A 288,358-nucleotide genomic window follows, 5' to 3' on the forward strand; every position below is an offset into this window, starting at 1 on the left:
CCCCTAGAGGACAATTTTCATATTCCTTTAGTTGCTCTTTTTCCTTTTGCATTGAGTTCTAGTACTCTGTATGTATCTTAGCTCTTCCTCAAGGATATTCTTGTTTCTTTAAGGACAGAGATTATATTTGTATTGTTGTATCTTCCACAAAGTAAATATTAAATAAATCTGTGTAATAAATACATGTAGATTAATCTATAACATAAAGGATAAAGGCAATAAGAAAGGTTTAAGATAGCTAGGTGCCGCAGTGGATAGAGCACCAGCCCTGAAGTCAGGAGGACCTGAGTTCAAATTTGGCCTCAGATACTTAACACTTCCAACTATGTGACCCTGCGCAAGTCACTTAGCCCCAATTGCTTCAGTAAAAAAAAAAAAAAAAAAGAAAGAAAGTTTTAAGGTAGCTGGGACAAAGAAAATTTGCAAAAATATTAGCGCATATATAAGATATGAGATTGTCTCTATCTTAGGATAATGTATAATAATAATTCAGATTTGTAAATAAGTATCATTATCTTCTAAGATCTTTGTTTTTTAAGTGAGAGTTTTGTCTTTCCTTTTTAATTGAATATTAGGAAGGGCTTAGTTGATTTGTGCCTTGTTCTCGGGAGTTGAAAGGTGTGATTCAAAATACAAACTGTTTATTGCTTCAGGAAGAAGATGCTCTACTCTCGGAGATGGATGTCACAGGACAGGCATTTGAAGATATGCAGGAGCAGAATATCCGTTTAATGCAGCAGTTAAGAGAAAAAGATGATGCCAATTTTAAGTTGATGTCAGAACGCATCAAATCAAATCAGATCCATAAATTACTCAAAGAGGAGAAAGAAGAGCTTGCAGACCAGGTTCTGACTCTGAAGACTCAGGTAATCAGGAAAGACAGACAGATTCTCATCTCATGTACTTTAGTATTCTCTCCAGGAATAAGAGCTGCTTCTCTGTGGCAAGCTGCAGATAGAAAGGGCATAATGCTAGGCAATTATTAGGTAGTATGGGGAGATAAGATCAAATTCACTAAAATAATTCAGTTTCCTTTGTGCCCATGAGACTATGAAAGGAATGACTAGAAATTTAGAATGATAAAGTACTTGGTAGGGTCCTCAGGAATATTTTTCTCTTCGAAGTAAGAAAGATACATATTGTACTTTACATAAACAGATTTTTAAAACCCTTTCCATTTTGTAACTGCCTTAAATACTAATATGGTATGTCTTCTTTTAAGAAATAAGAGAATGTAAATATGAAACATTGCACATACCATCAGACTCGGGGGGTGTGTTGATGGTTTTTGCGGCATTACTTTTTCTTTCTTGTATTCACATTTTTACAAGGGATGGCTCCCTGCGTAAGAAGTAGAGAGGGATATATTTGGACTTAAAGGTGATATGAAGCAAATGATACCATTCAAACCTTTTTAAAAATAGAAATGCATGTGAATGGTTGAATTTATGACTTGGAAATTAGCATAGCATAGGAAAAAGATAGAATACTAACAGTAGTTAGAATTTCATTTTCACTTTTTCTAAATGTGGATTTCAAAGCATTAAAAAACAGTATGTGATACATATTCACTTTGAGATTGATAACTCACAAAAATAGATTTCACTTGTACAATAGAGAAATAAAATGGGCTTTTGAATGCTTGAGTGGGTCTTTTAATGGTTTAGTCAGGAAAGTCAGGAATAAAATTTTGAGATTCTGTACCTCCTTTTGTGTTCAAAGTTTAAAAACAGTATGATCAAATTTTAAATTTTAAAATTTTTTCTCAATTGTTTGGAAACCCTACTTTTTTTTTGAAGGTGGATGCTCAGCTACAAGTAGTAAGGAAACTGGAAGAAAAGGAACATCTCTTACAGAGCAACATTGGCACAGGAGAGAAGGAGTTGGGTCTTCGGACACAGGCTTTGGAGATGAATAAACGCAAGGTGAGTATTTTTCTAGATATGAAAGGAATGATTTATCTTGGGGCAGTTACTATATATTATATTAATAAAAGAATTCCCTTTTTATTTCCTGTATTGGGTTAAAGTTTTTCAACATTGAAAACAATATAGTGATTTTTTTTTTTAAATTCAATTCTTTCCAGGCAATGGAAGCAGCCCAGCTTGCAGATGACCTCAAAGCACAGCTAGAGTTGGCACAGAAGAAACTTCATGATTTTCAAGATGAAATTGTGGAGAACAGTGTGACCAAGGAAAAGGATATGTTTAATTTTAAACGGGCCCAGGTACTGGCCTATGCTTCTTTCAGCTTTGCTTTTAGATCTTTTCTGAAGAATCAAACCATGATAAAGACAGGGTTAAGGAAAAAAGTGATAGCCAAAAATTCAAATTATTCTTCCAGTATTTTTTTCTTCCCTTTCCTACATTTTTCTATTCTTAATTGTGTTCAAGGTTGAATTTACTAGGGCTTTCAGATTGGTTAATTGTGAAATAAAGGGGGATGTTATATTTTTGCAGTCATATTTCTTCCCAGGAAGAAAAGTGTTCATGAAAGAATAAAAGAGAATTAAAAACTCTAATTTCTATAGTGATTATTTTGATTTTTCTCTTGGGGAGACGTGTCTAACAGATGTTTTTCTTTCACAGGAAGATATTTCTAGACTTCGAAGGAAGTTAGAGACTACAAAGAAACCAGACAATGTACCTAAATGTGATGAGATCCTCATGGAGGAGATTAAGGATTATAAGGTGAAGTATAGTTTCAATAGTATCCCTAAATTACTTTAACTCAAATGAATTCAAGGCTTAAAGTGGTATCCCCAAGGAGAGAGAGAATTAAACCTAGCCTCTATCCCATCATTAGGATGATTCCTTTTTGAGATGTCAGTAAAACTTAATGCGTTGCTATGGTGTGTTATTTGTTTGTTTGTTTGTTTTTGGAAGATCATTAGTTTTTCCATTTATGAAATGGTGGTGGTGGTAGTGATTCAACATCTCACTTACTTCACTTCTTTCCTTTTCAGGCCCGACTAACCTGTCCATGTTGCAACATGCGCAAGAAGGATGCTGTGCTTACCAAATGCTTTCATGTCTTCTGCTTTGAGTGTGTGAAGACACGCTATGATACTCGCCAGCGTAAATGTCCGAAGTGTAATGCTGCCTTTGGTGCCAATGACTTCCATCGCATCTATATTGGTTGAAACAGGTTATGAGCAGAGGAACAGAAAGTCAGGATAGATATTTTTTCATGAACCATCAAATTGTTACCTCTTCTCTCCTTGCTGTCACTGGACAGGCCATGTGTTGCCATTCACAGACTCCCGCCCATGTTCTTCTCCAAAATAACTGGGTGACTCCAGTGAGAGAATTGGGTAAATAAAAGGATTAGGTTTGCGGGAAGAAGTTAAAATAAGCAAACAATTGGCTATCTTCCCTTCTAGCTTAAATTTCTTTAGGAGCCCACTATGCCATCTTGGCCTGTTGGCCTATTCCTCCCCTCCCCTAAAAATACCGAGTTGGTATTTTTGCTCTGGATAGTACTGATTTTGTACTGATTAGAGAGCACAGAAAAGGGGAGTCAGCTGGGTTTAGACTGAAGAAAGCTGGAGCTCCTTAGCAGAAGTTGCCTTTGGGCATGATTTGGTTTGTAAACTTGTAGCACAAAAGTGTCCTAGTGGCACTCTTCCTTAGACAACATGTACTGATTCCCTCAAATATCAGGGATCTTTAAGGGCCAATTACAGACTATCTGGTGGCACTTTTATTTTTACAGAGTTGTTAATTGGTGGAAGATATACTAAGTAAAGTCTTTAATTCCTCCCAGACTGGAGTAGTGCAAACAGTATAGCCCCTTTCTGACTCTCAGAATGGCTAGAATTAGAAGAGATGAAAGAACAAGGTGATGAGTACCTTCTGGGCTGGCATTCTAGTGGAGGATGCCAGGAGGACTTGGTGAGCTGTGAAATCCTCTTTGTTCACTTTTCTGGGGTATTGTCAATCTTCATTTTCCAGAGGACTGTTTGTAGTGTTTTCCATCAGACTTTGTACTTGACAAATGCCAATTAAAACATGGGTCAATTTATCTACGTCTTACAGGTTTTTTCCTTAAGATGGGTGAAAGCCATTTTAGTACTTATTATCCTACTCCTGGGTTTCCTTTAAACATGAATTATCACCTTAGCACAAGAAACTTGATGAAGGTTTTAAAGAACATTGATTTTTATGTATTAATGAAACTCTTCTAGCCATCTCATTATGAATATAGGCTATTTAAAAGTTATGACTAGCGGTTTTCCTCTTGAATTCCCTCCTCCCTACCTCATGTGGCCTCTCTCACTCTCATCCTTTAATAGTCCTATACTTCCCTATCACTCCATTTAGTTCATAAAGATTCTTTTATCATAATTTAAATAATATTTGCAATTCTCAAAAGTCTAGTTGTAAGGCAATTCTTAATTATAACCCGACTTCATCTCATTTGAGTCACTGAGTCCTTGATTTAGAAGGACCCTCAGAGGATCCAGGCCAGCTTCTTTACTGTCAGTCCAGACCTCATTCTGCAATACAGCTATTACCCTGTGCTTTCTCTTTAAGTTAGCAACATAATGTCATCAACTTTCAAGATTTGAAAAGAGCTAGAATGGGGAGAGCATTAGCTTTGGAGTTAGCCATTTGTGTGCTAGTTCTGAGTTACTGCTATTTGTGTGGCCATGAGTGAGTCCTTGCCCCCGTTGGAACTTGGTTTCTGCTCCAGCTGTTTTTGTTGGCCTCTTAAGGAGTTGAACTAGCTCATTTCCTAGCTCGCTTCTTTCTCTAAAACTTTCATTCTTAGATGGCTTCCAGTGTTATTTTGTGATTCGCAGAAGCTTCACTCTTGCAAATTTTCAAAGGATAATTTGTCAGAAATGAGAGGTAGAAGGACAGGCAGTGACAAAGCTAAGACCTTGAGGCAGCATAGCTATTGGATGAATGATAGATGTGGCCATAATGTGAGTTTTTCCATGAGCATGAGTTGTGCTAGATAGTAGCATCAAAGAGTATGAACAGCCAGGCGAGGAAAGCACTTTGTGAACAGCAGAGGACTCGAGTTATCCAAACATAGAATATCAGGGTGGACATCTGGCCCAACCCATCACTGAAAGAGCCTGGCAATTCAGCTTGCACTTAAAGCTCTCCCATGGAAGAGGAATTTTGTAGAGCTGACTTATTCTACTTTGGGAAAAGCTTTCATTGTTAGAAAAATGTTCTTTACATCGAACCAAAGTTTGCCTTTTTGCAACTTTCACCATTATTCACACTTAGGCCTTTTGGGGCCAAACAAAGAAGTGTAATATAATGATGTAGTGGGTGGAGTGCTCGACGTGGGCTCAGGAAAACCTGAGTTCTTATCTAGCCTCAAACACTAGATGAATGACTCTGGGCAAGTCACTTTGCCTCAGTTTTCTTCTCATCTATGAAATGGGGGTAATAGCACTTATCTCCCAGGGTGGTTGCAAGGATCAAATGATATAACAAAGTTCTTAGCACAGTGACTGGTGTATTAAGTACTTTATAAATCATAGCTGTTATGATAATTATGATTTTTGTTCACATCCCTGGTTCCTTTTACATGTTTGAAGACGACTATCATGTGTTCTCTGAGTCTTCTCCTCTCCAGGCTGCACATCTTCAGTTTTTCAGGCAGTCCTCATATAACCTCAACTATATGCCTTTGCTGTGTTTTAGACTCAGCAGCTTGAAAATGTCTTTATGGAAATGTGTGGGTTTTCTCCCATAGTGCTCTCTGGCCCAAAGAGCTTCAAGGGAGGTGTGAACTCATAAAGTTACAAAGTTTACTTTGTGAAACTCCCATACTTGTGAACTCCAATGAGTAAAGGTGTGAACACAAGCCTTGTATTAATTAGTTCTACTTAGTACCTTGTTTCAGGTTCTGGCCCAAAACATCTTCTTGTAAGATTAGATCAACTCTAATTAGTTAGCAGTTTGTAAAGATTCCAACATCTCCCTCTTTCTTTTGTTTTAGAACATAGGGTGGTCATGACCTCCCTGATTTCTCAAGGAGGTGAGAACCCCACCTAAAAGGTGATCATGCCTTCCCTGACACCTCAGGAAGGGAGATGAAAACACCAAAGGAAATAGGAAATCAAATCAGATTAGTGGGTTTCTGAAGGGGTACACATAAATCCATCAATATGGGCCAGAACTTTGTAACAGATATATATGGTATACATAAATCCATCAATATGGGAGCCATTATACATAATTTACATAAGCACATAGCAATATAACACAGGCTAGTAGTAATGTAACAACATGAATCAACCTGAAAATTTACACATATCCATAAGTCCTAGAAATAGTCCATAAGGAATCCATTGTCCATTAGTTCATGTGCCAGGAATCTAATAATTCCTGTAAGCTCTGAAGTACTGCAAAAGTACTCATCAACAATTTTTCATCTCAGGGAATCCAATGAGTCTTGCTGGTTTTTCAAGAACTAAAACAGTTTCATCTTGTGTTAGGAAATCCAATGATTCCTGAAGTTTTTAAGAATCCTTTTAACAGTCTCATTGTCAGCTATACTCTTTCAATGGTGAGCACAATCAGCAACAGAACCACCCGATATTTCTTGGGTCTTCTCCTTTGTTTCAAGGGTCTGCTCCATCTCTCTGCGATGGACAAGGCGAATGCGGCTCATCGGCACCCATCTGATTCCTTCTCCACATGTAGAGATGCAAGCAAATCCTCTCCCCCAAGCAGTTAGCTTATCTGGTCCCTTCCATTCACCACTTTCTGGATCTCTCCACATCACCTGGCGATTATCTAAAGATAGTGGGGCCGCTTGCACTGGACACTGCCTTTCCGGTGGGTTATAAAACCTGTCTGCCGGAGCCAGTGCATCTTTGTCAAAGATTAAAAAATTAATGGTATAGAGAACTAAATTTAGAAGTTCTCTAGGGTTACCCGTTGGCTCCCCCTTTCTTTTGTTTTTGGAGGAGTGTCTTAATGTCCCTGTTTCTTCCCAACTGTAATTCTGATTGCTTTTCTGTTGGTTGATGACATCAGAGTCCTGAATTTCTAAAGTCTCTCTGGGTGTAACCTCAGCTGCTATCATGCCCTACCTGTCCTTTGATTGAAACTTTGGAGCTGGGTCCTGCCTCTCATTCCTCTGGGTCAATATACATTTAGAGGCCCAGTGAAAGCCTCGATTACATTTTGGATATGGGGTTTTGGGTTTTCTCTCACTCTGTCTTCTCACTCTATCTCCATTTCTACATTGGGCTCTTAGATGTCCAACTTTTCCACACTGAAAACATCGACGAGTTTCTCTAGAATTCTCTGCCAAGAAGGACTTTGTCTTTCCATGTTCATCATAGTCTGGGCATAATAAGCATTTGTGCCCACTGTGGCACAGCGTCTAATGATCTCTAAAGAAGCATTTTTGTCTAGCCCCCATATAATTCTCTTGCAAACCTCATTGGCATTTTTCTTAGCCAAAGGTCTAGTCATAATTTCTGTTGCTGCATTGTCTCCAATGGTTCTTATTACAGCTGTTTGTAAACGTCCCACAAAATCTGCAAAAGGTTCATTGGGACCTTGCTCTATTTTTGTGAAAGCATTATTTCCATCTTTCTGTCCAGGGAGAGAATTCCAAGCTTTTATTGCAGCCTTAGAAATTTGCTCATACACTGTTATGGGATAATAAATTTGTTCTGAACTCTCTGCATACTGACCTTGACCAGCTAGTTGGTCAAAAGTGATTTGTCCAATAGTTCCTGTTTGTCTATTGTGTTGGGCTTGAATCCTACATAATTCATAAAACTCCGAAAGCCACAATAAATTTTGTCCCGGTTCAAGACATGTTTTAGCGATGGATTTCCAGTCATTCGGGGTTAAGATTTCATAAGACAAATTATCCAGTAACATCTTCACATAAGATGATGTAGCCCCATAAAGAGTGCAACCCTTTTTCAAATCTTTAATTTTTCCCAAATTAAAAGGAGTGTATTTTCTCTCTTTTTGACCTGAGGAGTTGAGCTCTTCAATCACAGGATATGCATTTATAAAATCAGATATATCTTCTCCTCCATTTTTTGCTTTAATTAATGCTTTTTCTAATCTTGTCAAATTCTGCTTTACAAGAGACGCTGACTGTGTTTCTGCCTCTCTCCCTCCCCCTCGTTCCACCCATAAAGGGTTAATTGAGGGGGGAGGGTCATGAGATGTGGAATCATCTAATTCCTCCTGCTGTGAAGTATCATACTCAGAATTGTAATTAACTCCATTCTCATCTGATTCGTCCTCCTTTTCACCTAGTAAAGTTGGCACTTCCTCCTGTACTTTCCTTTTCTTCATTCTATCACTTAAATAACTTCTTATAGCCAATTGTGTTACATTATATGTATTAATTATGTCTTTGGAAATTGAGTCAGGTCTATTTCTATTATAAAAAAGATCCTCTCTTTCTAATGTCCACTGCATTGAGTTTGAATTAGATCTGTAGCATTCACCCAGTTTTTCTCCGATTAATTTCCATTCGTCTAAATCTAATTCCTTTTCTGTAGAAAGCCAAGGACATATGTACTTAACAGTTTCTAAAAGTTCAGTGATCTGCTCCAAAATTATAATTAAACCTTGGCTTTCTATAATTTTGACAATGCTCTCTAAACATTTTCCTTGAACAGAAACAGAAGGCTGTTTTCTAAACATCTGTCCCATCTTAGCTGAAATTCTACTTTAACTCTTTTAACAAAATTTCTTTGTTGCACTCACCCTAATTTCTGGGTCAAGAAGACTTTTCCACTGGATCAGGATCAGAGGCTTTTCCACTGAAATCCACTGAGGGGATCTGTTAGTCCCTGTTCGGGCACCAAAATGTTGTGGTTCAAATGTTGGAGTGGTTCAAGGCTGAAAGGAACTCTGAGCTGAGCCTCCAATTCCCGGGAGCTAGGAGAACTAAACTGTGGGGCTTCTGTAGAAGAAAAGACAAGACGGTTTTCGTACCGGTTTACGGTTTTTCCTCAAGTTTAAAAGGATTGGTTTGTTCAACAGGTTTTGTTTTGTTTTTTCGAAGGGACATTTTGTTATTTCCCTTCCCCACCCCCAACCAATTTTGTTGAGGCAGCTGGAGACTTTAGATTGTGGTGTCCCTGGAGGGGGGGAGACCCTTCAGGAGAGAGATTGTGGGTTTTCTCCCATAGTGCTCTCTGGCCCAAAGAGCTTCAAGGGAGGTGTGAACTCATAGAGTTACAAAGTTTACTTTGTGAAACTCCCATACTTGTGAACCTCAATGAGTAAAGGTGTGAACACAAGCCTTGTATTAATTAGTTCTACTTAGTACCTTGTTTCAGGTTCTGGCCCAAAACATCTTCTTGTAAGATTAGATCAACTCTAATTAGTTAGCAGTTCGTAAAGATTCCAACAGAAATGTGGTGCCCAGAACCAGACTGCCTCCTGCAATATGACTGAGACAAGGAATAGTGAGACTTCTTCCCTATTCTTGAAAGCTTTGCCTCTTGAATTAGGCCCCAAATCATATTAAATCTTGGCTGTGACACTGTTAGATTCATACTGAGTTTGCAGCTTACTAAAATCCTTTGACTTCTTTTGGTGTACTGCTATCTTGTGCTTGTAGTTTAAATAAAAGATTTTGTATCTATCTGTAGAGATAATGTGAGTTTTTAGTAGCTTCATATAGCTTGGAGGTTTTAGGGTTACTGAGGAAGAGGAATGAACAAGGAGTGTTTGCAAAATAAGCTGTTCTCCTAAGGTGAGGTTGGCAGCATCCTTGAGGACCTCCAGCTGTATTAAATAGCATTCCTGAACTGAAAAAGTTTAGAGACAGTTTTTGTATTAGTGTGGGAAGGAAGAGGAGAGTATTGGCTCAGCCTGCAAAAGACCTGGGTTCAAATTCTATTTTTGACACTTATTCCCTGGGATCTGGGACAATTCACTTAATCTCTTAATTTCTTTATCTGTAAATGAATGAGCTTAGATTAGATGGTCTCTGAGGTTCTTTTCAGCTTTAAGTCTTATCACTTGATCTTGGTTGGTAAGATAATTTGTATTCCTGTCAATTATGGAGGAACACAGGAGATGGTAGGGCAGTGCCTGTTCAGAGTGATGTATTAGGAAAATGATTTTGGAAGCTGTTTAAAGAACTGGGGAGTTAAGAAGGGAGGGAAAGAAGTTAGGACACTATTAATGTATTTTCTCTTTCTAGGGAGAGGTAATGATAGCTTGAACCAGGGTGTTTAGTAGTGGATTTGGAATAAGAAAACAGATATCAGAAATATTGCCACAGTAAAATTGAGAGGATTTAGTAACTGATTGGATGTTGGTAGAGGTGAGGAAGAGTAAAGTAGACCACTTAGGATTATAGGCTTTAAAATTTAAAGGATAACCTTTTTCATTTTACAGATGACGTTTCATTTGCTTATTTGCTCAGAGAGCTGATGTGATTTTTTCTGAGGTATTACAGGCAGAATAGGGGCAGAATTCAGACTTGTTTTCTAAATTAAAGTTTTTCCATTTATACAAGAGTCAAAGGGAGAATGTTTTGAACCTGAGTGATTGGGATGATGTTGGTATATCCCAAAAGAGATTTAGAGGAAGGATTGGTTCAGGTGGAATATGAAGAGATAAACTTAATTTTGGATGTGTTGAGTTTGATGTGCCTGAAGGACATCCAGGTGTATGTATTCCCAGACATGTATTCTGTAGGCAGTTAGAAATATCACTGGGTGAATCAGATTAAGATTGAAGAAGGTATACGTTTATTAAATGCCTTCTATATGCTGGGGCACTATAAATAATTTATTTATTCCATTTGATCTTTACAGTAACCCTCCTAATAAGATTGGGGAGGGAATGGTCAATTTGAGAGTATGGGAATGAATGACATGCTAGTAAAGAAAATATTGTGAAAGAAAAGACGGCTGAGAAGAGTTTGGGGATTAATTCTGGCCTATGATGTTTTCATTAACATAATGTTGGGTTTCCTCAAATTGATACAATCTACATTTTTTAATCTGAATTTTTAATGAGTCAGCATATATACTTTATGCTGGAGAAGTCTGGTACCATTCACGTTAGCCTTTCTTTCATAAGTATCCCAAAACAAACTCTAGCAACATCATTCCAGAGTTTTGTTTCAATCCAAACATTTATTCCACATTCATAGAAATTTGTGATGGAAAAGACCTAAAGACATTTTATCTATCTACCCGATGTACAAGAAACATGCCCAGAGCAAATCATCCTGTTCACTTTATGCCCAAAGGACATTTCACTACTTCCTTGGGGCCGAGCAGTCTGTTTCATATACTTCAGAATCAAGATGCGTTGAAAAAAATTCTTCAGCCTTCCAAAGAAAATACAGTGAGTATTCACTTAATTCTCAGTGAAAATACTTTTCATGTTTTCATCAAACAATGAGTTATAGCAGTAAATAGTTTTGAAGAAGTAGATTTATGGCTTAGGTGGATGATGAAAAAAAGGACTGAATAGCTTATCATTCAATCACACAAAAAATATAAAGATTTGGTTTTAATGATCAGAGAAATACTCCCTTTGAAATTATGCATGGATTTCTGGCTTGCCAATTTCCAATGTGCTTGAAAGAGAGACTTTGTGAAGGAATCCTTTCTACTCCTTGTTAATTTTGATTTCTCGATTTCCTGGGTTCTTAGAAGATTTTTCTCAGAGGTTAAATTTAGGGATGAATTTTAGTTCTAATGATCTAAAGAAAGATGATTTTCCTCACTTTTGTTCAATCCCTCCAGTATCTCTATTTGGAAGGGCAGCAGCAAAACTTCATGTAACAAGGAGGATGAATGTTTATAGAATCTTCAGGATCACTGTTCTGTAAACACATCAAAAAATCCAGTGGAGTCCCATGCTGGATTACTATAGTCACATCACTTGACTATCCTAGAAATGCTTTTAAGAGTTGTCTTGCTCGTCTTATATATCATTTGCCCTAACTGTGGGGGGTGTTTTCTTTTAGGCTATTAGGCATGTTCTGTGATTGTTATTTAGACGTTCAATGGCCACAACTATGCTTGATACTCACTTAGAGCCTTTCTAACAATGTGTGAGTTTGAATTTGCCAACATTTTTCCAAAACATGGTTGGGTATTAGGTGGCCAATGATATTTTTTCCTTGTAGCTGAAGGTGTAGAGATATAAAATGGTCAAATGTTATTCCCAAGGTGACTTGATAAGAGAGTTCAAACTTTCTGCCAATTTTTCCTTCTTTATTCACCATCTTGTATTTGTGAAACAGGAGCTTATTCAGCCAAGGGATGAAAACTCTTTTTTTTTCTTGTATAATACCATCCCTAACCTGAAGGTCACTCTTTGAGCACACATAGGGCATAATCCCATAAAGCCAGGTAAGAATAGGATAGGGCAGAGCTGAATTATTTTGAAGAACTCATAATTTCTTGAAAGCTTTTTTTTTTTTTTTTTTTATACAAAACACAGCACACTGTTTCACAAGTTGCAAAACACTGTTCAACCACCAGCAATAAAAATAACCATCACAATTTAACATGAAAACAGTTTCATTTCATCACAAGAAATTTTTTTTTTCCAGAAAATGAAATAATTTCAAGCAACATCAATGACAATAAACCTGGTGACAGCTCCCAACAGCTGACTCTCAGGTGGCAACTACATTTCTACCCCAGCTCACCAGTGACAACTAGTTAATCATCCAGTAGTCCAAAACAGACACTGAGTGACAGAGTGAGGCAAAAATTACTGCCTATTTTGTGACAAGGTAGAGAAACCCAAAAGAGCATTCCTCAAAAATGTCCTTATATTGATGTGTGCCCTGCTTTAATTAAATCCATTATTAAAAAACCCAAAACTTAGAAAAAAAATAAATTAGGGGATAATTATTTGCATTACAAAAGGATTCTTCACTTTACAAAAGACTGCTGGGTTCTTCTAAGTAGTTAGCCACCCAAATGCAGTTATAATATAATTAGATTTACAAAAATTTCCATTTACAAGCAACTTTTCCAGAACCTGGCTATTCTGTGAAGTGAGGTACACCTACCTGTACATAACCTTTTGGATAAGAGGTGCACAGAAGGTAATGACCCGGTCCCTACAATATTCTGGGCTGTAATTAGAAAATTCTGGGAGATAGTTTTAAAGGTGTGCCTTCAAACTCTGGGCTTCTTACTTTAGAGCTGTATGAGGGGATAATCTGAGAGCAGGGCTGGTTGAAACCTTTGACGGTTTTGAGTCCCTCTTTCCATTTCCCTTCTCTTTTGCTTTGTTTTCTATTGACTCATCACTATCAAGACTAAAAGTATCACTCATCTTGGAGTATTTAAATTAACGTTCACATTATAGGAACTTCCAGAAAACTTGTTTTTGCATTTAGGGGAATGACTAGCAGAAATTTCAGATGGCATAGTATAAAGTGAGGGACAGTAAGAGGCTAGGAGCCTTTTCATTTATTTGGTGGAGGTGGTCAACTGCTTGTCAGGTTGACTGGTTGTAGCCAGCTATTGTGCCAAGACACTTAAGAGGCACTGAAAAAAGTAAGATTGTAAAGGCAGGGACCATGAACACTTTACTCACCTATCCATAAGCACCTAGTGCAGTTCTTTCCTATAACAGATACTTAATAAAGGTTTGAATGAATGATTTAATTGGAACAAATGGGGAAAAAAATAAAGAATAATTGACATAAAGGAGAGTATTCCTGAGTGACATTTTTTTGGTGCCCTAGTGGCTGTGGAAGCTGACACTGTAAGCAAATTCTCCCAAAGACAGTAATACTTGTTTTCAGAGCTCTCAGGGCTCCATGTAGCTGAAATCCTTCAGCTTCTCTGGCTCCCTCCCCATCTTACTTCTACAGAGAGCTATTGGGGGGGATGGGTTAGGAGGTGCTAAATAGAAACAACTAGATGACTCAAATCCAATTTCATGGGGGTGATAAATGTACTAGAAATACCAACCGGAGGAACCAAGAGTTATTTCAATATGCCTTTGGTGACTGGGGCATTTGGTAAACATCACAATAATACACAAAAAAGGAAGGATGGGATGGAGCAGGTTCAGTTGCATGCATGAGGATCACTTTTGGGACTTCCTACAGTCAGAGGATAGGTTGTTGCTAACTTGAGAATTAACCCACCACATGATTTGCACAAACATTTTCACAGGATTCACAGTCACACACATCCTATTACAAATAGTAAACACAGATGTTCTTCGGAGAGGTCTCATCTCTGTCTTCTTTTCTCTCATTCTGTTTGTCTCTTACAAAAGGCACACACTTGTAAAGAAAGCTTAGTTTGACTGAAGAATATGATGCCATTAGTTTTTCAGCAAGATTGCTCTAATAAGAGTCTTAACAGTATCGACCTAGTTACTGTGCTGAAACTCAACTTTTTGAGGATTCAGGTCTTTTTTTTTCCCCACTATCCTACTTTCATTAACCCTACCCCTGAAAAAACATCCCAAATTTGAGTTGGATTAAGTTGAAGAAATATTAAAATATAATCCTGGGTAACCATTCTATACAATCATACCTCGCTTAACATTGCGCTGTCCAAAATACTTTTGCAATAACATTGATTAAAAACAAAGTAGCCACATTGTTGCATCATGAAACCCTGATGTACCATTGTCAGGCCAATTGATTACTGAAAACATTGAATTTGTGAAACTGCCTGTGTCCTATAACATTTTTACACCTGATTAGTCATGTTAGTCGAGGTATGCTCGTACTAATAAAAAAACATCAAAACCCAGTAAGAGACACAGGTCTGATCGACATTTTTTTTTTTTTTTAATGCACAGAAAGGGCTAAAAACCAGAAATGTGGCACCAGGTGAAGAAGGAAACAGGAGATAAGTATGGTCTTCTTTACTCATAGTTCCTTTTGTCCAAGATTGCCCTTGACTGATTCAAAATTCACTTGGAGGAAAGAAGAGATTCTTTCTCTGAATGAGAATACCACCCTGGAGGATGGAGTTTGATGAGCCACTTTGAGGTTGCCTTCTAAGGAGAATCTATTGTTTTGCTCTCCTTCACCACTGCCAGCAGTTATAAAAGGGCATTACAAATTTTACAGAGGGATTAGAGAAAGGCTTGGGGGAAGGATAGGAAGGTCAGGACAGAACAGATAGAGATATGATCACTTAGGACTCGACTGTCCTGTTTGTCCTCTGATATTCTTCCAGTTGGTTCTTCCTGTTCATGGCCAGCCGTAGGTCTTGCCTGATCACCTGAATCTGTTTCTCCAGCTCAGTGAGTTCCTGGGTCACTGAGGTCCTAGCAGTATTTAGAGAGTCTGGTTTCCCATTGGTGGTGAGGGAAGTGGGAATCTCTCTCCTGACTATAGGGAGGGAGATGCCCTGATGCGGATGCATGTTCAGGTGGCTTTGCCCTTCATCACTATAGGTGTATTTCCGCCGATTGCAGTGGCTCAGGCTGGCAGTATTCCACACGCTGAGCTGACTGTTGGCTGCATTGGACCTAGGGAGACAATAGAGAGATTTCAAAAGAATGATAATTAGATACTTCAGAAGAATGACTTAAAAATACCAGTTCTGGTAAACTTGGAATACTGTGGGTCCCTCTTCACCCTCAACCTGACTCCCTGTCCCTACATTCATCTAGTACCTCCAGGTAGGGACCAGATAACATCTTTCTTCAGGCTCATCCTCCCTTTGGGATGCATATTTTCCTCACATAAAGTCTGTAAGGGATGTAAGGGATTGCTGTACTTCAGTCATTCTGTGTTGGATCCAACTTTTTGCAACACCATGGACAAAATGTTTGTCTCTGGGGTTTTCTTGGCAAAGATACTGGAATGGTTTGCTATATCATTGTTCATTGTGTCCCCCTTTTTAAGATGAGAAACTGAAGCAAATGGGGTTAAGTGACTGCCTCAGGGTCACAAAGCTTGTAAGTTTCCCGGCTCCAAACCGGTGTTCTATCCACTGTGCCACTTACTCATAGTAAGACATCATTGTCTTCATTTTGTAGATGAAAAGTTTGCCGCTCAGAGAGAAAGGACTTAAGGCCACGCAACTAGTAAGTGATAGAGCAGGACCTTAAAAATCAAGTATCTCGACTTTTAAGTCTAATATTCTTTCTACTATATCATATTCCCTGTCTTTTCTTTAACTTCATTTCCTTGCTGAGGACACCAGTTCTTTCAATTTAGGTTTCCAAGTGACTCCCTCCCCAACTTCCACTCCGCTTTCCCAGGGAAATGGGAACTGAAGGTGATTTACAACATCACAGAATCTCAGGTTCTGGTTGGAAGAATTCTCAGATATTTAAACATTTCATCTTATCCTTAACAAGAACCTCTTCTATGACATCTCCAATATAATATGATCCTAACAGCTCTGAACATCAGTTACTTACTACACATAACAATATGCATTCAGTGTGGGTGGAAATTACTAGCTATTCAACCCCATGCTTTGACTGAAACCCACCTGTGAACACATCCCATGCAACATGATCACACTATCCAAGGAATGGCTGGGGAGGGGGAATCATCCAAGGCAGGTGTTTGCAACTCCTGGTCTTTGCTTCTTTGGCATTCACTACTCGTTCCTTTAATAAACTTTGTTAACCCCCACTGCTGTTCTCCTGCCATGCTCCAGCCTTCTCCCCACAACTAGGAGAGCATTTCTCCTGTTTTTGGCCACAGATCAGCCATCTGCCCCTTTGGTGATGCTTGCCTCTAAATGTCCTCTTCAGAACTGCACTCAGTTACTCCCATCCTCATCCACTTTCGCAGTAGCAAATGTTGAAGAGAAGCAAACTTCTCTCATAAACAGCTTTTGCGCCTTACTCATAGCTCTTCAGTATCCCAATCTTCTGGTACTCTTACTGGGACTGACCTTGCATCCTTCTGAATCTTATCAGGGGGCTGGATCTCGGTTGCTAAACTTCTGGCCTTCTTGGCATGTGTTGGACCTCCCTAATACCAGCTGCCTAGCTGTTTAGACTTTTGGCCCACTCGCAGATTCCAAATTTCCTTGCCTTTTTGATCTGCTTTCTCAGCTTAATGCTGAGATCTGGTTGGACAGCCTGTCCCACCCTGCTGTGTGTCTTCTAGTTCTAGCCTGTTTTTTCCTGATCAAATAAGACAACATATTTAGAATATATTGCAAACCTCAAAAGTGTTATATAAATATTAGCTGTTACTATTATTATTATTACCGATTCCCTGAATTTCTGACAACTAAATTATCATTCCCATTTTACGGATGATACAGCTGAACCACAAAGCATATTTTGTTAACACCTCACATTTCTCTGATGCTTCTAGATTTCCCCACAATAACACCATTGGGTAGGTATAGAAAACATTATTACTACTTTAGAGATGAAGAAACAGAGAATGAAATTAAAAATCTTCCCTAGGATTTCATGGCTTTAAAGTAAGTATTCCATCTGGGATTTAAGTATAGGCCCAATCCAAACCGACCCACTTTGCCATGAATATATGAGCCTAACAAAGCTTTATCCATTTACAAAGAGATTGACACTATGAAATGTCTCATATCACTCTAGATATGGCAGAACACATGTTTCTTTAGCTGACTCCCTTCTATTCCAGGGTACTAGTGCGCCCTGCTCATCCATCATCCCAGAGTGGCTTATCTTGCATCCTGGTAGTTCAGCTCTGAGTGTTTGTGCTGGTGAACCAGAAAGGTCAGCATCTGAAGAGCAGAATTGGAAGAAAAATGTGTAAGCACCACAGGTGATGAGATTTTTACCCAGAGGAGAATCCATGTCAGGCCTAAGGCTTAGAAAACAAATCCCAAGGCAAATATCTAATTATCACAGGGCGAATAAAAGCAAAATAAAAACTGGTTTTGCAACCACTCTTAGTTTGACTTTTATCCCAGCAGTGCCATTGGGATGTCACTTTGGAATGAGGCACCTACAGCTTAATGGGAAGTTTGGAGTGCTAAAAATACCTCTAGGGCTCTAAAGGAACAGACTATTCTGTTTCTGAAATACAGTCTTCCAGTTGCACTCCATTAGAAACTTTTCTAATGCATGGTCAGATTATGGCTGTGAACAGTATTAACAATATATTCAATTTGGTGAAATTAAAAAGAAAAAAAAAAGTGGTGGGAACTTAGTCCCAATCCAGGAGAATAAGGTCATAGGACCATAGATTTAGAGCTTGAAGGGATTTTAGCAGTTCAACAGGTCTACCTCTCATTTGACAGACAGGCCCAAAAGGGTCAAAACCATGACCAAAGCACATAGGAAGCAAGTGGCAGAACTAGGATTTGAAATGGGGCTCTTGCAGCTATCAAAAACAAAGATTTAGAGGAAGGATTCTAGCATATTAGATCTCTCTGAAGAATCTCTAGAACAGGGAAAGGAATTACACAGGAGAAGATAATGTGTGTAAAAGGAGGAAGGCATCTAGCATTGACATGGATCTACAGAAATATTCAAGAAATGTGAAAGATATATTAGAAAGGGAGACTGGATAGAGGGAAATCAGTTTTAAGAATATTAGAGTCTTCCCTATATTGAACAAGGACCATAGTAACAGTAGAAAAGAAGGAAGGAAGGAAACAAAGCTTCTCTTAAGTATTTGCTATATGCTTGGCACTATGCTAAGCACTTTACAATATTTTGTGTTATCGTATTATACTTCTTTTACAATTGAGGACACTGAGACAAAGAGAAGTTAAGTCATTTGCACTGAGTCACACAAGTAGTAGGGAACCTGAGGTGGATTTGAACTGAGGTCTTCCTTACTCAGAACCTGTTATTTGTTATTTGTCCTTTTTTCTCAAAGAGAACCAATTCAAATGTGAGAATGATCACTTGTGAGTGGGTTGGATTTAAATGAGACAAAACTGCACAGTCATGAGCCTCTCTCTTCTGGAGACATGAGTGTAGTGGCAAGACATAATTCAAGATGACAGGTGATAGCCCAGCCTTCTAGCCTTCTAAATAATGGGCTACTTATGTGCCTAGGGAGGGGTGATGGTTGATTTCTTAGACACAGAATCAGTAGCAATGGTCCAGAAAGATTCAAGGCCATGCCCAAAATCACACGGGCAAGAAATGACAGACCTGGAATTTGCACAGAAGCTTTTGCAGCTGAAGAAAAACAAACTCGAGGGAAGGATTCTAACACACTGAGTAGATGCTCTTTAAAGACTCTCTGAGAGAACAGGGACAAGAATGTGGAGGGCAAAAGGGGATATAAAAAATTCGAGTTGGCTCTATTGTTCATTCAAGACATTTAGACTCGCCCTTGAATGTGTCTGGTGCTTTCCCACCTTCATTGTCAGTCAATCTGAAGTTTCTGTATGGGGGCCTTTAGAACCCCGGAAGGGAGTACTGGTGTGGATTGTGACTAAGTGCCACAGGCTCACTTTTGCTATATCTGTGCTGACACTGCTGAGATGATATAGTGACACTGGATTTTTTATTCAGGAAATAACTGGGTTCAAATCTCACCTCATTAATAGTTTATCTGTAAAATGGATATAAATAGCTCTACCTCAATACCTACCTCAATAGGGTTAGTGAGGGTCAAATGAAATAAAGTACAGTGCTTAACACTCCTTATGTAACTCAAAGTGCCATATAAATACTAGATATAATTAAAATTTATTCTGGAAAACACCCATGGCAGAAAGCATGTGTCAGTACCAACTAATGGGACCAAGAATGTTTTGATAGAAAAGCTATAATTCTTATATTTGATTACCTAAGAACAGCTTTAGTGACTTTTCTATTGATGTTAATCCTTTTTTTTTCTTTTCCTCCTCTACCTCATCTTCACAGGTAAGAAATGGGCTCTTTGTGAATGTAATAACAGGTAGGAATCACTTGTATATAGGGATACAGGCTTCTGGAGAAGGGTTAGGTGGGCACGACAAGGGTATATTAGGGGAAATTCATTCCTTACATGACATAGTCATCCTCCTCTAAGCATGTTCTAAGCTATTAAGTCTTTTCCAAGGAATGGTTGGTCTCTTTTTTAACCTATATCAATATTTTAGGCTTGAAGGCTAGGGCTTTTGTGTTTCTCGTTTGTGTATCCTTAGCCCTAACAGTACATATCAACGCTCACTTATGTTTCTTGGATTAAAAGATATACCCTTAGTCCCAGACCATTATGAAAGCACTGTCTCTCGTAGCCCTCCAGACCTTGACTCGTTCTGAGGCCTCTTTAAGTCGTGAATGCTCACTGTCTACAATGCTGGTAGAGACATTTCCACTGTTTGGCATTTCCTGTGATATACTGACAGATATTAATTGGGATCACAGAACCAAAATTGAATTAGACCCCCCACAGAAGCCATTTGACCCAACTCCCTTGCTTTATTGACGAGGAAACAGGTCTGGAGAAATTGTTGCCCAAGGTCACAGGGTGGTAAGTGAATGAGAAAGTTTTTGAACCCAAGCTTTTCCCACTATTCTATGTCATTTCTCTGCATAGACTGGGTCTGGTAAATGTCAAATGCCAAGGGAGAAAGGAAGGAAGGAAGAAAGTAGACTGAAAATAACTGCTCCCTGGTAGACAAAGCTTCTTAAGGGAAAATGGCGCTCTCTTCTAGGGACCATGGCAGATAAATCACTCTATTCTCCATTAGTCTAATCAAGTTTTTTCTGAGGGGTAATAATCCTGGAAGGCCCTAGGACAACCTGGCACTATGAGGTGGAAGGACAAAAAGAACAGATGGAGCTTGCAATGTGTTGAGTAGGTATACTCTCTCTACATCTTTTCACAGGTGAAGAGGAGAATAGAATGTATGTATTTGTAGGTACAGATTTCCATGACATCCTTTCTACAAGATAACAGGAAGGAAAAGATCAGATTAATATAATTTCATCTTTGGCTTACTGACTGATTTTTTTTAGGTTTTCCATCTGGATCCTTGTGGCTCTTGAGCAAATGAATTCACAGCATCCAATACATAAGGTGACTTAAGGAAGCTGGTGATTATTTTATGTGGAAGAATCATGTAAACATCAGAAGGGACTTCAGAGAGAGTCTTGACTCCTTTGCTCGTACAGATGGAGACCCAAAGAGGCATTGTGACCTGTCCAAACTTTGTCCACAGGTAATTCAATAGCAAACTGTTATTTGAATCCATTTTCTCTGGCTCCAAATCTAATACTTCTTTTCCATGCTGCCATATTGGGAGCCAGCTGGCGAACTTATGCTTCATGCTCAAGCCAGAGAACCTATTCAGTATGAAAACATCAAAGCTCGGCTGATAGAGGGACCAAGATGTATATAGTGATAGAAACCATATAGGATGCAACACCAGAGAGCCATAAAACAATATGAACAAAGACCAGACAGGTAGATAGACCATATACAAGGTCAGAGACTATACAAGATCAGAGATCTTATCAAAATAGAGATCACATATGGCCAGCACCATAGAGAACTGGAAATAAGGTAAAAAATGCAAAACTAAGAGAGCTATAAACATTTGGATATTAGACTGGTCTGGGTCTTTTGCTGTTCTTCTACATTCTGCTCAATGGCCTCAAAAGTAACTTAATTCTAGCAGAGTCACCTGAGTCTTCCTTTATGGAATGATTCCATCTTCATAAATATTTAGAAAATATAATGACAAACTCAAACCAGACCCATTGGATGATAGTTCACAGAATTTTACTTAGGGCTTTATAGTTTGCAAAACTCTTTTCTTAACCATTCAGTTGAGGGAGGTCAGGTAGGGAGACTGAGGCTTATTTAGCAAGAAGTCCTCACCCTATCACATGATCCTAAAAGGTAGACCTGGGTCTCCTGGCTCCAGTGCTCATGCCAGGCCCTACACTACCTCTCAGTGGATTAAAAGCAATGAGAGAAATGAGAACTTCCTCATTCACCACTTATATTTCCAAAGGTCACAAGACACTTCAGAGGAAATTCATTGCAATGGAATTTATGAAATATGCAGAGGAGAGTCCTGAACAAGATGAGTCCCTGTTGATTTTGATTAGTTTTTCCATGAAAAGTTTTTCTGGGTTTGAAGAGTGGACTCTATGGCCTAGAAAATAGAAACCTTTTCAATTAGTTTGTTGACCAGATAGTACCGGACTCCTAAGCTCTTTGAACCCTTTTTGTCCCAATCATCTTTTTAGACAGAAGTGATAAATGCATCAAGAGACATTTCCAACTTCAGTCTTTTCTAAGTTTCTACATTTTCCTGACTTTGATGGCATTTTGAGCTGAATGCTGAAGGAGTTGAAGTATGGGATCTAGTGCAAAGAGTGAGACATAGCTAAGAATTCTACTTAAATTTATGGTTTTTAATAGACTTTGGGATCTGGAATTGGACTGGAAATGCTTGCTGAAGGCTTCAAAGGGGGGGGAAGGAAAAAATAACTACTATTTTAAAGGAATTACATGTAGAAAAGGGACTTGATTGTTGTACTTGACTATGAGGAGAGGAGAGACCTCAAAGAGAAAAGAACTTCTAGTTAAATTATAAGGAGACAAGAGATAGAGAATTGTGAAGACCGAGTTAGCACCTTGGATACCTTAGAATCAGCTGGAGTCAGGATAAGCAAAAGTCCTTGGTCTTTATTCTTGGTCTTTAGGGGTAGAAGTGAACAGGATGGATGCAGGACCTTCCTTCTCTTCCTCTACTGCCAAAGTGACTCTGGCTTATCTTATTCCACCCCCTAATCCTTCCCACAATTCTCTGTATACACCAAAAGACTGAACCAGCACAGAATAATGGGAGGGGCCATTTTCCAAGCATATGCTAATAGAGTATTGTTCAATCGGTAGTTAGCCTTAAGTGCTCGGTTGTCCGACCTTAATGCAGTTTCAGCCCTTTACAGAGAACACTGTGAGATATAAAATGGATAATTTTGATTACATTAAATTAAAAAAGGTTTTATACAAATAAAACCATGCAACCAAAATTAGAAAATAGAAAATTAGGGGAAAATTGTATAGGCAGTTTATTAGTAAAAGTCTCATCTCAAATATATGGTATATTTTGTCAAATTTATAAGAATGAGTCATTCTCCAATTGACAAATGGTCAAAGAATGTGAACTGTCAGTTTTTTGATGAAGAAATAAAAACTATACATAGTAATATGAAAAAAATAGCTGTGAATCATTATTGATTAGAGAAATGCAAATTAAAACAACTTTGAGATTTCATCTCTTCATTATTAGATTGGATAAAATGATGGAGGGGGAAAATGACAAATATTGGAGGGGATATGGAAAAATTGGGACATTAATACACTGTGCAATTGTAAAGTGATCTAACCATTTTGGAGGGTTGTCTGGAATTATGTCCAAGGAGTTAGAAAACCTTCGACCAGAAATATCACTATTAGGTCTGTTTTACAAGATGATCAGGGAACAAAGAAAAGAGTCTACATGTTCTAAAATACTTTAAGTGATTCTCTTTTTGATGGCAAAGAATTACAAATTGAGGGGATGCCCCTCAATTGGGATAGCTAAACAAGTTATGTTATATGATTTTGATGGAACACTACTACTGGGCAATAAAAAAACAATGAGCAGATGGATTTTAGAAAAAAAAAAAAAAACCATGGAAAAACTTGCATTAAATAATGAAAAGTGAAAGAAACAGAACCAAGAGAATGTTGTACTCGGTAACGATGATATTGTCTGAAGTATAATTGTGAACAACCAAGATATTCTGAGTATTACAAATACTCAAATCAACAACAAAGAACCTATGAAGGATGATACTATTTATCTCCAGAGAAAGATTTGATAAATCAAAGTATACATAGTATAATTTTATATATATTTATAAACCTGCCAAATGATGTCCTCTAGTATAGGGTGGGAAGGCAGGGAAGGAGAGAGTTCAGAACCTAAAATGTAAGGGGAAAAAAATTAGTGAATATCTATAAAGAGACAGATTACATTTCAGCATGGAGAATTAATTTGAACTAGCTAACAATAGGATGTCTTGTTTAGGTGGGTAGTAAGTTTACTTTCATTGGAAGCCACTTGTATGTCAAGAGCCTTGAGAATGGCATTGATTCCCCCCAGATCACTTGTCTGGTTTCCATTATAGTGCCTGATAGCCATCATCTTGGAAAGCAAAATATGATTTGGTAATGCCTCAGAGGTCCTGCTTCCTTAGCAACCATAGATACTGAAGACTCAGAAAAGTCCTGTCACTGAGCAATGGTTCAATATCAGAAATGTATGATTTTATCAATGCAAAGGACATTCAAGCAGATGCATTACTATCTGCTTTGCTTTAAGGACCATTTCTACAGAAATGAGACCATGAAGTAATACAATGTGAGGGGAGATTGCATTATTATTATTAATAATAATGGCTAGCATATACATAGTACTTTAAATTTTGTAAAGTGATTTATAAGCATTATCTCATGGCGAGTGAGGAGCCGAGCCAAGAGGGAAGAGAGAAGCCAGAAATTGCCTGAGCTCTTCCCACTTTCTGGAAACAGCTCTAAATTGAACTTTTATATGTATTCTGGAGTGACAGAATCCACAAAAAAATGGAGTAAAATAATTTTCCAGTTTAAGATAATTTAAAAGGACTTTAAGAAAGGTCTGTCTCACTTGGATAGCACAGCCTAGTGCAGATAGGGTAAAGGTAGTCTATCAAGAAGTTCTTGACTGTAGCACAGATTGGTAATGAAGGCTTTTTTGGTCCTGACTCAGCAGGTCAGTTATGAGGCCTCCAGTTCCAGCATAGAAGGCAAATTATGATCCCTGGAACCTTGACACAATAGGTATGACTAGGCTGGTCCATCCCAGTGCAGTGGACAAGCTGCCAGCATCTCCAGCCCTAGGACAGAAAGCCAGTGATCAGCAAAAGAAGCTTGGGATAGTCTCTCCTGTGCTCCAGGAGCAGAGTTCAACTTTAAAAAAATGAGCAAAAAATCGAAAAGAACCTTTAAGATAAAAAGTTACTATTGTGACAGGGAAGATCAGAACATAAACTCAGAAAAGGGCAACAATGGCAAAATGTCTACATGTGAAGTCTTAAAAGGGTATATGAATTAGGTCTTAAGCTCAAAAAATTCTCTTGGAAGAGCTCAAAAAGAATTTAAAAAATCAAGTAAGAGAGGTAGAAGAAAAATTGAGAAAAGAAATAAGCTATGTCATAAAATTATGAAAAAAGAGTAAACAGCTTGGAAAAGGAAGCACAAAAATTAACTGAAGAAAACCATTCTTTCAAGTAGAATTGGCCAAATGAAAGAGGAGGTAAAAAAGCTAAATGAAGAAAATAATTCATCCTTACATCAACTCTGGGAAATAGGCACTATTGTCCCCTGTATTTGGAATGTCTTCTTTCCTTAAATTCACCTTTCGGGACTCCTAACAGTCTTTATAAGGCTTGGGTCAATTGCTGCTTCTTTAAGAGGTCTTTCTTGATTGTGCTTCTTCCACATCCATAATTGTATTTTTTTTCAATATTTCTTGTATTTGCTTAGCTGTGACCATATTGCATCCTTGTAGTAGAATGTAAGCTTTCTAAAGACAGAGATAGTTTCCTTTTGTATTTGTATCTCGAATGCTTAAGTTTATGGTGACTGACACTAGTAAGGCATCTTAATAAATTATTATTGCTTGATGATTGAAGAGACTAAATTATTAACAATTAGAGAAGGAGGAGATAAGTTTGGAGAGGTTGAAACTTGCCAAAATTCTCTCTGAAGAACTTTGGAATTGATTGTGTTACATGAAAGACATGGCGCAGGCCTGCCCAGCATGATATGCTCCATTAAAAAAGCCTTTGTGGGTTATATGAACTAAGTAGAATTTCTGTAGTTCTCAAGATAGGTGAGATGTGCCAATTTAGAAAAATCTCCCCTTCAATGTTCCTGTGGATTATTTGTGCCCAATCTATGGTAGAGCCTGCCAAGCTTGTGCAGATTTGATCTGACTGTGGCAGATCTCATTCCCAACATAGATATATCATTTTGGTCTTCTTGAGAACAAAGGACAACAATCAGTCAACCGACTACTTGCCCAAGAACACCTTCCCTATATCACCTTCCCAGAGATTGATCCTCTCCTCACCCCATTATTGTCCAAAAGAAGAAAGGATGTCTTCTTCAAATACATTTCAACATCCAAAATTACAGTGTCATTTAGAGAGCTCAAGCAGTGGACTCCAAAGCTCTCATCCAAAATTCCCTGGGTATCCTTTGTGAGTTCTTCTTTTCTAGGAGGAAGGCAGGCTGGTTCTATAATTTGTTCTGACTGTCTCAAAGCTCCAGAGCATCTGGTAGGTAGAGGAGACGATTCGGAGGAAGGGAGGAGGGGGGAGCAGCAAGCACAGGGAAGTTTTGAAGTCTTGGAATTAATGTTTAGAATTTAATGAAAGGGAGGGGCAAGAAGGCCTTTATGAGTAACAGAAAGAGAATTTGTATCAGGGGGTGCCAGGCTAAATAGACTGATTTTTTTGAAAATTTCACTTGGAGCCATAGAATTGAGAGTTATATCAAAGTAGCCCTCTAGTACAAGGACTATTAACAATTTTGTCTGTGTGTAGACTCCTTGGAAGTCTTTTGAAAGCTATAGACTCATTCTCAGAAAAATTTTTTAAATGCATAAAATAAAATAATAGAATTACAAGAAGAAATATGGGCATCTATCAATATCAATTTCTTTCCACATCCATAGTTGTATATAACACACATAACAGTAGATACAACATGTATATATTGACATGCCCACACATATATAGGAACACACATTATCTATTAATACCTACACAGGTATACACACATGTATGTCTGTATGGTATGTCATAGGCTCAAATACAGCCTATATTACATCACTGACTCCACATCAAACCTTCACAAGTCACTCAGCCGCTCCAGGCTTGCCATAGCTTCATCTGAAAACTAAATCATCCTTGAAATTCTAAGTCCATAATGATAATTTTTTCCCTGAATTCTTCTCTCGACTTTTCCATTTACTAGGTGTGTAGCATGTCACAGAATCAAGAATTTTAGGCTGACAGGACCTTAGAGAGCATTTAGTTCAAAGGTGTCAAGCAGGGGCCCAAGAGCCACATGTGGCCCACAGTAGTTCCAAGCTTAGCCCAAACCAGATGAAGATGTAATTGGGAAATAGTAAACAAGAGGAATAAAAAGACAACAAAACATAGTTAATACTGACAATAGGTGTCATGTGGCTTGCAGAGATTCTTGTACATAGTTTAGTCCCTCCTTTTTCTATTTGAGTTTGACTCTACTGATTAGTCGACTTACCCCATGAAGGGATCCTTTCTAGCACATCATCCTTGATGAGGAAACCATTCAGCTTATGCTCAAACACTGTCACTAATCATGGCTTTACCATTTAATAAGCCAGAGCATTGCATTTTCGGACCACTCAGTTAGAAACTTCTTCCTTAGCATAATAACATCAGAGTAAAATATAGAGCTTTAAGATTCACAGTGCTTCCCTCACAAGGACCCCAAAGGAAGTCAAGTAAGTATGATTTTCATCACTTTACAGGTAATGGAGAGAGAAAATGGCTTGTTCAGTTTGTACAAACAGTGTCAGTGATATAGGTTCCTTTTTTTTTTTTTTTTTTTAAGTGATTAAGTCTGAGATTTGGAGTAAAAGGCCTTGTGTCTGAACTTAGTGACTTACTCCCTGTGTGACAGTAGGGAAAATTACTTAACCTCTCTGGGCCTCAGGTTCCTCATAGCAAAATGGACTAGGTGACCTCAGATATTTATTTCTGCTCTAAATCTTGTGACCTTGAACTCAGGTTTTTTGACTTCAGCTTCTGTGATTTTCTCAGCATAATCTTGTCACCTCTGTTATAGTGAGTTGAAATCTGTCTCCCTGCTTTCATTCTACTATTTGGGGTTACACAGCATATGTCTAATTTCACTTCTAGGTGACAAGCCTTCACAATAAAAGACATTTTCTCTTTATTTTCTTCTGGAGGGTCCCCAGAATTCCCTCAGTCATTCCTCATTTAGCATAGTCATCATTTCCAAGTATGTTCCAATTTCTCAATTTCTTTCCTAACATATGGCATCCAGAACTAAATTTAATAATGCAGACAAAGCATTATCACCTTCCTTTTTGAATGGAAGCTTTAAGAAAATTTTTAACACTTAGCACAGAGCATGGTATGTAGTAAATATCTAATAAATGCTCATTGACTTGACTTTCTTGTTCTGACCAGTATAGTAAGCCCTTTTTACTGGAGCTTCAGATCACTTTTTTTTTTTTTTTTGGCAATGATATTACTTTGTTAATTCCCTCAAGCTTGTAGTCAGTTAACATCCCTGAGCCTTTTTCATTTTACTTTTTCACAGTTAATCAGATCTCTCCCATCTCATGCTTGTGTAGTTGCATTCTGAGACTTGGTGCATTATTCAAGTTTAAATTAAGTGTAAAGAAAGCTGTCAGCAATCCCCGGGGCTCTCTGTTTACTCTGCTCTGACTCTGAATTTCCAGGGCTGACTATATTAGGAAATCCTCATCGATTCTTAAGGGGAAAGCAGAAATGAATCATTGCATGTGACTTCTCTTCCTAAACAAAAAGGCTTCCACCTGAAATCAGAATCCTAGGACAAACCTTAGAGCTCTTAGGTGGCACAGTGAATAGAATGCCAGACTTGCAATCAGGAAGTCTCTTCTTTCTGAATTCAAATCCCACCCCAGTCACTTATTAGTTGTGTGACCCTGGACAGGTCACTTCACTGTTTGCCTCAGTTTCCTCAAGTGTAAAATGAGCTGGAGAAGGAAACGACAAACCAGTATAGTATCTTTGTCAAGAAAATCCCAAATGGGGTCACAGAGAGTCAGGAATGACTGAAAATGACTGAACAACAACAGGGGCAAGGCTTCCCCCAAATTAATTTTACTCATTAAAGACGCAACCCAAATGATTAGAAAAAATAACAACAAAACAGCTGAAAACTGAATGCTACAAAATTATTGACCCAGCTTGGAACTATAGTTGATGTAAAAATTAAAATAGCAATAAAAACATATTTTGAAAAATGCAGCCAGGTTACTTTAATTACCTAGAGCAGTTTGATGACTTAGTTTAGATATTAATATCTATTACTATGAGTAATTTAATGGATGTTTACTTATTCACTGATTCTGGATCCAAGTACTCTTGCCATTGTTCAGAAGTAGGGCTTAAAGAGGGTAATGAGAAATTGAATTATTTTCCCCTTCCTTTTCCCCTCCTCTCCCAAAATGTTAGCCTGGGTGAGAACCAGGGAAAGAAGGAAGGAAGAAATAGCTGTCAAGATTCATGGAATAAACAGAAGTCTTAGAGTCAGGACATCTAGATTTAGTCTCACCTCTACTTATAAACTATGTTTCCTTGGGGTTTTATTTCACCTCCTCAGACCAGTTTTCCAATCTGCAAAATGATCCTAATAAGATAAAACATTCCTAGCTCATCTAGTTCTTAGGAAGAATGTTCTTTGTAAACCCTGAAGAATTATCTCATCCTAAGATTTTGTCTATCCAAAAACTTTGAAAGACTTATAAATTCTGATCAACACAAATAACTCAATTTTATTTCAGAAGACTGATGGTGAAGCATGCTGACCTCCTGATGGAGAAATCATGGGCTCAGGTACCGACTGCAACATGTAATTTTTAGACATGATCAATGTGTGAATTTCTTTTGCTTGACTATACATGTTTGTTACAGGGTTTGCCATGCAAATCAATGAAGAGACTCATTAAAGGATTGTCTATTCTATTGAAGTTTTGATTGGACACCTTTGCCCTACTTCCTATTAACAGTCAAAATCATTGTATTCTCTACAATTATTTCATTAAAAATAAAATATTTAAGTATGTTAAATATTTTAAAATATTTCTCTTTGTTTAAGTTGATAATTGGGAGTAGAAGTTTAGAGACAAGATAAAGAGACTTCATTCATTCATAAGAGATTGAATGGTTCATATGATAACAGATTTTAGAACTAGATCATCTAGTTCAATAGCCTCATTTCCCTAAAAGAAAAACTGAGGACAGAATAGAGAAAAGAAGGAATTTACTCAAGATCACAAGTTAATAAGTATTAGAACTTAGCAATTGAACTTAATTGCTCCAACTACTATGCCCTTGCTCTTCCCATTACAGTATGTATGTAGGCATATTGTATTTTTACCTTCTACATATATATCTGTTCCTGATTGCCACATAACTGATTTTATTATAAACCTTTTCTAACCATTGCTCTGATTTTCCTTTCAGGAAATAAATCAATAATGATCTATACCAATAATCATTTTTTACCTTTTTTCCACTTGCTTTGTCTTGAGCTGCTGCTTTTCCTCAACAAATGAGGTATTTAGAGCTCTATGTAATCTCTAGAACAAAGAGAAAAATAATTAGAAACTTTCCGCTTACAAAACCACATATTTCGAGAAGGAAAAAAGCCCTGGCAAAGCATTTGCCTAAGAGAACAGAGGGTACTGAGTCACAGGAGAATGTTGGCTTTTTCTTCCCAACTTAAGGGGAGGCTGATAGTAACTTCTGTTCCTATCTAACTCTAGGTTCAGTTACATTTAAACAGTACAAGAAATCTCTATAAGTTGTCATTCTATCTCTGCAATGAAGCCATAAGACTGAATATTTACTACTTAATCTGGCTGCGAAAGAGGTCAGTTGAAATCGTATATATGGACAATTCTGACTTTTTAAAAGATCCTTATCTTAATGAACAGCTAGTAGGAGAACCTCTTAAATAGAATCCAAGTGTCCTTATAATATGAGCTACTAAGTTATGTTAAAGGGATGAGTAAGGGAATTCCAAAATAATAGCTTTAGATCTGGAAAGAACTCCTTAAAGGTCACCTAGTCTAATTTTCTTATTTTCTAGATAAAGATAATGAGACACAGAAAAATGAAAGGATTTGGTCATGGTCACATGGATTCTAAATATCAGAGCCAGAGTCTGAACCTAGGACTTCTGAATCCAGATTTAGCACTCGGTCCACACTGGTGGTACTGATAGTCCATGCTGGCTAGTGCTATTACTAAGAAGTGTCCTGAAGATAACAAACAGCCACAACCTATGGGAAGCTCACTTAATAGAATCTTTTATTATAGAACAAAGAAATAAGGTGCTTTCTTAGGCTAACTCTTCAATGGGGGTGGGTGTGCAGAAGTGAAGGACTTAAAAATGTTTCCATTAGAAAAGACTGTGTAAAACCAATAGAAGACAAAAGTAGCTTATAAGTAGGTCTTAGTCCTGGCTTGATTTGATTTATTCAGGTAAGCTGATCCATGAAATATAACCACAAAGCACAAAGCAGTGCTTAGCATTGTGTTAGACTTTGTAAGAGATATAGAAGTCTGATAAGAAATAGTCCTGTTTTCAAAGAGCTTAATTTGATGGGAAAGTTGTTTTAGGATAGAAGTTCTTAATATTGGGGAGGGAGAGGTCTTATAGACTTCAAGGGTTTCCATGAGCTAGCATGGGAAAAAAAAATCTCATGCTGATTTTTCTAACCTCTAACTGAAATTTAGCACTTCCTTCAGTTATTGAAAAGCATTCTGAGAAAGGGCCTATTGGCTTCAAACTAACAAAGGGGTCCCTGACACAATCAAGGCTAATAAGAGCTTCTATTTTAGAGGAAAAAAGAGTGGTAGTTTTTTACATGACTGTCTACATAGTGACATCTGCATTCTTCACATTTGACTAATCTTGCATTTCATAGAATAATAACATAATAGAATCTGAGTTGGAAGGGACCTTAGAGATGATCTAGTTCGATCCAAATTTGAAAAATGAGCTCACTTTTAAAGCTGGCCTTGAGTCCTGAGCTGATACTGCCTGTGTGACCTTGAAAAAAATATTTAACATCTCTGGGATTGTTAGCCAGCTGTAAAACTAGAATGTTGGACTAAAAGATTTCTGAGGTTCTTCAGAACACAAAATTCTATGATTGCTGATAAGTTGTCATGTAGCTTTGGCTTGGAACTTATCATTTTCACTATCTCCCAAGCTATCATGTTCCATTTAAAAAAAATCTCAAATTATTTCTTATGTGAAATTGAAATCATTGTCCCTGTAAATTCCATTCACCTTTTCCTATTTCTGTTTATCTTTTGAGACCTAACAATAAATTTCTCCCATGTGATACCCCTTCAAATACCTAAACAGCAAGCATAAAGCTCCTCCTAAGTTTTCTTGTCTATAGACTAAATATCCCCACTTTCTTCAACCTTACCCAAAGCATGATCTCAAGTCCTTTGCTGTACTAATTGTCCTCTTCAGGAAAGATTTTTTCTTCAAATGTGGTATTTATTAGAACATAATTCTGCAGATATGGTTTTACTTAACTATATGTCTGATAATAAGAATTTGTATTCTATATTCCCTGGAATCTTCCATGGTACTTACCTGACTGGTGTGAAGCCAATATTTCAGCTTGGATTTCTTTTTGATTCGTGGTAGGATCAATCTATATACTATGTGCTCTCCAATTGTAGTTAAAATGGATAAACCGATGCCAATGCATAACATCACGAAGAGTCCAGAAAAGTGCTTAATACCCATTTGCAAAGTCTAAGTGAGCAAAAAAGAAAAAGGAAAGCCATTTGCAAAGAATGACAATAGAATTTGGTCCCCTGTATTATACATACACAGTTATAACTTTTATTCTAAAAAAAGGCAGATGAATAATACTTGTGTACTGATTAAATAATATATTCATTCATTCTTTAAACATTTTTTAGGCAACTACTAGATACAATGCATTGTGCCAGAATTAGACATAGTGTGGACACAAATAAAAATGAAATAAGGTCCTTGCTCTTAAGGAGCTTACAATCTAGTAGACAGAATAAAATTCAATCTATCAAGAATACCAAAAACACTGTTATGTCTATTGAAAAAGGGATCTTTGATTCTTCTGGTTCAGATTTAGGATTAGGAAAATTTTCAAGTTTGGTTTCATGGTTGTCAGAAATGCTAGGGATAGGGAGAAGAACTCTTCTCTGGGTTTCTGTGAGTTTAAAGGAGTTGCCTCTGAAGTCTGAGAATCTCAGTGTGTTCTGTTATCTGTTATCATGAATCTCTTGAAATTCATATCTGTTTAGATAATGAGAACACAGTCAAGGGAAAAATGACTCAGAGAGGATTGTAACTATTTTGTTGGAATTGAGTCCCTCCTGGCTCTGGTTGTTTCTTGAACTTGTAGTACCATTCCTTGGAGGCCTTTGAGCAAACTTTGGATGATCATTCATCAATATATTGTAGAGGAAATTTCATTTTAGGAGGAGAGCCGACTAGTTAGCCTCTAGAGTCATTTTGAGCTGTTGCCAAATGCACTGAGCTGCTTTGGTGGATGGTGACTATTTAATCTGAATCTGACTGTGTACTTCTCAGGGATATTGTGGATAGAATCAATGCTTTAAGAAGGAACTGGAATATATGATGATTATATCCTTTCCACCTTTGAGAAGCTTAGATTCTTGGAGGTTTCCAATCTTAAAGAAATTCCTTCATTGTATAAATCTAGGAAACTGTCTCTCTCTCTCTCAGCTTCCTCTTCCACAGCAAGATTAAGACAATCTTTTCCTCCTGGTGTCAGGTGTAAGATGTGATTCTAAAACTTCTGGGACCTCACTTGCTCTATAGCTTATATGTATGCTTGCCAAAAAGACTTTTGTGGAAAGTTCATATAGGGAAAGCACTCACAAGATGGTCAGAAAAAGCCATACAAAGACCCTGTCAAGGCCTGTCTTAAGAACTTGAGAATTGATTGTATGACATGGGAAATACTGGCACAGGACTGCCCAGCATGCTGTGCCCTCTTGAGAGAAGGTGCTGTGCTCTATGAACAAAGCAGAATTGAAGTAGCTCAGAAAAAAATGCAAGATGTAAGAGGATCCATCCCGAATGTTCATAGGGACTATTTGTATCTGACCTGTGGCAGAGCATTCTGAGTTCCCATTGGTTTAATCAGCCACAATCAGACACACTAACTTGACTCTAACATAGTGATGTCATTTGGGTCCTCTTTGGTTACGGACAGCAATCAAACAATTTTGAAGGGCAATGTTCCTCTGAGGGAAGAGATTGTCTCATGTTTGTCTTTCAGATGCTAGCAACTAGTTAGTGCATTGTAGATGCCAGAGGAATGCTCATTGATTAATTTACCATTTAATGATAATGATGACTTTTGCTTCTGTGTTTTACCTTTCAACCAAAAAAGTCAAAGGAAATTTCAAATTTTCTGATCTTGATTTTTCTCTTTGTTTAGAGGAGCCAGAAGAGACATGTGTATGGGAAGACAGCTTGAGATGCCATCTCTAATGGTTTCTGATCAATAAAAGATTACAACTGGTTAGATAAGGGATCACTAAAGTTACTGCCCATTTGCAGATTTCTTTTGACTAACTTGGAGGGTGTGAAAATGCATTATTTGAGCATGTAACAGGTATGTAGATACATTAATTCCCTCCTTTCTGTTTTAATCCTCTCAACTCCCATTTCTCAATTTGGGGATAGAATCAGTAGCATTATAATCAATGATGATGATGATGATGATGATGATATTAGTAGTAACAAATATTTAGATTTATATGCAGATTTACAATTCAAAAGTGCTACTGCTATCATTGTCTCATTTGATTTATATAATAACAATTGAGGTAGGGTTTACTCACTTTACAATTGAGGAAGTGTGTTCAGAGTGATTCTATAGGGATTTATTCTGAGTTATATGTCTAGCAGGTAACAAATCTAGGACTTCAACTCAGGACTCCTGACTAAGCACATTCATTATAAACTATTCCTCTCAGTTTCTCTTAACATTGGCCAACCTCTCACCTGTCTTCCATTTCACACTCTAAATTTTACTATTCCCACTCATTTTCTCATCTTTCTGACCTTCATATTCCTGCTTCTGGTGCTCCTCTTAATTTCCATATTCTTGTTATTGGTATCCTACCAACCTAGTCACTGAAGCTCTGAATTCATTTTTGACTGATCTCCTTCTTTTATTTCTTCAAAACTATCAGTTCTGCCTCGCTAGTTTCTCAGCTGGTAGAGCAGAGAGTTGGAATGTACAAGATGGTAAGAAATATCTTTAAGTCTAATTTGGCCCTATCTCAGAACTTTAGAGACACAATTATTGTATCCCCACTTGATCTGGTGAAATGGTTAGATGGGAAGTTAAAAATATCGGGAATATAGGAATATCTTGGGTGATTCTCAAGCTTTCAAAGGGTCTAAATGATGAGAATTGTGGGTAGTAGTCAAGAAGTTGTTCTGTCATTTCAGTTGTGTCCTTTATGACCTCATTGGGTTTTTTTTTGGGAAAAGATACTAGAGCAATTGTTTTATAGATGAGGAAACTGAGGCACAAAAGGGCAAACGAGTTGTTCAGGGTCACATAGCTAGTGTCTTTGTCTGAATTTGAACTCAGATTCTGGAGATCTGTCTGTTGTATTATGCACTATCCTAGCTGTGTAGGAGTCTGGAAGATCTTAATTCAAAACCAGACACAGACACTTATTAGTTACAGGACCTTGGCTCTCTGTTTACTCCAGTTTCTTCTTATATAAAATGGGAATTAAAAATAACACCTCCCTTCCAGGGCTGTTATGAAGATAAGATGAAATATTTGTAAAATGCTTTACAAACCTTAAAGTATGGTATAAATTCTAGCTATTATTATTAATAATAATAACAGTTTTATTCTGAAGTTCAAAGGGGCTGGACATTGGAGAAAAGAGAATAGGTTGGTATAAAGAAGTAGTAGAATATAGCATGCTGAAAAGACACTGAATTACCCTTAGTTGACATCTTTTCTATCCGAAACTGTATAGAACACTGCATTTATTTTCCCTTTGCCCCATTTAAAATCTACATACTCCCATTTTCCCTTATTTCCCACAAATTTTTTAACCTCTCTTGAAGGTAGCTCAGATGATGTCACTCTCCTGCTCTAAACATAAACTGTAATGGCTCTCTGGGATCTATTATATAAAGTCTATGCTCAGCACCAGCCTGGGGGTCAAAAGGACCTGAGTTCAAACCCAGCCTAGATATTTGACACTCACTGTGTGACTCTGGACAAGCCACTTTATCCCAATTGCATCTCAAAAAAACAAAAACAAAAAAATAAAGTCTATACTCATAGGAGCTAGTTTAAAGTAACTTTAGATGTGATCTGGAATAACTATAGCTTTGCATAGGGCATGAACGTTTCTTGGGAAGACATCATCATTTGGTTCTTCCTCATTGGGAGAAGGAAGAACTATTGTCATTCAGTTGTGTCTGACTCTTTATGACCCCATTTGGGGTTTTCTTGGCAGAGATACTGGAATGGTTTGCCATTTGCTTCTCCAGTTCATTTTACAGATGAGGAAACTGACAGAGTTAAGTGACTTGCCAGGTCTGGCACAACTAAATGGATTCAAACTCAGGTCTTCCTGAATCCAGTCCAGGCACTCTATCTATTGTTCCACCTGCCTGCACTGCTAAGGGAAAATGAGTGGTCATTCTCACTTGTTGTGGTCACCAGTCCTAAATCCAGGAATGATTCTTTAGCAGAAGAGGGAAATAGCGCCTAGAGGGCTGATGTGATTCAAGGTCATACTGGAAGTAATTATCAGACTTGACATTCAAATTCTCTTAAATTTACTTAATTTCCTTTCCTAGCAGTGAAGGGACCCACCAAAATTTAATAGTTTTTTTTTTTGACATTTTAATATATTTAATGCAGGACTTTTGGTATAGCAAAAAAGAATAAGAAACAAAATAGATAATTATTGATTGGAGAATGATTAAAACATTATGGTATATGAAGAATATTTCTCTCCTGAAAGAAATAATGAACATGAAGTGTTTAGAGAAACATGGGGAGACATATGAACTAATGCATGAAATAACCAGAAGCAGGAAAACAATAATATACTACTGTAATATATGTAAATGGAAATAACAATTGAAAATTAAATAATATATAATTATAATGACCAAGAGTGACTTGAGAAAATGTACTTGTTTTTTTTCATTGCAAAGGATGTGGAATGTAGGTATAGAATATTGTCAGACATGGTTGCTTATTGGGTAGTTTTGCTCAACTGCTTCCTACCCCTACTCCCCTTTTCTTAAAATCTTTATTACAAGGAATAGTTTATTATATGAAGGAGAGAGAAGCAATATATTAGGAAATGAGTATGATATTTTAAAAAATGGTAATAAAAATGAGATACAATTAAAACAGAAAAGGGAATAGAAAAGCAGGATTAGAGTTATCTCATTTAATAATTTTCTCTATAGAATAGCAGGTGATTTTGTAAACAATTTTTTGGGAGAGGTAATGTAACTATGTGGTTATTTATGTGTATAAATTAGTATATAGAGTTCCAGGTCCAGTATTCTTTCTATTATGCTATGCTCAGTGGAAATAATCATAGTCTCTGGGAGCTCATTATATAATGATTCATGATAGATCTGCAGTAGTATGATCCAAGCTTTACCACATTGATTATCTATTCTAGGACAAGTCTAATTCTGGTCTGTTTGGTAATTTAGAATTTGGCATTAGGATGAAATGAGATGTTTGCATACCATCTATTAGTTAGCCATAGCATGGCTTAAGAAACTGATTTAAAAAATGTGTTTCCGTCAGCTACACCCAGAGAGAGAACTATGGGAAATAGTGTGGACCACAACATAGCATTTCCACCCTTTCTGTTATTGTTTGCTTGCATTTTTATTTTCCTTCTCAGATTTTTTTTCTTTCTTTCTAGATCCGATTTTTCTTGTGCAGCAAAATAACTATATAAATATGAATAAATATACTAGATTTAACATATACTTTAACATATTTAACATGTATTGGACTACCTGCCATCTAGGGGAGGGGATGGGGGCAAAGAGGGGAAAAGTTGGAACAAAAGGTTTTGCAAAGATCAGTATTGAAAAATTACCCATGCATATGTCTTGTAAATAAAAAGCTATAATAATATTTTTAAAAAAGAATGTGTTTCTTCCCATCTGCCTCTTTCTTAGAGTCCAGTTTGTGCTACTCCAAATAGGGAAGCTGAGGCAATCAGAAGTCAAAAATTCTTAGTTATAGCTTCCCCTCTGGGTATATGATTGTCCCTTCTACAATTTGAAAGGAGTTGAGAAGGAGGGAAAATTGGTCTAGAAGTTAATGTGGTCTCTCCGAAGAAAGTAACTGAAAATAGGATCATAACTAATGTAGTTTTTTTTTTAAAACAAAACTGCATTTCATCTGTACTTAGAATGATTTATACACTTCTAGTCAATTTATTTTTCAAAAGACCTAGCAGAGTTTTATAGCAAAGTAGTTCAAATGGTGCTAAAAGTTGGGAGTGGTTTCCATATGAGCACAGTTCAAGAGGATTGGGATTCTTTATCTAGGAAAAAAAAAAGGCTCAGAGTGGGGCTAATAAGCTTATGACATGATCAAAAGTTTTGGGAGTATCTCTGTACTTACTTGCTAAGTCTAAGGTTTTTCTAACCTCCTTCAAAACAAAAGAAAACTTAAAAAAAAACTCCATTCAGCAGTAAATATGAGTTACTCATTCCAAAAAGCTGTATAAAAGAAGCTACATTGCCAGTTGGCAAAACAATACCATCATCTGACAGAAAAAAAATGGCTTACTTTGATTTGTATATCAATGCTATTCACTTTCTTGGTTTTTTCCCAGTTCTTTAACACTTTTATTTAAAATTTTGAGTTCCAAATTCTATTTCTCTCTCTCTCTGTCCCTTTCCTCTCTCCTTCCATATTACTACTAGTAAGCATTATAATATAGGTTATACATATATAATTATGTAAAAGGTTTTCATATTAGTCATTTTATAAAAGAAGACTTGAATAAAAGAAAAAATGAAAAAAAAGTGAAAAATAGTGTGTTTTCGACTGTTTTCAAACACTATAATTTCTTCCTCTGGAGGTAGATAGTGTGTTTCTTCATTAGTCCTTTGGTATTGTCTTGGATTATCATATTATTGAGAATAGCTAAGTCATTAGTTCTGTTCACTTCACCATGTATCATTCACATAAGTCATTCCAGTTTTTTCTGAAAAAAAAACCTGCTTGTCATTTTTTAGCACAATAATATTCCATTATAATCATATACTATAGTTTGTTTAGCCATTCCCTAATTGATGATCATCTATCTCTTCAATTTCCAATTCTTAGCCACCATAAAAAACTGCTATAAATATTTTTGAACAAATAGGTTCTTTTCCCTTTTTTGGGGGGATATCTTTGGGATATAGACTTAACAGCTGGGTAAATAATGAGGATAAATACCCTTTATTTAAATATTCATATGAATAATTTTAGAGGTCTTTGGGTTCCAAATTATTTTCCAGAATGCTTGGATCAGTTCACAACTCTATCAATAGTTCGTTAGTATCAGTTTTCCCACATCTCCTCCAACATTTTCTTTTTTTTTTTTTTTTTTGGTTATATTAATTGCTACTCTTCTTACCAATTGTCTACATCATTAGAACCTCTTCAGTGTTGAAGTCAGAAATGGGAATTGACTTTAAAGTCATTTCCAGAATTATTAGAAGCTATGTTAGCTAATTCTGAGCAAACAATTAGCTGGTTAATTTTGTTATTAGAAATGTGAAATATAGGTACATGTGAATGCACAATACATATATGTATATTATATATATTATATATATACATACATATACATGCATATTGCAAATTGAGCATATAATTCCAAAGCTAGACTAAAATCTTGAGTCATAACTTTTTCATTTTTCCATTTTTTCTGTTAACTACCATATATTGCTACTCTTTTAAATGCCCTATTAATATTTTCCTTCAAGAAGATTTGTGGAATAGTGACAGCCATGTCTATTTTTTCTTTGTAGTGTGATAAGGTTTCTTCTAGAGAATCAAATTTGGCAGCAAGTGGGAGAGGAGAAATAATGACTTTAATTCTCTTCTTTTCAATTCTCCCAGTCCTAGAGCAAAGAAGTCCATTTCTTACTCTGGAGATTTAATGGAGTTCAGATGACCTTTCTTCTGCTATGGAGCTAGCACACATGTTCAATCATTGTTCAATGCAGGAGATGCTGAAAACTAAGCAAATTCAATACATGATTTAGGGACCAAAGCAGGTCCTTGAGATTGTTATGATAATGTCTCCTTGAAGCAGTAACTGAGGAACTCTCTGAGAATGTAGCTGTTTTTACTTGTAGCTCTTTTACAAAGAGGATGGCTCTTTGACATATTGATCAATGTTATTGGTACCATAAAATTAAGGGGAAAAAATTCCACTTTCTTGTGGTACTCAGTGAATTGAGAGTTAGTATGGTATAGTGAAAAAATCATTGGATCTTGACATTTAGGGACACAGTTTATATATTTGTCTGTCTATTTATCTGTAGATATCAGGACTATTTATAAATCTAGCTATCATTGATGTTTGGAACTCTTGGTGAGGAAATATTCTCAAGTAAAATAAAATGCTATATGAAATCTAGCTGCTGCTATTGTTATTATCACTACTGTTACCAATATAGAGATTGAAGAATTGTGACTGATCAAGATTCATATAGTAAGTATATATTAGAATCAGAACTTGATTTCAGGCCTTCCTGATTTTAAGGCTAACTGTTATCAACTATACTATAGTATTGCCTTGAGAATGCATTCTTGAAAATCAGAGATGATTTGTTTAGGCCAGGGATGTTGAATATTTTGTAGTGGTCTGAAGAGTTATTAGGCCTGAGGGACAGGATAATATAATGGAAAAACCATTGTATTTGAAATCAGAGAACCTAGGTTTGGATTTTCCTTCTACCACTTACTACTATTATACCTGGTCCAGTAATTTCTTCTTTTCAGGCCTCAGGCTAAATGTAAAAGATGATAGAATGAGGGAGAGAAAAGGAAAGGAGAGATGAGAAAAGGAGAGGAAAGCAAAGAAAAGAATATGAGAGGAGAGAAGAAAAGAAGGAAGAGAAGAGGAAAGGAAAGGAAGAAAAGGAGGAGTGGAGAGGAGAAGCCTTTCCATCTGTAAAATGAAGGGGTTGGACTAGATAATCTCTAAGATTTTTCCAGCTTTAAATTCTGATTCTATTCTGTTCAGTAGGTATGTAATAATTCTTGCCTCTAGTCTGCTAACATGAGATCCCTTAAAGCTTCGGTTCTGCCAAAGATTTCAAGTCAGCAATTCATGTCTGAGGAAGGGGTGCAGGTGGATGGGTAATTGTTCCATGGCTGGCCATCATAAATCATGTACTCAACCAGCCAAAATTATTGGCCTGTTGAGACCCCTTGGTCTAGGTTTAGTTCTTCCCTTTGCATTGTTTGGGGCTTATAAGGAGAAGATTTCTCTTGTCTTCTCTCATGTCTCCTCTTAGTTTCTTCTAGTCTCATCTTGTTGCCCTCATTTTATCACCTTGATCATATGTGTTTTTAAGTCTAGGCATTGGAAATATTGGACCAAAGATTTGACAATGATATCTATATCTATATCTATATCTATATCTATATCTATATCTATATCTATATCTATATATCTTATTGTCAATTTGCCAGCATCCTTACACCTGTCCATTATATGCTGCCACTTTTGCTTTTCAGGTTGTTTTAGTTAAATAATTTATTTGAATTCATCATCTTTGTTTCATTTAATCAAAAAAGGTTCAATCAGCTAAGCTTGATGTAAGCTTTCTTTAATTATCTTATAATGCAATCATTGCCTAAATTTGTTCCCTTCAGAAGAGGCAGTCAAGACAGCAAGACAGGATTATGTTCATTTCTTGCATATTGATTGCTTATCTTGTTTTCTGGGTATTCTTTAGAAAATGGAGCTTAAGATATTTATAATATAATTTTATGTTTTATTAACCAAAAAAATGCATTGTGAACCTTAAGGTAACCATTTATAATTTTTTGTAATTATTTATTGCATAAGGCTTCAATAAGGATTTTTCAGTGCAAAACCCTTAGATTATTGTTGTGAAATCCCACAGAGATTCTTGAACCACTTAATAGGACCAACTGATCTGGATAATACTGGCTTTTTGAGCATCTCTCATGGGTACTACAAGAATTGAAGTCTAATATTCTTCTGATACTTGAACTTTCAAATTCAATATTTCAGTGGCAGTTAGATAGTCCCTTGGGCTCATGTCAAGTAATCAAAACTGCTGAACATTTTGGAGACACATTGGCTATGGTGTGATGCAAGAAATAGAGGATAGAATTTGACTTTAGGAAGATCTGGCCTCATATTCTGCCTCTGGCACTTATTAGCTATGTGTCCATGGAGGGGCTACTCCTCTCACTCTGAACCTCAAATTCCTCATCTGCAAATGACATGGTAATAATTGTCATATCTGCCTCACAGAGTCGACAAGATCAGAGATTGAGAGGTAGAAGGGAACTTACAGGACATCTATCTAGTTCAACCTTATTATTACGATAAGAAATCTGAGACTCAGAAAGATTGTCACTTGTGTGAGGTAACACAAGATTATTGTCCTGACTCCAAAGCTAATGTTCTGAAAATTTTAAAATGCTATCTAGATGTTTGTCATCACCGTCATCATCATCATCATTGTTTCATTATAACCACCATTTTTGTGTCATTGTCATCATCATTGTTATCACCATTAATCTCTGAAGAAGACTTTCTTGGGGGATGTTGTGTGTCTGTAGTATTCTTCCCTGTTTTCACATTTTTTTTTCTTTTGCTTCAACCAGATTTCTTTGTCCAAAAGATTAATCTGAAAAACTCCCTTATATGTAGATAGTAAAACCCTTTCACAGTTTAACTAGATTATCAATATAGAAGTGAGGAGACCTTTGAGATCATCTAGTTCATCCTTCCCTTTTTATAGATGAGAAAACTAAGGCCAGGAATGTTTTAAGTAGAGTCTCCGAAACTACACAATTAGTAAATGGCAAGTTAAGAATTTGAACCCAGGGTCTCTGATTCCAAATACTAATATTCTTTCCAGTATAACACGCTGCCTTTCTATTTCCAGCTTTACTGAAAGTATAATTTCTATACCCATAGTCCCAAGTGGACTTTACTGGCATATTCAGTCACTTTTACTGACCTAATGTCTTCTCACTTGAAGGCTGCCTCAATGGTCTGTCAGAGAGACATGCCTGGGAGAATTATCCCAGACAATCTGTAATGGTTTTACTTCAGAATTATATGTCCCTGGACATTCCACGGCTTCTGAGTTTCTAGAAAGTGGTTTTTTATTATTATTCACTTCAGAAACTTTTCAGCTGGTACATAGATAGAGCCCAATGCCATCGTTTCATTTTTCTCCTGCCATATTTCTCAGTCAGCCATTGCAACTGAAAACACAATTTGTCGGGCTTTTCATCAGCCTTTGCTTTAGGTATTTATCATCATGTAGGGAGGCAGGGTAGAAGGCAGTCATGGTAGTAAGTACATTAAAGTGGTTGCCTCACTGTTTGGGAAGAAATCAAAGACCAGCATTCTTTCTCTTTCTCTCTCTCTCTCTCTCTCTCTCTCTCTCTCTCTCTCTCTCTCTCTCTCTCTCTCTCTCTCTCTCTCTTTTTTGTTAGCAAATGTTTTTTCTCCTCTTCAAGAATTTCCAATTGAAAGGCTGTGAGAGACCTCCATACAATGATGTAAAGTGCCATGTAAAACAAAATGACAATGAGAAATAAGACTTGCAGAAATGGAAGTGATAAAACTTTGTTACACAAAAGTTTTGTTTTCTGACTTTGTTTTAGAAAAACACAGGAAAGAATTCTTCAGAGCCATCTCAAAAAGCTGATTGAAAGAAATGTTGGAAGATAGTGTTGAATCTCATTTTTCTGCAGTGTTGACTGTATTTAACCCTCATCTAAATTGCCTGCCTTCAACCTGGATAGGAATTTCTGTGCTAATACTCTCCTTATTTGCAAAAAATATATGGCATACATCCTTATTTCAGATATTCTAGTCAATATATTTTTTCATTCTTCATCATGTATCTTGCCTTTGTCACATAATAATTGACTTTTGAAGCAGTACAATATTGGTTACTGAATTAATTATTTTTTTGAACTTCTTCTTCCCTTTTTGAACCCTCTTCAGCTGTATGACCCATCAGCAATCCCTTAACTTCTCAGTGTCCCATATAACATTTTAAAAACATGAGTTACAAATGAGCACTGATATGTATTAATGGAGGGAATTACTATATTAGGAATCCCCTAAATTGTTGAAATCATGAGTCCAGAACAAATTAAAATGTTTCTTTCTCCTATAGGGTTGTTAAATATTAATCCTTGGCAACAGAAGTAGGGAATCACTTGTTCTTAGGTAAGGCCACCTTTATCCTTAGTCATTAAATATGACATAGGATCCTAGCTGTATAAAAAGTTCATCCCTAGTGGCCTGCTAAAGTGCTGTCCTTCCTTTCTGCCTATTCTGTTCTTATTCTGCAATAATATTGCTATTATTGGAGTTGCCAAAATGTTAGGAGATAGAATAAATGGAGGGCTAACCTGGGAGTCAGCAATACCTGAATCCAAATACTACCTCAGATACTCACTAGCCTCTGAAGCAAGTTATTTAACTTCTCAGCCCAGCTTCCTCATTTGTGAAACAGATATCAGTAATAGCTACCTCATAGCATTGTTGTCAAGATTCAGTGAAATAACTGAAAAAACCCTGTGCAAAACTTCAATAATGACTGAGTTTGGTGTGAAGATGAAGAACAGGTTTAATAGTGAAGAGAGGAAAAGATAGTGGTTTAGGAGATTATTATCAAAGAGAAATCTTGTGGTAGTGGAACAGTAATGATGGTTCATTGTGAGAACTATATGTGGGTGGCAGTGACTTAGTGAAGATGTAATTTATGGGAAACGAAGAAGGAGATGAAGTGTTAAATCAAGGTATTTGAGGAGACATCGGTAAGCATGTTTAAGTCTGTACATGTGGGAAGAGGAAGGATGTCAGATATATGAAACTCCTTTATGAAGTTGAGAATTGTTTTAAGGCTATTAGATTACAAGCATACCTTAGCGATATTGTGGGTTTAATTCTAGACCACCACCATAAAATGAATATTGCAATCAAAAGAGTCATACAAATTTTTTGGTTTCCCAGTATATATAAAAGTTAAATTTATACTATATTGTAGTCTAAGTATCCAATAATATTATGTCTAAAAACCATCAATTTATTTACCTCAATTAAAAATAATTTGTTGCTAAAAATTTCTACCATCACCTGAGAGTTCAGTGAGTTGTAATCTTTTTGCTGGTAGGTGTTGATGGCTACTGATTGATCGAGGCTGTGGTTGCTGAAGGTGGGGTGGCTGTGGCAATTTCTTAAAATAAGACAACAATGAAGTTTGCCACTTTGACTGACTCTTCCTTTCATTTGAACACCTAGAGGTCATTGTAGGGTTATTGATTGGCCTGATTTCAATATTATTTGTCTCAGAGAATAGGGAGGACTAAGGAGAAGGGGGAAAGACAGAACAACTGGTTAGTGAAACAGAACACACACATTTATTGATTAAATTCATTGTCTTATATGGATGTGGTTTGTGGTGCCCCAAAACAATTTCAAAAGAATATTTTAGATCATTGATTAATCACAGATCATTATAACAGATGTAATAATATTGGAAAAGTTTGCAATATTGTAAGAATTACCAAAATGTGACACAGGGACATAATCTGAGCACATACTGTTGGAAAAATGGTGCTAATAGATTTGCTTAATACAGTTGCCACAAATTTTCAGTTTGTTTAAAAAAAAACAACTAATGCAATAAAATGAAGTACAATAAAATGAAGTATGCCTGTGTAGTTACAAAAATCTAAGGGAGATAATACATATAGATAGGAATTAACCTTGAACAGATGTTGTAGCATAATGGTGGCGTAAGATGGCTTGGAATTGGCTGTGAGAAGCAAAGATTTATCTGTCTCCTGATCCATAAGAGAATGAGCAAGCCACAAAAGAAGATGGGCAGAAATGTGATATTTCTCAGAGAGGGAGAGCCCAGTTTGGGGCACACTAAGCGATACTTACAGGATGAGATAATAAGTACTCTTAGAGTAGAGAGATGGTAAAGACTTTAGAGATAATCTAGTCTATCCATTTAGGAAAGTGAGACCTAGAAGGTTGAAGTGATCTGTTGGTAAGATGGAGTGGAGTTTGTTTATAATAGAGTAGGACACAATAGAATTGAAGATGATAGAAGAAAAGAACCAGGAGATGGATGGTGGTGTGGTAAGAAAAAGCTCAGGGCAAGATGGCATCTGGTTGGGTTGCCTGAGTATACTCAAATTCTGATTCACAGAGACAAGGGCAAAGTAGGCATTAAAGTAAGAACCAGTTGAGCAGGGCCTCTCCTGGAGGTCCCTTCCTTGGTAAAAGAACAGTGGCAGCTTTCATGTTTGCTGTTCCAACTGCAGGGTGTCTGGAGGTGATGGCCCAGGTGAGTTCTATCTTCAGGGTTAGTAACTCTACAGTGACTTGGGGTTCCAGGATCAGATTGCATTCTCTCTGCAATAGCTCCATGATATCATCCCAAGATGCTGGGGGGGGGGGAGATTATAAGACACACCAGTAATTTGAAGGTGTTTGCACTTGATTCCTCTTCCTTAATGGTTTTGGGGAGTCCTGTGGTGAACCTCTCTAATGCTTCTGGATCAGATGATTAGGAAGTAGATTTTACTTTGTAAAAAAGATCAACTTCATTTTAAAAAGTCAGCTTAACAAATTGATCATATGTAATTAAAAACTTAATGTCAACGTGGAATTGGAAGATGAATAAAAGGATATGTGAATAAATTTGTCACTTGCTCCTTATAATATCTGGAGTGATAATAGTGAATAGCTATATTGATTTATATAGTGCTTTAAAGTTAATAATAATAGTTAATATTTAAATTTTAAGGATATAGTGTTTTACGCATTTTTATGTGGTACTTAAAAGTCCACAACTGAAATAAAGTGCTTTTCACATATTATTTCATCTGATTCTCATAAAAATCTTGTGAAGTAGCTGCTATCATTCTTTTAATTTTGCAGAGGAGGAAAGTGACACTGAGACAGGTTAATGACTAGTTCAGGGTCACAGAACTAGTAAGTATCTGAAGCAAGATTCAAACGCAGGTCTTGCTGATGATTCCTGGCCCAGAATTCTACCTACTATACTACACAGTAATGGTATAAGAGCACTTTAACAAAGTAATTTGCATCCATTAAAAAATTTTATCCTTTAATCAGCCCTGTGAAGTGAGCAATACAAAAATAACAATAGCTCATGTTAATATTGCACTTTATAATAAGAACATGTATTATCCCTATTTTACAGATGATGAAATAAACTTAGAGAGGTTAAATTATGTCCCCAGAGTGACATGGCACTTATATTATCATTATGCTCAGATGATACCAACATTATATTTTTCAAAATGCTTTTTATATTCATTCTCTCACTGGATTCCCAGGATATCCATCTGCTGTTCTTCTGATGGCATAGAGAAGCAAAATATGGAATACTCCAGTCTCTGAAGTATTAAAGCTACATGCTACCCAAAGAGAAAATAAGAAATGCATGATGAGAGTGAGAACACTGAGCCATGCTATCAGTGCACAATTTTGCTGGAGCTACTGCATAATGAAAAAGAGAACATCCAAGAAATGTGTGAGTATAAAAGGATGAGTACTAGTCCTGTGGTGAGAGCAAGGGATTGCTAAGGGAAATCCTTTATGCTTCCCTGCTACCGAAGCAACATCAAAAGATCTAGAACAGGAATTCTTAACTTTGCATCTGTGAACTTAAAGGGTCTGTGGACAGACTTTAGGGAGCTTCCTGAACATAAAAGAGATGAAATTGTCTTTTGATATAATTGGTTTCCTTTGTAATCCTGTGTTTTATTATTCATTAAAAAAGGAAAAGGGACCCAAAGCCTTCCTCAGACTGCTAAAAGGATCTAAGACATTAAAAAAGAACCATTGATCTTTTGTTTAAACAAACAAACAAACAAACTCTAAACCCAGCATTTATATATGCTTCGAGATTTGCCAAACCCTTTACCAATATTGTCTCATTTGATCCAGATCACAGTCCTGGGAAGTCAGTGCTGTTATTACCTTTATTTTTCAGATGAGAAAACCAAAGCATGAGTTTCCCAAGGCCACCCAGCTACTAAGTGTCGGAAGCAGCATTTGAATTCAGGTCTTCCATGGTGCTGCCTAACTAATAAATTATCTAGAGGAAGTTCCTAAGAATATTTCAGGTAGAACCTCTGAGGGGGATTTATAAGGTGTGGGGGGGTACAGGATGAGAGGGCATGGGTGGCTTGTGATCTGCACAACTGGAGGAGGTGATGAAGCTAGAGATTCACAGATGTCCTGAAGGCTATTCTGTGGGAGGCCATGGTCAAAAGAATCACCATCTGGCTGCCAACCTTCTGGTGATGGGCCTCTATGTTTATCCAGTCTGGTCTTTGACTAGCACACACATCATTTACTGCTGAATAATAAATGTTTTCTTAACACTCAACATTTTTTAGCTTCATTGATTTGGAATTTGAAGGGACCTCAGAGATCATCTAGTTCAATTCCTTAATTTTGCAGATGAGAAAGCTGAGCCCCAAAGAGACTGAATGGTCCAACCAAAGCCACCCAGGCAGGAAGTAGAAGAGCTGAAATTTGAACCCAGGTGCTCTGACCAGTACCATCTTGTCACTGTGGACATCTGTGCTTCCAAGGGAATAACTTGTTTGGCTGTCCTCCTCATATGGGTGCTAAAGACACAAAGCCCCGGGATTTAAACTTGGGGGTTATAGGGGAACAAAAAGGCATGAGTGTGCCAAGTCCGAGAGATATTTTCTTGATTTAGTAGTAATGACTTAAAAAGTTCAGGCAGGGGTGCCTCATTTTATTCTTGCCACTAGATGGCAATCTTCATACATTTAAATACCTTTTGTTTGAAGGAAGTGAATTGATTGAAATCTTTAAAATGGGATAGAGAGCAGGATGGTTAGATTTAGGCAGCATTTTATTGTAAAGCCCTTCTCTTTAGGAAATTCTTGTGAATTCCTAATATTTCACAAGTGGAAATGAGAGAAATATATGTCTAATCAATTTCTTCACAAAAAGAAGGTCTTTTTTTTTTTTTTTTTAAATCTCCTCCAGACTTGCTAATTGACATTTGTAAAACATTAAGGACTTTTTTCTGGAGTTTTTGTTTGATTCTAAGAATGTATTTATGCAATCACATTAGAGACAACTTGGCACAGTGAAAAGAGAAAAAGCCTTAAGTTTTAACTCCAGCTCTGATATATATTTGTGTTAATCTCTCTGAACCTCATTTTCTTCATTGGCAAGAAAAATACTTTATCTTCATAGTTACACAATTGACTGAGGAGTATAGATAATATAAGAACTCACTGAGCCTATTGTTTGCTGATTCTAGCTAAGTATTTGACTTGGCAAAATGTAGGCCTTTTTCCAAAATGCTTCTAGTTTGTATGCTACCATCATATGATTCCTTGATAGATGCAACCATAAAGTTCAATCTTGTTCAATTATCCTCAGTGTGTCTTAATATCAAGTGTGACATAAAACAGGGAGATATGCTTGCTGAAGGAGTTTGCAGAAGAGAAATTCCCTCAGATTCTGAGGTTTTTCACTTGTTTCTCTTTGTGGATGTCAGTATGCTAATAGTACAAGACCCTAAATACTACAAATAGAGCCTTTTTTTTTTTTTTTTAAATCAAGTTTCTATGGTTACTCCAAAGAAACTAGTCTTAACAATTCCTACCGGAATAAAACAAATGAATGCAGAACCTATTGATACAGTTATGATATGCAATTGGAGACCAAGTCATTGAGTCAGTATAGTAACACTTATTTTTGGAATAGGTACAACAGATAGATAGTTATTTGAGTCCAGAATTAAATATGGATAGGAAGATTGGATTTGGGAAAATTTTGGGACTGCCTTTGGCAGTCCTGAGCTGCTTTCTATTCATTTTTTCAACATCAGTATTCTTATGCTATCATTTGCTTGGAAATCATGGAAGGCCAATATCTTCAAGAGCTTAGAGCATTACCTGGCATGCCATAAATAATTTAAAAATGCATTCTGAGTGACTAACAGAAGAATCAAGGTTATGGGGGAATGCAAAGAGCAACAGGGAAGGTAAGTAGGTGCCAGCATATGACTAATGATAATTTGCATGCAAGGAGTAGAATAAATGAGATCATCATGGACACATAGATGCTTAGAAAGTGGTCACATATTATAAGCAGGATATGTATAGTTTGAAGGCTGTACTTGTATCCATGAAATATGAAAAGACATTTTTTCTTTTAACCTTCCTATCTTCTTTCCAAGCATAAGTTCCCCCGCCATGACTAATGTCTTCTTGAATATTACGTCATGCTTATATTTTTCTTTCCCTTCTTCCTTTCCTATGTATTCCTATACTGCCAAATTAAAGCAATTAATGACATTACATCTCACATCTATCATATTGACAAAGATGACAAAAAAGGAAAGTGATAAATTTTGGAGGGGCTATGGGAAAAGAGGCACATTGATATACTGGTAAATCTATAAATGGGTATAACCATTCAGGAAAGTAATTAAGAATAATATTCAACAAGTGTATGCACATTGACTCAGCTATACTACTACTAGACTAATATTCAAAAGAGATCAAAGAAATAGTAAAAAGATCTTATACATAAAAATATAACAACTTTTTGATGGCAAAAACTTGGAAAAAAATCAGCAGATTCAAGATGCAAAATGAGCCATAAATATACATATTTACATATGTACATATATACATATACCAAACTTTTGTATATAACCAATGAAGAACTTTGCTTTGCTTGACTATATATTTGTTAACAAGGAATTTGTTTTTCTTTTCTCTTTATTTTTCAGGGTAATGGAGGTAGAGAAAATAGATTTCTATTAAAGAAAGTGGAGAGACTCAGAGCGCTAAATGAAGCATACTTATTTTTTAGACATGGCTAATGTGAGAATTTCATTTACATAACTATACATATTTGTAACAGTGTTTGTTTTTCTTGCCTTCTCAATGGGTAAAAGAAGAGATGGATTAAAATAAAATAAAAGTGAATTTGTAAAAGTTAAAATTCGACAGATGGGAGGTCCTATAGATAATGAATGTGGCATAGCACTTTCAGGACAGGTAGGTGCGTCAATGGATAGAGCTCTGGACTGAGAACCAGGAAAAGTCGTCTTCTTCCTGAGTTCAAATCTAGCCTCAGAAACTTAAGAGGAGTCATAGAGAGTCTGATGTTACTGAAATGGCTAAACAAGAACACATAGCACTCTTACATGATGATAATAATAATAGGTAACATTTAAATATCATCTGTTTATGTGCTAGGCCTTACAATTTACAATTTCTGAGCTTGGTATTTTGTGATTATTATCTCATTTCATCATGTTAAAACAGTTACCATGGGAAGTAGATGCTGTTCTTATTCTCATTTTATAGATGAGGAAACTGAGGCAACCAGAAAGTAAATGACTTGCTTATGATTAAAAAGCTAATAATATCAGAGGTTGGATCAAGTATTCTAGATTTTACTGTGCTGTTTTACTTAATTCTCTTACTTTGTTACAGGAGAACTCTTGTGGAGTGGGGGTAATTTTTAAATGTTTGTTTTATAAAAATAAAGCCTATCAAAAAAGGCTTAAAATATTAAAAAGCCTATTCAGAACATTAGGTGGATGCTTTAAAGAGGATTTATGGAAAAATATGGTCAAGAATTAAACAGGATGAGAAAGTATGGATGGATTGTGACTTATACCTGTAGGAGGAATGCCTGTCTTGACAATTATAGCTCATTTAAAAATGAAAAGAATGGAAGTATAAGTATAATCATAGAAAAATAGGTACTGGATCTCTGATTTCAAATTCCTGGATGAGGAAATTGCCATTTCGGATCAATATTCTCTTTGCAGTTGAGAGTCCAGGATCCCACAGCCATTATATACCAAAAGTGATGTTTGAATCCAGATCTTTCTGCCTCTGAGATCAGTTGTTTATCCACTATGCTATGATGCTTGTTACAAGCTTACAAATGTCAAATATTAACATCAGATCTCCAAAACCCTTGTGGGAATTCTTAATTGCTAAGATGCCGAATTTAGCCATTGGATTCCTAGCAGAGGGGTCTATGGAAAGAGGATTGTATGAAGAAAAATATCCTCATAATGAAAGTTGTTTGATAGTGGAATAGATTGCTTGAATGAGGTTGGGACATCGATATCTATGGATGGTCATGGTGGTGGAGATAATGATAATTGATGTTGGTGATAACAGTGCTAATTGGTGGCAATGTCAATAGTGATGACAAGGATAATGCCTGACAATAATCTCCCAGGGTCAATTAGGTTCCATTGTACAGTGCCTTAGTTATTTGAAAAAAAAGGCATGCAATGGATACTTTTGTTTAATAATTCATATTGTCACCATAACTATCATCTCCATAGGCCCACAGGACTGACCTTATACGCTGGCATGGTAGACATAATTTCAGGGGCATTAGGAAGGTCTATCTGCTTTTCCAACAATCTCACATACTCAGTACTGTATACATCTAATAATAGGAAATAAAGTCTTTCATTGCTCCATTACAGATAAAGCTAAAAATGAAATATTCCTAGTAGAAGTGATACATTGATTTAAATTCACATTAAGGTGTATAGCTGATAAGAGATTCTCTCTTAAGGGTAAGTTTTACTCTGGGAAGTGGAAGGAATGAAGGAGAGGAGGCTGGAACAAGAAAGGAATTAGTACCTTTAGATAGATTAACAGGGAGGTGGGATGGAGTTCAGAGAAGAGACTCTGAACCCATTGAAAATAATCTCTTATTTTCTGATTCTCCCCTTCCCCTAAACCTAGCCCATTTCATAGAACCTCATGGTTAACCATAGACTATAACTAAGGTATCTCCGGAAATTGTGGGCTAAAAAGAACCCTTTTTGCAAAATTTTGCTTGGAGGCACAGATCTTGCCATGATGAATAATAAAATTTCACAAATTCTCATTTGACTGGGATTGATTAAATCAAATACTGCTTAAAATCATGTTATGATCCTTGTCAGCTTTGATTTCACCAGGGTTAGAGAGACTTGAATTGACTTTAAATTGGCAGAAGAGAAGAGCAGACTGAAACTATTCACATCCTTTCATTTATCCTATGTAATTTCTCACTATGATTCAGCTGTATGTCTTAGCCATAAATTTGCCCTTGTTCCTAAATTCTGTTTCTTTAGATAAATCACCAGATAGTTCCACCTCTCTCCATCTACTGAAGTTCTGATTTCTTTTTAACTCTTCCATCTCTTCTATCTTTATGTCTAATCAATGGCCAGATCTTGTTTATTTTACCTTTATAATATCTCTCACACTTTTTCCATTGTCAAAACTCTAGTTATTTATCATCTGGACTTTTGTAGAGTCTTCAAATTGGCCTTTCTGCTTCTAGTGTCTCCCCTTTTCATCTGTTCTTTACATAACCACACAATTCCATTTATGCTTTGCTCTGACCGTCTTACTACTATGATATTGAAAGCTCTTCGATGACTTTACATTGCTTATTCAATATTGCATAAACTCCTTAGCTTGGCATTCAAGGCTCTCCACCATATATCCCTAATCTATCACTAAGACTGAAATTGTACCCTATTCCTTGACATTCAGTATTCTAACAGAATTGAAGTATTTGCTGGCTCTTGGTCTTATTTTGCCTTCCTCCATCCCTGCATCTTTGGTTTAACCATTCCCTATCTCTAGAGTGGATTTCTTTTCCCAATCTCCTAACTCATGTTGGCTTACTAAAATCTCACCTTTCAGGATCCAAATCTCCACAGCTGGAAGTAAATTCTTCAAAATTTCCAGAGAATGTGATCTGAAGTTCTCCTTTGTACTTTTCACATTCTGACTTGGATATGCTTGAATTTGACATGAGTGTATAATGGCTCCCCTCACTTTACCACTTCACACTTCCTCCATCCTCATCATTGCCTTACAGTCTTTAGAATCTAAGACCCTTAAGAGTAGAGTCTGCACTTTATTTATATTTAGAGCTCAGTATAGCATCTTGTATAGAACAATTAGATACTTAATAACAACTTGTTGAATTGAACTTGTTGACATGACAAGACATAAATGTCACTTTGTTTCTTTGTAATCATCCAAAGAGGAGAGATGGTGTCCAGTTATGCCATATTTGGTATGTTTGCTTAACACAGAAGACTATTTTCAGGGGAAACACTTACCTGTCAAAACAATTTTTGATGTTCAAGGAGGGTCTTCTATTGGTATATTGTATATTGTCGGTTGGCATCTCATTGTCAATAATTTGGACTAGGTTGTTTCAAAATCAAAATCAAAGAGGGACGAGCTGGATCAAGAAATGGTGAGGTTTTCATGGGCAGAAGCAACTGCATCAAAATTTGGCTTCTCCCCAAGAACATTTTCCTCTGGGTTTTTAATATGACATCAAAGACAAACTGGACTGAAGACTGCCTGATGTCAGCATTTTCTGATATATTTGCTGTGCTCTCCATAAATAACTTTAAAAAACTGGAAGGAAGAAGTATTCTTGAATAAATTCCATTCTTCTCACTCAATAAGCCTTAGCAAGCCTAATCACAGCCATGTTTTAGAGATAGATTTTGGAGATAAGGTTAGGGCAGCAAGGGAGAGAGTAAAGAGATGCCTTTGTTGTACAGCACCAATTCCATCATTTCAGCCAACCTACAATGCAGAATTTACTTATTCTGTACTTGTCATCTTAAGACAGATACAGATAATGCTAATAATAAATGATAATTTATGTTATTGAGTTTCTGCTATCAAGATTCAATTCAAACAGCATTTATTATATGCATCACTATGTTTGTTGGGCAGGGGGATAAATGTCAAGTTTCTCTTCCTACCCTCATGTATTTTACAGTTTAGTAGAGAGAAATGACATTGATACCTATAATTTAAAATAATTTATTATATCTGGTACAGAGAGATGTGAAATAAAGTACTGTCTGATGACCAAGAAAGGAGGAAAGATTTGCTGTCAAATCGGTGGTCAGGAAAGGCTGCATTGAAAATATAGCATTTTAGGGTTAAAAGTATAGTTAGAAACTCAACAGAGCAAAGAAAAAGAAAAACTTTCTATGTATAGGAAACAAAGATGGTGAACAATGAAGACAAAGGAAGGGGAAAGTTCGCTGTGTATTTGGGGAATAAATGATAATCTGGTTTTATTGAATTACTAAGAACATGAAAGAGAAAATGATGTAATAAGATTGGAAATATAAGATGGTACCAGATTATGTAAGCCTCAGATGCTGAAAGAACAGTTTGAATGTAACTGAGAAGATCCTAGGGAGTGAAACTTTGGAATAGAGTAATGACAGGACTAACTATATGTGTGTATCAAGGAGATTATTTTGAAAGTAGTTTGAAGGGGTGTGTGTGTGTGTGTGTGTGTGTGTGTGTGTGTGTGTGTTTAGTAGTAGTAGTAGTAGTAGCAGTAATTGTAGTAGTAGTAGTAGTGTGGGGAGGAGATAAGTGGGAAAGACGCGTAAGAAAGCTAAATCAGTTTAGAGATAAAACAGGATAATAGGGTTCAGTGGCTAGAGTCTTGAACTGGGAACCTGGAAGACCAGTATCCAAATTGTGCTCTAATACCAGCTGTGTAACTGAATAAATCATTAAATCTCTCTGAATCTTAATTTGTTACATTTGTAAAATGGGTATAAATGATATCTACCTTATAGGGTTATTGTGAAGAGAAAATGAAATAATGCCTCTAAAGTGCTTTTCAAATGTTAAAGCATTATATAAATACTTGTTATTAATAGTGGGTAGAATCAGTAAGATAATATTGAATTTTTACTATATTTGTGTGAGATGATATAGTAAGATTAAATATTCAAAGTGTTCAAAAGAAGGAAAAATGTCTATTGAGTGGGTCAGCAACATTGAATTACCACCCTTGTAAAGGAAATGTGTCTTGGTAGAAAGAGTGTCAGATTTGAAACCAGGAGACACCCATTCTCAACTCTGGTCCTTGATACTTATTAGCTGATAATAATACACTTTACCTGAGCAAGCTACTTGAGATCTTAGAATTTGTCTTTCCTCATCTGTAAAATGGGGATAAGAATCTCTGAGATTGGCATCTTATAATATTATGGTGAGGATTAAATGAAATAATGACTATAAAAAACTTTGTAGACTTCAAAGAGGATGTCCTGAGAGTCTTAATGTAGCTTGAAAATTTTTTTTTCCTGAGGCAGTTGGGGTTAAGTGACTTGCCCAGGGTTACACAGCTAGGACGTATTAAGTGTCTGAGACCAGATTTGGACTCAGGTCTTCTTGACTTCAGGACTGATGTTCTATCCACTGTGCCACTTAGCTGTCCCATAGCTTGAAGTCTTAATAGCTAAAATTTACCCTAAAATAATTAGTTAAAATAGTTTAAAACTGTACTAAAAAGTTAAAAAGCTTTAATAGCTTAAAACTATTAAAACTCTTGGGACATCCTGCATAAATAACAACTATTATTCTCTTGATGGTATAACAATATTTTTTCTAGGAAGGAAGGATTATGTTAATAGATTAAAAACTCTTGGCTGGTCACTTTTCTATAGCTGTGTAACCAAGAATAGCTAACTGATTCTACAAAGGAAAGGAGATTATTTTGAAAGTAGTTTGAAGGGGTGTGTGTGTGTGTTTAGCAGTAGTAGTAGTAGTAGTAGTAGCAGTAATTGTAGTAGTAGTAGTAGTAGTGTGGGGAGGAGATAAGTGGGAAAGATGGGTAAGAAGGCTAAATCAGTTTAGAGATAAAACAGGATAATAGGGTTCAGTATCTATGACCATAGTCTCATTAACAACCTATTATAGGCCATAGAGCTAGCACTCTAGAAAGATGTTCTCTTAGGTTATGTCAGCAAAACAAGATGGAATGACGACAACATTTGGTGAAGGTTTGCTGCAGCTGATCTTTGGAATGAATAAAGCTCAATAAAGACTTAGTGACCACAGCATGATGTGTGTTAATAGATTAGCACAATTATTAATTGATTAATTAATTAGCTAATTAATTACTCTGAGTTCAAGACTGTTTCCAACCCTTGTTAGCAGGGTAGAAATGGGCAAATCACTTAACTTTTCAGTTTCATTTCTTTCATTTGAATAATGTGAATAATATCTGTAATATATACCTGATGAAGACTTATGAGGTCCTGTTGAAGTAAATAGATATAAAATATCAACTCTGATTATATAAGTGCTCCATATGGATTTTCCAAGGTTCGGGATTCTATTCTCCTTTGTTGATGAATATGTTTTAAAATTCGTGCGAGTTAAATTTGGTCTTTGAGGCAGGTTTCCTTTCAGTCAAAGTGATTTTATATGTCACTAGCATCTGTGCAAAGGGTAGGGACTGGTGCTATTCAGACCCTATAGAGGATAGAGTGATGTCCCTGGTGTCAGGAAGACCTTACTTCAAATCCAGCATCACCCACTTACCAGCTAGGTGACTCTGGGTAAGTCATTTTGTTTGTGTTAATGTCCTCTACTGTAAAATGGGGATTATAAGAGCACCTGCCTTCTAGAGCTCTTTTAAAAATCAAAAGAGATAACATTAGTAAGTCCTTAGCACAGTGCCTGGTACATAGTAAGAGTTATATAAATGCTAGCTGTTATTATTGTTGTCATTATTAGTAGACCATTGGTGAGTCATTTCTACACTCTGCACCTCAATTTCCCTGTTGGTAAAATGAGGAAGTTAGATAAGTTCATCTTTAAGGTCTCTTCCTGCTATGAAAGTCTCTGATGCTAAGATATTCATCCCCCTTGGGCAATGCCACTATCAACTGACTGTTAAAGAGATTCCAACCTGCTGGCACTCAGGTTTAATTCTTTTTAAAGGAATTTTATTAAAGAAAATTTTGTTGTTCAGTTGTTTTCAGTCATATCTGACTCTTTGTGACCCTGTTTGGTTTTTTTCCTTTTTGCAAAGATACCAGGGTTTTCTTTTCTAGCTCATTTCACAGATGAAGAAACTGAGGCAAAGAGAGTGATCAATATGACTGAATAGCCTCATTTATGTTTGCTGAGCTGCTAGGTACAGCATCCTTCTTGGTTTGCCAATTTTCCTTTATATTATTATTTATTATTATACTCAGCTCCTGCCCAGGGTATAAGGGGACAGACAGCTAAGATTACATCAGGAATTCACAAAAGTTATATTTTGCTGAGCCAAGAGGTTTGAATCTATGCCACAAACTAGCCCCAAATGCAACTGATTGATTATGTGTTCTCTGCAGGCAGAGGAGGGGTAGGGTTGAGAGGAATGGAAGTCGCCAGAAGTAACAATTTTAACATTTTCATGAAAAGAGCAAGCCCCTTTTCTTCCTTTTTGTTAATTCTCTAATTCAGCTTGCTAAAGATAGGCCAATAGAATTAGACCTATTTGTGATGTGATTCAAAAAAATCGAAGAGCAGAGGAGGGTCATATACCTTACCTCAAAAACAAAGATATGGGAGTGGGAGTCAAAGTTTTCATATATTAATTAAGCATATGTATAAAAATAATGTTTCATGCCTGAAAACAATTTTCTATTCCATATCCTTCTTAGGAAGTCTTATAAGATAGCCAAGTGTTAACTTGTATCAAGGGCTAGACTTGGAGTCATAAAGACTAGAATTCAAACTTTGCCTTTGATAATTATTAGCTGTGTGAGCCTGGACAACTCATTTTTTTTCTCTCTCAGTCTCAGTTTTCCTCATCTATAAAACGGGGATAATTATATTCAAAGGGTGCTTGTATGAATTAAATGAGATAGTATACAAATTGCTTTACAAACTTTATATATAGATATTACTTCTTTTTTGGTAGTTTAGACTAGAAAACTTTCTTTTTTAAGTAAATGTTTTAAAAACAACAGCAGTAACACTAATGTTATCTTCCCCACATAGAACCTTACCTCACAATAAGAAATGTCCTTCCCAGTATTCTCTTCCCCATATAGAACCCATTTGAAAACCAAAAAAATATATACTTAAGGGAAAGAAACCAACACTTTGGCTACAAATGAAATCACATGTCTTATTGTGTACTTCTAGTTCACTACTCCTGGTGAAAGGAGGCATTATGCTGCTCCTGCCTTAGAGAACTTTTGGCTTTGTTCCATTGAGAAACAGTGGGTTTTTCAGCAGCATGTCAAGAGGATGTATGTGAATGCACAATCATGTAAATATTCCTGTATATCCTTGAATGTGTAAATATTTCCGCTGAAGATCAAAGACTTGTGGTGTATAGAAAGATGGAGTTCTCTAATTACATGTGAGGTGATTCAAAAAAGCCAAGACCCCAAACATCCAGGTTGGTATGAATAGGAGGAAGGAATGTTATTCTAATAAATAAAATAAATTAATTAAATCACTTTGCCTGATTTCACCTGCTTAGGCTGCTGTTCTTTATTCCCTCCAGCACCTTAGGTTAAAAAAAACTTATATAAAGGCAAAGGCAAATTCAGGACTACTGGGGAATAAGTAGAATCTGATGAAACAATCTCCCATATAAGCAGTTAATGAAGTAAAGATTTCAGGTCGTTACCTGGTTTGATTTGACTGCAGACTAATATTAAGAATTGAGGATCTAATTTTTTTGACATGCTCTCATGACTAAGCATGAATGATTAGAGGCAGATATTAATCTTCCCTTCCCTACCTCCGTCCCTCTCCCCCTTTCTTTGTCCTTTGGCTCCATATTTTTGGAATGAAGGAATAGGAAGACTATGGGAAATAGAGAAAGGATAAAATCCCTGCCTATTATAACATGACTTGGTATTACATAGATTTGGATATTCATTGGGTCAACTACTTGATAGAACAACCCAAACAATTTGATATAACAGGCAGATGGAGAGGAGGATTTTACTAGTATAATAAGGATAGGGGCAGCTAGGTGGTGCAGTGGATAGAGCTCAAAAAAGCCCTGAAGTCAGGAGGACCTGAGTTCAAATTTGGCCTCAGACACTTAACACTTTCCTGGCTGTGTGACCCTGCAAGTCACTTAACCCCATTTGCCTCAGCAAAACAAACAAACAAAAAACTAGAATAAGGATTACCAGTGAGGAAATTCCCTCTACCAAAGCAGACTAACAACTACTTTGTAACTTAACAGTAGAAGAGAGCTGCTTGGGATAATGAAGGGTTAAAATAATTTGCCTAGAATCATTTGGGGATCACATAACCATTGTGTATCAGAGTAGATTGAAAACTGAGGCCCTCTGACTTGGACGCCAATGTTCTATCAATTATACCATACTGTCTCTTAGAGAATGGTACAATTGTGTTATACAAGAAACTACCATCATCACCACCACCATCACCACTATCATCATCACCATCATAACTACCTCTATCATCTCCACCATCACCACACCATCACAACCACCATCACTACCACTATCATCTCCACCATCATCACCACCACCATCACAATCACCATCATTATCACCACCATTATCATCACCCCCATCACTACCATCATCATCACCACCATCATCACCTCCATCACCACCATCATCATCATCACCACCACCATCATCATCATCATCCTCACCACCACCATCATCACTACCATCATCATTTCTTCCATCATCACCACCATCATCATCACCACCATCATCACCATCACCACTATCATCACCACCATCATCAACAATCTTTTATGTTTAACTTCTATGGTTGTAATTCAACTCTTTTCTGTTTTCTCTTCATAGCGGAGATGGAATATAGCTTCCACATAGGGGAGTATGCAAATGATATCACAACAAAGGTCAACTTAGATGAAATAGCAGCCAGCCTTCCAAGTTTAATTTAAGAGGAAACAGTGTTCTGCCCCCAATATCTCATTCATTACTCTATCTGGAGTAGAAGCTTGGAATTCAGCTATCATACATTCAGTCATACATTTTGGTTAAGATATTGCTTTCTTTAAGAGGGCTCACTTTCCTCAACCCCAAAATGAGAAGTTTAGGTTAGATGAACTCAGAGGTTCTTTGTAGTTTTAAATCTATGATTCTTAATTAGTATATGGTCCCCAAATCTAAGATTCTTATGAGTCACTGCATTTTATGCAAGTGTTATATGTTAATGAATATTGTTCAATGTTTTCTTCTCAGCTGCATTCATTGATTTCCTTTAATAATTTCTCCTCATTTGAGATCATACTACTTAAGTCAACTAGTCTCCTCTTTTTTCCTTTTCTGAACTTTGTCTAGGTTAGAATAATTTACTTTTACTGTTGTTTAAAGGATTATGCAAAGGAGCAAAATAATAAGTGACCTGGAAGATTAATTTAAATTTTCCCCCTTTCACTTTGAAGTCTCAACTCTTGTAGTATGATCTCCTGATTTAATATGATTCTCAGATTCCTACAATCTCTTTTTTATAGGTCTCAAGTAGACTTGGCTCAGGTTCATTAGGCTTTTTTTTTTAAACTTTGACCATCTATCTATCATCCATCCCTCCATCTATCTTCCTTTACTGTGACACTGTGTCACTAGCAGTTCCTCATTTCCACATTGTTGAATATCATACTAGCTTTAGCTCCATTATTATCCTATAAGCAAATGTTAAAGTGGAAAGAGCACTGAAATGTGATTTGGAAACCATGGATTCTAATTCTGATTTTGTCTGTTACCATTTATATGAACAAGTTTCCACACCTCTATAGATTTCACTTTTCTTATCTGTCAAATATGGGTTTTGGATTAGAACAATGGACAGAAAGAAATTAACATTGGAAAGGACTTTAGAAATCAATAGTCTGAACCCTTTGTTGTCCCAGTGAGGCCACAGAGACATTGAGAGGATAATGGACAATGACTATTCTCCCATATGAAGGCATTTTCTCCATTTTTGGAGGCAGAATCCTGGCCTAGATGGATTACTGGTTTCTCTTGAAATGAAATTTCCTATCTTCTTATTAAAGGAGTTTTAACCCAAGTAATATACAGAACACACATAGCCTTTCTATCCATTTATAAGAAAAGCATCAACAGACACATTTTCAGGATGTTCTCTCATAAAAGTGTTTCCCATAGTTTGAATTAGGAACAAGCCCAATTGAAGTCATATTAGGAAACCCACAGGAGGAAAGGAATATCACAAATACCGATTAGGGAACTAAGTGTCTATTGTAGTCTTATCACTGGCCACATATCCCAAGACAACTGTGCTTCTGTGACTAGAATACTCTTTTTAACACACACACTGTGTGCCCATAAAGGCAAAGAAAGACTGATTAGTTATGGTTGACAAATGCATCTCTTACCTCAGTAACAGCAAAACTTCTCTTGCCACAGGGAACCACCTTATACCACTTGTCATGAAGCACATCCATAAATCCATGTGACTTGTACTGGCTGATAAGTTCTGATATATTTGAGGTCAGTGGAGAGTTTGGAGGCAGGCCAATGCCATAGCCTAGGAGAAAATACAATTCCAAATGACATTTCCTCCATTGTTCCTAAGAGACTACAATAGATATTTTTGATTTAATATCAGGCATGATCATGGGAATAAAGTCTTGAATTTTATTAAGCACCTTTCTTTCAAAGGATTCAAAGATATTATATATTTTCACTTTTAGACTAATCATTTCCCTATTAAAGAACTAGATGAATCTATATGCCGCTAACTGAGGTAATAGAAAGTAAACTTTGCTCTAAAAGTCAGGATATCTGATTTCTAGCTCCAGCTTTGCTATGAACTAATTGTATGATTCCCTGGCAAGTCATTTAGTTTGTGTAAGTTTTGGTTTCCTTTCTGTTTGATTTCTGATCCCTAACATACATTTTAGCTTTAATATAATATGCCTTTTATTGATAAAGAATCTTGGAAGGAGAATTAGGAGTCCAGGAAACATCATATACCAAGTCTATTTTTCTTATCCTAGTTGCTGATTTTCAAGGAGGACAATTTACCCAGTGGGAAAACCATGACATCACTGGATGTGCACACTCAAGAAAGAAATTGCTTTTATATGAGAGGTTTGATGTGAGATGTGGAGGGAAGATAGGGATGGAGAGAAAATAACACCATGTAATCCTGGAGGCAGTAGCAAGGCAACCAGAGATACCAAGCCACATGTGTTCCTAGAGAAAAAGCCACATATGACCCCCAGCATGAAGCTTCGCTTGGTAAATATATTAAACTAGTAATGGAGCTCCATATAATGGAGCACCTATATATAATAGTAGGACATATACTATTATATGTTAATATAATAGTATATTAAACTAGTAAATGGAGTGTCAAAGGGAAAAGAAAGATCATTATTGAAGGGAATGATGGAAACTATGCCTTGGAACTGTGATCGAAAACAAACTATTAAAAAACACTGAAGAAATAAACTAGAACTTGTCTTACACCAATACTTTGTGGATTAAGCAGGTTTGGGGTAAGAGGAAAGAGATAAAATTCTTTTCTGAGGGGCCCCTCAGAAAGTAAATTTGCTTGACTTCTTAATAATGATGAACCTTGTAGGATAGTACTCTTAAGTTAGGAGGACTGTTTTGGTTCTTACGAAATAAAGCAGAGTATTTTTGACTATCTTTGGGCTCATGTACAAATCCTTTTTTCTTCTCTTTTTGGCATATAAACTAAAGCTGTTCAAATTAGTGTCTCCATTAGCTTGATAAGAATGTGAGAGGGAACTGAAGACTTTTTTGGACATCAAAAAAGATAAAAAAAATTTCAGGATTACTTTTAGGTGGAGGCATGAACCAGGAAAATGAATCAGAGGAATATGTGAGATAGACCCCCCCCCCCCAAATTGTACATAAATCCTTCTATCAAGACATTCAAAATATCCTAACAACCAGGATTGTACTTTCATATATTTGGATCATCATATGATGCCAGTGATGGCAGCTGTGGTGAGAAATGTGGATAGGCTTTATTCAGTTTTACCCCTAGAAAAGTCCTAACCCAAATATTTTAGGTCTGAGATTTCAGTTTTCAATCTCAGTTGCTAAAATATTTTGGAATCAAGGTCTATATTTGCATTCTTTTTTAGGTGAATTGAATGTTAATGATAAAAATCTTTTCTGGTCTAGTAAATTTATTTTTAATACACATTTCTTTATGAATCATGTTGGGAGAGAAAAATCAGAGCAACGGGAAAAATTATGGGAGAGAGAAAAAAACAGGAAAAAAGAAGTGAACAAAGCACATGTTGATTTACATTGTCTCCTTTTTTTTTTTTTTTTTTTTTTCTGTGTGCAAATGGCATTTTCTGTCCAAAGTCTGTTGGGATTGCTTTGGATTACTGAGCCACTGAGAAGAATCAAGTTTTTCAGAGTTGATCATTGCACATTCTTGCTGTTACTTTGTACAATGTATTCCTGGTTCTGCTTGTTTCACTTAGCATCAGTTCGTGTAAATCTTTCCAGGACTTTCTAAAATCAGCTTGTTCATTTTTAATAGAACAATAATATTCCATTATCATCATTTTCTTCTTTTTTTGCTGAGGCAATTGGAATTAAGTGACTTGCTCAAGATCACACAGCTAGGCAGTGTTAAGTGTCTGAGGCCAGATTTGAACTCAGGTCCTCTTGACTTCAGGGCTGGTGCTCTATATTCCATTATCTTCATGTACCATAACTTCTTTAGCCAACCCCCAATTCATGGGCACCTACTCATTTTCCAATTCTTTGTTACAACATATTTGTAGATGTGGGTCCTTTTTCCTTCTTTAAGATCTTTTTGGGATACAGATCCAGTAAAGGCACTGCTGGGTCAAAGGGTTTGCACACTTTTATAGTCCTTTGGGCATAGCTCCAGTTTGCTTTCCAGAATGGTTGGATCATTTCACAACTCCATTAACAATGCATTAGTATCCCAGTTTTCTTGCATCATCTCTAACATTTATAATTATCTTTTCCTGTCATCTTAGTCAATCTGACAGGTTTGAGGTGGTACCTCAGAGTTTTTTTAAATTTGCATTTCTCTAATCAATAGTGATTTAGAGCATTTTAAAAATATAACTATAGATGGCTCTAATCTCCTCATCTGAAAATTGTCTGTTCATATCCTTTGACCATTAATGATAAAAATCTTCAAGTACTAAAGGACTGCCATAAAGAAGAATGAGATTTGTTCTATTAACTCTGGAGGGCCTACTGACTAAGGGGCAATATAAGGAAAAGTAGTCTCATATAAGAGCTGTCTAATGGATGGCTTTGTGAAGTAGTGAGTTTCTTTTCAATGGAACTCTTGAGCTGAGGTAGAAGGATTACTTGTTAGAAATGCTATGGAGGAGATTTATATTTTCTGAATTGAACTAGATGACCTCAAGCCTTTCCCAATACAGACAGTCTATGATTCATAGTTTCTCTTGTCAGCAACCTCTGGGATCCTTTTCCAGAGCTGAAACCTCAGGAAACTTGGGCTGTCTTTATCTTTTTACTGTCTTCTTACTGGTTGAGTGGACAGTAATTATTGCATTCTAGTCTGTTGCTATCCTGGAAATTACTTTGAGAAACCATATAAAAGGGACCACAGACAACTGAATTTTGTTCTTAGCTTTTCAGTGCTGCAACTACAAAAGCTTTTTTTTTTTTTTAAACTTCCAGGAAAACGGAGGCAGATAACCTGAAAGTATGGCTGAAATTTTACAGATCAAAAGTGACTAGCCTTCAAAAAACTGCATATGCTTAATGAAAAACATATTTTCTATAGTTCTTTTTCTTTATTATTCATTTCTAAGGACATTTATGTGAAAATTGAGTTTTTGTTCTTTTTTAGCAGATATGCAAAACTTTTCATTGAAATAGCAAATCAGGGATGTGTTTATGCTTAAAATAATTGACATAGATGTAATAAATAATATAAAAGTATCATTTGATCTTTACAAGTGATATACATTGTTTTCCCCCAATTATTTCTTTTCTTCCTTAACAGTGGGGTGTCAAAAATTAAGACAATAACAATAAAAGATATTAGAGTTTTTCAAATCAATTCAATATATGTTTTTGAGCACCTAATCTGTGCCTTGCTATTTTGGTTTGGAAGGCAGGGTTGATAATGAAATCTATTAGGAAGACAGATTGTCCAGTATATTTTCCCATCATGTAGGATATGCTCATATGTAAGTTTAAAAAATGAAATATAGAAGAGATTTCAGGGCTGGAGAAGGGCAAATGTAATAATTTCCAGAAAAGGGAAGATGGTGGAATTTGCAAACAATAGAAAAGTGAGCTTGACTTTTATTCCTGGAAAGATTCTAGGGTATAAGGAAAGGATGGAATAGGTATTTATTAAATATCTATTATGTACCATATACTGTGCTGTGCAAATATTATATCATACAAAGGAGTGATTTTTGAAAATATAGATGGAGAAATGATGATCACTTAGAGGCAGCATAGTTTCTCAAAAGTAGATCATATAGCAAGCTTACTTAATTTCCCTTTTTTGGAAAGTGCAATGGAAGATTATATGAATGCAATAGATAAAGTATAACTTTTTGAAAAGCATTAAATAAAATTTTTCATTCTATTCTCATGGACAATGAAGAAATGTGTCCTAGAAGATAAGCTCAGTAGGCACAACTCCTTATAAGGGGCTATAGAGATCTATCCTTGGTCCTGTGCTTGTCTACCTTTTTTATTTATTTATTTTTTTAATTTATTTTATTTTTTAAGTTTTTTTTTTCCTTTTCTTTCTTTTTTTTTTTTAAATTTTTATTTAATAATTACTTTATATTGACACTCGTTTCTGTTCCGATTTTTTTTTTCCCTCCCTCCCTCCACCCCCTTCCCTAGATGGCAAGTAGTCCTTTATATGTTGGATATGTTGCAGTATATCCTAGATACAATATATGTTTGCAGAACCGAACAGTTCTCTTGTTGCATAGGGAGAATTGGATTCAGAAGGTATAAATAACCCGGGAAGAAAAACAAAAATGCAGATAGTTCGCATTCGTTTCCCAGTGTTCTTTCTTTGGGTGTAGCTGCTTTTGTCCGTCATTTATCAATTGAAATTCAGGTCTCTTTGTCAAAGAAATCCACTTCCATCAAAATATGTCCTCATACAATATCGTTGTCGAAGTGTATAATGATCTCCTGGTTCTGCTCATTTCACTTAGCATCAGTTCATGTAAGTCTTGCCAGTCCTCTCTGTATTCATCCTGCTGGTCATTTCTTACAGAACAATAATATTCCATAACATTCATATACCACAATTTACCCAGCCATTCTCCAATTGATGGGCATCCATTCATTTTCCAGTTTCTAGCCACTACAAACAGGGCTGCTACAAACATTTTGGCACATACAGGTCCCTTTCCCTTTTTTAGTATCTCTTTGGGGTATAAGCCCAATAGAAACACTGCTGGATCAAAGGGTATGCACAATTTGATAATTTTTTGGGCATAATTCCAGATTGCTCTCCAGAATGGTTGGATTCGTTCACAACTCCACCAACAATGCAATAGTGTCCCAGTTTTCCCGCATCCCCTCCAACATTCATCATTATTTTTTCCTGTCATCTTAGCCAATCTGACAGGTGTGTAGTGGTATCTCAGAGTTGTCTTAATTTGCATTTCTCTGATCAATAATGATTTGGAACACTCTTTCATATGAGTGGTAATAGTTTCAATTTCATCCTCTGAAAATTGTCTGTTCATATCCTTTGACCATTTATCAATTGGAGAATGGCTTGATTTCTTATAAATTTGAGTCAGTTCTCTATATATTTTGGAAATGAGGCCTTTATCAGAACCTTTAACTGTGAAAATGTTTTCCCAGTTTGTTGCTTCCCTTCTAATCTTGTTTGCATTAGTTTTATTGATAAAAACTGCTGGGATAATTGGAAATTAGTATGGCAGAAATTAGGCATGGACCCACACTTAACACCATATACCAAGATAAGATCAAAATGGGTCTATGACCTAGGCATAAAGAACGAGATTATAAATAAATTAGAGGAACATAGAATAGTTTATCTCTCAGACTTGTGGAGGAGAAAGAAATTTGTGACCAAAGATGAACTAGAGACCATTACTGATCACAAAATAGAAAATTTCGATTACATCAAATTAAAAAGCTTGTCTACCTTTTTATCAATGACTTGGTTGGAAGCACAACTATCACTCACTTGTCAAATCTGTAAGTGACCCCAAAATAGGAGCATAGCTAATACAATGGGTGGAAGATTCAGTGTTACATAAATGTGAGGCAAAAGGTAATATAATAGACTGCATTAAGAAAGCTATTCTGTCCAGGACTAGGGAGGTGGCACTTCTGCTGTACTCTGTATACTTCAGTGTTTTTCCAAACATGCTACACAGAGAACCAGTGCAAATTTGGGATGCTTTATTTGGTTCTGTGTGCCATTTTTTTAGGAAGAATGTTGAAGTTGGAGCTGAAGAGAGTTCATAAAATAATGAAGGGTTTTGAGTTTAGACCATATAAGAGCTTTTTAATGGAGAATTTGAAGAAGAGAGGACTGAAGCAAAAATGCATGATAGCTGTTTTTAGGTATCTAAAAGGCTCTTCTGTGGAAAAGGGGTTAAGTTAATTTGGTTTGGTCCCACAGGGCAGAACCAGGAACAGTGGGTACAAATTTTTAAAAGGCTAATTTAGGCTTGATATCAGGAGGAAAAAAACAACAAATAAAAAAAACCCCAATATCCTAATAATTAGAATTATATAATAGTGCAATGGTCTGTTGTGGGGAGGAGGTTCAGTACCTCCAGAATTCCTTCTTTAACTCTGCCCCGTCTCATATTATTAGGAGTCTTCAAAGAAGAGACTGAATAGCTACTGTTTGGATATGTTAAATGTGAAAGGATTTCTTTCCTTTTTTTCCCTCTTTTTTTCCTTCTTTGCTATGGATTGAACTAGAAGGAAGCTTAGATCCTTTCTAATTGTGACATTTTAGGATTTTGTCATTTGTCTGTGTGTTCTCAGTATGTAAAACTAGGAACAATAAGTAGAAATGGCAACAAGGCAGCTTAATACTCCATGTAAAGTAAAACTTTCTAATAATTTAGAGTTTATAAAAAGGGAGAATGGGATGATTGAGAAGAGAGTGGGTTTGACCTCTCTGGAGGTTTTTGCATGATTACTTGTCAGTGATTTTGTAGAATGTGGTCTTGATTAGATATGATTGAAGGTTCTTTACAATTCTGAGATTATGACCTAACAGCTCATGTTATTGTATATTTAACTCAGAGTTGTTTTGGTGACCAAATAAGATAATGCATTTTGTAAACTTTCAAGTGTTACCTAGATATTCATCATCACCATTGTCATCATGGTCATTTGGATGCAAAGGTCTTGAGTTTAAATCTGGTCTCTGCAGCTTATTGCTACCAAAAGTCATCCAACCTTCCTGTAAACCCTGTTCCCTCATCAATAAAATGAGGAGGTTTGACTTGAGTTCTCAAGTCATTTCCAACTTTAGGGCTTTGATATTAGTTAGTATTAAGTCCACATTCCAACTTCATAACAAGAAAGCTACTTTTAACAAGTTTCTTCTAAATTTTACCTGGACTTGTATAGCAGACAATTCCTGCCCTGATTATTACACCTGATGACGAATCTATTCTGGAATCATATATTGTGGTAGCCTAGAGTGGTAGCCTAGACTCAGTATGTGAAGAGAGAACTAAGTCTTTTAAAATGAATGCTTCCAAGGAGGCAATACTTATTCTAAAAATAAGCTTTCAGAACACTGTACAGATATTCAAATGTACTAGGAGAAAAGCTTCATCTAATGTACATTCATATTTGAAAAAACTGCCACATCAAAAGTGATAAATATTAAATCTCTCTACTTTATCACATCTCAGTTACACTGCAATTGACCTGGTAAAAATAGACCTCTATCCATTATCATCTGATATTCTAATTTGCTACACTATTACATTCAAAGCCAATGTTGAGATATTAGTGCTGTACTCTTGGCTCTTCTGCTGAATATCACCATTAAAGAGAATGGAAAGTAAAAATCTGAAGTCTGTGGTGGGGAGGGGGATACACAAATGAAACTTATTTTGGTTGGGGCATGGGGAAGTTTTATAAAACAGCAAAATTTTTGCTATAATTAGAACTAAAAAAAAACTTTAAAAAGAACTAAAAAGTAGACAATACTCCCTAAACTAATCTATTTATTTAGTGCTATACCAATCAGACTTCCAAGAAAATATTTTAATGATTTAGAAAAAATAACAACAAAATTCATATGGAACAATAAAAAGTCGAGAATCTCAAGGGAATTAATGAAAAAAAAATCAAATGAAGGTGGTCTAGCTGTACCTGATCTAAAATTATATTATAAAGCAGCAGTCACCAAAACCATCTGGTATTGGCTTAGAAATAGATTAGTTGATCAGTGGAAAAGGTTAGGTTCACAAGACAGAATAGTCAACTATAGCAATCTAGTGTTTGACAAAACCAAAGATTCTAAATTTTGGGATAAGATTTCATTATTTGATAAAAACTGCTGGATAACTGGAAATTAGTATGGCAGAAATTAGGCAAGGACCCACACTTAACACCACATACCAAGATAAGATCAAAATGGGTCCATGACCTAGGCATAAAGAACGAGATTATAAATAAGTTAGAGGAACATAGGATAGTTTATCTCTCAGACTTGTGGAGGAGAAAGAAATTTGTGACCAAAGATGAACTAGAGACCATTACCAATCACAAAATAGAAAATTTTGATTATATCAAATTAAAAAGCCTTTGTACAAACAGAACGAATGCAAACAAGATTAGTAGGGAAGTAACTAACTGGGAAAACATCTTTACAATTAAAGGTTCTGATAAAGGCCTCATTTCCAAAATATATAGAGAACTGACTCAAATTTATAAAAAATCAAGCCATTCTCCAATTGATAAATGGTCAAAGGATATGAACAGACAATTTTCAGATGAAGAAATTGAAACTATTACCACTCACATGAAAGAGTGTTCCAAATCACTATTGATCAGAGAAATGCAAATTAAGACAACTCTGAGATATCACTACACTCCTGTCAGATTGGCTAAGATGACAGGAAAAAACAATGATGAATGTTGGAGGGGATGCGGGAAAACGGGGACATTGATGCATTGTTGGTGGAGTTGTGAACGAATCCAGCCATTCTGGAGAGCGATCTGGAATTATGCCCAAAAAGTTATCAAACTGTGCATACCCTTTGATCCAACAGTGTTTCTATTGGGCTTATACCCCAAAGAGATACTAAAAAAGGAAGGGGACCTGTATGTGCCAAAATGTTTGTAGCAGCCCTGTTTGTAGTGGCTAGAAACTGGAAAATGAATGGATGCCCATCAATTGGAGAATGGCTGGGTAAATTGTGGTATATGAATGTTATGGAATATTATTGCTCTGTAAGGAATGACCAGCAGGATGAATACAGAGAGGCTTGGAGAGACCTACATGGACTGATGCTAAGTGAGATGAGCAGAACCAGGAGATCATTATACACTTCGACAACGATATTGTATGAGGATGTATTCTGATGGAAGTGGATTTCTCTGACAAAGAGACTTAACTGAGTTTCATTGGAGAAATGATGGACAGAAACAGCTACACCCAAAGAAGGAATACTGGGAAATGAATGTGAACTATTTGCATTTTTGATTTTCTTCCCGAGTTATTTTTACCTTCTGAATCCAATTCTCCCTGTGCAACAAGAGAACTGTTTGGTTCTGCAAATATGTATTGTATCTAGGATATACTGCAACATGTTTAGCATATATAGGACTGCTTGCCATCCTGGGGGGGGGGGAGGAGGGAGGGAGGGGGAAAAAACGAAACATAAGTGATTGCAAGGGATAATGTCGTGTAGAAATTATCCTGGCATGGATTCTGTCAATGCGAAGTTATTATTAAATAAAATAAAACTTTAAAAAGAACTAAAAAGTAGACAATACTCCCTAAACTAATCTATTTATTTAGTGCTATACCAATCAGACTTCCAAGAAAATATTTTAATGATTTAGAAAAAATAACAACAAAATTCATATGGAACAATAAAAAGTCGAGAATCTCAAGGGAATTAATGAAAAAAAAATCAAATGAAGGTGGTCTAGCTGTACCTGATCTAAAATTATATTATAAAGCAGCAGTCACCAAAACCATCTGGTATTGGCTTAGAAATAGATTAGTTGATCAGTGGAAAAGGTTAGGTTCACAAGACAGAATAGTCAACTATAGCAATCTAGTGTTTGACAAAACCAAAGATTCTAAATTTTGGGATAAGATTTCATTATTTGATAAAAACTGCTGGGATAACTGGAAATTAGTATGGCAGAAATTAGGCAAGGACCCACACTTAACACCACATACCAAGATAAGATCAAAATGGGTCCATGACCTAGGCATAAAGAACGAGATTATAAATAAGTTAGAGGAACATAGGATAGTTTATCTCTCAGACTTGTGGAGGAGAAAGAAATTTGTGACCAAAGATGAACTAGAGACCATTACCAATCACAAAATAGAAAATTTTGATTATATCAAATTAAAAAGCCTTTGTACAAACAGAACGAATGCAAACAAGATTAGTAGGGAAGTAACTAACTGGGAAAACATCTTTACAATTAAAGGTTCTGATAAAGGCCTCATTTCCAAAATATATAGAGAACTGACTCAAATTTATAAAAAATCAAGCCATTCTCCAATTGATAAATGGTCAAAGGATATGAACAGACAATTTTCAGATGAAGAAATTGAAACTATTACCACTCACATGAAAGAGTGTTCCAAATCACTATTGATCAGAGAAATGCAAATTAAGACAACTCTGAGATATCACTACACTCCTGTCAGATTGGCTAAGATGACAGGAAAAAACAATGATGAATGTTGGAGGGGATGCGGGAAAACGGGGACATTGATGCATTGTTGGTGGAGTTGTGAACGAATCCAGCCATTCTGGAGAGCGATCTGGAATTATGCCCAAAAAGTTATCAAACTGTGCATACCCTTTGATCCAACAGTGTTTCTATTGGGCTTATACCCCAAAGAGATACTAAAAAAGGAAGGGGACCTGTATGTGCCAAAATGTTTGTAGCAGCCCTGTTTGTAGTGGCTAGAAACTGGAAAATGAATGGATGCCCATCAATTGGAGAATGGCTGGGTAAATTGTGGTATATGAATGTTATGGAATATTATTGCTCTGTAAGGAATGACCAGCAGGATGAATACAGAGAGGCTTGGAGAGACCTACATGGACTGATGCTAAGTGAGATGAGCAGAACCAGGAGATCATTATACACTTCGACAACGATATTGTATGAGGATGTATTCTGATGGAAGTGGATTTCTCTGACAAAGAGACTTAACTGAGTTTCATTGGAGAAATGATGGACAGAAACAGCTACACCCAAAGAAGGAATACTGGAAAATGAATGTGAACTATTTGCATTTTTGATTTTCTTCCCGAGTTATTTTTACCTTCTGAATCCAATTCTCCCTGTGCAACAAGAGAACTGTTTGGTTCTGCAAATATGTATTGTATCTAGGATATACTGCAACATGTTTAGCATATATAGGACTGCTTGCCATCCTGGGGGGGGGGGAGGAGGGAGGGAGGGGGAAAAAACGAAACATAAGTGATTGCAAGGGATAATGTCGTGTAGAAATTATCCTGGCATGGATTCTGTCAATGCGAAGTTATTATTAAATAAAATAAAATTTATTATTAAAAAAAAAAAAAAAGAACTAAAAAGCAAAGGGTTTCATTTTCTTTCTCCATCATTTGCATTTAAAATTTGTCTGTTCTCAAGGACCAGAGGATGGCTCTTCTATTTGCCAGCTCCTTCTGGCATTCTGAATCACTTTCTTAATTACCATTAGTAGCTAGGAGCTGCTTTCAGAAATAGGCTGAATATATTTTCGTTAGATGAAGCAGAATAATATCCTCTAGCTTGAAAAACGAAGGTATCAGGTTATTTGGACAATTATAGGATCATGGACAGAGCTGTAAAGGTCCTATGGTCCATCAAGTCTAAGCCTTTCATTTTACAGATGAGAATAAGAGAAGTTAACTAACTTCCCCATAGCCATAGAGCCAGCAGAGTCTGAGGTGCATTGAAACTCAGGTGTCTACCAGATTACAAATCAAGTAATCTATTTATGCCATACTATCTACACAATGCTGATTCTAGGACAAGGAAGCAATTTCCAGAATATGATCTTGGTCACTTTCCTACAAATGAATTGGAAATTCTGTGTTAAGAGCAGTAGAAGTGTGTTTTGGTTCTGTTGATTTTACAAGTTAATAGTTCTGTGTTTACATCTGATTGGAAAATACCTGAAATATCTGAAATAACCTCTCAGATAACTAGGATTAACTTTGAATAAAAGAAAGATCCATTTAGTTTGGCAGACTTTCCATGACTTGCTATTTGCAGCCAATATGGAGAAAAGGTTCAGAATGTATTTTAATTGACAATGTTCAGATTTCAAAATATAGGTTCCCTTTTAAAGATGAAAAGAGAGAAAACCTAAAACAATTAGGATAAACTTGGGTGAATTACATAACCTGTTGGCCTCAGTTTACTAACCGAAAATATGGATGATTCTTATGGGCATTGAAACAAACCTGACTTAACAGAACATTGAGTTCTTTGATGGAATGTCATATATCATTATTGTTCATCTTCATTATCCTTGTTTCTTCTAGGACATTTATTGCTGCAATGCTTAACTTTGAGACATGTATTAATTTATCCTAACACTTCCTTTTCCAATTCCAGTGACTCTTCATTCCTCTGGTACATCAGATTCAATTTCACCCAAGACTTCCTGCAATTTCTTGAACATTTAACAGCTTTGATCCTCCCTTCTGCATACTTGCTTAAGAACAAAATCTACTTCTGAGGAACTTTTAAACCAAACTTAGCTATTGAGATTAGTTGTTTATTCAGTCAAATAAATCATTCTTCAAATTATGGGGGAAATTTAGAAGCAAGGTTATATTAATGGGTTAATATCTTTACACATCCATAAAACATACATCTGTATCTATCTAATGCAAATCAACATGCAACATATTGCATATTTTAATTAAGATATTTCATTCTCCTCCTGTTTTAGTGATTCCTGGTAATAATTTTTAATATTCTATAACCTTTATTAATTTTTTAGATGTTTTAGACTACTAGTTGTCTATTTAGTTAGTTGCATAAGTTACTATGAATCTAATGAAATTTTATTAATGAACTTTAGTTAATTAAAAATAATAAATTAAATAATTATTTGTTGAGTGTGTACTAATTTCTGTATTAGTTACTGTGGGAAACATAAAAGTATCAGATGGTATGGCCCTTTCATTCAAGGAGTTTACAAGTTGTTTATATTATATATAGTACTTTAAAACTTCTCAATGAAAATTCCACTGACTATTGAAATATAATATATTTAAGCCAAGGTCACTTTTTTCATGAGAATAGTAAATCAAAATATTGTAAAAATGGGTAATGGAAGCCTCTGTATAGTTTTTTACTTTACTCCATGCAATTGGAAAGAGGTCTCAAATTGACAGTTTTTTTTTTCTTTATTTCTTCATTTCAAACTAGGAACTAGCTATGTGAGCACTGGCAAGAAATGGTTCAGTTCTGAATTCCCCAGACCAGTGAAATGAAGGACTTTATATCTTCACAGATAGGTAAGATGCTAAGTGGGCCCATGTCAGATGTCACAAACATACTTTGTTACTTTTTTTGTGATCAACTCTTACCTTTTTGTGTAATTAACAACAAGAACTTATTTAGAAAGAGAGTATCTATTCTGAACTTCACTCATTAAGTTTTCATAAGAAGCCAACAATGAAAATAATAGTCTATTCTAACCTGCAGTCTTCTTGCTCATTCTTACAGAGGGTTGCAAGACCTTCCCATAAGGAATCACAGCATTCCACCATTGGAATGAACCATAGTGCATTTATTCCCTCTAAAAACAACATGGTGCCTAGAGATGATGTCAACTGCTAGACACAAAGTTTCAAGAGCACAGATGGGAATGTAAGCAGAAAACCGGTAGGGAGTTAATTAAAGCTACAGCGGCATCTGGTACTGAGCTAAAGCAGGGTGGAGCAATCTATATCACCCTTGCCTTCTTAGAAGTTAGGGTCACCTCCTTGAGCAAAAGAGACAGCTCGGTCAGATATAAGGCAGGTCATCATGCCCAACATGACTCACTCTCGCTGCTGATGGCAGAGGGACCACAATTACCTGGAGTAGAGAAATAAAATTGAAGTTTTTCCTTGTCCCCAGAGGCTCTACACATCAGGAATTTGTTGAGCCACACCAAAAAGAAAATTGGTTGTCCAGGTAATCTACCTTAAGTAGCTGCCTTAGGTTCTGCTTTAAACTGCTAAATCACTAGACCCATCAACTTTTTCTGCCTCTTTCATTTGTTGGGTACTAGGTTTGGAGAAGTTCTGGATTCATGGAAGGGTCATTTTGCCTTTGGAAATAGGAAAGAGATTGATTGCCTTTGGAGGAAGGCAAAGTGGAACAGCTTCCACTCTTGCCATGTGCCATCGATCACACACACACACACAAAGCCTGGGGCCAGCAAGCTGTTAGTGTGTTCAGGGGAGGGAGATACTGAAGCAAGCAAATTGGAGCCTGAATTGTCTTGATCTCAGGAAGCACAGTGGCTGGACACATTGTTCTAATTACACATTGATTGGTGGAGGGATCTCCCATTTAATATGCTGGATGAAGTTAAGGATTTCAGGCAGTAGTCTATTCAGTTCCATTGTATTGCACTGAGGCAAATGAGAATGACTAACTTGTAAACTCCTTGAAACTCCTACGTCATCTAGCCTAGCCTTTAGCACAGAGTCATAAATGTTTGTTGAATTGTTGGCTATACAGCTGTGTTTCTTTTAATGCTGCTGGCATAGAATGTAAGTCCTGGTAGATTATAAACTCTCTGAGGGCAAGGACTATGTCCAGGCAAGGAAGGAGGTGATAAGCAGAACAAAACCATCAGCAAAAAATACTTATCAATAGTCAGGAGGTAATACAACACTTCCAAGGGCTAAGGGGCACTGAAAGAGAGAATTGACTATGCAGTAACCTCAGAATTAATTTCAAAATGGGTGATTCATTTAATTTGTTAGCAAAGTACAAGTAGAAAAATTACCAGATTGAAAGTATGAAGACTTGGTTTATAGTCCAAACACTAGCACTTATTTCTGGATGACCTTGGGCAACACTTTTAAGTTTATTAGTCCTCTGTTTTTTCCTCTAAAAAATGAAAGATGATATTGAAGGTCCTATCTCGCTCATAAAATCTTTTTTTTTTTTTTTACAAACTTATTTACAAACTTAGAATGATCACAAGATCTGACTACTGAAGAAATCAGATCAACAAGGAGTAAAGTTATATCTAATACCTGTTAATTATTTCATCCTCTCCCCACTCCCAATTTTCTCCCTAGGCCTAGAGTGTAAGCATCAGCCTTTGAAGTGCTTTGCTTTTGGTTGACAGAATGAGTAAATGGTGCCCCAAAACAGTGCCTGCTCTAACAGCTTCTGAGATCAGTGGTTGAGGTAAATAAAATTAAAACAAGGGAAGAGGGATGCCTCTTTGCATCAAAGCTGATGTCTACATTGGTGACTTGCAAAGTTGGCAAGTCCAACATGTTCTCAATAAGAGCAAAATAACAACTGATTTATACCTTCAATGGCAAATGGTTTCCCCACTGTGAGCAGTTTGCAGTCAGCGTCAATGGACACTTCATAGTCAAGGAGTGCTTTGTCCATGATGAAGGCGTCCAGCTTCTCTGGATCATTCCTAGGGTTAAAACCAAAAGAAGACACCCCCCCACCCCATGAGTCATTAATAATCAGGGAACTACATACAGATCAGAGAGGGACAGAGGATCTTTGGGAATCAGGCTAGCTAGTGCTGAAGTTAACTCTCTTTACATCTCAACACACTAAAGGATATATACCAAGGACAGTAAATTCAGTGGGGATGAGATTTGAATTCCCCTTGCTCCAGGCTGGCATAAGGTAGTTCTTTCCATAGACTCAGGCAAAGAAGAGGTCGGAACTGCTTTGACCTTCTCTAATATGGTTCTTGATGGGACTCAGATCTGTTAGTTTACGAAGGGAGCCCTCATAAATCCATATGATTGAAATGGCGATCCTTATCAGGCATCAGCTTTATTGGAGACTTTGTAGGTCAGGTTGCCATTCTCTGGGAGGGTTAATGAGCAAGAAAGGATAAATAAAATCGTAGATCCTCTAGGAGAGATGGCTGCAAATGATTCATTATGATGGGTATTACAGTGTAGCAGATAGAATACTGGAAAGGGAGTTAGAACTGGATTTGAGTACTAACCCTTTCCTTTATGGACTGTGTGACTATGGCAAGCAACTTCAGTATTTTCATCTGTGCAAAGGGGAAATAATAGCTTTACTGTATCAAATACTAGCTATTATTATTCACAGATTTTGTTGTGAGGATGGTGATATAAGTAAAGCATATTATAATTGCAAAACACTATATAAATTCGTTATTGTTATTAATAATGTTTTTAGGCCAGTAAGATTGACTGAGTCAATTCAACAAACACTAAATGTATACCTTCTATATGTAGGATAGATAGATGAAAAATGGAATTTCATGTGCTCGAGTTGCTTATAATCTACTGGGGTGATATTAAATGTACACATAGATGGAATGCAAGGTAGAGTATTATAGGGACAAGGGAGAGATACGGACAATTCTCTAGAAATATTTAAAGTGGGAGTGGTTGCTTTCAACAAAGTGTAGGAGGAGGGGCAAAGTCCCATGGAAGAATATATGGAAAGTAGAGAAAGAATTCAACAGGCAGAGGTAAGGAAAGAATACATTTTCAACCCATTTGGAGAATAGCCCATTTGAATGTATGTAAGTGAGAGATGGCAGAAAAAGAATGGGAATACAATGTAGAGTACATGATGAGGAATAAGGTAAAATAAGAATAGAAGACCAGATCTAGAAAGACCTTGAGTACCAGGATAAGGAGTTTGAATTTTATACTATAGAACAGAGGTGTCAAACATGATCTGCAATAGTTCTGAGTATGATCAACAAGATGAAATATTTAACAAAATATGTAAATTTTATATATGTATACATATATACACTAAGTCGATATGTAGACAGTGGTAATCTTTATGTATTTATTAGTAGAGTAGCTTCTGTTTCTATTTGAGGGGATGATGATGGTAATTGTAATTGCAGATAACTTGATAGTATTTAGTGGCTAAATGAAGCACTAGAACAATTGTTTACTTCTAATACACAAGAAAAGTTGGATAATAATAATAATGATGGTGATGATAATGATAGTGATAATGCACTTTTGTATGGTATTTTAAGTTTTTTAAACATAGTCTTTTACAACAAATCTTCAAATATACATATATATTTTTCCATAGAGGAGGAGATTGACATATAGAGAGATTAAGTGACTTGCTCAGCCAGCAGATGGAAGGATTCAAAGTTGGAAATCCTTAGCTTAGGACCAGTACTCTTTAAACAATTCACTTCAGCAAGCCTTTATTAAATGCCCACACAAATGTAAGGCACATCCTGAGGATAAAAAACCAAAAAAGAAAAGCAGTCTTTGCCTTCTCTCAGAGGACTTTACATTCCTCTGAAAGAGAAAAATATAAAGAACTAAGTAAATATAAAACAATTTGACTCCAGAGAGCACTGGTAACTAGGAAGATCAGGAAAGGTTTTCCATTGGAAGTAACACATGTGCTCTCCCTTGAAGGAAGTCAAGATTTTTTTTTGAATTTTTAAGATTTTTAAGAGGAGGATGTGAGGATAGAGTGTATTCTAGGTATGAAGATAAGCTGTATAAAGACATGGCAATGGGAGATGGAATTCTGAGCTTAGAAAACAACAACAATTCAGCTAGAAGGCATCTCATATAAAGAGGAGTAATGTAAAACAAGTTTGGAAAGGTTTATTGGACTCACTCTGTGAAGGGCTATAAATGGCAAATAGAACAAGTAGTTATAATTTATGCTAGATGCAGTAGGGACCATTGAAGTTTTTTGAACAGGTGAATGACATGGTCAGATTTGTGCTTTAAGGATATCATTTTGGTTATTGTGTAGAGATTGAACCAGGAAAGAGAAAGGAAAACAATTATGAAGATATTATATTAGTCTAGGAAAGATGTGATATCAGATGGTGTAAATTTGTGGAAAGGGAAAGAGAAAGAAAAGGAAAAGGAAGAGAAGAGGAAAAGTAAAGGAAGGAAAAGAAATGGAAGGAAGGAGGAAAAAACCTTCATTGACATACAAACAGTCTCGAAGAAAACACCACCACACTCACTTTCCTGTGATTCCTCTTGGTGGTCAGAATATACCTGTTGGAGCTGGTCATAGTGGTCTTAGGGAAGGGCATTTTCAAGATCTTCCTGGAGGGGATGGGAAGAAGCAAGTCCTACTGACCTTCAAGCATGTGATTATTCATGAAACATAAAGCATGCATGAATTTATTTCAACATGGCAGCTTTTCCCAGCAATCTACTATGAAAAAACTTTATTCAGTGGACAAAGCATTTCTTCAGTGTTCCCAACATCTCCTCTCTTTCTATTTTCCTTCGTTGGTCCCTTCTACTCTTTATACTTAAAGGGTATTCTTTCAGTATAAAGTACATTCAAACTTCCTCTCTCAACCCCATATGTGTTTAGGGAAGAATTTGATAAATTCCAAATATGTTACATCTCCTAAGGAGAATTTGTATCTTTTGTATTTAGCTTAAGTCAAGAGAATGACTTTAGGTTTGTTAAACTGCAGACATTACCAACATAATTTTTTTTGGTGAGATATCAAGAGAAACTTCCTGGTGTTTGAAATCAAAGTTGGGAATCCTTAGCCTAGGACCTGCTTATTCTGCCCCGCTAGTCTGTCTTATACAGGAAAGACTTTCTTCAGACCACAAGCAAGGAAGGAGACATTATAAATATCTATATAGTATTGAAGTAGCATGGTATAATCAGAACAGCACTAAATTTGAGTCAGAAGATTTGGCTTCAAATTCTACTTCTCTTAGTTACTATTTGTGTGCCCTGGGCATTTAACCTGTCGAGGCCTCAGTTCCCTCATCTATAAAATAAGGGGGTTGAACTAGATGGCCTTGAAAGTCCCATTCAACCTAAATCTATGATGCTATAATCCTATCCACTTTTCTACTTGGCTATTTGAAAAATCAAGAATCTTTGAAGGTAAGGGAAAGGTCTCCAGAGTACAACTCACTTTGACTCCAATTCAGATAGAAGCCAGAGTTTATTGCAGCTTGGAGCAGAAATGATGCTTTTAAAAATAGGTATTTCCAGCTGCAGCTCATCTCCTGTGGGGTTATTGCTTTGAAACATAATAGAATCCTTGCAATAGAGTGAAGTTTTAGCAGAACAACTTTACTCAAACCAGAGGGTACTTGGAGCCTGAGAAGCACGTTTTACATCACAAAACACAGAACTAATTTGGACTTGCACTCTAGAAAACTAGTTACCATCACTCACTAATAAATTTGGGTTAAAATATTTTTAAAATTTAGTGATTTGATTGCAGTTTTGGGAACTGGTAAATCAAAAGCTTACCATTCTCCACAAACTTACAAATCCATAGGCTTTATTTAACCCTTTCTGTAAAATGGCAAGAATTTTAAAATTCTCTCCCCCTCCACTTGACAAAGAATGGTAAGAAATAATTAATGGACTCCCCTTCTCTTTTGTGGGTTGACAGAATATTCCTGCATAATCTAAGGCTAAAGGTCCAGCCAGTGGAAAAGGCAGTGGACTAAGTAGATAAGAACTGGATTTTGTCAATGACCTGATATTTCCTCTTGTGTAAAATAAGGAGCTTGATCTTGATGATATTTAAGATGCCTTTTAGGAATGACCTTTCATGGTTCTTGCACTAGCCTGTTTGGTCCATGGAACTGCAAATTATTAATGCTTTGAAGACCATTAAAGAACCCTCTATCTATTACAGGGGTTAAACTGAAAGAATTTTTTTCCCCTTATTTTTTTCTTCAGGCATCTCCCTTGCTCGCTTGTGATAGCACCTGATCTTAGAAATTGTTTCTTTGGGTGAAAGTGTTCTATCTTCAAGAATCCCATTTAAGCAATGCAAGTACTTCAGGGAAAAAATAACACAACCATTATTAGCCATAAAGACTCTAGAAGGGTTAAGTTTATGAGAAAGAAAATCAAACTAAACCAAAACAACCATTGTAATCTTAGAAAATGGAAATCTAGACTTTTAAGGATTTGGAAGCAGGACAGGCAAGTTTTGAAGGGAGAAAGAGTAGAGAGGAAGTTTATAACCTAGAATATGGAATGCTCCTTATGGAGGTGAGGCTACAATGTGATACTTTCATGGTCTTCTCAGGAAAATACTGAAATAGCAATGAGGTAAGAGTGTAATAGAAGACATCTGAAATCTGAATAGCAGAGAGAAGAAAAGATAGTAGCAAAGATGGAAAATAGCTAGAAGAGTTAGATTTGTAAGTTTATAGAGAATGGTTATAATCTAGCAGGCAACAGTTCAGGTAAACTTCTATTTACAATAAATATTTTAGTACCAATCGGTTACTTATAGATCAAATATTTTGAGAAATTAAGAGTAATAAAAAATTAGGGAAAAGCAATACTAAGATTGGCAAGTCTTGAGAAAACCTCACTTATGAGCTAGTCACACAATTAACTGTATGACAATTAGGCAGTTTTCAGAGGTGGTTTGTCACTTAACTATAAAAGCAAGTAGCAGAAGGCTGAAGAGCTCAGTTCTAATAGGAAGGTCAAGGAGGAATTTGCAAATGACTTGAAAAAAGAGTGTACAATGGGTTTCTTCCAGTGTCAAGTAGTTTCCTTCCATAAAATTTAGGCTGCCCTCACTATTAGAGAAGAAAATGAAAGATCTAGGGGAATAACTTTCTATTCTAGACCTTGGAAGAATGAAATATTCTTCTTAAGAATGACAGAAGTGATTCAGCAGGAAAACAAAGATGAAAAAGACTCCTATGGCAGGTGGTTGATGGATGAAACAATGAGACTCAGTAGGAAGGAAATGAGAACTACCAAACTTTTGAAGAATGTGATAATTCAAAGATTTTCTCTTAGGGTAGGGATCCTTGACTTGGGGTTTGTGAGCATGTGTTCCAAAAAAATTATTTTGATACCTGTGCTTCAAACTAACTGTTTCCTCTCTAATTCCATGTATTTTATTTTATGCTTTTAAAAACATTATTTTGAGAAAGGAGCATAGACTTTGCCAGACCTCCAAATGAGGTACAAAAAAGAGCATTAAGAACACTTGCCTTAGGGCATAGAAATAAACTTTCTGATAGTTTCTTGTACTCTGAAGAATGATTGTATAGAATGGTCAGGAATGAAAAAGGCAACTAATGATGATTTATAAGGACTCATTGAGGGGTACAAGTGACATATGCCAACTTTATATGGGAAATAAGGAGACAGATTTTTTTTTCCTTTGGGGTACATGTGGGATAAAATGGAGACATGTCAAAACTGACAAATTAATGCCCTCTGTTGTTGATTCATGTGGTAAAACTGCTATTTGCAGAATGAATCTAGGGAATACTTCTAGTGTTTGTGAAATAGAAAACCTCAGGGGTACTTGTGGTACTGTTATCACTGCTTTTAATTGAAAGTAGCAGTTTTAGAAAAGAAACACAAATTTAGGGAGTGAATAGGTAGTTAAGATTGTTTCTGAGAAGGTGATTTAGATTTCTAGATACCAAATTAAGATATACAAATTTATGTCTATCAGTCTATTTATCTCTTTATCATTATGGCTTCTTAGCCAGAGATGGAGTGCATGTAAAAAATGAGTAAGCATATATAGATATATATTTGTTTAGAGACATGAGTTTGGTTGAGAGTACATGGAGGCACCCACAAACATCTAATAAGCAGATTACTGTAGAAATATAGGTATAACAAAGGAAGAAGAATATTAGTGGACACATCTAATAACTTCCAGGAGACATTATTCAATTAGAATGCAGACAACAAAAGCCATGGCTTGAGATTTCTATGTACAAATGCACAATGTATTAGTAATAAATCCTGTGAACTAGAGATCTTACCACAAGGAAGTAAATTAAATATCATAGGTATGGCTGAGAATTTGTGTGATATTACTCATAACTAGACCATGTCTATGCAAATATATATTTTATTTAAAAATAAGAAAATAGAATGTTAAGATATCTTGATAACAATAATTTAGGAATCAGAAGATGAAGATATGATATGGAACATTTGAATTAAGACATTTTTAGTTATGATTAATGTCAAAGCTGATTTCAGATTTACAAATGATACAATGACAGATTTGCAAGCAGATTTGCAAATGGCACAAAGTTGAAAGATAGTTATAATTTTAGATAATAGTATTGGGATCTCAAAAAACTAGACAGCCTACAATGACTGAGAAAATTTAGTAAAATTACTAATAAGAGGGAATATAAATCCTTGTAAGTAAATTTAATAATCAATTGCCCAAATAATAGATGGGAAACTTATGGATAGAGAGCAGGTTTTATTAAAAAACAAAAACAAAAAACAAAAAAAAACTGCCTGGGGCTTTAGGGGAATGTAACCCCAATGTAAGTCAAGATTGTGACATATAAACATCCCCCAAAAGAACTCTGTTATTAGAGGTATTAACAGAGGTATACTTTCCTGGATGAGAGAACTGACAATTCCACTGTTTAAGAAGTAAACTAGTAAGGAGGATGAGTAGGATGGTCAGAACAATAGAGACCATGACATAACAAGAATAAATTAAAGGCCCTGAGTATGTTTAGCTGAGAAAAAAGAAGACTTATGGGGGGAATATGCTATCTATCTTCAAGTGTTTGAAATGCTGTTACATGGAAGAATAATTAAGCATGTTTTGCTTAGGGGTTTGTTTAGCCACAAAGGACAGAACAAGAAGCAGTGGTGCCATCTGGAGAGGCAGATTTTGGCTCAATAGAATGAAAAACTTCTTCATAATTCAAACTATCTACCAGTGAAATATGTTTCAAGAAGTAGTCAATTTCCCATTATTGGAGATCTTTGAACAGTGGTTAGGTGAGTTATTCATGAGAATTATTGGAATTGAATATTGAAATATTGATTTGAAATATTAAGAATATTGGAAAGATGATACCTGATCAGGTACATGTTTAGTACATGACTTCTGAGGGTTTTTCCCCTCCATTTAGAGATTCAGTGATTCTTTGAAGCAAAGGATAGTTTGAAGGCATTGATGATATCACTGGGAGCTGAGGATTTATAGGAATTATATTAAATATAATGAAGGAAGGCCTAGATAGAATTTTGAATCCATTGAAAATCAACTTCCTCTACTTTCTGCATGCTTCCAGCCCTACATATACAATTTTAGGATGGGAAGTAAGGATGCCTGATTACTATACTGAATAAAGAGGAAAGATCTAGCTTTGTACATAGGTGCCTTAGCTTTGTGTATAGATGTGCAGCAAATTATTATAGGTAAGGTATTGTATAGGTACAATACAAGAGGTCATCCTATGTTTATCCAATGTGTGTACTTTACCTTTATGTGTGTATGTGTGTGTCCTAACTTATGGTGATAAATCCTGAGGTCAGGAGATAGTCATCCTAAATCTCTCTTGAACTTATAGATCCCTGAGATTTTTTTTTCAGATGAACCACTTACCTAGCTACAACACATCCATTTTGTGCTGTTTTGTAAGCTGTTTTTTGAACCCAAATGTGACATTCTGTATTTATTTCTCTTTGGCTTTTTCTTTTTTAGATTAGTATTTTACTCTGATGAGATCTTCTAAGATCTTTATTCAATCACTGTAGCTTCCAATTTGTAGTCATTTGCAGATTTGACAAGTATGCCATTCATGTATCCAATTATTAATAAAAATATTAAACAGAAAAGGGCTAACAAATTCTTAGAGGACACTGCACTGAGTTGACATCAATTCATTAATAACTACTCTATGGATCTGGTCATTCAACCAGTTTTGAGAGCACCCAAGTATACCTAGCCCAAAGCTTTCCACCTTGTCCCCAAGAATATTCCTCCTGTGTAGTAAGTGTCTTTTTGTGTGCATCAGTGCGTGGTCTATCTCTGTGTGTAAATATCCCAGCTCTGTGTTGAGTGTATCCTGACACTTTGCATGGATTTTCTCTTACTTGGAGTGTGTATGTGTATGTGTGTATGGGGGGGTCTGTTTGTGAGGGTCCTAGCTGCGTGAGCATCCTAGTTCTGTATGGGGGACTTCGTATTTACAAAGAGGTCTGGCTTGGGGAAGAATAGATGCCAGGCAGAATGGAAGAGAGGGGTCTAATCCTGTAGTAGAGCATCCTATCTCATGCATGGGCTGTTAGAATGTAGATAATGAAGCTTAGCTAATTTCTCAGCTGCTGCACAGCTGGGAACACAGCTGTGACTGGTATCTGGACCATTATCCCTCTGCCAGGGCAGGAGTCTTAGTTGGAGGAGAGAATCTAGAAGATGGGCAGAAGAAAACCTGCCTGGGTTTTTTATACACAGGAGAGAATTTTGATATTGATCTCCCAGGAGTGAAGATGATCAATGAATCTTAACTTTTTTATAGTCTTGCTTAACTAAAATCTCCAATTAAGTGATGCATATGCTATCCTTCAGTAGCATTCTGCATCAGTGTGTCAGTATGCCATGGAAGTGATCCTGAATTAATGTACATACCAGCTCTGGAAGTTCTTGTCAAGCTAGAAAAGTTTTGAGTACAGGCCTGCTGATGGATGAGGACCTGACAATTGGCTTCCTTAAATATGAAGATGCACATCACATGATGGATATTTTTTGGCTGCAACAATTCATGAAACCATCTGCTAGGATATGGATGGGCTGTTATTAGAGTTAGGGAAATGAGTATGCACAATGATAAAATCGTGGACTTTTTGAAGAATTAACATAAGTGAAACATCTGCAAGGAAGTACAAAGCTTAGAAAGATTATGACTGGCTACATTTGTATGTGAAAGGCAAGAATTTAAGACATAAAAGTTGTCATATAGGGCGATTATCTGGTAGCAACTTATTCATTCTTTTTGTTTTTACCTTTTCCTATCTATTCATTTACATGGGAGGCCCAGAAGATCTTGGGGGGCTCTAGGGAATCATGGTGTCTCAGACTCACACAGCTCTTTGAATTTCATTGCAAAGCAGTGTTTGAAATGATTTGAGGAAGAAAGCACAGTGACATTTAAGCAACTTATGATACTTAAAAGGATTTTCTAACCTGAAATCAGAGTTTTGTGATGACATGGATATGATTAGTAGGAAAAAGGGAATTCAAAAGACAGACTTGTCCATGTTGACTAAACTGTGTTCCACTGTAGCTTAACCTCTGGGACTAAGGCTGTGGGAGTTGGCAATTTTTTTTTTCTGCTCTAATTAGAGGGAAAGCTGTGTTTTGCTTTTTTCTTACTATTAGATGTTTGAGAGCTCTATCTCTGAAAAAGAGTTGTGGCTTAGTCTCTATGATCTAAGTTAAAAAATAGTTGACAAAGCCTACTCTTCTTAGGATCTCAGTTGAGGATTCCACTTGAAGTCCAGTAGGTAATGGTTATAAAAACAGTCCAGGATAGACTAATGTGAATAATAGCAGAGATGAGAGATGATACCTGGTGGAACAATGAAATGTTATTATCTAAGGACCTCAGCAGGCTTGCCACACATGTATGCAGGCCATACCTATATTTTCTGGACCTTTTTTGTATATGGGCACATGCATTCTCCATGTATGTTAGCTTTAATTTCCTCCCCTTCCACATGTGATCCTATGAATGTCCTTTCTTCTAACACTGATGACCTGTGAATTTATGGAAGATTGCCCAGAATTGTGTGAGGATCTTTTATTGCTACTTTTCTAAGTTATTTCATCAAATAACTGAATAGTAAAAATAAATACCATGAAAAAGATACTATAGTTTTCAGTGAATGGAGGCCAACAGAGAACTTAGAATCTGATTACATTTGTGAGAAAGTGTTCTTCAGCTGTTATACATCTTGTCTGATAAAGCAGTTGCTTGAAAACTGAAGTTTTTTTCCATTAGATCTGATTCCTGGTACATTGGATTAAAGTAAGAAGTATCTTACAAGAGCTTGAAAAATCCTTCTGGTGTCCACTAAGGAAACTGAGGAAAGAGCTATAATATATCATAGAGCATGGAATAATTATATAATTTCAATTTTAGCATTTTATCTCATTAACTCCAGAAACAAGAAGTTTGATAGATTTTACCAGTTAATCAAAGGCAAGTAAATGTGTGTCATTGTCTTAATCCCAGCAAGGAAGGAAGCACACTAATCATTCTGGCTACTTGCTTATCACTTATTGCATTGTCTTTTTTTTTTTTTTTTTTTTTTTTTTTTTTTTGCTAATGTCATCTAGGTACAATTTGCTCCCTTCTTAGCAGAAAAACCAAACCAGGAGATCCTTGGAGACTTTTTTCTCCTTTGAGTTCTATCAAGAAGCATGAAGGAGAGCAAATGAATTATGTTGCTATGGCCTGTTTTCTTCTAGTGGTTTCATATCAGGAAGATATTAAGTGGAATTAGGTGGAAGAAGGCATAAACACCCTTACTATATATCTTACTTCCACTTTATAGGGAAGCATAAGAATTTATTTTATCTTAGCAACAGCAGGCTTGCCTTGGGGTTGGTGATTTATCATGCAGTATTTCCTAGGGATATATTAGCCCCTTCCTGCATTTCCTTGTTTTGATCATTATGTTGCTCTGGCTTTCCCAAGTGGTGTCAGATCAACTTTTGTATTTTCCATCATCTGCTACTTTAAACAATACTTTTGTGCAAAGATAGTTCTAGCCTGAGATTAAGCAATCACCCACCAATCTAGGTTATGGAAATGCTTCTTCTCCCCACTGACAAACATGTGAGACACCAGTGAGCACAGAATACGTACCCAAAGCAGCTGATTTAAAAAGGCAGTAGGACATTTATAAATAGTGTGCAAAGTTTGTGTCAGTAGCTAAATGGCCTTTCCCTCAGTGATCACATTCAGGGCCTAGGCAAGCTGACACTCACTTCAAATACTCCACTCCATCTGGGGTGGCAGGTACATTGTACCTTCTCATATATTCATACATCTCCGGGAAGCTTTGTTTGACATAATCTTCAGCACTGCTCTCCCGAACTGTTCCAAATCGAAAGCCTTGAGAGGGATGATGAAGCTAAGAGAAAGAAAAACAAAGAAAAAGCAAGGCTGTACTCTCATTCTTGTAATTAGTTTCCAATATCCTCCTAATGCTTCACTTTTTGTAATTTAAAGAAAATATAAAAGTACAGTTGCCTATAAAACCACATACATAAATGCAGTCATATCTTAGCACTCACATCAGGCATCTTTCTTTTAAAGCATGACAACAAATGGAAAATTCAATGTAATCTCCCAGAACATTGGGAAAATCTGTCAGTCAGCATTTAAATAGGGGAATAGTAACCTTTGGTTGCCAGATTGAGTTGTATGGACAAGAGGTAACATTACCATATAATAACTGTAACAAGAATGATTTTGTGTGACTTACAGAATCAGTCTGTTTATTTGACAGGTACTATTTATATGTAGTATCAAACCTAAATCATTCTCTTAAATCTCTGCAGGCTGTATTTCTTTTTGAGTAGAAAGAACAATACAAATTTTCAAATAAGTGTTCCAATCTGTTATTACAAGGCACTTCCCAAAGCTATTGGTTTATAAATTAAAGCTGTGAAGGAACCTAATTTATATTTGTGGTATTTGATTGTTCTACTATATCTAAAGTAAATGTTTGATTTTGTGGCAAAAGGAGCTGTTTTCTTTAAGAAGTCAGGACATAAAATGCTGAGTTATTTACTCAGAGATGTACTTAAAGAGGATTAAGATCAAACTGTTGTGTTGGAGAAAGGTGGCCTGACACCAGATAACATGTACCTGAATTATAAAAGCAGATCAGAATCCTGGAGTAGGTAAACAGAAAACAAGAATGACAGAGTGAGGGCTGGGGAACCAAGTAAGAAGCTATAGCTTCTCTGGAAAACAGGAAAGAGAAATTAGGCCTATTGAGCCTAGCAAATAGTAAGGACAAACTAGTGTGGAATTTGATATTGGATTTTAACTATTTCACATCTGAGAATAAATTGAGATTAAAAGCAGACCTATGGAGTCAGATCAACAACAACAACAAAAACTAGAAACTGAGCAATTTTCACCTTGAATGAAACAATTTATAGTTTTTGCTTGGTCTTTTTTTGTCTTTATATATTTATTTTAAATGGTACTTCACATTTTATATTAATATTTTAATTTAAGGACTTACTGTTCAAAATGCATTTACTTTAAATTGGATATATTAAAGAATATGACTTTTTTTACCCTAAAATTTTCCCAAGCCTGAAGAAACTGCTAAGTATTATCCCAGTAAAACATGATTAATGTGCTGGTGGCAACTACCAGAGGCAAAATACCATTGTATCCCCTACAGGTATGTTGGTCAGCAGTCTGCTTGTTTCATTCAGCTTGCTCTGTGCTGACATTTAAGTTTTATCACAGGCCAGAGCTACTACATTCTCCCCTAATACTCCTGATTTAGCAATAATGTGAACTCATGGATTCTAATAAGTCCTAGAAGGAGCTAAACAACCTTAGACTATCCCTGGAACTCTTGAGCCACAATGGAAACATTGCAGTAATACTCATATAGCCAGTAAATTTAGTAAAGGCTTTTAAAATACTTGTTGATTGATGGAAATCAATATTCTTATAGCATCATGAGGACACATTTTAAAGAGTTTACAGCATGTATTATGAAATCCTATCAAATCTCTCTGGGATGAGAATTATCTCATAATTGAAAGGTAACTTACCTCTTTTATGTGAGTGGTGCTGCCTGTAGCTAGTAAAATAACATGAGATTCAGCCACCAAGAACAATTGAGAACCGTTTCCAGTACACTCATGAAGAAATCAGTTGGGTAGTTTGTGATTATCAAAGTGAAATATGCTTTTAGATATTTTTATATTCTCACTTATGCAAAAAAGGGGGGGCACACAGGATAATTTATAAAATATCAACCCATAGGTGTTTTTTTTTTTAAACAATTGAGAGGTACTTAGTAATTCATTATTGCCAGAATACTGCAACCTCCTATGATCCCCAAAGGTTTACTCCAGAATATGAAAAAGACTTAAAAGTGTTATTTTTTGGAAAAGTTTTGTTACTGCCTTTTGTTTTCCCCCAGTCATTTCTTCTCAAATTCTGCTATCTTGTTGCATTAAACTTTTTCTTTTAGTAAGGAAAAACATTTAAACAAACCAAACTAACACAGCATCTTTTGGAAAACAGTGCTCCCAATCAGCAATTTCTCTTCTGAGAAGAGGAAGAGGGTTTCCTTACGAGTTCAGGAGGTATTTTCCAGGACACAGCTATCTCTGACTTTGTGACACAGCATCCTTATCACTCAGGTCTATTATTTAATCTACGCCTGAGATCCAGAGCAGCTGGTACTGCCTAGCTCCCTAAGACAGACAAAACTCATGAGAATAAGAATAGACTCATAAGAGAAGCTGCTCAGTTCTCTAGACTCCTCAGAGCCTCATTATTCTATCACAAAGAGGTGTCCCCTCCTCTCCTTTCCTCTTTTCTGTCAACAGGTAGCTGTATAGTATTAATGACCTACTTAGAAATAGCAGCTTCAAAGCCTGGAGCTACCTTTGCTTTTGTAAGCTGGATACAGACCGTCTCAGAGGAGGAGAGAGACAGAGGTATTGCCAATAACTAACGGCTGCCTTCTTTCTGCTCTAGAGATGGATTGCTCTGCCTTTCTGATTGCTCTTATGTGTGTTCCTGACAGGGCTCCTTCTAGTGGATGGTTATTCACTTGGGAATTAGTAGAGATCTCTTCCAAGTCAAGATCTTAGCTCTCTTTAGCTGTCATTGTTCCCTTTCTATTATTGATAGAATAAATGTTGAGTGATATGAAAACTTCACGTAGACTCATTGGCATACATAAAATAATAATTTTATTTACTAAAGTTCCTTTGGGGTTTACAGTTCTAGGAAAAAAATTCTATTCAGTAGGTGAAGTTTCCCAAAAAGATGAAGTAGGATTTCTTTTCTCCTTTTATGGCCCAGATCTGTTCCATTTCCATACAGATACTCATAGGCTAAAAGGCATCAAGATTTTGAGAAAGGAGAGCCGTTAGAAATATAAATCACTAAAAATTTGGAAGAAGGAACATTTCATACTGCTCAGCATAGAGACAGCTTATTCAGAAATTTAAAGACTATTTTGTAAATTACCTAAACTTGACATACATACTTCATTTGCTAAAATGAGATATTTATATACTTCTTAGCACAGTACCTGGCATTTGGTAAGTACTTAATAAGCGCTTTGTTCTCTTCCCTCTCCTTTCGACATGGTAACAAATCACATTTCTTGTTACAGGAAGAAGAAAATCCTAAATGTGGATTCAATTCTCCTCTATGGTTTGCTTTCCTCTTCTCTCCTAATCGTTTTTTCCCTTCACTATTTTCTATTATAAATCTTCTAGTAGTTCTCTTTTTCTCCCTCATTGATTTTTACTTTATTTAGATTGCAAGTTCTTTGAGGGCAAAACTATCTTTTCCCTTTTTTTGCATGGCTAGCATTTAGCACAGTGCCTGATACTTACTTAAGAAGTCATAGACTACTGTGTTATGAAATGCTTGTGCAAAGGTTCATAAAAGACTTTGCTAAGCATATTTGTGACTAGAAAAGGAAGTTATTTATGCAGTGGGAATGATCCACAGTGACTGAAAGACTCTGGGATTATATTTGAACCTTTAGAATTTTCAAAGAACCAGAGTCTCCTACATTTTGGAGAGTGCCTCTCTGTAGAATACAATACTTTGTTGAGTATTAAACAGGATGAAAAAGGATGGTTTGTTTGTGATTTATACCAATGGAATTTATACCAATGGAAAGATTCCCTGTGCAGATGAGAATAGGACTTGGATCCAGGAGGCAATGGTACAAATCTCAGCTCCTTACCTCTTACCAGGTTCAATCTTTCCAACACTTATTCTCTCTGTATCTACTCCATCCCTCCTTCCAGTTTCTTTGCTATTGATTTGTGCTTAGTTTAGTCTAATTTACAGGGAATTGTTTACTTGGGTTTGTTTATTTATTTATTTCATCATCTGCTTCTGTTGCAATAAGACTAACAACATGTTTATATAGTGCTTTGAGACGTGGCTTAGAATTGGACAGAGATCTGGCTTCAGAGCCAAGACTTCCTGAGATTCAGCCATGTATCCAACATACACTGGTTCTCTGACCCCTGAACAAGTCACTTAACCTCTTAGTGCCCTTTGGCAATTGTCTAAAACTATAAATTGCAGAACAGGTTCTGAATCTGAAATGGCAAAGAGAATTTCCTTACTAGGGAGCTCTGTACACTAATGAAATTAAAAATGTGGAGCAAAAGTAAAAATAATCTTTTAAAGTTTACATCTATTATTTGAATTATTTCATTTGTTTCTCACAGCAACCCTGTACTCAGAAGACATTGTATGATGTGATAGAAACTTTGTGTGGAAAAAATCTTTGTAAACTTGCACAATAGGACAAGAGGCAGTAGTTATTTTAGGATATCTTATAAATCCATATTAATCATTTGTAACAGCATTTCTTTCATGAAAACCACTACTTTAGAGAGAATTTTTGCTGGATATTCTATGGATTATATAGGGGAGCAAAGGGTCAGATCGCTCTCTTGGGAAAATGGGGAAATTAAATTCCAACCTGGAATCATTCAAAGGTAAGTCCAAGGTCTAAATGCAATTGGTTCAGCAGTGAACAAAATTGTTTACAACCTAATGCTTTCTTGGCGCAAAATTAATTTGTTTTCTCCAGGTCAAATCTCTCACCTGTAAGGTAGTGGTAATAACACTTTTACTGCCTATCTCACAGAGCTGTTGTCAAGAGTATTGTAAACCTTAAAGCATTATGATAACAAGTACTATTCTCAGCAGATGTACCATTCATTATTAATTAGAATTTAGAAAAGTACAATCTTTGGTTATCACTGTATAACACCACCTCCATTAGAAGAAAATAGAGACAAAAACATGTATTAGAGGATTTGAATGCAGTGTCATTGATGACTAATTTATGAATACCTTCTCTGCTACTACCTGCTCCTTTTGTTTTCCTCAGTCACATCTACTGGGATTTGTTGTTTTCTTCTCTTATTCTGGAATCTGGACTATTCTTCTATCTACCAGAACAAGTTATCACTTGTAATTTTCAGAACCACTGCCTACTTTCTATTCAAATTCCACAAAACAGACCTCCTATGGAAAAAAAATGACAACAAAAAAATTATCTGTATTAGAATTTACATCAGTGCAGTGGCTGACTGATTCCATTGTCCTTATTGAAGGCCTTTGATAACATGATTGAAAACATCATGCTAAAAGTGCTTTATTAGGCTTATTTCACTCCATTGATGACTGAGAAAGCTCAAGAGCATCATCTATTGTCCAGAACCTGGGCAAGAATGCTGACTGGCCATATTGTTTGAATGCCAAATGTACGCTTACCAAAAAGATTATTTGATGGAGAACTCACACAGGGCAAGTGCTCAGAAGGTGCTCAGAAAAAGCAATACAAGGACACTCTTAGGGTCTCTTAAGGACTTTAGAATTGATTGTGTGACATGGGAAACACTGGCACAGGACGGCCTTCTCAGAGAAGGTGCTGTTCTTTCTGAGTGAAGCAGAATGGAATTAGCTCAGAAGAAGCGCGAGAGTCCAGCCCAAATATTCATACAGACTATTTGTGTTCGACTAGTGACAGAGCATTCCAAGCTCTTCTTGGTCTGATCAGCCACAGCTGGACACACTGTAACTTGACTCTAGTGTAGTGATGTCATTTTGGTCCTTTCAAGAAAGAAGGACAACCACCAATCTGGATTAAGGATGAATGAGCCCATATGCCTTTCACTTTTCTGGAGAGACGTAACTCTATTGGTATGTGTTGCCCATATTAACTCCAGAAAACATAGAATTGGTAGCCAAACAAAAATTAAATACATATGCTCATTCACAAAAATACAGCAAGCACAAAAGACCTAGGAGGCTAGTTCATTTGAGACCCTCAGTAAGTAATGGAAAAATTTTACTTCTTAGATTGTACACTGGTAGTTGGTTATTTTTTAGCAAACTCTGGGAGGAAGCAAAGACCATAGTTAAGTCCTCTGGCATCAGAAAAAAAAATGCTCCCCCTGTATGTAATTAATTTGCTATTCAGCTGAATTATCAGGTAAGAAATGGCCAGTGGCCCGTGGAAAATACACTTCCCTCTCTGGTTACCATAGAGCAGCGGGCATTGCAGATGGGGTTGGCAGTAATTTCACTGCAGAGCCCGCAGTCAGCAATTTGAGCCTGATTAAATCTAAATGAATGAAAATACTGAAAATTTATCTCCAGCTTCAGTGACATATTAAGCCTTTTGGCAAAAGCTCAAGTAGAGCTACCCAAATCCACATTATGCTGGGGCCTTATTATGGAGAAGTATTTAGCCTGAAGAAGATTGGGGTGGAGTTGGGGGTGGGGGTAATGATGTGATAACTGTCTTCCAAGTATTGGAAAGGCTGTCATATGGAAAAGGGATTATAGTTGTTCTCTTTGGCCCCAGAGGGGCCAGTGGGTGAAAATTGCAGAGAAGCAGATTTAGTTTTAATGTCAGGAAAGAACTTCCTAAAAATGAGAGCCATTCAAAAGTGAAGGAGCTGACTTAGGAAGTCCTCCCCTTTCTTTATTTAAACAAAGAGTATGAACATTGTTTAATGGGTGGAATATATAGAGGATTTCTTTTTCAGGTATGACTTGGGCTAAGTGACTTCTGAGATCTTTCCCAACTCTGTAATTTTATGATGGCATAATCTTGGTATAAAGGCAGATCTCTCTTGAACCTTCTCCAAAAGGGGAAAGAGAAGGGGAACGGGAAGGAATAAGTTTTTATATTTTTTATATAGTGCCTACTATGTGCCAGGCACTGAGCTAAATGCTTTATACATTTTTCTATTTGGTCCTATATATCTCTCATCCTCCAAAAAAGATTATTAACTGGAATAATAATAATAGCTCATTTATTAATATTACAAACCTTTTTCTCACAACAGCTATGTAAGGTAGATAGTATAAATATTATTATCCCCATTTTATAGATGAAGAAACTGAGTCTTAAAGAAGCTGAGTAATTTGCTCGAGGTTACAAAGCATGCTAGTATTAGAGTCAGTATTCTGAATCTCTACAAACACCCCATAGACTTTCCTCTTAGGACATTATAAAATGACCTCTGAGGACGATGGTATGCTAAGTATTCACTATGTATTTAATGCTACAAGAAAGTAAAATATGAGATGCTAGGTAGTAGATTCCTTCATATCTATCCCTATTTCTTGCCACCTAGACCTTCTGAGAGACATTTGGGGTGACATTGTTCTCTGTAGGCTGAAAAGTCAGTCTGAGGAGAAAGAACTTGAAAGGACCAGACAGTTCTCTTTTTGGCAATTGTGAGGAGTGAGAAGATGTACCTTTGACTGATAAGTAGTACAAACTTTGGTGCTTTCTCCTCAGTATTCATATCTTCCTTGTGGGGAACAGCATGGTGTCCACAATTTTGTGGTAGAGGTTAGAACCCAGATACCCAGTTGATGGGAAGGTCTACTCTGCTGCCATGGAACTTCTGTGTATCACACTGATCACCAAAGCAGGCATATGTTTTAGTCTCCTACATTGCCTACTTATAACTTAAGTGAATGAAAGCATGACTCATGATTTTGCTTCATACACAGAGTTCAATGATAAATGAATTAGTGGAACCTTCTCTTCAGCTAATTAGGTGTGTGACTTTTAGTAAGTCCCTTCTCCAATCTGAGCTTACATTTCCTCCTCTTTAAAATAAAAGGATTGAGCTACACCAGGGGTTCTTAACCTGGGATCTACTGGCCATCTGCTGATAGAATCAGGAGAGTCCATGAACTTTCATGGGAAAAAATACCATTTTTAAATTTCCTTTATAGAACTATGTATTTTATTTTATTCATTTAGAAATGCTTTTCTGAGACAGCAGTCATAGGACTTGCCAGCTTGTCAAAGGGATCTAATTCAATATCTTTAAATTTTCTTTGATATTCCATAATTCCACAATTCTACTTGTTAAAGTCTATGGTCTTTGGGTGATATATTATTATTATTTACTGTTGTCCAGCCATATAAGATAAAAGGGACTTAGCATATATGTATGTGTACACACACACACTCATATATATATATATATATATATATATATATAAAACTACATATGTACATGGGTAAATGTGTTTAAGGTTAAACCATATACTTGAATTTGGTCCACAGAAAACTGACAGTAAACTCTGATTCAAGATTTAAAAGTAATTAGAGTTAATCAAAAAATACTCAAGAACTTAACTGAATTGAGGACTAGTTAATTTTAAGACAAATCAATAAGTCTTATTGCTTTAAAAAAATAACTCAACCATAGTGTTTTCTCTTTACTTTCATTGTTTTTAAAATCACCATCTGTTAACTCAATAAGTGTTTACAAATAACATTTTTAACTCATCAAAAATGCCTTTCAAAATTTAACTTGTTTAAAAAAAGTCTCGCATCAACCTTTTCTCTGCATTGGACTACCTTTACTTATGCCTAAGTCTGCTTTATCAACTCAAAAATCTTCAGAGGCTCCATAGTGCATGTTCCAAGGATCTCTCTCTTCATCCATTTTGCTCTTGACACAGTGGACTTTTCTTAGCTCCCCAGAGAGATCTTGTGTTCTCATGCTATTCTTTCCTCTGGTCTCCTTCTTCTATTTTCAACAGTATATATTCAGTTGCTCTTATACTCCTCCCTTCCTTCCTTCCTTCCTTCCTTCCTTCCTTCCTTCCTTCCTTCCTTCCTTCCTTCCTTCCTTCCTTCCTTCCTTCCTTCCTTCCTTTCCTCCTTCCTTCTTTCCCTCCCTCCTTCCTTCCTTTCCTCCCTCCCTCCCTCCTTCCTTCCCTCCCTCTCTCCTTCCTTCCTTCCTTCCCTCCCTCCTTCCTTCCTTCTTCCCTCCCTTTTTCCTTCCCTCCTTTCCTCCTTCCTTCCCTCCATCCCTTCCTTCTTTCCCTTCTTCCTTCTCCCTCCCTCTTCCTTCCCTCCTTCCTTCCTTCCTTCCTTCCTTCCCTCCATCCTTTCCTTCTTTCCCTTCTTCCTTCTCCCCTCCTTCCTTCCTTCACCCCCTCCTTTCTTCCTTTCTTCCCCCTCCTTCCTTCCTTCTTCCCTTCCTTCCCCTTTTCCCTCTTCCTTCCTTCACCCCCTCCTCCTCTTTCTTCCTTCACCCCCTCTTCCTTTCCCCTTTCCTCGCCTTCCTTCCCCCCTCCTTCCTTTCCTTTTCTTTTCTTCCTTCCTTCCCCCTTCCTTTCTTCTTTCCCTCCCTCCTTCCCTCCCTTCTTCCTTCCTTCCTTTCTTCCTTTCTTTCTTCCTCCCTCTCTCTGTCCCTCCCTCCCTCCTTCCCCCTTCCCTCCTCCTTCCTTCCCTCCCCTTCTCCCCTCCTTCTTTCCCTCTTCCCCCTTCTTCCTTTCCCCCTTCCTTCCCCCTTCTTCCTTCCTTCCCTTCCTCCCTTCTTCCTTCCTTCCTTCCCTCCTTCCTTCCTTTCCTTCTTGCTTCCTTCCCTCCTTCCCCCCATCCCTCCCTCCTTCCTTCTTTCTTCCCAGGCAAAAATTCTGACAAAAGAAAAAGCATGCTGAGACTGGAGTATGTGTGTATGCTTACTTGAATTGCAATTGTAACTACTATGATTTGCCACAAATACTTTCAGTATTATTGTATATATGTTATTCAAACTTTCTCAGTCTGTTTCAGTTTTCTCATCTGTAAACTGGGGATAATGTCTGTACTTTCTAACTACACAATGAGGTGGAAGAAGTTATTTCAAGTGCCATAGAAGAATGAACAATTATAATGAATAATAACTTTAACAATTATAGTAATAACTCTAGTAGGGTTAAGAATCCCCAAGGCAGAACTACTGGGGATCAGATCTCTTTGGATATCTCCCCTGGGGTAGTGACATTTGATTTTTTTTTTTTGAGGCAGTTGGGGTTAAGTGACTTGCCCAGGGTCACAGGAAGTGTTAAGTCCTCCTGACTTCAGGTCTGGTGCTCTAACCACTGTGCCACCTAGCAGCCCCCAACATTTGGTATTCTTTCTGTTAACAACCTTCACTACTTCAGGACTGTTCCACCTATGGAACTTATTCATCCCCACAGGATTTTGAAACCTGGCTATAAAGGAGAGGTTTTACTCTGCTCAGCTTTGCAGACAAGCGCAACTTGGCTCTTTAAAATTTTTCAATTTTCAATCTTTAGTTTTTATGTATTCAAATTTTCTCTTAATATACCTAATCCCCCCAAGAGAAAGTCTGGGGAGAAGCCATGAATTATGGCTTTCAGGGGAATGAACATTGCAGTTAATGTTCCAAGACAGCTTTCATTATAATCCTCTTGTTTTCACATCCTCTTATTTATTTATTTATTTATTTATTTATTTTTGTAGCAGTGGGGGGAAGGGGACAGGGAGAATTTTCCTTTGAGCTTAAACTTTTCATAATGTGACTCAGCCCAAGATGGTTTTTTTTTAAATGAAAATAAAAACTCTTGTGTAGAATGTCATCAATTATTTTCAAGTTATTACAGATAAGAAACCAATTTTTTTTCACTCCAGTTCTACGTATTTTTGATTTGTGAAAATTCAAAATATGGATACCCATTCAAACTTTAGCCATCATGGATAGCATAGCTCGGGGATAACATCTGAGTATGCTTTTAGAGAATGATAACTATCTAGGTCATATCTTTCCCTCTTATGATGGATTAAAATATTCAGAACACAATTTTATTGATTAGCAATAGAATCATAAGACAGAGAATTTTTCAGTGTAAGAATTAAGATTATTAGACCTTTCAAAGATTGTAAATAGACTTGTTAGGAGGATTCTAGATCACTTGCAATAGACTTTAAAAATTATTGGTTTCACTTTTTGTGTTTTCTTCTCTTTTTATTTTCCAGTTTCATTTTTCTTTATTGGATAAAACCTAGGATTAATGAGATGCAAAATTTTGCCTGAAAATGTGGAACTTGACTTTAAATGCCACCTCTGATGGCTACTAGCTGTAATTGTGGGCAAATCATGTCACCTCCCCTGGCCAGTTCTCAATGGGGAGGTTAGTCTGATGGCCAATGAAGCCCCTTCAAGTTCAAGAGCAATGACTGAAAGAAATGCAGTGGTTCACAAGACAACATCTTACTTTGTTTTGTAGCACATCTCTACCTTCAAACACAAGCTCTTATTCCTCTGGGTCATGCTACTTGCAGTAGCACTGGGTTTGGAATCAGAGATATGAGTTTGAATTGTGTCTCAGCTGATTGCCAGAACAAGTGACTCAGAACAAGTTAGTTAGCAACTTTAGGCCTCAGTTCCTTCTTCTATAAATTCTATAAATTAGAACTTTATGTGGCCTTCTAACCCTCAATCATCACTTAACATATGATCCTAAGAACTGGAAGGTTATAAAGGATGAGCTTCAGTTATTGCCAACAAGAACAATAAGCAGATCCATCCATTAAAATCCACTTTGTATTTTTATTGATAAACCCATTTATATGTTAGTTTAACTGAGTCCTTAGCTGATTTCATCATGTTACTGTTTAATCTTAAACCCCTAATATGGAATATAAAATATGAAAATTTAAATGTATTTTTACTTAAACATGGACAATAGCGAACTTGATAAAAGCAGACTATGGCAGCACAAATCTATAATCCTAGCTACTGGGGAGATTGGGATTGGCAGACAGACCTCTGAAGTTTGGGAGTTCTGAATTGCACGTAGATCAGATATCTGTACTGTTTGGCATCTACATTATGAGCATCTGGGAGGGATGGGGGAGGTATCATGTTGCCTAAGGAGGGATGAATTGGTTCAGGTTGTACATAACAACTCAAAGCTCCATGCAGATCATTTAGGGGATTGGGCCATGAAATTTCTCTTCTGGATGAGTTTAAAAAAAAGTGGGCTACCATCAATATCTAACATGAGCCCTAGGAATACTTTTCTCTTCCCCAAACACAAGATCTTAATCTGGTTTTACACAATTTCCCAGAAGCATGTAGTTTTGTTTTCAGAAGGGTAAGACTTTATTCTAATAATTTAAATTTGCTTTGGAGCAACCTGTACTTCTATTTCCCAGAAAAACCAATAGTTCTTGGATGAATGGTTACATATTACCAAGTAGTTGTTCTTGCTAATGTTTATATGACTTTATTAGAGCACAAAAAATTTTGAAGGAAAAAAGATCTCACCAACAATCTCATTACTTCCACTATTCCTAGGTTCAAAATACTTGTTAAATATCATACATGACCTTGACTAGATGATTTTCTTTTTAACCAACACACCTTAGAGCTGCAATGGGCCAGAACTAATTTTCTCCAGTACTGTATCTGATGTTAAGTTTTCATAAAACTTGGTTATCCTCTGTGAGAGTCTGCAATATGTATTTTGATGTCACTAAACAGACATTGTGCTTGAACCCTGAGCAGTGTTCAACTCGATAGAAAATGTTTATCACCATGTTCTGGCACTTTCCATGAACCCTAAAAGGCTCTGGCATAGAATGTTAGCATTGGAAAGGGTTGTCTGGTTCAATCTTTTTTTTTATTTTTTATTAAAAAAATTTTTTTTTACACAAATGAAGCTCTTCCTTTCTGGTGCTTATGTTCCCCTATAGCACTTGACTGATACTGAGATTTCATTTCTTTTCTGTTCATCAGGTATCAGAGGTCTTGGAATTAAAATCAACCCTTTCACTTTAGAAATTTTAAAAAACAAACAAAAAAAAAGATAAGAGAAGAAGAAAAATACACTAACTTTGAAAAACTATCCCTTTATTTCCTTTAGGCCTCCACATAGTCTAACTTGCATAGTTTGATTAACTGAGGAAGAACAAATTCAGATCATGCTTTATGTGAAATTGCTTTAAAAGAGGATAAAATACTGAAATAATTTAATGCTGTACTGGCATCTAAGATCCAGTTTAAATGTTACCTCCCTCAAGAAGTTTTCCCTAGTCTTTCTCTAGCTGGACATTCTCTCTTTTTGGATGAGCACTACTATATTGTGTCTTTGTTTTTTAAACTAGCCTATTGATATGTGATGACAACATCATTATTTTAGAAATGACAGCACTTTGAGGTATCCTAAAATAGTTCTGAGGAATGCCCATTATTCAAGTTCTTTCCATCACTGTATGCTTTTGAAAAAGTATATATGTTGCTTATGCATTTCATGTCAATTGCATAAATGTGCATTACAAGTATTTTTTAATGTTATTGGGAAATAGTGCAGTGGATAGAACATGATTTAAAAAATTCTATTTGAGATCAGATATGAGTTAAAATGGGCAACGAGGTAGCACTCGAGCACTAGATGGTGCCACAGTGTACAGAGCACTGAACCTGGAGTCAGGAAGAGTCCTTGAGTTCAAATCTGGCTGCAGACACTTAGTAGCTGTGGGATCCTGGGCAAGTCACTTAACCCTGTGTACCTCAGTTTCCTTATCTGCAAAATGAGCTGGAGAAGGAGATGGAAAACCACTCCAGCACCTCTGCCAATAAAACCCCAAATGGGGTCATGAAATGTTGGACACAACTGAATAAATGAGTTGGAATAATCTAGTGCTGCTCATTTCAGAAATTTTTTTTTAACATATTTGTACGTATTTGTAGGGTGTAGTGGATAAAGTCACAAAAACCTGGGTTCAGTCCTGCCTCTGATCCATGCTGGCTGTGTGACCCTAATCATTCAATCTCTTCATCTCCTGGGTCATTCTCTAAAACTATAAATTGCAGAGTAGGCACTATGTTAGTAGGAGGAATTCTTCACTGGGAGTTCCCTGCAACTATGAAATAACAGAAGAAGTTAAAAAAAAAAGAACTTATGTGAAATTGCTTTAAAAGAGGATAAAATACTGTAATAATTTAAAAATTGACTAGAAGCTAGTAATACTACAACCAAGAAGGCAGATAAACTGATCCGTGGAGCAGAAAGACATTAACTGTTGTTAATACCTCTGACAAGTGTTATCATCTTCTCTCTCCATACTAAGTGCAGAGCTCCTAAGTGGGTGTTTCTAAAATGACCTTCTTCTTGCCTAGACTTCACCATTTCTCTTCTGTCATATCCAGGCAATTGCAAAGTCTTGTTGATTCTACTCTCTTAATATTTCCTTCACTTATTCCTTCCCACCACCTCCACTTTTCCATTGTGGATAATTTTCACTGACCTCCCCATGTCTGGAATTCTTCCTCAGTTATGCCTCCTGATTTTTCTAGCTTCTTTCAAAATCCTAGCTAAAATCGCACTTTTCACAGCAAGCCTTTCTCAAAATTCTTAATTCTAATATCTCCCCTTTGTTGATTATTTCCAATGCATCCTGAATATAGCTTGTTGGTACATGGTTGTTACATAGCAAACTCTCTTCCTAATTAGACTATGAGCCACTTGAGAGCTGTGGCTGTCATTGACCTTTCTTTATATCTCCAGAATTTAGCACAGTTCTAGTATAGAGTAGGAAATGATAATTATTGACTAACTTACATGATCATCTTTGCAGTGCAGAATTTCATCACCTCTCTTCTGGACTATTTTAATAATCTTGTAGTTGGGCTTCCAGATTCTAATTTTTCTGTTTCCAATATCCTCCCATCTTCAAAAATAATCTTTCTCAAGTTTAGAGATGATCATGCTACTCATTTTTTTCAAAAACATTAGTGACCTCCAGTTGCCTTTATGATAAAATAAACTCCTCAGCTTTATATTTAAAAGTCCATGACAAGTTCTTGCCTAGCTTTTCAGACTTGTTAATATTCTTTCTCTTTTAGCAGTTAGATGGTAAAGAGAATAGAGCACTAGACCTGGAATTAAGAAGACCTGAGTTTAATTGTGGGCTTACACAATTACTGTGATAGGATGAGTCATTTCTGTATCTGCCTCCTTATCCTAATCTGTAAATTGGGGATAATAATAACACTTACTTCTCAATGTTATTATGAGGATAAAATGCAATGACATCTTTAAAGCCCTTTGCAAATTCCAAAGCTTATATAAATGCTGTTAGTATTATTATTCTTATTCCAGTCAGATTGGCATATTACCTGTTCCCTATGCATTTCCTTTCCTTTCCAGACTCCTTTCAGGTGCCACTTCCTATGGGAAGCTTTTCTTGATCTCCATTGTTTCTATTTTCCTCACCCCGCATATTGTCTTCTATTAATTTATCTGAATATGTACAGAATCTCTCTCTCAATGCAATGCCATGTAGAATATAAACTCCTTGAAGTCAAGAACATCTTTGTGCTGTTTCTTATGAGACTCAAAGTATATAGTAGGTACTTAACAAATGTTTGTTTAATTGTATCTAGGGAAACTTGGTACCTCAACTTTCCTAGATGATCTCATTCACATATCTGTATATATCGTGTGAGACAATTTATGGTATAGTGGATAAAGTTGTTTCAAAGTTTGGAATTACATGAGTCCTCCCTGCAATGGAACAGCAAGACTGATTTCCTTTGTGACTTTCCATGTATTTTCCAGTGCATCTTTCTTGCCATGCTTTCTTTGTTGCATTTGGTTATATTGTAAGATATTGGAGTGCTCAAGATACTGAATCATAAGGTTGGAGACAATTACATTCTTGATACCTTCTGGACAGGCCTTGGCATTCTGTAAGCACTTAATAAATTCTTTTTTCACTCATTCATTCTGAAGCTGTTTTATTTTGTTAGATGGGCCTATAGAGGAGAGAGACACAGCTACATAAAACAGAAAACACCCTTCCTTCTTTGAAATTCTGGAGGACCTTTGAGGGAGTTTTGACTTGGTATCAGCGATCTGGTCCCAATGCAAGCTGGATCAGCACAATCCTGATTGTTTCTGGAATCTGAGGAGTTTGTACTACCTGTAGGTCATTGCATTTGTTTATCTGTGCATGTGATCCCCCTCTCAAAGTTGAATGTAAACACTTAGAGGGCAGAGACTTTTATTTTTGTCACTTTATGTCCATCACCTAGCGCAGTTCCTGGCATACAGTAGGCATTTAATGGAGTCTCTCTTGAATAGTATTGCACTGAATTGATATAAACTCTCTTACTAGGTAGGTGGTTTAGTGGGGCTGTAACATTTTAGAAGAAGATTGTGGAAACCTCTGGGAGGAGAACTGATATGGGGAAAAACTCTTCCACTGACTATTCAAGCAATTAATCAATAAACATTTATTAAGCACCCACTATGTGCCAGATAGTGTGCTAAATAAATATTAAAGATACAAAAAGAGGCAAAAAAGAGTCCCTGCCCTCAAGGAGCATATAATCTAATGGGGGAGCCAACATGTAAACAAATATATACAAAAAAAACTATTTACAGATATCTAGGAAATAGTTAATGGGGGAATGGCCAGTTGATAATCACCAGCTGAAATAGTATAGAGGGAGAAGAAAAGAGGGCTCAGGTCAAAATTTTGAGAGAAATCTATGGTTAGAAACTATGACCTAGATAGAAATTCAACAAAAGAGGACATTCAACAAAAAAAAGAGAAATTCAACAAAATAAGGAGAGATTTGAGACTGAGGAGGAGAACCAGGATAAAGCAATGTCTTAAAAAATCGAGAGAGAAGAAAGTATCAAGGGGGTTAAAATGGTCAACATTATCAAAGCTCCTGAGAGATCAAGGAGAATGAGAACTAAGAAAGGACTATTGGGATTGACAACTAAGAACAGTGATTTGGGAGAGAGCAGTTTTGGTAGAATGGAAAGGTCAGAAACCAGATGGTAAGGAATTAAGAGAAGAGAAAGTAGAAAGTACTGTAAATGACCTTGGTGAGGAGTGTAGCTACAAAAGAAAAAAGATATGTAGGATGGTAGTTAGCAAGGATGGAAAGGTCAAGTGAGGATTTTTTTCAGGAAAAAGGAGATATGGCATGTTGGCAATGAGCCAGTAGATGGGGAAAGTAGAAAAACAAAAGAATGGGAATAACTGAGGGGGAAATCTGTCGGAGAGGGTAGGATGGAATGGGATCACTTCAACAAGTAGCGGGATTAGCCCTGGTAAGAAGGTCAGTCATTTTGTTGGGGGAAATAGGTGAATGAGGAGAAAATGACAAAAGCAATGAGTGATAGGAGGTGAGGAAGAGGGGAAAAGAAGGAGTGAATGGCTTCAATTTCTTTCTATAAAATATGAGGCAAAGTTTTCGGCTAAGAGAGTTGGGGGAGAAGGGGAGCCATGGGAGGTTTGAGGAGGTATGATAACGTTTGAAAAAGTTAATGTGGGGATTGGTCTAGTGCAGGGGTCCTCAAACTTTTTAAATAGGGGGCCAGTTCCCTGTCCCTCAGACTGTTGGAGGGCCCGACTATAGTAAAAACAAAAACTTTGTTTTGTGGGCCTTTAAATAAAGAAACTTCATATCCCTGGGTGAGAGGGATAATCGTCCTCAGCTGCTGGGTCTGGCCTGCCAGACCGTAGTTTGAGGACCCCTGGAGTGAGTTGATTAGTGGGATATAATAGGATTGTCTGGTAATAATGTGGGCCCAGTTGAGATTATGTAACATACATTTGTAGTGAACCCAGTCAGAATGATTGTGTGATTTTCTCCATCTTTGTTCAGCAGCACGTGTAAGAATGAAAGCTGAGATGGTAAAAGTGATCCAAGACTGAGGCTTGACTGGGCATAATTGGTGTTATGAAAAAGAACCAGGGATTAAAATAGGAGAATATAACTGAATCGATGACCATGGGGAAGGAGAAAAGAAGAAGATTGTCTAGTGCAGGAAAGCTGGCCTGAGAAAGAATTGATGGAGCAAGGGATTGGAGGTTACAGTATAGGTGAACAGTTAGGTTTTGTAAGGAAGGTAGAGAGAAAGGTAAAAAGTTAGTGGATTATAATCAGATAAGTCAAAATTCTTGAACATGGAGGTGGTGCACTTGTGGGTGATAGCAAAATCAAGAATATAACATCTTTGTGTAGCTGAGTTAGGTGGAGTGGGAAATGAGTAGATAAGGAATTTAGTGGTTATTTAAGAGACATATATGTGAAAACAAGATTTAGAGAAGAAAAAATGTGAGCCAGGTATCAAATTCATTGAGGAAGGAAGGGATGTGACCAGGGCACAATGACTGCCAGGATTTTGTTTGGGTGGCACATATGAATAGCATTAATCTCAAAGGAAGAGAATATGCTGAGTGATAAAGGAAGGGGGAGAACATGGAAGCAGCAATGGCAGGGTAGCAGGGTTAAGAGTATTCCAACTTCCCCACCTTGGCCAAGTAAGATAAGGAAATTGATTGAAGATGCAGCCAGTACTGAAAAGGGAACCTGAATAGGCTGTGTCATAGGAGGAAGCCAGGTCTCAGTAAGGGCTGGAAAGGGTAAGAGAGGAAAAGATTTAAGATCAAGAGAAGTTGTTTATGGGACAGGCATTTTTGAGAGCCCAGTGGAAGAATTAGTTAAATTGAGACTTTTGGGATGAGGGGGATGAGAATGAGGGATAGGATGGTATGAGGGTGTGAAAGTACCACTACCATCAGTCTCTGAGGAACCATATTGCTTCTGTATCCTGAGGATGATCTAGGAGGTCCTTGTTTACAAAGGAGAGAAAGTTTGAGATGATTGGGGCTTTTAAATACCACCTTAGTCTTAGGCAGGCATGACACAGATTGAAGGGAAAATGCAGGAACAGTACCTAGCAGAACTCTTTGAGAGGATGCAGGAGATAGGAGGAATGATTGGAATGGCTTCCAACACTAGCTAGCCTCTTAACAGAAGGACAAAAAGAAAGAGCCATGGAAAAAGAACACTGGGCATTGGTGCATTAGATGTGCCATTTTGGACTTTAATCATGAAGAGCACCTGGTTTTAGGAAAAATAGCTAATAAGTGGAAAAATAGCTGACTGACAACATTGGTTATAAAGATATTGACAACCACATTGTCCACCAATGAACATGAGAAAGACGTCTTATATTCTTATCAGTATGAGCCAGTTCCCTTCAGGTACATGGAGAGAAGACAAATCACACTGCCCATCCCAGGACAGAAAAGGGGGGAGGTTCTGTGACTAATGAGGAAGTCAGCGATTATTGGACTTTGCTGCTACCTGATGAGAGTATTAATCTCTGTGAGACCCTCTCAGGGATCCTCAAACTTTTTAAATAGGGGGCCTGTTCACTGTCCCTCAGACTATTGGAGGACTATAGTAAAAACAAAAACTTTGTTTTGTGGGTCTTTAAATAAAGAAACTTCATAGCCCTGGATGAGGGGGATAATCGTCCTCAGCTGCCGCATCTGGCCCGCAGGCTGTAGTTTGAGGATCCCTGCGTCTAAGGCATCAGGCAAGAGAGTCCCCAAAGGCTACCTTCAGCCTATCCATAAAAGCTGGCCTGGGCTTCAAACTGCAATGCTGACTGTACGATCAGGAAGAAAAAGCCGTGGAGACTTCTAGTTGCTTTGGTGGCTTTCTCTAGGTGCCTATGTGTCTATTCTTCTGTATTGAACGTGTCTCACAGATATGTGCAATCTTACTTCCATACTCACCACTCAACTGAAATAGCTCTTTCCACTGATGTTGAGGTCTCCCTGACTCGTTTCTCCCTATTCTAGTTCATTCTCCACTAAGTGTCAAATCAAACTTCTTAAAGCACAGGTCTGACCATGTCCAACAACTTTTTCATACAGGGAGCTATATTTTTGTTTTATGATGTCATAAAATCCTCAAGTATTTCATATAGTTTCCAGAATTCATAAATAGAATCATATAGCCATTAAAGCCCTAGCTGCCTGTTAGTCATTCTGCATATGACATGGAGGAAATATATATTTTGTATTCTAAGATTTCCATTTGACCACTGAGAAATATGTGTACATATACATATAGATGTATATATATCTTATACACACACATATAACTGCTTGGTTTTATATTCAGCTGGCAAGATATTCAGCTTTCTAAAGCCCATGCTCTATGATAAATCACTGGTGCTCAGATGTGTGCCGGGTGGTAATTAAGTGGACAGATCATGAATTCTCCTCTCAATTCTTTGAACAATTCCTTCATAATCTATACTGTAAGAACTCGATGCAATATGTTTTGAAGGCACAACACAACCCTGTTCATGTTTTTTTAATGTTTTCTTTGAAGATGGTTTATGTTGGAGGCAGCATGGTACAATGAAATACTTATTAAACTTGCAGTCAGAAGTTTTGCATTTCAGTCTTGGACACTTACTAGTAATGTGATTCAAGTAAGTCATTGAACCTCTGAATCTGTTTCCTCATCTTTAAAACAGTGCTGATAATATGTACTATTCTTTGTTTTGATGATCTAATGAGAAAAATATACTTGAAAGTACTTTTTAAGTGGTAATGTGATATACATATAGAAGTTATCATTATGATTCATAAACTCATCAAATTATGATATCAAATATTCATTTTAAAACATTGCAAATGCTATGGTTTTTTTTTGATCTAGACTAGCGAATCTATGTTCGTATTGAAGGAAGTATTCATGTTGATTTAGTAATGATTAATGAGAATATACCTTTTGATAATAATGATAGCAACCCATCTTTGCCTTTTCATCCTGTGATATTCTTGGCCATATCTTGCCACAAATGCTTCATAGAGGAAGATATAAGGAGTCTTTCTTTCTTTTTAGTTTTTTTTAAAACATTAATAAATATTAGTATAGCACTTGGGTGATAAATCCCCTTATTCTTGTGACTATTTTTTTTCCCTGATGACAAATTTCATGAATTATATCTTTTATGCCACTTTTTAAACCCAAGCTGTCATTGGTCATATGCTACTTTCCACTTAAATTCACCATCAGCATTTTCCTGTTGTCTCTTGGGCCATCCATGATTTTGATTTTTTTTTGGGGGGAGATAGTGATATTTTATATTCCAGTGCTATATAATATCAGCAGGAGAATATTAGTGTTCAAAAGATGAGTTTCTGTGTCAGGGAGCAGCTTGAGAAACTTGATTATGTTGTAAAATTTCCTAAATGTAATCCAGCTCACTTTCTTCCTTCTGTTCAATTTTGGGCCTGGGTCATTGTTCATTTTCAGTGCCAATTTAAGACATATGTACTGATGAACCAGCTCAAAGGGGTATCAATCCAATTGTACGCTACAGTTTTTTGGGGAAAAGCTTTCTATATGCTTTTGGTTTTTCATCTGTGGATTATTTGATAAAACTTTTTTGAGTAATCATGGAGTTCTCTAAGGATACTTTATAGTATTTTAGGGCTTTATAGAATTAGCACAGTGGTAAACAGAAATAACTAGAGGGTATCACTATATATGCTGTTTCCATTTGTATTCTCTGTGGGGCATCCTCAATGATAGCTAACAACTTTGATAAGCATATGTCTCCTTGCCTTTTCTTAAATTTGATGTGAATTTCAATTTCAATAAGGGTTTTTCAGATACTTACTATGTATGAGCCACCATGTTAGTCATTGGGGATACCAAGACACTCAAATAAAGCTCAGTTCTTACCTTCAAGGAGCTTATAATGATTACTGAATGATTGAACAAAGTTATCTCTCTCCAAGGATTTTATAATTTTAGCATATGCTTGGGAAATACTTTTTCTTGAGGAAAACTCTTCAGAGGATGTTTTTCCCCAATGAAACAAATTTTTTAAAATAATCAACAAGAATAAACACAGCAGCATTTTGTCTTTCCCGCACTAGTGTTGCAAACTCAAATAGGAACAGGGCCACCCACTAATCCCTATATGGGCATTCCTGTAGGCTTCCTATTGCCTTAGTTTTAAAATACAGTGTTATTTGTATTTTATAGTATTTTTATTTATCATTTTAAATATGTACCAATTACATTTTAATCTTGTTGACACCTCTTCTCTATGCATAAGCACAAGACTAAAGTGGTATCTTGCTTCAGAAAAATCATATGTATATTTCTTTCTTTTGTTTTTTCTGAGGCTGCTGAATGGAGAATAGGATGGAATACTGGATTTGGAGACAGGACAACCTGATTTCAAATTTTGCTTCAGCTAGTTAGTGGCTGAGCAGGTAACTTTAATGCCCTTTAAGACTCAGTTTCCTTATACATAAAATGGGAATAACAATAGCATTTACTGGATTGTTGTAAGGAACAAATGAGGGTTTTGTATATACGCATATATCCTTATAGATACATACATACAAATATGTATACATACATACTTATACTTGTAAGACAACAAGTATTGTATAAATAAAAGAGATAATTCTATTCTCTATATAAATTATTCTAATAAATATTAGAAAAAGATGATAAAATGTACACATGCATCAGTAATAATTTTTTTTTGGAGGGATGAGGCAATTGGGGTTAAGTGACTTGCCTAAGATCATACAGATAGTATGTGACTGAGTCAAATGTCTGAAGCTGGATTTGAACTCATGTTCTCCTGATTCCAGGACCAGTGATCTTTTATCTGCACTATTTAGCTGCTCCTGTCAGTAATAATTACTCAAATGAGAAATGATGGGCCCACAATAGAATTATTTTGTAGGTATATGTATTTATTTTGGATATTATTTTATTTAGAAAATCCATGATTTAAAAAATTAGTGTCTCTTTAGATAAAATTGAGATAAAATCTCTTTAGGTTAAAATTTTATCCTTCAATGTTTTAAAAATTCTGTTGCCTCCAATATACACTTCTTCTTTGTGTATTTGGCAACTCTTTACTTATTTGATTACTTTAGTTATGTCTGACTCTTCTTGACCCCATTTGGGAGTTTTCATGGCAAAAGTACTGGTGTGGTTCATCATATCCTTCTCCAGTTCATTTTGCAGATGAGGAAACTGAGACAAATGGGGTGAAGAGACTTGCCCAGCAAGTATCTGAGGCCAGATTTGAACTTAGGGCTTCCTGATTGCAGATCCTGCTCTCTAGTCACTGTGCTGTCTAGATGCCCCTTTGTAGCTCTTTATAGCATTATTTATATTTCTACTTCCTCATATACTTCTGTGGGATCTGAGGTATTGGGTCTCAATGTGACAGTTCTGTTTTCATGGAGAAAAACTGATTCTGTTATAGAAGTGCCAATAGATATGTTCTATTTTAGTCAGCTGTCTTCCTTCCATTTTTCATCTCTGAATACTTTTATGATGATTTGGCTTATTTTTGTAGACACTACTGCTCTTTTATTATGTTATGTCACTCACAATCTTCTACCATCCTCCTTTGTAATATTTTGCAAATTAGTTTATATTCTAAGCCATTTTTATCTTTTGCTGTCATGAGTCTCCATATCATAATGAGTTTCTTTGTGGGCTGAGGCAGTTTTCAAGTACTCTCCTCAGTATGATAATTGCTTTACATTGTTTAAATTTCTTTGGGGATTGTTGATAGTTTGTTTCAATATCTTTTCATTTATCCATTTTTTACTTTGGAGGAGGCATAATTAGTTTATTTGAATAGCTTGGGTTAAAGCTATTTTAAATGCATGCACTATCATTTCATCATTACCCTTCTAATTTGATGTTGATTTTTGCCATTGCTATAATGAGTTGATATTCTGATTGTACACAGGCAACTGTTTGAGAGATGATCCCCACATCAAAAAGCCATCATTTCCTGTCTCTTGATAATGGCAATTTGATTTCTTATAATGTTGCTTGGTGCCTATCTTGCTCAGTGTCTTCTAACTTCCTAAAGAAAATATTTACAATATGCAGGTATGAGGATTCTGAGTAGTCTACAAGTTGTTGATGTTAATCTGGAATTTATATTTTGTCTTATTTTTCACCGCTTTTCTTTATGTCCACCACTGTATTGACTTTACTAAATATCAAGTATATGTGACTTTGGATTTGAAGGATATTTGTTAAATTCTTTGTAGAATGTTATAGAATCTGGCTTCATTAGCATAACCTTGTCACATGTGACTTTATGTTAAATCTCAGAGATTATTGTTATTGATTCACACTTTTCAGTGGGCAATAGGGCTTGAGATTGTGTGGGTAGATGACACCCACCAAACCCAATTCAATTATGGTATGATGACTTGTACCTTCCTCCTCTTGCCCACTCTGCAGGCTTCCCACTCCCCCGAAAGCCCTAGTTTTAGACATTAATAGCTACCGATTATTTACATGATTTATTTAATTGATGAGTTACAATCATCACTTGAGGTGGGTTAAGGTGAAAAGTAATTTTCTAGTTCACTTGGGACCTTTCCCTCTGCTCTGTACTTCAAAACAGACATAAAATAGCTTAAAGTATTAGTGATATACTAGCTGAGGCTTTGGAGGATCTTTGTAGCATTTCTCTACCTCTTCATTCTCTGCAATAGATGTTGGCACATAAGTTGCTCTAAATGTGACTTCTTTGTATAATGACCAATTAATTGGAGGAACAAAACCACATATAGTGATAGTCTCACTATAAATGGAAGTTACAGTTAAATCTTTCAAGTACTGTAGGATAAGGAAAAGGGGGAAAAATCATCCACAAAATTAGAGGGTGTTTTTTCTTATCTAAGCTTCAGATAAGAAGTAAACCAGAAAATGGAGAGAATGACCTATTTGTACTATGTCCCTAACATAAAGCATTATTAGCCTGTATGAATCAGAGCTGTTTTTGTTATTATCTTTTCTCCTTTTTCCTCTTTCAACAACCTACAGATAATTCAGCCCTGTGAGGGAAAGCCAATGTCTAGCCATGGGATATCTGGAGAATAAAAGATCTCTGAAGGCTCAGCATCATTACTTGAACAGCAGCTTGCACACCAGGTACCCTTGATCCTATGATTGCTATCTTTGGCCTAAGTTGGCCACCTACCTATTCCCTCTTGATTGCTTTTTTCCCCCAGTTAATTTCATACTTGCTCATTGTATTCCCACAATATTGTATGGATTTATCCTGCTTTGATTCTTGGGACCTTGTAGTAGCAACATATAATTTAGATAGGGAAATAGTTTATTATCACTAATCTATTCTCAGGTTCATCTATTCATTCTTTCAGTGTCATGAACTCTTGAATTACTTTAAACACTTCACCCAAATTAATTTTTTTGTCCCAACCTCTATCACTGTTTCTCTTTTTGTTAATGGAATAGCATGGCAGTGACCTTTGGAAAAGTTGGGAAATTGTATCTTGGAGGCTGGATCAATTAATCAGTAAGTATTTATGAAGAACATCCAAGGTGCTAGGCACAATAATAAACATTGGAGAGGATGGAGCCAAGATGATGGAGAGTTAGACACATATCTATCTGAGCTCTTCCTGATGTCTCTCAGATCAACAGCAATCAAGTCTCTGAACTGGTTTTGGAGAGGCAGAACCCACAAATATTTGAAGAGTAACAACTTTTCAGCAGGAGATATTTTGGAAAAACTTCAGAAAAAGTCTGTTTCAATCAGGCACTGGGGAGAGGCCACTGAGACTCTGGGTAGTGTGAGCCTTGTGCATGGGGAATCTACCAGGAAGCTTTTAGCCAAATACAGCAGGGTTGGCTACTCTATCCTGGTTACAAGTCAGTGGATCAGCAGATTATCTATGAGACATCCAACAAAGATTTGACAAAATGGAAAAAGAAAACAACTCCTTGAAAAACAGAATTTGTGAAATGGAAAAAAAAATCCATTGAACAAAACAACTCATTTAAAAATTCAATTGGCTAAGTACAAAAGGAGCTAAAAAAGATAACTGAACACTGGAGATAGAAATGCAAAATTGCTAAAATCCTCATTCTTATGAAAGAAGCCTATATTTGATTTGGGGAGACATGTATAATAAATTTGGAGAGAATTTATGGAGAGGAGAGGGCATTAGTAGACTCACAGCTGGAAGAGACCTTTGAAATTTCTCATCCAATCTCTATTTTTTAGGAAATTGAGTGCTAAAGATATAAAACAATTTCTTAAGGTTATATAGGCTCTAAGAGGCAGACCTAGAATTTGAACTTAGTTCCTCTGACTCCAAAGAAAGAAACTTTCCATTGTACCATATGTCCTCCTTTCTGTGTTTCTGAAGTGACTTTTCCAAATTTTGGAAAAGACTTGTTATTCATTCATCTGCCCATCCATCCATCTTAAAAAAAATAACAACAATGAATGAATAAGGTACCAATCCACACAGATGAAGTTTTAATAATGATAATGACAATAATGATTAATGACATAACAGCACTTATTGTGTATCAGGCATTGGGTTAAGTGCTTTACAATCACCTCATTTGATCCTTACCACAACCTTGGGAGGTAGGGGCTTTTATTGTTTCCCTATTTTATAGATGAGAAAACTGAGGTAGAGGTAAAGTGACTTCTCCAAGGTTTAAAGCTGGATTTGAACTTGAATTTTCCTAACTTCAGGTCTAGCTATGGAATAAGCTGCCTTACAATTTATGATAATGGAAAATTGTCCTTTACTTTTGATAGACCAACAGAATTCAAAGTATTCTTCTGGTTGAGCCCAAATCTACCATGGCTAAATAATCTGTACTTTTTACTTACTGTGCCCTTGGCAACTGGGTATCCATAGGATTTATGGATTACTTTTAGTTTATCCTGTATCTTGTGCTTTTCTCTGGGCTTATCCACAGTTTTTCTTGTCTTTATCTCACTTGTGCATAATTGCTTTTATGCTTTTTCCCCTCCAACCCCACTCCTGCATTAGTGTGAGCTCCTTGTGACCAGGGATTGGGTTTTTGTTGTTGTTTTTTTGTTTTTTTAGCCTTTCTTTGTATTCCTAACACTTAGTACAACACTGACACATAGTAGATGTTTAATAAATGTTTATTGACTGATAACTCTCCTGATTCATCAAGTATAATACCACCTCTCCCTACTTTATATTTAATGTTTGCATTTTTTTGGTATATTTTTGCAAATATGTACATCCTATCTGGCTGAGAAAACGAATGCAGGCTTTTTGAGAGCAGACATTGTTGTAGTATTTTTGGTCCTTATATCTCCAGTACCTGCCTTAAAGTAGGTACTTAATAAATTAACTTGAGGTGAAGGGAAGAGAAGGGGAGTCCTGTTCTATTTTTTCCCCTCTAATCTCTAATTCTGCTCTCCATTTCTGAGAAGCTCTTTTTCCTTTGCCTTCCAAATTCAGAATTGGTAAATGAGGATGGTAGTATGCGTTTTGGTTGGTTAGGGGTGTGTGTGTGTGTGTGTGTGTGTGTGTGTGTGTGTGTGTATGATGTTTCTAGTTAGATGACCTAGCATATTTTACTTTACTCCCTGATGTCATGACTTTTTACATGTGCATTTATTTTATTTTATTTTTTTTGTTCCGATTGATCTTATATGGTTATGATCTCAAGTAAGACAGACTCTTTGTCCTTATGGAACTTAAGAGTTCAGAGGATCATAGGTCTAGACCTGGAAAAAACCTCAGGGTTCATCTAGTGAGAAAACTAGTCAACAGACATTTATTAAATATTTACCATTAAATTCCTTATTTTACAGATAAGGAAATTTAAGTACAATAATATTAATTGAGTTGTCCAAAGTCACAGAGATAAGTTTCAGAGGAAAGATTGGGAATTAGGTTCCCTAATTCTAATTCCAGTGCTTTATCAGGGATAATTTTTTGTGGGTGGGTGGGTGGGTGGGCAGGCAGTATGAGGAGAGCAATTTCTTTCACTCCTTACTTTGAGAATACAAATGAACTTCTTAGAGAATATCAGTGACCTTTGGAGACTCTGATATCCCTGTTTCAATTTTGGTCTTGTGTCACAGCAGGTCTGTTTAATATTTAAAATTTGCTAGTGATTTGCTTTGAACATTCAAATGGGATTTTGTTACAGTGGCAGCTTTGCCATCTGTCAATGTAGAAATGATACTTGTCTTCTACTCTCTCCTATGAGATCTTTTGGGGAGGGACTTATTTAGACAGAACAACTCGAGGGGCATTTTATCTAAGGAGCAGGAGGGAGAGCTGTTTGGGAATTGATTAATAAATAGCAAGCGATTGGCTTTGAAATCTTGCAAGTGCCCTATGGAACTGGCATGATTTCAACTCGGTGAAGAGGCTTTTCATTTTCTCTGCAATGTTTTCCAGAATGAGGAGCCAATTTATTTCCTCACCCTGCACCCCAGCAGAGCCAATAACCATGACTCTAAAAGGAGGAACAATGCCCAGATCTGCTTCATGGGCCATGGACCCAGAAGGGAAGCTTGGCTCACAGAAATAAGCTCAACAAAGGCAAACTTATCAGTCAATCCTGTCATGCCCTTGTCCTCTGGGAGCCCACCTGTTTTAAGGGAAGGAACATAGTCCTTAGAAGGGTTTGTGGGAGGCATCAGGAAGCATCATATTGCTTTTAGTACCCAGTAAATTACTTTGGCTTCAGCATTTTAGTCATGAAAGTTTGAAACCAATCTTTTGAATGGCATTTTTGTGAAAGGTTGGTCCTCCTCCCCAAGTTAGACTTGAAATGACTATTTCACTGGGGATAGCAGGTATTGAAGTTAGTTCTTCAAAAATGAAGAAATATTTTAAAAATCTTAACATTCTTTGGTAGGTAATTAGAGTATTACATTTTTCTATCTCTTCACTGAGAACGAGGGCTTTTTTTTTTTTTTTAAACTTTCTCCATATCTCCAGGGCTTCACATTCTATCTGGCATGTACAAGGTACCTAATAAATGCTAGTTGACTCACTACCATCTGTGACTTCATGAAGCCAGTCTTCATTATTTAGAATGCTTTTCCTTCTCATTTATGAACTCCCCTTGCTTCCTTTGAGGGTCAGCTCATTTCAAATGTGAAATCTTTCCAAATTCCCTGAGTTCTGAGTTCCCTCCAAATTACTTTGCCTTTATTGTATATTCACTTGTTTGTATAGATATAGTTCTCTTAAGGAGAATGTGAAATCTCTGAGTATAGAGATTGTTGTTTTATTTGTATCATAGAGTCTGTTTGAAATATAGTAGGCATTTCATAAATGCATAATGAATTGAATTCTATAGCACTTAAAAGTTTATAAAGCATTTTTTAAAAGAAACTTTATGGGATAGGGTGTGATTCTCATCCCCATTTAACATGTGAGGAAGCTGAGCCTTGAAGAGGTTGTATGAATTGCTCACAGTGACAGAGATAGTTCTGTCAGAATTAGCATTCAAATCAAGATCTCTTGCTTCTAAATCCAGTGTTTAAAAAAATTAGATCACATATTTATTGACTTTCATAAGTGATAGGATCTAGATAGATATTTGCTCTTTATTATTTGTCTGATACAGGAGCTAGCTGAAGCTGATACATGCTGAAATGAAAATGGTGACTGTTGAATAGTGTCCAGACAACATGCACTATATAATAAATGTTACACATATATGTTATATTATGGGCAACTCTGGGCAATAATTCAGTGGGATACAATATGTTGCATCAATTCATCTGTTCTAGGTCATTTGGAAGTTTGGAGCACTTCTTTTCCATAGATATAAATAATGATTTAGGTTCTCAGACCTAAACAGTCTCCAAAGAGAGCTTTTAAAATCCTTAATAGAAATAAGCTATTATGTATTTACAATGAAGATTGTAAAAGTAAATTATGACTCTTGGACTAAGGCAGAATATTATAGAAAGAATACTGTTGAATATTAGTTATTAAATAAAATTGAAATAAAAATAGTATTGACTAAAAATGTTTTAAATATTTGGAATGCTCAAAAAAAAAAGACTGGGGTGGAAGATAAGAAAGACTTTTTTGGAGATTCTGAAGAAGACTTCTAATATTTTTAAGGGACTTAGAGACTGACTCAACTTCTTACTTCAAAGGAATTTTTCTCAAATGACCTCAGGAATGTTTTGACAGTTACCTTCATTTTCTTGAGATTTTATAGCTCCTTATAGAGAGAGAGAGAGAGAGAGCCAGAGGGAGAGAGTAGGAGGAAGAGAGAAATATAGCTATTTTCCTGTAGTAATTTTTTTGAGCCAGAGTGGGAAAAGAGAGTAGCAAGAGAAAGAAGATTAAGGGAAGTGTGTGTGTGTGTGTGTGTGTGTGTGTGTGTGTGTGTGTGCGCGCACCAGCAAGCATTTTCCTGAAGTGTAATTAACTGAGGGACAGAAAAGAAGAAAAGATAGTAGGGAATCTGGTATGTACTTAATTTTTCTGATAATTGATGAATGAGGGGAAAGAAAGGCAGTGGAGTGTGGGGAGATGTCATAGCACACAATTTTCCAACTCAGTCACTATTGTTCTAAGATAGTTTGATTACTGAATCATCTTAAACTGAGGAGTTGAGACTTTAGGCAGATGGATATGAGAGTGGGTAAAGAAATATGTAAAGAATGTCTGTAAGTAGCACTATGACTATGAATTTCTGTGACTGGAATAAGAGCCACAAACTGTGACAAAACACAAAGCTGGATTGGGGCGATTGATGGAAAGGAAGATGGTCTTGTGTGAAGGGCGAATCTGACAGTCCACAGCCTGAGGGCATTCCTATTTTAATTTATTAATCTAGTTAACTAGTTGCTAATCTCTGGTAGTTCTGAAATGCTGAAGGGCTTCAAGTCCTTATAAATTCAGCAAATGATAAATTTGGCTCTTTGATCATACCTCTAGTTATATCTTTGTTTATAATCTCTTTTTGGTAAGTCACTGAATGCTTGTACACACAGCAGACTTTTAAAAAAAATTTGGCAATGAAGATACAAACACCAGAAGCATCCTAATATTGAAAAAAAAATCGAACCATCTCTCTAATAATAGAAATGTGTTATTTTCACATACCTGTAGAAGCATAAAAGGCTGAAAAAAATGTTGGTAAGTCAGAGAAATGTGTGTAAAGGTAACATCTCTCTTAATAGAATTACACTATTAGCCAATGAATTTTTAAGACTGAAAGCAGAATTTAAAAAGTGCTCATCTATGAAAGGGATTTTATAAATTCAGTTTTATGAGACATATTAAAAATCATTTTAGTTCAGTTGGTCATCAACATTTGCTTTATTTCCCTAGAAGGGAGAGAAAGGAAAACAATAACTGCAAATACTGGGTAGCATAACTAGGTGCTACAGGATTGGGAACCTATTCATAACTACAATCAGAATGCCAGGCAGAATGAGAGAGGGAGATGATCATTATAAGAAACTAGTTACCGAAGACAACAAAGAGCCCTGACTATTAAATTCTAAGTGATGAGTTCAAATTCTAGCTCCACTACATCTTACTTTGAATAATATACCTGCCTTCAGTTTCTTCATAAGTAAAATGAAGCTCTTAGAGAAGGGCAGGAGTTCTTAATATGAGTAATGTAAACTTATTTTTAAAAATATTTTAATAACTACATAACACTATAATTGGTTTCCTTTGTAATTTTCTGGTTTTCATTCTCTTCTCTCTCTCTTTTTTGCATTTAAAAATATGATTTATTTTAAAAATTATTTTAAAATCCTTGATAGACATGTAGCCCACTGAATTAAAAAATATGATGGGATCCATAAGTTTCACTAAGTTACCCAAAGAATACAAGACATAAAATGTTTTAAAAGTCCTTGACTAGAAGATCTCCAAGTTCTTTATAGCTTGAAGTCCTATGATCTTGTGATAAAGACCAGGTAAGGTCTTTACTTATCTTCAGATTAGGTAAGAAGAACAACTAATTAGAATTGCTAGCCAGGTCTCCTTTGATCAGAAATATTTCCTTTACTACTTGTTATAATGCTTGTAAATTTAACCATTTATTAATTCATTCTTCTGGGTCATAAAGACTTTTTAATCTTGAAGAGGCCTTACTAAAATACAAAGTCTCTTGGAATAGGTAATGCTAGTTATTGACTATTAGCAGGTATTATGATGTCAAATAATTTTTATATTGTGACAGTTTTGGATAAGGCCTTTTGAGTATGGAGCAGAGGAATAATAGGTGTTTTGAAGTTGCAGGATTCCAGGAACTGGGAGAGGTGGTCTGGAAAGGAAGGAAGGTAGGAGGATCTTCATGGCTACCTCAGTTTTCTTCAGGGTTATGGTCTTGATAAGGACCCATTCTAAGCACATGGATGGTTGTTTCTCTGATATAGACATAGTAAAATACAACATCCAGCTCCTCTGATCTAATTAGAAGTGACAGATGTCTGAAGAGCTATATATCAAAATATAATTGATAAGTATGAACTCAGAGTGTATGGGACCCTTGCATAGAGCCCTGTGGTTAAATGATACATAAAACCAAGATTTAACCATAAAACCTTGCAATGAATGCAGGAACTCTTGCTACCATTTTAATTCCTTGATACCCATCTCTACTTTTAAATGATTTTTTCCATAGTATTTTTTTTTATAAAAGAAAAATCCTTTTTCATAAGAGCTTAATTGTCTGTTGTGAGCTCTTTAAGGGTGGAGACCTTATTTGTCATTTAGGAGTTGCAGCTTTTAGCACAATGTCGGACAAATAGTAAGTACTTGAGGAGTGCTTGCTGATTGTTATTAGGAAGCAGGGAAAGGAGTAGGTAAAGGGGAAAAGCTTTGTGGCCTCCTATGAGAATACAATGTATTTAGCACAGTGCCTTACATATAGTAGATGATACATAAATGCTTATCCCCTTTACCTTCTTTTCCCTCCTCTCCGTTTTTTCCCCTTTTGTCCCTTTCCTTTCGTACTTCCTTCTATTCCTTCCTCTCTTCTGCTTCCCCTCCTTTCCCTCCATTTCTTCATCTTTATTTCCCTTTCCCTTCACCTCTTTCTTGTCTTTCCTCCTCTCTACTTCTCCTGAGGGATCGTAGATATTAAGGAAACCAGAAAAGTTAGGAAAAGTAGTAATAATTAAAGCCTAGGAGAATGGTACTAGCTCTATGGGTCCTCTTCACTGGCAAGTGTGAAAATGAAACCTCTAAGCTATGTGTACACTGAGGAAAGCTTCTCTCCTCACCAAGACCAGGCCGTGTGGTATCACATTTACTTCTATATTTAGAATTTCAAAAATCAAAATATTTTTCACAATGCAGAGATGTTAGCTCACTTTGTACACAATGCAACCAAATGGTAGTGATCAATTTTTGTAGAAAAGGATATTTCCAAATATCTATATATTGTGAGATGTGTAGCCTTGAAGTCTAACTGGCAAAATGTGGACATAGCCTATAAGTAGGGTTTTAAGATAAAAGGAAAACTAGTCTGTGAAAGGTAACCCTGCAATGTGACAGGGTTACAAAGACCAAAAAATGAAGCAGTTTTTCCTCTCAGGGAGCTTACATTGAACTGGACCAGAGGAATAAAATAAATAATAACAACTTCTACCCACCACCACCACCACCACTACCATCACAACAACAGCAATAGTAAGATGAACTGGCCCTTTATATGGCACGTTGTTCTGAAAAGTACATTTTATCCTCATAGTGACCCTGGGAGATAGATGGTGTTATTGAAGTCATTTTATACGTGAGGAAACTGAGGGTCATGCAGCTAGTAAATATTTGAGCTCAGGTATTCCTGACTCCACTATTCCACCTAGTTTAGTAAATTCAAGGTAATTTGAGAGAAAGGGAGCATTACTAACTTGGGGGACTATCAAGAAAAACTTTTCTATTAAAGGTGGCCTTTGAGTTGAGCCTTGAAAGAAGATAAGAATTCTGATAGTTGGAGTCATTGAGGAAGGAGGGACTTGTAGGTGTGATCTTAGGCTTGTGTGTAACTTGTGGCTGGTTCCAAAAGACTACTGGAAAAGGAATGATCATCTTCTTTTTCTGACTTTCCCCTTCCCTAAAATTCAGTGTACATAGTACAGAGTATGATGCTATACTTTTGGGTATCAGGGAGGCTAGTAAAGGCAATGATGGGGGATGGAATGTCAAGGTCAGGAAAGAATTAGGGGTCCAATTCAGCTGGAATACTGAAAACATGGGGAAGGAGGAGTGATAGGAAGTGTCTGGAATGGTCACTGTGGCAGCTGGTTTTGCTTTTAGGTGTTTTTTCTTTAATACAAGGAAAAAATTATTGTTAGGAGATGGGGGAGGGAGTCTATCTAGAAGTGACTATTAAAAAAAAAGACATTGATCCAACTTATTAAAAAATAGGGTGAAGAACTCTAGAAAGCTAGGCTGAAGCCAGATAGTGTCCAGATTTTAAGTGGCAGGCTGAGGAGTTCATATTTTATCCTCAAGGCAATATCCTAGCTAGTTACTAGCTGTAATGCAGTATTGATCTTTTCCAATTCTATCGATCGATTCCTGTTCTGAGGGATAAGTAAGGTTTGAAAAATTATCCTCAGCTCTTATTTGGGGAGTATCATAATCCAGGCTTGTCTGCTGGCCTTTCTTGTTCAATTTAGTTGGGACCTGTTAGGGTGTTGTCTTTATGATTTCCTTTTAGTATCCTAAAATAATTTCTTCTTCACATTTAGGGAGTATTTTGTTCATGACTTGGTTTTGGTGATCTATGTATTGGAATGCTGAAGCTCTACAGGAAATATGAATAAAATAATATATTAGAAGATACTATAATAATAATGTAAACTGAATATTCATTAAGTAGTTTTAGCTTAACAAATGAGGTAAATTTGATGCCCCAGAGAGAAAGCTAAATGCATTGAATTCTCATTCTTCTTTCTCCAAATTATTTTTCAGTTTTAGATATTTGTATTCATCTTGTCTTTCTCCTTCTTTTTCCCTCCTCCTCTCTACTCTAGAGTTAAAAAATTCAAGTCATCCAATTTTCATTTTCCAAGATAAATTTTCTTTTAGCTCAGACATTCTGTATGTATTTAAATCCATAGGCAAAATAAAAAGGAAATTTATAGTGATCCAAACAGAGAATTAACAATGTTAGTATATAGTAAAAACACTAAATTGAGAGTATTAGAAACTAGGTTAAAATCCTGGCTTTGCCCCTTAGGTGACTTGAATTTAAGTCATTTGACCTCTGGGGCTCCAGTTTCCTCTTTTGTAAAATAAGAGGTTTTATCTCTAAAGTTCCTTTCCATTTTAGATCTTTGATTGTACATCTGTCCGGGACAACTAGAAGTTGCAGTGGAAAGAACACTGACCCTGGAATCAGGAGGACCTGAGTGCAATTCTGGCCTTCGAGGCTTACTAGCTGTGAGTCCCTGGGAAAGTCACTTAACCCTGATGCCTAAACTCCACTCCCCCCAAATAGACTTTGTACATATGCTGTTCATTTCATGGCATGATCTTAGAATTTTCCTAAAACTAGTAGGTTCCTTTTTGAAAATGATAAAAATTGACTCTATTATAGCTCTTTTCAATAGACTCATAGTTCTAAAGACCCTTAGATCAATTTTCAAAGAAATTCCAATAAAAAGAGCCTCATCTCTAAACAGGTCATGTTTATATAACCCCAAAACAACTCAGTAGGAAAAATGTTAAAAACTATTTTTATCATCACAATGGCATAAAAAACAATTGGGTTTATTGATTAGAATTTTCACTTTTCACTTTCTTATTTTGGCACTGGTGCTAAATTCCATCTATAGTTTGAAGGAAGAAATATTACTTAAAATATGAAGGTTGGTTCTATATTAAACTTATATTTGAAAAACAAAAATTTCAGCTAGTTTATTGATCCACTAGAGCCTCCTTACCCAGGTAAATGAAGAAACCCTGAGGAAGTTCAATCTAAGTTGAGTCACTTAGGTAGAGTGAGACTGTCATTAATGGCCCAAAGCTATTTCTTTAGGAGTCTTCCCTCTTCCCACAAGCATGAATCAATACCAGTCCTTAGACGCAGGTTCCTTGCTCCTTTCTCCCACTGACTGGTGCTATTACACCTAAATAAGAACCCTGTAAAAACCTATTTAACTTTACTGTGATTCCTTCTAGGGGTTCAGTGAGGTCACCAATTCTCTCAGGGCTTTAGCAGAATGGATTCATTTTTATCATTCTCCTGGATCGATCTTTATATTTTAAAGATGTCCCCTTAATAAAACTGGTTTGCTTTTCTGTCTTGTGTGTTCTGTAGGTACTCTGAACCTTTCTAAATCCATATAGGCACAGAACTAGCTAGTTCTTTTGTTCAAAATTGGTTTCTCTGATTTTCATAATATATAGAGTTGATTTGTTTCATATTGTTTAAGTTGTTTATATATAGTATATTAAACTCATAACCTTAAAAATTTATGGAAGTTTGTGGAAAATTTACTGTCCTTAATTAGAGATAGAGGAAATTAGTCCAAAATTCAGAGGAGGAAATAAGCTCGATTCTCAGTGTTCACCTGTTAAGTTGGCTGATGTTTTAATTGTACATCTGAGGCTTAAAGAAGTTAAAAATGTTCATTGAATTCCAAGTAAATCATTGAATGTTCCTTCACTGAAGGGAACTCATTACCTACTCCTGATGACTCACTTCTAATTGAATCCCTTTGCAAAAGCAGTGCCATTTACTAGGAGCTATATAGGTAAAATTTGTTATTGGTCTTTGGTTGCAAAACAAATCTAAAGGCTTAAACTAAACCAAGAGAACTAATGAAAACTTGTCAGGAGCTATAAGGACTATGAAGAATGGTCTATTTAGTCTTTAAAAAATAGCTAAGGATCATTGAAAACACTCTCTTTGTGGGTATTGTTATGAAAATGAGATTTTAAAGTATATATATTTTAAATGAAATTTTATAGGGAGATGTTTCAATCCTACATGATGAAAAGGTGGGATATTTGGTCATTAAAGCATTCTTTAATCCAGTGGTTAGCTGATTAGCTGTTCCAATGTTACCTTCTTTCCTTTGCAGAGGATAACCACACATCTAGTTTGCTTTGAGAAATATTTACTATTTGTTAAATTAATGAAAACTTAATCTAAAATTTAATCAAAGACTATGCTTCCATTAAACTTGAGCTATCATTCTAATCACAAGTCTCTGAGCACGATGGTATTTATTCAATCAGAAAACCATGCTAACAAAATCTAGGTTTATCAGTCACCAACTTAAGTAGGGGAAAGCAATTCTAAAGGTCAGAAGCATTCAATATAATTGGCTACTCTATCTCACGTTAACTTACTTGACTCTCGCAACTCCTAATTCCAAATGAAAAATTACCACTGTCTAAAGTACTGTTCTTTGCACTGACATATTCCTGAAAAGAGCCACAATAGCTTCTGACTGTAAAAAGCACTCAGTTTAGTCTACCTTGTAATAAACACTAGGTCTACAAGATAAACTATGAGTTCTTCCAACTACATTGCTTTTTTAATGGGCAAATAGATGCTTTACTAGTGACTGAATATATTGTTTTCCTGATTTCCTTTCACTCACCCTAAAGGAAAGTGATCCATCATTTTTTAAAGGCTATCTTGGCTAAAATTGCTTTATACTACTTAGTTTTTCTCTTGGGTTTAGAGTAGGCCCAAAATTAGGAGTATCTGACAAGATATTTGACTGCTGGTATCTTTTGCCTAGGATGGTCAATCTCTAGGGAATATTTACTGTTAAGAAACATTTCTAATAGGCAAACCTTCTCTGAAACAACTACTTCCAACTACCTCTTTCTTTTCACTGACAGTAAATTAAAGAATGGCCTACTCCAGACAATAAATTGGCTTCCTGAATTTTCCTTAAGTGGGTAACAGAGATGATCTCATTGTACTTGACAGAATTTCAACAAGCAAAATGAAAACAAATACTAGATCACTTAACTGTGATATGACAAGTGCTGTGTGACCTTAGTCAAGTTGCTTCATTTCTTTGGGCCTTAATTTCCTCAGCTAAAAAATGAGGGGATTGGATTAGATGACCACAATGACCTTTAAGGTTGAATAGTATATAATTCTAAAGGGACAAGGGACAAGAGATTTAGAACAAGATTTAAATGCTTAATAAAGAGAGCCGGAGTAAGCTGAAATTTCTAAGTTTTTTTTAAGTTTGTTTTTTACCTTTGGGTCATGTATCCCAGAGAGCTCTTCATAGATTTTCTCTCCAACCATGACGGCAGCTAGATTTGCTGTGTATGTGGAAAGGCAAAACAAACAGAAAATAGCCCAGAGATTCATTAAAAACCTTCCAGTCCAGCATTTGGGAGGTTTGATGGCCACAGTTCTCCCAAACAAGATGGCATAGCAGACATTCAAAGCTGAAGAGAAGGAGAAGACTTTACTCCTATTTCTTCCTTTGGGAGTCATTCCAAAGGGACTTTTCCATTCATATAGAGTGAGGAATATGGCGGTAATGTGGAGGGCCACAAATATCCCCAGCCACATTGTCCAGTGGAGTGGCCACATGAAGGCTCCAATAGGAGCTGCCGTGTCTCGGGTTCTCACTAAGATGCCCAAGCTGGTGGAGAAGAAGGGGCTGGTGAAGTCAATCACCTGGCTGCGAGCAGTGTTTATGCTAAAGGAAGTGACTGCCATGTGGGCTGTCCCACTCAAGAGGTCCCCAACTAGCCCAGTCCAGTGACCATTTTTCCAGGCTCCATACTTTCCGTCTCCAACAATGTAGAGATCAAAGTCAAAGTTCAGGTCCTCTGCTAGCTTTTCCAGAAGATCAATGCAGTAGCCATAGCAACATTTCTTATACTTAAGGGGCACTGTATCATTATCACCTTGGAGGCTGTCAAAAAGACCATCCAATATGGAGGAGTTGTTTGTCAGTGGGTCCAGGCAGAGCTGACCAGCGGGACACAGACCATCATCATCTACTTGACGTGTGAAGACAAATGGATGCTCAATCAGGGTGACCACTCTCAGATGTAGCCGGGCAGGATGTTGAAAGTTGGTTCTGTGCCTTTGGGCTTGTTCTGGCCATATCCCATAATCCATGACGATCTTCCCTCCCTGCCAGCTGCCCAGGCGGGTCCACATTGGCTTCCCTACTGGGTCATGCTGTAGATTCCAGATGAAAAAGTTGTTTTCGGAGCTTAGGATGGTGGATTCTTTCACCTTGATGGAACCACTGAGGCCCCTGAAAGTAGTGTTGGCTAGAAACCTGTCAAAGAGGAGCAGAAGCAAGAAATCAAGAAGACAGATGAGACATTGGGTTGTAGATGTTAGTTCTACTTTTTAGAAGGGACAATAGCCAATGTTTGCCTACACCCTGAATTTTAATTTTATTTTAAAAAAGAAAGTCAGATGTATCAGAAAGGTCTATGGCAATCCTAGCCAAAAGAAGACAATTACTTTTTTTTTTTTTTTTTTTGTTTCAGGGTTCAAGGCTACTGTTTATTTTTTTTTTTCATGTTTATATAAAGTTTTTTTATTTTCAAAACACATGCATAGATGATTTTCTTTTTTTTTTTTTTTTTTTTTTTTTTTTAATAATAAATTTTATTTTATTTAATAATAACTTCGCATTGACAGAATCCATGCCAGGATAATTTCTACACGACATTATCCCTTGCAATCACTTATGTTTCGTTTTTTCCCCTCCCTCCCTCCTCCCCCCCCCCCCCCCAGGATGGCAAGCAGTCCTATATATGCTAAACATGTTGCAGTATATCCTAGATACAATACATATTTGCAGAACCAAACAGTTCTCTTGTTGCACAGGGAGAATTGGATTCAGAAGGTAAAAATAACTCGGGAAGAAAATCAGAATTGCAAATAGTTCACATTCATTTCCCAGTATTCCTTCTTTGGGTGTAGCTGTTTCTGTCCATCATTTCTCCAATGAAACTCAGTTAAGTCTAGAAGACAATTACTTTGATTGAGAAAATGAACTAACAACTGCATTCTTACATCATTTTCTATGGATCTGCACTTTATCAATTGATTTTGTTTCTCTCCTCTTGATCCCCAATGAACTGAAGTGTTAATTACAACTCTTTTTTTTTTAAATAGTCCCAATTAGCACTCTAGCAGTTTCCCCAGAGCTAGAAACTTGGCATATTTTAACTTTAACCCATCACTCTCCTGTGCAAGTAGATCATGTATACATGGATAGGTATCAAAAAAGATATCATTTAAGCACACTTAAAGCAAGCTTATAGATGATATAATCTTAAAGCATAAAGAACATTTGTCTATTCTGCCTATCCATTTTGCTCTCTGTCTTTCTCATTATCTCTTTCTTCTTCTCTGTTCTTTGCTGCCTTTCTGTCTGTCTCTATTTTTTTCATCTCCACTGTGGAAAAAGAAGCACTTGGTGAGCCATTAAGACTCTATGAAATGTTGAAGGTAGTTTAGCTATACCACACCTAAAACTATATTATAAAGCAGTGGTCCTCAAAACCATTTGGTACAGGCTAAGAAATAGAGAAATTGATCAGTGGAATAGATTAGGTTCACAGGACAAACTAGTCAATGACTATTGTAATCTAGTGTTTGACAAACCCAAAGACCCCAGCTTTTGGGATAAGAACTCACTATTTGACAAAAACTGCTGGGAAAATTGGAAACTAATATGGCAGAAAGTAGGCATTGACCCACATATAACACTGTATACCAAGATAAGGTCAAAATGGGTTCATGATGTAGACATAAAAAACTATTATAAACAAATTAGAACATAGGATAGTTTACCTCTCAGATCTGTGGAGGAAAAAGGAATTTATAATCAAAGAAGAATTAGAGATCATTATTGATCACAAAATAGAAAATTTTGATTATATTAAGTTAAAAAGTTTTTGTACAAACAAAATTAATGCAAACAAGATCAGAAGGGAAGCAATAAACTGGGAAAACATTTTTACATTCAAAAGTTCTGATAAAGGGCTCATTTCTAAAATATATAAAGAATTGACTCAAATTTATAAGAGTTCAAGTCATTCTTCAATTGATAAATGGTCAAAAGATATGACCAGATAATTTTCAGATAAAAAAAATTGAAACTATTTGTAGTCATATGAAAAGGTGCTCCAAATCACTATGGATCAGAGAAATGCAATTTAAGACAACTCTGAGATATCACTACACACCTCTCAGATTGGCTAAGATGACAGGAAAAGATAATGCTGAATGTTGGAGGGGATGTGGGAAAACTGGGACACTGATATATTGCTGGTGGAATTGTGAATGGATCCAACCATTCTGGAGAGTGATTTGAACTATGCTCAAAAAGTTATGAAACTGTGCATACCCTTTGATCCAGCAGTGTTTCTACTGGGATTATATCCCAAAGAGATCTTAAAGGAGAGAAAAGGACCTACATATGCAAAAAAGTAGCAGCCCTTTTTATAGTGGCAAGAAATTGGAAACTGAGTGGATGCTCATCAATTAGAGAATGGTTGAATAAATTATGGTATATGAATGCTATGGAATACTATTGTTCTGTAAGAAATGATCAACAGGATGATTTCAGAGTGGCTTGGAGAGACTTACATGAACTGATGTTAAGTGAAATGAGCAGAACCAAGAGATCATTGTACATGGCAACAATAAGATTATACGATGATCAATTCTGATGGACATGGCTCTCTTCAACAATGGATGATTCAAACCAGTTCCACTTGTTCATTGATGAAGAGAGCCATCTACACTCAGAGAGAGGACTGTGGGAACTGAGTGTAGACCACAACATAGCATTTTCACTCACTCTGTTGTTATTTGCTTGCATTTTGTTTTCTTTCTCAGTTTTTTTTTCTTCCTTCTTGATCTGATTTTTCTTATGCAGCAAAATAACTGTATAAATATGTATACATATATTGGATTTAACATATATTTTAACATATTTAACATGTATTGGACTATCTGCCTTCTAGGGGAGGGAGTGGGGGGAAGGAGGGGATAATTTGGAATGGAAAGCTTTGCAAGGGTCAGTGTTGAAAAATTACCCATGGGTATGTTTTGTAAATAAAAAGCTTTAATAAAACAAAACAAAACAAAACAAAAAGACACTATGAAAATGTGAGCTATTATCATGAAGTCAATCAGAGAGACACATTGGATGATTTCCAAAGATAATAAAATAGACTCATTTTTCTCAGAAGGGCCTCAGATCTTATGTTCTTTCAATGACTCTTTAGGAATGATATTTTGGTTTTATGTTATACATAAATATAACATATTTAAATATGTTAAATAAATAAATATAACAGGGACATCTGTTTAGAAAACAAATGAAAATAATGTCCAATTGAATATTTCATGCTTCAAACCAGCCAACTAACATTATTCCTTATATGCTTTCTAATACCAGAGAAACAAGAATGTGCTTATAATTAGTCACGACCTTTATCTTTCCTAAGTTGGTATAAATAAACACAAACAGAGATGAAACCTTTGCAATAGTTATGCATAGTTAGAGTTTAACGATTAAGGCTCTGGACTCTCCTGTACCTTCAGTCACAAGAAAGGAACTATCATGATGATAGTTCCTTGACTTTATTATTCTTATCTCTTCAGTAGTTCAATTCCAAAGGCATTTAATAATCACCTAGTTTATGCTAACTGAAGACATAGTACCTGTCCTCAAGGAGTTTACATTCTATTGGTTAGATACAATATCTACATGGATACATATAAACAAATTAATATGTACATATATATGCATTCAAAGAACAGGAGAACATTAACAATTGTTGAAAATAAAAAAGGAAGGACTGAACAGAAACTCAGGGTTCTAAGAAGCAAAGGAAGTAGCATGTTCCAAGGGTCCAGAAATGGATGACAGAATGCATATAAAAGGAAAAGCAAGTTGATCAATTTGACTGGAATGCGGAATGTATGAAGAGAAATAATACAAAATTAATCTGGATGAAGCTATATTGTAAAAGGATCTAAATTCCAAATAAAAGAGCTTGCAATTCCTGCAAGCAAGTCAATTCAACGCAATAGCTTTTAATCAGGTGTTTTCTAGAACTTGGTATTGGGTTAAAGCTTGGAAATACAAATATAAAAATGAAATAGCTCCTGTCCTGCAAGTAGCTTATATTCTATTGGGAGTATTAGAAAACAACTGAAGCTTTTTGAGCATAAGTGTGACACGAGAGAAAGATTATTTATGTAGAGAAAGTATTTATGTAGGATACAGATTGTGGACTGACACTAGTGGCAGGGAACCTATCTATTATTCAGAATGTTTCTGGTTGAGGTAAATGAGAACTATGAGAGACAATACGATGACAAAAGGCAAATTTTATTGTCAAAAATGTGTTGATTGGACATTGTGGGACCTGGATTTAAATCCTAGATATGTTCTTTATTATTGGTGTTAGCTTGGCCAAGTCACTTCATTTCTCTTTGTCTTGATTTTCTATTCTTTGATATAGAATGGTTAGACTTGATGATTTATTAGGTTCCTTCTAGCTTAAAATAGATTAGCCTTTCAATGGAACCAGTGGGATATATTGGGTATATAGTAAGAACTTATTTTGGTTTAACAGATATTTATTAAATGAAAGCATGGAATATTCCTCAACTTCCTAGATGTATACTAGAGAAAATGCTGGCCTTGGATCAGGGATATGATGGTAAATGTTTAAAAAGTGAATCTTTGAAAAATAAAATGAAATAGCACACTTTAAAGTTTGATCTGCTTGTTAATATTTTCTCCATCACTTTCTTAAGTCTAGATAATCAACCGAACAATAATTCAAAAGACCTGATTCGTAGCATTTGATAATTTTCAAGATAAAAATGCATTCACTGAAAATGTAGCAGTTGAAATCAATTCAGCCTTTCTCTATGAGCATATCCCTGATTTGAAGTCAGAAAGATTTGAATTAAAATCTTGACTCTGATACTAATTATGTAATTTTTAGCAAGTTGCTTAACCTCTCTGTGCCAGTTTTCTATAAAATGGGGATTAAAAATAGCATCTACTTCTGAGAGTTGTTATGAAATGATAATGTGAACAAATTTACAAACTTTAAAGCAATATATTTATTAGTTTATAATGATATTGTTAATTATTATATGTAATATTTATTATATTATATAATTGTTATAGATTGATATTTATTATTATAATATATATTCAAGATTCTAACAAGGCTGATCTATCCTCTTACTCATCACTGGCTGATTCATAAATCATAGATTCAAACAATTAGTAAACAACTTTGCTATCAAGGAAAAAAATAGAAATATACAATAAGTGTGAAGAAAGTGCTAATCTTTATTAATGAGGATGCAGTAAATTCCATTTTAAAGACTAGGAGCAAAGAAGAACAAGGCTCCTACCTCACTAAATACTCCAAGTATGTTTATTTGAGGAGATTGTATGTGATGGCAATTTGTCATGTTAGTACTACCCTGTGGTCATGGATTAGTTAATTTGAATGTTAATTTGTTATAAATAATGAAGTCTTGGGCATCTAAAATTTCACAATAGTTTTCTGCTTCTTTAGAGAAGTAGGGAACCAAATAATTAAAATGTACCAATTAATCAATTGATAATTAGCCAGGCTCTTTTGGAGAGGGAAGACTTCAGCTGTGTTTTTGATGAGTAGGTTGTTTTTACAACTACTTTCTGAAATTCACTTTCTGTAGCACACTGAAGAATAAAATTGTTAGTGCAGATAAGGATTATATCATGTAGATCATTTTAGTATTCAGAGAAGTAGACTAAATATCACAAGCTCATTGGATGCTCTTCTTTTCTCTTTGAATTTGTATACCTTTAGTCATTTCATATAGAAGAGGCTCTAAAAAACTTGTGGAAGAGACTTTGCTATCTTATTCTAGTTGCAATGGTTAGAGGGCTGGACATGGAATAAGGAAAGTCCAAATTAAAATTTTGCCTCAGACATTTACTTAGCTGTGTGACTATGGGAAAGTCATTTAATACCACTCAACCTCTATTTTCTCACATATAAAATAGAATAATAATAGCATCTACCTTGTATAGTTCTGAAATATGTAAAGTATTTTGCAAAACTCAAAGCACCATATACATATACATGTTATTATCATCCTAGTACACTAAATACAGGAGATACAAATATAAAAAGAATACGTTCTTACTCTGAAAGATCTTGCATTCTAACGCAGAAAAGTGTATAGAAAATACATGTGTGTATGCACAATACATATACATACCTGCATGCATGCATATATCTATTATACAAATAAATTCAGCAAAGTTGGATGTGTGGCAGCTTGGGAGGGAAAGTACTAAGAGTTGGGGAGACCAGGAAAGGCTTCATGTGATGCTTGAGCTACAGCTTGAAGGGAGATAGATTCTGTAAGGCAAAGGTAAGGAAAGAGCCAGGCTGGGGTCATAGCCAGTGTAAAGAAACAGAAATGGGAGAGATAGGAAGTCATATGTGAGGAGAGAGAAAGGCTATTTTGACTGCATTACGATGAGTAGGAGGAAGAGTAATTCCCAACAAAATAGGACAGATTTTAGTGAATTTTAGAAAGTAGTTATAAAAACAATTGTCAGATTGTGAAGGACTTTAAAAGCTAAACAGAGGGTTTTATATTTTATTCTTAATGGTTTCTGGAGTTTATTGAGTTGGGTAGTGATATGGTCAGATCTGTGTTTAAAGAAAATTTTCTGGCAATGAATTGAAAGAAGAATTGGAGTGGAGAGCAATGAATTTAGAAAACCAGTTAGGAGATTGTTGGAATAATTTGTATTAGAAGGAATAAAGGCCTGAATTTAAGGTCTGTGATCCTCTAAGGAGAAAGAAGGGGTCAGATGTAAAAGATGTTGTAAAGATACAAATGGCAAGATTTAACAACTGATTAGATAGCCAATTAAGGTAGAATGTGATGTTGAACATAATGCTGAGGGTAGGAGAGCTGGAAAAGTGGAAGGATGATGGTACCTTTGACAGAAATAGGGAAGTTTGAAAGAATAGTTAATTTGGAGGGAAAAGATAATGACTTCTTTTTTTGGACATGTTTGGCTTAAGGTGTTTGGGGATATCTATTTTGAAATGCACAACAGGCAATTAGTCATGTAGAACTCAAGCTCAGAGGAGAGAACAGGGCAGGATATAGAAATCTGTGAGTCATATGCATGGAGATGATAAACCCACTGAGGTTAATGAGATCACCAAAGAAAATGTAGAGTGAGAAGAGATGAGGAACCAGAACAGAACACTGGGGAGCACCCACAGTGAAGGGGCATGATATGGATGAGAAGGCAGCCAAGGAGACTAAGAAGCAAAAGTTATATATATGAGATGGAAGAACAAGGAAAGAGTTTTGTTCCTAAAACCTAGAGAGGTCCAGGAGGAAAGGGTGATAAATCAAATACAGCAGATATGTCAAGAGGATGAAGATAAAGTCCTTTCAATTTGACAATTAAGAGATCAAAGGCAATATTGGAGAGAGCAGTTTCAGTTAGCATTAAATTGGAAGCCAGATTTCAAAGAATTGAGAAGTGAATGAGAGGAAGGGAAGTCATAGCAACAAGTATAGGTATTTTTCTGAAACAGGCAATATTTCTGGAAATTTGGTTAACAAAGAGAGAGGATATAGAATAATGGTTTGAGAGGATGGTAAATTCTAGTGAAAGTTTTTTTTTAATGGTGGAGGATATTTCATTTTTTTTTTCCTGAGGCAGTTAGGTTTAAGTGACTTACCCAGGGTCATACAGCTAGGAAGTATTAAGTATTTGAGGCCAGATTTGAACTCAGGTCCTCCTGATCCTGAAGTCAGGTGCTTTACCCACTGTGCTACCTACCTGCCCCAATTTCAAATATTGGAAAGCAGTAGGGAAGGAATTGTTAGATAGAGATAAATTGAAGATAAAAGAAAAGCATTAATTTGGGTTGCAATCTTTTAGAGAAGACAAGAAGGGGATAAGATCAAAGGTACTTCTAAGGGGTTAGGTCTTGGCAAGGAGAAAGGCCACATCATTATAGAACCTAGGTGGAAAGAGAAGAGAATGCAAGATGTAAAAAATGTTTTGAGTCAATAGATTGAGAGAAAAGGGAGCTCACATTGACAGAGACAGAGAGATAGTGAAACAGAGAGAAGAGAGAGAAAGGGAAAGAGAGAGAGAGAAAGAGAGAGAGAGAGAGAGAGAGAGAGAGAGAGAGAGAGAGAGAGAGAGAGAGAGAGAGAGAGAGAAAATGACAAGGAATTTAATGTGAGAGGAGGGAGCCAGGTTCAGTAAGGTATAGTATATGGAAGGAATTTGAGAGAAAGCAGTCTAGAATAAACCTAGTATTATGTTTACGCTGGAAAGAGAATTCCAGAGGGCAGAGAAGAAAGGATGAACAGAGCTGGATTGGGAGGGACATGGGTGAAGTAGGGTTGAGGAGGATGGGAAGAGAGATTTTTGAAGTGGAAGTTGGAAATAAATTGTTCCTTTATCATGTGTGATTGAGTGAAATGGAATAGGGAGAGAAACAGGTTTTGGGAATTTGTTAACCATAGGAATACAATAATTATATTTGTAAAGATTTGAAGATCAATAGGGGCCAGGTGTTTGGGCCTTGATTATTCCAACTTGCTTTTCCCAAATGCCTAAGGATGGAGAACCCATTCCACATTTTAAAAAGAAAATGATATTCAAGATGTCAATGATGGAAGGACAATCATAACTATAGTTGACATAATTATTCATCATCATCATTCATAATATTCAGAAAACTAAATGCTTTCAAATTTTTATAGAAGTGGGGACCTACTCCCTTCATCTCTTTGCACTTGCCACAGAGAATACATAGCAAATAATGATGTCCAGAGGAGCTAATTTAGGTTAGAGTCTTTGTGAGAAGAGTTCTGTGGTATTATCTCATTTTTATTTCAATTGTAGAGATAAAACAAAACTATTTCCTTGTGACTTTCCATTATATTCAGACTTAGTATGCATTCTTATTATAAAAATGAGATGCGACTGCTTTAATGCCTGTCATACTGAGCTGAAAATAAAAATGACTCAACATTTTTCATAAATTTAAGAGTCAACAAAGACAAATGGGATAAACAAAGGGGTAAATTTTTACATAAAACCTTAGCATTTAAATTATAATCAAATAAATGAATAAACAATTACAAAAGGTATTTACTTTTCCCTTTTTCAAGTCCATCTGAAGTACTCTTGCCTGTCATTGATCTGTATTTCTACATCTACATCTACATAGCATCTATATCTGTATCTTTAACATTTATGCTTACTTGAGGTTAATGTATGTTTATAGTTCTGGTTCTCCTGATTTTGCTTTGTAATACTTCATGTAGGTCTTTCCATAATTATATATATTCACACTTACTTTTTACACCACTATATTTTATTATTGAGAGGACCATAGATTTAGACTTAGAAGGGACCTTAGAGACCATATAATTGGACATTCTTCTTTATAAAAAAGGAAACAGAGATTCAGAATTTGAAGTGACTTTTTCAGGGTCAGAGCTGGAGTTTAAACTAAAATCCTTTGATTCCAAATTCAGTTCACTTTCTGTATATGATACTGCCTGGAGGAGAGGCTGAGACTGATGACTTTGAACAGCTCTGTCTCACTTAAATCCAATTCATGTACAAATCAAGACATCACTGTGGTGATGTCATTGATCTTCTTGGAGAACAAAGGACGAACAACAACAGCCTTTCACATTAACAGGCCATTTTTTTTTCTGTTTGTTTTCAATCCTTAGATACATAGATCATTTCTAGTTTTTGTCACTTTAAGTAAAATATCTCCCTGTATCTTCTATAGAAAGATTATTTTTCAGTGTTCATTTTAGGATAAGGCCCTAGCAATAAACCTTACTGGATCAAAGATGACCTTTGTGACTCATTAGAGATAGATTTTTCTCCAAACTGTTCTATTGTTCAGTCCCCCCAACACAAATGAGTTGTTTTTTTTTTTTTTTTGCCACTGTAGTGGGAAAATAAGCACCTGGAAATTGTCTCTTTTTGCATATTTCTCTTTAATTTTGAACAGCTTTTCATTTAGTCATTAGCAGTTAATAATAACAATAGCTGACATTTATATAGTGTTTCTTATGTGCCAGGCATTGTGCACTTTACAAATATTATCTTATTTGATCCTTTCAATAATCCTGGGAGGTAAGTGTTATTTTATCCTCATTTGGTAGTTAAAGAAACTGAGGGAAGTAATTTAAATGACTTGTGCAAAGTTATACAGCTAATAAGAGCTGGATTTGAACTTAGGTCATCCTAACTAACAATTATAAAACCTAGGATTTCCTTCTCTGAAAGTTTTTTTTTCCAGGTCCTTTGATCATTGTGTAGAATTGTTAACTATTGGAAAGTGCTTGCCTATCATTTCTAGTCTTTTATATTTTCTGGATGTCTGAGATATATAAGTATATATATGTATGTATCCAGAAAATCTCTATTTATGTCTAATATATGTACCTGTATATGTGAATATAAGATAGATTTATTGAAATTATTTTCTCAACCAATTTTTCCCATAATTCAGAAATATTCCATTTTTATTCCACAAATCCTTTTGTCTTTTTATTATCAAGCATCATTTTTATTTCCAATACTTTCATTTTAAAATTAAAGTTCCTTTTTTCTCCCTAGATTAAGCAAATGCTATTCATTTTTTTACATTTGTTTTTTGATTTTAAAAAAGCATATTTTAGTTATGTTTGAAAAGATCTGTGATTTCAGTGGTATAATCACCTCCCAGAGAAGAAACTCCCTCTAGCAATGAAAATTGACACTTGCATTTTATAATCTTAAGAGAGTGGCATGTTATACTGAGAAGTTAAGTTTGTTTCCCAAGTTGAGCTGATAATTGTCAGAGGTTAGATTTGATCCTTTGTCTTCTAGTTTTTAAGCCAATTCTTTATTGACTTTTATGTTGTGACTGGGGCAAAAAACAAAAACAAAAACTTAGAGATTCTTGTGATGTATGATTTAGAATATGGATGATAACCCCTCTCTCACAATGTAGCTAATTTTCACAGCAGTTCTTAATGTTTTCCCAGCATCTTTTAAAGCATTGGTTTAAGTGGTATTCTATCCTGAAATAATTTCTGTTCTATTGATCTATTTCTCTATGCTTTGTTCAACATCAGATAGTTTTAATAATTTTTGCTTTACAATATATTTTGAAACCTGGATCTCCTTGATTTATTTTTATATTTCTTAATTTCCTTTATTATCTATTTTCTCACATGATTTTATTATGCCTCTATCTAATTCTATAGATTTGGCTATTCATAATTTGTTCAAAGGTGTGGTAAACTTATATATTACTTGGAAAGTGTCAATATTTTGCTATATTTACTTGACCCAGCCAGGAGTATGGCTGTCATTTCATTTGTTCGATCATTTCCTGGTTTTAAGTCCTCTTTATACATTTCTTGTATGTTTTGGTTAAGTTAATACCAAGATATAATATCAATATATTTGATGCATTTTGGTTTTATTTTAAATGATATTTCATTTTCTATCAGTTTTCTTTCTTTTTTTGTGGTGATAGCTGGAACTTCAGATAATTTAAGTAGGTATTTTTTAGAGACACAGAGTATTAATACTTTGTTTACACATTAATGCTTCATTATTTGCTACTTGTTTGCTTTCTGTGATTATGCCAATCTTGACTCATGGGAGTAGAGTGTATTCAAATCTACCATTCCTTAAGAACACGTTGAGCTCCTATTTTTATGGCTTTTCATTTAATTTGGGTGATATATGCTTTCTTATGTATTTCAAATACTGTTTCATTTTTAATTTATATCCCCAGTGTGTAGTACAGTGCTTGATCATAATAGGCATTTAATAAATACTTAATTGAATTTTTGTAAACCAACACTTCTGCCTTTATTTCTAATCTTGACTATTTACCCCACAGTTCAACTCCATACTATCACCTACTCTTGAATCTTTTGCTCTTTACTTTATTACTGATCATGCTTTGATAAACTCAAACTCTATATTAGTCTAAATATAAAGTTTCTTCTTTCCTATAGATGTCCTGGAGCTAGCCTGTTCTTGCTTTTGATAATTGTTAAATTTTCATTGTGGGTAATTATAAATTGGAAAGTTACTAACTGACAAATAAGGCTTTGATTTATTGTTTTGTTGATGGAACAGACTTAAGAAAGTGATAGAAAAATATTAATAATGACAATTAAGCTTAAAAGTATGCCCTGTTGAAGAACTGCTTTTAAACATTTGCCAGCAAAACTTTGATCACTCCTATTCAAATGTTATTGAACAAAGTTGGCTTTATTCCTTATATATGTTATCTAATCTCAAATAGACTCCCTAAAGTGCAGGGCAATCTTTTGACTTTTTAATTGATATTCATTCCAGCTCACTACATGAGTTATTCTAAATTTTCTTCTGTCTTCAAGACTCTTGCTGTACTTTCTGATCCTGCCCTTCCCTTATAACATCACTGAAAATATTGAGATTTTGTCCATTACTTTATCTCACAGGCCTTGGGCATTATTCCCCTATTTTCTTCTTTACTCCAGTCTCTGATAAAGGAATAATCCTTCTCCTTGCCAATGCCAAAATTATTTCCTATTATCATTTTCACTCTATGTTCAAAATCTCACTCTCTACTTCTTCCTTTCTGATTGTTTACCAAGACTTTGTTTACCAAGGTTGTATTAGCTTTAAAAATCCTTGCTAAATTCCATTTTCTCTGATAGTTATCCTTCTATATATCTTCTCCCCTGTTCAATTAAATTCTTTCCCCCTCAATAGTATTTTATTTTTCCAAGATTTTGTCAAGATAGTTTTCAACATTCATTTTTGTAAGATTTTGTGTTTCAAATTTTTCTTTCTTCTTCCTTTACCTCTCTCCTCCCCAAGACAGCAAATAACCTGATATAGGTTAAATATATGCAATCCTTTAAAATAGTTCCATATTTATCACATTGTGCAAGAAAAATCAGACCAAAAAAAACACAAGAAGGTAGACAAAAAAATGATGAAAATATGCTTGGATCCATAATCAGTCTCTATAGTTCTCTCTCTGGATGGAGATAGCATTTTTCATCCCAAGTCTTATTGGAATTGCCTTGAATCACTGCATTGCTGAGAAGAGCCAGGTCTATCAAATCAACTAAAGTCTTAATTGGCAAATATAATGTTTTTTTTTCCCCTATTCTCACACTTCATGACCTCTCAACAACTTTTGCTGCTGTTAATCACCTTCTTTGGTTACTCTAATCTCGTCTCTGGGTTTTTGTGACATTAGTTTCTCTTGATTCTATTCTGTCTGTCTGGCTATTCCTCAGAATCCTTTGATAGCTCTGTATTTATGTTACACCCACTAAATGTAGATATAATATTCCAAGGTGCTGTTCTGAGCTTCTTTCTCCTTTCTCTCTGCAATATTTCATTTGGTGATCTATTTAGCTCCCAGGCCTCAGTTGCTTTTTTTTTTTTTTTTTTTTTTTTAACTTGGAACTTCCTTCAGAATCTGGGGCATCCCTGGGACATCTAACCACTCTTAATACCTTCTTACCCTGGAATATCCTTCCACCAGATTTGGCCCTCTCTTCCCATTGGTGAATCCCCTTTGTGCTCTCCTTTCTGTGGATTGGACAACCTTCATTCCTCTCCTGAATTTTTTCCTGATCCCCTGTCTTAATTCCCATTTGTGTATTATGTTCTGCCATTAGAACATAAACTCTGACTTCTGAGGCACTTTATTTTTGCTTGTATTTACATTCCTAGACCTTAGCACAGTGCCTGGCACATAGAAAGTCCTTGTCTCCTAGTATACAAGAATGTCTAGCATATAAGTGCGAGATAAATTGTTGATTGACTGGTTGATAACTTTGATACTCTGACCTTTGGTTTTCATTCTGCCCTCTAGATTTATGCAGAAAAAGTTTAACCATTCTTTCAAATTACAATCCTTAATATTTTTTAAGGCAGCTATCATTATGCATTTCAATGTTTCATTGTTCTCTTCTTCAAACTAAATATTGCTTGTTTCTTTAGAGTTTTCCACAGGACACTGGTTTGTGAGACCCCTCCATCCTCACTTACTATATACTGGACATTTTCTAGATACAATACAATCAACAAGACTCTTCACAAATGTGGCACCCAGAACTGACTAGTTGTGGCTTGACCAGTATGTGCTTCATAATTTCTCTAAACTTCACTCAACAGTCTTTTTATTACACACTGCTGTTCTTCATATGCCATGCTTTCTGCTAGACTGGCTAGCCTCTGTAACATAATTGCTGAAAAAAATTTGTGAAAATAGCTTCCTCATTTCATTGTGATGATTGATGATTTTTTTCTGCCAAATGTCCCTGACAACACTGGTTAACAGTTTGCTAGGCCATCAGTCCTCAAAAATCTTGTAGAATTAAACTTTGGGGCTTTTAATCAATACCTTTAGAAACATTTCCCACTTCTACAAATGAATCCAGATTCTCCCTTGTTGAACTTTGATTTCTGCTGATATCAAATGTTTTAACAATGTCTAATACTTTGACATTAACCAATAGCCTCCCCCCATCTTTGTACCCATTCTTGCCCTTGGGACAGGTTGTTAATGAACTCTTTTGGTATTTCACACTTCCTTAATATCATTGCTCTTTGTTCTTTTGATTTTTTAAAGCCATTATGGGTTTCTCTTTTGTGTGTGTGCTCCTTTAGATGTCTCTAAGTAGTGCCCTTATTTGTTTCTGGCCTCTTTTCTCCCTTATCATTTATCATCATGGACATAATGAATTTATCATCATGGACTTCTCTCTTCTGACTTCCTCATGTGTCATAGCCACTGATATATTCATTATTTATTAATCATTTCTCTCAATGGGAGTGCTTACATTACTTTTTAAAGTTTTATTTTTTGTCCCACTATGTGCTGGTATCTTGAAAAGAGGCTTCAGTTTTTCCAACCTTGATCATCATCATAAACTTTTAACTTCTTCATGTTCTAGTAGGAATTTTCCCAAGTTCCATAAAACTGAGCCAAGTTTTCCAGCCCTTGAGAAATTAATTTCAGCTATTATCACTGAATGATCTGAAAAGACAGTAAATTTCATTTTTAATTGCCATAACCTCTATTCTTCCTTGAATACAAATCCTATCAATTTGGCTGACCCATTTTATATTTTGTAAGTGTATTCTGAACAACTGGTATGCCTCAAAATAAGTGACCTTCATTTTTATATCCTTAGAAATCAAGTCTACCACTAGATTGTAAACTCCTAAAGTTCAAGGACCATGTCTTAGCTGAATTTTGTATCTTCTGTCATATATAATATAATGTTTTTCTCATTTAGGCATTAGGTAAATGTTTGCTTTATTAACTTCTATTATATATATTTGATTTTATAAATTGCTTTTCTATTATATCTAGCCCTATTATATTTGCCCAAGCAAAGGCCCAAGCCTTTAGAACTATTCTTCCTGTCGAAGGCTACAAATGTGTCAAAGCCTTAAATAACTTCCATTTTTCACTATTTTGGGACTGCAAACACATTCATAAACTTAATATTTCTCCTGTATTATTTCTTATTAATTATCTTAAATTTTCAATTCATTATTCCAACATGCATTTATTAAGCCCCTACTGTAAGATTGAGATGAATGCTCTCTTTTACTCCCATTGCCCACCACTCAGTACAGGGTAAACTCATTGGAAGCTAAAACTTTTATTTTTGTCTTTATTATCTTAACACTCAGAAGAGTATCTGGAACATCTTAGATATTTCCTTATCAAATGCTAATTTAATTGATTTGAATAAATAACACTACTCCCTTCACTGAACTTTAGAATAAATAATAGCTTACATAACCACAGATAACTCTCATACATAATGTAAATCATAGAAATGTGAAACATGAGGGGAAAGATTGCTATCCATAGTAAGATGAGACAGTGCTTCATGAAAAAGATGACATTTGACAATCACCATGCAGATTAATTCAGTTTCTTATATTCCCTTCTCACTTTCCTCAGTTGTCTCTCCCCTCTGATTGGAGGGCTGGAGGGTGGTTCAATAAACTCCTCCCAACATAGGGCTTTCTAGAAGGATTCAAAACTTTCCAGATAATATTCCATTTTTCTTCTGTAGCTCTGCTTGATTTCCTCTCCACAGAATATCATGCCCGTGCTGGATACCCATTAGTTTCCCTAATCTCAGCTTTTCAATTTCTATTTGTATGTTGTCTTTCTCCATTAGATTGTAAGCTTCTCTGAGAGCAGGGATTTTTTTTTTAAGTCTGTATCCCTAGTAGTTAGCAAAGTGCCTGGGACATAGGCATTTAATTGAATTAAGTTGAAGTTGAAAGGATAAGTGGGAACTCAATAAATGAAAGAGAGGGAAGACAAATCAGGTAGAAAGAACACTGTGAACAAAATAATTGAATTGGAAAGTACTGGGTGTCACACCTGAGGGATAAGAAATATTCTTTTTTTTTTGGCTAGGGCATAAAGTATGCAGAAGCAGGTACTTAAAACTGAAAAGGGCTGCTGCCAGGTCATGGAGTCTGAATGCCAAGCAAAGGAAGCACTGAAGACTTGTCAAATGAGGAATAACTTGGCCAGTTCTATACATAAGAAAGATTATTCTGGCAGTAGGAAGAAGAATAAATTGAAAGGTGAGAGAGTGAATACAGAAAACCCTGTCAGGAAGCTTTGACAGTAGTTCAGGCAGATGGTAATCAGGACCTCTATCAGGGGAGTATCTGAGAATAGAGAGGAGATGAAGGATTGAGAGATGATGCAAAAGTAGAATTGACAAGACAGTTTCTATATTTTAAGGATATCCACATATTCTTATGGTGAATGCACATCCTGTCACTATTCTCTCTTTGTCCCCCCTTCTGTCTCTTTTTTTGAGTGAAGAGTCATAAACCCATTCCAATTCATTGGAAGTGGTTTCCTTCTTTGTATAAACTTAAAAAAAATCCCAACTAAAATTGTATTCGGTTTTTGTTCTCTCCATGTCCCATAAGCAGAATATCTAGTTTTAAATGTTCTTCTGCAGTTTGTATTTCTCTTTTTTGGAAGGAAGGGTGTTTGGACCAGATTCTTTCTCTATGTGAAATTCTTGGTATGGCAACTCCTTCTACTAATGCAGATCAGCAATTCATCTGTAATTTATAATTCTAGCGAGTTGCCTAGGAAACTGAGAAGTAGAGTGGTTTGTCCCTTATAAAACTAGTGTGCTTCAGAAGCAGTGGGCTTTCTGACTCAAAGCCAAGTAGTTTATCTGCTACATCATGCGGTCTCAATTTGCATCTGGGTTCCATCTTATTTTCCATTGTACTTCAATCATATGTGTGATTCTTACTTTTGTTTTCATGGTTTCCTTTGACTTTAACTCTTTCTGCCTCTTTCCTATATCACAGATGCTAAGGATACTCCTTTCTGTATTACTATTTTGGGGGCTTATGTTTCATCTTGAAAAGACCTGATTTCATTTCATTTGCTCTATCCTTTTACTAATTTCTCTGGCTATTTTTGCTACTCACTCCCCATTTTTCATTCTTTCTCTTAGTGGACTATAGATAGGGCCATTTCCTTTGAGATATGTTCTCTGACTCTCTTCTTTAAAGACAGCTGATTAATTTTTTTCCTATGAACTTTCTGCTACTCAGGTTTACTTTTTATTCCTTTGTTTTCCTTGACTACTTAACCCATCTTGTTTATTTTCTTCTATATTTTCAAAACCCTTTTTCTTCCTTCCCTTTCTCTTATAGCATCTCTATAATTAAGGGAGGTTTTTTAAAAAATTAATCAGCAAAATTGTTTCATATCCTCTTTCATTCAGGGCCTTTGAATTAAATGAATTAAATTCAACATTTATTATGTACTCTGTCCAATATACTGTACTAGGGACTGAGGTTACAAAATCATGTAAAAAGTAGTCCCCACTTTCAAGGAATTTTCCTTTTCCTAAGGGATTGTATCATATATACAGGTAAACAACTACAGAGATTAAGAAAGGTTTCAAGTAGTAGGAATAGGATGGTACCTGAATAGTACATTGAAGAAATGGATTGTGTTATTCAAGAGTGAAGAAGGAGGCACACCTAAAGTCAGGAAGACTTGAGTTAAATGCGGCCTCAGACACTTCATAGCTATGTGACTGAGCAAGTCATTTAATTTCTGCCTACTTCAGTTTCCTCATGTGTCAGATGGAAATAATCATAGATAAGCATTTAAGTCTCAGGGTTGTTGTGAGAATCAAATAAGATAATACTTGTGTAAGACTTTGCAAACTTTAAAGTCCTTTACATGTATTATGATTAATATAAGGGATTCATTATAGGAGCAAGGGTATAAGTTATACTGGAATTTAGGTAAGGATTTTTTCCAGTGATTATAGTAAGCATTGAACTTTGAATTAGAAATAATAATTTTTAAAAACCAGCACTTTTCCCAGAAGGCATTTTAATTTTGCTAATATTCTAGGCATCTGCCTAACAATGTCCCAAAACTCAATTTCAGTTATAAACTACTTGTTTTTCATATTTAAACTCTTGGTCTTTGGACATAAAATTCTATTATTTTTAATAATAATTAAAAACTAACTCTATGCTCCTCTCCAATATAATTTCTTAGTTTATAGTAGAAATGCCCCTTAAAAAAAAGGATATCATCAACGTGTTAGAAGTATGATGCTCAGTAAGTCAAATTAGAGACTGCTGAAATGGTCTAAGAGGTTGTTACATTTGCAATTTACAGATTGCATAAAACATTAAAATTTCAATACCTTATTCCTGTAACAAGGCCAGAAATTAGCTCAGTGGGAAACTGCTCTGATAAGATGATGAGATGATAAGAAATGTAATAACGTTTGGAAATTGCTGAATCTCAAGTCTCAAATAGAAGGGACAGTCCCACATATTTGACTCAGTAGTTAAATGAACCTTTAAATATTCATAGAATGATTCTTTTCTAATATATTGTTTGGAATGAATGGAAGGCATTTATTCATATACAGTCCTGATTGCTGTACATATTAAATGTATATAATATACCAAAAAAACTGGGTTAGATGCTGTGTTTACAAAGACAAAAATGAAACAGTTCCTCATATATAGATGGAACTATGAAGTAAGTAATTGTTGCAAAGCTTCTTGTTGAAAGATATCTCAAAGAATGAATCTTATATTGGTGAAGTTGGCAAAAAAGGAAAATAATAAACATTAGAATGACTGTAGAAAGGAAGGCACATTGGTGCATTATTGGTGGAACTATGAATTCATCCAGCCATTCTGGAAAGAAACTTGGAACTTTTGCTTTAAAAGTACTACACTGTGTACACTCTTTGACCTAGCAATATCATTACAGAGATAATGTTATTTCATCAATGTGGAAACTCCATCATTATAGAGCCCAGTGCCTTAGAAGATAAAAGAAGAGATTAAAAAAAAGAGGAAAAAAAGCTTTGTATACAAAAATATTTCTAGCTGTTCTTGTTTTGTCATGGCAAAAATCTATAAACTACTGATTTATCTTCTTAATGAGCAATGACTAAATAATGGTACATGAATATAATGAAAAACTATTGTGCATAAAAAGGAAAAGAAAGGGATGGTTTTAGAGAAATCCCGAGAAACATATTGAAGAATAAAATGAAAAAGATTAGAAGAACAAGTTGTATAATAACAACATGTAAAGATAAATAGTTTTGGAAGACAAGAGCTCTGATCAGTGCAATGACAGGAATGTGATGAACTCTAGGTTCAGAGTGAAACTTTATATATTTGTTATATGTAGTGTGTGTGTGTGAAATATAATAGAAATATTCCTTTATAATGGAAATGAGAACTCATGAATACTCACGGTACAAAAGGAAACACTCATACACTGTTATGAAACAGATAAGATGTTTCTCCATCATTAGGTCTCTATATATTGGATTATGGTGAAAACAGACAGGAATATATTTTGACCTTGAGTATTGCAAGGGTTTATTTTTACCTTTTTTTTCAATTAGGGAAGGCAGAGAGGAAAGATACATTTTTGTTAATTGGAAACAATAATTTAAATAAAAGAAAAAAATCTTCTAAGAGTTAGATCCCTGCTTAAATAAATAAATCCCTGCTTCCTTGAAGAATTTACTAATTCAAAAATGGGTTAGTATATGGTATAAAGGACAATTTAAAACAAACAGGGTCTAAGTAAAAGAGGCATTTCCTGATGGATTCCTATTTTTTTCTTCTCTTTGTTTATATAAATTCTACAAGGAAATTCTATGTTACATTTTGGAGAATCCTAGAGATAACTGTGCGTTGAAAATGTCATATTCCTAGCATTTCCATTGCCTTCCAAAATTAGGCTTAAACTGTAGGTAGGGTACTAATGTCAATGGTGACATTTTACTTTGGGCCAAATGGATGTCACCATGATGAAATATTATAGAATTACATTGGCTGACAACTTACAGGGTCCTAGTCTCAATAGTGCTTTTGGGCACTGTTCTTCAGGCCACTATTTTGGTCCCAGCAAGTCAGAGTTCAGCTAACTGCCTTTTGTTGCTCCCTATATGGGGCTAATAAGGGTGAAGATATCACAGCAACTTTTCTATTATACCTTAGCTGGAGATCTCCTCCTTTACCAACAAAATCTTTCAGATTTGACAAAATCTAATTGGTGAAAGGATGAAAGAACTCATAAAAGTTCTGCAAGATTTAGGTCATTGAAAACAATACTTTATGAGAAAAAAATCTGGAAATTCTGTCTGTTTAGTCTGCATTTCTGTCTGTGAAAGATGGCAAGAAGATCCTGGAGTATCATTTCCCTGCCCATATCTTCATTAGCTCTGGCAAACAAGTATCATTAGAAGCAATTGCCAGGACTGCCAGTTGGCCACACTGGGACACTGCAGATAGAATGGATTCACCTTCTGGCTCATGGATATCCCTACTACTGTACATCAGAATTCCTTATTCAGTATTAGTAGCAGCTAAAGCTGCATCGTCCTTGTCTTGACATTGCTCAGATTTTTCTTAAAGCACTGCTGGATATTGATCATTACTCTCCTCTACTGGAGGAGAACCTCTGATTTTTTATTATGGAGTAGAGGTGACCTTGAAGGATACATTAGTAGGGTATAATTTCTCATAGCTGGAAAAGTTTCAAGATCGGCCTGGAAATGTATTGTGAATTGCAACTATGGACCAGCCTAGCTTAGTGCAAAGAGCCTCATCACTAGAAGAATAGATACTATATTATGGGTTTTTGGGGCCATAGTAACTTTTAGATATCAAATTCTAAGGCTTTGGACTCTATAATGATAGAGTGTCCACATTGATGAAATAACAGATTCTCAAAATACTGAAAAAAGATGATCATTATAAATGATCCATAACTATTCTTCTCTTCTCCTAATCCATACATACTAGTAATTTAGAACACCTTCTTTTATGCTTAGTATAACTTCTATAATTCGAATGCCATTTTGACCTAGTTAATCTAAAGTATAGAATATTTCAGGAGAAATACAGTTCCATTTATATGTAATTGCAAGAATTTTTATTAAATCAGGTTAATAAAGTCAATTAGTAGAGGCTCTTAGGATACCCACTTAAATGAAGAGATAAGAATAATAAGGATAACTGTTCCCCTTGAAATCTTATTTATATTTAAAATTCTTAGCAGATCTTTTTTTTTTTCCATGCGAAGGAATGGGTTTGGTCTAATTTTTTTTTTATTTTGAGTCAAGCAAAAATGACAAATTAGTGGGGTTCAAAACAATGAGGTTTTATTAATGCAATTATTTTTCTAGAAGATTTTCAATTGTCATTACTTTTATGAATGTGCCTGCTTAAAGTCTGAGATACATAAGGAAGGGAATTTCAAGTTCAGTCTGACTTGCATTTTAGACTGTAGGGAATAGATTTCAACGAAATCAAAGAAAAGATGGGTAGGAGCCCATATTCTAGGTCTGTAAAGAGGGAATTTGCTTCAGAGAGATGAAAATCTTTAAATTTTATGACTTTATCATGAATTATTATATCTAGTAGGAAAAGAGCATTATCTGAAGAAACCAGTAAGACTTCTTTGTAGGTAACACATTTATTTATGTTCAGATTTTAAAAGATATGAAGTGAGGGCAGGTAACTGAAGAGTCACATGATTTGCATGGTCCTTTAAGAATTACTTCACTAAAATGAAATTCTATTATAACATGAAGGGGAAGAGGAATGCTAAGAAGCAAAAAAAAAGGTCTTAACAAAAACTATCCTTAGATAGGCAATCAAGATAAGAAAATACTTTTTAAATTTAGCTCCTATATTGACAAGTCTTTGGGCTATAAAGACAAAAGAATAAATTGGTTCTGGATTCTTAAAAAGTTTTCACACTAAGCACTAGTTCTAGGAGTTTCTACCAATCCAATCTGAATTAGATAAAGATGAAATTTTAGGGGGGGTTCAAATGAATGAAGTTATATGATAGCCTCTTTAAAAAAACAGATGTCATAATGTCAGCATCTTAAGAGCTTTGAGAAACATTGACAATATCAGCTTAGATAAGAAAGGGAATGCCAGACATAATCTGACTTACACCTCAGACTTCAGAAGATTTGGTTTCAGTAAATTTAAAGATAGAAAAAGAAGGGACCAATGAATGAAAGAGGCTCAAAAGAAGAAATTGGTTCAAAAGCATTGAGATCCAGTTCTAAATAATTCCATTGAGGAAAGGCTTTAAAGGTAGGCATGGAAAGAGACTGTTATGAATGTAGCTAAGTATGGGGAAATTCAGGATTAAGGCCACCTACTAGCCTTTTTTGGACAACCTATGAAATAGAAAGCAATATAAGTCATCTCTCCATACCATGAAACCTACTTTCTTAGAAGCAGGTTGTTACAATGGAAAGAATGATATATGTGGAATCAGATACAGAGGTTCAAATCCTCCTAACATTTGATTTTTACTTAAGCTCTCTAAATTTCAGTTTCTTCATCTATAAAGTGGGAATAATTATACTGTTTCATAGAATTTTCTTGAGAAAGTAATTAGTAAATAAAAACCCTACATAAATATAAACAAATTTTGCTTATATAGTAAAGATTGCAAGAATAGAAAAAAATAGAGCTCACAAAGCATTACACAATTTTTCAATCATATACAGATATTAATAAAATTATTAGCTCTTTTAATGGGCTATTCCTTGTCCACTGACTGATGAAACCAGAAAAATACAAAATACATTACTCAAAATACTGAGCCAAATTCATATCGACATTCTTTCTATAAATGAAACCAGAAAGCATAAACAAGTTGTAGTTAAATGTAAATACAACCCATAGATTCTCTTGGAGAGGTAAGTGCTCCTTGCTAAGTGAAAAGACATGAGAATCAATTACAATACAAATTCAGATTACAAATTTATGTGCAAAACATCATAGGGGAGGATGACAGAAGATTATAAGCAAAGTTGTCTCATAAAATAGAAGAAAAAAACTGTTTTTAAGAGGAAATAAGCTGCTATGGAGTTTTTCAAGAGATTCAGCTAAGGCAGATCTTGAGAGCATTCTTAAGTGAAACTGAAAGAACTACAAAAATATGCAACATAATGGTAGTTCCTTATATGGTGAAATTACATGTCTTGTCTATTTTCTGTATGTATAAACATGAACATATACATATTTATATGTGTGAGTATACATATACTTATATATCTATACATATTCATACAGTGTATATACCATATGTACATAATACATATGATGTTAGGTCTAGACCTAGATAGGTCTAGCTATATACTATAATCTGGGCCAAGAGTTGAATAGGAAGATAAAATTGGTCTGTTTTTTATTTGGAAAACTGAGCAAACTTAAAATTTGGAAAACATTGGATTTGTTCATATCTGGGAAGTTGTTTGGTGTTCTATTAGTCATAAGGCAGTTATTCTTATTGAAAAGTCCATTTCTTTATTTTAAAAAAAGTAACATTGCCAGTGTCTTATATTAAAAGAACAATTTGGTTTGAGCAGTTCCAATTATAATATGAATAATACTCTCAGCTATTAATTCTAATGAAATGAAGGGAATAAGTGTCAGATTTCATCACTTCTGCTTTAGAAATGAAGCATGACAAGTCAAGTTGGACAGGGTATAGATTTTATGATTCTAAGCCTATTCTACCAAAAAAAAATTGCAGAGAAGTAATGACAAAATCAGAAGGAAAATATTTCCACAAGTCTTCTTTTATTTTAAGTGAGTATTAGCCTCAAATAAGGTATTTATGAGAAATTCTCAGTAGGATGTTTTATTTTTATAGATCTGAAACAGTGATTAGGGATTCCGGTGGAATGAGGATTTAGTATGTCTAATAAAAAGATATTGGTGAAGTAAAAAAGATGGAAAAAAAGGAAAGAAACAGACACTTATTAAGCACCTATTATGTGCCAGGCTATACTAAGCAATTTTATAGACATCTCATTTGAATCCCACAACAATCCTGTGTGCTATTATTATGTTCATTTTACAATTGAACAGAGATGGACAAAGGTAAAATGACTTGCTGAGAATGACGCAGCTAGTAAGTGACAGAAGATGAATTTGGACTTAGGTCTTCTTGAATCCAGATCTAACACTTTATTTGCTATACCACCTAATTGCCTCTGGAAAGAAAGAAAGAAGTCCCATATATGCCAAAATATCCATAACAGTGCTTTCCATATTAGCAAGAAATTGGAAATGGAAGTAAATGCTCATCTGTTAGATAATAAATAAATATATCTCTTTAACACCAATATTTTTCCCATGATACTTTAGTCACTTGCATATGAATCCTACAAGTGGCCCAGAGGATAATGGAGGCTGAGGAGGGCGATCCACTATCACTAGTTGTTGTAAAGCAGATTGAAGCATATTTCCAGTGATTAATTGCTTTTGAAAGGTGGCATAAAAGACATAATCAAGGGCAAGGAAGAAGAGGGACAATTACATTGTGTGAATGCAAAATAAAATGTAGACAGGTTGAGAGCTATATTCAAACTTTTAAGATATAAAAGGAAACAAGTTTTTAGTAGATTGGGGTAAAACTTTGAGAAGATTTTTAAGAAGGATATGGATGAGAAACATTACAGATAGGAAGGTATGGAAGACTGGCTTCTAATCTGCAGAGAATACATTCTTACTAATGAGATTATAGGCCCTCCTAAGTATATAAATATGTTTGTAGAATATTTTAATCATATGTACCTGGATTTCAGTATGATACAAATATCAAATATGTCACTCAGGATGGCATTTGACAAAATCAGGTATGTCCCTGAGGAAAAATGGGATCGGAATAACAGAACAACAGGTAGATTTGGAATTATTTGAATGAGTTAATAGTGATAGTATATAGCAGCCAAAACAATAAATGGGGCTTTGAATTACATTAAGAGAGTCATAACTTTTAGGAATAAAGGTTCTGTACTGTACTCTGTATTCTGCCCTGGCTATATCACATCTAGTGTATTGTGTTTAGTTCTCGTTCTTTCTCTCTCTCTCTCTCTCTCTCTTTCTCTCTCTCTCTCTCTCTCTCCTCTCTCTCTCTCTCTCTCTCTCTCTCTCTCTCTCTCTCTCTCTCTCTCTCTCTCTCTCTGTCTTTCCTATTTCAATTCTTTGAGGGGGAGAGGAAGATGAATTATGCTTATGATTTCATCATTATAGCAAAATTCCTGATAAGAAAACTTGTATCCCTTTGATCCAGCAATGTGTCTACTGGATCTATATCCCAAAAAGATCATAAAAGAAGGACCCACATGTGCAAAAGTTTTTGTAGCACTTCTTTTTATAGTGACAAGGACTTGGAAATAGAGTGGATGTCCATCAATTGGGGAATGGCTGAATAAGTTATGATATATGAATATGGAGTATTACTGTTCTATAAGAAATGATGAGCAGGCTGATAAAAAGAATACATAAATTGATGCTGGGTGAAATGGGCAAAACCAAGAGAACATTATACACAATAACAACAAGACCATGTGATAATCAACTGTAACGGACTTGCTTCTTTTCAACAATGTGGTGATTGAAGGCAATTTCAGTAGACTTGGAATGGAAAATGTCAATCTCATTTAGAGAGAGATCTATGAAGACTGTGAATCCAATTATAGTATTTTCACCTTTTGTTATTTTTTGTTCACTTGGTTTTTTTTCTTTCTTATAATTTCTTCCCTTTTGATCTTTTTTTTTTTGCACAACACAAAAAATATTGAAATATGTTTAAAAGAATTGCACATATTTAGTCTATATCAAATTGCTTGTTATCTTGTAGAAGGGAGAGGTAAAGGAGGAAGGAAGAAAAATTTGGAACAAAAGGTGGTACTTAAAAGAATGTTGAAAACTATACATGTATTTGGAAAATTTATGATTTTATGATTCCCATGCCTGTAACAGTTTTTTTTCCTTGAAGATCTTATCTTTCTTCAAAGTTGTTTCTTCTCTGAAATTTTTGTTAACTCTTACCAGATAAACTATTCATTTTGAATTCCAATTTCTTATAGCTCATTGTCTGAATGTCTCCTTTTCTTTATTTCAACCTCCTAAGGTTATCTATGTACCTGTTTTTTCCTTAAAATTTTTTGCAGGACTGTGAAGATAGTAGGTATTTAATGTGTGTTTAAATTTAACAAATACTTGGTTCTTTCAAACTTTAAAATTCAGTCATTTTCTGTTCAATTCCCACTTCAGTAATAAATTGGAGTTAGACCTTGATAATAAGCAATTGTCCAAGGTGCTCTAAGACAAGACAGAATTCAAGAGAACTACATGGAAACAATAAATATCCAATGATCTTCCTTTTGATTTCCTTTGAATTTGGGGTGTGTGTGTGTGTGTGTGTGGTGGTTGGTGGTGGTATTTTCAGCAGCAATATTCTTGTGCTTGTCTAGTCTCATGCTCTGGGGAATAGCTTTATCAAGCATGATGTTTTGTATGGAAGTACACAGCTCCAGAATATCATACATAGGGGCATCTATTTCTTTTTCAGGAAAAATTACATCAGCTATAGTAAGCACTTGGCTAGATAGAAAAGCTTCCCTTAAGTAGACTCCTTTACCTGTTTATGGTGACCATCCTAAGTTCATACTTAGAGTTTCTTTAATGTAGGGATATCTCTCTCTTCTTCTCTCCCCCTCCCTCTCCCTTCCCCACATCTCTCTGTCTCCCTCCCTCCATCTCTTTCCCTCCATCTCTCTCTCTCTCTCCCTCTCCCTTCCATTCCCTGTCCCTCTCTCTCTCCCTTTCCCTTTCCCTCCCTCTCTCTCCTCTCACTCTCATCCTGACTCTCTGCCTACACATTATCACAGAAAAGTAAAAAAAAAAAAAAAAGAATGCCCTTGTGTGCTATAGAATCTCTTGTATAATATGTGGGTGAACAAGATATGCGTTCTTTCCCCCCTCTCAAAGAGGTCCTTTGTGTATTTGATATGACAAATAGACCAAAGCTTTTGTTAGGGAAGCAGCAGCGAGAATCAGCAAAATTACACTACATTAATGGTGTAGTATATACTTAGATTAGGTTTTGAGAAAAAACTGCATAGGATAGCCTATGCAGCTATATGGCATCTATAGAGAAGCACATATACCTGGGGGCTGCCATAAAATGGACATGTGGAGGAAACATTGGATATGTAAGGGGGAAGGAATAAAAAGGGATTTGGAACCTTAGTGAGACAAGGTGAGAAAGAAGATGGAGTATCTAGTCTCACCTGGACCTGGAGATGAGTACAACAAGAAAATATGTACACTGAAAAAAAAATCATGACTTGCTTTTTTCATTGGTATTATGATTCTTGTGAATTGTATATAGATCTAGAAGGAAGATTGGAGAAATCAAAGGGAGTATTACTTAATGACCTTCAGAAAAGGAAAGAACATTTTCCTCTGATTATCAGTGGATTAGAAAAAAATTCCTTCTGAATTTTTTTTTTACTATTTCATAAGAACTTTTGTTAATAAACATCCAATATTTTATTATTCTAAGAGCTTTCAGGGGAGCAGAGAATTTATAGAGAGGCAAAACAATTTCTGATGCTTCCAAGGAAAATCCTAGGCAATATGACTTTTACAGATTAGTCTTGAGAGAAGTCCTCAAGATAAACCTAGATGATCATGTTTAGACCCAGAGCTCAGATGATACATAGGTCATTTTAAGTATATATATATATATATATATATATACATATATGTTATATATATATGTGTGTGTGTGTGTGTGTGTATGTATATACATATATGTATATATATACATATTAAAAAATGTTTCTGACACATAGTGGAGGGAGAAAGAGAAAGAAAGGAAGAGGGAGAGAGTTGAAGAGGAAACACAGAGAGAGACACACACAGACAGACAGAGAGACATAAGAAAGAATGTAAAAGATTTCAGATTCTTATTTTCTGCTATATGACTAGTGCTCTAAAATTAAGTCCATAAACAAAGAGGAGAGAAAAGGGAGAGAAAAAAATTAAGAACAGCTGCTTAGATAAGAGAAAGGAAAGGATAAGGAAATGGATAAGTAGTGGGGAAAAAATTCCTAATATGATAAAGTATCTCTTAAGCTCTAACAATGTTTCAGGCACTGGGCTAAGAAGTGTAATAGATTAAAATATTTTGAAGTTGTCAGAAACAAAAAAAACACATTAAATTCTAGAATCATTCAAGAAACAAAGCCAAATTGAATATAAGACAACTAAAATAAAAGGATAAAAATTTCATATAAAAATTGAAGACGTGTCTGGCATCATTAGAGAGATCTAACATTTACAACAAGAAACTGATCATCAGTAAAATTAGTACAGGACAAATCCATAACAAAAATCTACTACATGGGAAAAGTAGTAGAAAATTTGAATAAAGTCAGGAATTAGTGGGAAATAAAATGATCATACTGGAAGTTACATTGGTAGAAAGGGCAGATTATTAATCTAAGTGAGGGGAAAAAAACTCATTTGGAAAAGGATTTGAAAGCTTTATAAGAAAAGATGAAACTAAAAGACTGAGCTTAGTGAGTTAATTCAAAAGTAGTCAAATATCTGAAAAAATTGAAGAAAAGAGCAATCGCCATTATTTTTTAGGGAAGTTCACAAGAAAAATTTTCCAGAAATTGAAAGCGAGACAGAGACACACACAGAGAGAGAGAGAGGGAAAGAGAGAGAGAGAGAGAAAGAGAGAGAGAGAGAGAAAGAGAGAGAGAGAGAGAGAGACAGAGAGAGAGAGAGAGAGAGAATATAGATGAATAGATTAGTCAAATTCAAATTCACTGAACAACATCAGAGAGAAAGATCAAATTTCACTCACCCAGATGCATTGTTGTCAAAACATTTCTAAGTCTTTCTATGAGAAAAAGAAAAACTCAAATGTCTGTCATGGAAATTACTTCAGGAATCAATCTCAAGGTAATTCCTAATCATGTCAGCCTGAGTGGGGACATTTGATATGCAAATTAGCAGTGAATTTCAAGGTGACACTGAGTCTTACAAAAAGGATTGTGCCTGGACCATTGCATCTCTCCTGGGTCATTAGTAACTATGACAACTTTAACCACATCATGTATTGCAATCCTACTACATAGGCAGTGGTAGAAGGTAAACAGTGCCATTGATAAGTTTATTCATATTTCTATAACTCAGTTTCTTCTTTTCTAAAGTGAGGGAGTTTGACTGTAGCATTTAATGTCTAGTCCAGTTCTAAATCTGTGATAATCCTATATCCTAAGTAAAGAAGATCTTGGTTTCTTGTGTCTCCTCTCTGCCTCTGAAAAACTCAATTTGTTGAAAAGAGAAAGATATCTATCTTTAGATATATAGAAATACATATATAGGGTACACACACATAAATACATGTATGCATATAAATATACATTATACACCCATGCATGTATAAATAGATAAATATGTAGTAGGTAAGTGGTGCAGTGGATAGAGTGCTGGGCTGGAGTTGGAGACTTTGTAAGTTCAAGTCTGGTCTCAGACACTTACTGACTATGTGACCCTGAACAAGCCATAACCCTTTATTTACTCATCTGTAAAATGTACTGGAGAAAGAAATGGCAAACTACTCTAATATCTTTGGCAAGTAAATTCCAAATGGGGTCATAAGGAGTCAGAATTGACTGAACAATTACTGAACATGTGCTTGTATCTTATTTTTGTATATTTATACATCCATATTTTAGACTTCTAGAAACTTCAGCCAGAACACAGTCTAGAACCAAGAAATAAATGACAAAAGATTCAGAGAAGATAAGAAAATAGATGACACAAAAATGACATACTTTATAATAGAAACATAAAATGACTTCAGGATTTTGTTATGAATTTAAAATTGTGTTTAAGATAGTTTTGATTTAGTAATATTAGTTACCCGGTTTCATCTTTTAGAATCCAGGCATTTCAGAGAATTTGTGCTAAGCATAATAACCTTTCTAATGCTAGGATTATTTTAAATTAGTTAATTTGATATTGAATGCTTTTAACATCAACAGAGTCAAATTTCTTTCAAGTACGGACAGTAATTTGTACTAAGCTTATAAAGTCTTAATAAGTTAGTTTCATTCAGGTCCTCAGGGATCTGCATTAATGAAACTCTAACCCTAATCTTTAGACTATGAGATCTACAAAGCGTGGATAAATAAAAATAAACATTTTCTTATACATCTTTGCCTAAAGTAAGAGACTTATCATCTTAGATATTAGTGATTATTTGGATCTAAAAAATTGTGATTTCATTTAAAACTTGAAAGAAATAATTCCATCAGCACTTTTCATGTGTACAAGACTTCTGATGATGTTAACAAATCAGAGTATAATCTGACAAATCTTGCACAGCTCTATCTACACTTCTGTGTAGATCTCTTTTGGTCAAAGGAAATGGAAGTAGCCTCATGACACTGGGCAATGATTAAGATTGTTGTCATAAGTCTGTGGCTTCTAGTCAGAATTTAACCATTTTCCCAAAACACAGACCTGAACAAAATAAATAATAATGCTGAAATATTTCAAGAAGTCTCAAGTTAGAGCATTTAGGATTTGATAGCTTTATAGTTAACTTTTTCACCTTTTGGCTATCTTGAAATATACTGTTTTTATCATCCTCCTAAGGGACTTTAAGAGTTTTTAAATATATTTCTTGAAGTTTAGTTAGATGATCCTATCATTCTATACTTTGAAATCTTTTAAGTCAGGCAGTTCCATAAATGTATAAGGCAGCAAATATTATTGTCCAAATTTATATTACCATTGCCAGTGAACATTATCTTTTGTGATTCCCTGTGTCTCTAAACTAAAATATTTTGGGAAAGATCTATAGTCATTTAAAGATCCAGATCACACACTAACACAAAGTCTTGTAAAACAAAAAATAAAAGCCAGACCTTATTCATATTAGCAAGGTCTAACAAGTAGCCCTTTTGTGTAGATATTGTCCCGGATATTATACTCATACCCAGTTTTATGTCTCAGTCCATGCCTACCTGATATCATTTTAAATGTTATAATTTTCGATTATAGAGACCCCTGTGCCTCATTCTTCAAGATTTTGAGAGTGATAAAATTGGTGGGAAGCAGCATAGAGTCTTTGAATGCCAACTACACGTTTAACTCATATAAAACAAAAAACAACTGTGCAGCCTTTTTGATGTATGAGCATGGTCTCAACCACTAGCTAGGACAAAACTATGTTTTTCAAATGCCTTAGGATTCAGTGTCTTGCAAGCCAGTGACAGAGTAAGTCAATCCATGTTTGTTTTCCCACCAGAAGACATTTTTCCAATATATGCTATTTTTGCCTTATGTAAGCTGTAAGTAAGCATGATTTGTAGTCAATAAATCAAGGTTTTATTTATACCTTTATTGTGAAAGATATTAATTTGTTGGTTTAAGTCAGACTTTCTGCTTTGAATCCAAGTGTCAGTGTCTGAAATTATGTGAGCTTCCCTTATAAAATGCAAGATGTGTGAAATTCAATCATACTTGTGGAAATTAAAAACATTTTCATCTGTACTTCAATGAAAGAAGATCATTTAACTTGAGAACTAATAGATAATTATTCTTGAAAAGTAAAGTGAAGTAAAAACCAATGGGTGACTCTGAATTTTTATGCCTTGAGCAAATATTTGTGTTTTTTATTTTTAACATGTACACATATGCTCCTGTTTGGTTCACTTAAAGTAATAGTCAAACATTCCATGCAATTCCAGGCATAGGAATGTCTTATATATCCCTAAGTACAGGATTGAGAATAGTGTAGATAAGAGAATCACCCTCCCAGCAAATGCATTTTGGGTCCCATACATTGTCCACTGACATTGAGTAAGGAGAATACATCTTTTTTTTTCCTTTATTGAAAATATTTTCTTTTCTTCTTTCCTGGCAGCCATGTAGAATATTGCCAGGTCTGGGAATCTTTTCTTTTAAAGTCAGTATGACAGGGTAATGATGGAGTAATAATAGAATAATGATGATAGAATGATGAAAGTCAGGAAAATGTAGGTTTGGATCCCATGACTAACACTAGTTCCTGCAACTGAGAACAAGTGACATCTAGATTTATTCATCTATGGAAACATTTTTTTGGAAAGAACCATTTTGGGGCCTTTTTTGTATCTCTAGCACTTAGCAAAATCCCCAACACATATTAGTTGATGAAGAAATATTTGTTATCTTGACTTGACTTATTGTAAGCTTCACATGGGATAAAGAATTTATCATTCACTACCTGTGTGACCTTGAGCAAATCAGCGAATTTCTCTAAGTTTATTCCCAATATGCAAAATGAATGGGCAGGACTGGATGACCTCTTATGTTCCTTCCAGATCTAAAACTATCATCCTACATAAAGCATTTTATCAGTACCTCTACAAATATTGACAATGGTTACTTATTTGTATTTTTGTTAACATATTGGCGCAACTACCCTGGAGAGTAGAAGAAATGGAGAAGAAGAAAATTGAACCAGTTTCTTATCAAGGGAAGAAGAAAGTAAAATACATTCATTTAGTACTGAGAGCCAATTTATATTTTCATTTTTACAGTGGAATAACCAAACCAGTCACTGAGACATATCTAAACCACTGTAGAACAAACAAGAGATGAAACATTAGTAGATTATCAATAGTTTTAGTTTTGTAAAACTGGTAAGTCCTACATCTATCTTAATGTTTAAAGCTCCTCATAGATAGAGGGAGAATTTAGAAAGTAGAAGGTGATGGGATTTGTGTTTGATCACCACAATTATTGCCTTATAAAAGACATGATAAAATGGAGAAATGATTTCCTACCTTGATAAATATTGCCCTGAAGTGAGATTGGTGACTCCCTCATCCATGCAGTTCATGGTACTGGGAATGAGTGCAAGTTCTGGCTGGACCATAGTGGCTGTGGCAATGGCCCTTGCTACCAGTTCCATTGCATCCTGCACATAATGTTCAAAGATAGACTGGGTGGTCTTGCCATGAGCAATGAGGCCCAGAGGCAGACCTTCTGTTCTTAGTTCCTCTACATTTTGGGAATCCCCAAGAACCCAGTGGAGCTCCAAAGGCATCCCTCCAAATTGGGTGGTGATTTCAAAAATTCTCCGTATGCTTTCCATGTCACAGCCAAACATCACCATGGTGGGTGTAGTGTCCTTAATGCTCTCAAGTTGGACTTGCAAGAAGCTCAGTAGATCTTGTCTTGAGGAGAGGTTGGCTGTGATATTGATAATGGATCCCAGGTGGAACTTGGCACTCTGCTGGGTGAGGAAGAGGAAATCCGTGATGTTCCAGTCTTCCTGGCATAGCAGCAAGCTGAAATTGTACCAGTTGTTCATGGTCAGGATTGAGACAGTGACATCAGCATCAGAACTTAATGAATTTTCTAAACTCAGCTGTAGGTGAAGGGGATTCTGTATTTAAAAATATGAAAAAGAAGAATTAGAAGCTTCAGTGGCTTCCTGCAGCCTACTGAGTCATGTCCAAACTCCCTAACTTGGCATTCAAAGTCCTTCATAATCTGATTCCATCCTCCTGCTCCAGCCTTATTGCCCACTAGCCAATGTGTATTATTAGCCATCTTCCAGATGCATCCCGCACTCACCTATTTCCATATTTCTCACCTCAGAAATCCTCCACATCATCTCTGCCTGTTGACAATCAATCATCACATATTTCAAAAGAACTTTCAAGGTATTTGGAATAAAAAGACAAAAATAAAATGGTCTTTGCCCTCAAAGGTATCTTGTTGCTTCTTCCAGGACCAGTTCAAATGCTATTACCTTCCTCATGAAGCTTTCCCTGATTCCCTCAGCCAGAAATGATCCCTTTCTTATCTGACCCCTTAACATTTTGTACTGCTTTATCTGTATCTCCTCCAATATTTAGAAGAGTACTGGAGGTAGCATGGTATAGGAGGAAGAGTTTGTCTTTACATATTAGATACCCACCCATTAAAAGATATTATATGTATATTTTCTGAGCAAAATTTATACTCCTTGAGGGCAGGGTTTCTTTCACTTTTGTCTTTGTATTTTCTAGTGCCTAGCTTAATGACTGACATGTAGTAGACACTAAATAGTGGCACAGCTAATGTTGATTAATTTGAACTGCTAGATTTGAAAGAGATCTGCCTTTGCCACAGTAGCTATATGACTATGGGTCAGTCTCTTGGTATTTCTCAGCCTCAGTTTCCTCCTCTGTAATATAGGGATAATAATAGCTGTAATACCTACCTCATTACGTAGTTGTGGGGATCAAATGAGGTATTATATGTAAAGTATTTTTAAAAATTTTAAGTGCTTTATAAATGTGAGTTAATATTATTGTATATAGTAGGTCTTTAAAAAATGCAGAATAAATGAATTATAAAAGAAAACTACAAGGGCAAAAACCTTAATGTTTTTTTTTAATTCTTTCTTCTTATCCCCTGCCAAGTTTAAATAGTCCTCATGAGTAGTATTAAATACAACAAAACTCATTCCTTTCTCATATCTTGTTAAGTAAATGGAAATTGTGCATGCACATAGTAAAAGATATAATTCTAACCACTGCTGCAGTTTCAAACAAAAAAAACCCTGTCACATCATGTTGTTTAATTTTAAAGCTCTGTGCTGGGTCATGCACCATGAACTAGGAATTCAGTGAAGAATCCAAAGCATTCCCTCTCCCCATAAGCAGCATTAGCCAAAGGTACCATCATAAAAAAGCTTATTTATAAGCAGCCCATTTGCAGTATGTAATTGGCAATTAAATTAAATTCTACTCTTTCCAAGGACAGATTTATGATCAGCCCATGATATAAATCTATAGGGTGGGATAAGAAAAGCAAGCAATTATAGACATTCCACATTGGGGGGTAATCTCTTCCTTCTTAGTGAATGGGGAATCTTTTGCACAAGAGAATTCAATGGGAGTAAACATCTTAAATGGATCAGTGGATTCCTGCTGTACAGATATCATAAAATCAACAAAATGCATGTAGACTCACTTTCTCAACAGGTCTCCCCTAGGGCCTCTGTGTTTGGTATAGTTTGTGGTATTTGCATGCTGAGCAGAATTAATATTAACTGAAAGGGGCTGAACCTAGCTTGGGGAGGTGTTTATATTTACTGAACTCCTGTCTCCCTTTTATAAGATTCCTTTCTATCTGTTTGTCTGTCTCTGTCTCTGTCTGTGTCTGTCTCTCTATTCTGCTGTCTCTTTCTAAATCTTCTCTGTGTGTGTCTCTCTGTCTCTATCTCTTTGTCTCTTTTTCTAAATCCTTTCTCTGTGTATGTGTGTCTGTCTTTGTCTCCCTCTTTCTCTCTCTTTCTCTTTGTCTCTATCTTTTCTCTTTCTGAATCCTTCCTCTGGTATGTGTCTGTCTCTGTCTATTTCTGTCTGTGTGTCTCTTTTTCTCTCTCTCTTCCTCTTTCTCTTTCTGGCTCTCTCTTTGTTTCTGAATCTGTTTCTTCTCTTTCTGAATATTTTCTTTATGTCTGTCTGTCTATCTCTCTCTCTCTCTCACACACACACATACATACACACACATACATCAGTAAGTTTTGGTACTCAGCTTGTCATTAAATCAGTTGTGGTGAGGAGAGACCCCAAGGACAGCCACATTGGGGACAGCTTAGGACATTCTAAGTTTATTATTTTGCCTAGGCCAAACATTTTACTTGTGTTACAGTAATTTCTCAGGAGGAAACCTGCCATCTTTGTACCCTTCTACCTTAACTCTTCTTACCAGCTAGTCTCATACATTAGAGCAAACATTCTATAAAAATGTGAATGTAACAAATTAAAAATTGTATCGATTGCTGAGATCTCACCATATCATAATTGTATCAAACCCAACAATTCCTTTTATTGAGACCATTTTCTGATCTTTTCCTACACATCTCCCCACATAACCCAACTCCTTGTCCAAAGACATGAAATCAAATTAGTATTGCCATAACTTCTGGGGTTCGTCTGTCAATCAATTGACAGATTATTCCACTCACTGTCTCTGATTTCTAAGATCAAAACATCCTTCTTTTAATCATCACTTTCATGTATGTATTTTCTTGCCCAATGAGAATATAAGTTTCATGAAGATAGGAAAGTTCCAATTTTGTTTCCCTGGAACTTAGTATAAGTGCTGGATAAATGCTTTTAAATTTATTTGTTTATTCCTTTCATGTCTCCTGAATTTCAGTGTTCAATTTCATTAAATGGCTTTCTAAGTTCATATAGGTAGGTAGGATGTGCAGAGATGTCTTCTGATAGTTATTACCATTTTTATCGTACCATTGCTGCCTTTATTAATGGCCAGTATTCAGTTCTAGATTTCTTTGCAATGGAAGCTACCTCAGGAGGCTTCCCTTTCTAGTTTAAAATTCTCATTTATGGCCTTCTCCTACATCTCGAAATTATAGATGCTCAGCTTTGGAAAGGACTTTGGAGGTAATCTAGATAAGAATTGTCAAATTTGCTACCCTCCAGGTAGCCTGCAAAACTCCCAAGTATGGACCAAACCAGATTAGAATACATTAAGGAAATATTTAACAAAAATACATAAAATTGCAGTACAATATAGGTGAAGTTAATTTGTTGTTGGCTTTTAAAGTCAATATACACTCAGAAGGATCCATTTTTATTTGAGTTTGACACCATTGAATCTAATTCAATTCTTACCACATATAGGAGGAATCCCTTCTATAATATATTCAATGAGTCTTCTTCCAACTTTTGTTTAAATAGACCAGTTTCTTTGTATAGATTTCATACCTTCCTCCAGAGATATCTAGAACTCCAAAACACAATTGTAGACTTATTGTATATGGGAGTCTCCTTGTCTATAAGCTGATTTCTCCTGGTTACTGGTTCTAAAACCTAGGGCAGTTAGACTTCTTATAGGTAATCCTTGGGTGAAGATTTGTTCTGTTGGGTCTTCCTCCTAAACAAAAATGGTGGCAGGTGCTCTTTGTCTTTTTTCTCCAAAAAGTTTTGGCAGGGAAGTAGCCTTTCCTATCATCTCTCTCCCTACAAAGCTGTTTCTAAATGTAAACAACACATTTACTCAGTGGTTCACAGCAGGGCCAGGGCAATAGTGATTTACCTCCCTGGGAAAAGTATCAATCATGTACATTTTCATGAGTCCAAGCTCTGCAACTTATTCTTATGTATCTTTGTAGGAATCATCATATCTCCTGGAGCCCCAGTCTCCTCATCTGTAAAATGAGCTACTTGGAATAAATGATCTCTTTTTCTGCACAAAATTCTATGATTAATGTGTGTGCCCTTCAGGGATATAGAGAACAGTGCTCAGGAACATAGGGAAGTGTTCCTTATTAATTTTTCACTTTTTTTTTACTCTAAAAAGCCCCTTTAAATTTCCTTTAAGACAATACTCATGTTTCCCACTCTTGGATTCTTGTTTACATTATTCAGTTGTTCAGTAATCACTTTTCTTATATATACTTAACAGCAAACTTCAACTTTACATTGTATCTTTCTCTTTGTAAGGTAGAGCACAGATGTTATCTAACTGCTTGCTACAAGATAATTCAAAAAGCTTTGTCCTAGGGATACATTTTTATAAGAGTAAACTATATCAGGAGTTTGTCAAATTTGATGGTGAGTACATTTTAATGGAGCCAAAAGGGGGCTACTGTAATTGCCCAATCTTCAATTTATTGCTCTGAACTCCCTGAATAGTTCTGCTGGAGGGACTGTTTTGTGGACTGGGAAGAGTAAGGTTGTTAATGAAATTGTTTAATCCAGAAAGTTTAAAGTAAGTCAAAGGAGGAGACTAGGAAGGAGGCACAATCTTAAGATGCTGACTCTCACAGTCTTTGTAAAATAAGAAAGGCCAATAAAGATTAAAAGGCTAAGAGTTAGTGAAGGTAGCTGCATGCATAATTTTCTCTCTGGAGTACACTGGGGTTATTTCCAATTAATGGTTATGAATCCAAATGGGCTAATTAGGGAGGAGATTCAGTCTTAACGGAGGTTCACAGCATTTATACCCAGGCTTGATCATCTTAGTGACCCAATATGAGCTTCTGACATCCTTCTCCAGTTTCTACACTGGTAAAAGTGGTAGGATCAGTGGTGGGCTGGGGTGGGTGGTGAGCCTGGGGGTGAACATAGGTTTCAACATTTAAATGAAGAAAATCTTTGAGCTTACTATTGGAAGTAATTGGGGAATGAGAGAAAAGGAAGGGGAAGGAATTAGAGGGAGAAACATGTCTGTAGTATGAAGTGGCTTCTCCCCACAATTCTATTGGATCAGGCTTAGTAGAAAGATAGCTAGGTGGTACAGTAGATAGAATACTTGGATGTAAAGATAGGAAGATCTGAATTCAAATCAGTCTTAGACATTTACTGTCTCTGTGCCAGTGGTTTCTTAACCTCTGTTTGCCTCAGTTTTCTTATCTGTAAAATGAGGATAATAATAGCATCTACCTTCTAGGGGGATTGGGAAGATCAAATGAGGCAATAATTGCAAAGCATTTAGTACAATGCCTGACACATAGTAAATGAAATATAAATGTTAATTGTTTGTTGTTGTTAAGTAAAAAAAAAAAAACCTAAGAAAGACCTGGGATTTCAATGGAAGTACTGCCTTTTGTCAGAGATTGTTTCTCTTAACATTCTTATATCATATGCTCATGTGCATGTATATATACAGAATATTATAGTACTTCAATGCTAAGCACTTTATTTGAAAAACAAATAAATGCGACAACTTTTAAATTGACTTTCCCTCTTTTTAATTTTATTTTTCATTTATAGAATAAAGCAAGAATGTCCATAACACAATACAACAAAAAAGACAATTGCACACAAAACTGAAATCTGTTATGCACACAACATGCTATTCTTTTCAAATATACAACAAAATTATCATGTAAAATTGTCTTTTTCCCCTTACCAATAGATACACACACATATATATACACACATACATTTTTGTATACATAAAATATATGTATATTTATATTGTGTGTAAGCAAAATCATTATATATATATATGTATACTTCTATTTATCAGTTCTTTCTCTGTATACACATAGTTTCTTTCTTCCTATGTCCTTTATAGTTTATATTTGGGAATTTGACTTCACTTCTCAGAACATTTTCCCCTCCTCCTCACTCTCAGAAAACTGCTTTTATAGCAAAGAATAAAAATAAAATAAACCAATCAATCTATCAAGCAAGTTCAACATTTTTTGCAATATTCCACACCTTACACTATCTACTTTAAAAGAGACAACAGGTTACTTCTTCTTTTACTTTGTTTTACCTGAGAGACACAAAATGTCTAAAATAGACCTCATTATGTTTTCCTCAATCTTCTTTCCTTTTGAACTTTTCTATTATTGCCGAGAGTTCCACCATTCTTCTAGTCACTCAGGTTTCAAACCCCTATATTATCCTCAATTCCTCTCACTCACCTCAGATATTTGACCATGTTTGTCTCCTCCAAATTCTTCATCTATGTCTCATTTTGTTCATTCATATCACCAATCCCCTTATTACTCTCAATTATTATAATAGCCCCTTCATTGGCGAACCTGTCTCAAATCTCCCTACAGAAGAATGATCTATTCTTCATATAGCATAGATCTGACCATATTACTCCTCCATTGCGCCAACTCCAGCCATGTCCATTTTCTCTAGGATCAACTATATTCTTGCATTCCATAACCTGTACTCTTCCTATTTTCCAGTCTCTTAAGCTGTTACTCCTCTTCATACATATCCTGACATAATTAATTACTTGCTGTTCCTCATTTGGTTCTCTGCCTTTATATTGGCTATCCCCCATGGAATGCTCTCCTATCTCGAGCTCCTTAGAATGCCTGGTTTTCTTCATGACTTCATTCCAAGCATCACCTTCTATAGGGTGTTTTTCCTAGTTTTCCCAGCTGCTAGCAACTTACCCTCTAAGTTCACCTTCTATTCACTCTGTAAATAACTTATATGCACACATATTTATGCTGTTCACTCTATTAGAAAGTAAGCTCCCTGAGGACAGGGACTGTCTTTGTATCTCTAGTGTTTAGCCCAGTGCCTGATACATAGTGAACCCTCAAAATAACTTGCTGATTAAATAATTACAAAAGAAGGCAAATAAGACTGTAACATAGTGGAAAGAACATGAGGTCCAGAGTGGTAATATGGATTTGAGTCCTTACTCTGCTATTATGTAATTTGTTTCTTTCCTTTAGGTCTCAGTTTTCTCCTCTGTAAAATGATGAGATAAACCAGATGATTCTTAAATTGTGTTCATTCTCTAAATTCTAAGATCCTACACCATAATAGAAATATTAAGGGATGATATGAATGGAGGTGATGGTGGGAAATGATGTAGAAATAATGGCTAAGAAATAAAAGTAGAAAAAAAAATTGAGCTAACCAGATGTGTGGCTGTAACCTAAGGCATATAGGTGTTAACGATGGATAGAGTGTTGAGTCTGGAGTTAGGAAAATCTGACTTCACATTCGGCCTCAGACACTCACTATATTGTGTGACTCTGGTTCACACAGACCATTTGACTTTGACTTGCTTTAGTTTCCTCATCTCTAAAATGAGGATACTAATAGCATCTTTCTTGCAGGATTGTTATGAAGATAAAATGAGATATTATTTGTATGAAAAACTTAGAATACTATATAGTAGTTACTATATAAATATAATAATATTATTAATATTATCTGTAAACAGATTTTAGACAACTATAATCTCAATGACATTTCCTTATAATATTCAGTTTGAGAAATATGCATTTCTTGCCACAGACATGCTCCCATTTCTAGCTCAGGTCTACTTCAAGTATCTTCTCTCTTTTGCTCTGTGTGTGTGTGTGTGTGTGTGTGTGTGTGTATAAGAAGCAATTACTAGAAAGGTGATAGATAGGAGAAACCTTTGAATCCTTTCTCTGACACTTGCTAGTATTATGGACATGAAGGGGTCACTTAACCACTCTAAGTCTTAATTTCCTCTTCTATAAAATGGATTTAATAATACCAGCACCATCCACTTCACAGATTCAAATAAAATCCTATATCTTGCATATCTTTTCTAGTCACATGATGAATAAGTCAGGGGAATAGAACTATGTAAGAAATTATGCTCTTAAGGAATTTCAGTTGTCTCCACAATTTGGGACACTTGGAATCCAAAAAAAGGTTAAAATCCACATAATACACAGACACAGACATATACATAATCCAAGAACTGACATCTACACTGAGCTCATTCAGTATCTGTTCCCCATGCTCAACACTACTGAATGGTGGACTTCACTAGCCAACCCATAGGATCCTAAAACAACTCCACTTCTGGATCTCTCCTTTCTCTATCCAGTACAATGGAGAGCTCAGCTCCCAGCTGAGAAAGTCTGCTTGGGCCAAGATAGCCAGTGCAGAGCTCCAGACTTCAAAAATGAAGCCACACAGCCAGCACTGCTGCATGCAGAATTCTGGGAGGCAAAAGATCTCTGTAGGAGAGCCAGGAACAGAGGGAAAGGGCAGAATCCATATTTCCTCCAACAGCTTCAGACCCAAAGTACAAAAACCAACATAGCACCAGCATGGCAGCAGGTAATGTGCCAGAGGATAGAGGGAGCAAAATAAGATATTGTGGCAGGACAAGGTAGGTAAGGATGGATATTTAACATCCAGTGCCTAAGGGATAGCAGTCAGCATCCAACAGGGGCCTATTCTGGTCAGCTAAATGTGAGTCTAGATTGAAACACTCAGTTTGGGAGGAGGCTAAGCTATGTTGTGATCTGGCTCCCAGGGAAATCACTGTTGGAGGAAAGAAAGTGAGAGTCAAAAAACAGATTGAAATGACCAAAGATGTGAAGAAGATAACTCAAAGATTTTGAACATATATAGATAAATTAACAGAGAAAACACTAATTGCAGAAAGAAGCATGGTTTTCAGGTGTGAGTTCAGGCATCTATGAATACATATTTCAAAACAAAGGAAAATGACCCAAATGACACAGCATAGAATTTGAGAAGATCATGTAAGCACCATACACTGTTCCTCAGTGGTTTAAAAGAGAAATGAGAATCCTGAGGATAGAATTTACATCCTACATAGTCTCAACAAAGAAAAGAGAGATTAGGAATGCAAATAGACATAAAGGAAGAACAAACTAGAAGAAAAGAAGCAAAACCCCAATGATATTAAAAGAAAATTTATTTACTCTCCAAGCAGGAAATGCAAGTTAGTTATTGTGTAAAATGGGGGTAAGATTGGATGATTTAAAAACAAAAACATTTCTTTGGATGGAAAGTTTGATTTTACTTGTGTCCAGTTCAAATTCCATTTGTACAGGAGTCCAAAGGAAAAATTAAGACTCAAACTAAGATTGTTTGTTAAGAATTTATTGGGACAGCTAGGTGGCGCAGTGGATAGAGCCCCAGTCTGGAGAACCTGAGTTCAAATCTGACCCCAGACACTTAACATTTCCTAGCTATGTGATCTTGAACAAGTCACACATGTAGCATTTCAAGAACAATGTAAGACAACATATAAAGTAAGGGCCAGAATTTTGCCCTTTAGGTAATGAGAGTACAAAATAAGATCATGAGCAGGATATGATATAATAAAAATATTTCAGCTAAATAAATCTGATATTGGTTAGATAAATTATATTTCAGTTAGATAAATAGAATGGATTTGAATGGGGAAAGTTTATTGATAGAGAACCTTGCTAGGAAATGATTGCATAATTCAGATAGGAGATGAACAAGGATAAAAGCAGTGGGCAAAGGAAGAAAAAGGATTGATGAGAGATGTTTCAAAGTTAAAAACAAAAGAATTGGCTGAATAGATGTGAGAGCAGCTAGATGACAGTTGCCAGAGTGTTTGACTTGATATTGAGAAGACCTGAATTCAAATTCTTCCTCAGAAACTAGGCTGGGTGACTGGGCAAATCACTTAAAGTCTTTGAACTTTATCCTTCTCATCTGTAAAATGAGGGCATTACAGATTCCTGTATAAGGTTTCTTTGAGCTCTAAGTCTATGTTCATTTGAGAATAAGAGTCAAAGCTTGCAAGATTTTGGAAATAGGAAAAACTTGCATCTTCCCTTCCTTTCCTTTCCCTTCCCTTCTCTTTCCTTTCCCTTTCCCTTTCTCTTTCCCTTTCTCTTTTCCTTTCCTTTTTCCTTCCCTTCCTTTCCCTTCCCTTCCCTTCCCCTTTCCCTTTCCTTTTCCCTTTCCCTTTTTCTTTCCCTTCCCTTCCTTTTCCTTCCTTTCCCTTCCCTTCTTTTCCCTTCCATCCCTTCCCTTCCTTTCCCTTCCCTTCCTTTCCCTTTCCTTCCTTTCCCTTCCCTTCCTTTCCTTCCTTTCCCTTTCTCTTTCCCTTTCTCTTTTCCTTTCCTTTTCCTTCCCTTCCTTTCCCTTCCCTTCCTTTCCTTTCCCTTTCCTTCCTTTCCCTTTCCCTTTCCTTTCCCTTTCCTTTTTCTTTCCCTTCCCTTCCTTTCCTTTCCCTTTCCCTTTCCTTTCCCTTTCCCTTTCCTTCCTTTCCTTCCTTTCCCTTTCCTTCCTTTCCCTTCCCTTCCTTTCCCTTCCCTTCCGTTCCCTTTTCTTCCGTTCCCTCTTTTCTCTTCTCTTCTCTCTCTTCTCTCTCTTCTCTTCTCTTCTCTTCTCTTCTCTTCTCTCTCTTCTCTTCTCTTCTCTTCTCTTCTCTTCTCTTCTCTCTTCTTCTCTCTCTTCCCCCCTCCCCTTTCCCCCTCCTCTCCCAACCCGGCTCCTTCTCTTTAAATACACACTTGCACCAAGAAATTCATAAATTCCAATCCTTAGATGTCTGGACAGAAGTTGTAGAGAGAATGAGGGGAGAGGATGTGTCCTTTTGATGGTTTCAATTTTTCTCTCTCACATCTTAGTGATTATATACTGTTTCAAAACATTTTCCCTTTTCTTTTCATCTTTTCACCTTCTCATCATTTCTTTTCTTTTTTCTTCTCATTCCTCTTCTTCCTTCTTCCAGAATTCAAAAGTAATGGACTATCCATTAGTTAATGGGAAGGAATTATACCAGTCTCCTCCACTTTAAGCTCTTATATCCTGATAAATAGTGAGATTAGAACTCTTCATCTGCTTCAAAAGAATTCACATTCAAATATTTATAGCAGAAATTCAAGGCTAACTTTGCCCAAGCCTGTCACATAGGGCCAGGAAAATTCTTTCTCTGAGAAGACTCACTAAATCAGCACTATTGAGTCAATAAAAGGCTCCAATGGAGAGAGAGATGAGGAGCCTTTATGTCCTCCTCCTGCTGAATAGGGTAGTGAAATTAGGCTAATTAGATTGGATGAGCACTTAGATAGCACTAGATAAATAGATAAACAAATAAATTTGGTCCCAGAGAGCTACCCAGGGGTGAGATGTGGTCCCTGCTAATGAATAAAGATGTGCCCACTGCAATCACACTCAATCCTTAAACACAGCTCTATTGGGAAATTCCAGATGTTTAAGTCAATTCCTTTGCTGACTTTAAGGGCAAGTTATTATTAAGCTATTTTGAGTTTTTGTCATGTAATAGAGAAGCATTTGGGGTGGCTGGGAATTATTCTTCAGTTTTCTTAAATCTTCATATATAAGAAATGAACAAAAACCCTTTCCTAATTAAAGCTCCATGGAACACTTGCAAGTCTTTTTTTTATTTTATTTTATTTTATTTTATTTTTGCCAAGTGAGTTTATTGTAGCAGTCTATTTTAGCTGTAGACACCAGGAGTTCATTTTTGGCATAATAGCTTATACTCATGTTGACTTTTTATAAGGTTTGCTGACAAGAATAGAAACTATTGGAAGATTCATGTGACTATGGAAATAATTAACCCAAATAACATACGGTGGGACTTTTTTTAGGTTATATTGAAAAATGCTACATTTACTGAGAGGAAACAGCATTGGCATTAATATATTTGTAATTTCATGAATAAATATGACAAGTTTTCAATTATATAACACCTTCTTTATTTTTAGGGTTAAAATCCAACATATTTTGTATGTAGGACAAATAGTAAACCTAACAGCACATTTGTCAGAGATGAGGCATGAAGGGACACTGTCTTTAGCAAAACCAATAGATGTGAGTAAACTGTTATTTTTTTGATTGCATTGTTATTGAAGAATTGGCCTTTTGATGTTGTTTAACATTCATTTAGAGCTTACAGCGCTCAGAGCACAGTGCTCAGTTCTGGGAGAAATAAAACATTTAGATAAGCCCTCATCGTCTTTGTTCCATCTCATCACACCCTAACCTTTCCTTATATATCTTCTCTCTGAACACATTTGAGTTGACTAGTCCATCCTTTTACAAGCTATCATCATCTTTCACTTGTACTACTACTGTAATAGCTTTCTAATTGATCTCCCTAACTCAATGTCCTAATCCATCCTTTTAATCTGCCAAATTAATATTCTTTAAACATAGACCTGACAATGCCATAGTACATCGCACTAAAAGTCTTCAGGGATTTCTTACTACATCTAGAAAAAAATACAATTTCTTTAGTGAGAGAAAATAGAAGTAATAATGCGAGATTCAGTTCAAGGAAACAAGGAAGTCAATTCCCTCAACAGTGAGAAAAGCTAGTTAGAAGTAAACTGTTAGTAAAAAATATAGAGCTGACTTAGAAATATAGGAGTTGGTAAAACAACAGTTTTGATCTGTAGCCAAAAGATGGCAGAAGTGAGAACTGGAAAGAAAAGTGTCTCCCCTTTCTTATTCAGTGAGAATATAAAGAGCTGAAAGTTAGAATTTAGTTTAGGCATGTAAATAAAGTAATATGAAATCCAGAAAGGGGATTAAGTGATTAAGTGAGGGTTAAGATCTACCACAGAAGGTGTTATCAAACAACCAAGCTAGGGCACCTTTTTTTTAATCCTTCATTCTCAAAGAGGACTTGAAGAGATGTCTTGACTTGCAAGTGAATTGGATTTAAGTGAATCAGGACTGTGCAAAATCATTAGCCCCACTCTCCCCTCCAGAGGCATCAGAGTCCATTGCCAAGATATAGTTCAAAATGACTGTTGATGGCTCCAGATGCAGTGGGAGACCTTGGCCTTTTTAAGCTAAGGTTCTTTTCCAGATCTCAATTTGTCTGAAATAATGTCCAGTTACTAATTAAAAAATGGGTAAGAATTTTGCCTTCACAAAAGAATCAATCTAGGAGAGGAAGACCCTCAATATTTTGTGTTCAAGGGGAAATTCGAGGGTGGAGTGAAAGTAGGAACAGTTCCAGCATCCCTATGAAGCCATTTCAGTTGTAAAGGCAGAAACGAGCTTAAAAGATCAAGAAGTCTGTTAGCCATCTGTCCTGAACAGCAGAAGGCTGTGATAAGGAAATGAATAAGTGACTTTCCAATCCCCAATAAAAGGGAAGTGCATTCTATATGTTTGAAGTTGTTGGATAAATGACCTCTGGGTAAGGATGGCTTTAATTCATTGTTAAAGTTTACATGCCCTATTTTCAAATGCTGTGTGGACTCATTCTACCTTAAAGCTACAAAGAACAAGTCATATTTTCTGAATGCCAAGGATTTTCAAAGAAAAGTAAATCCTTTTACTTTTGACAGAAGTTTTGGCCAGATTAAGTATTTTGAAGGTCATATGATTGTATATTTAAAACCGAGTGAATGATTTATAAGATGAGGAGAATTTATTCAAATATATTCAAACTAAAGTTATAAAAGTTCTTAGTGAAAACTTGCATACTATCTCAAAAATTGGCATGTTTCTAATTAAACTGGTGTACCAACTAAAATTCCTATAGAAATGTGATTACTTTGTTTCAATTCAGCTTGGAGCTATTATTAAAAGATGGCTTATGTCACATTCCAATTTATTTCATTGTACTGAGAATGAAAACTCAGCTAAATGTTGATTATTTTTCATTTCTAAACACACTCTTGACCTGATACCAGAGTTGACATAAATTATTTAATTTTTATTGATACTTGAAGTGTTTTTTTTTAAACATTTAAGTAATCGTTCATTTAATACATAATGATAAAACTTTTCTTTTATGTACAGACTGGTATTTATATGTCATCAATCTTTGAATATTATGCAAGAATATTGCATAATCGGGATTGTAGAAGCACTCAGAATAGCATTTGGCATACAGTAAAAGCTTAATAAATGCTTGTTGCTTTGACTGACAATTATAGGACATGGAAAAATATTACTGGGTGACTGAGTTGTCGATCAGTAATCAGAGCCAACCAACCATAGTTGTAATTAGTGCTGTATTATCTGACTGGTCTGATACATATTATTAACTGATATTCAGTGTACATTGAAACAGTATCCTCCTCTTCCATTATCCTCCATCCTCTATTAATTTTATATAAGAATAATATCTAGTGCATAAACCTGAAGAAATAAAGCTCTCATCTTCCATTCTCTTGGCAGAAATTCCTAATGAGTATGCTCCAAGTGAAGGGGATAAGAGGACACTAAAGGGGAAAACTGGAGATTCAGCAGATCTGACTGAATGCTCATACTACTTACTGCTTCTTATTTTTCTTAATGGAGGCACTAGTGGCATTTGGGTGGTATAATGGACGGAAGGCTAGACCTGATGAGAGGAAGAACTGAATTCAAATGCAACCTCATACATTTATTAACTATGATTCTGGGTGAGTAAATTAATCCTTCCCTGCCTCAATTTCTTCAATTGTGAAATCAGCATAATAATAGCACCTGTCTCAAAAGGCTGTGTTTGTAAAGTGCATAGCAGCACAGGAGGTGCTTAATAAATGCTTTTCTGCCCTTCACAATCTTGTTCCTAAGTAGAGGTCATGGGATAACTTTCCCCTGGAGCTCATGACTATGTGGAACAAAGTTAGGCAGATAAGGCTTATAGTTTCTGACTATGGGAAATTATTGACTGGCTGCAGGATTCTAGACTAGTTCCTTCTTCTGTAGTTACCTTTAGTTAACATTAAATGCTCAACTTAATTTGTTATCCTGATAAAGAAACTACCCTATCCTGGTATCCTTAAGTGACCCCCAGAACATTTTCACCATAACTGGTGAATGGCCTCTTCCACATCTGGCATCTGTTACTTTATCTCAAGTCTATTCTTAGGTTTTTAATTTTGCCACCTGAAGTCCAACTCTGAGTGTTTTCTCTCCCACTAGGCGAGTTTCTTGCATTTGTGAAAATGAACCTTTGTCTGTTTATATTGCCATGTAATGCATGTGGGTGTTATGTTTTTGTTTGCCTACTCATTGCACTTCATAATGATAGATTTTTTTTTTTGTATTGCTTCCTGAGTACTGGTTTCTGGGAAATTCCTAAATTCAGACCTTTGCTTTAATCTGAACCATGAGAGCAAATAAAGGAGCAAGTCAGTCTACTACATCTATGACTTCTTCCTTGAGATAAATGCAAGTACATTGAATAACAGAAATAGGATCTGTCTGCTTTTAAAAGCAATCTTGGTAATACTTGCTAATTTTTTGTTTTGAGTTATTTATTCTCAAACTTATAATTATTGATGAGGATTAGAACTTGTTATGATACATTTTTTTCACTTGAACTTCTAGACTTTACTATATAAACAACTAGATGCTTAATAAATGATTATTGATGGACAGACTATAAAGATAATATGATTTTGTTGCTATTAGTATTCCTTCCAGTGATACATATAGCATTCCCTGATGACCCAGAAGATAATCTTCCACAGTTTACATGATTGAAAATTACCTCATTCTGAGGTCAAATCAGTGATGTCTTCTCATATTTCTCAGGTATGCTGCTTATATGAGAGAAATAGAGTTTACCATTAAATAGATAACTGTTGCTTTTCCATCTTGGGAAGGTTAAAAGAACCTTCCCAATTACATTGGTTTTCAAACTCCCAATGTTACATTAGAAGAGCACCATAGTGGACTATTGGACTACATCTGTTTAATGTCTTGTACCTTTCAGGTTCTGGTTTGGTTATTCAACTTTAAAGAAAGAATATATATTAGAATGATTATATTAAACAATTAGATTTTTTGCAGAGGGATGCTTTTTTTGGCTGAGGGATGTCTGGATGTGTGCTTTCATTCTCACAAGAAATTGCTGAAGAAGAAACTCCATCTACTACTATCCACTGTTCTGAAACTTATAATTTATGATATTTTTAGGGAGGTAAATGACTTCCTCAGAATCATGCCATCAGTAAATGTCAAAGGGGGAGGGAGACTTAAATTCAGGGTTTCCTGACTCCAGGCCAGTCCAGCCCTCTATCCTTTGTGTCATTCTATCTCTCCTCAAGTACATTAGTGATAGAAAATGCTTTGCTGCTTGCATTCTTTAGCTGAGCTCTAACACCAATAGCTAAGAAAAATGAACAAATTCATGACAGTATATGATGAGTATGTCTATTTTCAAGGTTAACCAATTCTGAATAATATGAACTGTGATGATTAGGGCCATTAGTACACATGAATAAATTAAGAAGTGTTTGAATTTCTACAAGTATATATTTCATTTTTACAGCAGAAATCTAAGCTCAGTGAAGATGCAGCCTCAGTGAACATTCATTTTCTAACACCTTTAATCACCTCAAAAATCATTCAATGAAAAAAAAAGACTCCTAAATAGAAGCATAAACAGGACTCTGATTCATGAATTGATTTGCTCATTGTTCTTTTCCACTGAGATGGATTATGCAGTTATAGCATATTTCAGGAACTTTGAAATATCAGTCCCAGAATTTTTAATTAATCAAAAATATTGTTTTAAGCAAATGTAGCAAATTATGTGGTTCTTCAGCTGACTTGCTATTCTGTAACAAATCATCATTAAATATGTCTTAATTTGGGCACCATATCTTTTTAACAAGATGGATGCCTTCAAAAACTAGCATTACTTTTATCCTCATATCTTTACTGGTTACAATGAATGCATTAATTGCCCTTAGTGCTTAGATAGGAGGCAGTCTCAAAATTATGGGCACCATTTTTAGGTCAGAACAGGAAGCCTTGGTAGCTGTTGAAGTGTTCTCATACAAGATTTCATTCAATAGGACACTGATGGTAAAGCAAAAAAAGCATTAAAATTAGAGGTCAGAGTCAGAAACACAAGGAAAAGAAAAGCAGGAACCCTAAGAGATTTTATTGTCACTAGAAAAAAAGATGTTCCATGATTAGACTTTATAATATAGTTGAGCATCTCAAAATTCTAAATTCATATAATTGACAATGTTGTTTAACCTGACCTCTTCTTGTAGGAAATAGGAAATGTATTCTCTTTGGTCTTGGAAAGAAGTCTCAGATTTCATATTTTGTTGCTAAGTCATTTTTCTGTTCTTTTAGACTTTCCATGACCTCATTTGGCTTTTTCAGCTAAGATGAAAAAGTGGCTTACCCAGGGTCACACAACTAATAAGTATCTGAGATTGGATTTTAACTCATGAAAATAAATTTTCATGATTTCAAGCCCAGTGCTCTTTCCATGGTACCACCTAGCTGTCCATTCAGATTGAATATTCTTCCCTTCAACTCCATTTGTTACTAGAACCAATTCATATACTGATGGTCCCAAGCAACCCACATACAGAGTACTTTTTCCAGATATCCAGTCACCAAATGTGAAAAAAAGAAATAAACCATGGGATAAATGTTATTTCTTTATAACTTTTAAAAAAGTTATTATTAAAATAAAAGAACAAAAAAGTGATTTCTATAAACTCTCATGACAGAAATAATCATTCATATTTTCGTTACCATAAATTCTGAATGTCATTAAACTAGAGTTTCATTGATTAGAAAAAAGGACAATTGAACATTGACAACAATAACAATAGTTTTACTAATAATAATTCACATTTGGTAGCTGTTGGAGTGTTCTTATGCAAGATTTCTTCAATAGTACACTGATGGTAAAGCAAAAAAGCATTAAAATTAGAGGTCAGAGTCAGAAACATAAATATATCAATTTGATTGTTGAAGATTCATTTGTGGATTTTTCTTTGTATATCAGAGATTAAACCAGATCGTGTTTATTCATACATTACAAAAGTATATTTTCTTCATAAAGGATTCATGGTTGAAATCTTTAAGATCCCATAATAAAGTCCATAAAATCTCTAATATTTGGCATGCAACTCTTCAAGAGTTTGCAAGACCCTTCTAATTCCAGTTCTGTGCTTCTGGGAATTATCCATGGCACAAAATGAGCTTTTCTCTATTTAAATGAGATTTACTTCATAAAGATTATGAAATTTTAGTGACCAGAGATTATTTTAATATTCAAGTATCAAAGAAGATGACATTGAAATCATAGAGAGTTATATACATCTCCTCATTGGAGTCCCATAGTTACTATTCTCTCTTTCAGAGTCTCTTTCTGTAAGACATACATTTGCTTCATGTGATATGTATTGTATCAAAGGGTTATCATGACGAAGTTTTGTTGTTTTATTTCTAGCTTAATTTTTTGGTTATTGGTGATATTTCATGGATTTCATTATTTTGTGTTACATTTTGAATTGGGGAAATTTGTGTTATAATTTGTTTGGGGAAAGAAGGATCCTTGGGAGTCATGTTGACCTCCTCCTCATTTTTAAAATAAGAAAACTGAAGTGGATAGAATTTAAATTATTTTCAGGGCCACATAGGTAGTTAATAGCAGAGATTAGATTTTTTTTTGTTTGTTTAGATTCATTATATGAATATCTTAAATTCTTCCTTCCTCCTTCCCACCCTCAAAGAAGAAGAATCATAGTGATCTGAAAGAGCAGAGAGTTGTTATAAAGGCTGGATGAAGGGTACAACATTGTTTGGACTAGAGAAAGAAAACAAATATTAGGACTAAGGAGCATTTTAACAACTCACCCCACTCCTTCCCATATGCACAATTGGTCAATAAAGAAGATAAAATTTGAGAGAGAATTAAACAAATAGTTAAAGCCATTTCTGTAGACAAGTACTTTCCAACCAAGCAAAGTATTCAATATCCTCTGAAAAAATAAAAGATATAAAAATTCAATAATATTCCCAGAAACAACAATAAAATATACTATAGAAACCAACCAAATAAGGGAAAATATAACCAAGAAGGAAAAATTACAAAGGAATAAAAAAAGAATTTAAAACTCAAAAAAAAATCAATAAGTTTAATCAGATACAATCAATAGATTTACTGACTTATTGAGAATGAGGGAAAAGGAGAGGTTGATATGGAGGGAGGGAGACTTTCTATTATAACAGTAGATTCTAAAAATTATGACAAAATTGTAATGCAAAAAATGCAAACATTAGAAAATCTAACGAGAAGAATGAAATAAAAATGAAAAGATATATGGCAGGGATTGGGGGGGGGGCAGGGATTTGTGGAGCCAAGATAGTGGAGAGTAGACATGTCTTTATCTGAGCTCTTCCTAGTGTCCCTCAGATCAACACCAGATCAAGCCTCTTAACTGGTTTTAGAGTGACAAAACACACAATTATTTGGAGTGTAACAAATTTCCAGAAGAAGATACTTTGGAAGAACTTCAGAGAAGGTCTGTTTCAATTGGGAGAGTCTATATTAGGGAATAAAAACCTCAAAATCAAATGCAGAAAGACAGAAATAGAAAATGCATTTTTCTCAGATCACAATGCAGTAAAAATTACATGAAATAAAAGGTCAAGGGAAAATAGACCAAAAATTAATTGGAAACTAAATAATCTAATCCTAAAGAATGAGTGGGTGAAACAACAAATCAGACAAAATCAATAACTTCATCCAAGAGAATGACAATAATGAGACAACATACCAAAATTTATGGGATGCAGCCAAAATAGTTCTTAGGGGAAGTTTTATAACTTTAGACCTCACTTGCATAAAATAGAGGAAGAGAAGATCAGTGAATTGGGCTTGCACTTAAGAAAGCTAGAAAGAACAAAAAAACCCCAATTAAATATCACATTTGAAGTTCTGAAAATAAAAGGAGAGATTAATAAAATTAAAAAAAGAAAACTATTGAATTAATATCAAAATAAGAGTTGGTTTTATTAAAAAAAAACCCAACAAAATAGATAAACCTTTAGTTAATTTGATTAGAAAAAGGAATAAAAGCAAATTGTTAGTATAAAAAATGAAAATGAAGAGGAAATTAGAGCAATAATTAGGATTTATTGTGCCTAACTATATGCCAATAAATCTGATAATCTAAGGGAAATGAATGAATACTTACAAAAACATAAATTGCCCTGATTAACAGAAGAGGAAATAAATTACTTAAATAGTCCCATTATGGAAAAAGAAATAGAACAAGCTATTAATTAACTCCCTAAGAAAAAATCTTCAGGGCCAGATGGATTTGCATGTGAATTCTACCAAATATTTAAAGAGCGATTAATTTCAAACTATTTGAAAAAATAGGAAAAGGAGTCCTACCAAATTCCTTTTATGATACAGATATGATGTTGATACCCAAACCAGGTGGAGTCAAAACTGAGAAAGTAAATTATAGACCAATCTCCCTAATGAATGTTGATGCAAAAATCTTAAATAAAATAAAGAAACTACATAAAGTCATCCCCAGGATAATATACCATGATCCAGGATTTATACCAGGAATGCAGGGCTGATTCATTATTAAGAAAACTGTTAGCATAATTGACTATATTAATAACTAAACTAATAAAAATCATATGATTATCTTAATAATTGATGCAGAAAAAGCATTTGATAAATTTAATCCAACACCCATTTCTACTAAAAACATTAGAGAGTAAAGAAATGGAGTTTTCCTTAAAATGATCAGTAGCGTCTATTTAAAACTATCATTAAGCATCATATGTAATGGGGACAAACTAAACCTATTCCCATAAGATCAGGAGTGAAACAAAGTTACCCACTATCAACATTACTATTCAATATTTTATTAGAAATGCTGCCTTTAGCAATAAGAGAAGAAAAAGAGAGTAAAGGAATTAGAGTAGGTAATGAGGAAACCAAATTATCACTCTTTGCAGATGATATGATGGTACTTGGAGAATCCTAGAGAATCAACTAAAAAATTACTAGAAACAATTCACAACAAAGTTGCAGGTTACAAAATAAATCCACAGAAACCATCAACATTTTTATATATTGCCAACAAAATCCAGCAGCAAGAGATAAAAAGAAAAAATTCCATTTAAAATAACTGTAGATAATATAAAATATTTGAGAGTCTACCTGCCAAGGCAAAGTCAGGAACCATACAAACACAACTACAAAACATGTTCCACACAAAGTCAGATCTAATCAATTGGAAAAATGTCAAGTGCTCTTGGATAGGCCGAGTGCATGTAATAAAAATGACAATACTACCTAAATTAATCTACTTATTCAATAACATACCAATCAAACTTACAAATTATTTTAGAGATCTAGACAAAATAATAACAAAATTCATTTGGAAGAACAAAAGGTCAAGAATCTCAAGGGAATTAATTTAAAAATGAAAATGAAGGTGGCCTAGCTGTACCAGTTCTAAAACTATTATTAAGCAGCAGTCATTTGTTACTGGCTAAGAAATAGACTAGTATATCAGTGGAATAGGTTGGGTTCATAGGACAAAATAGTCAGTGACTATAGTAATCTAGTGTTTGATAAATCCAAAGACCTCAGCTTTTGGGATAAGAATTCACTATTTGACAAAAACTGCTGGGAAAATTAGAAATTAGTAGGGCAGAAACTAGGCATTGACCCATAATAACACCGTATACACACACACACACACACACACACACACACACACATATATATACATATACATATGTATATATACACACACACATATATATATATACACACACACACATATAGTCGAAATGGGTTCATGATTTAGACATAAAGAGTGATATTATAAGCAAATTAAAAGAACAGAGGCTAGTTTATCTTTGAGATCTGTGGAGCAGGAAAAAATGTGTGACCAAAGAAGAACTGGAGTTCCTTACTGAACACAAAATAGATAATTTTGATTATATCAAGTTTAAAAGTTCGTGTATAAACAAAACCAATGCAGACAAAATCAAAAGGGAAGCAATAAACTGGAAAAACATTTTTACATTCAAGGATTCTGATAAAGGCCTCATTTCTAAATATATATAAAGAATTGACTCAAATGTATAAGAATTGAAGCCATTTTCCTATTGATAAATGATCAAAGGATACATTGTTGGTGTTGTGAAACTGATAAGCATTCTAGAAAGCAATTTGGAACTATGCCCCAAGGACTATCAATCTGTGTCTACTCTTGGATTCAATAGTGTCTCTACTGGGCTTGTATCCCAAAGAGATCATAAAAAAGGGAAAGGGACCCCCATGTGCAAAAATGTTTGTGACAGCCCTCTTTGTAGTGGCAAGAAACTGGAAATTGAGTAGATGCTCATCAGTTGGAGAATGGCTGAATAAGTTATGGTATATGAATGTTATAGAATATTATTCTTCAGGTCTGGAGATCTACATGAACTGATGCTAAGTGAAATGAGCAACTAGAAAACTAGAAGATCAAACAAGATTATACAATGATCAATCCTGGTGGATGTGGGTCTTTTCAACAATGAGATGATTGAGGCCAGTTTCAATGATCTTGTGATGAAGAAAGCCATTTATATTCAGAGAAAGGACTGTGGGAACTGACTGTGGATCACAACATAGCTTTTTCACTCTGTTATTTGCTTGCATTTTGTTTTCTTTCTCATTTTTTTTCTTTTTGATCTGTTCAGCAAGATAATTGAATAAATATGTATACATATATTGGATTTAATATATTTTTAACATGTTTAACATATATTGAATTACTTGAAATATAGGGGAGGGATGGGGAAAGGGGAGGAAATTTGGAACACAAAGTTTTACAAGAGTCAATGTTGAAAAATTATCCATCCATATGTTTTGAAAATAAAAAAGGTTATTAAAAACAAACAAAAACAAAAGATATATGAGTATATGGAGACTAGGGATTTGGGTTACTTAAGTTTTAGAGTTATGAGCTTTGGTAAGCCAAATTGAACTAAGTCCTACATTAATATGGTAATTTTCTAGAATCTTTTGGGAGTAGAAGGGCTACCAAATTGTTTAAGAAGAAATACATCTCTCCAGGTTGAAAATGGAACAAATCAAACCTTCCATGACAATCAATTTTGAGATCAACTTCATGCATAACTATTCTACTTCTAGCTTAGATAAGATAGGAAACCCAATTTCCCTTTTTCTTTTGTATCTTATATTTGAAAGTCAAATTTTCTATTCATCTCTGGTGTTTTCATCAGGAGTTCTTGAAAGTCCTCTATTTCATTGAATATCCTTTTATTTAGTTTTTCTGTATAGATGATTCTTATTATAATACTAGCTATTTTTGCCCTATGAAATATTATATCACAAGGCCTCTAATTTTTCAATGCACAAGCTGCTCAATTTTATGTTATACTGACTATAGCTCCTTTATATTTGAATTGTTTCTTTTGGCTGAAGTATCTCCTTAATCTAGGAGATCTGGAATTTGTTTATAATATTTTTGGGAGTTTTTGGGATCTCTTTCAGGAGTGATTGGTGGATTCTTTCAAAATCTAATTTATTCTCTTGCTCTAGAATATCAGGGCAATTTTCCTTGATAATTTCCTGAAAAATGATGGCTCAGCTCTTAAAAAAAAATTTTTTTTGACCATAACTTTCAGGTAGTCCAATAATTCTTAAATTATCTTTCCTGGATATATTTTTCAGGTCTGTTTTTTTCCAGTGAGATATTTTTTCTTCTATTTTTTCATTCTTTTAAATGTGATTTTAAATTTCTTGATTTCTCCTAGAGTCATTAGCTTCCACTTGCTCAATTCTAACTTTTAAGGAATTATTTTCTTCAGTGAGCTTTTGCACCTAATTTTTCATTTGACCAATTCTACTTTTAAAGAAATTTTCCTCTTCACTTAATTTTTGTATATCTTTTTCCATTTGGCCAATTCTGCTTTTCAGGGCAGTCTATTCTTCAATGGATTTTTGTGCCTTTTTTGATATTTGGCCTCTCCTGTTTTTTAAGTTGTTAATGTCTTTATTATTATTATTTTTTGTGGTTCTATTACCACATTTGTTGATTCTTTTTTCCCCTATGCCTTTCTTGCATGACTCCCATTTCTCTTCCCAATCTATCCTCTTGCTTGATTTTTAAAATCCTTTTTGAGTTCTTCCATGCTGAGACAAATTCATATTTTTCTTGGAGGCTTTGGATAAAAGAATTTAGACTTTGTTGTCTTCTTTTGCATGTATGTTTTGATCTTCCTTATCACCACATTCACTTTATATGGTCAGATTTTTTTTATTCTGCTATTTGCTCATTTTCTAGCCTATTTCTTGATTTTTGGTTCTATGCTAAAATGGGACTTTGTTTTCCAAGTGGAGGAGACACTGTCCCAAGCTTTAGGTTTTTTATGCAGCTGTTTTCAGAGATAATTTTGGGTACCTGCAAGTTTTTATGTCTTCCCAAGGTGATATGATCTCAGGTGAGCTGTGTTTACTACTCCTGTACTCTGCCCTAGTTTGTGAGTGACTACACACACTCTTTTCACTCTTGGAACCATGACAGGGTCCCTGCTCCCTTGTAGTTACAAGCTCTGCTATGTTAGCGTGCTCCTTGCACTGGGACTAAGACCCAGAACTTCAACCTTAATCCAAGTATAGGCAATGCCATTGAGTCCTACCCCAGCTAACAGCAAAAGGACCCCTATAAATCTCTGACCCCTTGTTTCATCTTCTTACCACCTATTGTCTAAGAGGTCTAGAAACTACTGATGCTGCCACAAATTGAGTCATCCTGACACCTGCCCCTGGTTTCCTGGAGTCTGGTTTTCACCAACCTGATCTGTGCTGGACTGTGCTCCTTTCTCACCCCGATACAATGGATTTTTCTTGCTAACCTACTAAGTTGTCTCAAACTAGAAAATTGGAAAAATTTTCACTCTTGTCTTTTTGTGGATTCTGAGGCTCTAGAATTTGTTGAGAATCAGTACTTAAAGGTATTTGGAGGTTTGAGCAACAGTTCAGGTGAATTTCTGCCTTTACTCTGCTATCTAGGCTCTGACTTTTCCCTCCCACCTCATGAGTTTGGATTCCTAACTAGCCTTTGAGAAAAAACACAATATGTTGAAATACATGAAATAGCACAAATTACAGAAAAAATTAAACCAGAAATGAAACATTAGTACTCCCTTTTAATTGCTCTATCAATAACTTTCATTTATTATTACACATACACCAACAAATAAACTTATGTTATATTGACTTATTTTTAGAGGGCTCCAGTGAGGAGATACAGATAAAACCCTCATTTAATGGTTTTTCTCTAAGTTTATTTATAGGGAACCAAGTGAAAAGACTTTTTCTAGCTCTAGACCTTTTCTCAGAGGATTATTTTGTTGTACAAAGATGTATCTGTGCAATGTTGAATGGTCTGAGCTATGGATTTCACTCTTGGTTTAACTCCTAGAATCATAAATCTAGAACTAGAAAGAACTTTCAGAGCTCATCTAATACAACCCTTCATTTTATAGATAAGAAAACTGGCTCAGCAAGGTTAAGTAACTTAACCAATGTCACAGAGGTATAAATTGTTAAGAGTTGAGACTTGAACTCTGATTCTGATTCCAGAGCCATTACTTTTTCCTACTGCTCCACACTGCCTTAGATATCTTCCATTTGGAAAAAAAATTGTATTATAAGTTGCTTCAGTTTTTAAATGGTTGGATCTGTCAAAAGTTCTGGAGAGGGTCAGGAGGATGGATGTGAGGGTATAATGGGAATAATGCTGGTTTCAGCATCAGAAGGCCTGGGATAGAGTTCCAAATCTGCTCCTTAGTAGTAGTGAGACCTTATGGAAGTCATTTCAATCCTCTGAAATTTCATTTTCTTATATGTATTGGATGCTCCCAAAAACATAGCACAGTTTTAAACTTAAGTAGCTTGAAACTATACTAGACTTTTGGGATATCCTGTATAATTAGGATACTAATTAGCTGCTCTACAGCACATGATTTCATTTGAAGATCAAATAAACTATTGTATGTAAAATCCTTAACAATCATAGAGACTTGTACAAATGTGAAATATTATTATTTTAGTTTAAAACACATGTATTGATATCTTTTGTTTTTACATATACTTTTAGTTCCCAATATACCCCTCTTCCCAACTCAAGACAGACATCCATTATAACAAAGAAAAAAAAGGAAACTGTTGGGTAAAAAAAAGGCAATTTAGTAGAGCTAATCAACATATCAGCTCAAAACCTAACAATATATATATTGTGTTCCCCACCTTTGCAAAGAAGGAGGGAGGTATAGTCTCAGATTTTTTCTTTGGGGCCAAATTTCATCATTATGTAATGTAGATAATATTTCTTGAAAAGAGCCAGCCCTGTAAAGAGTTAGTAACCACAGGGTTATCCCTAGAAATCCAGGCATAGTAACAAATACCCCTTGGGGAGACCCAACGGGCCAGTGAGATAGTGTGAGTTGGGTGAGTGAATCCTGAGAAAGTGCCATGTTTCAAACATACGAATTTCATTTTCTTATATGTATTGGATGCTCCCAAAGACATACATAGAGTAATTCTTATGAAGTCATACATACATACACATATAAATATATATATTTATATGTATTTATGAACATGTATTCATATATGTGAATACATATAGAAATTAAATATAAGGCAATATGAGAACAGTCTTTGAAGTTAAGAAAATGAGGAAAAGCTTTATGTAGAAGAAGTATCTGAACTGTATTCTAAAGGAAGAAAGACCCTGTAAGATTGAGGAAAGGAGGGAATACATTGCAGACATGGGGCTACCCAGTGCAAAGGTAGATTAGCAGTCTTCCCTTGTGGGGACCTTTGTCTTTGTGTACAATTGACAGGATCTGGAATTCATTATTGAATACTTCATTACCAGGAGGCAGAAGCACATGATGAGAATTTAATGATGCTTCTACATGAACTTTTCACTTTTGAGGCTCAACTCTTTTTTAACACTTAAATGCAAAATTCAAGAGAGAAACAAAACTTGTCAAAGATAATATAATTCTATGATTTGATTCATCTTCTATAGTTTGCTGGCATAATTTATACTAGCTAAATTTCATTCTTTTGAGAAAGGATGCTGGAAACTGAGTTAATGTTCAGGAGGTTTAAAATGCCTTGAAATAATGGCTAAAAATACCTTTTTTTTTTTTTTTACCAAAGCACTTTGTAAGCAATGCTGAGTAACAATATGATATTATTATATAACTCCATACCCTAGAACCACAGTTTTTCCTCATTCTCTCAACTGCTAGGGCTGTTCTCATATTGCCTTATATTTAACATATGTGTATTCACATATATGAATACACATTCATATATATATATACACACAAATATATGTATGGATATATGTGGATATATTTATATATGTGTATATATGGGTTTACATAGCTTGAATCCAGTCTTAGGGGCTTCTTTTGCTTGCAACTCTCGCAGGGAACATTGGAATACAGATCATGCCTCGGTCTCTACAGCAAATGTAAAGGGAGCTTAGCTCCCAGATAATATTCAGGTTAGTAGTCCATTGAATACAGGCAGATTTTATTTAAGCCAAAAAAATGTAAAACAGTGTTGGCTCACATGTGAGCCTGGAAATGGAGAGGACCACTTTTCTTCCCTCTCTACTAATAAACTTCATTTTTCTCAAGGTTTTAAATTTTTAGCTCTATTTGGGGACAGGAGTGGGGCCTGCTAAGGAGCCTAATTCCCTCCTACCTCACCCCCTATCTGTATCAATCACTTAACTCTTGGTTCCAGTGGAGGGCAAAGTCCAGATTTGCCCCTCCACATCCATGGCTCTGTTCTGGTGCCCCTTGGTTCTGACTCCTGCTTAATTTGGAAACATCTTTTCATGGACTAAGTTTTATGTTATTCAGGGACTTCTCTATTCTTGAATACTCAGTCCTAGAATTTCTCTAAGTGTCTGGGAGCTCTTTTATGACTCTATCATTTCTTGACCACTTTGTGGCCATATACTTTTTCCTTTCTCAAAGCCAAAAGCTTCCATGTAGAAGCCTTACAGATATTCTCTTCCCCTTCAGAAAACTAAGTTCAGGTCTCTATAATTCTTCTAATTTTTGAGTTTCTCATGCTTTTATAGGCCAATTTATGTGAACTGGGTACTTTGATAGAAACTGTATTGGTGACTGAGAGAATGCTGAGCCATGAGATACTGTACGAATGGAGAAGTGACTTTCTTCAACTGATTTTATGGACATTTTGTTAGAGCATTTTGAGAGAAGGGTCAAAACAAAGGTGAAGTATGGACTTTTAAATAGTGAACAGTGCCCTGGAACTACCCATCTATTTCCTTGACTTCTAGTGAGAGTTAGCTCCCTTTGGTGAGAGGATTCTCTCCCCTGGTTTGATTTGATTTGATATTATCTCACTCATAACTGAAGAGCATATTTACTTTTGTGTATTTTTTGGTATATTCTGATCTGTATGACTTCCTCAATCTGTTTTTGAATTCTTTCATGATGATGTTAACTAGTTTTTCAATGCAATTTTTCACATTACCAATATTTAATATTACTAGTAGGAAGAGGCTAAGGTGGTCAGTGTAAGCTAAGGGCTACCCTCCTGCTTGAAGGAACAATCACCTCATAATGTATTCTCTAGACCACCAAAATTTGAGGTATGGTAAAAAAAAGATATGATTCTAGCCTAATGACTTTCTTGAAGACTGGATGAGAGATTGCCCAGCCATGGAAGTTCAAGATCTTCATTTGGTCCTTTTCTTAGGTATTCTATTCTCCTATTCTCCATAAATATGGGCCAGATTGTACATTTTATCTATCCAGTTAACATTTGAATAGAGTATATCTTCATAAAAAGAGACAGCAGCCATACACACACACACACACACACACACACACACACACACTTTACGTGAATAAGGGATGGGAAACTGAAGAGTTATTGGAGAGTAGCCACTGGGCTCCATATGTCTAAGAGTAAGGCTACTTAGAAGTGAAATTCATAATCAATAAAATAAAAGGAGAGAAATTGTTTTTCATAACAGTAAGCAGTCTCAATGAATTGCTGAGACTAAGTTCAGCAAATGAGAAGTGAGAAATATTTCCACAACATTTATTCAGCAGTGCTGAATTTGTGAAGGAAAAAAAAAGCCAGTATCTCCCAGGAGAATAAACAATCATGGTGTCAAAATGTCATCCCTGAAAATAGCAGGTTGAAAAGGCAATGCAAAAACCTATCACAGTTTTGTGTCAAACAGAATGAAACATTTAATTGATTATAGCCTTGGGGAAACTCAAAAGTCAAGAATTTAGGTTCATTGTCAAATGGACCAGTTAGTTCTTTTATATTGACCATCTTCTATTTAGGCTCCAACAACATTTATCTGTATACTTAGAACATTATTTTCACTTAAAATAACAGGTTGCTGCAGAGAATGTAGGTCTCAGGGAAAAGGACAAGAAAACATGGATTTTCTTTTTAATTGGAATTGGTGGGATAGGAAAGTGAAAACTACATTCTAGTTAACTGAAAAAAAAAAACTAGATCTATTATATGGAAATCAAAATACAAATGGGAGGGGGCCACTGACTGAAAAATTAAATCCCCATCTTAATGTATTTAGGAGCCAGCATTTTTTTCCTTTGAATTTGCTGAAACAGTTCCAATTAATTCACTCTTTAACCCTAGGTAAATCACTGGATTTGAAGGCAAAGGAACTGGGTTTGAAATCTGGTTAAACTATTAATATATCCTGGCCAAGTCATCTCACCTTCTGGGTCACCTCATCAATAAAATAAGCCCACTAGGTTAAGATGACTACCAATATAAGGCTTCTTATAGCTCTAAGTGTTGAGGTAGGAAAAGTTGTAATATAGATATATCATAAAATGCTGTCATTATGAGGGAGGATTCTGGGGAATTTGTAATATAGATATATCATAAAATGCTGTCATTATGAGGGAGGATTCTGGGAAGATGGAGAAATAGGTTGATAGATTTTAAGCTCTTCGGATTTCCCTCACAAATAGGACAGATTTGTGCCTCAGGGTGAACATAGACTAGTGAAAAATCAAGAAGACTTGATACAGAACAGGGGTCCTCCTGATACAATCTGAGAAGATCTGAAGAAAAACAGAGGGTCTTGTATTAACCTGTATGAAGTGCATACCATCCATAGAAACACCAAGTGGGGAGCTCCTGAGGCTTGTGTGATTGGAGCCTCAGCAGGAACCACAGAAACTTTCACCTCCTGGCTTGTTTTTGGAGTCAGGCTCTGAGTCCTGGAAGACGAGAGAAGATCCCTGATTAGGAATGCCAGGCCCAGCTGTGCTGCTGAGACTAGAAGGAACCAGCACCACATGAGTGCAGAGGCAGGGGGTTGGGATACTCCTGGCTGCAGGCAATTGCTAGAGGGGGGAGCTTAGGCTTCCTGATTAGAGCAAAGAGTTGAGGTGAAGTCAGAGACACCATCCTCCCCACCCCAGGAATAGAGATGCTTACACTAATACCGCTTATTAAAAAAAAATTTGACAAAAGAGCAGAATCCCAGAATCCTCCCTCATAATGATTTTATGATAAATCTATATTACAAATATCCCTGCCTTCAATGCTTAGAGCCTTATATTGGTAGTCATCAAACCTAGTGGGCTCATTTTATTGATGAAATGACCTAAGAGGTGAGATGGCTTGGCCAGGATTACATCATACTCTGGGAACAGGGAAGACTGGGTTCATCTTCAGAGGAGGACACTGAAGTAAGAAATGGTTTCTGCACCAAAGAGTAATGTGAAATGGCTTCCTGCCTAGAGAGAATTTATAGAAGACCTCAAAAAAAAAAGAATTTAAAAGTCAAATAAGAGACATTGAGGAAAAAACTAAAAAAAAAACTAAGAAAAATGAGATTATAAAAAATTAGTTAACCAACTAGAAAAGGAGATACAGAGTCTTAAAGACAAAAATAATTTTTTGAAAATTAGAATTGGTCAAGGGGAAGTCAATGAAGCTATGAGAGATCAAGAGATAATAAAATAGATTTAAAATAATGAAAAAAATGGAACAGAATGTGAAATATAAGAAAAATGACAGATCTGATGAAGAGATCAAGAGAAACTATAAGAATAATTGGACTACCTGAAAACTGTGACCAAAAAAAGAACCTTGACACAATAATGCAAGAAATAATCCAAGAAATTGTCCTGGGGTGATAGAACATGCAAGGAAAGTAGAAATAGAAAAAATCCACCTATCACCACCTTAAAGAGATCCTTTGTGGAAAAAGTACAGGGATATTATAGTTAAATTTCAAAACCCCCAGATCAAAGAAAAATTTTTGCAAGAAACAAGAAAAAAACAATTCAAACATATTGGAACTATAATTAGAATTGTACGGGATTTATCAGCAGCCACAATAAAAGACTGCAGGCCCTGAAATTGTATCTACTGACAGTCAAAAGAACTAGGCCTGCAGCCAAAAATATCATATCCAGCAGTAGGTTGGTAAATTTTAAGCTCTCCTGAATACCCTCTCTAGTAGAACAAATTTGCACCTCAGGGCGAATATAAACTAATGAAAAATCAAAAAGACTTGGTTCAGAACAGGGGTCCTCCTGATGTATTTCAGAAGAGAATGAGAAATATTGAATATATATATATATGTGCATATATATATATATAGGTATATATAATGAGGAAAAATGGACATTCAATGAAGTTGCAGATTTTCAGAACTTTCTATCAACCAAACCCAAATTTAATAGAAATTTTAACATTTAAAATTCAATATCAAAGATCAGTTTCAAGGAACTCAACATGGACAAATGGTTTTTGTTTTTGTTTTTTACATGGGAAATGTATAGCATATGTTTAAGATTGACATCAACAATAGAATAGCTCAAAAGAAAGATTGGGGTAGAGTTAGAGTAAAAATAGTAATTATGTAAGACAAATGAGGTACAGAGGAAGAATAAACACACAGGCATTAAGGGGGGGAGGAAGGTTCATAGCTCTGAAAACCTACTCATATTAGGAATGGGTTAAATAGGCAACACTACACATATATCATGAAGGGTAGTCACCCTTCAAAATCTGTAAAGAAAAAATGAGATAGAATGGACAGAGAAGCAAAGAGTGTAGGAAGAAGCTGAGGGATATATGGGTGGGGAGAAGTTAAATAATATCAATAATATCTACAGATATAGAATTATTATTAAAAAAGATTAGCTATAAAGTCAATGATAAAATCTACAAAAATTATGGTAGAAAAACAGGAACTTGCTTGGTTTGAGGCTGTGTGGGAACTCCTACTGGTAGATCGCAATTGAGAAAAATACATGATGATCTCTTTAGTTAAGCACAAAGAAAATACACAATCAGAACAATAAATATGACCTGAGCAGTATCTTCAGGTAGTGGTACCATTTTTCTGTTATTAGTATGTCATCTAATTAGCAGGCATAGGCTAAACAAGGACTGGATATGGGGTTGCACAATGGGGTAGGAGCTGAAGTGAAGATAGCATTCAGAATATGAAGCCACACTTTGGATTGTAGAGTTCTGTGGTGGGAGTCTCCTTATTAAAGAAGCCAGCAGTAAGAGGGATTGGACAATCCAGGTTTGGTTAATCAGTGTATCAGCCCATAAATAATTATTAAGCTAAATCATCCTTGTGCCAAGTATTTAGGATAGAAAGAAAGTCAAAAAATGATCCTGATCCTCAAAGAGCTTACAGTTAATGGAGAAAAATGAGTAGATTAAATAAATAGCTAAACAAACACACAAAACAGGCATTTATAAGATGCATTCATAAGTAGTGCAAGGTAATCTGGGAGGGAAAGGATGCTGGGAGTGGAGGTCAAGTGATGAGCAAATGAGCAAGCAGAAAGAAGTAAGGAAATCAGGCAAATAAGCACAGGAGAGAGCTTTCAAAGCAAGTTTGCCTCATGTTGTCCATGCCATACTCTGCAATATTCTTTCATGGAAGGTCTCTGGGAAGATCTCATTTCTAATTCTAAAAGGTAGAGTTCTTAGAGACCTAAACCCACATAATAATTTTTTTTTTGGTGGTGGTGGTGGTTGTTTGTAATTAAGAAAAAGTAAGATTGTTCTTTTTGAAATGTTGCTTGAAAGATCCTAAATTTAAAGGAATCCTTCCCAAGACACAAGCTTTCTGAAATAACAGGATGGTTATTTATCTCATACTACTCTAAGGGAATCCCAACATTTTTATTCAGGACAAGCATCAGGTTCCAGAATTATATGGCCTTGGCTAATGTCTCCCAGATGTTTCTTAAAAGTCCTCAAAGTAACTTTGTAGGCGCTCACATAAAATTTAGCAGTAAATCCCTGATGTGTGAATATGTCATAGGACATATTTTATGAAGCCCACATAATAGCAGAAAGAAGGTCTGTGCAAGAGATTAAAGTTTAAACTATGTTGTAAATGTTTTTTAAAGGTCTTTGAAGGGAAATGGAACTATGATTACACAAAGGTATAATCAAAGCATTTCCTAATGCTTATCCGACCTTTGTCCATGTGCTTTCACATTTCATTTGACACATTGAGTTGTCCAGCAACAACCCATCCTGATTTTTAAAATTTTTTTCTCAGAAATAGATTTTCCCTTAGGAAAGCAGGTTGCTTAACACTTCTGGAGACTAGACAAAAATGCAGGAAGCTAATGGTGAATATATTAATCTATATTCAAGGTCAAATGGACCACAGAAAAATGCAAACAATCAGCCCTTTTTCAGAAAGCAACAAGATCCATTATTTATCCACTTCAGCAGCTACAAATTAGAATAAGTAATGTTCTAAAATGTCAAGGTCTACTTCGTTAAAGGAAAGGAACTTTCAAAGGTCAATCCAAAGAAAGCTTGGAAAAAATACCACCTTCCAAATAGATGCATCCTTCTCTTTTCATACATAACCCCAGCTTGTTTCTTTTGAAAGGTTTTCAGACTAGGTGAGGTAATAGAGGTTAAAATAAGGAGTAGGATATTATGAGTCCATGTAGGGTTTGAACATGAGTGATATGGTTTAAAGAATGCTACATTTGGAGTCAGAAAACTTGTGTTCAATTTCAGACTTCAGCCATTGATTACTTTGTAATCCTGAAGATATCAGAGTATTGAGCAGGAGCGAACCTTAATGATTATCTAATCCAGACTTTTTATTTCATAGAAGGAGAAATCTGAAACTTGCAGAGCTTAGTATCACAGACTTTGCAAGGAGTAGAGCTAAATTTTATGTGAGCGCCTACAAAGTTACTTTGAGACTTCAAATACAGGCCCTTTGAATCTAAAAATGGTGTCTTTTTCACGGTATCACACAGGTTCCTCAAATTTAAAAAGGGGCTCATACTTCTACTTATCTCAGCTAGTTGTTGTGAGAAAAATACTTTATACAAAGTAAAGATCTATAAAGATTGTAAAGCTATCATTATCATCATAATTGATAACTCTGGGTATTACAGTTATCCATGAAACAACTCAAAAAAAAAAAAGATATAAAGCAAGTAACCACATACCTGTGGCCAAAAAGGAAAAGCCTGTTTTCTATCTAAGTACCATATTAAAACGGAGAAGACATTGTCTCTGAAAAATCTTTTCATCAGACTCCATCATTACTAGAACTCTGACCTCTTGAAATAAATCAAGGCAATACATTGGTATGGGACATGAGACACGTAAAAAAGGGCCATAATAAACATATACTCTTCTCCAGTATATTTACATGAGTTACCGAATTCTTCTCCAATATATTTAGATGAGTTACCAAAATGAGAAAGAGATATGGAGACACACTTCTATCAGAGATACGTGTTCTCAGTACAGATAGACAATGTGGCCATATCTTAGAGGTTCATCTGTCTCTTATTCTCACTGTGTGTATCATCCAAAGTAGATAGGTTGTGTAAGACTCAGACAAAAGTGGAACCACTAAGCTGTATGTAAGGATTGTAGTAGGCTACATACTGATTTAGAAAACCCTATAATACCATTTTTATGTTATATTTTATTTTTGTTTTGTTAAATATATCCCAATCGCATTTTAATCTGTTTCTTGCTGTGGAGAGTTGTAAGCCTTGTATCTGACACCTCTGGTGTGGATATGGGAGTTGGCTTAGATGATTACATCTTTCTTACATTTCCTGGGTCATGAGAGGCCAATTTAGGGGCCTCTCAACTTTCCTCCAGGTTTAACAGTAATCATGTCAGCTGCTGTCAGTATTGGTAGTGTCAATGACTTCTTCAATAATTACAATAATGTCATAGACTTAAGAGAACCTATTGATTCTGCCTCACTATGTAGATTTTGTCTATCAATCCCTGCAGCCCTGGAGGCTGTAAGAAGACAGAATTTCCCAGGATAAATGACCAGAAATGGAAAAGATAATTTTTTTGGGTGGGGTTATATATTGGATTGGTGAAGGGGTCTGCAAATTTTTACTTGAAGGATCTGAATTGGAATTTATTCTACTGCCAACTTCTTCCCTCCCCCCATTTTTTGCTTCTTTTTGGTAAAATACATTTTTTGAGGGTAGAGAAATATTAGATGTCTCTGTAGGAAGCTCCTTATTTACCTAATGAAGCTAAAGCTTAGGGGATGAAAATCCTGACTTAATTAAGATTAGTAAAAAATTATGATTTGGAGTCGGTAGATATAGGCTTAATTCCCAGCTCTGCCATCTATAAAGCTGTGTTAATTTATCTCTCTGAGCCTCAGTTTCCTCTTCTGTAAAATAGGAATGATAATTTAAGCTGTTACTTATCAGCTGTTGGGTAGATCTCATGCAATGGATGTAAAGTGTCTCATAATCATAAGTCCATAAGTAAAGTTCTTAATTTGAAAGGGAATCTAAATTTCAGTTAGAGGTTAATAAAAAAAAGCTATATGCTAAAATCTATTTAAAGATGCTCCCAGGTTTAGAACCCCTTCTTTATAGAAATGTGATGCTATTCTGATCTTAATGAAAGAATGAACAATAGGATAAAATAAGGATAATTGTCATGTGAAAGAGATATCTTTGAGATACCATGGGACTGTTCACTGATCTTAATAAGAAATGAGAACCAGTGTTTATTGGTATTTTTGCAAACAATTAGAAAAAGCTGGCATAAATAAAACTTTAAATGATCTAGTTACACACAAAGTTGTTTTCTATTTGAACAAATTCTCACCCACAAAAATCTGGTGATTATTTTTAGGTGAGTGTCACAGAGCACTAAATGCTTTGCAAATATCATTCATCACTGCATAAGAATACTATACCCTGTGCCAGAACTGGTATCATTTGGATTCATTACCACACATGTCAGGTCTAGCAGATTATCAATGCCCAGGTTACATATGCCAAATATGGTTCATTCTTCTTTTTTAAACGTGGGTCTCTTGTAGTTTGGAATCAGAACCTGGCAGCTTGAAGACTCCAGCTTGTTCCTTTAATCTATTTATATGACTCAGGATTCAGATTTATGGGAAAATGGTGTAACAAAACTGTATTTAGCTCAACTGCTCTCTCAGTAGAAGGTTTTTCTGCTGCAGAGACTGTCTGGCTGGGAATTGTGATGCTATTAAGAGGAAGGTGGCCAAATGCAGTAAGGCTATGGCTGATCCTAAAATGAGGTGGAGGATCAGGGATATGCTCTAGTCTATCTGAATTGCAATGTAGATTGAGGTCTGATCTCAGATAATCCACTTTCAATTCCCTTTTCTGACATTTATTGGCTGTGTCCCTAGATACAGCTTTACTTTTTGGAAACTGGGTTTCCTAATTTTTTCAATAGGGGCAATAATTCTTACACTATCTATTTCCTAGAGTTGTGAGGAAAATACTTGGTCAACCTTGAAGTGATATATACACATGAGAATTGTTATTATTATGTAAACACAACCATGCATACCAATCAATTTTGAAAATGAAATTATCCATGCAAAGAATGATTCCACTATTCTTTTTGATTAGCCATTTTTGAAAATTACTTAATGTATAGTTAGACATGTGTAAATACATCATAGTATTATAAAATATAAGAGCTAAAAGGGACCTTAGAAGTGCTTTAATCCAACCTTCTCATTAGTGAAATTATATGATCCTAGATAATGCTATATAATTCCTGACAGATGTTGATTCTATTTTTAGCTAGACATATCTTTAGGGATGGGGAGCTCACTCTTTTCTGAATCATCTCATAGAATTTTTGGTTAGGTGTATTAGGAAGGTTTTCTGTCTAAAGAGATGATGTCATACTTCCCTCTAACTTTTACCCATTAATCTTATCTCAGCCCTCTAAGGGCCCACCAGGGGAAAAAATTAATCTCTTGTACATGACAACTCCAGAACTCACTTGTCAAATGGCATTAGATGATTTGAAATTTGGATATTCTTCTTAGGGCTGTGACAGGCCTGTTCTGATGTCACATCACTTAGTATGAGCTGTGGTAGAGCCATTAATATAAACAAATTAGAAATGGGGAAAGAATAATAAAACTGACTGTTCTACTTCCAAATGCAACAATGCTCCTCAAGTCAAGACTCCTCTATGCTCTGGGGGGAATCGCTTTATTTTTCTTGCATAGGATCTTGAATCAATGAAAAGAAAAGAGGTATAATAGTGCTGGAAGCTGTCTGGCCAGATATTCATCCACAGGGATATTTAATGAACTTTTGCATTTTAAAATGACTTTTCTTCTAATGAGCTCATGTTGTTTTGTCCTTAAGTCCTTATCTCCCCTTATCATTCTAAGGTGACTCCATTTGGGGTTTTCTTGGCAAAGATACTGGAGTAGTTTGCTATTTCCTTCTCAGTCCCTTTTATAAGGAATGGAGACCAACAGAGTCACACAGCTAGTTTGTGTCTGAGGCCAAATTTGAACTCTTGATGATGAGTCTTCCTGGCTCCTAGAACTCTATATACTACACCACCTAGTTGTTTCTTAGGAGTTATACAGAAATATGGGATATGTGGGAACAGAGTTTTTTTTTCTCTGCTCTGACACCTGTTCATCTTTACCCAGAGCATATTAAACTTTAAGGAAGGATTTTAAAAATATTCTGGACCTCTTTGGTATCCCGGTGAAGCCTATGGACCCCTTCTCAGAATAAAATGATTTAACAATTGAAGGGAGGGCTAGATTTCAGCTAGAGGTTAGTGAAAATAAAGATGTAATTTCCCCCTCATTCTTGTTCACAGACCTCCTGAAATTATTCAAGATCCCTTGGGTTTGTGGAGCCCAATGAATGTATAGTGAATTATATAGTGAATGTATACACCTTCCACATACTGAAGCACATTTAAAAAGTCATAATATTCAATGGGTTTCATTTAGCAAGTGCTTTATTTTTAGTTGCAATCTCCCTTATTGTGAAAGGGGGTATGACAACATTTGATCCCTGTTTGACATTTGATGGTAAAATGTATTGAACAGTCCCATAAGCAGAAGATAAAAGTGTGTTATTTGGTGGTGGAAGAATGAATATACAGTCCTAGTCAGTTAGATCAGGTACCAGGAGGCATAGGGCAGCATATATAGCAAACATGCTAGACCTGGAGTCAGAAAGGTCAAAACCAAGGCTCAAATTCTGCCATTGACACTTATCATCTATATAATTATGGACCATTTTACTTTATTTCTGGACCACTTGAGTATATGTTGTGAGGAGTTGCCTAGGGAGATAGTGGACTTTTCTTCCTTGTTGCTTTTTAATCACTGGTGGGTATGTTGTACCCTTGTGCAGGGTGGATTGGACTGAAAGACCTTCTAAGGACCCTCCCAAACTCTAAGATATTATGAGTTTATGGTTCTGAGTAAATGGAGGATTCAGAGAACTGAAAGAGCAAATGGACAGAAGAACAAAAGGATGAGTTTGGGAAATTGTGTATAGTTCAACTTTAACTAGAGGTAAATATAATATTGAAGTAGCAGAGATTCAGTATAGAGAGACTGGACATGGAGGGCCTCAGAGCCACAAAGTCCTGACTTTGCCACATTTTGGCTATATGACTCTGGCTAAGTCACTTAAATAAGCGACTTAATCTTTTAGAGTACTGAAGTAAACGTAGGAGAGAAAAAATTGACCTGGACTGGTACAGGGCATCTCTTCATCTGAGGTTTTCCCATTAAAATGAAATTATAACTCTAGTTCTTATCCTTTATCCTTATAGTCTTTTATATAATATTACATTTTAAAGGCCTAAAGCATGATGTTTCTTGGCTTTTCTGCCTTCTCTAAGATTCTGCCCAAAATCCACCTTCTGCAGGAGGCCTTTCCTGGTTCTTTTCCTGTCTTTCCATTGTTAGTTTTTTCCTTCTAAGACTACTATCTTTCATTTATAGTTCTATTTACATGGTTATTTGCATCTTGTTTCTAATCAAAAAGGACAGTGGAATCACTGCCTATTGAACTTCTCTATAACTGACTGACAATTCTAGCAATTTTGTCTTTCACTTTCTCTGCAAATTCTTTCCAGTAAATTTGCCTTTTTCTAAGAAGTAATCTGAAGTGAGTTGATCACATTTTAAATGATGAGGAGCTTAGATTGTAAAGACAGCGAATAAGACAGGTTGAAGCTAATAGAAGTGTGGAAATGGCAGATGTTCTGAGGCCTTTGGGAGCAACATCACTCGTTTGTCATTTGTGCCCAACAAGAAATTGAAAAGTGGTCTGGGGGTGATGGAGGGGACATTAAAAGGCTAACATGGGTTAATAGAACCAAGACTTCCCTATTTTCAACCCCATCAATTTCCCTCAAAAACTGATTAGTACAGCTCCCAGCCTTATCTCATAAAATAGTCCAAGTTTTGGAGAACATTCTGTAATTACTTGTGTGATGTGAGTTTTACATGTAACACAGAATTAGGGCAAAAATGGATTTTATAATTCTGTCAGTTGCTCTAATGCTCAGAATACCATTCCTGAGCAGAAAGGAGGTATAAATCCAGCATTCCAGTGTGGGACAGAATAAAAATGAAGTAAATTATTAATGTATTTTTTCTTACTTAACATTTAATTTGGTTAGTTGGTTTAATCATGAGTTTATCTGGTTGGTTTTAACCTTTCTTCCTTCTAGGCTAAGTGGGAAAAAAACAGTATCTGGAAAGAAATAGGTTATCCTGCAGCTTTTGAAATTAATGAATGCAAAAACATTTATTAAGCACTTAACTATGAGCAAAGGATTGTGCTAAAGGTTACACAAACAGAAAAGCAGAGACAGTCTTTGCTCTAAAAGAGCTCAAGTTATAATTGGGGGAATGGGGGTACCCACAGAGGAGGTTTCAATTGCAATACATAAAGAAATGTCCACATGGTCCTTATGGTACATCAGCAAATTAGATAGTGGTGTATCTTCTCTTGATGGGCCCATAGATGAATCTTAGGGGAGTTTTGGGATCTGGAGATGGAGATATATAATTTTAGGATTTTTCATAAATTTAGAAAAGATCTTAGAGACAAGCCAGTTTAATTGCATTATTTTACAAAAATGGGAACTGAGTTCATCAGAAGTCAATGACTTGGTCAAGCTGAGGCAGGTCATAAGTAGCAGAGTTAAGGATGTGACCCCAGATCTTCTGATTCCCAGTCCAATGGCTTTTATTTTCCAAATAATTTAAAGACTATTGGGGCTTGAGTGTTAGCTCCACTGCTACATCCTTAGGATTCCAGAGTCTTTTTTATCTATTTAGCAGCTGAGCTTTGTTTTAGATGATGTCTCCTCTGATTAAGAGATCAATTTCTATGATGATTTTTCTCTGTCTATCTCTAGTGCTTAGCACTAGGAATGTGCCATGTAATAAATGCTTTAGATGTTTTCATTTATGTATTCAAAGAATTTGGTCTTCTGTATAAAAGATTGATTTAGCAAGATTTGATATTATTAATAGATTTTGTTGTTTAGTTATTTTCATTCATATCTGACTCTTCATGACTCCATTTATGATTTTCTTGGCAAAGTTGCTGGAGTAGTTAGCAATTTTCTTCTCTAGCTCATTTCATTAGATGGGAAAACCAAGACAAACGGGAGTAAATGATTTGCCCAGGAGCACACAGCTAGTAAGTATCTGAGGCTAGATTTGAAATTAGATCTTCCTGATTCCAGGCCCAGCATTCTATCCATTGAACCACTTTACTGTCCACCTGACATATCATTTTGAGCTATAGTTTTATTTGTCATAATATATAATTTTTGTATTAATTAATTTGTGATAAATTTCTTTAAGAACAAGTAAATTGTACTAATGGGGTTTTCAGGTCCCTTTCAACCTGAGCATTCTATGATTTTTATAATACTGACCACTCCTGTTTTAGGGATATGTTCTGGAGGCTTTCTGAAGAGACCTGTACTTGCCTGCTGATCCAGCTCACAGATGTAAGATTCCCAAAACATTAGCTCAGAAGCCCTGAGCTAATATTAACCAATGTTCTACTTCTATAAAAATATAAACTACATAGACACTATGTTTTATAGTTTGGAGACTGGCTTTCAGTTACATCAGAAATTCACTCCCTTGATTAACTTTGTATTCTAATGCAAAGACAAGTACACAAAGTGCCATGATACAAATGAGATAAGTGCAAAGAAGAAATCCAGTAGCATAGTCAGGTTAAGAAATAGGAATTGAGAATCATCAAAGATAGTTATAATTCAGATATCTAAAAATAAATAGTTTACTATAGATTCATTATGGGAAATAGTGCAAAATAAAGCTATACAGATTGGAGCCAGGTGATGGAGGAGTTTGAATGTTAGAGTCATGAGGTTGTGTACTTCATTTGGTAAGCAATAGGAAGCCATTTGAAGGTTTTAAGGAAAAGAACAATTTCATATAAATGCATACATGCATACATATATACAGCATACACATATGTATAGAGAGTATCTCAAGATTTCAAAGCAGGTTTGAAATTTAATAATTCCACAAGGATAAATTATTTAAAAATTTAAAAAATACTTAATCTTGCATATTTTGAACAATATATTTAGAATTTTAGCTTTAATTAGTTTCTAAGTGATCCTTTCTTGCATTAGTAGATATATAAAGGAAATCCTTTTGCTTGTCCCCTTGGTTACCTAATCTTTTTTTGTTACATTTTTCTTGTGAATGAGTAGCTAGATGTCATAGTGTATAGAGTACCAGCTCTGGAATCAGAAGGACATCTGAGTTTAAATCCTGCCTCAAACACAGTACTCACTAGTTATGTGACCCTGGTCAAGTCATTTATCCTAATTGCCTTGTTAAAAAAATTACTGAAAACATTTTTTCTTGGGAAGTCACATCAAAATTGTTATGCATGCACTCAAAATGTATTCTTTATGATTGATTCTAAAGCTAGAATTATAACTGTAGTCCTTTTAGTCCCTGAGCAGCAGCTGATGAAAATTTTTATAAAGTTTAAAAATTGACTCGAGAGGCATATAGCACAAGGTGGTGATTATATTGAATTTTAGTATGAAACATCAATATTTTAAACATTTATATAATTAGCCTTTCAAAATTTTTTGAGGTAAATTTGTGGTCATGGTTCTAAAGTTATTAAGGCTTAGAATTACACTGAAACTTTTAGTATTCTCTGTGTTTTAATTTACATCTATATCTATAGTTACATCTATATTTATACCTGCATTTTCTCTATCTACATTTATGTCTATTTCTATGTTCACATATATCTACACTGATATTGTTATTGGCATTTATGAAAGTTAACTCTGACATTAGAGTGTAGGAAAAACTAGAGATGGGAGATATAGTCAAAGTAGGAATATCAAGAAGGAAGCTATTATAATAATTAATAATAACTGACTACTAATATATCACTTTAAATTTACAAGTGGTTTGCTATATTATCTTTGAGTCTCATAATAAACTTGTGAGGCAATTACTACAGATATTATTCTCATTTTTCAGGAGAAACTATGAGTTCGAGTTACTTATTCATAGTCACAAAGCTAGTAAGTTTCAGAGGAAGGATTTGAGACTGAGAAGATATTTTTCTGTTTCTCTGACTCCAGCTCCACTATTCTAAACACTATCACACTTTAACACTGCTTGATTAAAGTAGTTACAAAATGGTAGTTAAGAGGATGGGACAGATGTGAGTTTGAGGTGATAGAAATGATAAGACTTGGCAACTGATTTCTATTATAGGCTGAGGGAAAGGGAATGATCAAAGATTTCTACAATTGTTTTTATAATATATAGTATAAATATAAATGTAAAAATATAATATAAAATATATGATTTTATAAGCCTGGAAGTCTTAGAGTATGGTTTCAAATCTAGATAAATGAGTCATTATCAGAATTAGGAAAATCAGGGAGTGAGATCACGGGGAAAAATACAATCAATTGGGTTTTAGATATATTGAATTTAAAATGACAGTGGGATATCCAAATGTAACTATACAGAAGGCCATTGGAGATGTGGGTTTGGGGTTCAAGACACAGGACTGGGTTGAAGGTAGAGATATGAGTCATTTGCCTATGCAGATCATAATAATTAAAGTTATAAAGCAGAAACAAAGATGAACATTGAATTATAGGCAAAAAAACATTTAGAGGACTAGACAAAGAAGCAGACAGAACAAAATGCAAACTGGATAGATAAGTGGAAAACCAGGATAGTGTCAAGGAAGTTTAGGGAATAAAGAATTTGAAGGATGAAAGAGTAGTCAAAAGTGTCGAATGCTACAGAGAGGTTAAAGAGAATGAAGATTGAGAAATGGCCATTGGACATGGCAATTAGGTTGTCATTTACGACTTGAAAGTGCAGTTTCAGTTGAGTGGACGGCAGAAACTATATTTCAGGTGGTTAGAAGCAGCAGCCAGAAAATTTGACAGTGAAATAGAGAAATTGAATAGTGGGTAGAAGAAGCAGCTGTGTCAAGAAATATAGTTTTAAGATCAGAAAGACTGCATGCTTTTAGGCAAAAGGAAAGGAGATAATAACAGGGAAATACTTAAGATGCTAAAGAAAGAGGAGGCATAATTGAAGAAGCAAAATCCTAGTAGAGGTGGGAGTGAATGAGATTGTTACGCTAGATAGAAGGATTTGACCCTGACAATGTGGAATTATGGGATTTTCTGAAACTGCAGAGAAGGAAGAAAGAATGATTGATGATCAAAGATATGTGAAAATGAAAAGATGAGGAGAGTTCACTTTAGGTAGCCCACATCTTCTCTGTTATGTATGGGATAAAGTCATAATAAAAAGAAAAATAAGAATAGAATCATGAAAAATAAAGGTGGTTTAGAAATTTAATGCAGGGAGAAAATAAAATAACCAACACATGCAGAAGAGAGCAGAAAGAGTCCCCTTAAAGTTACATCTTGTCCAAACTCCTTCACTTAACTTGTTTTTTCATCTTATCCCTTCATTAAATGGAAAATAAAAAAGAATAATGATACTGATAAAAACAAAACACATCCTATTTCTGTATACTTAGAACTCAACACAGAGGAATATTGTAATAATATATTTTGTATATATTTTTGAATATCAAATTTAATTTATAGTTATTGATGAATTGAAAAAATGTTGTGATTTCTTTTTTGGGGGTATTCCTAATCTTTGATGCAAGATTTAGCTTCCAATGTGGAAAACACCTTCAACTGATACAACCCATAATTTATACTTTCTAGTCTTAGTGAGTTTGGGCCACTGAGAAGGTAGATGTTTCACTAAACTTTATATTTTATAACATAAGAGGGGCAGTCAGAATATGGAAGGATCGGTTAACTTTATCTTACAAAGAATAGTTGAAGGAATTTAGGATATTTAACTTGGAGATGACTAAGAGGAAACATGATGTCTTCTTTCAAGTATTAGAAAGGCTGTCAAGTGGAAAAGGAAATTTATTCTGTGTTACTGAAGAAGGCATAATTAAAACCAAAGAATAGACCCATAGTAGTTCTATGGGTCAAAGGTCAAATATTGAAGACTTGAAAATCTAAACTCTCAATTTTTCATAAAACTCTGGCCTTCTCTGTACTCTCCCAGTTTGCTTCTATCTTTATAAATATTATGATTATATATTATGATTATAGGTGTTTCTAAAAAGCCAATATAATCTTTATCCACATTAATATTCAGATAAAGAAATATCATGAACCTTCTGAATCTGTACTTTATCTGAAGTGTGGTACTGTTTTCTATCCCAGGTGATATTTTTTAATAAGAACAACAAACTATATTTTATAACATAAGAGGGGCAGTCAGAATATGGAAGGATCGGTTAACTTTATTTTACAAAGAATAGTTGAAGGAATTTAGGATATTTAACTTGGAGATGACTAAGAGGAAACATGATGTCTTCTTTCAAGTATTAGAAAGGCTGTCAAGTGGAAAAGGAAATTTATTCTGTGTTACTGAAGAAGGCATAATTAAAACCAAAGAATAGGTGGAGGTTTCAGAAAGTTGGATGCCAGCTCAAAAAGGAGGATTGATGTAATGAGATGTCTAACAATGAAAAGATAATTTAAAGTGGATCTTTCATTACCACAAACCAGGGATATTGTGGAGGAAAAAATTGCATTGAATGGGAGATCAGGGCAGGTGACTTCTAATATCCCTGACAACTATGAGTGGAAAGGGCACTAGATTTGGAGTCAAAAGACTTGAATTCCAGTCCTTGTTCTGGCTCTTAACTGTGTTATGGTCGGCAAATTGCTTTAACTGGATTTGTAAATTTCATTTGTAAAATAGGAACAATATAACATTAAATCACATGGTTGTTGGAGGATTAATTGAAATAATGTACAAAATGTTTATAAATTGTAAAGTTCTATATCAATGTGAAATATTATATTTAATAATTCTTTATGTTTTGGTTATTTTATGGTTTAAAATTCTTTCATAAACATTTTATTTGATCTATATCTCTATCATTATATCATCAATCACTCTGTCTTTTGTCTCCATTTTCTTTCGAGGCAACTATCTTTGGAAATAAGGGACAGAACTCTTCTTATTCTCATTTTGTAGGTAAGGAAAGTGAAGTTTAGAAATTTGTGCAAAATCAATCAGTTCCTAAGTGGCAGAACTGGGTCCTACGTTTACTTAAGGAAATCTTGTAGACTGGCCTAGAAATGGAAGGGAAACAGCACGACCTGTCAAGGGAGAGTGGAATATGACAGCACTTAGGTTAGACCATGCAACGGTCTTTCTTTTGCTTTCTCCGCGCTGGGCGGCTGAAGAGCCCACGGGCTGCAGGAGTTTGTCGCTTGTTTATCTTCCCTGCTAAAATCCTGCGTCTTCTCTTCTTGAGACCCCCGAAACGAAACCGTCTAGTTGGAATCCTGCTAGTCCATTTGAAGACACCAACAAGACGAACCAAAAAGCCAAGGGAAAGTTCACGCTTACTCTGAATGTTCTGAATGTTCATCCTTAAAATGCTTTCCTTTTCAACTTTAGTAAATCATTTCCCTTAGCCACTAGATGGCGATATGCGTCTACATCTATAAGAGCACAACAGCCACAACCTCTGTATTAAAGGATAGTATATAATCTCCTCCACCCCCCCTTTTTTTTTTTCAGGGATGCATTTTATACAAATATCACACCCAATCGCGCTGCTAACATCGTTCCTTATGTGAAAACGAGTTACTTCTACATTTTCAGGCAGCACAATACCGAATGATGTTCCTATGTGTATGTTTTTTTTCTCTATTTCACTTCTCATTCTTAGTTCAGGAAATAGTGTAATCATATCAAGAATGAGGTCCGGAAGGGATTTCAGAAACAATCTATTTTTTTCTTTTATCAAAGAGAAAGTTGGCGACCGGAGGGGCCAAAAACACGTATAAGGAAGGTCATACCGGTAATTAGGAGCATAGCCAGGACTAAACCCTTCTAATATACCGGCTCCTATTTCTGAGCTCTCTCTGTTATGTCGTGTTTCTAGGCTCTAACTTAATGATTATCCTCCCTGTTAAAGACTCTGCTGTTAGGATTGGATGATTAAAATTCCTGTTTGAGGCTGGCTGGTTTTGTGGCGAAGATAGCCACACTGTGACTTTTATTCTTGACAGTGATTAAAAGTTGATACATAATTTTTTCTTTGGTAAAGATAACTTGTTTGTGTGTATGTGTGAGGGGGAGTGTTGTGTAACTTTTCATAAAAATTAGAATTCAGCTGCAAAAAATGCAAAGGGATCCATTCCTTCCCCATTGTTATAGCTTTCAAAGAGCTAAGAATGTAAACTTCAAGTAATGCCCTGTGACAGACCCAAAAGAGAGCAATGACAGAATGTCTTTTGGTCCATTCCTATGAATTAGACAAGAACATATCAACTGAATTATTATTTGCTACAGTTTAAAATTGTTTGCTTGAGGATAAAGGAAAATGCAAAGGCAGATTGCAAATGCATGCAGAAAATTCTGTCTCTTGTCATTTGTTTCAGGTGCTCCAGCAGTTCTTGAACTCCCAAGTTCTCTTCAATTATTTCCAACATAAGTGTATAATATTTGTGACCATATGTCCTTCTATCCCTTAAAAATCAATATTTACTTTGAATGGACACAAGGGACTATGTTATTCTTCTTCTGCATCTTAAAAAAAACTAATAATGAAAATTTTCTTTCTATTACACATATTTTAAATAAGATCAATGACACTGAAATCTAAAGAAACTCACTTTGGAAACCTTAAAGTGCTATTGAACTGTTAACAACAATTTCAAGAGTAACCAAAATACCAATACTACTTCACTGATTTTTCCCCCTCCCTAGCTAGACTATCAATCTTTGAATACTGGGGAAAATATGAAAATAAGTATCTATATCCAAGAAATTTATTGATTCTACATCTGTAAGATAGAAAGAAAAATATAGATGAGGAAGTGGAAGTTCAGAGAAGTAATTTGGCTATACTCATAAAGAAACTTATTTGTCAATTTTCCTTGACATTTTCTAAATGATGATAGCTTTATCATCAAGAGGCAACTAGGTGGTGCAATGAATAGAGTATGAAACTTATATTCATTCAAGTTCAACTCCTGCTTCAGACATTTACTAGTTTGACTTTGGACAAGGTAACCCAACTTCTTTTATCCTCAGTTTCTTCATTTGTAAAGTGAAGATGATAATAGCAAATGACTCATGAGACTGTTGTGAGGATTAATGAAATAACATATTTACAATGCTTTGCAAACCTTAAAGCACTATATAAGTTGACTTATTTAGAGTGTTCAGCAATTTATTGGGCTCTAGAGAGGAGAAAAGGTCAAATAGGACCAGCTGCCCAGTGTCCTCTATTCTTTAATTTCTTATGCTCTACTTAGTAAATCTTCCAACTCAGCCCAGAATCTCTGTTCTTCCAGAAAACTCGTAAGGGGCTAGTGCTTAGGAAAGTTTTGCATCACTTGAGTTTTAATCTGAAATCATTTATCTTCAAGTCAGCAACAATTAGCTGTTTCTATCAGCCATTTATCATGACTTGGAGGAGAATGTATTTTCCCAAGAGGAGAGCTATACTTTTCATGGACCAAGCCAAGAAAAGCTAGAGCAGGTCAGAGGAGATGCGGGAAAATAAATCTCCTGACTTACTCCTGGTATATGAAGTGAGGCAACAAGGTGACACAATTGGTATAAACCCATGTTTTATGCTATACAAATTCCACAGTTCTATTTTTCTTCCTTTATATATTTTTTTTTGCCTGGGTAGATGTGCATCCTTTTAAATAGAACAATAGTTATGTGTGATAAGAATAAATAAATATTCATTACCTAACATATTTATCCCAAGAGCAAAGCTGAAATAGGATTTTAATCCTGTTTAGCTCTTAATTAGCTGTCTACCCATGGAAATTTTCTTCATCAGGCAGTGGTGCCTCAGTTCTTTCATTTATAAAATTAAGGAGTTGGGCAAAATGACTTCTAAGGTCTTTTCTGGATTAATCAACTAATCAAGCAGTATCTTTAAAATTATATATCAGGTATCATGAAAAGTGCTGGGAATATAAAGAGAAAACATGAAACAATTCATTCCTGTGGAGCTTATTTCTTATACAGAGAGACATCACAGGCATATATAAGTAAATATAGAACCAATTTCTACAGAACAAATACAAAATAAATAAAAGGCAGCTTAATTCAAGTTTATTTTGGAACAAGAGAATTTTGAGCTTGTGGATATCAGGAAAAACTTCATGTCCTACATGGTACCTGAGCTCTCTCTTAAAGGAATACAGGGATTCTAAGAGACAAGAGTGAGCAAATTGCATTCTAGGCAATGATGGGAGAGGGAATGCTAAATGTGTGAGGATCAGAGAGTTCAGTTTGGTTGGATCATATCATGTGAGAAATGGAGTTATATATAATAAAGATAGAAAGCCAGGTTGTGAGGGGTTTTAGAAGTCAAACAGAAATGTTGATATTTTATCCTAGAGGCAATAAAGAAACACTGAATTTTATTGAATAAGGGAGGAACTTGGCCAGATCTTTGCTTAAAGCAAATCATATATAGAAGATGGAATCTAATAGGGAGTGACTTGAAGCAGAAACCAATTAGAAGCCATTACATTAGTCTAGGTGAGAGAGGATTGGAACTTAAACTAAGGTTGAAGTTATATGAGTAGAAAAAAAGTGTTTAGATTGAGAGAAAAAGATTGCATGGGTAGAAACATCAATGCTTAGCAACTTGATCAAGGTGAGAGAGAATGAAAGGGTTGAGTCAAAAAGATTGTGTACTTCTGAGAACCAACAGTGATAGAAATGACCCTATGGCTCTAATGTCAGACGTAGTCAGCATGAGAGCAGTAGAGCAGGCACAGAATTTACTATAGGCTAGTGGTAGATGATACTGACTTGATGATAAATTGAGGATAAGGAATACAATACTATTATAATGTTCTTTTCATTAAAATTTTTTACTAGAGCACTTAAATGATACCTGTCAAATAAACTGCTTGGACTGGAATAAACTTAAGAGAGGATACACACTAGATCTATGAGTTTAAAGCCAAATCTCCCAAATTTGGTACAAATAAATGTTTAGCTTTGCTCGAGATGAATCTTAGTCAAACATATCCCCTATCTACAACTAGTTAGTCAGTTAAGCAGTCACTATTCTTGAGGAAATGCAGTGATTATGGAACCAATGTGGAAATTTGTAATATATTTTCTCCTTTGGAGGGTCAACTTTAAGGACTTTCTTTCACAATTGAGATTTAGTGTCTTGCCCAGGGTTACACAGCTAGTAAATATCTGAAGCCAGATTTATACTCAGGTCCTCCTGACTCCAGGGCTAGTGCTCTATCTACTGCCCTACCTGTCCTCTCAGTTCTAAATTTGGATCTTATGAATTTACATAGGGAATTTAGTCAAAACATGACATCAAGTTATTTTGTGGCCATTGAAGTATCTAAAAAGGTGCAAATAATTCATTTTGGGAAAATGTGCTTCCAGAAAAACTGATTGAAATAACTATATTTCCTTCTCTTTGATTGTCAGTTTCAATACAATCATTTTATTTAATTAGAGGATGCCAGAATATTGTAAAGCGTGTGCTGCTGTTTCCTCTCCGTGCCCCCTCTACTGTGCTTTTTGAGGCCTAACTTATATTTAGGATTGTGCACTTAATAGAAGATTGATCTAAGTCAATTTCAAACAATGCTATATTTTGGCTTTCAAACTACTTTTTTTCAAATATTTTCATGAAAAAAATTTATTTCTGGTTCCCAAACTTGAGTTTCCTATTTGCAAATGCCTCTTGGATATCTCTACACAGACATACATATATAATATATAACCTATATACATAGACATACATTTTATATATATATTCTACATACTTAAACACACATATACATACATTTAAATATATGTATGTATGCAATATACACCCACCCACACATATATATATCAAACAAAAATCTTCTCTAAATCTTTTCCCTCTTCTCGTGAGCCTTGATAGTTTCTACATATGTCACCTTCATCCTTTCCAGGTATGTAGTCTTGGAGTCATTTTCATCTCATCCCTTTTATTCACCCCCAACTGATGGCCAAATCCTGCTTGTTTTATTTTTATGACAGGGCTGGAATCTCCCTGTTCTCTTCTTTCTAGTCCCACTGTCAACGGCCTAGTTCCAACACATATTACCTCTGGCAGGAACTATTGTAACAACCTCTTAACTCCTCTCCCTCCCTTTAGCTCACAATAAAAACCTTTACAGCACTGCCAAAGTAATCTTCTTAATGCACCAATGTAGTCATGTCCCTCCCTACATCCCACTGCCAACAGGATAAAACACAAACTCTTTACCCTGATGTTTAAGGGTCTGAACAGTCTGATTTCAACCTTATTTTATATTATTCCTCTTTATATACTCCATGTTCTAGACAATCTGGACAATTAGTCTTTCATCCATCGCCTCCAGCCCTCTCTCACTTGGGACCTTGGTTCAGGCCTTCGCCCAAGCTTGGAAAGGACTCCTTTTCCATTTCTGTCAATTAAAACCGTTTTTTTTCCCCAAGGACTTGCTCTAGTGTCACGTCCTTCATGAAGTGTACTCTCATTCTTTCAGCTAGAAGTAATCCCTTTCTTTTTAGACTTTTTTTGTTTCAATTCAATTAAAACTATTTTTTCTTTTTTAAATTTGTTAAAAGGGATGACTCACTGGATAGAAGTAGGGGGAAAGAAATATTTGGAAATAAGGTAACATAAAAATGAAAGATAGCAACATATATTATGTTTTATTTTCCTACTTGTACATAAACTATATATAAAGTACTTTGCATACCTTGTAATATATGAATAGATATTAATTTTTTACTGCAGGTATGGTATCAGAAGTATAGTATAGAGGAAGGTATACTAGATTTGGAGTCAGAAAGGCCAAAGTTCAAATTCTGACTCTAATATTTTACTACTTGTATGACCCTTTGCAAATTATTTAATCTCTTGACTTCCTCATTTTCAAATCATTTTCCCTATATATAAAAAAGAGATATTGGTAGAACCAAAGTGGCGTAATTTTGTGAGAGTCAAATGAGGTAATCTATGTTGAATTCTTTATTTGGGAATCCATAAACTAAAAAAAAAATCAGTGACTGAATTTCAATATGTATTTCCTTTATAATCATATATTTTATTTGTGTATTTAAAAGCTTTATTTGAAGAAGGGGTGCATGGGTTTCATTAGAGTACCAAAGGGGGCTACCATACAAAAACTTAAAGACCTCTAGTATACCTAAAGTGTCAAATAAAAGTAAGCTTTTATAGCAATATTATTATTAAACTTGTTGAAGGCAAGGTTTGTGCTTTATTTTTTGTTTTCTAGTATCAGCACAATGCCTTGTATATGATAAATGTTTAATATATGTTTGTTGCACTGAATTCTCAAAGTAGTTGAGGATGGCAAATCTGTAGCTAGGAAGAATATAGAAAAGATTCAATCAAATATTCATTAAGAAACAAACGAGCAAACTATTGCTGCATTTGTAGCTAGGCCTGATGAGTGATATTTGATTCTAGGAGATTTATCTGTACCTAGTTTAAATTATTTGTGGACTTGTGAAAGATTTTTAGGAAGACATAAGATAAAAAATTCCAGGTCTAGAGATCAGTTGGTCCCTCCTACACAACACCTTTGATCTTTACTTTCTACTGAATTATATAATCACATAAAATTGCTTTAGTTTTTTGTTCATAATGACAATCACTATAGCCATGATTGAACTATCCTCTAAGTAGGTAATGACTGTTGCTGAAATTATAGAGGAAAATCCACCATATGAGATCATAATTATGGATTTAAAGGGCACCTTGTAAGGAATTTATCCCATTTTTCTTTTACAGAGAGGTTCAGAAACTTGGGGAAGATCACAGAGTTACTAAGTGATAGCACTAGTATTTGATCTAAGGTTCTTTGATTCTAAATGCAGTGGTTGTTTTCCAGTGATGATATAGAAAAGAGGATTAAAAAGGACTGGAGTATTCTTAGATGATGTAGATATGAATGGCATTCATATTGAAGATTTCTCATATTGGCTGCTAACATCTAATATTAGGAAAACAAAGATTTCCTCCAAACTCCATAGCATTGCCATGGTTAGGGCAGTCTGATCTTTCCTATGGTCCTATGATCCTATGGGACTGGCTACCCATCATGATCAGCCCTATATTCAGATCTCTCTCTCTCTCTCTTTCTCTCTCTCTCTCTCTCTCTCTCTCTCTCTCTCTCTCTCTTTATATATCTATATCTATATATCTATATGCTGTATATCTAGAGGGGCCTTCAAAGGCCCTGCTTATCCCTCAAATAACTTTCTCACTGTTCTGCTTTCCTTCCTTTCATTCTCATGTTAATTATTTTCTTAGAGTGATCAAATTTAGAAAGGGAAGTGAATTTATAGATCATCTCATCCCATCCCCTCATTTTACACTTTCATCAGAGAGGTGAAAATGACTTGTTTTAGGTCATATGGGTAATCAAGTCCTGGTTCAAGCCCTTTTGACTTAGGCCTTCAGTACAGTGCTCTATCATGGTATATCAAGCTGGTTTTCAATTAATTTCTTAGATCAAAGGTTTTGGAGCATGAAAATGCAATTGCTATGCATAACCTGGTGGAAGGAGAGCCAATATATTAAATTGTTAACTGACATTAATTCTTTAATACCTGTTCATTCATCAGATTAATAATTTGTGGGTTTTCTTGTTTAGGTTTAGGTTACTCACTGTCTGATTCTGATCCACTAATTAATATTGATTAACTCATTCTAGTTCTGTGATTTCATGCCTAAACAAATTCCCTAACTTCATTTCATTTCATTTTTGCATTGTCATTCTTCCTGCTTCACATGATTATGCTTGATATCAGATTCTATTTCCTATTGGTGGTATATCATCCTGAGTACTTCTACTAGATATATGTAGGGGTTACTCTGGTGGTCTGTGGGTACCAGGGAAGGATTCTTTCTTACAGGGAACATGATATTTACAGCATTTTCCCAAGGAAATCCCATGGGCTCTTTTGACATACAGTGGTCCACAGGATCACAAAGAGTCAGCCATGACTGAACAGTAACAGCAACAATAGTTTAGAGCCATTGCTAACAGAGAATAATTTTCTGAGCTAGAGAATGGCAAACTAAAAATAAGGTAATCAGAGCAGCAGCTTATTCTCCATTCTCCAAAACATTGATTTTAATCAGTTATAGTCATTTTTTGACTTGATTGTTGACAAATTCACCGGATGATGTAATTCCCCTTTCAAGTCCTGTCACATAGGTTATGAAACCTATTTTTAGTTTCAAGATATAAAAAAAGATTCTAGTTACCTTTTGTTACCGTAAGTACAAATACCTTCCATACATTATCTCATTTGATCCTTGCAACAACTTTTTTTTTTATTATAGCTTTTTATTTACAAATTATATGCATGGATAATTTTACAGCACTGACAATTGCCAAACCTTTTGTTCCATTTTTTCCCCTCCTTCCCCCACCCCCTCCCCCAGATGGCAAGTTGACCAATACATGCTTACAACAACTTTGTGAGGTCAGGTATTTCAGGTCACATTATTTCTATTAAAACAAAACAAACAATACATTTTTTATCAGTGTAGAAAGCACTGAGTAACTTATACTAATGAAGATTAACCTCTTCAACTTACTCTTAATGAGTTATCTAGGGCATTGGAAGTTTGGGTGACTTACCCCCAAAGGCACACATCCACTAAGTGGCATAGGCAGTACTGGAACCAGATCTTTCTGACTCCATGGACAGCTCTATGTGTCCAATCCCATACTGTCCCATTTAATATAGGAGATGAATTTAGAGAGAATTAATGAGTTGGCCATGGTTACACAAACTATAAAGTATAAGGAGAAGATTTCTTTTTATTCTACATTCACTGCTCTTTCCACAGCACTATCATCAGTATGAATGGAAATGTGAAAAAGTCAGTTTTTTTTACATATGATATTGGCTCTGCCTTTCTGGTCCTTAGTTTTCTCATCTGTAAAATGAGGAAGTTGAAGTTTGGTTCTCTTAACCTTATACCTTCTTTGTTTCTAGAATTTCACCTAGATTAGGTTTACTTTTCAGGAGTCACAGAAAAGCTCCCTGTTTAGGAAATTTCATTATTATTTATTTTAAGAGAAAGATGGCCAGTCTATAAATTGCAAATTCATATTGACTTTTAATAGTCTGGAAATATTTATGGCAACATTTTATAGCATGTCATCTCCTAATAGATTTGAATATAAAATACAAATAAGGAGATAGATAATATTACTCAGTTGTTTGTATACTTTTAAAAGAAGATTGATTGTTCTAATTTAAAATACCTTTCCAAATACAAAAGTAAAAATTGCTTAGTAGAGAACTTATTTGGCTTTTATGCTTTATGATTTTAAAGGCCAAAGATAACACTTCTGAAAATAACAACCTTATACTTATATAGTAATTAATGGTTTTAAAGTCCTAGTCTTCATAGTAACCCTATGAACTAAGCCATTGACATTTTATTATTCCTACTCTATAGATGAAGAAATTTAGTTAAGTGACTTGTACAAGTTCCCATAATAATAATAAGTAGCATTTATATGTTTTACAGTTTGTAAGGCATTTGCTTATCTTTTGTTATTTGATCCTTATGATAACTTTATAGGGTAGATGCTCTTTTTATCCTTATTTTAAAATGAAAGATGAGGAAAATGAAGATTATGACTCACTCATGATCACAGAGCCAGTAAGTGTGGGCCTGGGTTCTAGACAGATCTCCCTATCTAAAGCTTTTTTTGATGCAATGTGAGTGTTGATGCTGAAACTTTAACCCAGACCTTTTGATTCTAGGCAATATTTATGTTTTTAGTTTTTTATCAGTTGGAGGTTATAAAATCAATCAAGCATTGAGTACTGATTACCACCAATTATGGATCAGACACTGTTGTAAGCATGGGGATAAAAAAAAGGTGATAGTACCTCCCCTCAAGGAGTTTATATTCTATGGTGAGAGAACATTCACACATACATACACACAAAAAATAAACACAAGATAATTTAAGGGAGATACATCTGCAACAGAGGGGACTAGGAAGTGCCTCAAGTAGAAGTTGACATTAGAAGTGAGTTTTGAAGAAAATTAGAGATTATAAGAGGGTGACAAGGAAAGGAGTGCATTCTAGATATAAAGGGATAAAATGTACAAAGTCCTGGAGACAGGAGAGGGAAAGTCACAAGTATGAAAAAACAAAACAAAACAAAAAACCCATCATTTGGATTGGGCTGTTGAATGTGTGATTAGGAATAATATTTAACAAAACTGGAAAGTTAATTTGGAATCAGGGGGTACAGACTTTAAGTGACAAATAGAGACATTTGTGTTTGATATTAGAGGTAAAAAAGAGACCCTGAAGTTTATTGAACTATATACTTGTATTATATACTGTGTAATAGATTTTATGATTTAGATAACTCTAAAGAAATCAGAGATACGGGTTCTGGGAAAATTCTTACTATTTAGGATTTTTTTTCCAAAACAAATGGAAAAGAGACATGGTCCTTGATCACAATAATTAAGCAATGAAGTATTAGGCAAGAAAGAGGAAGTGACAAGAAGTATTGCACTGACTTTTAAATTTCATTCTATCTGATTTTGATATGTACTGATAAAGACACATCCTATCAATGTAATTTCTTATATAAAACACTTGGGCCATAGGCAGCATTGCACCTGTGCTCTTCCGCCTCTCCATATGCTGTATCACAGCCATTCGGATTCAGGTGACAGAAACCTTTTAGATGAAAGTTAATTAGCCAGTGTACTGCAGATCAAATCTTTCCAGTTCAATGCCAAATGGAAACATTCCAGTCCAAAGGGTGGACTTGTGCCACCCATTTCTAAGTTTCAAGATGTAATTCATTTTTTTTCCCTGAGTGGAGTAAAACAAAAACAAAAACCTCCAGCAGTCTATTAAAATCTAATGCATATTGTATATTAAACTTTATACACACCCAGGAATTCTATGTGCAATTCTGAATATGCATTTAAGGTGGAAGAAGAGAGATTAGAAATAATTTGGGAAAACAAAACAAACCCTGGAAGAACAATATAATTTGAAGTCATGAATATTCTCAATTTTGTTCTTTTCCGCTGAATTATTAGTTGGTTTACTAAAATCCTTAACTGTTTTTAGTGTTCCTATCTTTAAAATGCTATCAATGCCAATGGCACACCTATTTCACAGAAATGCTTTTCCATTTTCTTATCCCATTTACAATTCTGCTAGATCACCAAATTCATCTTGTATATGTAGTCTGAATGGGGCAACCCACCTATTGCCCTAAACAAAGATACCCATGCTGCCACCAGTCCTTTTCTTTAATTCCTAAAATTGCCCAAGAAACAAAGAGACAGACAGACAGAGACAGAGAAAGACATACACACACACACACAGAGACAGACACGCACATACAGAAAGAGAGAGAGAGAGAGAGAGAGAGAGAAGAGAGAGAGAGAGAGAGAGAGGCTATAACTCTCCATCTTTTAAAGACCTTATTGTTGTAACATTTCAGATATCTAAGACTTTAAGAATTAAATCACTTTTACTGGGTGTTACGGATTTGTTTTTTGAAATTTTCAAACATTCTTTGTTTCTAAAATCTCTAATGGTTCTGAATACAGAGTGAAAATGGAGCAATCCTCTTCTTCTTAATTAAAAAATTAAAAAATAAATAAAAAAGTCTGGGAATCTGAGCTAAACTGTCAGACTGCTTTGTCCTGCTCGCCCAAGCATCTTATTTAGAGTAGCGCACTGTTCCAGACTTGGCTTTGCCACGGAATGTTCCGGCTATATTCTTAGTACCCTACCCTTTTAATCTGAAAGTACAGTTGCTGTCCAGCGTTCTGAAACATCTTTTTTCCTTATTTCTTACTCTCGACCCACTGCCACTAGGGGGATATGTATAACCTCAAAGTTCTCACTTCCTACTAGTATGGGAGGGATCCTTACCATTACTCTTCTACTTCCACCTGTGTCCATTCAAAGCCAAAGAAACATTGCCTATCCCCTCTCAGCATTGCCTTCCCTTTCCTGTTCTCCAGTCCCCTTTGTGCTCTCACTATTAATGACCATCTCCAACTAATCCCATTTCCCTTACCTGACTCTTCCGAGGAAATTCGTAGCGCACTATACTGATTACTGGGATGTGTAAGACGGAACTGATGAACTCGAGCTCCAACATCTCCCCCTGGCTTTGGGGAAAGGCAAGCAACGCTGACACCCCTTGTACCACTACGGTGTGGCACACGCTCTGCAGGAAGGAGACGGGGTCGCTGCTCCAGGCCGAGCTCGGGGACGAGAAGGGCAGGAGAGGGAGGTCCCCGAGCCCTGCCTCAATCGCCATCACCACTTCCAGAGACAGGTTGTAAGGCAATAGTCCCGACATACGATTCAGGTTCTCCACAGCGAAGAGGAGAGCATCCCGCGGAAAGAGCGTAGACTCGCCCGCGCCTCTTGGCAGTCCAGCCCCTCTGCTGGGCAGGGCGCTCCCAATCCAGCGGCTTGGCGCCTCCGCCCCTCCGACGGAAGAGGGGGCCCTGGTCCTCCAACTTCTACCATCTGCCTCTGCCGATGCCACTGCAGCCACCGCCTCAGCCTCCGCCCTGGCCTGGCCGTCCAGGGCTCCTGCAGTTTTCCTAGCTGTGACGGGCGCCGTGGCGCCCCCGGGGTAGATGTCATTACGTTGCCCCCTCGCCCCGCTCCAGCCTTGTCCACTGCTGGTGGTGGTGTGGGTGGCTGTAGTCCAGGGTTGCAGGTGGACTGCCCCGATCCGCACTGTGTGCCCGATGCGCTTGAGAATCTGACAGGGTTGCGGGTGGGATGAGGAGCCGGGGACCCTGGCCAGGACGAGCGCACAGGGCGGCAGCAGCAGCAGACAGATCCTGCTCAGAAGCCACCACAAACTCAGTCTCCTCATTACTGAGACCCGAAGCGGGAAATCCGGGGCGCCCCAGGGAAAGCGACGCCCCCCCTCCGATGTCTCCAGAAAAGGAGAATTCCAGAGAATCTGAGTTTAGTCCACTTAGAATCTAACTCTAAGGGCTTGGCCCCTTCCTCATCGAGGTGGAGCAGCCAGATCCTCCTCGACCACTTTCCCAGCCATAAAAGTTGTCGCGGATCCTCCAGGCAGTCACTTTGGGCCGCTTTCGTCTAGAGCCGGGTGGCTCCCGGAGCCGCTCTCCACCACCTCCTCCCTTTCCTTGTCGCCCCTTACATCTCTCAGCCCCCGGCTACCACAGCACCTCCAAAGCACCTTTCACTGCCCAGGCATTCCGTCAGCCGGACCTGCCCCATCCACAGCTCTTTGGAGAACTCAGCCCAAGGCGTCTCTCAACCTCCAGGGCTGCTGGGACAAGCCGACAGCAGGATGGATGGATGTGAATCTTAAATCAACAACATCGAAGGCAAAAACAGAATCTCGGCAACTGAACGTCTAAGAACTTACAACCGGTGATCCTGGGGAAATGGGAGCAGGAAAATAATCAACCCCGAATCTCCCTCTTTATTGTTCCTTTCTGGCAACATCTGGACCTGGATAATTCCCGAGGCAGCCCTGAGGTAAATTCACCCCCTTCCTGAAGGAAAAGGGAAGCCGAATCCACCTTGCCCCTGCACAGGCTGCTGTTCTCTCACCTCGTGCTCGCTTCATTTTCCTTTACATGACTTCCCTTTCTTGCTTTTCTCCTTTCTGCCCGCTGCCACTCTTTCCTTGGTGGAATGCTGGTGCTACTGGGTAGTAAAGGGTTCTGTTAGAAGAGGCAAAGTTATCCCCGCCCGCCCGCTTGACTCGCCCAGCCCAGCTCCTGTTGCTGGAGACGTGCCTTCTGCCTGTCGCTTGGCTGCGCTAAACTCCCACTGATCGGGATCTTCTCTGGAGGGTGATCAGACGGAACGGAGCCTCTGGAACCTCCTCTCTCCTCGGAGGCTGGGATTTGTAGTCATCTAAATCTCCTTCAGAGAAGGAGAGGACTTCAGTTTTCAGAGAACCAATAGGGAGCTTCCCAAGAAGACGCGGAGGCTGAGGGCTCCTAGTCCAGCCCTCTTCCAAGGATGGTTTCAGAGAACTGTTAATTTAAATGACTTCCTGCAATAGATCATTTTCACAGGTTTTCAGAGCAAAGGGCATTTAAACAAGAATTATTTATACCTACAGACACTTTCACTTATAGACCACCAAGCAGTGTGAACTCTAAGTGGTTGGGTTCTAAATATAAGAGTCTAGTCATATATCAAAAAATGTATTTGTGACAGAAATTAGAGATATTAAAAACATGTCGACAGCCATTCAAAATGGGGTTAAATGAGAGTTAATCATTGATTTGGGTCAGCGGTCAGTTTAAAGGAGACCTCAAAATATTGTTTCTCTTTGTAGAAGTGCCAGAGCACTTCTTCCTAAAAACAAACAAAACACACCATAAAGCTGCTTATTCCTGCTAAATCTAGCCATGCAAGAGGAAATTAGCGCTAAAATTGATAGTTGCTTAATACTGAAGATGTTAAAATGCCAGTCATGTGCTTTTGGGGAAAGAAGGGTAGTCCAGGAACAGGGTAGTATCTTTCACATAGAAGACATTCTTTCTTTCTTTCTTTCTTTCTTTCTTTCTTTCTTTCTTTCTTTCTTTCTTTCTTTCTTTCTTTCTTTCTTTTTTCTTTCTTTCTTTCTTTCTTTTTTCTTTCTTTCTTTCTTTCTTCTTCTTCTTCTTCTTCTTCTTCTTCTTCTTCTCTCTTCTTCTTCTTCTTCTTCTTCTTCTTCTTCTTCTCTTCTTCTTCTTCTCTCTCTCTCTCTCTCTCTCTCTCTCTCTCTCCCTCCTCCTTCTTCTTCTTTCCTCCGCTTCCTCTTCCTCCTTCCTTTTTGTTCCAGTAATACAATGGTGGGTATTAAGGACAGGGAATTCTGAATTCTAGTTTCAGCTCTATAGAATTAAGGCTTTGCAATTTATTTCATCCAACCATGTTCTAATTTTCTAATCTATTAAAGGCTTAGGTAAACACTTGCTATTTACCTTGTAAGGCTGTTTTAATTTACAAGCTAGATATTATATTTTATTCTGGGGATTAACAAGCTAGGGTTATATGAGGATAGAGATAGGAATGGGACTTGTCCTTTCATTGGACTCCTTCTGCTCTTGCAGATTGGCACCTTCCTTGCAACTTATTTTCTCAGACAGTTACATAGGCCCTAGACCATAGAAAGGATAATTGAATTATTCATCCAGAGTCATACAGACAATTAGATTTTGAGATGGGATTTGAATCCAGCTCTTTTGCACATTGAGGCCAGCATTCTGTCCACCACCACATGTTGCCTCTCTACAGCTATATAAAAATCCCTATAAGAATAAACTTTCTCCATTTGCACTTCTCATTAGCAGTTTTAGGTCTGGACCTCTGATTTCATTGCTGTAGGAGAACTCTTTTGAGACTTTTGGTAGTTTCTGCTGTGGAAGTTGATATAGAACAGCAACTATTCCAATTTAGTCTTACCATGTTTTCTAGGGTATTGAGTAGTTAATTGACTTACTTGCTTATGATCACATAAGTAGCTTGTATGAGACAATACCTGAACCTATGGTTTCCTTATTAAGATCAGCTCTCTATTCATTGTACCTTCTATCTCTCAAAGATCTATACCCCAAATTAGAGGATCATTGGAATATAAAAACAGAGGAGGAAGGAACATCAGCAGTCACTGAAGCTAACCCCCTCATTTTCTAGCTAAGAAAACTGAATTCTAAGGAGGTTAAGTAACTTCTTCATAAAATTCAGATAATATTAGACAGCTTCGATATGGAAAAAGCTTCCAGGAGATTGATCTTAAAAATCAAAATATAGGACATATTGAACTCACAGTTCCTTACATGTTAAGTCACAGCTGAGTATAAACAGAGAACTCTAAGTTTCTAGAAAGTCCATGCATTTTCTTATATAGGGACTTCCAAAAGTCTTAGTGCATTCCTGAGCTATGAAAGTTTAGAAATGCGCTAAGACTTTGGGGGCACATTGTATCAAGCATCTACCTTAGAAGATGACTATTGTTGTTATCTTCTACCAGAAATTATCAGAATTCTCCTTTTTCTCTCTCTATAACCTAAATACACTCTTTATAATTCTCAAATGACAAAAGGATTTGAACCTATTTGGTCTGTAGTGAACAAAGGGGGAAGGAGCCCTTTCTGACAGCTTTATTTGTAGCCCAACATTTTTGATTCTAGTATTGCTCCAGAGTGCTAATTTACTACTTCATTGGTTACTCATCTGTCCATAGGTAGTACTCAGACATTGAACAAAGTGAGAAAGGAATGCCATTAGAGAAAAGATGGGTATACTGTACTTGCTAATCTGCTAACTTTGTTCTCATAGATATTTTACTTGAAGGTTATTGAAAATCCATAATTATCTGAACACTAAATAAATAGTTGAAATGTAACTTTGTAAAGCTAAATTGGGTTTGCCAAATATGGGATAGTCAAGATGTGTACAAAGCCTTTGTACTACTTTGTACTACTGTGTACAAAGCTTATGGATATTTTATTTTGCTAAGCACAAAGAACTCTCTTTTCCACTTCATTCTTTCTGCTCTTTTCCCCTTTCTTTCTACTTTTCTATATTGATGTCCTTTCACTATTCCTCTTGTTTTTTTCTTTTTTACATATAGCTTCAGTCTTTACCATGTTGTTCTTTATACTCAGATAATTCTTCTAAGAAAATAGTCCATAGTAGGAAAAACACTGGACTTGCTTCTTAGGTGCTGTTATAGGTGTCTTCTCTTAGGGGAGGGTTGCCCTTGTCCCTCTGAGTCACAGGTGATACTGTTCAGAGTAGATTCTGGCAGTCACTGACTCCCAACATGTATCACTGATGAACTTTTGAGAAGCAGTCTGAGTTAATGTGGATAATTTTTCCCAGCAGCCTGAGAAGAAGAAAAATGGAAAATCAGAACTGGAATACCCACTGATATTTCAAAATTCACTGGAAATACTGGCATAAGCAGGAGGTATGGGTTAGGAAGAGCAACACAGAATTCCTTTTGTGCAGTTTAAGCCTGTGATGTCTGAGTATTTGTAAAAGTTTCCCAAGTCCAGAAGCACTTTGACCAGAGGACTGACAGAATTGTAAGTAATAAGATAAAGGAATGAATCAGCATAAGCTTTCAAAGGATAAGCTATTTGAGACATGTTGCCTTTCAAGGAGGTGATGAATACCCATCTTCTAGAGGAGAGTTAACGGATGAGAAATCTCAATGATCAGAAGTAATCAATATCATCAGAGATAGAATCAGTAAGGGTCAGAGAGGATAGTTACAATAGAATTCACACTATCTAATGAGAGTGAAGACCTTCAATGAAGAAAGGCCAATAAGATATGGACATTGGAGTCTTAAGGGAGAACACTGCCTGGAGAAGTAAACTCTAGTTTCCTCCTTTACTTGGGAAATACCATTGTTGTTTAGTGATTTTCAGTTTTGTGATTCTTCATTATCCCATTTAGGATTTTCTTGACAAAGATACTGGAATGGTTTGTAATTTCCTTTTTAGCTCATTTTACAGATAAGGAAACCAAGGCAAACAGGGTTAATTGACTTGTTCAGGGTCATACAGATAATAAGTGTTTGAGGCTGGAATTGAACATGAGTCTTATTGAGTCCATACCCAGTGTTATATCCACTGTACTACTTAGCTTCCTGGGAAATACCATAAGTCACTGGATTTTTACAAGTCTTTGGGATGGAACTTTGTAGAGGATGAGTGGGAAGCTATCTTTTGATTTGGTAGGCTTTAATATGAATTGTAGCAGTGCACTTTACTTTATAAAAATAAAAACAAAAACATTTTTAGTTAATACAAGTTTGGAAGGGGAGGAATTATGAGGGAGGAATTCAGGATACTGAAAATTCCTATGTTCTCTAAGTCATTGTGTTGGAGAAGGCAGAGATCCTCAAAGTATAGCCAGTTCCTCATGAAAGAGCCTATAAGGCAGGATTATACTTCAAAGCCCTAGATTCTAATGTATACTCAGGTGCTTATAAGCCATGTGACTTGGAGTAAATCACAAAATGGTTTCACTTTAAAATGGAAATGATGACAATTGCACTATCTGTATCACAAGATTGTTGGATGGAACCAAAAATGTGTGTGAATGTGATTTGGAGGAGTAAAGTGCTATATTAGGTACTACTGTTATTAACAATATGATGGCTAGATTCAGCACAATTCTGGAAAAGCTAACCCAGATAAAATGATGACATTCTTTAACCTTTGTTCAGAGTCAGAAATAAATTACCTCAGATCATATGATGGATAAGCAAAAACAAAAGGAATCAACTTTTACTCTACTTTATTTTATTTTTTAAGTGCCAGGAAGTTTATTGTTCTAATACCAAATGTAAGGAAGGAACAAACATTTATACAGTGCCAACTATGTGCAAAACACTATTCTCAACACTCTCTACATATATTATCTCATTTGATCTTCACAATAGCCCTGAAAAGTATATGCTTCTTTTGCTTTTTTGGTTAGTATTTTCTCAACTCTACCACTTCAAGCTGGCTCTTTTTAAAAAATAGTATTCCTCCCTCAATTACATGACAAAACAACTTTTAGCTTTCATGTTTACAAGATTTTGAGTTCCAATTTTTTTCTCTTTCACTTTCCTCCTCTTCCTAAAACGATAAGCAATTTGATATTATTCTAATTTATTTTAAAACAGGCATAAATACACTCCTGCACTTCCTGGTATCAGTAGGGTCAGAATGGGAATAACATGAAAAGAAATGACAGGGAAATGAATATTTGGATGTAGTACCAGAAAGTTGATTATGGGCACATAGAACATTGGGAATCAGGAAATGTAGACTCTTGTCTCAGCACCAATTTGCCAGAGACAACACACTTAACCTTGACTTCTTGAGTTTCCTAATTTTCAAATGTATAATGGTAATTGCCTAACATAAAAATAGCATTATTCACTATACTCTGAATCCTTAAGAACCCTTTTTGAGTACTTTACATTTCCTGGATGTCATAGGATTACCATCTTAGTCACTAAAAGATTTAGAAAAAACCTACATTTCTCACCTGACATCTGTTCCAAGTTCTACCCATCACTGGCTCTGATACTGTTCAAGAGTCAAATTTGACAGCACTGCTGACATTATGGGTCTGATCCTTGATGCAATAGTAATAAAGCCCATTTTATATGCATTCATATATGAAACACACTGCAGAATTTCCAGACTTAATCAGACAACATGCTAGTGACCTATTCATAAATTCAATCTCTGTCACCAATGTTGTAATATAGACTCTGCGTAGAGAAGGGGAGAAAAATCAGAAGCTGAGAGAAGGAGCATCCTAAGGTGTGGATGTCAGAGTAGCATCAATCAGGCCTGCCTAACTCAAGAGCTATGCTTAAAATCCTCCTCTGCTTACCCTGATTGTATTTTTCTTTTCACTTTAATTCATGACAAATTTTATCAGAGATTAATTTTCTTTTGTTTTTTTCTTGGTTCTACTTATTTCACTTTGTAAGTGAAAAGTGTTCATGTAAGTCTTTGCATATTTCTCTGTATTTATTATATTTATCATTTATTAAAGCATAGTAATAGAGAAGAAATGGCAAACAACTCTACTGTCTTTTTGCCAAAAAAACCCCAAATGGGGTCATGAAGAGTTGGACACAACTGTAAAATGACTGAACAACAATTGTGGCACAGTAATATTCCATTACATTCTTGTACTATGATTTGTTTAGCCATTTCCCAATGACATAAGATATTTTTTATCAATAAACTTTGATTAAAAAAAGGTACAATATTATGGGATAATTAAAAGCTTACAGATATATATTATTTAGACTAGCCTGTTTAGATCAGAAGCTTCCCTGAAAGAAAGGGGAGTTTTGAATATGGGAAACTGAGAGCAGTTTGAACCTTTTAGAGAAAGATTGATAAGCTTGGGTGAGGAGCTTATTGAAGCACATAGGTATTTGGGTTTGTGAATTTCTTGAAAACAGGGACTATCTTTTGTTTTTCTGTGTATCTTAGCACAAAGTAAATGTCTCAGCACATATCAGGTGCTTAATGTTTATTAATTAACTGATTAAAAGTGTAAGGAAAGAGTCTAGGAGGAAAGAAAAGTTCAAACAGGGATATTGGATGGTACCAAAGATAAAATGGGTTTATTTCAGCATTTTGCTAATGGATAGCATGTCTCCCAGCATTGGAGAAGTTATATTTTTCTAAATATAAATAAAGTGATTTTCCTAAAGTGCAGATCTAACAATGTTACTGCCCCTACTCCAAAATCCCCTCCCCCTCCAAATAAAATACCCAAACTTCCAGACTCCAATTGCCTTTGGAATAAAATATAAAAATCTGTTTGTCATTCAAAGACCTTTATAACCTAGTCTCTTCTTATCTTTCCATTCTTCTTCCAACTTACTCCCCAACACATACTCTTCGGTCTGCCTTATTCCATGAACAAGATATTCCTTTTCTAGTTTAAGCATTTTTTTTCCTGACTGTCCCCTATTCCTGGTATGGTCTCTCTCGCAATCTCCACTATTGCCTTTTCTCGCTTTCTTTTAGTCCCATCTTCTAGTGAAAGTCTTTTCTAACCTCTCTTAATTCTTATTTCTTCACTCTGTTTATTATTTCCTTTTTTTTCTTGTATATAGCATGTTTGTATGTGGTTGATTGCCATCTCCCCAATATGACTGTGACTTCCTTGAGAACAGAGATCATCTTTTGTGTCTTTTTTGCATCATCAACATTTGGGTTTGTGAATTTCTTGAAACCAGGGACTATCTTTTGTCTTTCTGTGTATCCTTAGCACAAAGTATATGTCTCAGCACATATCAGGTGCTTAATGTTTATTGACTAACTGAATAGTTAGTCAGAAACAATTTCTGGAACATAGAAGAGTTTTAAATGATGCTTTTTGGTTGATAGATTGAAATCCTCTTCTCTTTGTATCTAGGGCCCAGTATTCAGGCTACAGTTTGGTCCAACATTTTACAATGAAAAATAAAAACCTGTGATTTAAAAAAAATTAATGATGGATATCCCACCAATCATTCAGTGCCACAACTTCTTGATGAATTAGTAGATCATCCACGTGAGTTGTTGTGGCCAAAAATGAATTATTTTATGACTTGTCTGTGGTGAATCTTTGATTTTAGTTCAATTTATCTTCAAAAGAATAATAATGGTAAATGTCTATATAGTGCTACAAAGTTTACAAACATGTTAACCTATTTTATCCTCTCAACAATCTTGTGAAGTGGGTTCTATAATTATTTTAGAAATTAAGAAACTGAGGCTGATGATAATTGACTTCTCCAGTGTCACATAACTAGCCTGAGGTATGATTCAAATTCAAGTCTTCCTGATCATGAAACGTTTTTAGGTCATAATGAGAGCATCTATATCTTGGTAGGGCCTATCACCTCTTGTGACTGGCACCTCTTCTGAGAACAACTACAATATCAAATATTTATGTGAACATTAGCATTTTCAAAGTTCTCCATCTACATTATTTTACTAGAATCTCACAATAACCCACATTTTACAAATGAGGAAACAGCTTAAAGTTAATTAAAAGGGACTTGTCTCATAGCTCCAAAAGTTCATAACAGGAATTTGAAGCAGATCTTCTCAGTTTCCAGGTCCACTCTTCTATCCGGTACATCAGGAAGCCATATTCCTTTCTACACTACTATATGACACTATAGTTGGACTTGTAGTGGAAGAGGTCAGCGACATTATGGATTTTATATGCTGGCCCTGGAATCTAATCACCATTTATGACATTGCTTTATGGGAAAAGATTCTGAGTCCTAAGTATTTCCCCTCTCTAGAAAAAGATGAGGGTATTTTGAAGCACAACACTTTAAAAGTTGGGAACTGTCTGCTTTAAAAAATGTAATCTCTAAAAGACCTCAGTGTCTTTAAAATTTCTGTTGTCTTCCTATTCCAGTTGTTGTCAGTGGAGTAAGTTATCAACTCTGACAAGTGCTTGGCCTTTTCAGCATTCCATAGGATGATTAGCTAAGAGTTTTACTTCCCATCTTGCAGCCAGCACAGGGCTGGGAGCCACCAGAAGAGATCATTTTCACTGCATAGAGCTTGAAGAGGCTGTGATGGAGGAATTTTCACTGTTACCATCATCATTCTGGGGCAGTTTTTCTCCATCTGGGTTGTGGAATAAACCTTGGCACATTCCCTATTGCAGTCATTAAAAAAACAAAACCTGTCATTTCAGTGCCCATACTCCAGAAGGAGTTTTCCTTTCATAGTCAGAAGAATCTGAGAGTTTTGCAAAAGGCTGCCTAAATCTCACACTTTGCAAGATGCACATCTATATAATCCTTCCACTTATAGAATATATTTAGTATTTGTTCAGAAAGAACATACAAAGAACATATAATAAAAGGATTCCAGTAGATGGATGAGGTTTTAAGGGCTTCATTAATTCTGGGGTCTTATCGAGATAATGGCTCCAAGAGGAATACACGCATTGTGATTAAGCCTGGTCGACACTAGCGCCGTTATCTGATAAATGGTGGTGGTGGAGGAGTAGATAAATAAGAGCTATTCTAAAATGTTTTTCTTAAGAGAGAACCAATAGTTTCAGATTTCAGGTTTGTTTTCAGTTTGTTAATATGGAAAAAATTCTCCCACCAGATTTGGAGTCAGAAGCTCTATTTTTGAATTGTAGCTTTTTTACTTACTACCTTTATGACTATAGAAAAGTTATGTCTCCTCTCTGGATTTCTGTTTCCTCCTCAACAAAATTAAAGGGTTGGAATGGATTCAATAATGTTTCAGTAAACATTTGTTTAGCAGTGAGTTGTGCAAAGGCAAAAACTGAAAAACAAGCTAGTTCTTGCCCTCAAAGAGATTATATCCTATAAGATGTAAGCAGATTAGTAATGATAAAATAATTCAATGTGAGAAAGCATCAGTAACTAGAGGAATCAGGAAAGTCTCCAAGGAAGAGATAGTGTCTAATCTGATTCTTGAATAAAGTCAAGAATTCAAAGGAGCAGAGAGAAGAATGGAGTGTATTCCTGTCCTAGACAACTATTTGCACAGAATCAGGGATATAGTAAATGAATGGCTTATTGAGTTCAGAAAATACCAATATTCCATTGGCTAAAACGTAGTACACAAAGGGAATAATGTAAAACAAGTATTAGAAAGGTAAACGTTAGCCAGTCATTAAGGACTTTAAATGTCAGGTGGAAAAATTTGCATTTTATCCTAGAAGCATTATGGAATAATTGAAAATTTCTTCCCCGGGGAGCAAAGTGGTTTGGCTTCTGTTTTAGGAAATTTTTTTTTGTCAGCACTGCAGAGAATGAAATGTGAAAGGGAGGGACTGGTATCAGAGAGACTATTTAGAATCTGATTACAATAGTGCAGTCAGAAAGGATAAGGAGCTGAATTAGTTCGTGGCTATGTGAATGTACTGTATGGGATCTTTAGGGTACCTTTTAGTTTTTAGGCACATATTTGGAATCCTTTTTCCTTAGTGCTCAGAGACACTAAATAAAGAAGAATGACAAAATAATATCCCCCAGTGCATAGTTTTTATTGTTTTATTGTACCGTTAAACATGGAAACAAAATCTTTTTTTGAATATTATGAGACTGGAATCTACTTCTAAGATATTTGCTACCTACCATTCCCATGTATTTTAAACATTCCAAAACAGCTCTATTTAAGTTACTCATTAAATGATTTAGGAATAAGATAAATCTTTATATTTGGATTAGCTAGGATCAGTAATAATTGGACAATTCAAAAATCTGTATAATCTAGACTGATAGCTGAGAGAAGAAGACCAGTAGAGGTCCCATTTACTGAGTTGTGTACTCTGAAAGTGAGTACTCTACAACCTGTACTTAATTCTATAAAGATAAGCTGTCTATTTCAATGGAAGAAGTAAGATGCTTCCCTGGAGCAAATGAGGCTATACAGCAGGATAAGCTGGATAAACCAGACATGGGGATATCTAGAGGCTGGATAAGTAAAATTGCTCTAGATTTTATTTTCAGGTGCAACAACAAATAGAGACAGCCAACAAGGATATTGCATATGTTTAAAACTATACAGTATTTTGAAAGTATATTTGGATTTTTAGCGCCAACCATATAGTAGGGGCTTAATAAATGATTAATAGATTCAGTCGAATTGAAGTAATCTTGGAGTAATCCTAAAGTTGTCATTGGGGTGGTATCACTATCTATTGAATTCTATATTGGGGGAGTGAGAGAAGAGATGGAGGTGATAGCAGAAGTAATTAGCATTTGATCGCATGGAATTGTACCAAAAGCTCAGTATGAAAACATATTCATCCATTAAAAGTTTTGGCATAATGAGATTGATTTGAAAGAGACAGCATGTGAATAATAATAAATACCCAGGATTTAGATAGCACCTTGCTCTCGAAGAGCTAAATGCACTTTCGCAGATTTTCTTTTATTTCCTTTGAAGACAGAGAAGCATAGATTTTATTTATGTTGCCTTAAATAAACAAACAAAGAAAACCAGTGCCAGAGGCAAAGAGACAGACATTAAATGCTTTATCCAAGGTCATTTAATAATAGATGTCAGACTAGAATCCCATATTTTTAATAATGGTCTGAACTGGGAAGCAGTATCTGTTGGCATGGGCTAAGTTATCACAGAAATAAAAACTAAGTGGTACATAGGTTACTGGAGAAGGAAATGGCAAACCACTTCAATATTTTTGCCAAGAAAACACCCAATAAGGACATCCCTGTAATGCCTTAACAACATCAATAAGAAATGGAATAACCTTCAGAGATCATCTACCTTCTTTTGTTTGTTTTTGGTGAGGATTGGAATTAAGTGACTTGCACAGGGTCACACAACTAGGAAGTGTTAAGGTTCTGAGGCTAGATTTGAACTCAGGTCCTAATTCCAGGTGCTCTATCCACTGCACCATGTAGCTGCACTCCTACCCTCTTGTTTTACAGATAATGAAACTGAGTCCCAGAAGGTTAAATGATATGGCTTGTGTTTTATAGTGATTTCATTGGAAATGTGAGACTAAAACCTAGATCCCATGTTTCTAGAACCTTTGTTTTTACATTGTATCATGAAAATATTGGTGCTTCAAGGAACAACACATATAATAGATGTCTTTACAACAAACATATTCTCCAAACTGCAATGAACAAAAAGCTTTCAAAATATAAAGATCTTAGGAGATTAAATCATGTAAGAACAGGATGTGGTATATATCTCCATTATTGTGACTGCTATTTTGGTTGTATAAAAGATGTCATTCTAAACATGATTTAATATCCTCATATTTTTTATTTAATTGGATCTGGGTGATGTCAGCAAAACATCAAGTAAGAAAGAATGACAGTTGCAGAGAGACTTGTCCCAGTTCATTTTTTGCAGACTACACATATACACACACACAACACACACACACACAATTTCTGCAGACTATATTTACACACTATATAACCCCAGAATTTTATTAAACAATAAGAATAATTAACAAATAAATGCTATTATACAAAATACTTATAATCTCCAAACTAAATTGGGGGGGGGGGAAGACTTTAAAAATAGAGGCCTAGTAGATGAAATAGTTGCTTTCTTTTCCTCTTAACCTAAACCACCCAGAATATATCCTGGTAAACTTCCATGACTGAGGATATTTCTTTTTTCTTTTTTTTTCACTTTCTTATCGGTCCCTATTAGAACTTGTTTAAATGCTTGATTGCTCTTAACTCTTGGATAATATGGGAATAAACAATTCTGTTTCATTCTGAGATGGAAGACTACCAGACATTACCACCTGATCTACTTGTCTGCCCTATAGAACCACGACACAATTATCTGAGCTTCTAATGTAACTTAAGGACCCCAAGGTCTTGCCATCCATTCTGTAGTTATATTCTTACTAGTTCTAGGTCCTTCCATTTTCCTGCAGCTGAGCTTTATTTTATATGTTGTCTCTCTTAATTAGAGTGTGAGTTTCTCGAGGGCAGGAACTGTCTAGTTTTTTCTGTCAGTATTTCCAGTCCTTCGCACATAGTAAAATGCTTAACAAACGTCTATTTCTTCACTTATTTAAAGACGTGGGAATAAATATAATTTCCATCATGTCTCTTGTTAGAGTGCCCTGTACATGCTTTTAGTAAGCTCATAGAGGATAAGCTGACATGATAGAATCATTATTTAATTACAATTTTTATTTTAGTTTTTCTATAGTACTGTAGAACTGTTTGTAGAATATTAAATATAACATAATGAGAGTGGGATAGTGACTTTTTTCCCAGACTATTTCTATCTGAATTTCATTGAAAAAGATAAGATAAATAATAGCAACAACAAAATGGACACACGCAGCATTTTAAAGTTTTCACATTAGCTTACAGTATACAATTTGAATCACATGAGATCAGTATTACATATAATATTATCCCTTTTTATAGATGAGGAAACTAAGCCTTAGAAAGTTAAAATGATTTTCTATGGTCACACAGTTCTATTATGGTTGTTCTTGGTGGTTCACTATTAACTACTATATATGTTAATTATATGTCTATTATCTTTGCCAAGAAAACACCAAATGGGGTCATGATGAGATGGAGGTGACTAAAATGACTAAAGAATAATAATGCAAACTATATTTTAAACCTTTTTTGTTGATATATAATCTGAAAAAAATAGAGAAACTATGAGAATGGTTGTCTAATTAGTAAAAGGTCCTAACCATTATTTTTGCTTTATTAGTAAGAGGTTAAATCAGAATTGAGACTAGAAAAAAGAACTTATTAGAATATCAAAGTATGAAGGTCTTAAGCAGGAAATCAGGGCAGCTGACTGGAAAAGTCTTGAGAAGTCATAATTCACCCAATTCCATTTCTTTACCCGACCTTTCTTTACCTACTCTTTCTTCAGATATTTGTAATCTGATTTCCATTCCCACTCCTTGACTAAAAATATCCTCTTAGTAGCTGCCAAAGCTTTATTAATTACTAAATCTAAAGACCTAAAGGCTTTATTCTCCTTGAGATTTCTATAGTATCAGAAACTTTTGAAGCTGTAGGAGGCAATCATGATGAGTTTGAAGCAATAGTATCTCCCAACTCAATATACTTTCTTCCTTTTTCTTTCAAAAGACTATATATTTACTCCTATTTCACTGGCAAATATTTTCTTTCTTATTTGTGGATTATTCATCTCCTAGACTCCTTAATGTGGATATTTTCCAGTAATCTATCCTTGATTATTTTCTCTTTGTATATTCAGAGGCACCTCAGCATTAGGCTGCTTCGTATTCAATGCATTTTGAGGAGGAAAAAATGCTTCAGCACTCCTCACTCATTGCATTTAGTTGTTGTCTTGGTTGAGTAATAGGGATGTGAGGTTGGCCAGGCGTACTACCCAGCCCCTGCCTCTGTTGCTATTGTCCTCAGCCATGGACAGCTCTACCCCAGCTAAGACAATGTGCAGGATTGTCAGTTTGGAGCCCATTGTGCTCAGGTTGTGCATGTTAAAGTTGCAGAGCAGCTCCTGCAGGATGATGTGACAATAGTGCAGAGTCTCTCAACTCTCAAAACAATAGTACTGGGAAGGGCAAAGAGCTGCCAGCATGCTCAGTAGGAGGAGCAATCAGTGGCAGGAGCCCAGGTGGAGATAGTGGCAGTGGCAGCTGAAAATTTAGGACTCTGGGTAGACTTGAGCCCCAAATGCAGTCCTGGTTTCCCCCTCCCCACCCCCCAAAGCTAGCTTTGATGGTGTGAGTTTGGGGGGAGAGTGTAGAGGTCGTGCTTCCTCTCAGAAAGTGAATTGGATCAAGAAGGGAGGAGCTTGGCTGGTCTAGGCTGGCTTGTTTTTCCACAGTAGGAAGCTCCACTTGGGGCGAGTGATTAGGCTAAGGGCTAGAGAGGTACTCTTTATGGAAAAAAATTAGTTTGGTACTTGTAATTTTTGCCACTCGTCTTGCCTTCTGGAACCAATTAAGGACGAGTCTGGAGATACCACTATATTTCCTGCTTTAATGACCTTATTTACTCTCATTATTTCAATTCTTTCACCTTTGTGTGATGACCCTTACTTGGTCTAATTTTTTTCTGTACTCTAGACCAGCATCTCCAACTGCTTATTCTAAACATTTTTATTTGGATTATCCATCTGATTCATCTCTACTTCAACATCTCCTAAGTCAAAGCTTGACTATCTTTCTAATTAAATGTAATTTAAATAGAAGAAGCCCACATTCCTCATAGGCTGGACTTTCTATGTCTCAGGTGACCAGGAAGCTATACCAATGATTCTAGGACTGACACAAACTAATTGAATCTAGAAGATATCCTCCTTGCCCTTTCAAATAGAAACTAGAGTAGGCCCCAGCTTCTTAAATTGTGGATCATAATCCCATAGAGGATATCATAATTGAATATTAGAGCCATGAAATTATGATTTATTATCAGTAAATGTTTGATTTGTAAAACTATTTTTATCTACCTATACACTTGGGGTCATGTAAAAATTTCTCAGGTAAAAAGAGTAGAAAAAGTTTAAGAAGCCTAGTCTAGACTATATGAGATAGGGCTCACTCCTACCACCTACCACCCTTGGTAGCAAGACCCCACAAATCTTTTAAGGGACATTCAGCCACTTTAATATGCCTAGAGCCTCTATCAAACAACTATAATCTTGAGGGATGCAAAAATCTAAATAGGCAAACCTAGAGGAGGAAGTTAATATGGATAAACTAAAATAAAAAAAATATGGATAGATATGGATAAACTAAAAACAGAAATATATAAAAATATGATAGTCCTTTGAAAAAGAATAACCCATGTTGTAGGAGTGATAAGGAATGTTAGAGTCATAATTATAAATAACATCTTTGGTACAACTACTGAGCCCCATTATGGGTAGAGATTATATTTAAAAAGGCAGTATAAGAGATCATGAACTTCCTATAGGCAATCTGTTTTGATGGTGCACTCTCTATTAACTACTATATATATGTAAACTATAAGTGGCACAAGATAAAGTAGCACAGTGATGACTGCCCAAGTCATGATAGAAACAACTCATATCAGCCCTGGCAGTCAGTCAATAAGTATTTACTTAGTATTTTCTGTGTACTATATTAACTACTATAATTATAAAGGTAAAAATGCTTCCTGCCTTTAAGAGATGTTCATTCTTATGTGGAAGACAATGTGTAAATGGTAGGTCTATGTAAGATATATTTAGACATGTGGCAGAGATGCCATGTGTGGTACCCTGAGGAAGAGTTGGGAAACATCATGTGGTAGGAAAATTAAATGACAACCACCATGATTGTTATGAATGCAGTCAGGGGTCCAAGACCCCCTACCCCCAAATGGTGAAAAGTCTTTGAAACAAGTGCAGGAACATTTATTACATTGCTGCAGGAAACAGGCAATTCCTTATGGTGGAGGAGTCTGCTGGTACAGAAGAGCATGCTTTTATTAACCAAACCCATCCCAAGTACCTCTCAGTCTCCTTCCCCTCATTCCCAATTGGTTAATATTCTGTTGACTCACAGCAGCTTCCTCTCCATCTGCTTCATGCCCTCCTAGTTATGTTTCCCCTCCCTTGTCATGTATCCCTTTTCAAAGATGGTAAAAACTGCTCCTACTGGTTGTGTTGGTTAAAATGTAATTAGTCTATTAAGCATGCTCATTCCTCATTTGCCTTTGCAAGGTCATTGACCCTAATTAGTTTGTGTTTGATCGGGGTCTGTAAGACTATGGTTGAAAAGGCTCCAAGGGACCCATTTCTGATTGGTTGAATCCACCTGTTAAGCAACTGAGTTAATTATTTTCAGAATTCTAGTTCTCTGTGGAAAACAAACTGTTTTGTAATCCCATCCGGAGTCCATCTATCACAGCAGTACCTTGATGACCAACAAGGTCATAATGAATACAGCCTAGGGTCTTAGGAATATCAATACCTCCAAGACACCAGATTCCAGAGCTATCACTGAGGAGAGAAATCACTGTGGAGAGGGACTTTATATTTCTTCTCTTCACCACCAGCAACTGATGACCAACTGTCACCAACTGTTGGATGCACTCAGGAACCAAGAGATAGTACCTCCCATATCACCTGCCCTGCTTCTAGCTTAACTCTCAACCAATCATCTTTGGGGGATTTAACTCCTATAGAAAGGGAATGGCCATTCTCATCAATCTCTATCCATCTGTCCCACATTGATAACCTAGCTTCCCTCAAGTAGCCACATTCACTGAGGCAGCCTATGCCGGACAAATCAGACCACTCTGATTACTTTGATCCCTAGCTGTTTTCAGATCTTGATGGATACAGCCTGAACTCAAGAGCTTTGGGAATAGTAATACTTTTTTGTCCATTGCTCGGGAAGCATCCCCTCTACAGATGCATCCTGGGACCTGTTCCTATGGGTGCTGTAGCCACAGCTACTGGAGACCTAAGAAAGATAATTATTGTCAACAAAGTCCTTGACACTGATAAATGATTCAACACCAGAAACTGATAATTTTTTTAATTAGTGGAAGTGACATTAAAGAGGAACTATTAACATCTACTTTGCTGTTACATTCTAAAGATCATAATAAGATTTTTTTCATCTAACCCATGGCTAAAACCTTCCATATTGTTGTCTCTTCCATTAGAATGTGAGAATCTACAGAATAGGAACTGCTTTACCTCCCCATTCATATCCCCAGTGCATAGTACACATAATGAGTGTTTGTCATGTAATTTGTTTATTCATCTATGGAAATCTGAGAGGGAAAGAAATTAGCACCTGGGAGGGGGCAATGATTTAAGAAGGATCTCCTGTAGAAGATGGGATTTCAGCTGCATACTGAAGGAAGCTGAGGAAACTAAGAAGCAGAGCTGAAGATGCAGAGCTTCCCAGGCATGGGAGATGATTAGGGAAAGAGTATAGAGATGGGAGGTGACCGGCTGTGTTTGAAGAATTGCAAGCAGATTAGTGTTGCTGAATCATAAGAGTTGCATGGAGGTAAGTAATGTATAAGAAGAATAAAATGATGAGGCTAGTTTATGTTAAACAGAGGAACTTATATTTGATCCTGGTTGTAATTTGGAGTCCTGGAGCTCATTTAACTGTGAAGCAACATGGGCAGATACATACCTGAGAAAAAAATCACATTAGCATGTAAGTGGAAAGTGGTTTTAAGTGAGAAGAGACTTGAAGTGATATTCTTTAGCTCACTAGCCAGAATCTACCCTCTCTGGAGGAAGGCAAAGGACATCTTCTATTCAGGAATTCTGAATGATTCATCTGTGTTAACAAGGGTAAGTATTCTGTGTCATCCCAAAGCTAATAGAACTCTAGAGCTGGGAGAAACTCTACATTTGTCTCAGAGGACCACAGGGTCATAAATGATTACTTCAGGGACTCATCTGGTTCTTTATATTTTGCTTGCAGTTTTTCTGAATCCCTGGTTGAGAAAATTTGCCCACTCTTCACCTCTTTACATCAGGGACTGTGATAAGGTAAGCCCAAAGACCTCTTACTACTAGAGTTGGCTCTCAATTCTTGTTCTCACTCTTGCTCCTATTCTCTTCCTTTATAATCCTGACCTCTGTGCAAAGAATACAGCTTTCACTTGTAGCCTATTGATCCTTCTCCCTATCATCATTGTCACTCACGCTATTACTAAAGCCCCACATTTTCCCTCTTATATCAAGGCTCAGTCCTTAAAAAAAAATAGAAGCACATTCACACCTGGCTGTAGTTGCTGAATTTATAAAGATAGTTGACTTTTGTTTTCCTTATGCTGGCAATCCAGCTTTTCCAGTGGTCCTAGCATTATAAAATACTGCAGATTCAGCTTCATCGAAGACCCAGGCAGATATATCTGAGAACATTCTTACTCCACGATGGCACATCTGGGTGTCATACAGGTAGAGAGGTACAGATACTACTCTGACATCAGGCAGATTTGGAGTCAGCTGCCTTTTTGTTATTATTATTCTGCCATTTTTGGTCATGTCTGACTAAATGACCTCCTCTGGAATTTTCTTGGTGAGGATATTGGAGTGATTTGGATTTTCCTTTTCTAGCTGATTTTGTAGATGAGGAAATTGAGGCAAATAAGATTAAAAGACTTGACCACAGTTAGTAAATGTCTAAGGATATGAACTCATGAAGAGGTATCTTCTTGATTTCCAAGCCCAGTGCTATACCTCTTGTGCCCCTTAGCTGCCCCCTAATTGATATTAGGGGCAAGATTTAGAATTTAAGTTTGCAGTCATTAGAGGAAGAATAGAGGAAAACTTGCAGGATCATAGTTTTAGAGGTAGTTGACCTTGAAAGGTCACCTAGTCCTAATCAGTTATATTAGCAATAACAAAGATCTACAGAAGTTAAATGATATTCAGGTTTAGGCAAGAAGAGAAAGAAATCAGATTTAAATCTAGATTTATTGACTACAAATCCAGCATAATTTTCATAGTATCAGTACACTTAATTGGACCTCCCTACTTTTGAATGTAACATCAGGAACAGCCTTTTTAAGTTTTTTATGAAAGGAATTTTGGTTTTGTGGTTAAAATATTGGTTCTCAAGTCAGGAAACTGGACTTGAATTTCTTCATATCCTCAGATACCTTGTAGCTGTGAGATCCTGGACAAATCAGTCAGTCTTCCAGAGTCTCAAGTTTCCAGATGTGGAATGGGAATGGGGATGGGGAGTACTATCTAAATGTGTTATTATTTTTATTTAAATACCCCATATATTTCCCTAGAATGATTTATAGCAATACATTTATAATGAATATATTTACATATATACATGTATATGTATTATATTTCTCAGGAATAATGAATTATTGTTATTTTGAGGAGAAAAGGCAAGGAAAGAAATGGAAATGCATGTCCTCTTCTAAAGAGGAAGCTTAATAGTGAAAAACCAAGACAAGAAAGGATAATGATAGTAAAACAAAAACAAAAATAAAAAAACAGCAAAGGGACATAGTGACCCAGTTTGGCTTTTTGGGTGGAAAGAAAGCTGGGGAATGAAAGGACATTCAAAACTGTATCTTACATTTTATTGAATGCCACCTGACATATTATAAAATGTAACTAATACTATTGTTAAATATGATAATCATACTAAGTACAATCATCTCTTCCATATCATGGAGGTGAAGAATATGGAGCACTAGTGATATAGAAAATCCAAGTAAAATTTGTTGGATCTCCCTTCTAACCAGAGAAGTTGGAATTATTTTCTATTAAATGGTATAATATACCAATATTATACAATACTATATCTATATATATGTAAATGCACCATATATATACATATATATGTTTACATATTTCTCAGTTTCTAAACTTTTCCTATGTTGTTTGCTGGCCTTTGCATGCTTCTGCAAAACTTCCCCTACATTTCCATTTAATTTCTTTAGTCACTGAAGATATATCAAAACTATGGTGGGGAAAGTTGCAATGTAGAAGGGAGAGCTATAATACTCACACCTTCTTCTACTATCAAACCTTGGCCTCAACATTTAGGCTAAATAAAGCACTCATTGTCCATTTTTCTGAAAGATACATTTTAGACTTTTCCTCTATAAGGCTCCTTACTGTAGGATGTTAGTATTCTTTTCCAGACTAGATTCTGGTTTTTTTTAAAGTCCTTCATCTAGTTCATAAGTCTCCAAAGTGGAGTAAGATAATTCACTGAGGTGTGGGAAGAAAATATTAGAACTTCTATTTAAATTTTTTTAAATTCAAAAGAAAAAATAATCTTTACTAATATTTTATATGTGAGTTGATACTGGTGCTCTCACTCAGTCCATGTCAGACATTCACATATAATATATGAGGTATCCTGAAGGTAGAGTGGAAAAGTAGGTCTTTCAGGTATTAGAAGACTCTGTGAAAAGTGATTCACTGATTCATTTGTGACTTAGTATTCCGGTTAATATGTGTCTGAGTAAGTGACTTTATGGATTTCATCATATAGCTTTAAGTAAATCAAAAGTACCAAAATGAACAAGGAGGTTAAAAATTCTTTCAAAGAAATCATGGATCAGATATATTAATCATGGGAAGACAAGCAAACAGTATGAAACTGACAAAGTTAGTATTTCCAATGGTTGAAACTTTTGAGTAGCTATAGAGGTAAAGAGCTTCTGCTTTTGGTAGAACCAAATACAAATTATCATTTTATTTGAAATAGAGATTGACATTCACTATCATTAATGTTGACTCTTTGTGTGTCCCCTAAAATGTTAGATAATGATGGCATAAAGCCATTGTAATTTGAAGCTATTGAAAAGCTAAATTTTTGATGCTGAAAATGAAGGGCTCTTAACACAAAACTTGGTAACTTAATTTTTAAGTTGTACAGCAATCTTCTAAATGAAGAGATTTGTAGATTTTGAACCATTTATGAAATATATAAAAAATGAAACTCCCTCTAACTAGATTGCAAGAACTGTGTCAGGGAAGCTGGAAATTTGAATTTTACCAAAAATCTGATTGGTGGCTAGACTTAGAAATGAATATTTTGATTTAATATGGCAGTTATTTTTTTATTTGTCAGGAATACCACCAACTTTCCATTCATGGAAGATTGAAACCTACATGTAATCCTTCTCTTTGACTCCAACCCCTATCCTTTCTAATCTGTTGCCAAAGCTCATGATTTGATCTTTATAACATCTCTGGCACACATCTCTTCTCTATGCTGCCATCATCCTGGCACATGTTCTATAATAATAACTTTTTATTTGTCCAAATACATGCAAAGTTAGTTTTCAACATTCATCCCTGCAAAACCTTGTGTTCCAAATTTTTTTCCTCCTTCTCTCCCTCCTTATGCCTTCACCTAGGCAGCAAGTGATCCAATATAGGTTAAAGGAGCTGGCCGTGTAATTGCTTGGGCTATTGTAGTAACTTGATGGTTGCTCTGTCTGCCACAAGTCTCTTCTCACTCCTGTCCATCTTTTATTCAGCTCTCACAGTGGGCCCACTAAAGCCAGATCTGGCCACATCATCTCTTCCCCCTCTGCCTCTAGAATAAACTGCAGTGGCTTCCTATCACCTCCTGGATCATGTATAAACTCTGATGGTCAAAATACTTATGTAATCTATCCTCTTTCCCGCCCCCCTTCCATTTTTCTTATACGTTCCACCACCCTTATATTCTCTGTTTTTTTTTGCTGTTCCTCAAACAAGACACTCTGTCTGAGGGTTTGGGGCATTTTTACTGGCTTCCCTTCATGTTTGACATACTCTGTTTTTATATCCACCTTCTGGCTTCTCTGGCTTCCTTCAAATGCCAGCTGAAATCTCATTTTCCATGGGAATGCTTTCTCTCAATTCAGTCATTTTTTAGTTTTGTCTGACTTTTTTGTGATGCCATTTGGGATTTTCTTGGCAGAAATACTAGAGTGGTTGGCCATTTCATTCTCCAGCTCTTTTTATAGATGAGGAAACTGAGACAAATAGGGCTAAGTGACTTACCAATATCATACAGCTAGTTAGCTGAGGACAGATTTGAACTCAGGAGAGTGAGTCTCCCTTATTCTAGGTCCAGAATTCTAGACACTATGGTGCTGGCCCATCTCCTCTTAATTATCTTTTGTTGGTTAAACTGAGACCTGTTGAAAATCTTAGCTTAAAAGGCTGAGGTCTCCCATTTCATCCAGGGCCCTCTCCGGTTGTCTTGATCTCGATCTTGCCACTGGACCCAGATGGCTCTGGAGGGGAAAGGGAGGTTGGTGACTTTGTACAGTCCTACCTCACTCAAATCCAATTCACTTGCCTGTCACAGCATCACCTCCCTGATGTTCTGGTCCTCTTCGAGAATGAAGGCTAAACAACAATTTTTCTATAGTTTTTAACCTACTCATTGCATGTTGTCTCCTCCATTAGACTGAGCTTTTTGAGAGTAATGAATGTTTTTCACAGTTGGCATAGAGGCTGGAACATAGGAGGGGCTTAATAACTGCTTATTGACAAACTCATTCACTTTTCATCTATGTCATCCATCAAAACCATATCCTGAAATTAACTGAACTTAGAATCAGGACTCCAAATTACTGTATTGTGAAGTATTAAACTGATTTTCAAAAAAATATGGTCAATCATATTACTATTACTTAAGATATTAATGATAATTTTAGTGAGGACAAAAATATCACATGCTATAAAATAAAATTAAGATATTAATTTCATCTTTATATTTTCTATTTACATTTTTTACTTTTGTGTTTTTTACAACATATATAATTGAACAATAGCATCTGCATGTAGTTTATCTATTTATGTTATATATTGTAACTTGTAAACTTGTAAAATTGCTTTTTGTTGAGGAAATCTTCCTTTTCTATATCGCTGGCTAATCAGTCTTCCTCCTCAAGTTTCTCCATTGACTCCCTGCTGTTTTCCAAATCAAGATGAGATTTTCTGGACTTGCTATCACTCTACTCATATTTGCTATAGATGGTGGTATTTCTCTCTAATCTTCATCAGTTCTTTCTCTAATGCCAACAAAATCCAGTAGTTCCATAGAGGCTGGGCAATGAGAAATCAGTTTTTTAATCTTATATAGGCTTTTGCATTGGAGAGAATTTGTGTTTCTCTCAGAAAAAGTTTTTTTTTTCTTTTTGCCTTTCTGCTCAGTTTTCTACACATGTATGTTTTAATGTTCAAATTCTCCAGGCATTCCACATGGACCTCTGATTCTGCTGATGACATTTTCTAATACTGACTGTACCTAGATTTATCTGAACAAGAGGAAACTACTTTGACAAAATAGCAATATTCAGGAAAAATATTTTTATGACATTTTCTATGGTTGCAAGAAATAAACTGTTTGAGATGGAATTTTACTAAATGCAAAGATCAAATTGGTCAATATCATGTAAGATATCATGAAGTTTTTTGCAATATACAGCTATTATAAATATGATTATAGGATTGTAAGATCACAGATCTAGAAACATCTCTTGAATATGTCCTCCTTTCCTCTGATACTGCCATCCCTCTGGTACAGATGCTCATTTTGTTGTGCCTGGACTATTGCAATAGCTTGTTGATTTGTCTGCTTGTTACGAGTCTCTCCTTACCCAGCTGCCAAAATGATCCTCCTAATGCAGGTTTGACCATATCATGCCCTCTCAACCTCCAACACAATAAATTACAGTCTCTATCAGCTCTACGATGAAATATAAAATCTGCTTGGTGTTCAAAGCACTGATTTCCTCCTCTTCCCCTTTTCCGACCTTTTTATACCATAAACTTCTTCATATAGTCCGCAATCCATTGATAACTAGCTTCCTTGTGGTTTCTTAAATAACACTTCATTTCTTGGTTCTGGGAATTTACTGTCTGTCTCAAATGACTGGATTTCTCTTTCTCCTCATCCCTACAGCCAGTCACAATGCAACAGAAAATCCACCTTTTACCGGAGGCCTTTTCTAATCCTTTTTCATTCTACCGTCTTCCCTCTGTTGATTATTTCTTGTTTATCCTCTATACAGCTTGTTTGTATGTATTTATTAGCATATTGTCTCCTCCATTTTTGTTCTTTATATCCTGAGTGTTTGGTATTGTGCCTGGCACATAATCAGCACTGAATAAATGCTTATGGACTGACTCACATAGCCATCAGGGACGTTCAAAAATAATCCTATACCATACTTAATTATTTAATTTATTTTATTTTATAAGCTATTAAAAAGATATGCCTTAAGCTGTTATCTTAAATATTTCCAACTTGTTTTAAATCAATATGGATATGTATTTAGTGCATATTCATCAGTTTACTTTAGCATAAATAATAATAAATTTATCTATAAAAAGTACTTTTCACACTGTTCTTGGAAAATAAACCTTATCCCCAAAGCTTTCTAGAAGCACAGAGACTCTGGGGATTTTAGTCTCACCAATTCAACTTGTAGATGAGAAAATTGAAACCCAGAGAGATTAGAATATAGTTAGGTGTAGTAAAGCCCCAATTAACTAGAGTGTCAATTAGTTGGCTCTCCTCTCTTCTCCTCCCCTCCTTCCCCCTTTTTGGAGGAATATACAAATAACAACACAAGTCACACTCTCAGGTAGGGGGCAGTGTGACATAAAAGAAAACACACTGAATCTGGTGATTCGATTTTAGTCCCAGATCTGCTATTAACAACTAGGTGACTTTGACTAAGTCACTTATTCACTTTATTACCTTTCTATAAATTAGGAGAGAAGGAAAATGAGATAGAGTCACATGACTCCTTCTGTTGATGAGGCTGCATAATGAGAAACCCAGGGCTGATGATGATAGAGAAACTAGTGAGCCAAACTGGTTTTGTTAATAAAAGGGAAGGTTATGTATGTTTGCAAGCAGAATCTACATTTAGATCACATTGAAGGCTACATATATTTTGGAGTACCTAAGGTGCCTTCCAATGGTAACATCTTATGATAGTTTTTGATAAAGAATTTTCATTTTTGAGTCATTAAACATCCATTCCTATCGTCTACACTGAATCAAGAATTCCTTAAATTAAGAATACATATTTCTAAGGAGGCACTGAAATATCCTGTATCAGAGAAAGGTTCTGCAACTTTACATACCAAAGAGGAAAAGTAAAACAGAACATTTAAAATTTTGATTTATGTCTGAACCTTATTGATGCCCTTATTCAAAAGTAATTTTAAGATATATGTCTATCTATAGAATCTTCCTTGAAACAAAGAAAAACAGGTCAGTAGAGCCAGCCAGTGCAGCAATCTAGTCTGCTAGTGTGTACAGCACTCTGCACACAGAGCACCAAACCTGTTTTCTAACAGAAAGGAGTGTGTTACTCTAATAGTAAGTACATTTGAGAAAGACTACTCATAAAGTTGAGGGAAAATAAATTCTTTAGTTAATGAAATGAGCCAGAATACTCTACTTTGTTAGCTGAGTTTAAGTTAAGTTAATTTCTAGTTAACTGAATTTTGTTCATGAAGATGAACATATCATATCAGTCAATGGAAGAAACAGATCTGCCTTTTAAAAAAATCTTGGTACAATTCCAAATATAGGTGTCTTCTTTACAGTAAGATTCTCCTACCTATTTTTTTTTTTTTTTAGTATTAATGAATTTTTAAAACATTTGTTATCTTTGCCTTTGCTAGCTTATCTTCCATTAATGTTATCACATTTGTTTCCTGTGAACAAAGTCTAAGCCATCATTGTTCTATTTTGTGGCAAAAAGACAACTGAGAAAACATCATCACTGTCAGTTTTCCCATCTAAATAAATTTTTGGTGACAATGTACAGTGAGGATCTGGTTGATGAATATATTAGTAAAGAATAGGAAAGTTTTCATAGCATTTACTATAGCCTAACTAAGCAGTTTTGATTGGAAGAAGTAGAAAATATAGAGTCTCATAATGTTTATTGCTTGCTAGCTATATAAAAACTTTGATTTTATAAAGCAAAATTATACTTTGAGGGCTCTTTCTCAAAAGGGATCTCCTATTCATAATCAAAATGATTAAAGATTCTATGAAATATATAACAGCAGAGATGGTCTTGTTCAGTGATTAGTCATGTTAATCAGATGAGACATAAAACACAGACATAGGCTCAAAAGTGTTTGCCACTTTCGAGAAAGAGATCCTATTGCAGAGGGATTCTCTGTGGGTAGTGAGCTCTTTCAAGGCTTCTTAGTAATGAAAGATCTTAGTATCATAGGCAATGGCATCCTGTTGTTTGCATCAAATCCCAGAAAATTACAGAATTTCTTGAAAGGAAAATATAATGACTGAAAAGAGTTTGGCCTAGCCATGTACATAAAACTACCAAAAAACTTCAATAAAATTGGATAAAGAATGCCTGTTGTTCAGATAATGATATAGATAGACTCCCTATGCAACTGACTCTCTCCCTCTCTCTCTCTCTCTTTCTCTCTCTCACTCATATATATATACATATATATATAAAACATATTTCTTTCATTGACTGATATGATGGTGTATTCATTCTCATAAAAACCATTTAGTTAGAAATTAACTAGTATATTATATGATAAATTATATAATAACTTATATTAAGATTAAAAAGTCAAATGCTTACCATGTTGGTGCCATAATTGAACAGAAGGAAGAAAATGGGATGAATTGCTTTAGAGAAACTGCAAAGATTATTTAATGCCTCCAATTTTCTTCCAGAAATAAAAGCCTATTTTTAATACCAATATTTTACTGATATTCTTATAATACCACAAGTAAAAAATAATACAGTCTGTGAAGAATTAAAAAAGAGACATACAATGAGCGGTGGAAAGAGCCTAATGATAGAGCAATGTGTTCAAATCTGGCTTCAGACACTTACTAGCTTTATGATTCCGGGCAAGTCACTTAGCCCTGTTTGCCTCAGTTTCTTCATCTATAATATAAGTTGGAGGAAGAAATGACAAACTACTCTAGTATCTCTGCCAGGAAGACCTCAAATGGAGCCATGGAAAGTCAGACATAAAAATAACTGAATAGCAAAATAGCAATGATAAGATACAAGCAGACAGCAATATATGACTTAATAAGGAATTACAGAGGAGTGTCAGAGTAAAAGACATTATTAGATAAATATATGATCAAAAAAGATATGATGCTCATATGATGAAAGGCATTATAATCATGGAAACACAGATTAAGAACTGGAGGGGTCCCAAGATACCATAATCCACGTACAGTTTAGATTTACTTGGAGCTTCTTCTTGGAGCTTCTTTGCTCCCTTAGTATCCTTGCACTATCCAGAGAAAAGCAAATGAGATAGCTAGCACACTGGACAGAGTCTCTGTGTACAAGGACTTGTACAAGAGTCACCCAGTATGAATAGTCATGGATGGGCTGCCATCTTCACTGTTGATGGGAACTTTCGTACTGATGAGATCAAATTTCCATTTGGATTTTCAATATTGAAGGTTTCAATTTAACAGTGTTCATAAACATATGCGAGAATCCCACTTTGCAAAAGAAGTGTGGTTAGCTGAGAGCCATCCTGTGTCTTCCATACGTAGGTAGTGAATTTGTATGCACCTTATACAAGGGCTGCACAGTGAATGTTGATGTGTGACAAAAATTCTTCCAAGACTGGCACTTGGGGCTTTAAATTCATCTGTTTCCTTACTTTTCTGAGTATCTGAGTATGCCGGGAATGTGTGTCCTATTGCTTCAAATTTCCTTGAACTCTGAATGGAGTATTTTCTTCTGAGTAAGTCTGTAGCCAATGGGAAAAGGTGGAAGAAGATAAATCTCTTCTCCTTCCCCCCATTCCTTCTCCTCCACAAACTCCTTCTGAGTCTGTATCTACTCCTTATTTTACAATTCACTCAGAACATGGCATTCAGTTGACAGTTAATGGAAGTGTCCTTTCTGAATCATGCAGAGAAAGGTGTTTACTTCTTATAAAAGTTTCAGAGCAAGGACACTTCGTCATAGTCATTTTAATATCTCATTAACTCTTTGTGATTATATTCTGTGCAGGAGGAGAGAAGGGTTGGTCAAAAAGCAATTTCCTGTACTTCCTTCTCTTTGTAGTCTTAGCTTTGAGCTATGGTTTCTGATACTTTAACCGATGCTTTTCTTCATCTATGACCTTCAAGTCACAGGGATTGAATTTTCTAATTTTTTTCTTCACATGGAAACAGATTGGAGAAAACATTCTTTCCCTGGGAAGCAGAAAGGGAAGAATTGTTTGCTATGGGAATTATAACCACAACTCCCATTTAAAATGTTGTGTAGCATACAAAGCACCTTAGAATATAGACATGCAGAAAGAGCTATCACAGGGATGAGAAAGGGTTCATGACTTGAAATCAGGAAACTGCAGTTGCTAGTCAGCTACTTGCCTAAGATCAAAACCTTTCAATTAACCTCTGTGACTTCTTGTTCATCTCTTTTAATTGGACTAACACCTGACCTAACATTCATATTGCTGATAGTAGTATAAAATTAATTGTTATATAAAAATTCAATATACAAATACTACGCTAGTAATAACACTTCATCTATTGGACTATCATAATCTCAGATCATAGATCAGAACCAAAAATGAAGCAAAACCAAGATTTTTAAGGGGCCAAAGGGAGTCCATACCTGATGTTCTTTATCCCTACATGAGAGACTAAGTATACTGTGAATTTCATGGATTTGACTCCTTCATTTCTAATTAGTTTGGTTTTCCAAGTCTATAGAGACTTAAAGGTAGCAAATACAGAGAAAAGCCCATTATTGGGAGGCATACTGAAGAGAGCAAAAGGCTGCAGCTGATAGCTTGATAGCAAGGGAGAGAACAGAAAAATATAATGAGCAGAAACAAAAAAAAAAAAAAAGAAAAAGCATAGTAAACTAAAAGTACTTAGTATAGGAGAATTATTCCCTCTAGTAATGCTGACATATTACTTGTAGTATGTGGGTAGGAGGCACAATGGTGAGTACTGGGATTGGAGTCAAGAAGACCCAAATTCAAATCTGATCCCAAATACCTTCTAGCTGTGTGATCCTAGATAAGTCATTCAAACTTTGTTTGCCTCAATTTATTTATTTCAAATGAAGATAATAATAGCACTTACATGCAAAGTTGTGGTGAGGATCAAATGAGATCATAATTGTAAAGCACTTAGCATGGTGCTTGGAACGTAGTACTTACTATATAAGTGCTATTATTATTATAATTAATGTTATAGTAATGATCATGAAACTTATTATTATCATTGTAAACTAAAAGATAATACTATTCCCTAATATTCTCTAAGTATCCTCTGATATTATTATTAATAGTAATAGTAATGACCTTGAATCTTCAAAAGAGAAGTTAAATTTTATTCAATATATTCTATTTTATGATGGAGGTACAAGTATTCATGAGGATTTCAGGTCATAATACTTCTATATAAATTTACTTGTGTGCCTTTCAGTATCACTCTCATCACATACCACATGTGTGAGACACTCTAAAATATGTGAGAAACTTTGGAAAGATTACTGTTTAAACTGGTAAAAAAAAAATCCTCAACTTCCCCGAAAATTTGGCCAGCTAAAGTGGTTTCATGAGCTAAGAAATCCAGATAGCCAAGGTTTTCCTGTAATAATATTAAGTTTTCTCCTATGTGCTAGTTGTAATGTAAAGGTTAAAGCTTTCAGTAATAGGGGGGAAAAGATAGTTCTCATTCTGATTAAGATTGGAGTCTCTGACATCCTGAAGATCATAGTAAATAATTTTCTTCCTTAAAATAAAATTTTATTAAAAATTAACCATTTTTTTTCATTCTCCTTCCTCCATTGAAAATAAAATAAGAAAAATAAATTCCTGTAACTAATTTGAGGTCAAGCAAAACAAATTCTTTCATTGACTGTGTTAAAATTATATTTCTCATTTTGCTCCCTAAATCCATCACTTTTCCATTAGGAAGTAGATTACATGCTTTATCATTTCTTCTCTGGAATCACAGATAGTCATTGTGTTGATAAGAGAGAGTTCTTTATCTTTCAAAGTTGTTAGTTTTTACATTGTTGTTATTGCATAAAGTTGTTCACCTGCTTCTGCTGAGATAAATTTTCATGTTATAAAACACTTATAAAAGTTTCAAAATTGTTTTTATAATGAGGTGATATATTAGTATAAATTATTAAAAATGAAATTTTTTGCATTTTTTCATCTTAATTTTTAAAGTTCTTCAATTAAGTGTTTAATAGAAAGTCAGTACCTGGTACTATGCTAAGTTCTTTACAAATAGCGCATTTGATCCTCACCACAACCCCCAAACTTACCTATTATTATTCCCATTTTATAACTGAGGCATTTGTACTTGATAGACAGAGATTAAGTGTCTTGCTACCAGGGTCACATAGTTAGTATGGGTTTAAATTCAGGTTTTCCTAATTTAGGATCCAGTGTTCTACCCACTTTGCTATTTAGTTCTATCTAGGGGTGAATGGACTTTCATGGTGAGAAGGTGGTCTTTTATGACCTTTTTGAGAGTTTTTTTTTATGAGAGGGTGGACAAATTCTAGATAGTCTGGGATGAAATGCCTTGAAATTACACTAGGAAGGAGGTTACAAAAATAGAAAGAAATGAAAGTATTCCCTTGCCCCAAAATTGGTTTCTACTGACTAGTATGAATAGTTTAAGAATCACTTAATCCATGTTTTTGAGATAAAAAAAATAATCTGAATGCTTTTTACAAGGACCTTTTGCTATGTGAAAGTGATGTTCAATGAATTTTATTTTTCTGTCAAATTCATTTTTCATCTATGCTTCCCTTTAGCCAATAAACTTCTAATTATATCAAAGAATAAACTAAGAAAATCAATTTATGCAATTTTTCATATCCAGAGGATCAATTTAGATAATATTTTTAAAGCACTTAGTAAAATACCTGGCATATAGTAGGTAGGTAATAAATGCTTGTTTTCTTGCATAGCACTCCCCTGTTGGAATGAAGAGAAAGAAAGTCCATTTGAAGAAGAAAAATTAATGAAGAAATATTTTAAATATTTAAATATGTGCAGTATTAGGCTAAGTGCTGGGCATATGTACATCAAAGTACTAGAGGCCAGGGAAAAGTTATTTTAGTCTGGAAAATCACATGGATGATCAGTGGAGCAAAGGGTAATTGACTCATAAACTCTTACCAAAAACAAAGCAAGTGGGAATCAGGTGGGGATATATTATGGAAAAGTCAAGAAAATAGTCAAGGTAAAGGATATTCTAGGGAAGGGAGGTTTGGCTTGATTTATGGGATTTTCTCCAACCTGGACCACATGATTGTAGGAATTCTAAAGCTGAGGAGTATAACTTTTCTAGAGCATGACTTCTGAATTTGAGTTGGAAGTTCTAGTTACAATGATGGAGTGTGCATATTTTCCTGGTTCTGATCACTTTATTCTTCACCAATTCATGTAATTCTCATTTTTCTCTGAAATAATTATATTCATTTCTTATGGTACAGAAATATATCAATGCAATTCATCAGAAGACTTCAATCTGCATTCAGCATTTTCTTCATGGATTCTTTGAAATTTTCTAAAAATACTATATTGATCAGTGTAGCTAAATCTTTCACAGTTGATTATAATTTTGCTGTTACTGATTCTATTACCTTCACATTACATCAGTTCATGCAAATCATGTCAGGTTTTTTTTTTTTTTGATATCTTTCTTGTTTTTTCTTATATAGCACAACAGTATTTCATCACAACAATATATCACAAGTTGTCCCACCCTTGTTCATTTGATGGGCAACACCTCTATTTCCAATTATTTTCCACCACTAAAAGAGCTGTATATAGATGTCTTTGTGTGTGTGTGTGTGTGTGTGTGTGTGTGTGTGTGTATGTATTTACTATGTATATATACACATCCTTTTTTTCCTTTTATCTGTTTGGGTTACGGACTTAGTAGAGGTATTGCTGGGTATGCACATTTTAAAGCATTTTAGACATAGCTCCAAATTGTGGTGCAGAACTGGACCAGTTCAGAATGCCATCAAAAGTGTATTAGTGTTCCTATTTTTCTACATCTCCTCTGGCACTAATCGTTTTCCTTTTCTGTCATGTTAGCCAATCTTAAAGGTTTGAGGTTATACTTGAGAGTTGTTTTAATCTGCATTTCTTTAATTCATATTTATATAGAGCATTTATTCTTATGAGTATAAATAACTTCAATTTCTTCTTCTGAAAAATGGTTGTTTATATCTTTTGATCATTTATAAATTGAAGAATAGCTTTTATTTTTATAAATTTGCTCAGTTCCCTATATGTTTGAGAAATGAGGTCTTTATCAGAGAAATTTGCTGTAAATTCTCTCCCTCTCTCCCTTTCCTTTGGCTTCATTGGTTTTATTTGTGCAAAAACTTTTAAATTACATGTAATCAAAATTATTCCTTTTGTTTGTACAAAAACTTTTAAATTTCATTTAATCAAAACTATTCGTCTATTTTTTTATTATTAAAAAAAATAACAAACCTGTTTCCTTATTCATAGATCTGATAGGTAAATTATTCCACACTCCCTTAATTGGCTTATAGTATCATGATTTATAGCTAAATCATGTACTCATTTTGACCTTGTCTTTGTATTTAATGTGAGATGTTGGTCAATACTTAATTTTAGCCAAACTGCTTTATAGCTTTCCCAGTAATTTTCATCAAATAATGAGTTCTTACCCACAAAGCAAGGATCTTCAGGTTTATCAAACACTTGATTACTATGACTATTTACTATTGTGTATTGTGTACCTAATGTATTCTACTGATCTGCCACTTTATTTCTTATCCAGCACCGTGTTATTTAGAAAATTACCACTTTATAATAAAGTTTGAAATCTAGTACTGATAGTTTACTTTCCTTCACATTTAAAAAATTGGTTCCCTTGATATCCTCGATCTTTTGTTTATTTCAGATGAATTTTGTCATTATTCTTTCTAGCTCTATTAAAATAATTTTTAGAAGTTTGATTGACAGAGTCTTAAATAGACAGATTAGTAGAATTGTCATTTTTATTACATTGGCTTGGTCTGCCTATGAGAAACTAATATTTCTCCAGTTGTTTAAATGTCTTTATTTGTGTGAAAATAAATTTGTAATTGTGTTTATATAATTCTTGGGTTGGTCTTGCCAGATTAGATTCTCAAATATTATTTATTGTCTGCAGTTCTTTTAAATGGAATTTCTCTTTTTATCTCTTCCTCCTGAGTTTTGTGGGCAATATATAATAATTCTGAAGATTTATATGAGTTTACTTTATATGTTTTAGCTTTGCTGAGTTAATTGCTTCAATTAATTTTTTAAATTCTCCAGGTGTATTGTCAGTCTAATTCTCACTAAATGTACCATCATGTCATTTGCAAAAAGTGATAATTTTTTCCTCATTGTTTCCAATTCCTTTTTATTGTCTTATTACTATAGGTAACATTTTTATTACAATATCAAATATTAATTGTGATACTGGGATCCGTGTTTCATCTTTGATCTTATTGTAAAACATTCTAGTTTATTCACATTACAGATAATGCTTGCTGATGGTTTTAAATATATACTATTTAGCATTTTCAGAAAAGCTCCATTTATTCCTATGTTTTCCAGTGTTTTTAAAAGGAAGGGGAATATTTTGTCAAAAGTTTTTTCTGTGTCTATTGAGATGGTCATATGATTTTTGTAATTAATATGGTCAAATATACTAGCATTTTTTTTTACCTATGTTGAACCAGCCTTGCATTTCTTGTATATGTTCCACCTGGTCATAGTGTAAAATATTTGTGATAAATTGCTGTGATATATTGCTATGATATTTCCTTGATAGTACTTTATTTAAAATATTTGCATTGATATTCATTAAGAAAATTGTCCTATTGTTTTTTTCTCTCTGTTTTTACTTTCTCTGGTAAAGGTATCAAAACCATATTTTTGTTATAGAACAAGCTTGGTTGGATTTCTTCTTTATTCATTTTTGGAATAGTTCATATAGTGTTGGAACTAATTGTTCTTTAGATATTGCATAGAATTCACTTGTAAATCCATCTGGTCTTGTTGATTTTTTTTTTCTTAGCTCATTTGAGATTTGTTCAATTTATTTTATTTTTGCAATACAGGTCATTTAAAAATTGCATTCCCTCTTTTGTTAATCTGGACAATTTATATTTTGTATATATTCATCCATTTCACTTAGATTGTTAGTTTTATTGTCATATAATTATGCAAAGTTACTTCTAGTAATTGCTTTACTTTATTTTTGATACTGATAATTTGATTTTCTTTCTTTAAAAAAATCAAATTAACCAATGGTTTATTTTATCAGATTTTTCATAAAATCAGTTCTTAAGTTTTTTCTTTCAATTTTATTAATCTTTTCTTTGATTTTCAGAATTTCTATTTTAATATTTAACTGAGGATTTCCCCTCCCTAGTTTTTTTTTTTAATTGCATGCCCAATTTATTTTCTGCTTTTGCTCTCTTCTTCCCTCTTTTTCTCTTCTTTACTCCTTTTCTCACTAATAAAAGCATTTACAGAGACAGCATTTACCTTAAGTACTACTTTGGCCACATTTCAAAATTTTTTATATATTGTCTCAATATAATTTTCTTTAATGAAATAATTTATCATTTTAAATTTAATTTTTGGCATTCCTTCTTTAAGATTAGCTTACTTACTTTTCAAGTAATTTTTAATCTAGGCTTCCAGGCACCTTAGTGAATGTAATTTTTATGAGTTGAGGTCTGAAAAGAGCACACTTTAATATTTATGCCTTTGTTTATAAGACTTTTATGACTTAATATATAGTTTTTTTTAAAATGAAGGTGTCATATACAGTTGAAAAATAGGTATACTTCTATATCATTCAGTTTTCTTCAGAGGGTTATCCTATCTAGCTTTTATAAAATTCTGTTTATCTTAATTTCTTTCTTATTATTCTATGGTTAGATTTATCTAGTTCTGAGAGGGGAAAGTTGAGGTTCCTTAGTAGCATAATTTTACTATTTATTTCCTCCTATATTTCATTTAACTTTTTTCTTAAAATTTGCTGCTCTGTCATTTGTGTATATATATTTAGAATTTATTTTACATCATTGTTCATGGTGCCTTTTTAGCAAAATGTAGTTTCCTTGTTTATCTCTTTTAATTAGGTCTATTTCTCTAAGGACATGATTACTACCCCTGATTCTTTTTTAAAATCTCAATTGAAGCATAATATATTTTGCTTCAACACTTTATTTAAACTCTTAATTTTCTTCCTGCTTCAAGTGTGTTTCTTGTAAAGTGATATATTGTTGGATTCTTGTTTCTAATCCATTCAGCTATTTGCTACTGTTTTATGGGTGAATTAAACCTATATTGTGAATCCATATTCACAGTTGTGATTATTATGTATTTCCCTCCATCCTATTTTCTTCCATTTTTCTTCTTTCTCCTCTAAATTTTGTTTTGCTTCTGAGCACTGATTCCCTTGATTCACACACCCTTTTATCACCCCTCTCCCTATTTTTCTTATGTCCCTTCCTATTTCCCTTGAGCACAATAAAGTCATATACTCAAATGAGTGTAAATATATGTATATATCAGTCCCTCTTTGATCCCATTCCAATGAGAAAGGCTCAAGCACTACTTACCTCCATTTTTCTTTTTATTATAAAAGATCTTCTTGTGCTTCTTCTTTATATAACATAATTCCTTCCATTTTTCTTCTGCCTTCCCCCTTCTCCTGGTGCATTCCTTTTCCATATCCCTTCATTGTTTTTGACATCATCCCAACATTATTAGCTTACACTTATGCTCTTTGTATATATAGACTTATAAAGCTGAAGTTTTTAGGATTTACATAATTCATTTAACAAGCTTAATCTTGTTAAATCACTTATGATTTCTTTTTCATATATACTTTTTTATTCTTCTCTTGAGTCTTATATGTGAATGTCACATTTTCTGTTCAGTTCTGGTCTTTTCTTCAGGAATGTTTGAAAGTCCTCTATTTCTTTAAATGCTCATCTCTTCCTTCTCACTCCCTACCAAAGTATTATACTCTATTGATTGGTAGATAATTCTTTACTGTAATCCTAGCTTCTTTGCCTTCTGGAACATTGTATTATTAGTTCATTTCTCCCTTAAATGGAAGTTGATAAATCTTGTGTGATCCTGACTAATATGAAGTGATATAAATATATTTTTACTGCCTGATCTCAATATTTTTTCCATGACCTGGAACCTCTGGAATTTGGCTATAATATTCCTGGGAATTTTCATTTTGGGACCCCCTTTAAAAGGTGATCAGTGGATTCTTTCAAGTTCATTTTTTGCCTTCTCATTTAAAAGTATTAGGAAAGTTTTCTTGATAATTTTCTGGAATTTTATGTCTAAGTTCTTGTTTTTATCAGAGCTTGCAGGTAGTACAGTAATTCTTAAATTATGTCTTTTTGATCTATTTTTATGTCAGTTGTTTTTCCAACGAGATTATTCTATTTTTTCCTTCTGTTGACTTTGTTTTATTATTTCTTAATATTCATAGAGTCATAAGCTACCACTTGTCCAATTCTAATTTTTAAGGGATTATTTTCTTCAATTAACTTTTGTATCTCTTTTTCTATTTGGCCAATTTGATTTTTAAGGAGTATTTTTAGTAAGTGAATTTCTGTGCTGCTTTTGATCAATTCTGTTTTTTGAGGTGTTCTTTTCTTTAGTATTTTTTGTGCATCTTTTATCAAGTTATTAATTTTCTTTTCATAAATTTCTTGAATCACTCATTTCTTTTCCCAATTTTCCTTTACCACTCTAATGTCTTTATTTTGTTCTCACTAATTCTCACTGGACTTATGTCTAAATTTGCATTTTTCTTTGAGGCTTTGTTTATTTCCATTGTTATTTTCTGAGTTTCTATCTTGATCTTGTGTCATCATTGTAGCTTTTTATGATCAATTTCCTTTGTTTTGCTTGCTCATTTTTCTAACCTATTTCTTGCCTTTGAACTTTATGGCTCCATTCACTTGGCTGTGGGGAAGCACTTTAACAATCTTCAGAGTTTTTCCTGTTTCTGTTGTCAGAGTTAATTCATGAAATCTGTAAAATTTCTTTGCTTCTAGGATGGTGTGATCTGGAGAGAGGTATAATCACAGTTCTCCTTGTCTTCCCTCCAGAGCCCAGTGCCTACACAAGGTCTGTAATCGCTTTCTAATCGGTTATACTACATTTTTACTGTTTCTGTCATTTGATTTCCTAAAGCTATTGCTGTTGCCTCCGCTTCTAAGGTCCATAGTTGCTGTTTCTGTTTCATGAGCTCTGGGTTGGCTCCTAAATGCAGTCACAGATCTCTTTTTTAGATCTCCTGCATTGTTTTGGGCAGAAAAAAAGCCTCACTTTGACATTTTGTTGGTTCTGCTGCTCTAAAATTCAATTTGCTGCATTATTTTAAAGTTGTTTGGGGAAAAGTTGGGAAAGTTTGGCTGCGCTGCTGAATCTTAATTCCAATTTTCTTTGGGTTTTCTTCTAGGAGCTCTCTTCTGCCAATTTTGTCCCCTCTTCTGATGGAGTGTTCAAGGAAGATTAGCATTTCTGATCAGAGTGGCAAGCTGAACCTTTTTCAGGGCTAATCATTCACCTTTGATGGAACTTAATTCTTAACTGCCTACAAGAAGCAAGTGCAGCATCCACATCTTAGTAAAACCATCTTGGCAGATGGGATAAATTAAGTTAAGGATAATTGGTAGGCTTCAAATCTGTTGCTGAGTTAGGGGATATGTACTCCAAGCATTTGAAGCCTTCTTGTAGTGGAATATGTGAATAAGAACAGTTTATTCCAATGGTCACGAGGGCAGTGGGAGCAGCAATGATGAGAGCTTGGTCAGACATTAGTGATGACAAGTTCATTCACTTCATCCCAAGACATCACCCATTGTCTTGACTTTTGTTTGCCAGTGGAATTCAGCAGATCTAGAAAAGAGAGAGTGAGGCTAATGACTATGGAACTCTGTCTCAATTAAATCTAATTCATGCATCACAGAGTGATGTCATTGGTATTCTTCAAAAATTAAGGATTAACACAACATCTGGACACAGTTAACAACAATGACATCATCATCATCAACAACAAAAGCATCATTCAGATTGTTTAGGAAGGTCTTTAGTTTGTGTCAGAAAGAATTATGAATATCCTTATTCTTAAGTCAGATTCTCACTTCACTGCTTTAATCTCTTGAATATTTTATGTCTGTTTCTACCCAGTTAAATCTTTATTTATTTATTTATTTTGAATCTGTAATTTAATCAGCGTGGGGAATTGATGGTGTACAAAGTCCTTTATTAAATGCAGACTGGTAAGTCATCTGTAATTTACAAATTCAGAAAACTGCTTAAGATCTCAAGAAATATAGTGACTTACCCTATAGTCCCATAGATTTATTTATTTATGTTTTTATAATGTCCTGGTATAATTCAGTCCATTGAATTTTCATTTGTAACAAGGAGGAAACAATGGAGCAAAACTGGCATTGTGACAACATATATAATAAAAATGCCTTATCCCACACCCATAGTCTTCTTCCTCTTAGAGGAAGGGGATGTTTTCCTTGTTGATTCTCTATTTATATGTTTCTTCCCACTTAATAAAATGTAAGCTCCCTCAGAGCAGGATTGTTTCATTCTTTGTATTTTCAGTATCTTAATACAGTGTTTCACATATAATAGATAGTTTTTTTAATTTAAATTTTATTTTTAATTCCAAGTTTTTTCCACCCTCCACTCAGTGTTATCTACCTACCGAGAAGACAAAAAATACAACACCCAATATACATGTATAGTCATGCAAAACATTTCTGTGTTAGCCATATTCTGACAACAACAACAACAACAAAAAACAAACCCATGACAAAAATAATGAAAAAAAATGCTTCAGTATGCACATTGAGTTTATCAGTTCTCAGTTTGGAGGTAGATATCATTTTATATCCCAAGTCCTTTAGAGTCCAGCTTCTTATATTGTGGATCACAACCCCATATAGGATGTGATAACTCAATGTGGGAGTTGTGAAATTGTGATTTATTATCAATAAATGTTTACTTTATGTACCTTTTTATATGTTTATATACCCAGAGTCAGATAAAAATTTTTTTGGTGCAAAGGGGTTATGAACAGAAAAAGTTTGAGAAGCCCTGATTTAGAGATATGGTTTATTATTATATTAATCAGAGTTGATACGTTTTTCACAGTTAAATTTTTTCTGCAATATTGCTGCTACTGTGTATATTGTCCTGATTGTGTTCACATCACTTTGCTTCAGTTCATAACATTTCATATTTCTAAGTTCTCTGAAACCACCCCTTTCACAATTTCTTATTATACAATAGTATTCCATCACATTCATATACCACAACTTGTTCAGCTACTTCTCAATTGATGGCTACCCTTTTAGTTTCCAATTTTTTTTGCCCCCACAAAAGAACTCCTTTTCCTTTTCCTTTTATATCCTTGGGGTATCATCTTACATAATAGATACATAATAAATCTGTAGTGATTGATACCTGGTGAGCATCCAATGCAGGCTACTTTATTGGGCTATCATCTGCTCCAGAGCCATGAGAATTTGGGGAACAGAGAGTTCATAGGGAATAGATTTAGAGTAGGAAGGGATTTAAATATAGAGTCCTATTTTACATGTGGAAATTGAGGCCCAGAGAGGTTAAATGATCACATTTATATCACATTGCTAGTAACTGTCAAACTCTTCTAGATTTCAAGACCAGCCCTCAATCCTTTGTACCAGAGGCAATCAACTTATTTTTTTTCTGCCAAGGGTCATTTGGATAACTTTAACATCATTTGTGGGCCATACAAAATTATCAGCTTAAAAACTCAAGCAGTGGAAGGTTGTTGTACCTGGGTTTCAGTTCATCTTCACCTGCAATTACTTTGGCAGGGCCAGACTAAATGATTTTGTGGGCCTTATCTGTTCTGCAGGCTGGATGTTCCCCTCCCCTGCTATATACCAAGCTGCCTGTCAAGGACAGTAGAATTATGACATTTCCTTTGTCTTCATTCTGATTGTCTTGCTATTGCCCCTTCATGGAGTCAGCACCAGGAATGCAATAAGAGCTTAGAATAGGCAGCATGCTTCGTGCACATTATATATTGTAATGCCCGTCTCTCTTTTTCTACATTTTGCTCCTCGCTTTTTTGATTTTAAGAGATATTCTGGGTAGCCATCCCAGGCCAATGCATATGAGGAGAGAAAGATGTGTCAAGGGGATTAAGGCTAGGACATCTAGCTTCTGGGCTCTGAGCGCCTTCATCTGACACCGCTTACTACTGTGACCAAATTGTCATCGCGATAACTGAAGCTAGGAGCAGCCTAGCTGCTCCTCTGTTTTGTAATAGGAATTTTTACCTGAAGCATCAATAAAGAACTGGATTGACTAGGAGCAGTGGATGAAGGGGGGCAGATCCAGAGTAGGTCCAGAATACAGGAGACTGTTAATTTTTTTGAAATGCCCAAGAAAGATAAAAGAGCCAACTTCTTTTCCCATACTAACTTTACTTTCCTGTCTAAATTCTGAGTTCCAGAGCTGAGAACACAGATACCCATCCCCTTAATTTTTCCTTTTTCCTTTTCTTCTCTCTACACGTGGGAGCAAATGATACAGAACTATTCTCCAGAAATCACAAGGAAGTGATAAGGTAGTAGGCAGTAGGAGGTTTGGAGATGCTTTGGCATAGCACTTTATAAAGAGTAGAATGCTGGACAGTTTCTTAGCAGTCTTACTTACTATGTTCAATAAATCATGTGATCATAAAAAGCTGATTGCTTTCATCATGTAAACAGAGTATTGTAATAAGCTAGATAATTATAGAATGGGGGAAAGGATTAGAGAGTTTTCTATAATTTTTTAATAATGTATAATAATATTTAATATCAGTCCTAAATCAATATTGCATCCTGTATTCTGAGGTTTTCCTTATTGTTCAGCTATCTGAATATCATAGAGTTTATTGGAGCTGTTGAATGTTACAGGCTTATTAGAAAAAATCATCTGGTTAGGTATATAGGTAAGGTCTTTCTACTGATTATCTAATATGGTGATATCTTGCTTTTCTGCTGGTTAAAGAAAATAGGACATGATCCAGATGTCAAATATACTGCTAACATAGTGTTACCTGGGATACTTTCCAAGTGCATTTTCAGGCTGCACCATCTTTCACTTTTAAACAGAGATGGGTCATTACAACTCTTAAGCTATCATCCAGGACCCCTGGTCATTGTGCTCACAAAAACTGGCTTCAATCCTGAGCAATCTCCAAGATATCAATAAATCTTTGGCTTGTCATGCCCTCATACAGTTTACTCTGGAAAACAAAATCTCTGAATATTCTTCATGTTTAGATGTTCACACCATATTTATTAAGCATGTGAAAGTCTTTATTTAATCCCATAGATCATGGAGAAAATTCACAAATTCCTGGGAATCAATATCATTGAGCGACAAGGAGATTTCCATATAAGGCATGGTCCTTAATCCTCAAGATATTCTATGAGGTTTCAGTGATCAAAATTTGTATTCCTTTGAGCAAAGCACCCAAGGTTAGGGTATGTGAGCAGAGGGAAAGGAAGGAAAAGAAGAAAGGAAAAAGAAAAGAGTTATGTTGTCCAAATGGTCAGTTCCACTTGGGTCACCAGTGGGGCAGCTCCTACAACTCAGAGAGGTTGTTTGTCTTTGTTCTTAAAGAGGACCAGGACATCATGGAGGTGACGCCATGACATGAAAGAGAGTTGGGTTGAAGTGAGGGAGGACTGGGCAAGGGCACCCGCTTTATCCTCCAGAGCCATCTGAGTCCAATGGCCAGTTAGAGATCAGGATGACTAGAGATGGCCCTGGAGATGGCAGGGAGACCTTGGACTTATTAAGCTAAGGACTTTAACAGGTCTCAGTTTGACTGCCCAAATCAAGCCTGCTAGGTTACTGTTTGGGCCCCGATTGGCTTAGAGTGAAAATGAATAGAAATTGCTTCTGTTTTGGATAGAAACCCTGAGGGATCTTCCCCTGCCAGACACATACAGATACAGAAACACAGACACACAGAGACACAGACACACACTGAGACACAGACACAGAGACAGACGCACACAGACATAGACACACAGAGACACACACAGACACAGAGATATACAAAGACACACAGAGACACACAAAGACACACAGAGACACAGACACACACAGACACAGAGATACACAAAGACACACAGACACAGAGACACACACAGAGATACACACAGACACAGACACAGACACACAGAGACACACATAGACACACAGACATAGATACACATAGACACAGAGACACACACACAGATACACACAGACACAGACACAGACACACACAGACACAGGGACACACATAGACACACAGACATAGATACACACATACACAGAGACACACAAAGACACAGACACACACACAGACACAGAGATACACAAAGACACACAGACACAGAGACACACAAAGATACACAAAGACACAGAGACACAGAGACACACAAAGATACACAGAGACACAGACACACACAGACACAGAGATACACACAGACACAGACACACACAGACACACAGACATAGATACACACAGACACAGAGATACACAAAGACACAGACACACACACAGACACAGAGATACACATAGACACAGACACACACAGACACAGAGATACACAAAGACACACAGACACAGACACACATAGATACACACAGACACAGAGATATACAAAGACACAGACACACACAGACACAGAGATACACAAAGACACACAGACACAGAGACACACAAAGATACACAAAGACACAGAGACACAGAGACACAGAGATATACAAAGATACACAGAGACACAGACACACACAGACACAGAGATACACACAGACACAGACACACACAGACACACAGACATAGATACACACAGACACAGAGATACACAAAGACACAGACACACACACAGACACAGAGATACACATAGACACACAGACATAGATACACACATAGAGATATACAAAGACACAGACACACACAGACACAGAGATACACAAAGACACACAGACACAGAGACACACAAAGATACACAAAGACACAGAGACACAGAGACACACAAAGATACACAGAGACACAGACACACACAGACACAGAGATACACAAAGATACACAGAGACACAGACACACACAGACACACAGACATAGATACACACAGACACAGAGATACACAAAGACACAGACACACACACAGACACAGAGACACACATAGATACACACAGACACAGAGATATACAAAGACACAGACACACACAGACACAGAGATACACAAAGACACACAGACACAGAGACACACAAAGATACACAGAGACACAGACACACACAGACACAGAGATACACAAAGATACACAGAGACACAGACACACACAGAGACACACAGAGACACACAGAGACACACACAGACACAGAGATACACAAAGATACACACAGACACAGACACACACAGACACAGATACACACAGATACAGACATAAATACATACACATGGTAAAAGAGGGCATTCTGGTTTCATTTCTTACCTAGCCTTAATCACTGACTGGGTACTGCCATCTCTAGTCATTCTGATTTATATCTTTCCACTGGACTTGGATGGCTCCAGAGGAGAAAATGAGACTGGTGACTTTGCACAGCCCTCCCTGACTTAAATCCAATTAATTTATGCGTCATGACATCACTTCCCTGATATCATGGTCCTCTTTGAGAACTAAGGACAAACTATCCCAAGAAGACATATAAAGGATTGGGAATAATCCATAGATAGATGACAACATTCTTCCTTTCTACTTAGTCCTACTTTCCCCCAAAGTCCCAAAGTCTTCAAGCTTTCCCATGGTTTGGACACTCCCAGTTTTATCAGACATCTTTAGTTCTCTAGACAAGGTGCCATTATTTATGGCTATACCCCCACATAGGGAAATTTTACCAAAAGTTCTAATGTTCAACACTGTAGCTTCATCAAGTTGATTAAGGAACTCCTTTATCAGTTCCTAACATAATCAGTCATAGTTCATCTGTCTTTTCACTTACTTTTTGGTAGTTACTGCATATACTGTTCTGGTTCTACTCACTTTACTCTGAATCAATTTGGATAAGTCTTTCTATGTTTCTCCATATTTCTCACATTTCGAAGTTTATTTTAGCATAGTAGATAGTGCATAAAAGATTGTGTTCTGAACTTGGAGTCAAAGAAAACTAGATCTGAGTCATACCTGTCTGTAGTCATTATCTCTGAGACCCCCAGAGGCTCACTTCTCTTAATTTTAGTTTCCTTATCTGCAAAATGAGAACAGTAATACCCAATAGATCTACCTCACAAAGGCATTGTCAAGGACAAAGAAAATTTATGTATGTAACTTGCTTCAAAAACATTAAAGTGACATTTAAATATTAGTGGTTTTTATCTAGCTGATCAATCAATAGACACAATTTTAAAAACTACCCTAAAAACTGCTGTAGCGAATAGTTCGATGTATATGGAATTATTCCTTTTGTCTTTGACCTCTTAGGATGGATGTGTAGTAGTTTTTCCTAGTTCTACAGTGACCATGTTTGGTGGGAAGAGATATAGAGTAAGTGTGGTGAGAATTGGGCCTTTAATTCCTGCTGTTGATATTATTTAGTAATGACAGAGAACAATTAATCCTACAACTAAAATTAAAGTAACAGAAGTCCCCCGGTGAGGTTGCAATAACCCAAACATGCCAAACATTGAAAGGTCACCATACTGGGAAGAGATAACTCAGAGGATACATCAAGTTTAAATATTCCAGCAGAATTTTAAGCAGAAGGCAAAAGAGCTTTGTCTGCAAAATCTGAGGCTCCGCATCAGCGCAGCAGGGGAGGGCATAGAAGCAGTCATTTTTATCCAGACTGGTTATGTTCAGGGAACATTTAGCACAATTATCTCTTTGCACGGCTTCTGGAAGAAACAAATACAGTCTCTCTTGTTCTCTCATCAATGTTAATCTTTTCCTAGTTATAGAGACCTTTTTATTATTTATACTTTATAAAATTCACCTTAGTATTTAAATTCATGTACTATGCCAGAAGTGTTTTTTTGACCTGAAGAAAAATTAATGTGTGATGTCTACTATGAATATATACATAAGAAATTAGGTTGTATTTTACATAGTGGCAGATTTGAGCAAGTGTAATCGACTCAATTGTTTGGGCCATTTTTACAATTACTATAGATTCCGGTGACTCAATAGAATATATTGAAACAAAAGAACTCCATATAGAGGTCTTAAGTTCAAGACCCATTTCTGCCTGTTTCTAGCTTTGTGTCCTTAACTTCTGTGGGCTTTAATTTGCTTAGCTATAAAACAAAGCATTGAACACAGGCTATAGGTTGGTTTATAGGTTGATTTACTCATAGGTAAATCTCTTCCAGTTCTAAATCCTTTGATTCTTTATCCTTTATAAGAACATGGTTCTTACGGAATATATTAGAAATTCTGTTCCTCTTTTTTTTTTTTTTTAAAACTTTTTATTGACAGAACCCACGCCAGGGTAATTTTTACAGCATTATCCCTTGTACTCACTTCTGTTCCAATTTTTCCTCTCCCTCCCTCCACCCCCTCCCCTAGATGGCAAGCAGTCATTTACATGTTAAATAGGTTATTCTGTTCCTCTTTTAAAGCACAAATATTCCAGGGAGATATAGCGTCTTAATCCCCTTATTTTATAGATGAAGAAACTGAGACTCAGAGAGTAGAAGTGATTTATTCAAAGAAAAACATAGAAAACAATGGAAACATTTATCAGCCTCAGGTCTAGAACCCACATTTCTGAGTCTAAATCCCATGTGCTTTCTTCTGACCTCCCAGTGCTGCCCTTGGATGTGTATGATTTTCTCTCCTTTTTTCCCAGTGCTCTCAACTTGCTTATAAAAGGAGTATTTTCTGTACTTTTTTTTTTTTTCCGGGGGGAGGCTAACAAGTATGCTGAGGGAATTATTTTTATGGCAGACTTTATAAGATAGGTGTTCCTGACTTTGCAGAGAAATTCCTAGTTTGCTAAGAGATCAAGCATAAGAATGGAGTACCATAAATCTACCATGATACCAGCAAGCCTTTTTATTGAGTGTAATTGAATCTGGTATTGGAATTATGGAACAATAAGTGCCCTAATTTCCACATGTCTTCCTTTAAAAATTATCTATCCCAGTTACCATTCCTTCAGAGTCCATTTTTTCATAATTTGGTGATCAAAAACATTTATTAACTACTTACTCTATGGTACCGACTGTGCTAAGTGTTGAGGTTATGAAGACATTCATGATAATTTGTAGTAATCAAATAACCATCCATTTCAGATCTACTTTTGAGTATGTAAGTTCCTGTAGTAATTGCTATAGAGTTAGAAAATTAAAGGAGGCAGGGATTCCAGCCCTCAATGACATAATTCAGTAGGGGAGATAGACATACATAAATAACTAAAAAAGAAACTGTAATAAGATACATATATATATATATATATTTAAAAATGGTTATCATCTTTTAGATAAGACATTCACAAACCAGATCAAATTACAGAAAAGGGTTGTGAATACTGGAGAGCATGGAAAGGAAAATTGAATTTCAGGAACTATAGTTGTGTAATTTGGAGAAGTTATGCCTGAAGATGACATAATAATGATCTTCAAGTATGAGATAGATTATCATGTGGAAGAATGACTAGAATTGCTATTTTTGTTTTCAAACAACACAATTAGAACAAACCTGATTTAGGATGAATTAAGGAAAATCTTTTTTAAAAATTAGAGCCATTCAAAAGCAGAATGAGCTGCCTTGGCAAGTAATGTGGTTCCTTTCACTGGACATTTTTTGAAGAGAAGCTAGATCACCTCTTGTCAGTCATGTACTTGTTAGATGGGCAAGTTATCTCACTTCTCTTGCCTTTAGTGTCTTCATCTGTAGTACTTATATTTAGATCCGTCTAGATCTAAATATCACCTTATGTCTAGACCCAGATTGGCTGTGTACTTTCTTAAGTAGAAACTGTTTTGTAGAGGCTTACTAGTGTTTTGTTGCATTGGATATAGGAATAAGAATATGAAGTATCATTATAAAGTTCTATTAGACTATAGCAGAAAACTATCAAGGATCAAATGAAATAATATTTATAAAAGATTTTACAAATCTTAAAAGGCAAAATAATGCTTAGTATTATTTCTAGCTATTATTAGAACCAAAATGATTAAGAATGGTGACTATAATGAATTAAGAAAACTAACATCTTTATTATGAGATCCACTTTTTGAGAGGATTTATATCATAGATCCTTTCTCCTAACCCTTTCTCCAACAAAAATATGTCACAAACCAATTTTTGCAACTTTATTTGTAGGTAAAAGTGCATCTAGATGTGACCTATTAAAATATAACTGTCTTTTAAAATTTTGGACTTAATAGTCAAAAAACCAAAAATTGTTCAATGTATAGAGAGCCAAAAGAAGGCTTACATGAGGAGCTATGAAACTGTTATATACATTTTATACTTAAGAAATATATGCAGTATATACATACACATTCACAGAGAGTATACATATACATATAATTACATATAAAAGTTTAACAACATTTTTTTCTTTTCCACTGCAAAGCTGCCTTTGAGGTCCATTTTAGCCAAATATCACTGAGTCATTCATATTTTGGGAGAAAAGGGAAGTGTGTTGGTCAGTAATGCTGCCCTCTCTACTGTGATTTGCCCTGTGCCTGGCACCCCACTACAAATGGCCTATCTTTTTTATTCTTTATTGTTGACATAGCTCCAACCTTACTTATCCCATCTTGCTCTCTTGGGATATGTTTTTTAGGTAATTCCTCTTATATGAGCCCCTAGAAATACCTTCACTACTCATATCAATCTCTGATAGAATTTTCTCCAAAGATTTTAGCAACTTGGAGAATTGGACTGAATAAGGTTATCTATAGTGAACTCTTTTTGATAGGATTAAACTCAGCAAAGTAATGATAGTTTTAATAATGAAGACATAATGTAGAACTATGTACTTATTTAAAAATAATTTATATTATTTTCAATCAATGACTTGAATGAAGACATAGCATAATTATAAAATCTGCCATTGACAGGAAGCTGGAAGCCATAGCTAACTATCCAATTAAGAGTCATGATCTAAAAGACCTCAACAGACTGGAAGGCTGGACCAAATTGAATAATTAAATTAAGTTCAATAAGCATTTATTAAGTACCTGATTCATCTTTGCATCTCCCTCAATATCAGGCAAGATAACTGTGATATATTGAGAACCAAAAGATAAAATGGAAAGCAGTTCCTGTCCTCAAAGAATTCAATTTATAATGGGATAAAATGAAATTTAATAGGGGCAATTCTAAAGTCTGACAGTTATAATAATAAGACAAATCAACATTGAAGGTACAAGAAATGAAGGGGATAACCAAGTAGTAATTTCATTGAAAAAAGATGTTGATATTACTGTACTGCAAGCTCATTATGAGCCAGCACTAGATCAAAGCAATTCAAAAACAACTGCTGTAGTAGACAGAATTAAAAGAGGAAGATAATAGTTTTATTATTCCATGTTATGTTCAGCTCATATCTGGAGAACTTTGTTTAGTTTTAGGCTTTATTTGTTAGGTAGGTTATAGTTTACTGGAGACATTTCTAGAAGAGGACAACCATGATGAGAGACCTGGAATACTTATCACATAAAGATTGCCTGAAAAAATTGATGATCCTAGATGACTTGTCATGGCAGATGGACCAGATTCCTGCCTGACTTCATAGGGCAGCATTAGGAGTGATGAGTAGAAGTTTCAGAGAAATAGACAAAACAGTAAAAGAGGAGAAAACATCTTTTTAACAATTAGAGCCTACCAAAAGTGAACTTTAATTGTTAGAATGGATTGCCTGAGGAAGGTGGGAAGACCTCATTAGTAGCTTTTCAAATGGTGGTTGATTAGTACTTGTTTAAAGGTTGCTCTAGAAGGCATTATTGGATAGGTATTAGTTGAAAAAGGAGTATTTGTTTCTTCCAATTCTTCACTTCTGTGGTTATGTCAAAATTTAAAGATACCTTAGGAATTATCTAATCTTTTTACAAAGAAGGAATCTGAAGACCAGTAGAATAAAGTAATTTGCCCACCATCACATTTCTAATACATGCCAGGGCTGGGATTAAAACTTTTTGGTTCCATATTAAATTCTTTTTTTTACAACATGATATTGACTCTATAGATGGACAGACAAAACATACACACACACACAAAATCACATATACTATTATTCTATATCTATAAGTAAACTTTTAGTTTATACATATGTGTGTTTTTGTTAAGTAATTTTTCAGTGATGCCTGATTTTCTGTGACTCCATCTGGGGTTTCCTTGGTAGGGATACTGGAGTGGTTTGCCATTTCCTCTTTCAGCTCATTTGACAAATTAGAAACTGAGGCAAAGTGGTTTGCCCAGGATTACACATCTAGTAAGAGTCTAAGGCCAGGATTTGAGCTCAGGAAGTTGAGTCTTACTGCCTCCAATACCAGCATTTTCTCTACTGTACTACTCAGCTAATCATACATATATGTAAAAGTATATAATATAAAGAGAAAGAAGTTAATTATAGTCATGTGCTCAATTTACAATGACAAAGTACAAAGACACAGTATAGAATAGTGTTTTCTAGCCATGATCTTCAGGGTATCTGATATTTATATTGATTTACAAAATTTTGATTACTAAAGGTCTTTATTTCATAAAATCTATAAAAATTATAGCATTTCTCCTTTTTCCATGTTCTTTTCCTCCCACTTTCAGTTCCTGATCCCCACATGTTAGAGACCGTAGGTATTTTACTAGGTCATAGTAAGGTTTAAGATAGCAATATGGGTTTAGATTATCTGTAATTGGTCTAATTTTGGAAGTTTATCTGGGTTAAATTACCTTTTTGTATTTCAAGGAGGAACACTGGATTATTGAATCGGATGAAAGACTAGAAAAATGAATATGGCAGAAAAAAGTCTTTACTGATGTTCTTTGTTCATGTGCCTCATCTTAGTAGGTCAGTGAGCCTTCCTCTGCCAGAGGAATTGAATCTCTGGAATATGTAATCAAGCTGGAAAAGCTTCAAGTACAGGCCTATCTAGCTGATGACAGGAGGATGTAGCATAAGACTTGGTCACTAGGCGATCAATATTTTTGGCCACAGCATCTGATAAAACTGTCTGCTTGGATTTGGAGGGGTTAAGAGCTACATTGTTGGAGTGATAACCCCAGCATGATGCAAACACTGATCTCTAAAGGAGGAAAGACTTAAGTGTTAATTCTCTTAGGCGTTTCTACTTCAGTCAAACTATATAAATGGGAAAGTGGAAGAGCCAGTAGTTGCTTCTGGGAATAGTTTGTGAGTTTTACATTTTTTACCACTTATTGTTTTTATGGATTATGTCAACAGAATATATTCAAAGGAAGAAGCAATTTAATTCTTTTAGCTAGATTCTTTCCCCCTAACCCTTGCAGATTGATTTAAGAATATCAAAAGAAGAGTGAAACAGTAAAAATTCTACTCAAGAAAGATCATCTCAGAGACATTTGTAATAGGGGAAAATGTATGAGAACAGCATATAAGAAATAGTTTATTTTACCCAGTAAAAATTTAAGCCCTAACTGCTTTTCTGGCAGGGGTTGAAAAGCCAATTATGGTCAAAGAAAGAAAGCTATTTTAAGTTGACTTAAAAATCACTTTTAACTTCAAGCCAACATCTATTTTAATGCTCATCAAATTTAAGTAGCCTTTATTTGCTTCCTTCCTTCACACTAGTCTGTAGATTAAATTGATAACTCCTGTGCTATACAGGGCTGGGGCATTTTCCTGTTTTAAAAATTGACCTGTAGTCATGGGAGAAGAAATACAGCTTTGAAACTTCAGAGTTTGGCTTCTTATAATGCAGCAGGAATAGTCTCAATTATTAAGTGACAGTCTATTAGAATTCATGGTTAGGTTTTTTTTTTCCTTCATGGAATAGAGTACTAATTGACCACCATATAAACTAGAGGGGAAAATGGGGGAAATTATGGAGGAAAATAGATTTAGAGCTGAAAGGAACCCCATTTAGTCCTTTTCTCTCATTTAGCAGATGAGAAAAAAAAAATGAGCCTCCGAGGGTTTAAGGGAACATCCACAAGGACACATATAAGTAGCAGGACTTAAGATTATATCTTTTTTTTTTCTGATTATAAATTTAATGCTCTATTACATGACTGTAAGACTTAAAAAGTACAATTTTCTGAAATGTGTTTCGAGGGAAAGACTTAACTAAATGCATTGATTACCTATATTTCTTAATAAACTAGAGGAAGAAGGAAATAGTACATATGTTATTATTGCCTTTTTGTGAAATGATGAAAACAGAAACATTGTTGTTAAATGGGTTGCCCAGGGCTACATAGCTATGAAGTTTAATAGAACTAGAATTCTCTAGTTGCTCTATGAGAAACTAGATGGCACATGGGATGAGAGACTTGGAGTTAAGAAGATCTGAGACTTCATATCCAGCTGCTAATATTTAGTAGTTGTATGATTCTGGGCAAGTCACACTCTCTTTCTACAGATTTTCCTCATCTATAAATTAAGGATAAAAATGAGATATAATTTGTCAGCATTTTTCCAATCTTAAAGCACTATAGCTATTATTTTGTTGATCCTCCAAAAGTTGCAGTGTAATTTATGTATCAGTTTAAAATTACACTGACATTTTTGGGCCCTCAATATTTTGATATAAGAGTTTACTCTAATCAAGAGTAATATGGACAAATGCTTCAGAACATCTAGTCATTGAAAGGGTGGTAGGTCAGTCTTGTCTACTTCATGGAAGGCTAGGTATGATATGAGGACTTTGTAAATTGGGGAAAAGTCAAAAATATTTTTTGGCCAACAGATCCAGCTTAGTTATGACAAATGAATACCAAGTCTCAAGCTCGTATAAAAGAGCTAGTTTAAAACAAAGTAGGAGAATGAACAATATTATACATTAATTAGTCCTGTAATAAGCTAATTTAACTAGTTCTTGTGCATTAAAGTTTTACCTTCCTCTTCTAAAACAAGAGCAAAGAGGGCATAGTAAGAAAGAGTAAAATTTCTTTACTTGGTTCTGCAGCTCTACCACAACTCTCATAAGTTTTCTTTAAAGCAGAGACTGTTTTGTTGTTATTAGTGATTTTTAATAATTGTACCTCTAGCAATAAGAATAGTGTCTCACATACAATAGATGTTTAATAAATAATTTTTGAATTACCTGAGCATAGATACCCCAATTCAGGAACAAAAGCACAAAGTTTATATAGGTTTTAATTTAGGCAGGAACTAAATTGGATATAAGGTGCTTCAGGATCAGATAAGTGGAGATGTAGTGGTATTCTTTTATTAGAAGGCTGTTGGTGGGTTAGTAATAAGAAATAGTCTTCAGGTTAGATATCTCTTATAACTCTACCCTAATAGAGTTCTAGCAGTAAGGAAGGTTGAAGACAGGGTAAAAGATGGGTGTATTGCAATACAAACAGGGTCAGGGAGAAGATAGAGGAACCACAGAAAAAATGGAGTTTCTTTTAGTTTCTCTGCTACACACAAGAGACAACCTTGCTTCTCCAAACCTTATTGCCAATTCTTTCATCCCTCCCCACCACAGCCATAGCCCCACACCCATGCTCTAATCTTTAGCTCTTCACCCCATTCACTGTGCTCCCTGGAATTCTGGCTCTCTGTAATGAAAAATAACATTACGTGATTTTAGATCTCTTCTTACATTTGCTGGTGGCTTTCCCTGTATGGCACTACATCCTAGGCTTTCCTTTGTAGTCCTGGTTTAATACCTGATTCATAACCCCTGACTTACTACTGGAGATGAAATTGGAATATTATTTATTTCTCTTGGGGTCCTTTGCACCCTCCCTTACTGCAATTACTCAGCAATCATTCTCTGATATTCAATCTGCCCAAATTTATTGCTAACTTTGGATTCTGGTTGTGGTTACCAACTGACCTCAAGGGCATTCTCCTTCCCTTCTTAATGACTTCAGTGCCGGGCTCACAGTGTCCCTCATCATCCTAGCTCCTGCCCTCAGTTTAGGAATAATCAATAGGTATTCTGATCTTTCATTAGTTATACTAACCTATCCATGTCTCAGTGTGACCTCTCTCCACTTTACTTCAGTCTCACGCAGAAAAGCTCAAACTCTTGACCTAATTATCATCTACAAATACTTCACTTTTATTATTAAGAACTCTGAAATTCTTGTACCTGATCTTCATTTTTTTTTTTTTGTGGTTTTACCCTTCTTCTATATTACTCTTCCCTAGACCTATTCTTTGTTCACATTTTGACTTTAAATCTCTTTCCTTTAATATTTTGCCAGCCCATCACCCAGATTCTGTCCTTTTTGCCCAAACTTGACCACTTAATGAACCTGTTCAATTCTACCTTAGCCTCTATTTTTAACCCTTTGCTCTCTTGTCATAACTAAAATGATAACTTATACAAAAAGCCTTTCTTGATCTCTTATTGCTAATGCCTTACTTCTATTGATTATTTCTAATTTATCCTATATATAATTTTTTCATCCATAGTTGTTTTCATGTTTTTTCCCTGATTAGACTGTGAGATTAATCTTGAGATTAGGGGTGGTCTTTTGACATTCTTTGTATCTCCAATGTTTAAAGTAGATACTTAACATTTAATGCTTATTGACTCATTGTCCTATGGCTAATTATCCAAACATGAGCCTGCATAACTCCCACCAACCATTTCCTATGGTTCTCACATAGTGCTGTATGAAGATGGAAGAAAGTCTCAAAACATGTTACCTGATTTCAGTTATGCCTTCACTGTAGTAAAGCTGAACTTTTATTTTTCCCTTAATTGATTTTCTATCAATCAATTAATAAGCATTAATGAAATACTTCATATGTGCCATGCATTATGCTAAGGACTTGGGATACAAATACAATAAATGGAACAATTTATATTTGAAAGAAGCTTATCCTCTCACCAAAAGAGCTGTTCTAAATGTTCTCTTCTCTTTTCAAATCATATACTATACACCCCCATGTCAGTTGATGTCCTGCTCTCAAACTTTAGCCCCAGAATTATTCTAATGCTCCCACCTCTTAATATGAGAATACCCCTATATTATCCTAAAATTCCCTTTTTTTTCTTTTGTGAATTGTTTTCACAATTTGGCAACTTTTGATCCTTACTTTGTAAACCCTTCAGATTGTTCTCCATCATTTCCCCTTTCTGTGTCTGATAAAGAGAAGGATCTTCTTGATAAAGTAAAATCAAATCCTCTGTATATACCCCCATCTCATTACCTTTTGTCATCTCAAACAAATTTCCCATACTATCTTTCATCCTCTCTCTTATCTTACAAATAATAATCTTTATTGTTATTTTATGAATACTTTCTAAATCTCTCCTCTTTAAAATCTTCACTGGATTTTACTATTCCTGTAAAGATCTTATATTTCCTTTCTGAACCAGATTCTTTGGAAAAGCCAGCCTCTATTTCTTCTCTCTCACTTTCTTACAATATGACTTTTGACCTTATATGCAACTGTACCAGTGATATTAAGAGCCAAATCCTAATGATCTTCCCAAAATTCTTAATTTTTATTGACCTCTTGACTATTTTGATCCCATTGACTAACTCCTGAGTGTTCTTTCATCTCTGTTTTTCATGACAATATTCTTTCCTAGTTTTCTTCCTATTATCAGTCTGATTACTTCTTCTTAATTTCCTTTGCTGATTCATTATCATTTATGTTATGCTCACTAATGTTTCTTTCTTGGTTCCTCTTTTTCACTTGAAGTTCCCATGGGCTCAGTTCTACATTTATGCAGATAACTCTCATATCTGTCTATCTAACTCTCTATGTCTATATTTATGTCCTTGTCTATCTCCTGGCTTCTAGCCCTTCATCATGAACTGCCTACTGAATATTTTGAACTGGATGTTCCAACAAATCTAAAATATAATTTGTTATCCTTCCCTTCAAATTGGTCCTCTTTGTTGAACTCATTGCTGTTGAGAACAGCATCATTCTTCCAGTTATTGAGGTTTACAACCTTGATTTCATGCTTGCTCACTCTCACTTTTACCACATATCCAATCAACTGTCAAATCTCATCATTTTGTTCTCTACAACAATTCTTGCACGTACTTCCTCCTTTCTGTTCACACAGCTACCACACTATGTTAAGTCATCATTGGCTCTCTTTTTTGAATATATATACAATACTATTTGGCCTAAAACCTCAAGATTTTCTCTGCCCTCTAAGAAAATCCCTTTGGCATTTGTGTAAATCAGAGGTGTCAAACACAGAGCCCACAGACTGCATGTGGACCACAATGCTCCTATGTATGACCTAAAATGTATACATATTTTATTTTAATATGTTGATGCATATGTGACTGTATATGTGTATATGTATATCTATGCACATTTGTAAATAGTGTATGTGTGTGTATAAAAAATGTGTGGTATTTTGAGTTTCCTATGTCTAGTTTATTGCCCCCATCCACATTGTCTCCCCCATTTTTATTTCACTCTGATACCCGTGGTGTAGATAGTGATCCTTCCTTTACACAGGATGAGTCAGGATGGTTCAGGCAAGGATGGTCCATCTGCTTTCTTTTAAATTAATTTGTTTAAAATTTAAATACAAAATGAAAAAAGAAAAGATCTCACATGCATAGCAGAACATAAGAGGATTCAAAATAAAAGGCAATAAATTTCTCTTTTAAGAAAGCCTATATAATAAACACTCACATTCTATTCAGAGCTGTGCACCTTTTCTTTGCTTCCTTTCAGGTTTTCTTTTGTTATCTGCTGTATACTTATTATTTTATCCCCCCCCCCCTTTTTTTTGTCCTTTCCCCTAAGAAGATTATAATGAAGCATGATATATATATATATATACACACACACATGTAATGCATATGTACATATACACTCATATATACATACAGACGTCTATAATCATGTATAGATATACTATATATTAATATACATTTATGTAAAACTATTATGCTTGATTGTCTTGTTTTTTGAAAGTGAATAACATCTTACTTTATAAGTCTAAGTCTTTCCATATTTTTCTAAATCCATCAGTTCATCATTTCTTACACCACAGCAAATTCCAACCTTGTATTATCTATAGTCTAAAACAATATTGATTGATATGGCTGATGTAGTGTAGTTTTCCTATTTTTCTTTTTTGATTAGATGTATCTTAGTTTTAACTTTATTTGAAATCATTACTATCCCTGCTTTTTAAGCTAATAAATTCTACTCCTGATCTTTATTATTATGTTTGTGTGTATCTCATTTTCTTCCTTACTGACTCTTGCTTCATTTCTACCTGATATCTTGCCCTCCCTATTACTTAACCTATCCTTCCATCCCTCCCTCCACCCTTATCTCATTCTCATTAGCTTACATACCTTATCCCATTCCAGTTAATCTATGCATTCTTCTATAATCTCCCCATTTTATTCCTACATCCTCTTATTTCTTTATAAATTTAGAAAACTTTTATTCCTTTTAAATGTATATGTTCTTCTCTTTTAAACCTGATCTTATGTGAGTAGGATTCCCTGTAAAAATCATTCCATTATCCTCTTCCCTTTTCTTATCCCCCTTTACTCTCATTTCTTTTTGAATTTAGAATATTTTTGTACCCTTCTAAGTATAAATGAATTGGTCCCTCTTATCCCATTCCCAATGAGAGTAAGGTTCCAGAACTACCAGCCCTTCTCTCCCATCTAATTCTTTGTTTTTCCTACAAGGTTTTGTTTTTTAGAATCATACCATATTCAGCTCCACCTGTTTTTTTTTTTTTTTTTTACTACCCAATTACTAATGACAATTTTATCATACAGTTTACATTTTCATGTATAAAATCTAAATTGTTTGTTTTTCTGAGTTCCTTGTAATTAGACTTTGATGTTTACCTTATATTTCTCTTGGATCTTTTGTGTCAAATTTTCTATTAAGTTCAGGTCTCTTTATAACAAAGTCCTGAAAATTTGGCAATTCATTTAATATTCATTTTTTTCTTTCAGGATTATGCTGAACTTTGCTGGGTATGATAATTTTGGCTACAACTTCAGTTCTTATGCTTTTTTACATATAGTATACCAGATCTTACTGTCTTTTAGTGTAGTTGATGCTAGGTCTTGTATGATTCCAATTGTAACTTTGCCTTATTTGATTTTTTTTCTTATTATTCATAATATTTTCTTCTTAACCAGGGGTGTTTGGAACTTGGATATGATGTTCCTGTAGATTTTCCTAATAGCATCACTTTCAGGTGATGATCAGTGGATTTTTCTATTTTTACTTTTCCTTCTTTAGCTACCACTTTAGAACAATTTTCTTTAATCATTTCTTTATATTGTTATACAAAGATTTTTGTTTGATCATAGCTTTCAAATAATCCAATTATTCTTTTGTTTTCTCTTCTTGATATGTTCCCTATATCAATTTTTTTCTTATGAGTTGTCTTATGTTCTCTTCTATTTTTTCATTCTTCATATTTTGTTTTATTAATTCTTGATTTTTTATAACTTTACTGACTTCCCCATGCAGAATTCTTAATTTCAGGGAGTTATTTTCTGTCTTAAGATTCTGGATCTCCTATTCTAATTAATGGACTTTCTTTTCATAATCTTGTTTTTCTTGTATTGTTCTTTTTCAAAAAATTTTCCTATCTTCAATTTGATTTGGTAAAGTCTTTTGTGAGTTATTCTTTGAATTCTTTTGGGCCAGCTAACTATTTGATGTTGTTCTTTATGGTAGGGGGGGCTTTTTCTTAACTTCAGTATCCTCTTCTAAACAGGAACCCTGGTCTTTTTTATTTCCATAGTATCTTTCTATGGTTGGGTTCTTTCTCTTTTGTTTACTCATTTAAAAAAAAATATAGTAGCTTATTAGTGTAATCACCTTGAGTTCTGGAGGATGGGGTATGGTGCTTCGGGCCATAGGTCTTTCTTGAGTTCTACTCCCTGGCCTGGAACCAAAACTAAGAGCTCACTCTCCTCTAAGTGCCTAAAGCCAGTAGCAGGAGTGTGCTGGTTCCTTTTTGTCCATCTTAACAGTACAACTGGGCCTGGTATCCCTTATCAGGAGAGATTCCCTCAATCTTTTCTGACTTAGATACTGGATCCCCCATGCAGTCTGGGAAGTGAAGATTTCTGTGGTTGGGGCCTGGGCTACCCCCCACCTAGCTAGCCCCAGGCCTAGCCAGCAGGTGTTCACACTGCACAGGTGCCAAACCTCCTACCACTCATCCTTTTTCAGATCTTTGAGGTTGTCCCAGGGACAATTCTTCTCTGTTTCTACCACTCTACATTCACCCTGAAGTTCTGTTGTCTTATTTATGGGGGAAATCTGGAGCACTTAGAATTTTGTGACTCTACCACCTTCCTGGAATCCTCTTCTGGTCCATCTTCTTTGTAGCTACCAGAGTAGCTATAAAGTTATATTTTCTAACCTGCAGATCTGTTCCTACCACTTCCCTACTCAGTTCACTCCAGTAGTTTTCTACTATTTTAGGATCAAATATAAACTCCCCTGCCATTTGCCCCACCCCCTTCTTTCCTGCCTAGCCCCATTCATTCTGCAATCCAGGTATATTGGTCTACTGTCCTTAGGTACACAGTTCACTCCATTTACCATTAGCTTAATATTGTAACATACCATATATATTACATATAATAATAATTATAGCATAAGTATACTTCAGGAGCAGGATGAGTTAAGTAGGATTTTATAGGCAGTCCCAGAACCATATAGTCTCTGTGGACAAGTGTAACTGACTTACAAATGAACTTTTGGAACAGAATTTGTTGAAAATTCGAGATTGCTTGTATGTCTTCTCCCTAGATACTCAGTAATCCTATTCATTAGTAATAACTGTGACATAGCATAATATTAGAGGCAACTTGATGCAATGTTAAGAGTGCTAATGCTTTGGGTTCCAATTCTGCTTGGACTGTTTATTAATTGCCTGGATGACCTTGGAGAAGTAACCCAAACTCTCTAGGTTTCTTTCTTTCTTTCTTTTCTTTTTTTTTGCTGAAGCAATTAGGGTTAAGTGACTTGCTCAGGGTCACACAGCCAGGAAGTGTTAAGAGTCTGAGGTCAAATTTGAACTCAGGTCTTCTTGACTTCAGGGCTAGTGAGCTACCCACTGAGCCACTTAGTTACATGGTTTCTTTCTTTCTTTCTTTTTTTTAACATGTGAAATGAAGGAGTGGACTTAAATATTTTCCACTTACATTCAAGACATTTCTGTGGGATTGCAGATTTAGAAGTATGTGAAATAGATGTACAAATCAAACATTTACTGACAAGAAATCATATTTTTTCAATCCCCACATTCAGTTATAATATCCCATATGAGGTCATGAACCATAATTTAAGAAGCTATGCACTAAAAATGACCTCTGAGGCCTTTTCTCATTCTAGATTTATAATCCTAAAATATTCTAGACCATAGTCTGCCTATTTGAACTCACTAGGTTATTACTTTAGTGAGTTTTGAGCAATAGTACATATATATATATTTCACCTCTCTCAGTTCCTTAGCCAGACTCAAATCAAAGCTGTCAATATTTATTGAAGACCTACCATATGCTGCTGTTTTGTTAGAATTATTCAGGTTGGATTTCTAACAGTTTAAGGAAGCCTCATATTTTTTCCCTTTAAAGGTAGATAAAGATTCTGCCATCCAAATGCCAAAAACCTAATTGGAAGATTCATTACTTTTTAGATCAGAATCTGTACCTTTATTTTTTTCATCAGTTTTTCTTATCTCTGATGGAAAGGACAATCCATGGGATTCAGTGCTGAAATCCCTTTGAATGGCCATATATGAGAAGATATTGCTCCCTCCCCTAAGGAAGAAAAGCAGCACAAACTCACTAAGGTTTTCAGGACCAGCTGTCAAATCTGAGATGAAAGACCTGATTTCCAGGAGTTCACATACTAGAGGAGGAAACACTTTAACGAAGGGCTGTCAAGGTGCATCTGTCCTTGAGGAGATGGTTCCCTGACAGCTGTGGGTGCCTGCCTGCCTGCCTGCTTGTGAATGCTTAATTTATCTCAAAAAGGCTAGACTTTAATTAGGTTCCTGGGGCAGTGAGCAGTACATGTTTGACCTTATGGAGGGAGAATGAGGGATTTCAACAATCAGGCTTATCTGGTTCTTCTTTTCTTGGTGATCAAAGTCATGTGCAGTCACACTCTAGGCTGGCTTCTGAATTTCATACCTTTCTTTAATAGACAGCCTCAAAGGGATCCTCATTACTGCCAGGCAAATAGTTAGGAAGACATCTCAGGGCTCAGCAATAAGATATTTTTCATTTAAAATCCTCTCAAAATATAAACAGTCTTAATTTGTTCTATCTTTGAAGGCGCTACTTAACTTTAGCTAGATTTTCCATCTACCTACTTGGCTTGGCATTTATACATTTTAAACTCTAAATAAAGGGAATTATAGTATGCTTTATCAACCTGGTTGAGAAAAGAAATTTCCCTTAAAAAGACAGATGCTAGCTTTTAATAATAGATTTTTTTTTGTCATGTAAAATTAAGCATGGAGCATCTGCTTTTACAAAGGGCAACATCTGCTTCTTTGACATCTCTACCTTCCCTCCTGCTGAATCCAATACTGACTATAAGTATAGAATTTGATATGAAAATTCAATGAAACTGCTTTTCAAAACATCCTCTCAGAGGCAGAATACTTGGCTTTGAGTTGCTGTGCTCAGAAGACCAAGTATTATTCTTAGGTGTTCCATCCTGGAATATGCAGATTTAAGGTAGAAACACAGGGTACAGAACTTGTCAAAGAAAGGATTGACATTTCCTGAGACTACTTTTATTTTTCTTCCTTCCTTCCTTCCTTTCTTCTTTCCTTCTTTCCTTCCTTGCTTCCTTCCTTCCTTCTTTTTTTCTTTTCTTCCTTCCTTCTTTCCTTCTTTTTTTTCTTTTTTCTTTCTTCTTTCCTTTCCTTTTCTTCCTCTATTGACTGACAGCACCATGCTGCTTTTTAATACTCATAGGCAAGGCAAGAAAGATTTACAAGTGCTTACTGTGTTCTAGGCTTTGTACTAAGTGCTGAGATAATACAAGCAAAAAGAAAGACAGTAACTTTTCTAAAGGGATTTATATTCTAATTTGCAAAAACAACATGCAAAAAAGAAGAAGGGAAAAGTTGAAGTGAGGTGGAGAGAAGTTCCATTTAGGGGCATGATGTTGAAGTCAATATATTCAGAAGCAGAGACAGGGAAATTAAGGTTGACCTAATTTGGGTCCCTCAATAAAACGGAGGTCCCATTGAGAAATCATCAGTTAAAGAAGGGGATGAGTATGGTGGATGGACATTGCTGCTATGAGTCACTGAACAGGTGAGATGGTCACTGGACCAAATATATTTTCCAGGGTAGAGAGGTATCAGATGTAGAGGAACCTCTAGATGAGACAATAGCTCTTGAACCATGGTAACAAAGTTCAGACAATCAGAAACAGAGTCAGAAACAGAACCAGAAAGATAAGAAGTTATGTTATTATTTCCATTTTTATGAAAACAGCTTTGAGGTTAAGTGACTTGCGGGGTCACATAGATGATATATCTCAGGAGAAGAATTATTTTTCTTAAAATAACTTTTTCAATTACTAAGCATTTTTAAACTTCTTTTCTTTCCCATATCATTGAAAAAGAAAAAAGAAAAAAGCAACCTTTGTAAGAATATATGTATAGTCAAGGGAAACAAAATCTTTAATTGTCCATGTTAAAAAATATGTCTCATTCTGAACCTTGAATCCATCACCTTTCTGTCAGGAGGTAGGTACTTTTTTTTTTTTTATCAGTATTGATTATTGTTTCTCTATAATCATAGCTGTTCACTTCTTAAGGCTTTCAAAGTTATGCATTTTTATGTTATATATAAATTGCTTTTCTGATTCTGCTTATTTTACTCTGTATCAGTTCATTCAGATATTCCCAGGTTTCTCTAAAACTGCTACCTTCATATCTTACAGTATTACAGTGTTCTATTATATTTAGATGTCATAATTTATTCACATGTTCATCAATTAATAATATCTCCTTATTGTCCAATTTTTTGTTACCAAAAAAGGAGTAATTGTAAGTGATTAAAAAAAAACGGACACATGTGTTCTATTGTTTTTTCTTTGAATCCTTTGCGATATAAACCCAGGAATATTATCATTTGGTCAAAGGCCATACATTATTCAGTCACTTTTTGGACATAGAGGTAGATTTTAAACCTAGTTTTTCTTGGCTCAACAATCAGTACTCTATCCATTATGACATGTTATTTTTCAACAAATTATTACTTTGGTGGGGTAGAGCTGAGATGGTGGAAAGGAGACACTCTTTATTCTGAACGTCCTTCTATCCTCACTACTGATTACTAAATTCAGCCTCTGAAATAGTTCTTGACTGGTAGAATCCATGAATATTGGGAATACAACAAATTACCAGCAGAAGATAATCTGGAAGATCACCAGAAAAGATGTGTCTTGATCGGGTGGGAGAAGGCCAGCACAGGCAGGGAGGCAGAACACAGAGCTAGCACACTGAGCAGACTGGGGGTGGGGGTGGTCTCTGCAGGTGGAGATTTTGCAGGGAGGACTCTACCGGGAGTGACTCAGCATGACCATAGCACAGCTGTGCAACTGCATTCTACAGCTCGACCTCTAGTCCCGGGACAATTACACTTCTGCAGCTCGGCCACTTATCCCAGGGTAGCCGCTGTTCCACAAGTGGGGCTCTTCCCAGGGCAGTCACACTTCTACTGCTCAGCTGATAGTCCCAGGGCAGCTGCTGTTCCGGCACAGTGGGGCTTTTCCCAGGGCAGTCATGCTTCCGCAGCACAGCCACTCTTCTCAGCCTGTATAGAGGACTGCTACTGTCCATCCATCCCTGTTGTTGTAGAGGAAGCTGAGAACCTCCTTGCCCTGAAGGCAGAGCCCAAGGGCTTTTAAAAAAATGAGTAAAAAAGGAAAGCAAGTTCTAACTATAGATAGCTTCTATACAGAAAGAGAGCAGATTTCCAACCCTGAGGAGACCAATAGCAGACAGTCTCCAGACAAAACCCCAAAGGGGGATGTAACCTGTTTCCCATCACACAAGGCTCTCCTAGAAGAAATTAGAAAAGATCTTAAAAAGGAGCTAGAAGAAAAATGGGGAAAGGAAAGAGAAGCATTTAAAGAATTAATCGAACACCTTTTGAAAGAGAACCCAAAATAAAAACTCCAAGGAATATTGTGACTAAATTTCAGAACTATCAGACTAAGGAAAAAATATTACAAGCAGCTAGAAAAAAACAATTCAAATACCGAGGAGCCACAATAAGGATAACTCAGACTCTACCAGCTTCCACATTAAAGGATTGAAGGGTTGGAATCTGATATTTTGAAAGGCAAAAGAACTCAAAATGCAGCTAAGAATAAACAACCCAGCTAAGCTGAGTATTTTCTTCCAGGGAAGAAGATGGACATTCAATGAAACAGGTGAATTCCATTTATTCTTAATGAAAAAAAAAAAACCAGAGCTAAACAAAAAATTTGACCTCAAAATATAGGACTCAAGAGAAGCATTTCTGTTATGAGTATACATAAAGAGCATGTGTATAATTTGATTTTACTGTTATGATATATAAAAAAAGGGAATTAGAATTAGAAAGGGGATTGTATCAGAAAAAGGGAAAAATGGAGGTAAAAAGAGGGAAATTACTTCTCACAAAGAGGCAAAGGAAACCTATCATATCTGAGGGAATTAAGAGAGAGGGAGGAACATTGTGTGTATCTTACTTTCACCAGATTTGGCTCAAAGAGAAAAGATTAGACATATTTGGTTTAGAGAGAAACTTCTCTCACCTCATTAAAAAGTGGGAGAGGAAAAGGGAAAAGGAAAAACATAGGCTAAATAAAAGGGAATATAGAAATAATAAGGGAAAAGTATAAGAAAGGGGTAGGGACTCAAAAGGGTATCAGAGGGATTCTAAAGAGGGAGAGCTGCATGAGGTAAGTGATGCTCATAAGTTTAATACTGGGGAAGGAGCTAAGGAGAAAAAGAAAAAAGTATAATCTGGGGATAAGAAGATGACAGGAAATACAGAATTAGTAGTTTTAACTGTTAATGTGAATGGGACAAACTCTCTCATAAAGCAGAGGCATCGGATCAAAAGCCAAAATCTTACAATATGTTGTTTACAGGAAATACATTTAAAGCAGGGTGATACATACAGAGTAAAGATAAGGTTGGAGAAGAATCTATTATGCTTCAGATGAAGTCAAAAAAGCAGGGGTAAGCCATCATTATCTCAGATCAAGCAAAAAACAAAACTTGATCTAATTAAAAGAGATAAGGAAGGAAACTATATCTTGCTAAAGAGTAGCATAGATAATGAAGCAATCTCAATACTAAACATATATGCACCAAGTGATATAGCATCTAAATTCCTAAAGGAGAAGTTAAAGAGAGTTACAAGAGGAAATAGACAAAAGTCTCATCTCAACCTTGCATTCTCAGAATTAGATAAATCAAACCATAAAATAAATAAGAAAGAAGTTAAAGAGATAAATAGAATACTAGAAAAGTTAGGTATGATAGATCTTTGGAGAAAACTGAATGGAGACAGAAAAAAGTACACTTTCTTCTCAACAGTTCATGGAACCTACACAAAAACTGATCATATATTTGGACATAAAGAACTCAAAATTAAATGCAGAAAGGCAGAAATAGTAAATGCATTCTTTTCAGATCATGATGCAATAAAAACTAAATTCAACAAAAAGCTAGGAGTAAATAGACCAAAAAGTAATTGGAAACTAAATAATCTCATCCCAAAGAATGAATGGGTGAAACAATAATTTCACCCAAGAGAATTACAACAATGAGACAACATACCAAAATTTGTGGGATGCAGCCAAAGCGGTAATAAGGGGAAATTTTATATCTCTAGAGGCTTACTTGAATAAAATAGAGAAAGAGAAGATCAATGAATTGGGCTTGCAACTTAAAAGCTAGAAAAAGAACAAATTAAAAACCTCCAATAAAATACTAAACTTGAAATTCTAAAATTAAAAGGAGAAATTAATAAAATTGACAGTAAAAACACTTTTGAATTAATAAAACTAAGAATTGGTTTTATGAAAAACCAACAAAATTGATAAACCTTTGGTAAATTTGATTAGAAAAAGGAAAGAGAAAAATCAAATTGTTAGTCTTAAAAATGAAAAGGGAGAAGTTTCCATCAACGAAGAGGAAATTAGAGCAATAATTACGAATTACTTTGCCCAACTTTATGCCAATAAATTTGATAACCTAAGTGAAATGGATAACTACCTTCAAAAATATAGGCTGCCCAGGTTAACAGAGGAGGAAGTTAATTGCTTAAATAGTCCCATTTCAGAAAAAGAAATAGAACAAGCTATTAATCAACTCCTTAAGAAAAAATCCCCAGGACCAGATGGATTTATGTGTGAATTCTACCAAACATTTAAAGAACAATTAACTCCAATGTTATATAAACTATTTGAAAAAATAGGGAATGAAGGACTCCTACCAAATTCCTTTTATGGCACAGACATGGTACTGATATCTAAACCAGGTAGGTTGAAAACAGAGAAAAAATATTATAGACCAATCTCCCTAATGAATATTGATGCAAAATCTTAAATAAAATATTAGCAAAAAGATTACAGAAAATCATTCCCAGGATAATATACCATGACCAAGTAGGATTTACACCAGGAATGCAGAACTGGTTTAATATTAGGTAAACTATTTGCATAATTGACTACATCAATAACCAAATTAACAAAAACCATATGATCATCTCAATAGATGCAGAAAAAGCATTTGATAAAATCCAACATCCATTCCTGTTCAAAACACAAGAGTATAGGAATAAATGAACTTTTTCTTAAAATAGTTAGTAGCATCTATTTAAAACCATCAGTAAGCATCATATGTAATGGGAATAAACTGGAACCATTCCCAATAAGGTGAAGAGTGAAACAAGGTTGTCCACTATCACCATTTCTATTCAATATTGTATTAGAAATGCTAGCTTTGGCAATGAGTTGAGAAAGAGATTAAAGGAATTAGAGTAGGTAATAAGGAAACCAAATTATTCTTTGCAGATGATGATGGTATACTTAGAGAACCCCAGAGATTTTACTAAACAAGCTATTAGAAATAATCTACAACTTTAGCAAAGTTACAGGATACAAAAATAAATCCACATAATTTATCAGCATCCTTATAGATCACTAACAAAATCCAACAGCTAGAAATACAAAGAGAAATTCTATTTAAAGTAACTGCCGATAGTATAAAATATTTGGGAATCTACCTGCCAAAGAAAAGTCAGGAACTATATGAACAAAACTACAAAACACTTTCCACACAAATAAAGTCAGATCTAACCAACTGGAAAAATATTAAATGCTCTTTGATAGGTTGAGTGAATATAATAAAGATGACAATACTACCTAAACTAACATGTTTATTTGGTGCTATACCAGTCAGACTCCCAAAAAACTATTTTAATGACCTAGAAAAAATAACAACAAAATTCATATGGAAGAACAAAAGGTCAAGATTTTCAAGGGAACTAATGAAAAAAAATGAAATGAAGGTGACTTACATGTACTAGATATAAAACTATATTATAAAGCGGTGGTCACCAAAACCATTTGGTATTGGCTAAGAAATAGACTAGTTGATAAGTGGAATAGGTTAGGATCACAGGACAAAATAGTCAATAACTAAAATAATCTAGTGTTTGACAAACCCCAAGACCCCAGCGTTTGGGATAAGAATTCACCATTTCACAAAAACTGCTGGGAAAATTGGAAATTAGTATGGCAGAAACTAGGCATTGACCCACACTTGACACCGTACAACAAGATAAGGTCAAAATGGGTTCATGATCTAGGCATAAAGAATGAGATTATAAATAAATTAGAAGAATATAGGATAGTTTACCTCTCAGACCTGTGGAGGAGGAAGGAATTTGTGACCAAAGAAGAACTAGAGATCATTATTGATCACAAAATAGAAAATTTTGATTATATCAAATTAAAAAGTTTTTGTACAAACAAAACTAATGCAGACAAGATTAGAAGGAAGAAAAAACTGGGAAAACATTTTTATAGTCAGATGTTCTGTTAAAAGCATCATTTCCAAAATATATAGAGAATTGACTCTAATTTATAAGAAATTAAATCATTCTCCAATTGATAAATGGTCAAAGGATATGAACAGACAATTTTCAGATAAAACA

General features: G+C 35.5%; 2 protein-coding genes and 1 long non-coding RNA gene across 5 annotated transcripts in view; 2 read left to right on the plus strand and 1 right to left on the minus strand.

Moving 5' to 3' along the window:
* The window catches only part of RNF20 (ring finger protein 20), an 18,502-nt gene extending 14,479 nt beyond the window's left edge, over window positions 1–4,023 (plus strand). For all 3 annotated transcript variants that reach the window (XM_051986570.1, XM_051986586.1, XM_051986578.1), the window contains exons 16-20: window positions 654–866; window positions 1,800–1,925; window positions 2,087–2,227; window positions 2,589–2,690; window positions 2,966–4,023. In XM_051986570.1, the coding sequence (XP_051842530.1) occupies window positions 654–866; window positions 1,800–1,925; window positions 2,087–2,227; window positions 2,589–2,690; window positions 2,966–3,142 (759 nt within the window). In that variant the 3' untranslated portion in view covers window positions 3,143–4,023. The remainder of the gene's footprint in view (window positions 1–653; window positions 867–1,799; window positions 1,926–2,086; window positions 2,228–2,588; window positions 2,691–2,965) is intronic.
* A 7,064-nt stretch (window positions 4,024–11,087) lies between these two features.
* Window positions 11,088–221,888, minus strand: GRIN3A (glutamate ionotropic receptor NMDA type subunit 3A). The gene is made up of 9 exons (XM_051986557.1): window positions 219,493–221,888; window positions 161,165–161,769; window positions 127,058–128,105; window positions 89,132–89,277; window positions 77,694–77,809; window positions 62,307–62,458; window positions 32,332–32,496; window positions 30,219–30,292; window positions 11,088–15,446 (listed from the first exon to the last, which is right to left on the minus strand). Exons 1-9 carry the CDS (start codon window positions 220,309–220,311, stop codon window positions 15,110–15,112), a joined length of 3,462 nt encoding a protein of 1,153 aa, XP_051842517.1. The 5' UTR covers window positions 220,312–221,888; the 3' UTR covers window positions 11,088–15,109.
* On the plus strand, window positions 34,207–49,483 carry LOC127554882 (uncharacterized). The gene is made up of 4 exons (XR_007952095.1): window positions 34,207–34,372; window positions 47,399–47,595; window positions 48,058–48,190; window positions 48,531–49,483. It is a non-coding gene; the product is annotated as an uncharacterized LOC127554882 (long non-coding RNA).
* Window positions 221,889–288,358: the final 66,470 nt, after the last annotated feature.

The sequence above is a fragment of the Antechinus flavipes genome, chromosome 1, assembly GCF_016432865.1.
Source record: "Antechinus flavipes isolate AdamAnt ecotype Samford, QLD, Australia chromosome 1, AdamAnt_v2, whole genome shotgun sequence".
Classification (NCBI taxonomy): Eukaryota; Metazoa; Chordata; class Mammalia; order Dasyuromorphia; family Dasyuridae; genus Antechinus; species Antechinus flavipes.

What these genes read in the sequence shown, in the direction of transcription:
- GRIN3A (XM_051986557.1), bottom strand. Translation starts at nt 220,311, where the DNA reads ATGAGGAGACTGAGTTTGTGGTGGCTTCTGAGCAGGATCTGTCTGCTG. An exon ending in AATTTCCTCGGAAGAGTCAG is followed by an intron (nt 161,770 to 219,492) that starts GTAAGGGAAATG and finishes TTTTAAATACAG; the next exon opens with AATCCCCTTCACCTACAGCT. An exon ending in CTGGGATACATGACCCAAAG is followed by an intron (nt 89,278 to 127,057) that starts GTAAAAAACAAA and finishes TCTTTCTCTTAG; the next exon opens with CTTCATCATCCCTCTCAAGG.